Source organism: Marmota flaviventris, chromosome 1 (genome assembly GCF_047511675.1).
Source record: "Marmota flaviventris isolate mMarFla1 chromosome 1, mMarFla1.hap1, whole genome shotgun sequence".
Taxonomy (NCBI): domain Eukaryota; kingdom Metazoa; phylum Chordata; class Mammalia; order Rodentia; family Sciuridae; genus Marmota; species Marmota flaviventris.
This window is the reverse complement of record NC_092498.1, coordinates 209426086-209703415: the sequence shown is the minus strand read 5'-3', so window position 1 is coordinate 209703415 and position 277330 is coordinate 209426086. Positions and strand designations below refer to the sequence as shown.

Genomic DNA, 277330 nt, shown 5'->3' with positions numbered 1-277330 from the left:
AAGTCCTAGGGACGAATCTTTCCTTATGGCGTCCAACTTCTAGCGGCTCCTGAGCTCAAGCAATCCCCCCATCTCAGCCTCCAGAGCTGCTGGTGAGCCTCACAGCCCTGGCTCCACCTCCTTTCTCATATAAGGACACCTTTGCCGGACCCAGGACCTACCTTAAAACCCAAGATGGCTGCATCTCAAGATCCGAAGCTTAATTCCCTCGGCAAAGATCCTATAACCTGAGAAAGGTCACCCTCCCAGGTACCAGGGGTTGGGACTTGCATACATCTTAAGGACCACAACCTAACCCACTCCAGTCACAATAGATTTTAGTGCTTTTTTTCTACCATTTTTAAAGTTTCATTTTCCATAATCTGGACATAATTCATTTAACCCGTTAGCTCGTTGCCAACTGCTTCTTGGTACCAAGGTCCTGTCTGTACACCCAGGAGAACAAATATTGAATGTACTTATCAATAACTCGGGGGGTTCCCATTGGTGGAAGTTCTGGCTGTTTTTTGAATCCTAAGTGGAAGAAAATAGGGTAACATACCCCCCATAGCGCCACCAAGTCTACTTTCCCTCTTCCTCTACGTGGCCAGGGAGCTCATGGTGGATCAGGGTCCTCTGGCTTCCAGTGGGGGGTCAGCCAACAGGGGATACCAGGAGGGGTGCAGTGTGGGAAGGGAGAGAGTCCAACCTTGAACCTGTCCTGGAAGCTGGTCACGCCTCTGACCCAGAGAGTGACAGCTCCTGGGGGTGGTAATGGCTCCCCTGTGTCACAGGGTACCAGGGCCATATCTTGAAGTTTTTCTACAATTTTCCCTGTCTCCAGACCTTGGCCCCCTGCTGTAACTGTAACTGCAGAGCCTGCTTGCTGTGGAGACCCTAACCACTCAGCACTTCCTCCTGAGGCTTCACCCCACCCTAACTCTGTACTGGGATTGAAGTGGGGGGGCTCTACCACCGAGCTACATCCCCAGACCTTTTTTATTTATTTATTTATTTTTTAATTTTGACACAGGGTCTTGATAAGTTGCCCAGACTGGCCTCAAACTTGCAATCCTCCTGCCTCAGCCTCCTAAGTGGCTGGAATTACAGGGATATTGCCACCTAACCTGACTCGAGTGTTTCCTCTTACAGAAGGGGTTATTTTAGAGAGAATTTTAAGATATTTGGCTTTTTTATTATTATTACAGGCAGAAAACACAAAAAGATAATAAAGATGGCCTACATTCCAGACTGGAAGAAAGCACTGTTGATCTTTTGATATTTATCTTTACAATCTTCCTCACGGCAGAATTTTGGGGACAGACTGAACTGGACCCAAGTCCCATTTTGACTGCTGTATGCTGTGTGAACTTGGGCAAGTTTCTCAACCTCTCTGAACTTGTTTCCTCATCCCTAAACAGGACAATCATAGGGTCTTCTTTTTTAGATTATTGGGCGGTGCAAATGCCCAGAGGTGGATAAATGTTGGTTTATTATTTAAAGTGTTTAAAACCCCTGTTCAGATTTTCTATACATAGCAGGATCTCGGTCCCTTCTTTTTCTGACCAAAAGTAAGTTCTGGCCTTGTCCCACAGACCTGGAACCTCACAAGGTTCTTCCTAGGCTGTCACTGCATGTTTTTTGCAGTGCTGGGGATTGCATGCTAGGAGGTGCCTTACCGTCGGGCCACACCCTCAGTCTGTCCCTGCTTTTTTGAGATCTCATATTTTTTTTTTGTGAAGTCCCCTCAAAATTCCAAGTGACTGTTTCTTTGAGCACTTAGGAAGCGCCAGACAGCTTGCTAAACACTTCACAGACATGATTTTTGTTACTCTCCCATTTTATAGAAGGGAAAATTCAAGCACAGCTGGTCGGTGGAGGAAGAGACAGGGTTTCACTTCCTCCTTGGCCGTGAGCATGGCACGTCCATCCTGAGTAGCTCCCTGCGGCCGTCTAATGTAAGCAGTCTTGTTACTGTTGTGTGTAAATTAGTAGTGAGCTGGCTGTAAGTACGGACCACAGCCATTTGCTCAATTCCACTTCACTGCACATGCAGACCTGAGCTTTCAGGGCAAGACGAGATCTTGGAGCTTGTAGGTCTGGGTCACTTGCCTTAGTCTGCTCCTGAACTTTGTAGCATATAGTGACTGCAGAGGTCATTGCAGCATTTGGAAGCTTAGAATAATTCCAGATAGTTAAAGGTGCCAGCAAAATGACTGCGGGCACAACAGATGATGCTTCTGGGGATGCCTTGTCTAATAGGGGCAAATGAAACTACTCCAAGAGGCTAGGGAGCGAAGCTCTGGCCCCATATGTCTACCCTGGAACCCCAGATTCACCGGGCACTGTGGTGTGATCTCAGACAGGTGCCCTCATGGCCCCTGCCTCGGTTTCCCCATCTGTAAAGCAGACCTAGTCGCTGTGGGGAGAACCTGGGAGCTATGCAAAGCTTCTGACAGCGACCAGCACACAGCAAGCGCTCAATAAATGAGAGCAAATATTGTAATAATCTCTTGGGGCTCCTGGGGGAGCTGCTGGAGGAGGATCCAGATTCTGAACCCACAGAAGGGGAGCCAGGAGAGCCCAGAAAAAAAAGCAGCCTCGTAGCCAAAGCTGCTGGCCTCTGCCCCCGCTTCAGAAGGGCTGCCTGGGGTGGGGGGCTGCCCCCAGCTGCTCCAGCCCCGGCGAGCCTGTTAATTACCTCTCAGGGTCACGGGTCTTAAAAAGCCCCTCGGAGGGGATCTTTGCCCAGCCCTCGGTATATTCATCTCATCTAATCTCTCCGCAGGCGGGCGGGTCTCTAAATCCTCCTTAATTCTCGTTTCCTGCCTTTTCTGGGCAGGGAGGCCCCGGGGCAGGGTTTAGCTCGCGGCGAGTGAGGGCTGGGAAATCGGAGCGCGCTTTGGGGGGAAATCTCCCCTCCACCCCATCACCGAGGAGGGTCAACGCGGTGCCGGCCCCCGGGACACCCCTGGAGGGCGGACCGGCCTTCTCCCCCGCCCGTGGGTGGCACGCCACCGTGTCCCGCGCGCTCTGCTGCAGAGGCCGGTGCTGGGCCGCCCCCGGGCAGCCTCGGCCTCCCACGGCCTCCTCCCGGCGGGGCTGCGGGGGGATCGGAGCTGGCTGGCCGCCCGCTCTGCCGTTCCACTTCTCGCCTGGAAGCAGCCGGGGCCGCGGGAGGAGGGCGGGCGGGCGGCTGGGCCGGGGTAACTAGGCTACGTCCGCGGGGGGCGCGGCTTTACCCGACCCGCGGCGCTTCTGGGCCCCCGGGCCATGGCGGGGCTTGGCGGGCTCCGTGGGTGCCCGGAGGCCTCGGTTCCCACCTTTGAAGTGAGCTTGGGCTGAGGGGCTGGGAGCCGGGGCTCGGGCGCCCTGGAAGGAAGCTGCTGGGACGCGGGAGCGAGCGGGGGACACGGGCAGAAGCCGCCGCCCCGTGAGGCTTTGGAAAGCTCTGGGGACTCAGCCATCCGGACCCTGGTCCCGCCTCCGGACCCATCGCTCGGGGACTCTGAGCCACTGACTTTGCCTCTGGGAGCTGTTTCCTCGCCTGTCACCTGTCAGCTCCACGGTTGGGGTCAAGACTGATGGCGTGGAAGGGACAGCCCCGCAGTGACCCTTCCTCCTAGCCCCACGCGGGCCGAGCGCGGCTGCTGAGTGCCTGCTCTTGCTCGGGTGGTATGGCTGGCATGAGTGGATTGTGGACTGGGTCTCTGGGTGACCCTCAGGTGAATTCTGGGCAGCTCTGTTCACATCTCCCCGAGAGGACATGAAGGATTTCAGCTTAATGTCCAAGGTCAGGGTCCGGCATGAGTGCGCCCCACCCCGGGACTCGTGGTGCACACGGCTGTAGGTACAGCACACCTGGCACACACCTTTAAGACTCCCAGGTCCCGGCCCATCTTGGTTCTGCTCAACCAAAGTCAGAGACCTCAGAGGCCTTAGGCCACTTTTCCAGATGAAACAGAAAGTTGGGACAAGAGCGCTCATTCTGGGCCCTTCACATTTATGAACTCGCTTCATTTTCACAAAATTGTTGGTTGGAGGCCATGATTGCTATGGGCCAAGGTTTTCCTGCTGTCCCCCTTGTGGGCACCAAGCTGAACTGTGCTTCCTGCCTACCTTGTGATGGATGGGATCATGTGACTGGTTCTAACCCATGAGATGGGAGAAGAACTGACTTCCATCATTCCCAGCCTAGAGCATTTACTTGCTTGTAGGAGATTCTCCAAAGCTCTTATTTCTTTCTGTCATGACTACAAATAGTGATCCAGAAGGTTCCAGAATGTGGCTGCTTCATCAGTGAATGTAATGAGCAGAGGCTCCCAGTTGTCTCAAGTGAACACCAAACTTGTGGTTTTAAGTCACCGATGAGACATTGGGCTTGTTTGTTTCTGCTGCGCGAGCTAGCCTATCCTGACCTTGGCCAATTGCAACCTTGTCTTACAGTGGAGGAAAATGAGAACAGACAAGGTAAATCACTTGTCCCCTGGTGATCCAGCTGCAATGATGGAGTCAAGGTTAAAATCCATGCAGTCTGACTCCAGAGTCTGATTTTATTTCTAAACTGTCATTCTGGGGGTCCCAGAAAAACATACAAAAAATTCATAAACTATAGTGTCTTCTGAGTGGGGTTGGTCTCTGCTAGCTTAATTCTATTAACGTCAGTTATTTTGAGATCTCTCTCTTTCGCTCTCTCTCTCTCCTGCCCCTTTCTTTCTGCATTACTGGGAATGGAACCCAGGGCTCACACCAGCTAGGCAAGCTGTTACTTCTCTCTTGAGCACTGGCTTTGCAGTCCACCCTTTTTCTTTCTTTTATTTTTTTTGTGGGGTGGATACCAGGGATTGAATTCAGGGACACTTGACCACTGAACCACCTCCCCAGCCCTATTTTGTATTTTATTTAGAGACAGGGTCTCACTGAGTTGCTTAGCATCTTGATTTTGCTGAGGTTGGCTTTGAACTTGCCATCCTCCTCCTTAGCCTCCAGAGCCACTGGGATCTGTACAGGCCTGCGCCACCACACCCTGCCCAACCATTTCTTTTTATTGCTGAATGATACTCCATTATTTACTTTTTAACAGCCTCTTCAATCCCAAGGGCTCAATTGTGTCACCCAACACTCATTGCTTGTAGGGAAGAACGAACCTCAGAAACAAAGAACTTCATGGCCCAAGGAAGCTGCCTTGGACCTCTGGAATGGGGTTGGATCCCCACCCACGGCCAGGATCACCTCCAGCTCCTCCTTGCCAGTGTGTGCCCATGACCCCTGACCCCTGGCCACCACCTCCATGTTTTGGGAAGTGCTGCCTTATCTCCATTGCAGCTCTCTCTCTCTCTCTCTCTCTCTCTCTCTCTCTCTCTCTTTTGTACCAGGGATTGAATTCAGGGGAAGTTGACCTCTAAGCCACCTCCCCAGCCCTATTTTGTATTTGATTTAGAGACAGTGCTTCACTAAGTTGCTGAGGCTGGCTTTGAACTCGTGATCCTCCTGCCTCAGCCTCCTGAGCTGCTGGGATGACAGGCGTGTGCCACCGTGCCGGCTCCATCACCTCTCTTGATGAAGGTCTGGGACGGCATGCTTTCTCCTTTCCCAATTCCCCCATCTAGAAAGTTTAGTTCTTTCCATTGGCCTTGCCTTGCTGGTCCTTGAACTTTCCAGTCTCCGCAAGCCTCCACCCTACGCCTGCCCCTCCTCCACTCTGCTCACAGGAGCCCCAACATTTCCTCCCCAGCTGCCCCGGAGAGCGGCAGGTCAATCACTGCTTTAAAGGAGAAAGTTCCTGAAGCCAGAGACCATGGACTTCAGAGACCTGAAGTGAGGCCTGAGCTGAGGTTTTAGAAATGTGTCCTCACCTTATCACCTCCCAGACTGCTTTCTGTCATCTTCCAGGGTCTCTGAGGTCCCCGCTGCAGTCCCCAGAGAGCCAGAACTGCAGCCTCTCTGCGCTCAGAGACTCTCAGGGAACACCAGCCAGAGAGGCTCAGCACACCTCCAAGCCGGCCTCAGCTCTCCCTGCCCCAACCCGTTAACTCCACACTTACTCTACATTAAATACCAATTGGACCAATTTTCTGCTGTAATTAAACCTCTGCAGACGCGTTCCCTGCTCATCGGTGATGAGTTTATTAACCTCGAGCTCTGAAGGAATGAGGGGGCAGGGAGGAGAGAAGGACAGAAACGAGTTTGCCCTGAGACTGGGAAAGTGGATGCGGGGAGAGGCTGGGTTTGGATCTGTCCCCTCTGCTGCCTGGGCTCTGGGCCCATGCAGGGAGCAGACATGCTTGCAAAAGTGTTGCTGTGTGGTGTTCGCTGCTCCTGCAGGGGAGAGCTGGAAATATGTCTCCCTACCACCTTCATCTGCTGCAAAACTGGGACCTACCTCCTAATGGAGTATTGGTGGCGGGTGCTCTGGGAATACCGCCTCTTCCAGCTCAGTACTCAGGGCTTTACGTGGGATCACTTGTTATGGAGCGTAACCTTGGCTATCCTGACCCGTACATATGAGGTTCCCATTTTTCAGTGGTATAACGGAGGCCTCTTTGCTTATGAATCCAAGAGAAGCCACAATAGTCCCTGTCAAGGAAACCCAGACCCTGGAGAGAGACCTTCAAGGTCAACAGGAGAAGCCAGCCAGGGTCGTTCTCAGGTTTGTCTGAAGTGAGAAGTTCATGGCCGAGAGCCCCAGGGGCTGGAAACTCCATGCTTATTGCATATGTGGCAGCTCACAGCGTCCGTTCCTCTCTGTCCAGCAGAGAATGGGCAGCGATCACCTTGGGAGCATCCTCTATTCCAGCCTAAAGAAGCCACTCTTGTTTTGCATTTTTAAAAATTAACAACTTGATTTATTAGATCAGTTTCAGGTTCAAAGACATATTTGTATGGTTTCCATAGATCCTCTCTCTCATCCCATTTCTCCCACAATGAGATTTTCAGACCATTTATTTGTCACAACCAGGGAACCAAATTTGATCCATTATTATTCATTAAATGCCATAGTCTACATTAGGGTTCACTCTTTTATTTTATTTTATTTTTGGTACCGGAATTGAACTCAAGGGCACTTTACCACTGAGCCACATCCGCAGCTCTATTTTGTATTTTATGTAGAGACAGGGTCTCACTCAGTTGCTTAGTGCCTCGCTTGTTGCTGAGGCTGGCTTTGAACTTGTCCTGCCTCAGCCTCCTGAGCCCCTAGGATGACAGGCGTGGGCCACCACGCCCGGCTAGGGTTCACTGTGCTGCCCCTGCAGTGGACTGGGCAGGAGAGTGGCGGCACCCCCACCGTTGCAGCAGCACAAGGGTCCTCTCACTGCCCCAAATCCCCTGGGCTCCGCTCTCCCCCTCCCCCTCACTGAACTCCTCTTCTGGGGGCTCAATCGTGGTCCTTGCTCCTGTCCCCATAGTTCTGCCTCTTCGGCGATGCCCTGGGCCTGGAATCCTTTACTCTGCCACCTTTTCAGACTGGCTTCTTTCACTTAGTGATAGGCATTTAAGATCCCTGATGCCTTGGCCTAGCACCATGGCTCATTTCTTTGTTTGGGCCGTGCTGGGACCGGGACCCTGGGCCTTGGCCTTGCTACGCAAGTGCTCCACCACTGAGCCCAGCCCAGTTTTTCTTTGTCTTGCTGAAGGGTTCTCCATTACTATATGTATATATTAGTTGTGGTTGGACACAGTGCCTTTATTTTATTTATTTATTTTTATGTGGTGCTGAGGATCGAACCCAGGACCTTGCACGTGCTAGGCGAGTGCTCCAACACTGAGCCACAACCCCAGTCCTCTCCATTACTTTTTAACAGTCCTTCATTCCCAAGGGCTCGATTCTGTCACCCAACACTCATTGCTTGTAGGGAGGAAGGAACCTCAGAAGCAAAGACTTCATGCCCAAGGAATCCGCCTTGAACCTCTGGAACAGGGTTGGATCCCCACCCACGGGTCACCTCCAGCTCCTCCTTGCCTGTGTGTACCTTGACCTCTGACCCTCTGGTCACCACCTACGTGTTTCATGCTTTGGATGTGCAGGCTTATCTGCCAGCACCACCGCACCTCTTACCACCCGCACACATCTGAGCCTCTGCTGCTTTCAGGTGAGAGACGTTCTACACTTAAACGTGATCACGTGACTTGTCAGGAGGAAAAGAAGCAGAGATCACCATTGTTGCCGTGTTCAGGACAAACAGGAACTCAATCTGTGATGGACAACTGTTGCAAGGTTTGGCTAGAAGCTTGCAGGCATCCTCCTGCCAATGCCCCGACCGGAGGTGGAGATCAGGGGAGGAGATTACTGCAGTGGTTCTCTGTGGCTCCTGTACCTGCTGACTTCTTGCTCGCTGGCCTGACTTCCTCCACCACGCTCAGAGGTTTTGCGAGGGTTCAATCCCCTGCATGAAATCCCTTCCTACTGAAATACCTAGAGTGGCTTCTAGCTTCCTCACCTCAGCCTAACCAGGGAAATGGATCCTTAGTGGGGACAGAATGTCAGGCTACTGAAAGGTGGCCTGTGCCTGTGGCACATCTTATTTGATCAGGTGAACATATAACTGATCTCCCCTTTCTGTTCCTGGCCTGTGTGTAGGATGGTTTGTCTTCTGACACTAGCAGCCACCAGACCAATGCATTGAGAAGTCTTAAGAGGGTCCCAGCCTCCTTTATAGGATCCTCATCTTCCAAGTCATTTAGTGTTACACTTGGGGTCCCACACCTCTTCAGACCATTCCCTTTTTGCCATATGTGAGGTCATAATTGCTGTTCTCCAAACTCTGTTCTCCTCTTCCAGACACAGAATCATATTGCCTGGTCCCCCTGTGATTAAGTTGGGTCTAAGCAATATATTATGGCAAATCAATTTTGAATAGAACTGTTATGTGTCACTTTGGGATGAGATCATGTGATTGCCAGTGTGGGGCCTTCCAGAACTTTCTTTCCCTCTGGCACTGCAACTGCATCATTCAGTGAGATATCTGCTTCATTATCCTGGATCCTGGAGCCAGAAGAAGCCACATCCACCCCTCCAACCTATTGTGGCCATGTAACAGGAGCAAGAAATAAAACTGGTGAATGAAGCCAGTGAGATGTTTCTATTTTGTTACTGCACCACAACTCAACCCTTCCTGACTGAATCTTCATGAATGACGACTTTTATGTTTGTTTTTCAACATTATGTTGGATCCTTCAAAGGCATCTCAGATCTGCCATGTCCAAGACAATTCTCCACAGTGGGCCCTCTTCTGGGTCTTCTTTTTCAGTAAATGATGTCCAGTGTGTGGGCCACAAACACCAGTGTCCTGTCTGACCAACCATATGTCCCCTCTACCTTCCACATCCAATCTACCACGGAGTCTCACAAACTTTCCTTCTTTAACATCTCTGGAGCTCGCCTGTGTCTCTCCACTGCTGCTACGATGGTTGGTTTCCTATGTCAACTTGCCTGGGTGTTATGGTTTGGAGCTGGACTGTCCCCCTGCCAAAAAAGCTCATGTGTTAGGCAATACAGCCAGGTTCAGAGGCGAACCTATGGGATCATGAGGCCGTGACCTCATCAGGATGAATCCATTTGATGAATTAATAATTCGAATGTACTATTGGGCAGTAGCTAGAGGCAGAAGGCGTGTGACAGGAGGAAGTAAGTCACTGGGGTTGTGGCCTTGGGAATCTACTATCCCTGGCCCCTCCCTGTTTCTCTTTCTCTCCTCTCTGGCGCCGTCAGCCGACCTGCTTTCCATCCTTGGAGTCAGCTGATCATGGAGTGAACCTCTGAAACTGAGCCTGGATAAACCCTTCCTCCTCGCAGCTGTTCTTGTCAGGTATTTTGATCACAGCAACAAAAAGCTGACGGACACACGGGGCTACAGGATCTCCAAGACATCTAGTTAAACACGATTTCTGGGTGTGCCTGTGCCTTGTTCTGTTTCGTGTTGCTGTAACAAAATACCCAAGGACGGTTTATAAAGAAGAGAGGTTTAAGTAGCTCATGGTTCTGGAGGCTTGGAAACTCAAGAGCAGAGCACGGGCACCTGGTGAGGGTCTTCTTGCTGCATCGTAACATGGCAGAGGGTATTGCATGGCGAGACAGAGCAAGTGTGCCAGAGGAAGCTGACCTTGACGTCAAAGCCACACCCATGATAATAAATCCATGAATGGAACCAGTCTCCTCCCAGAGGTCCCACCTCTGCACATGGCTGCACTAGGGACCAAGTTTCCAGCACTAACGTTTGGGGAACACGTTCAATCCATATGAGTCTGTCCAGGTACATGCCTGTCAGATACTCAGGAGACAGAGGCAGGAAGATAGCAAGTTCAAGGATAGCCTGGGAAATTTAGCAAGACTCCCATCTCAAAATAAAATGCAAAGGGCGGGGGATGATATCTGGTAGAGGGCTTGCCTGGCATTCGCAGGACTGTGGGTTCCATCCTCTGTAACTGCAAAGAAGCAAACCAAAAACCCATATTAGCCTGTAATGGCATTTCTGAAAGAGATCAGCATCTGAATGGATGGACTGAGTAAAGCAGGTGGCCCTCCTCCATGAATGTGGGCACCGTCTAACCCTTTGAGAACCTGAATTGAAGCTCTGCCTACCACGTCAACCTCCCAGGACACTCCTTTGCTCCAGTTGCCTCCCAGCCACTTGCTTTTTACTGTTCCTCACATGCACCACGCTGACTCCTGCCTCAGGGCCTTGGCACATGCTGTCTCTGTTGTCTACAACATCCTTGTCCCCCTCCTCCAACTTCCCCTTGTTCACAGCTACTCAACACCGCCTCTCTTGCCCAGTCTAGATCCAGCTTTTGCGACTTTAGAGTTTCTTCATCGCCAGCACGGGGTGGGGGGTGGGGGGGCCTGGCTTGTGACAGGGACTCACCGAACATTTCCTCATCCACTGGACCAATCTGTATCATGTACAACTCTGTGCCAGGCACTGTTCTAAGCACTCGGTGTATATTTTGCCATTCAATTCTTACCATGGCCCAGCGTTATAGGTATGTTCGGGCCTTTTTCATGGGCAGCTATAACAAAAGACCACAGTACTGGTGGTTCAAGGAACAGAATTTACATTTAAATAGCCACAGGCAGTTGACTTTGGACCAAAAGTTCACCAGCAAATGCCCACAGCCGCGTCTAGTGGGCTATATGTTATGTAAATGAAGTTTTATTACTATACCCACTGCCTCATTTGTTCCCATAAATAAAATTTTATTGGCACACAGAGGTGGGCCCTTTGCGATTGTAAATAAGGTTTTATTGGCACAGAAGGGGGTGCATTTGTTATTGAAAAGAAACTTTTATTGACACAGGGACTCTTATTGTAAATGAAGTTTTACTGGCACTCAGACACGCCCCTGTGCTTACACGGTGTCTGTGGCCGTTTTCAAGTTGAGTGGTCCAGACGGGAGCATGGGGCCTGTGAAGCCAGGAGGGTTTCAACTCTGCTCTTCGGCAGAAAAATCTCTTCTGACCCCTTCTCTGGACTTCCTCTGGCCCTTCCCACATCATCTCTAGGATCTGAGCAAGTGCGTCTTTCCTCGGATCCTCAGCTTTCCCCTCCGTAAGACAGAGTGAGCTACAATCCCCGCCTCCAGAACCCTGAGCAGTGCCCTTCTGTTGTTCAGAACCACCCGGTTGGTGGTGTTTTGTCATAGCAGCCGAACAGACTGAGACAGGGGCCTTGTTGTTACTGCAGCCTTGCACTCGCCTTAACTCATACTCACCCACAGAGAAGGGTTTGCTTCATCAACCCTGTGGGGATTCAATGACCGAATCCACATAAAGCACCTAACATGAGCCTGGTATACAGTAGGTTCTCAATAAATTCTCATTGTTCCTGTACCCCTCTCTGGCTTTGGGAAGAGATGTCCCTAGTCCCTAATTAAAATTAGACACAGTGTGCCCGGGGCTTTGAACACGAGACAACCCCTGCAGGTGCCCTGGGTGGGGTGGCGGCATCTGCAGCCCCCGTGGCGCCGCATCTTGGTGCCTTCGGCTCTCACTCCTCCCAGGGCCGGTTTCCCTTTCCGCTCTTCCTCCTCCCTTCCACCTCCCTCCCTCCTTTTCTCTCCCATTTCTCTCTCTCCTGGTTCTCTCCCTGCTCCTCCCCAGCTTCCCGCCACTCGCTGGCCCCAAAACGCGGGGAATGTGAGAAGGTTCCGGCAGAAATTGCAATCTCCTCTCCTCTCGTGTGGCTCCGAGATAAGACAGTAAAAATCCGATTTTCAGCAATTTGCTTCATTTGTGAGCTCTCCAGCGGCTCCCTTTCTCCCCCTGACACCAGCTTAGCAAAATTGCCTGGGCGGAGTGGATATTTTTAACCACTTAGCAGTCAGAGCAGGTGCAGGAAAAGTTTTGTAAGACGCTGGCCGCGCTCTGCGCCCTGGGCAGCTGGCAGGTCAGGGCTGGTGGGAGGACGGGCGGCCAGCACAGGGGGTGTGAACACTTTGTGGGGACTTAAGTAGGCAGGAGGGGACTTGAGGAGGTCACCAGAAGTGGAGAGGACAAGCTGTAGGGAGAGCATCCTCCCAAAAGGAGTGGGGCTGAAGGGGAACCCCAACTTTTTCCTTGTTGTAATGCGAAGGTTGGACCCAGGGCCTGTGCCTTACTGGACAAGTTCTCCCCCACGGAGTTACATCCCAGCCTGAAAAAAGAAATGGTATTTTTTCAGACGGGGTCTCGCTAAGTTACTGAGGCTGGCCTTCAACCTGGGATCCTCCTGGCTCAGCCTCCAGAATAACTGGGATTGCAGGTGAGCAGCACTGCACCCGGCTTGAACCCATTTTTCTTTCCTCTCACTCTCGGGCCTCCATCTGGTGCCTACCAATGGATTAATTTAACCCAACATCAGAGGATGAGGGAGCCCAAATTGCCACCCTCAAGGTCAGCTCCCAGGTGCAACAGGACAGCAAGTGACCTGGAGTGGAGGGGACAGAGAATGACCAGCACAGGAACCACATGTTCTGTCTTCATCATCCGCCTTAGGGACACACTTTTTTTTTATGCCCCAGAGACCAGTCCAGGAACCAACGAGAGCAGGGTTCAGGAGCTACGGACACTTACTACGTACCAGGTGCATACTGGATGCTCTATGTGTGCCACCTCATCAAATGCCCACAAGTGCTGATAAAGGAAGCCCTTTCTTTGGGGGGCGGGGAGTACCGGAGATTGAACCCAAGGGTGTTTAGGCACTGAATCACATCCCCAGCCCTTTTTAATATTTTATTTAGAGACAGAGTCTTGCTGAGTTGCTTAGGGCCTCACTAAGTTGCTGAGGCTGATTTTGAAGTCACCATCCTCCTGCCGCAGCCTCTGGAGCTACTGGGATTTTAGGCGTGCGCCACCACACCGGCTCACATCTCTTTCACAAGGGCACAGACCCATCCATGAGGGCTCTGCCTTCCTGGTCTGGTCACCTCCCCAAGGCCTACCTCCTAACACCATCACTTTGGAGCCTAAGCATCAACATAGGAATTTGGGGAGGACATAACATTCAGACCACTGCAGCCTCCAAATGCAAACCCTGGTCACAGTCCAGTCATTTGCTGTTTGGAAAATGCAGTCCCCCATGCTGTCTGAACTTGGCTTTCAGGCTCTCAATCCCAGAGCCTCCCTGAGGTGCCCAGGCTGGCCTCAAACTCATGATCCTGTGGCCTCAGCCTCCTGAGGAGCTGGGATTATACGGGTGTGCCACCATGTCCAGCTTCTTTCATCTTATTTTATTTGGATGCTGAGGATGGACCCCTGGATCTTGCACATGCTGGCCAAGCGCTCTGCCACTGAGCCACACCCTTGTCCCTGGAAGGCCAATTCTAGTTCACCTACCAGCCACCTGCTAGTTTGTAGCCTACAAACTCAACCATCTCCCTAGGACCACAGGCCGTCCTCAGGATGTCAGAAATGGCGTGTCCTAATGTCTTGTCCCTTTGTAACAAGGGCCACCAGCCTCCCAGCCTGCCTTGTCTGTGGCTTCACCAGCTCAGCTCTGGTAAAGAACCATCGTGCCTTTAAATTTTTAGCACCAAATTCTGTGTTAGTCACAACATCCTTTTGGCTGCTGGGAGAGCGGTGGGAACAATGGAGACAGGCGCACTGGAGAGGTGGTGGGGTTTCTTCCTGGTGACCTCAATAAAGTGAGTTTTCGGGGTGCACGTCACACGCACGTTTGGGCTTCCCGGTGCTGATAAAAGCTGTTCGCGCTGCACTGAGGTCCACTTAGTGTCAACAACATTATGTCGGAAAGCCGTACATACTATAATTTAAAAACACTTTATTGCTAAAAACAAATACTAACAATCATCTGGGCTGTTGGAAAAATCGTCGCAAACCTTTAATTTGTAAAAACGCAAGCTCTCCAAAGTGACCAAGTAAGCCGGTCAGCACTCATCGGCCCAGGAGTGAGTGGTCAGTGCTCGGAAGATGGCCCCATGGCAGTGGGGCCCAGGCCTCCTCTGTCCTCAGTTCTACTACCTCCAGGGTAGGACACGCGGACTGTCGGTCACGTCCATCCTGCTGCTAATGGGTGGGGAAATGGTCCTCCCCGGAAGGTGCATGGGGCAGCGCTGCTCACATGCCATTGGCCAGAATGTAGTCACATGATCATAGCCTCAAGGAAGGCTGGGAAATGTAGTCTTCGTGTTGGATGACTGTAGGCTCAGCTAACCAGCGTGGAGGTGGGGTGGGGATGGGGCTTAATGGTAGGGGGCTTGCCTAACATGCTTGAGGGTCTAGGGCCCATCAAAAAACAGCTCCACAACGAAAAACAGACAACAGCAACAGAAAAGAAAAAGAATAAGCAAAATGGAGTTGGTTTATTAATATAAAATACAAGGAAAATGGATAGAGAGGAACAGGGGAATGACTATTTCAAGAGTATAAGGTTTCCTTTGGGAGTAATTTAAAAAAGGTCTGGAATGGGATAAGGGTGATGGTTGCACAAATTGTGACTGCGCTTTATGCCGCACAGATGTGGACCTTCAGATGGTTACAATGGTAAATTTATGTTGTGTTAATTTTATCACATGATTGCTTATAGACAAAAAAAAAAAAAAAAAAAGGAATATTGGGAACCAGTCTATCCCATCAGATCTGAGTGGAGAGAGAGATTGAGAGAGAGAGAGAGAGAACTGCAAACCACGCCAATGCCGGATGCAAATTTTTGCTAGAGGAAGAAGGAACTGCAAAGGCCCTGAGGTTGGAATTTGCTGGTGTGTCTGAGAAACATGGAGGAGGCTGGAATGCAGTCAGGGGGAGACAGTGGATGGAGATGATGGCAGAAGGTGATGGGCCTTACGGGCAATGGTGAGAAGTGCAGCTTTTCCTCCAAGAATAATGGGAAACCAATAGAGAGTTGTGAGTACAGGAGGAATCAGCTGTGGCTTAGCTTTCAATGTAGTCCTGCAGGCTGCTAACCCTTACGGTGCTCTCAGCCCCCAGAGAGCGAAAGTTCAGGGTCCCGGTTCCATATTTCCTGGGGAAGGCTCCATGTTCCCTATCTCCCCTCCATCTCCCCCCACTCTGCATGCATTCTCCTTCCCAATTGGCTGGGAATATCTACACAGCAGCACAGATCGCCACCACAGCTGGATATTCCAGAACACAGGATGCTAAGATGGACCCTCCAACCATGCAGATGTAACCAGCAGCGAGAGGCACCAACGTGCCCTTCCTTCCTTCCTTCCAAGCCATGGTCTCACTGGGTTGCCCAGGCCAGCCTCAGTTCCTGGGTTCAAGAGATCCTCCTGCCTCAGCCTCTTGAGCAGCAGAGATTGCACGCCTACCTTGCCCAATTCTGAAGATTTTTTTACTTTTAAAAGAATTTCTACCTTAATTCATAAGTATCTGTACCTATTGATGGGGTAAAATGTGATGTTTTGATACACATCATAGAGTGAGCAAATCAGGTGAATTCACATATCCATCATCTCACCTACAGTCATCTCAGGTATCCCTGGGAGATGGGTTGAGACCCTCTGTGGATACCAAGATCTGAGGATGCTCAGGTCCTTTAGATACAATGGGGCAGTATTTGCATAGAACTACTCACCTCCAATCGAGCTTAAATCATCTCTAGGTCACATAAAATACCTGATAGGAGGTAAGTGCTCTGTAACTAGTTGCTATGTTGTATTGTTTAGGTAACGATGACAAGAGGGAAGGTTTACCCATGCTCTGTTCAGATGCATTCAGTTCCCAACTATTTTTGATCCTCCATTGGTTGACTACTCGCATGTGGAACCCACAGACACAAAGGCCAACTGTACTAAATTCTTTGCAGTGAGAACATTTAAAATCCACTCCTTTAGCAATTTTGAAATGCATGATACATCATTATTAACTGAAGTCACCAAACTGTGCAATAGATCCATGCAACTCACTCCTCCAGTCAAGGGAAACTTTGTACTTTTTGACTAACGCGTCCCCAACTGCCCCGACCCTCAGCCCCTGGTAACTACTGATCTATTCTCCATCTGTAGGAGATTGGCTTTTTTGGCTTCCAGATGTAAGTGAGAACGTGCAGTATTGATCTTTCTGGGCCTGGTTTATTATCCATGTCACTGCAAAGGGTGGATTTCCCTCTTTTTAAAGGGTGAATAGTATTCCGCTGTGTCTATGTGTCCCGTTTTCTTTGTCCACTATCTGGCGATGGCCACTTACCCTGCTTCTAGACCTTGGCCACTGTGAGCAGTGCTGTAGTAACATGGGGATGAGGACAGACATCTCTGTGACATACCGATTTCGTTTCCTTTGGCTGTATGTGCAGGTTTCAGGTTGGTGGAATAGAATGGATTCTGTGATTTTTTTCTCTTTTTTTTCAGTGCTGGAGATGAAACCCAGGGCCTTGTGTTTGTTGGGCAAGTGCTCTGCCTCTGAGCCACATCCCTGGTCCAGTCTCAGACTCTTGAGTCCCTCATCTCCTGAGAGGGCTGGGGAGAGAACTCAGGAGAGGACTTGGTGGGGAGGACCTCTCAGGGGGCTGTGCTGAGTTTCATGGTCGCCCCTTCCCTGGAAGGAGAAAAGGCGGGGGCCCCGCCCGCATCCAGGGAAGGGGAACCTTCAGCAGATGACCTGAAGGACGTAATGTGGGTCCTCTAGACTTCAGGGACCTCTGGCCCAGGGAGAGGAGAAAGGCTGCTGGCTGCTCAGGTGGGTTGAAAGACAGGGAACTGCCCTGAGGGGGTGGCTTCCTACAGATGGGGCTAGGAGGCCAACAGCATGAGGGTGACTGGCTTGAAAAAGGGGACAGAGCCGGGCGCAGTGGCACACACTTGTAATCCCAGTGGCTCATGAGGCTGAGGCAGGAGGATCTTGAGTTCAAAGCCAGCCTCACCAAAAGTGAGGCCCTAAGCAACTCAGTGAGACCCTGTCTCTAAATAAAGTACAAAATAGGGCTGGGGACGGGGCTCGGTGGTTAAGTGCCCCTGAGTTCAATCCCCAGTACCCCAACAACAACAAAGAAAAGGGCCAAGGTGAAGTGGGAACAGGTCCCAGGGGTCTAGAGAGGCAGAGAACAGGCCAGAGGGGACCTAGAGAGAATCTACAAGGAGCGCTGGGGTAGAGTGCTCACCAGGCATGCACCAGGGCCCGGGTTCCATCCCAGCACCATGAAGAAGATGAAGAAGAAGAAAGAGGAGGAGGAAGAAGAAGAGGAGGAGGAGGAGGGGAGAATCTGCAAGAGAAAGTCTCCATTCCAACACCTCCTGGGCCCAGACAGACAGCAGAGCTAGTTCAATGACCCAGGGACGCTGGCACAAATCCATGCGCTGGTGGCTTAGGACACGGAGATGCCTTGTCTCATCATTCTGGAGACCAGAGTTCAAAATCAAGGTGTCAGCAAGACCACACTCCCCTCGAGTCTTGGCGGGAGAACCCCTCCTTGCCTCCTTCAGGGTCAGGTGGCTCCCGTGTCCCTCGGCTTCCTTCCAGTCTCAGCCTGTCACTGCATGACCTTCTCTGGGTGCACGTGTCCTCTGTGTGTTGCTGTGAGGACACTTATCATTGGCCTTAGGGTAAGTGCAGACACACAGAGAGTGCAGATTCTTACCTTGAGATTCTTAAATAATTCTATCTGCAAAGATCCTTTCTCCAAATAAGATCACAGCCACTGGTTCCCGGGGATGGGATGGATGTAGGAACTTCCTTTGGGGGGACACTCTTTGACCCCTTATACTTCCTCTCCCTCCCTGAGCTCAACCCCTGAACAATGAAGGGGGAGGGAAGGGACTCTCACCACCCAGAATCCCAAAACCCGACCTTGAGGGCAGGGCACAAGGAAGTCAGACTTAAGTCTGAACCACAGTGGGAGCCTGGGCGTGGACATTCCCATCCGGAATGGAGGCCAGACTGCCATGTGACCTGAAGGAATCCCCAGGACTCTCCATTACCTGAGAAGCCACAAGGCTAAGATTTCATTCCCGCAGAAAACACACTCCCCAGGGGCAGCCCTGGTTCATTTGCATAACAGTGACCTTCTGCCTTCCAGGATTCTTCTAGAAGGTTTTCCTCTGTCTCCTTCCCAACACTTCTCTTTGCCTGCACCCCCCAGGTCCACCACGTCTGAGTCCTCCTCTGAGCTGGGGCCCTGCCTGCCTGCCCTTCATTCACTCAACACGTATTGAGCACCTGCTGTATGCCAAGGGCTGAGGGGAGGGGCACTGCAGACAGGAGGAGACAACCAGACAGGAACTTTCCTTCCGGAGCTGACATTTGTGTAGCGGAACCAGATAAAAGAGAAGACAAACAAGGAGGAGGACCTGGTGTGTCCCAGAGTAGAGATGCAGAAGCAGCAGCCCAGGGGCCTGGGGGAAGGGCGCGCACCTGGGAGGGCTTCCCGGGAGAGGAGGCCTGGCAGGGGACCTGGAGGAGGTCAGGAGAGGGGGAGCCTGGTCATGTGGGGAGGGTGATGCAGGCTCTGAACTTGAAGGCAGGGGCCACAAGCCAAGAACTGCAGGCCACCCACCGCAGGGAGCTGACCTCTGCCCCAGCCCAAGAAGCGGCAGGCGGATCCCTGCAGCCTCCAGAAGGCACCGCAGCCAGCGGACACCTTGATCCTGGCCGGGTGACACGGTGCCAGACTTCTGAGCTCCAGAACTGCAGGGTAATACACTGGAGTGGTTTAAGTGCTCAGTTTATGGGGGCAACGAGGGGCGGTAATACAAGGCGGAGCCACGAGGGGGGCGGGGTCTCAGCAGGGGAGGGGGCGTGGCCTCGCAAGGTGTTCGTGGGCGCCCTCTGTAGGCCGCGGAGGGAACAGACATCAGGGTGAGGACCAGAGACCCTGGGGTGATGCAGAGCTGGATGGGGGCTGTGCAGGTGGGGAAGACGTAAAGCCCAAGGTTGGGATGTGGATGGATGGAGATGGAGATAGAGAGACAGACAGGGGGAGAGACAGAGACACTCCTGTCAAAGACGACCTGAGGCTTAAGACCTGATGAACTGGAACCTCCTAGAGGCCTTGCCCCTGCCCTGTGGCCTCTCGTTGGTCACAGCGGCTCTCTAGTCTCAAAACAAGAAGTCAGATGGGGGCTAAAGGGCGTGGGATCTGCAAGCCTCGAGACCCCCAAGGGGTTTGGGAATCGGGACCCGCCTGCCTCCTCGTCCAAGCCCAGTCTGGCTACACCAGCTGCCCGCACGCCTCCTGGCTGGAGCATCTCTCTCTCTCTCTCTCTCTCTCTCTCTCTCTCTCTCTCTCTCTCTCTCTCTCTCTCATCTTCGTTCCCGTTTTGGTAATCGAATCATCCCATCTCTGCCTCTCGCTGGGGGCCTCCCGCCGCGGCGTGGGCGAGGAAGGGCCCGGGTCGCCGCGCGGGATATTAAACCATCCATCATCCGCCCGCGCTGACTCCCTCCCCGAGACCCTCCGCTGGGCTCAGCCCCTAGGGGGTCCCCAACCAGGGGCAGCTCCGGACGCCGCCCCAGGGGCCTGGGGTCCCAATTACCCTGTGCTTTGCAGGAACCACCCAGGTCTTGCCTCCGCCTGGGCAGGGTCGGTCCGGCGGTGACAGGTGACAGCCGGGGCTGGATCCACAGACAGACACCCAAGAGCCACCTCGGCTGGCAAGAGCCACTCCGTCGCGCTGGGCCTCAGTTTCCCCACCTGGAAGATGGTGATGGTTACATTTCCCACATCACTCACTGGGGTTCATCGAGAGGACTCAACGAGTTAGTGCAGGCGACAGTATCTGGCACATAGTGGCTCCTGTCTAGGATTTCCTGCTATGGTATTGTCCTCCACTGGTGATAGGAGTCCAGGGGGAGATTTGATAGGTTCACGCATGTGTCATCTCCTAGCTGATTCCTCCATCCGAGTTGGAACTGGAATTTTTAAAAGGATTCTAGTCAAGCCGGGCACGGTGGCACACGCCTATAATCCCAGCAGCTCCGGAGGCTGGGGCAGGAGGATTGTGAGTTCAAAGCCAGCCTCAGCAAAAGTGAGGCCCTAAGCAACTCAATGAGACCCTGTTTCTAAATAAAATACAAAATGAGTATGGAGAGTGGCTCAGTGGTCCAGCGCTCCTGAGTTCAATGCCTAGTAACAAAAAAAAAAAGATTCTCATCAAGCCTTAACAGGCGCTGAACCACCCAGATTTCCAGGTGTTCGATTCCTTTATCAAGGAAGGCCTCAGTATTTTGCAGTGGCCATTCCCTCTGCTCAGAATGCTCTTCCCCCACAGCCACAAGACTTCTCCTGGCCTGCTTCTGAGCTTTGCAGAAACATCTTCTCCAGCCAGGCTGGGCGCAGTGGCACATGCCTGTAGTCCCAGCTACTCAGGAGGCTGAGGTGGAATAATTGGAGATCAGCCTCAACAATATGTCGAGACCCAGTCTCAAAAAAAAAAAAAAAAAAAAGGGGGAAAAAAAAAGCAATTCTCCTCTGCGATGAGGTCACCCTATTAAAATTGCATGTCGTGTCCTGCCAACCCTTCTGGTCCCATTTTTCTCTCTGCATGCACCACCTCCTGATACACGGTACACGGGGCTTTTGGATCTGTTTGTCTATCTGCCCCACTGGAGTGTCAGCCCAGGGCAGGGTTAATTCATTCACTGCCCATCACGGAACGGGGCATGAAATAAACATTCAGTAAATATTTGTTGAGTGAATGAATGATTGAATTCCACTTGGCTGCTCCCAGAGGGCCCCATCGGCTGCAGCCAGCTCGGAGAAGCTGCTCTGGCCAGGGCCTGTCGGCCATCCCGGGCTTCCTGGGGGTGAAGAGTGGATCACTGGACATGTGCAGGGGCCCAGCCGGTCCCCCATCATCTTTTTGTGGACTTTTTTTAAAAATCGAGATGAAATTCCCATCACATAAAATTAACTGTGTTAATCCAGGTGCGGTGGCCCATGCCCGTCATCCCAGCAGCTCTGGAGGCTGAGGTAGGAGGATCGTGAGTTCAAAGCCAGCCTCAGTGACTTAGTGAGGCCCTAAGCAACTTAGAGAGACCTTGTCTCTGAATAAAATATAAAAAGTGCTGGGGATGTGGCTCAGGGGTTAAGAACCCTAAAAACAGAAAGCTCACCATGTCCGAGTCTCGGTGGCAATGCTGTGTGACCACCACCACTCTCTAGCCCCAGAGCCACTTCCTCGCCTCCAAATAGGGAATTCAGTGCTTTATTAGCAGGCGCTTCCCATTCCTCCCCTCCCCCAGCCCCTGGCAAACACCCGTCTGCTGTCCATCTGGGGCTTTGCCTGCCTGGACATTTCACATGAGTGGACTCACAGACCCTTTGAGGTGGCTCTGGTGTCGTGTTTTCAGAGTTCTTCCACATTGGGGCAGGTGTCTCTGCTTCCTTCCTTCTCTCCTGTTTATGGCTGACTAACGTTCCATTGTATGGTGGAGCACATCTGTTTCTCTCCTCATCCTTTGATGGTTGTTTCCACCCTTTCTTCGTGGAACTTCCTCTTGGGAAGACACAGCCTCTGCCCAGCGCTCTTGTGCAGTGAGCAGCCCGCACAACTGTTCTTGGCCGTCTTGCCAGGTGTGAGCCATTTCCCGGGCAATTCAGTAAGCCAGCAATACTGAGAAGACCAAGTAGCCAGGGCAGGACTTCCACACCCAAAAGGCAAATCCCCAACCTCTGAGCCTGGATCACCTCTGGAGAAAAATCTGCCAGGGATCTGGGAGACTACTCAATTTTTTTTTTTTTTTTTAATCCCCTTGGTACTGAGGGGTGAACCCAGGGCCTCCCACATGCTGGGTAAATGCTCTTCACTGAACTAGTCTCCAGCCATTTTAAGATCTTCTTCTGAGGCGGAAGCTTGCTCACTTGCCCTCGGCCTCCCGAGGAGCGGGGGTCCTGGGGCTGGACCACCTGGCGCCCCCTTTCCCCCTGCCCCCTACCCCCCTGGCAGCCGCCGGCGGAGGGCGCCCTCCCCGGGTCCTGGGCGCACGCTCGACTCGACCCCCCTGGCGCCTCCCCGCCCCCTCTGCACCCTGGCTAGTTTTATTTTTCCTCCTTATTAAATTTCCAACTTCTGCAAACACCCGGCCTGGCCTCCTCATCCCCTCCCCCTCTTCCCTCCGAGCGGATTGGATTCACTTGCGTTTTATTAACAGATTAAAAAAAAAGAAAGAAAGAAAAGAGAGAGAGAGAGAGGACCCTGGCGGAGGCCCCACAGCCCTCCTGGAGGTGTGGGGCGACCAGAGCGCGGCGGGGCGCAGGTGTCCTCTCTGTGGCTAAGGGGGAGGGAGGCGGCCTTCCTGGGTTTGGGGGTGTCAGTGTCAGGCCTGTGTTGTCCCCAGCCAGGCCTTGTCCCAGGCGAAATTGGGGGAGGCCCCGCCCTGCTCCCCAATGCCCACCGCCCCTGGATGGCTGCGGGGCTGCTGAGGGGCCAGGCCTCACCTCCCTGGCGGGTTTTGCCCACCTGCCTCCCGCCGGAGACTCTAATTGCTTTTTCATGCCCCAGGTGGTTTCCCCCAAATTCTTTGTGGCAGTCACCATGGCAACCAAGAACCCAGCCACACTTTAGTAGTTCCCCAGGATACAGGATGGTGGGGACCAGGAGACCCACCTTGTCCCCTCTCTTCCCTGGACCTTCCTCGGCCCACAGAAGCAGGGCTGCAGGGTCCGAATGGCCCGTCTCAGCTCCCTTGTGGGTCAGTCAGTGGTTTGGGAAGGTCCTCCCCTCGGCCCCTACCGGAGGCCCAAGTGGCCTCTGGCTCCCAAAGGAATCTTTCCCTTTTTGTCCTGTCTTCTGCCCTCTCGTCCCCTCATTAGCCTGCCCCGGTGCGGTTAGGTGGTCAGGTTGGGCACTGCACAAAGGGTCGCCGAGTGGTCTCAAGCCCAGCTGCAAGTTTGCATTCCCCCTTGCCGCTGGCTGCCCTCTGAGATGCCCTCTGCCCTGCCTTGACATTGACCCTCCATTTGCTATTCGCAGAGCCAATTATTTCACGAAAATATCCAGGCCCTGGTCACACACCCCAGTGTAGAGGAAAAAGAGAGGCCTCGATGGAAAGCGTTCCCAGAGTTGGGGCCACCTGGGGCAGAGACACTCAGACTGCCCTGGGGGAGGGGCAGGGCATGGTAACCAGAAGTCTCAAAGGAGCCAGGCCCACCGTGCTCACCTGGTGCTCCCCTGACGCCCCAGCTACTAGGGAGGCTGAGGCAGGAGGATCCCAAGTTCAAGGCCATTCTGCGCAACTTGGTGAGACCCTGAATCAGAATAAAATCAAAAGGGCTGGGGATGCAGCACGGTGGTGGAGCGTCTGCTGAGCATGTGGGAGGCCCTGGGTTCTCCTCCCACCAGGGGTTGGAGCCTGTTTCCACAGCCCTGGACTCGGGGCCGGTCTGCTGGTCTGCGACAGGCAGCTCTGGATCTAGACCTCCGGGGGTCGAGTCTGGACGCCTGGCCTGTGTCCCATGACCAAGCCCAGCCAGCCCGCTGGAGGATGAGGGACATGGAACAGAGCCCTGTTGTCCCAGCTGAGGCCATTCAAGACCACCCTGCAGCCAGCCAAGTCCCACTCCTGTGAGAGAGCCCAGCCTGGACAGAGGTGACCCATGGTGGACCACAGATGGACGGCAACTCCGCTGAGATCCCAGAAAGCGCCCGCTGACCCTCAGACTGTGGCCATGATTCATGCTGATGGAATTAGGGGGTTGGTCCTTTCCCCACTCGCCCCCTCTCCGCCCCTCCTTTGTGTGGCTGGAGATCAAACCCAGGCCCCTGGGTGCCAGCAGGTGCTCCCCACGAGCTACACCCCAGTCCTTTTAAAAATTGTATTTTGAGACTAACTTGCAATCCCTCTGCCTCAGCCTCCCAAGTCACAGGATGACTTGGGTTGGGGTTGTTCCTTATGCAGCATCTGGACAACAGGTGACCGACAAAGAGCCCAACAGGTGAGGGGTGAACCAGGCAGAACTCGCCCTTCCTTGGGAAATAGCTGACTCCGATCCTGGGGGCTGTGGATGGACTGCGAGCACCTTCCCTCTCTTAGGGGCCCTCCCCTGCCCTTCATTTCTTACTACTTCTCTGACCACATCCCCTCCACCCCTCTCTCCCATTTCCATTCAGCTCCACCAGCCTCCTGGCTGAAGTTGGTGGTTCTCCAAGCTTGTCCCCACCTCAGGGCCTTTGCACTTGCTGTTCCCCCCACCCGGAACCCTCCTGCCCTCTTCTTAGGGGAACCCTCTCTCACCTCCTTCAGGTCTCTGTTTCCTCTGAGAGGCCCGGGCGGGCATGCCTCCCTCCCAGTCCCTGGCCAACCTCCTACCAACCATGACCAGCTTAGGAGGAGGCTAACCTCCCAGGGTTGAGGAGCAGCCAAAATGCCCTCCGCAAAACCATTCCTCGTCCAACTTTCCCTCCACGGTTGATCACGCCTCAGACCCACGGATTCCTCAGGAGTCGCAAAACAGCACGTTCACAGTTGATGGAAAGGATTCCCCGTGTGTGCATCTGCCTTGTCCGCAGTCTGGGAACCCCGGGTGGCAGGGGCGGGGCCACTAGGTACCAAGACAACACCCCCTGCAAGAACCCGGGTCTAGGCGCCTGCTGGACAGACAGGACCACACATGTCTGTGGTTGGGCAGAGGAGCATGGCCCACTCTGCCCTGGGCCGCCCGCTGCCCCGCCGCGGCCTCCTCTGGCCCACAGTCCCTGGGGAGCCTGGCTCTCTGCCCGCCAGTGCTGTCCCCTCCATCACCACCACCGCGCCCCGGACCTGACATCAGTGGTCGCTCGGGGGACGAAAGCCAGTCCCCCTTGTCTATAGGTATCAGTGTTGCTTTCCTCTTCAATTTTTTTATTTTTTATTTTAAACCTCCCCACAATTCAAACATTTCTCTTATTATCTTCTGCCGAGGGAAAAAAATTAATAACATGGCGCAATATAAAATACTAAATTAAAGGCATTTTGGAACCAGCAATTATTTCATAAGCTTCTCTTTTATTGCCGTGCTAATGTGCCTAATTGCTGTCTTAATGAGGACATTAATTTCTGGCTAATGTGATGTTATTATAGAAATTGCAGTCAATCTCTTAAAAAGGGGAAAGTGCTAGAAAGCTGTCCCACGAGGCAGGGGCTCTGGTCACCCCGGGGCTGAGGGGCGAAGGAGAAGGGAGGTGGTGGTGCCGGGGTCTGGGCCAGGAGTAGGGGAGAATAGGGGCCCGGAGCAGAGGACGGCGGGGAGTCGTGCTGGGAGTGGGCAGCCCAGGGAGGCCCCTGTCTGACAGCCAGCTGTTGTCACGCCTGGGGACCTGGAAAGATGAAATTCTGAATAGAAGAGTGTGTTATAGCCATCGTAAAAGTTAACATCAGTGGCAGGCACTGGTGAAGCATTTTACATCTTAATCCTCCAAAATAGTCCTATAAAGATACAATCATCATGCTCATCGTATAGATGTAGAAATGGAGGTGCAGAGAGGTTGAACGACTCACCCAAGGTCACACAGCCAGGCAGGATTCGAACCCAGACCATCTGGCTTCACCACTGAGCTACACAGCACCCTTTCCCCGACATTAACCGGAAATTCATCACAGCAGGGAGACCTCAATTCCCAGGGAGGGGAAGTTTCTTTGCTCTAAGTTTCATCTTCTCACGAGTGACTGTGATGGTCAGAGTGGGCCCTGAGGTGGATGATCTGAGTTGGATGGTCTATATTTTTCCCCTTAGTGAGTGCTCAACCCTCACTGTGTCTCGGTTTCCTCATCTGTGGGTTGGGGCTAATCATGGCACCTAACTCACAAGGATGTTTTAAGGATTCAGCAAGAAAAAATAGTGTGTTAGTCAGAATAAGGACATGCTGGTAGCTGTAACGAGCATTCCCCGAATGCCCACGGTTAACACGCTAAGTAAATACTTCTTTCTCACTCAACATGTGATTGCTACTCCTAGAAATCCTGGCTCCCTCTGTATATGGCTTCACCTTCCAGTACCTCAGGGCCTCCTGTGAGACTCTGTGTCCAGCCAGCAGATGACAGGAAGAGAGAGAGAGAGCAAAAGGGTGGGGCCAGCGGTTCAAGAAGCCAGAAGGCAGCAGACAGCACCTCCACTCACATCCGACAGAATTGGCTTGCAGGGGAGGTGAGGAAATGGGCGTGGGGGGAGGCGGGGGGGGGTATCTCTTGAAGTTTTGACTCTCGTCTCCACTACACCTTGCCAAGCATACAGCAGGCAAGGCCAGCCGGACGAAATGCAAGGAGCCGCGGTTCCATTTCCATGCGGGCCTTACTTCCATAAACAGAATGAAAGTGTCTTAGTCCGTCTTCCGTTGCTATAACAAACTGCCACCAACGGGTGATTTGTAAAGAACAAAAGTTCACTGGGCTCAAGATCCAGGCGATGGCCTCCATCTGCAGCATCACATGGTGGAGGACGTGACTTAGTGAGACTGTGCCTGTAAAGCCACTGATTCCAGGATGCCGGGTGGACGACATTCAGAGGCGCAGTCCCCGGGTGCCGTGGGGCGCCCCTCCCCCACACACCCTTTTTAACTTTATTTGTCTCTTGGACGTAGTTGGTTTAAACAGCCCAGTCCACTCACAATGGCCACGTTCTCTCACAACCAGGACTGGGAAACCACACCAGTGACCACACGTTAAAGGCTGGGTATCAAGTGGCCCGACAGCAGAGCGTGCTCCCTGGGCCTGTCGGGATCACAGGCTTTGCTAAAATGCTGGATTAGGACGCTTCAGAGGCTGTGAGGTCACGGGAGCAGTGCCCTTGGAGACCTTTGGAGTGACTGGAGAGATTGAGAATGTAGAAACAAAGGGTTGTTTTCTCCTAGTGACTCTGTGACGTTGGTGCTCCAGTTCGGATCTTGACTGTCCCCCAGAGGCTCCTGTGTTGAAGGCTTGGTCCTGTCAGGTGGTGGTGGGCCCTTTAAGAGGCGGGGCCTAGGGGGAGGTCTTTAGGTTGCTGGGGGGGTTGCCTCCACAGGGGAGTGTGAGACCCCAGCCTCTTGCATTCCCCTCTCTCTCTACAGCCCAGCCCTGTGGAAAATGGATTTGCTACACCATGCACTGGCCCCATGATATGCTGCCCCACCACACCCCAGGGCCCACCCAATCATAGACTGACACCTTCCAAACTGTGAGCCACAACAAACCTTCCCTCTTTATACATTGATTGTCTCAGGCATTTGTTACAGTGATGGAGAGCTGACTCATGCACTTGATGGTACCCAGGGCGTGGGGCGGTGTGGCTCTTCCAGCCTTGCAAACAGGGAGGGAGGAGCTTAGCGCGTCTTTCTCTGGCCCCTTGCTGTTGAGACCCGTCTGCTGTCTGCAATGGAAGACCTGCGGGAGGCTGTGAGATAGAACAGAAATTGTCCCAGGACTCAAGAGGCCCTGAGCAGCGTTTCTCTCCCTGGACCTCGGTTTTCTCATCTGACAAGTGGGACCAATGGTAAAGCAGGCTGGAGAGACAACTTGTGAAGTTCTGCTCTACGAGTCTGGGTTTCCAGAGAAATACCACAAGACACACACACACACACACACACACACACACTTCTACTTACAGTGGAGTTATATCCCGATAAACCCAGCTGAAAGTATAATTTGAAAATGCATTGACTATACACGTATCCCGCCAATCATCATCGCTTAGCCAAGCCTGACTTAAATGTGCTCAGAAGGCTCACATCAGCCTACAGTTAGCAAAACCATCTGTTAAGGCCTATTTTATAATAAAGCTAGAATATCTCTTGTAATTTATGGAATATTGTACTATGATAAACAATGGTTATACAGGTATGCTTCACCATCATCCTAATAAGTGGAACCATTGTAAGAGCAAAATCAGGGACCATCTGTATTTGGGGGAGGGGGATTTTTAGAATTGTGTGTGTGCGTGCGTGTGTGTTCATGTGTGTGTGTGTGTGTGTGTGTGTGTTATTAGGCATGGATCCCAGGTACTCGTACCTATCAGGCAAGTGTTCTACCACTGAGCTACACCCCAGCCACTTCTGTTTTTATTTTGAGACAGGGCTTTGCTAAATTCCCCAGGCTGACCTTGAACTTGTGATCCTCTCGCCTCAGTCTCTGAGTAGCTGGGATTACAGGCGTGCACCATCGTGACTGGCTGAGGAGAAGGTCTTTTAAGGACTTGGTGGTGGTGCAATGGCAGAGGCTTGGTGAATCCCAACTCTGCAGGGTGGGCCGGGGGCGGGGGGGGGGCCCAGAAGAGAGTTCCAGTTTGGGTTCAAGGGGCATTCCTTCTTGCTTGGGGAAGGTTGATTTGTTCTGTTAAGGCTTCCTTGGATTGAAGGGGGCCCACCTGCCCTATGGAGAGAAATCTACGTGACCGATTTCTCTTTAAAATGCACCAAATTCAGCGTTAATCTCATCCACTGGAACACCTTCGCAGAAACATCCAGAAGGTTTGACCAACAATCTGGACACCACAGCCCAGCCAAGTTGACGCATCAGATTAACCGACACATTTGTTCAGCTTCAAACTCCTCTGTCCTCTGTTTTCAATCATCGTGTAGCTGTTTGGGTTGGTGCTATGTCCAAACCCCTGGGTCCACCTTGGGGTTCCCACACCCCCCTGGGTCTCTGTGCCTGAGGCTTTTGCACAAGTATGCAGGGCCTTCAGGCAAGAAGTTCTGGGAGCTGACACTCCAGGAACGTTGTCACCAAAAGAGAATTTTGGAGGCTAAATACCCCAGCTCCAGCCCCTTTGGGTGGGATGACTCTCTGCTGCCTCCAGTGGTCACCAGTGGGATTGAGCCCTTTTCACGGCTGCTCCGCTCCCCTCCCCTCCCCTCCCCTCCCCTCCCCCTCCCCTCCTTACTCCTCACTCCCCTGGTTTCTGGAAACGCCTCAAAGATCAAACTCCTTGCACCAGAATCCTTATCTCCGAGTCTATTTAGGGGGAACCTGAAGTGGGATCCCCACTTTAACTTCTTTCCTACTTCTATAGCAACAAGGTGGGAGGGGCGGGGAGTCAGGAGAACTGTCTTCCCCGTCCCAGGAAGGCACCCTGAGCCCAGCTCCCTCTCCCCCGCCTCTCCTTGCCACAGTCCTGTTCAGAGCTGCCCTGCAGCCGCCCAGCATCTGAACAAATATGCTTTCTTTTCCCTTCACCAATTGGGGATCCCCAGAGATGCACCGCCCCCGTCGTTTTCTGGTCCCCACGGAGGTCAGTGATTGCAGAGAAAAAGAGACACATAGATCTCTTCAAAAAACTAAATCAATCAGAAGACGCCCATGGGGAGCCCGAGGAGCTGTGGTCTGGGCTATTCCTGAGCAGGGTTTTGCAGAATGAATAGGAGTTTTCCGCCAGGGTGGGAGGGCAAGCTGAGCAGAAGGGACCGCAGGGGTGAAGCCGTGGGGGTTTGGGAAGAGCAGGTCAGGTTTGGGCCACCACCCTGCCTGGTGGGAGGAGCAGAGGTGCGAACTGTCAAGACAGGTCCTCAGATGGGCTTTGTTAGGAGAAGTTTTTGGGTTGACAATGACATTTAAATAATGAATGATTTTTTGTGTGTGTAAAAGGCCAGTGCTATGACTTAGTGGCTTTGGTGTCGCCCCAGAGGTCCCTGGCTGGAGGCTTGAAGCAGTGCTACTTGGAAGTGGTGGAAACCTTAGGAGGTGGGGGCAGTGGGAGGAAGTTAGGTCACTGTTCTCAAAAGGGATTGTGGGACCCCATCTGTCCTCTGTCTCTGCTCCTGGACTGGGATGGAATCTCTCTCTCCTCCACATTTTCCCACCATGATGGCCCAACATCTACTCTCCTCACCAGAACAGAGACAGGTGCTATGCCTTTGAACCTGCAAAACCATGAGCTAAATAAACCTTTTTTCTTTATAAGTTGGTTGCCTCTAGTATTTCATTGTAGTAACACGAAGCTGACGAATACACCCAGATTTCTGACATTTCTTGAGAAATTAGAAAATCTGCTGACACTGGGCCTCCATCGTCACAGGCATTAATTCACCAGGGCATAACGAAAATGTGCTTTTCGGTTTCCACACTCCCCACTCCTCCTTATTGGCTCCCAACACCCTAAAAAAGGGTGTTTTATTTTATCGTTTTATCATCAAGCCCACGATGTTCACTGATCCTACAGCAAACTTGCACCTCGATTTAAAAAGAGAAAATAAGAAAATCCAAGAGGACTCGTCTCCCCCCTCACCTGCTATTGCCCTCTTCTTTCCTGCCTGTGGCTCGAGTGAGTGGCCTGATGGATGTTCCACGTGTCCATTAGGAAGGTGGATTTCGTCCTTCGGGCTATGAGGAGCTATTGAAAACGTTTTATTCAATTATTCAGCTAATAGTTGGTGGCGGGAGCTGTTGGTGCTGGACTCTCCGCCCTCCAGCTCCCCATCTCCAGTCTCCTGTCAAGGTCTACAGCCAGGGTCACCGAGCCCTGGGCCCAGGGCTTTCTTGAAGCTTTTGGAGCCTGCTCTGCTCTGAGCATGGCAGCCTGGAGGGACCAGGGGATGAACCTGTCTGCTCTGGGGCAGCCCCCAACCCGGCAGGAGCTGGTGCAGGCCCTCCCTCACCCCCTGGGTGGGTGCCCCTCCAGGGCTCCCCAGCCAGCCTGAGCTGTTGCCCGGTTGACCTTGACCTTGCTGACACACACCCTGCTTTGACGGCCCTCCCTTTCTTCCCTTGTCCCTGGGGTCTCCTGGGGTCACCTCCTAGATAACACCCCTGACTTCCTGCCTGGGACCCTGGTGCTGAAGAACCCAAACTGAACCCGGTTGGGAGGCATCTGCTGTGTGCTGGGGACAAAGAAGGTTGAGCGTCTGTTCCCAGGGCCTTACATGCCCGCAGGAGAGGAGAGAGGCGCCAGGGCAGAGGAGACCCGCGGTCCTTGTGGGTCCTGGTCCTGTGTCGGGCTGACTTCCTGATAGGCCACCCTCAGGCGAGGGGCGCCTACGGCAGGAGCACAGGTTCTAGCTTGGAGGTGGTGTGTCCCTGAGAGTCCCCGTGTTGACGTCAGATCCCCAGTGGGAACCAGTAAGGGGTGGCCACATGACCTCAGGGGCCCGGGAGGCCGGGGTGGGAAGAAGCTTGAGCCCAGGAATTCAGGGGCAGCCGGGTACCCCAGTGAGACCCTCTCAAAGACCAAAAATAAAATGTAAGAAAAAGAGGGTGGAGGTTTAATGTGACCCGAGTGCTTAGAAGGGGGGTCTTTGGGAAGTGGATTAGACAAGGCTTCAGGGTGCAGCCCCCCGTGATTGAATCCTGCGGCTCTAGAAGAGGAAGAGACCAGAAGCCACTCAGGCACACACCTGTGCTCCCGCTTCCTGCCAGGGGATGGCCTGTGCTGCCTCAGGACTCGGCCCCTAAAAAGGCCATCATCACATGTGAGCCCTGGAACTTCCAGAACTGGGAACGAAGTAAACCTCTCTTCTTCATGCAGTCACCCAGCCTCCAGTGTTTTGTGATAGTAATGGAAATAGACCCAAACAGGTAGCCTTGGGAGAGAGGAAAAATAAAGCAGGGCACAGTGGGAGTGAAATATGTCACACATTCCTCAATGTTCTTCCTTTCAAGAGATGGAGGGATGGGGCTGGGGCGTAGTTCAGTGGCAGAGCATTCACCTAACGTTCTAGTCGGGATCCAGAATGCTCCCGAGGGCTCGGGTGTTAAAGGCTGCGTCCTAAGGTGGTGGTGCTGTTGGGAGGGGGTGGAAACTTTTAGGAGGTGGGGCCTGTGGGGAAGAAGGAAGTCCCTTGGGGCATGACCTTCCCCTGTCTCTCCCCTTCCCAGCCACTAAGAGGCAGTTCTGCTCCACCCTGCAATCCCTGACGTAATGTCCTGCCTGGCCAAAGGCCCAGACACTGGGGTTGAGCTGATTTCCTCAGGTATTTTGTCACAGCTATGGACAGCTGACTAACACACACGTGTGAGTCCGGATTCAACCAGTGCTGGGGGGGGAGCGCGGAGAAAGAAAGAAAAGATGAATGGGTGTCTGGGGTGGTGGCTCGGTGTAGCTCAGGGCACATGCTTAGCCCTGGCAAGGCCTCCCCCGGGGAGCGCCATCTTGGAAGAGGCTCTTCCAGGCCCATTACAGCCTTTGGCTGACTACAGTCCCCAGCCACATCCCGGCTGCGACTTCACAAGGGACCCTGAGCTAAAGATCGCTCAGCTCAGCCATTCTCAGATTCCTGATTCGGAAACGGTGAGATAATAACAGCTCGTTGTTTTGAGATGCTCAGTTTGGGGGTAACTCGTTACACAGCGGTAGGTAATGGTAGGCAAGGAAGATTCATTTCAACGTGTGGTCAACGGAACTTGCTCTCAGTGGTGACTTTTGAGAAGAGATCAGGACGAAGTGAGCTGTGTGGGTGTCTGAGGAAGAGAACCCTAGGCAGAGGGAGTCCTCAGGCCATGCAAAGGCCCTGGGGCAGGCTCAGGCCTGGGGTGTGACAGCAGAAAGGCCAGAGTGGAAGTGACCAGAGGAGAGGAGGCCAGAAACAGGATGCAGGGGAGACAGTTGCTCCAGAGCTGGGGGTTGTCACAGTGCCTGGGGGTGCCTAAGGCAATTGGAGACAGGGCAGGGCCAGGTGAGGTCCTGCACTGTGACAATCAGTCACACATCATGGAGAACTGGCTGCCGAAGAGGCCCAGATCAAGGCTTAGGAGAATTTTGAGCAGAGCCCATAAGCATGACCCAGTTCTCTCTCTCTCTCTCTCTCTCTCTCTCTCTCTCTCTTTCTCCCCCATTTCCCAAATGTGGTCCTGGCCACGGAAGGCAGGGCCTCGCACACACTTGCCACCAATTTGTTCTTTGAAAGGCTCTTTCTATGCAGATTAGAGTGTAGGGTTTTTAAAAAGCGGGGAATATACACATAGGAAAAGATGTTCATATTGTCAATTATCTGCAGAAAGACAGCTGTCTGTCCGGGGTTGGCAACAGGGGCGGATGGCCCTGCATGAGACAGACCTTGCAGAGGACACCTCTTTGTGTCCTTAAACCTGTGACTCTGTGGATCTACGTATTACCACCCGACAGTGTGTCGTTGGTGTCCCAGTGGGTGAAAAGAACCCGAGAAAGTCAACTTCCCCCAGGAAAAGGTTATTTTAGCTGTTGGTGACAGAGGTCCCCAACCTGTCACTGGCCGTGTTGCTTTGGGGCCTGTGGCGAGAAAGGACCTGGCAGGGAAGTGCCACAGAACAGGGCTGCTCATGCCACAGTGGCCAAGAAGCACAGAGAGAAAGAGGAAGTGGCCGGGTCCCCAGGTCCCCTCCCAGGGCATGATCCGCTTCCTCCTATTAGGCCCCGCCCACCACTGGCGCCATCAGCGGGGACCAGGCTCAGCACACATCCTGTGCTCCCACGGAGTGGGAGGAAATCCGTGCCACCTGCACCTCAGATAGAGCACAAGACTCCAGGACAGACCAAGAACCCCAAAACTTCACACCAAACCCCACAGATAGCCCAGTCAGTGAATGGGCAGGGAACTGAGCAGACACTTCACAGAAGGCCAAGTTCCACGGTCAACAGGTCTATGAAGAATGTCCACCCTCGCTAGCAATTAGGGAAACGCAAGTCAAAACTACACCGAGGGGCTGGGGCAGGGGCCCAGGGGCAGAGCGCTCGCCTGGCTCCTGCGAGGCCCTGGGTTCGATCCTCAGCACCACATAAAGATAAATAAAATAAAGGTTTGTATCCATCTACAGCCACGATATGTATATAACTACACTGAGATCCCATCTCCTGCCAGTCAGAATGGCAACAAGAATACAGGTAATAATGAACCTTGGCGAGGATGGGGGGGAAGGCACAGTCACACACTGCCGGTGGGACTGCAAACCAGTGCAACTACCCTGGAAATCAGTGTGGAGATTCCTCCGAAAACCTGGAGTGGAACCACCATCTGACCCAGCTATCCCACTCCTCAGCATATACCCAAGGACTTAAAGTCAGCATACTGCAGCCACAGTAATGCTTAAAGAAACGCAATTCACAGTGTCTAAGCTATGGAACCAACCTAGGTGCCCCCCAACAAATGAACGAACAAAGAAAATGTGATCTATGTAAAACAATGGAATATTATTCAGCCATAAAAAGAGTGAATTTATGGCATTTGCTGGTAAATGGATGGAACTGGAGATTGTCATGCTAAATGAAGTAAGCCAATCCCCCAAAACCAAAGGCTGAATGTTCTCTCTGAGATGCAGAGGCTAACTCACAATAAGGTAGGGGGATAGAAGTTCACTGGATTAGACGCAGGGGAGTGAAGGGAAGGGGCGGAGGGATGGCAAGAGGAAAAACAGTGGAGTGAATCAGACATCACTTTCCTGTGCTCATATATGAATACACCACAGCAGATCTCCACATCGTGTGTAACCACAAGACTGGGATCCTATGACTGGGATCCTAATTCAAATAAGATGTACTCCATGTTTGTATAAATATGTCAAAATACACTCTTCCGTCATGTCTAACTAAAAGAACAACAAAAGGTCCAAGCCACCCAGGCGTGGTGGAACTGGGAGGCTGAGGCAGAAGGATCACACGTTGGAGGCCAGCCTCAGTAACGTAGCAAGATCCTTGTCCCCAAATAAAAAATAAACAAATAAAAGGGGCTGGGGGTGCAGCTCAGCGGTAAAGAGCTCCTTGGTTTAATTCCCAATGCGGAGGGAAAAAAAAAAAAAAAGATCCAAACCATAACAGACAAGTAATTAGAAATCAAAACGGATCCTCTTGGCTGTAGAGGACAAGAGGGACTTCAGAGAGCCGGGGTGGAGAAGGAGTCTGATGTGATTAGAACAGGAGTTGGGGGGCTGGGGACGTGGCTCCGGGGTGGAAGCGCTTGTCTGGCGTGTGAAAGGCTCTGGGTCCAATCCCCAGCACCGCAGGGGGAACAAGAAGGTCAAAAAGAAAGAAAAGGAGAACGAGGAGTGGCATTGCGGGGTGAAGGGGGGGGCGAGCAGTGGGGGGCTAGGGATCCACCCCAGGACTGCGGGGAGCTGCCCTGTGAACACCTGTCCTTGCACATGAGGAAGTGGCCGTCTTAGGTCAGATTCCTCACTGTTCACTAGATTCTTCCCGATTTGGTGATAGATAAGCCCTGGTCCCGCCTGGAGGGGTCCCAGGGAAGGTGGCCCCCCCGGAGTGTATGTGCTTGTCACCGGATCATTCTTCAGCCTGGCTCACTGCTTCATGCCCAGGCGTCTCTCCGGGGGGCAGGTGTCCCTCTAGCAAGGTCTCTTACCTGCGTCTGAGAGCCCCTGTCCTGGGAGAGCCAGGGAAGATGCGGGTGGGACCAGGGAGCGTGTCAGTAGTGCACCCGCGGGGCAGGGCAGCACCGCTTACAGGGAGGAAGGGCCCCCTGGCCCAGACAAGGGGATTTGTGTGCACAGCAGGCTCACCCTGCGCTGGTCACTTGCCCAGGCCAGTGAGACCATCAACACTCACCAGCTTTGGGAAGCAGGTTGAACTGCTATAGACGGGCAGCAAGGGACAAGAGGTTGAGGTTCTATGGTTTGTCCCCCGAGCATTCATATGTGGGAAGGTTACTCCTAATGTAGTGATGTGAGGTGGTGGGTCTTTAAGAGGCGGGGCCTAAGGAGAGGTCCCTAGGTCATTGGGGATTAAGGTGATTCTCATGGGAACCTGCGTGAATCCTCTGGAGAGCCCCTTATAAAAGCAAGTGTGTCCTCTGAGTCCCTCTCTGGCTTCCTGTCTCATCACGGAATCGCTCCCTCTCCTGTGTTCTGCCAGTTGTGAAGCCAGGTCAGCCCTGCACCATGGTCTTGGACTTCCAGAATTACAAACTGAATAAACCTCTTTTCTTTGTAAAGTTACTCTGCCTTGGGTATTTTGTTACAGTCATGAAAAATGGACTGACACTAGGATTTGGGCTGAGCCAGTCCCCCCCAGGCTCAGGAAAGCTGCCCAGGCTGCCCCAAGTCACATCTGCATGTCCCCCTTGTGCACGGCCGTTGCAGGATCCTGGGAAGTAGCCTGTCCTGGTTTATACCCCAGAGCCATGTGACAAAATGAATTGCTGGACTAGCTAGTTGAGGGACATCCTGTTTCTAGGGGAACAGGAACAGAATTCAGGCTGTTCTGGCCAGTTCCTTCTTGTCTTGGGATTTTGCATCCAGAACATTCTATGGTTGTTCCTGAGAATTACGAGGGAGAGAGGAGGGAGAACTGGGTTGGCACAGGACTACCTAGAGAACTGTCCTCGGGTAGCGGCACCATCGGTGGGTGCCACAGTGGTCATCAGCCGTGGACAGCTGGAGGGGGTGGCCCCGTTATTCTTATTTTCCCATCATGCAGGCCGCTGGCCAGAGAGCGGTTAAACATAAATGACCTATAAAACGGACACTGTCTCCACCACGACTCTGCCTCCAGTCTCTGGAATGTCCCCCTCATGACCTGGCCTCCGGGTCCCCGTCTCTGTAAGTCCCCCCATCCATCCTGCGGCCCCCCTCCCGCATTTCCGCCTGGAAGCCCTCCTTCCTGCTCTTGACTGATTCCTCATCTGCAGCCTCGGGGCAGCGCTGATGAGGGAGAGGCAGGTGGCGACCTCCTCCTCTGCCGCTGGGCACCGGGCACGGGAGTCCCCCCTCCTCACAGTCCCGAGCCCCCTTCTCCCCGCAGCCCCGCTCCGGCCTCTGCCTCCCAGGACCCTCCTGTCTCAGGGGCTTTGGGAGAGAAGGTGGCAGAGAGGAAGCCCCAGGGTCTGGAAGACATGGGGGCATGGTCCCCCTGTTTCAGGTCCCTTTGTCCCTCCAGCCCAGAGGTTTTCGGGGGTGATTCTGTCCCCACCCCCGGGAGGGGACAATCTGGCAATGTCTGGAGAACTTGGTCACCCCTCGAGGGGTGGGTGGAGGCCAGGGACACTGCTCCTCTCCCTGCAGGACAGAGGACGGCCCTCTGTCACCGAGAAGGGACTGGCCCTGAAGGTCAGGGTTGCTCTGGCTCAGGCCTCCTCCTGCCGCCCGCTCTCCTCCAGCCTTTGCACGGGGCAGCGGCCAGGGTGTGGGGCCAGGACCTCAGAGGTACCGAAGCCCCCCCGAGCCCTGTGACTGTCATGGGCAGCCAGGGCCGAGAGCCGCTGGGGCAGAGGGACAGAGGGTCTTCAGTGCCCCTCTCGCCCCCACCACATGATCCCCCCGACCGCCCCTTCTACTGCATGTTAACGGGGGTCTCCTGGAACAGCCCCCCCAGCTTCTCCCTCCCATCCCTGGCCCTGGGCAGCGAGGTCAGCCATGACCCCTGGACGCGCAGAGGATTCCGGGTGGCCGGGGCCTCTGACCTTCCTGGTGGAGGAGGCGGAACCGGGTCCAGGCCAACAGGCCCGGGAACCTCGGCCCGGAGTCAAAATCCAGAAACAGTTTTAAAAGGGAGTAAGCTTCTCGGGGGGAGAGAGGGGCAGCCCCAGCAGGAAGGGGGGAGGGGGGACAGGGCAAGTTCCGAGCAGACTGGTGTTCCTGTCCCCAGGGCGTGCGCACGCGTGCACGCACACACACACACACACACGCACACACACGCACACACGCACACACACGCACACACAGGCACACACAACAGTCTCCCCAAGACTGCCCTTCACACAACCTCCCAGGCACGAACTCACATGCACACACACACACACACACACACACACTCACGTGTTCTCCAAACACCAGTGGCTTTTCCCCCCTCCCCCCTCCCCTCTGCCAAAGCCGCCCTAAGACTCTGTAAATGTCACCTGCTGCCACGCAGCCCTGGCCCTGGGCAGGGGAGGCTGGGGGAGGGGGCAGCGGGCTTCCTGGCCCTGTGGCGCCTGGCTCACCCGAGGACGCGGGCTCTCTCTGCTTCCCTACAGGCCCACCTAGAGGCCACCGCCCCTCTGGACCCAGCACCCAATGCCAGCACCCACAGCCACCCAGGGACGGGCTCCGGCCTGGAGTGGCCAGGACGGCTGAGGCTCTCTGCTGAGGATCCATTCACAGGGCCATTCTCAGGTTGGATCGGGTGACTTCTGTCCCGGGCACAGGGGCTCCACACGGGCCAAGATGAGAGTCCCTGCCCCTCGAGTGGCGCAGCCTGCCCAGCTCCCTCGAGCCCTGGGTTCCCTCCCCAGCACTAAAACAGCAAAACAAGCCCAAAGGCCATTTCGAAAAGGAAGCCCCACCTGTGTGGAGCAGAGGCAGGGAAGGGGCAGCCACCAGGACCGGGGAAGGGACCTAGTGAAGAGATGGCGGAAAGGTCTCTGGTGGGTGGAACAGCACATGCAGAGGCTAAGAGGCAGGTGTTCAGCAGGCGGCGGGAAGCTGGCATGTCAACAGCAGGGGAGAGGGCGGACACCTGCGGGGACCTAGGGCCACAGCAGGGTTGGGATTTGATTCCAAGTGCACAGGGTCCTTGGGAGCACTTTGAGGCAGGAACTGATGAGATGTATGAGTTTCTTGGGGCTGCTGTAACAAAAGACTGCAAACCTGGTGGCTTAAAACAGCAGAAATGTGTTCTCCCACTGAAGGGGAGAGGCCCGAACCCCACAAGGGGTGCAACACCAGGGCCACACTCCCTCCTGAGGCTCTAGGGGAGGATTTTTCCAGTTTCCGTGACGCCTGGGGACATTCTTGGCTCGTGGCCACGTTGCCCATCTGTGCTTCTGTCTCTGTGAGGCTGTCCTGCTTCTGTCCGACTCTCTCTCCTTTCTCTTATCCAGACTCCAGTCCTTGGACTTAGCGCCTCCTCCAGGATTTCCTCCTCGATCCCTGACTGATGGTATCTGCCAAGACAGAGCTGCCAACAAAGGTCACGTCCGAGGTTCCCAGTGGACATGATTTTCCTTTTTCACCTCCCCAGCCCTTTTTTGTGTTTTATTGAGAGACAGCGTCTCACTGAGTTGCTTACGGCCTCCTCACCAATTTGCTGAGGCTGGCTTGGAACTCGCGGTCCTCCTGCCTCAGCCTCCTGAGCGCCTCTTTTCCTTGATACAGGGTCTCGCTGTATTGCCTGCTGGCCTGGATCTCCTGGGCTCAGGGCTCCTTCTGCCTAGGCCTCCTGGGTGGCTGGGACGACAGGTGCCCGCTTCTCCCCGGGGCATTTTACTGACCTGCGGAGGACACCACTGAAGGCACCTCCCTTGGTTTTTAATAGTGGGGTCTCCGGCTGGGGGCATTCCTGGGGAATCCCTCTCCCCGACACCCTCCTCACCCTCTGCACTCAACCTGGCCCCCCACTGGGAGTCCCGGTTCGCCCAGGACCCCAGATGTGAAGTCTAAGGGGACCCAGCCTCTCAGTCCTTCTTGACGCCATCCTGGGACACCTTCAGAGGGTCGGCACCCCTTCGACGGTCCCTGGGGAGGGCAATTCAATGCCGCGCTCCACCCCAGAGATGTTGCTGGAAAATAACTGATGATGTCCGTGGCCCTCAGCCAGCCTGGCAGGCCCGGGTGAGGCTGGGGGAGCGTGGCCGGCGGCTCGCGCACCCACTCGCACAGATTCCTATATATTTTTAATTCCGCAGCCATCCTTTGATTAGAGAGCTGATGTGTTGTGTACGACCTCGGGGACCTCATTATTTTCTTAACTCAAATAAATACGGCGTTCAGAGAGCGGGGAGGGGTGGAGGGAAAGAGGGGCCAGGAAACTTCATCTATAAAAAGAATCCAGGTCTTAACGAGCTTTTAGGGCTCTCCACCACCACCCCAAGGCCGATCCCTAAACTGTGAGCCGCGGCTGCTGGCTTGGGAGCGGGGGGCGGTGGGGCTGGCCCGTGAGGGGCCGAGGGAGGGGGCTTGCCCAACCTGGGGGGGTGTTGTCGGTGGGGTCCCCGGGGGAGGCTCCAGCCTCAGGGGGGACCGGAGTCTGGCACAGCTAGAGGAATCCAGCCCTCGTGGGTCTGGGCTGACTGCAGAGGACAAGGGGCTGGTCTGAGAAAGATCTAGAATTCCCCATCCCCGGGGCCCATTCAGGCTGAGTCCACACCGGCGTGAGGAGGAGCAAGGGAGAGGTGGCCTTGTCCTTGTGTATTCCAAAATTCTTCCCAGAGCCTCCTTCAGGAGAGACTGGCGTGAGCAGATGGGCAGGCCGGACCACAGGACGTGTTCCTGGTGGCCTCCCCGGCCACTCGGAGCGGGTCACAAGCCTTGTCCCCCCTGGGGCAGGCGAGGTGGGAGTGGGGACCACCCCGTCACGCAGCCCCCCAGGCTCAGGCCCTCTCAGTGTGGGGCGGGCTGGGATGGGGCAGTGGAGACCACGGTGACCACTGGGCTCCCAAGGGCCCAGGGTGACCTCCAAGTCGCTGCCACATGCATCATTTGAACAGCAAAGAGGTTTCCCAAAGCAGGTGACAAAGCCAATTTCAGGTGACAGATGAATGAAATGGGCAGAAATGAGCCTGGGGCTCCTTCAGCATCTCGAAAACTCCAGGGGAGCCAGGCAGACCCGGGGCGGCCATCCAGGGAAGGACTGGGCGGGGGAGGAAGAGAGAACCAGGCGCCATGTGCTCACGGTGGCAGAGATGGCGGGGCAGAGGCGGGAGGTCTGGCTGGGGCTGGGTAAGGGGCAGCAGGGCCAGCTGGGCTCCCTCCGTCTAAAATAGCAGCCTCTGTCTCTTGCCTCCTTTGTGACCTTTCCCCGTCACCCTCTGATGGCATCTGACACCTGCCTGCCATCAGAACGGCCCCCCTCCAGGGCAGAGGGCTTCGTCTGTCTTTTTAAAAGGTGGGCAGGATGGTTCGCCAGTCCCCGCGGTGCCAATCCCCCCACGGTGGCCTCGGCCAAGCCAGGGATCTGACATCACTGAGCTTCGCGTTGGGGACGGGAGTCCTGGGCTAGAGTCGGCCCTTTTCTAACTTTGGCTCAAAATACAGAGGTGGGGGAGAAGGTGCAGAAGACGTCCCCGTCTTCCCGTCATTCCAAGGACATTGCACAAACCGCCCCCTGCCTGGGATTCTCTTCCCCAGGTACAAGCTGACCCTTTACCACCCACCGAGTGGAGCCCGTCCCACCCCCTGCTGGGACAACCAAGAAGGAGGTTTGTCCAGGGGCCTGGGCGCACTCTGCCGTAACCACCTGTGACAGGGTCATTGCTTCCACACCGCCCTTTGTGAGTGGGGACACTGAGGCTCAGGAAGGTGAAGACTCCACTCACAGGCAGCCAGAGGCCCTGACCAGCTTTGTCCCTGGAGTCCACGGGCCTAACCACTGAGCTGCCTGCCACCCGCTCCACCCCCCCCCCCCCCAGGGCATTGTAGGTCTTCTTGCCGCCTTGTGCTAAGGAGCCGAGCCAGCGCCCAGCCGCGTCGTCCAGGGTGGCCACTCACTTCTCTCTGAGCTTCCGTTCTCCCCTCTGTAGAGTGGTGTCCACCCGTGGCCACCTGGACACAATGCTGAGGCTCACGTAGGGCACGTTTGGCTGGTGGGCGCCTGTCATGGTTTAGATCTCGGGTATCCCCAGAGGCTCCTGTGTTACAGGCTTGGTCCTCCGCTTGGTACTCTTGGGAGGGGACGGTCACTCTAAGGAGAGGGATCCGGTAGAAGGAAGCTAGGTCCTTGGGGGAGTGCCCCTGAAGGAGATATGGGACCCCAGCCCCTTCCTCTTGCTCTTTGCTTCCTGGACACTGTGAGTGTCCCCTCCACCCAGGGCTCCCACCATGATGGACGCTGCCCAAAGCAATGGGCTCAACCGGCTGTGAACAGAAGCCTCCAGAACTGTGAGCCAGAATAAACCTTTTGTCTTATAAGCGGATTCCTCGGGTATTTTGTCACAGTGATGAAGTCTGACTGACACAGTTCAACAGCAAGCAGGAGGCACGTGGGGCGAATCCTCCTCCTCTGCCTTTGTCCTCCCCAGGTCTCCCACCCTGGATGCGCCTGCCCCTGTCAAAGAGGGCCACCTGCTCTGCCGAGTTCCCCGATTCAAAGGCTGATCTCATGCAGAAACATCCCCCCAGATAATATTTAGTCGGGGTACCCCGCAGCCCTGCTGGGTTGTCACTAGAACCAACCGCCACAGAGAGCGAACAGGAGAGGGGCTCCACTGCCCAGCCCAGAAAGGTCCAAGGAAAGCCGTGGGCAGAGCTCAGAGAAGGGACGAGGTGACACACCCCGGGCTGAGGAACGGGAAGCTGTTATTGTCTGTCCCAGTGGGCTCAGCTTCCGTAACAGAATGCCACCCGCCCTGGCTCCAACAACAGAGCTTTGTCCTCGCGGGGTGGAGACCGGGGAGTCCCCGATGAGGAGCTGGAGACCCGGTTTGCCGGCGAGGCTCTCCTGGCCTGAGGGCAGCCTCGCCGTCCATGTCCCCACAGAGAGGAAAGAGACAGAGTAGACTCTCTCGTGGTCTTTCTTTCTGATACAGTCTCACTGTGTGGCCCAGGTTGGACTCACCGCCTGGGCTCAGGGGATCCCCCGTCTCCAGCCTCCCGCGTAGGTGTGCACCCCCCCCCCGTCTGGTGACGTCTCTCCTGCCGGGGACACTGATCCCACCCGAGGGCTCCCACCCTCAGGACCTCATCTCACCCTCTCACAGGCCCCACTCTCAATGCCACCCACCGGGGTTAGGGCTTCCACATGCGGAGGGGACACAGTGCCGTTCCTGTCAAGCCCACGGGACCGAAAAGGGGAGGAGCCACGACCGGAACAGCGAGAGGGAGTCCAGTCCACAGAGAGGTGGCCTCCGGCAGGGACAAACACCCAGGGAGGGAGGAGGGCCATCCCCCACCTCTCTCTCCCCTTCTTCCTCCTCCCTCTTGACGCAAAAGACAAGGGAGCCATCTGCGGGCCCTCAGGTGTCCCCTCCTGGGCACAGAACAGGACAGAGTAAGACCAGGACGTGGCAGCCACGGAGAATCCCTCTTCCTGTACAAGAGTCAGACTGTCACCGTCGGCTGGAGACTCTGCCCGCTCCTGCCCCTCTCCCCGCTGTCACCCACGGGTGTCACCCTCACTGAATTTGCATCTCAGCTGATTCTTGGCAGCCCCTGCTCAGAGGACCCCACTGATGCCCGGCTGTGCCTTAGTCAGGAACCAAGAGGGTCCAGAGAAGCAGCACAAGAGGGCTTGGGTGTGCGACTGTAAAGGCAGAGAAGTTCCGCTACCTTCCACCTGCGACCTCCACCTGCGACCTTCCACCTGTGAGAGATGGGGAGTCCAAGGAGCTGGTGACGGCAGCTGCCCACACTGAGGCCTGAGCCCCTCCGGGAGCCAATGTGCAAGTCCCAGTCTGAGTCCAAAGGCCCAAGAGCCAGAAGCGTGGGTGTCGAGGGCAGGAGAAGACAGACGGCCCAGCTCAAGCAAGGGGAAGAAACTCACCTTGGGGTTCTCCTCAGGCCCTCTGTGGATGGGAGGATGTCACCCCGTGGGGAGGGTGGCTCTGCATCACTCAGTCTGCGGATTGATGCTAATCTTCTCCAGAAATGCCCTCACTGACGTCCTTGGAAATCACCTCCCACCAGCTATCTGGGCACCCCTTAGCCCAGTCTAGCGGATGCATAAAATTCAACCCCACAGACTGGCCCCAGAAAATGTCATGAACCAGGTGGCCGAAAAACAGAAATCTATCTTCCTCACAGTTCTGGAGGCTGAAGTCCAAGATCAAGGTGCGGACGAGGGCTCTTTTTCCTGGCTTGCAGATGGCTGCCTTCTTGCGGTGTCTTCAGGTGCTTTTCCTCTGGGTACACGCAGAGAGGGGGGAGAGGACGGGGAGGGAGAGATGGCCTTTGGTGTCTCCTCCTCTTAAAGGAACACAAGTTCTGTTGAATTAGGGCCCCACCCTGATGACTTCATTTAATTTCTATCATCACCTTAAAGTCTCCTTCTCCAAACACAGTCACATTTGGGGTCAGGGTGTCAACATATGCATTCAGAGGGGGTTCAACTCCGTCCACAATAGGGTGGGTGGAGGGACATCCAGCACACTGCCCGTGTGAGTCCCCGAGGACACAGGGTTTGGGGCACACAGACCCCGCCTGAGCACGGCTGGGTCTCTCCATCCACCCACATGAAAGACTGGAGCAGGTCTCCTGGTCCCTGAGCCACTGCTAAACTGTGTGTGGATGAGGTTTGAGGGCAAGCCCCACAGAGACCCGCAAAAGTTACTTCATGGAGGGCAGCGTCCCCAGAGTTGGTCACCTCCCCCTCTGACCCCTGCCTGTCAATCTGGGGCTGGCCAGAGGGAGGCCCAGGGGGTGGGGCCAAGCCCAGCCTCGGTGGACGTGGGTGGGGTCTTCTGGGTCCATATTTGGGCAGGAGAGACATTTCCTGACCCTGGAAGACTCCTGAGAGGTGAGGGAGAGGCAAAAGCCACCAGATATGACACGGGGCAAAGGGGGACAGACACAGCATGCACACAGCTCAGGCCAAGGGTGACAAGGCCAACTGGGACCTCCCTCCAGGCAAAACCTGAAGCTTGTCACCGACTCTCACTTCCTGGGGACAGGAGAGCCCGGGAGGTGTATCTTTGCATTCAGAGAGGCCCAGCAGCGTCTGAAGACTGGGGAGAAAGCACCGGAAAACACACAAAGGGGAGAAAGAGGGCGACAGCCAGGCACGTTGGTGCACGCGTGGAATCCCAGCAGCTCAGGAGGCTGAGGCAGGAGGACCCCAAGTTTGAGGCCAGCCGGGGCGACTTAGTGAGAGAGCCTCAGCGATGTATCCAGACCCTGTCTCAAAAGGTGCAGGGGTGTAGCTCAGTGGTAGGGCACGTGGGGTTCCATCCCCAAACCCACAAAAAAGAAAACGAGGTGATATGAAAAACAAAGCAACAGAGAGGAAAGGGGATGGCTGAGGATGGGGGTTACAGGAAGGCCCCCAGAAAGATGACTGTTGAGCAAAGAGCTGAAGGAAGTGGGGGAAGGCGTATTAGTTAGCTATTGCTGCATAACAAATTCCCCCCACCCACAAATCTAGTGATTTAAACCAAGAACATGGGTTTTTCTCACAGTGTCTATGGGTCAGGCATCTGGATGCTGCTTAGGATCTCTCACGAGGGTCTACTCAGGGCATCTGCTGGGGTCACAGAAGTCTCAAGGTTCTGGCATGGCTGAAGGTGATTCTTGGTTCTCTGCCACTGGGGCCTCTCCACAGAGCACCTCAGAACATGGCCAATGGCTCCATCAGAAAACCAAGTGAGAGGGCAGGAGAGAGTGCTAGCAAGAGGCAAAGAATCCGGGGACAGAAGTCACAGTCTGTTACAAACTGATCTTAGAGGTGACCTTCCCTTGTTTGGGCCTGTAATAGTGGTTAGAAGTCCCTTGTTAGAACCTGCCCACACCTAGGAAGGGTCGCTCATGCAGGGAAAGAGATTAGGCAAGGGCATGAAGACTGGGAGGCAGGACTGCTGGAGACCTCCTTTGATGTTGCCTGTCACAGGAAAAAGCATTCCAGGCAGAGGAATCAGCAAATGCAAAGGCCCTGGGGCAGGAACAAGTTCAGTGTATGGTCAGGCAAGAAGGAGGACAATGTGGCTAAAACAGGGACTAGGGAAGGGGAAGGGGTAGACAGGAAGTCAGAAACACCTCCTGAGGCAATGGTAAGTCCTCTGAAATTTTTTCTAAAACTATGAGAAACCACTGAACAATTGTGCATTCGAAGCCAACGCCCAATGCCATCTGATTTATAAAGAAAACGATTCCTATGATACCTAATGAAATAATAGGGTACCTTGAATTTGCCTTATAACACTGCATTATTTTTAAACAAGATGGGCAGAATGTGGCTGGTCCTCAAAGCTGGGCAATGGGACTACGTGGGGTTCTTACACTGTTTTCTCTACTTTGCGTGTCAGTGGATACTTTCTGTAATTAAAAAGGGAAGTGCTCAAGACAAAACATCTATGTGTGGTTTCTGAGGGAAGATATAAACTGTAAAGGGCAGGGCAGAAGCAGAGGGTCAAGGATGAGATGACACCAGTGGTCTGGACCACGACCACCAACGTGGCTAAAACCAGAGGCTGACAATAACAAGTGTTGACGAGATGTGGAGGAACTGGAACTTTACACTGTCAGCTGGCACAAAAGAATGGTAGAATCGCTTGGGGAAACAGTTTGCCCATTTTTAAAATACAGAAAGTTTCTAACTTATAAGCATTTGACTTATGATTTTTTTTTTGATTTATGAAGGTGCAAAAGGGAGGCACCTTCAGTAGAAACCATACTTGGAATTTTGAATTTGGTTCTTTTCCACTGCCAGCAATATTTAGTATGATGCTCTATTGTGGTGTTGGGTAGAGGCAAAAGCTGTGGCTCAACTGACCACAGGGGTCAGAAAGGAAACACGGACAGCCACAGTGTGCTTGTGGTTGAAGCTGGAGTGTAAGGAGGTTAGGAAGAGTAAATGCATTTACAGTTTTTTCCCTTTCTTACTCTTTTCCCTTCCCCTTCCCCTTCCTCCTCCTCCTCTTGTTCTCTTCCTCTTCTCCTCTTCCTCCTCTTCTTCCTCCTCCTCTTCTTCTTCTTTTCTTTTTCTGAGACAGAGTTTCACTACGTTGCTCCGACTGGCCTTGAACTCCTGGGTTAAAGCAACCCTCCTGCCTCATCCTCCTGGTGGCTGGACCACAGGCGGGAGCCCCTGGCCCAGCTTGGACTTCAGACATTTCCCGCCTACAGCAGGTTTATCAGGACACATCCCCACCACAGGGTGAGGGGCGTCGGTAAAGGTGCGCGCCTGCCCCACCTCTCTCCAAGTCCCTTGATGAGCGTCCACCCAGGAGAAGTGGAAACTGGTCCACGCAGGCTCTTTGGTAAACACTCACAGCAGGTTTATTTATTGTTGCCAGAGAACGGAAACAATCCAAATGTCGACAGGGAAACCGATAAACCAGTGTAGTCCCATCTACGCCATGGGATACTCCTCGGCAACAAAGAGGAACGAATGACCGGTTCATGCACCAGAGATAAATCTCAGAATGCACGACGCTGAGTGAAATACGACGATCAAAAGGGCCACGCTGTGATGGTATTTGTGGGAGATTTTCCCAAAGGCTAAACCAACCTAGTGTGATGGACACTGGAATGAAGTAGTTCCCCCTTACCTGAGGGTTCACTTTCCACAGATTCACAGATCATTAGCAGTCTGAAAATATTAAATGGAAAGTTCTAGAAAAAAGCGATTCATATGGTTTAAGTTGCATGCCATTCTCACATCATCTTACTTCATCCTCTCTGGACTGTGAATCCTCCTTTTGTCCAGAGTGTCCACACTGTATATGCCACCCTCCCATTAGTCACACAGTACTTATCTCGGTGATCAGATTGGACTGTGGCCTTATCACGGTGCTTGTGATCCGGAAGCCCTTATGGAGTAGCCTAATGCTGCACCACAAACCCCTGTATCCTCCATTCCACTTCCTCTTACCACATAGACATTGTATCACCTCCCATCACTGCAAGAAAAGGAAAAGTGGGTACAGTATAATAAGGTATTTTGAGAAAGACTAATTTTGTGCTTTGTTACAATATGTTGTTATTTTATTACAATGTATTGTTGTGAGCCTCTAAGTGCCTGACTGATAAATTAAACTGCTTTTCCGGGCTGGGGATGGAACCCAGGGCCTGGTGATGGAGGGCAAGTCTTCTCCCACTGAGCTACGCTCCCCCTCAGGGACACTTTATCAGAGTCATGAATGTACAGAAAACGACAGGCTGTATGTGGTTCAATTCCTTGTGCAGGTTCAGGCGTCCCCTGGGGGTCCTGACCACATGCCCCCGCCCCAAGGATGGCCACTCCTCTAAGGCGGTGGTAGGGAGGGGGGAGGGGAGGCTGTCCCCTGCCTTAGTGGGGCAGGGCCAGTGCGTACCCCTCGCCTTCGGGCTGGGACTTACCCGGCAGTGACCGGTCCCTGAACGGTCCAGGGACAGTGATCCAGCAGCAGGCGGTGGCCAGGTGAGCAGCCACGCGGCTGTGTCCAGGGTCTGAGTGGACAGGGGTGAGAGGAGGGGACGCGGGCCCTCCGCCCTGCGCAGGGCGGGTGCGGGGACAGGCAGGTGGATCTGAAAGCTTTCCCACGCCGTCCAGGCCCCTGCGGTTGATAGCAGACACCCGGGCTCCGTCCCGCCTGCCGGGCAGCCCGGCCCCTTCCCGCCAGCCCAGCCCCGGAGGGGACCCGAGCCGGTGGAGCCTGCGCTGCAGCCCCCGCGCCTGGCTCCTGTCCCTCTCCCTGCAAGTCCCCCCTCCTCTAGTCCCAGCTGACCGAGATCCCGTGGTCCCTGAAGCTGCAGGGGCACCGGGCAGGACAGCGGTGGCCCGGGCTGTGCGGGGCAGGACCTGGGCCCTAGGCTGGTGCTCCACTGGGCCACTTCCCGGGCGCCTGACGCACTCGCCCCTTTTACTGGGTTGTTTGACTTTGCTTTGAGACAGGAGCTTGCTAAATTGCTCAGGCTGGCCTTGAACTTATAATCCTCCTGCCTCAGCCTCCCCAGGAGCAGGGATGGCAGGTGTGCACCAACCTGTGTCCATTTGTCCTGTGTTCAGGGGACACTGATCATCCCTGAGGCAATTTCAGCCAGTACTGAGCACACCCCTGTGGGGTCCAGCCTGCTCCACACCCAGGCTCCTCCCCACACCCCCTAGACAGCTGTACTGAATACTGCAGGTGACACCGTGACAGATATTCATGTCTCTCAACATAGCTGAACACTGAAACATACAATAAAATATTATATAAAAGAAAAAACCACAGGGTGCGGTGGCACTCCACTTGTAACCCCAGCTGTGCGGGTTCAGGAGGCTGAGGCAGGAGGATCTCCAGTTCAAAGCCAGCCTCAGCCACAGCAACTCAGTGAGACCCTGTCGCTAAATAAAATACAAAATAGGGCTGGGGATGTGGCTCAGTGGTCGAGGGCCCCTGAGTTCAATCCCTGGTACCCTCTACCCTCCCAAAAAGATAAAAAAAATCACACACATGTATAGGGCATTTTCCAGAATGTGCTCTGGGTGAGTCAGTGTGGCATCTGAACGTGAAGGCCAAGGGCGTTCTACCATAGACTTTATGAATGCTGTTTATACATTCAGGCTACATTGAAATATTTAAAAAATATTTTTCTTTGAGAATAAATTAATCTTAGCTGGCCGAGGGTGTAGCTCAGGGACAGAGCACGTGCTTAGCATGAGCAAAGCCCTAGGTTCCATCCCCAGCACCAAAACAAAATGAGTTCATTAACCTTAGCTTACTGCAAACTTTACTTCAGAAACATTTTAATTTTTCTTTAACACTTCGACTGTTTTAGAACAGCACTTAGCTTCAAGCACGAAGATATTGCAGGTGATGGAAACTTTTTTGGTTCCAGGGCTGGGGATGTGGCCGAGGGGTGGAGCACCTGCCTGGCATGCGCAAGGCCCTGGGTTCCACCCCAGCACCACCAAAAAAGGTTGGGACGGAGAGAAGAAAGAAAAGAAAACAGACTAAGACTGCGTTTCTCACTGGCCAGTTCTTTCAACCTTTCTGTACATTTGACAACACTTATGAGACAATGTAGTAAATAGATTGTATGAGTTCCTGAAGCTGCTGTAACAAAGGACCATAAACTGGGAAGCTTAAAGCAACAGAGACTTATTCTCTCAGGTTTTTCTTTTTCATGCAGTGCTGAAAGAGCTACATCCTCAGCCCCCCCCCCTTTTTTTTTAGAGATTAGGTCTCGATAAATTGCTCAAGCTGGCCTCAACCCTCCAATCCTCCTGCCTCAGCCTCCTGAGTTGCTGAGATTACAGGTGTGCACCTCCATGCCCAGCTTCTCTCGAAGTTCTGGAGAAGGTGTTGGTAGGGCTGTACTCCCTCCATGGGAGGAGAATCTATTCCTTCCTCTTCCAGCTTCTGGGACTCCAGGCAGTTATTGGCTTGGTCCTGCCACACTGCAGTGGCTGTCCCTGTCTTCACACAGCCTTCTCTTCTGTAAGGGTCTGTTTTCTCCTCTTCTGTCTCTTATAAGGACATTTGTCATTGGATTTAGTACCCACACGCTCCAGGATGATCTCATCTCAATATCCTCCCCAGGGATCCTGTCTTCAGATAAGGTCATATTTACAGGTCCCAGGGATTGGGACTTGGACACATCATTTTGGGGGCTACAGTTTACTCCACTATACAGACCATGTCCCATGTGTGAGCTGTAGGATCCTGGCACAGGGCACTGCCTTGGTGCCCCTCTGGTGCATACAGTAGGTACTCAACAAACTGAAGCTATTGTTTCCAGCCTCCCCAGAGCCTCCCCTCCAGGGAGTGGACTTGAGCATCACTCAGTTCCTGTCATCAGCTGGGGAAGAGCACGTAGGCTGTGGCAGAAAGAGCCAGGGTTCAAATCCTGTGCCACCACCTGAAAACACACTATGACCTTGAAAGGTGACTCTGAGCCTGGGAGCTTCAATCTCCTCATGTGCAGTGGGGGTGCAGGTATCATTCACACGCTCTATAAATGTTTATTGAGCACCTACTATGGGCCAGGTGCTGCATGTGCAGGGTGGATACAAAAGGCGAGCCCTGTCCTCAGCGGGGAGATGAGTGAAGAAACAAGAAGCAGGCTCTTGGCAGAACTGAAATGGGGTGATGGGCTGGTGCCAATGGAGGGCTTCCTGGAGGAGGTGAGGGTAAGCTGCCGTTTAAATAACAAGGAGTTGACACTTGAGGACCATCAGGAAAGGCATGGGGGAGGGGGAAGCAGAGGAAAAAGTCAACCATAGGCGGGGCGCAGTGGTGCACGCCTGTAATTCCAGTGGCTCTGGAGGCTGAGGCAGGAGGATCTCGAGTTCAAAGCCAGCCTCAGCAAAAGTGAGGCACTAAGCAACACAGTGAGACCCTGTCTCTAAATGAGACAGGGCTGGGGGTGTGGCTCAGTGATGGAGTGCCCCTGGGTTCAATCCCTGGTACAGGGGCTGGGGATGTGGCTCAAGCGGTAGCGCGCTCGCCTGGCATGCGTGCGGCCCGGGTTCGATCCTCAGCACCACATACAAACAAAGATGTTGTGTCCGCCGAAAACTAAAAAATAAATATTAAAATTCTCTCTCTCTCTCTCTCTCTCTCTCTCTCTCTCTCTCTCTCTCTCTCCCCCCTCTCTTTAAAAAAAAAAAAAATCCCTGGTACAAAAAAAAAAAAACCAACACCAGTCAACCGCAGCCATCCCAGCTCCTGAGATGGTGGCTCATTCCTTTATGCGCTCACTCATTCTTTCAACAAAAACTCATTCAGAACCATCCACGTGCTGTGGCGGATACAGTTGTGGACAGAGAACAAAGACATCTGCATGGAAAACGTTCAGCACGGTTCCCTGTCCCCAGAGAAACGCTCAGCAAACTCTGGCCATTTCTGACCATCAGTGGACTTGAGGACTTTCCTGGTCCTCTCCTTGAAGGACACTCTGACCTAAAACCTTCTTTCCACAGTGAAAATGGCATTCTTGTTATTTTTTTTTTTTCCTGGTCACAAGATGGGACGTGCCAGGTGTCTCTGTCCTCTCAGGCTGCTAAAACAACTTACCATAGGTGGGGCGACTTACAAATAGCAGAGGGTAGTGGCTCACGGTTCTGGAGACTGGGAAGTCCCAGATCTCACTGCACGCTCTGGGGTCTCTGGCATGAGTACTAATGGGGGGCTGGGGGCGTGGCTCAGTGGTAGAGCACTTGCCTAGCCTGTGTGAACCCCCCTGGGTTCCACCCCCTGCACTGCAAAGAAAGAAAGAAAGAAAGAAAGAAAGACCAGTCTTATTTCTGAAGGCAAAACCTCACCACCTAACCATCCCCAAAGACTCCACTTCCTAATCTTATTGCATTAGGGATTAGGCTTAAACATACACATTTTAGGAAGGGGCTGGGGACGTAGCTCAGTGCATGAAGCCGTGGGACTCACCCCCAGTACAAAAAGAAATAAATAAATTTGGGGGACATAAATATTCAGACCCTAGAGCTAGGATAAACACAGAGAAGAGAGGCGGATACCTGAGTTCTCCCCTCCTGGAAGGAAGTGCAATGAATGGTCTAAGGTTGTCTTTCTGGACGCTTCTCTGTGCATGTGGCACACGCGCACACACCTGCCTAGGCTTGGTGCGTGGAGAGGAATGCATACACACAGGTGTTTGCATCCATACCTACACAATGTTGCACACGGAACCATGCAGACACAGTGTGTTCACACCCAGGGACACACACGTGCCTGTGCACCCATGCATGCAGACACATTAACTGCACAAACACACAAAAATGTGCACCAGGATTGAGTGGAGGAGAGAGCTTCAGTCCCAGAAGTTGGAGTCAGATCTAAAAAAACCTTGATGCTTGGCCGGTGCCGTGACGCATACCTATAATCCCAGCAGCTTGGGAGGCTGAGGCAGGAGGGTCACAAGTTCAAAGCCAGCCTCAGCAACAGTGAGGTGCTAAGTAACTCAGTGAGACCCTGTATCTAAATTATATATATATATATATATATATATATATAACAGCAGGCTGGAGATGTGGCTCAGTGGTTAAGTGCCACTGATTAATTTTGGTTTAATTCCTGGCACCAAAATAAATTAAATTAAAAAAAGAAAATAGCACTTGATGCTTTGGGTTGGGACGGAGCTCCAGGTAGTGCACTTGCCTAGCTGCCCAAGGCCTCGAGTCACATCCCAGCCCACAAAGGAGCGAAGAAGGCAAGGGAGGCAGGAGGATGGCGAGTTCAAGACCAGCCTCAGGAACTTAGCAAGACCCTGTCCTAAAAAAATCAAAAGGCCGTAGCTCAGGGTAGAGGGCCTCGGGACCCAATCCCCTGTGCCAAGAAGGAAGAAAGACAGGAAAGGAAACGGACCCCCTGGCGGCTGGTTCCGATGCCTTTCCCATCACTTGGACTTTCTAAGATATCCCACGGGAATATCGCCAGGGGAGAGGCCCTGGGCCCAGCGCAAAAAGAAACCACACCTTCACCGTGAGGGGTGAGTCCCGGACACCCCCTAAGAGTGGCCCCCAGGGTCTGAGGCCAAGGCCCGCCACTCAGCCTGGGCACACGAGCACACGCACGTGCACATGGGACACCCCGCTCACCCGTTTATGCTGCACCCCAATAATGGGGTGAAACCAAGCCAGAGGGCAGGCAGCACCCGCCTGTCTCTTAGCCACCCGTGGAGACCACCCCCAGTACCCGACCCCCATTACCCAACCCCTGGTAGCCGACCCCCGGTAGCGGACCCCCGTTCTCCGACCCCCGTTCCCCGGGCTCGGGTTGCAGCATCAGAACCTGGAGAGGAGAATAGGCCACTTTGGACCCGCCGCCCTTCGCAGCAGAAGAAAGAAAGGCAGAGAGACGTGGGGACCCACCGCAGGAGAAGCCTCCGCCTTCGGGAAACCGTCTCCACCCCAAATCCCGGTGGACGCCGCTGCAACGTGAAAAATTCCCTAACGCGGGACCAAAATGCTTGAATAGGTGGTGGCTCCCTGTGATGTTTGCGACCCGTTTTCTTCTTGCTTTGCCCAATTACTGCCCTGCAGAGGTCACGCGGTTTTTGCTTTGGGGGGTTGGTGTCGCGGTGCTGGGGATGAACCCGCCTGGTGCCTGCTGGGCCAGCTCTCTCTCCCCCTGAGCCCCGCCCCCCATGCAGGTTCAATGGGTGCATTTTCTATTGTGCATTTGGCCAGCCCCCCAGGCCCATGCCCTTCCTTTATTTCAAGCTTACTTTCATAATGACGGTGACAAGAACAAGCACCTACTCTGTGCTTGTCAGGAAGTAACTAAGCATTCCACATACAGTACCCTCCTGGTGTCCTCAAGAGAGGCCCCTTGTACCGGTGGGAGAATCAGGTCCCCAAGAAACGAAGTCATGTGACAAAGCCACACAGCTCCAAGGTGGTGGGGACCAGATGAACTCTAGTTGTCGGACTCGGGGGCTCTTAACCACCCGCCTGACTCTTTGTAGCTCTCTATACACTTGACAGATTGTCTCCCTGAAATAAATTCCTGCAGGTGAACTTACTGGCTCAGAAGTTCACACACTGAAAATGTTTAATGGTGATATCTAGGTTGCCCCCCAGGAAACTTGTATCAGGGTACACTCCCACGGCTGTGCTGAAGGGCACATCCCAGAACTTCACACACCACTAGGAGATCAAGTAAAAGGGGGTCTTCAGCTGGGCATGGTGGTGGTGCAGGCCTGTACCTGAAGCCTCAGGAGGCTGAGGCAGGAGGATCGCAAATTCAAAGCCAGCCTCAGCAACTTAGTGAGGCCCTAAGAAACTTAGCGACACCTTGTCTCTAAATACAAAGTTTTTTAAAAAGGGCTGAGGATGTGGCTCAGTGGTTAAGAGGCCCTGGTTCAATACCTGGTACCAAAAAAGAAAAAACAATTCTTTAGCTGAAAAATGGTCAGACAGCATCTTTGCAGAAGTCTATTGACTTTTTATCATTCCTTGGTGAACCCTCTATTCATCTCCTGTGTCAATTTCACACTTGAGATGTTTGTCTTTTTCTTATTGATTCAAAGTGCTCTTGGTATATTAAGGCTCCTCACCCATTGTCTGCTACATAGGTGGTAAACAATCTAATCTCCTTTGATCTGGGACCCCTTTTGAAAGTTCAGAAAATCTATTTTTACTGCCCACTTGACCCCAGTGAATGTTTCTGTTCTGACAAAGAATTCTCTGCAGGCTGTGTTTTCTTTGCAGTACCTCAAGAAGGCAAAGCGGAGACCCTGAGGGCTTATAAACCTCAGTCTCACGCAGACCAACACCTCAAGAACCCTGAAGAACTTTTCAGGACAAGAAAGCTCAGGCATGGGAACCCCGGCTTTGCCTAATGCCTCCATTCCTGAAGGTAAGGGGAGCTGCTCAGCCACGCCCAGAGCCTCCTTAAGCCACGCCCAAGGCCCCTCAAGCCACGCCCATCTCACCTAGCCACGCCCACCTGCTCCAATAGCACCAGACCTGAAAGGAATGAGTGGCACAGCCAGGAATCTGAGTCAGGGGGTCAGCAGGGAGTTCCTGGCCACTTCAATCCACCTTTCTCACCATGCTCCTCTGTGCCTCAGTGTCTTCATCTGTAAAATGGGGGTCCTTCTAAGGATTACCGAAGTTAGCATCTCATCAAGGGGATAGAACGGTGCCTGGCACACAGTAGGTGACTTGACAAATGACAGAGTCATTTGGGTCCACTGTGGGCCCAGGCCGGCTCCCTACCCGGGGTCTCGGGGACTCTGTGGGGTGGGACCGAGGCCCCCCACCCAGCACCAGTCTTCACCCACCTCCACACGCGAGTCCCAGCTCACTGGAGCCCCAGAAGGTGCCCCGTGGGACGGGGGACTGCGGGGACAGCGCTGCCCGGCACAATTAGCGTTTCCATCCTCATTAAACCACATTTTCGTTCTAATTAGAGTCTCGCTGCCTCCCAGAGAGAAGGGCCCATTACTTTCCGCACCATTACCGGCGGCTCCCGCCCCTTCCCACACTGCCCCGCGCCTCCACTCCTGCTCTCTCCTCCCGCGGACCACAGAGAAGCACGGACACTTATTAGTCACCTACTGAATGCCGCAGTCGGTGCCTTCCCCAGATCACATTTCCCTTTTCCCCACACGCTCGGACCTACCTGTTCTGCTGATCATCTGCCTCCTCTTCCAAAAGGTCAGCACCGATGTCCCCACACAGTCCTGTGACCCCACAGCATCTAATGGACAGCCCCTGAGGACAGGCACTGACGGCTAGATTCCTGCCAGGGCGGGTAGAAAGTTCCAGAAAGCGAACGCTCTCCTTGCCCAGTGGCTGAAGGGGACTGATGGCTGAGTGCCGGCTCCTCATGGGGAGGGGAGCTCTGAGGGCTGCGTTTGGCTCATGGAGACCCCTGGGCAGGACTCAGTGGAAACCGGCTCATGGAAGCAGCCTTCCTCGCCCCCTTCCCTTCTGTACCTCCTTCTCTTTTCCTGGGGTCACCTCCCACTGCAACCCCAACCTGGATCTTCCAGCCCCTTTGAGGTTCAGGGAACCCACATCTCAGAGAGGGACTCAAAAGCCCAGGAAGTGGGTTAAGAAGCAGCATCTGGACTCAAATGCAGCATTATAGCAGGCAGCTGTGACCCACTGTGGAGTCCGTTCTCAGGGAACTCGGTTTGGAGGGGGTTAAAGTGCACAGCATGGGGGGGGGGGACAACTTGGCAGTGTGTGTTAAAACATGAAATGCTCAAACCATCTGCTGTCAAGTCCCCTCCAGAGTGGCTGACTGTAAGAAGAAGTGGCCCTCATGCATGGAGGTGGGAGCCATCAGTAAGGGATGAGGAAACCAGCCACGTGCTGTGGAATACTATGCAACTGTGAAAAGGTGCCCATGCCTATACTGGTTTCCCAGGGCTGAAGTCACAGAGGATCACAAAAGGAGTGGCTTAGAATAGTAGGCACCCCTACAAAGACCTCTTTCCAAATAGGGTCACCTTCACAGGTCCCAACAGGCAGGACTTGAACATAACTTTTGATGAGACAAAACCCAATGCAACGTCCACTGATACAGTGCGATTTCCTCTATGTGATGAGAGGTCCCCCTTACTGGATGGCATATCCCCCTGCCCGCACCCCACGCCTTTAATCTTCAGCTCAATCACAGAAGATCCTTTCCCCCCAATTAAAGCCACCTTCCATTGTGCACGGATGACAAGCCCAACACAGTTATAAGCATCGTGTGGCATTATTTTTATTTCATCTGTGTGACAACCCCGTGGAGCTCCGGGAGCGAGCGTCCTATGGTACAGACACAGAAACTGATGCCAGGGACACCCACTGGGAAGCGACAGAGTTGGCCCCGGTGGCGGCTGAGACTTGAACTCCCGGTCCCTGACTTCCATGGAGTCTCTGTAGAGGTGACATGAAAGGCACAGGGTCACTCATTTTCCCAACCACCCTGCAAGGCAGAAACTGGCCTCATGCTACAGATGAGGTACGAGGCGGGAGCGGAGAGCACCCGGCCCAGGGCTAGGCAGATGCCAAAGCAGGAGCAGAGCCCGCGTGGCCAGAGACCTCCAGGGACCAAGGCTCCATCCCCTGCTGGGTGAGGCGAGGTGTCCTCTGGTCCAGATACCATCCCGCAGCTGCAGGAAGCCCAGGGACGCAACCTGGCCTCCTGGGCTGAGCCAGAAAGTCTCCCATGTGGTGCCAACCTGCCCCCTGCCCTCGGCCCGGCCAGGACCCCAGCCCTGACTGCCATTCACCACACACCCAAGTCAGCTTCTGGTCCTTCAGAGCCTGGGTGTCCGCCAGCACTGCCCCCACCCCGCAGGGATTTATTAATTAATGCTAATTAATATCTGTGTTCACAGATCAGCCAGACCTCTGGGCCTGTGGCAGCCGCAAGAGGGAAGCACAAGGCACTCGGCGCCCCGCCAGGAAACAGATCATTCACATCTCCAGGGCTGGGCTGCCTGGGCCAGCAGCAGAGGACTCACCGCAACCAGGTGGGAAACCGAGGCAGGGATGATCTGGAGGGCTTCAACAATGCCTGCCGTTGGAGCAAAGCATAGGACCCTGGAGAGCTGGGAGCTTATGGCTTCCCAAGGAAGCTGGGTCCCATCCCCATCCTGGGTTTCCTCATCTGTCCATGGGAAGAATTCCTTATGCACAGCTGACCGCCGGCGTGCCCACCTGTAATCCCAGTGACTCAGGAGGCTGAGGCAGGAGGATCACACTTGGAGGCCAGCCTCAGCAATCTAGCCAGGCCCTGCCTCAGAATAAAATTTAAAAGGGCTGGGGATGTAGGTCAGTGGTAGAGGACCCTTGGGTTCAATCCCCAGAACTGCAAAAAAAAAAAAAAAGTAAAGAAAAAAGCCACCTTGCGGGTACGTAGTGGTGGTTAGTTGTAGGGACTCACTAAGCTTTTTTGCAAGTAAAACACTTGACACCCAGCTGCTTCCCTGTCAACTCCCTCTCTCTGGCTGTCCTTGCCAAGCCTCCTAGTGACTCCATTTCCCTCCTGGGCACCCAGGAAGCAGCCGGGGCTTGGCTGCTCCCTCTGAGAGGGTTTCAGGACGGGATACCCCCAACTCTGACCTCTCAAAAGGGACGGAAAAACCACTTCCCATTGGCTCATCAACAACCCAGTCGCTGGCCCCCGATTAAAAACAGAAGTTTCCCCCACGTGCCTGGAGACGGAGCAGAAGGGAAAACAAAGGCAAGCACACTCTAACAGACAAACACAGACGCGCACACGCACACGGGCACACACACAGGCACACGCACTCGGGCACACACACGGGCACACACACAGGCACACGCACTCGGGCACACACACGGGCACACACACAGGCACACGCACTTGGGCACACACACGGGCACACACAGGCACACGCACAGGCACACACACGGGCACACACACGGGCACACGCAGCCGGTGGGAGCCCAAAGGGATCCCCCGGGGACAGCCGCACAGAAGGGCAGAGGCACCTCGCGCACATGCCTCCCCGCCAGGAACACATCTGGGCCCTGAGCACTCGAGTGCACGTGGCCAGGAGCCAGAAGTGCCCGGATTAACGCCCCAGGAGCCCAGGGGGGCCAGAGAAGCAGTGGATGGTCCATACCCACCCCCCTCCCTGGCAGGCGCTGTCGCCGTCTCCCTGGGCCTGCAGAAGGGTCCAACCCCGGGTGTCCGTAGCATGACCTGCTGGACGTCCCTTCCCCTTCCCAAAGAAGCCACGGACTCCTTCTATCAGGATCTGCTCCTGGGAAGCCAAGCGAGGCTCAGGCTCGAGGTTCGCACAGAGAGGTGAAGACCAACGCGTCCCCGGCCCAGCTGTGAGCGTCCCAGGGGGTCCACAGGGGCGATTCTGCCCCCAGGGGACCCTAGGCAACGGCTAGAGATATTTCTGCTTGTAAAAACTCTGGGGACACAGGTAGTACGGCATCTAGCCAGCGGAGGCCGGGACACCACGCAGTACCCTCCCAGGCTCAGGACAGTCTCTGTTGGTGAAGAATAACCTGAACTCAATGCCAAGGGTGTGGAGGCTGAGAAGGAAGGCCTGGTCTCTAGAAGCCCAGGGTTGTACGCCATGAGCATGTCCACGGAGCCTCCAGGGAGACACTGAGTGTCGCATTAGTCAAACACAGACATGCAGCAAGACCTGTGTCCCCGGGGCCTGTACTGGAGAAATATTGGGAAGGATCAAGCCCGAGGCGTCTCCCACCATTATGTTTTACACAACCTGAGGGGACCTGCACATTCTGGGCACCACCTGTATGCCAGGCTGTGCCCACAGAGCCTGGAGCCTCACTGTCGCCCTGAAGAGGGTTCAATGTCCATCAAGCCCATTTTTCAGATGGGAAAATTGAGACTCGGAGAGCACAACATTATGCTCAGTGACCACTGGGAAATCCAGAGGCCCCTGCAACATGTGTATGGAGGCAGAGGAGGAGGATAGAGAGCGACCTTCCCACCACCTTGGGGCCGAGAAGGGAATGTCAGGGCAGGTTTGAGCTCCCCAGAGTGACGGCTGTCTCACCTGGGTAACTAAGAAATGCATCTCATTTAATTGATTGATTGATTTGGCAGGACTTGGGGATTGAATGCGGAGCCCTGCACGTGCTAGGCAAGTTCTCTGACACTGAGCTACACCCCCAGCCGTTTAAATTTTATATTGAGACAGGGTCTAGCGGAGTTGCCCAGGCTAGACACCAACTTGCGATCCTCCTGCCTCAGCCTCCCCGGTAGCTGGGATTAGAGGCATATGCCACCATGCCTGGCTTTAAAAAAAAATTTTTTTTTTTAAAGTAACCTGATCCTGGAGCCAGACAGGCATTGAGGCTCCAAACCCAACCTCGCCGTTTTACTGGCTCTGAACCTGGGCCGGCCACACGCCTTCCTGAGCCTCAGTTTCCCCACCGGCAAAACGGGCTTAGGCCACTCGCTCTGGCACAGATGTGCCCTGGGGACCCGCTGAGGACCAGGCACCGTGTGCAGCTCCAGTCTCCATATGGTTAAGGCCCCACACGCACAGGGCAAGCGCTTTCCCCACTCCCCAGGCTCGGGGCTGCCCGACTAATTTGGGGGGACAGCAGGAGCACGCGTGGGTACAAAGGCGGTCCGCAGTCCACCCCCCCACGCCTCTCAGCCTCCCACTTGAAATCAAAAGCCTTCACCAAGAAGAAGAGCCTCCCGCCAGCAGCTGAGCCCCCAGAGCACGGCCCCAGGACTTCGCCACCCAATGGGGCCAGCGGCTCCCCGCAAGGGGCCAGCAGCGAGCGGGCTGAACCCGGGGCCCCCCGCCTGCACGGCCTCCTTCGCTGCCCGCCGCTGCAGCGCGGGGAACGAGCGCCACCTGTGGGCCGCCAGCGGGAGGCGCGTGCGACGCCCGGGAAAGTGGGTCGCCGCCCCCTTTGCTCCCACTTGGGGCGCCAGGCCCCGCCCCCGGGAGTTTGGGAAGCAGCTCACGTCCAGGAAAGTCTCCTCCAAATCCCGCTTTCCCCAGCCAGAACCGGCCCATTTATTCACGCCACAGACATTTATCGCGCGCCTACTGTGTGCTTGCTCGATTCAGAAGACGCAAGAAATAAAACAGATAAACCTGACCTTCTGATTACCTGAAAATCATAGCCTGGGAGAAGACGGCCAAGTGCCCCGGAGGAGCCAGGTAAACAGGATGGAATGAGCCATGGGATAGGAGGGGGCTGACCCGGGTGATGTGGCGGGGACTGTGGGGAGGTGACTTTTTCCGTATACCAGGACTGAAGCAACCTGCTGGCAGGAGGTAGCTCAGTGGTGGAACTGGGGTTTGCTTTGCAAGCAGGAGGCCTGGATTGGATCCCCAGATCCCCATCACCACAAAAGGATTTTTAAAAGAGTGGAGGAAGGCTCTCCAGGGGAAGGCACCGCAGATGCAAAGGCACTGGGGCAGAAGGGAACATGGACGATAGGAAAGGAAATGAGGGTGACCAGAGCTGAGCTGAGCTGAGAGGTGGGATGGAACCTGATGTGATCCCTCTCGGCCCCTGGGGCCACCACCTAAGAGCCCAGGGGAGGAGAATAAGCCCCACACCCAGGGGAGCCCCATCTTTGGCACTCAGCTCCAGTTCTCCATCTTTTTGTTGGGAGAGGGGGTACCCGGGATTGAACCCAGGAGCACTCCACCCCTAAGCCACATCCTCAGCCCTATTTTGTATTTTATTCAGAGTCAGAGCCTCACTGAGTTGCTTTTGCTGAGGCTGGCTGAGAACCTGAGATCCTCCTGTCTCAGCCTCCCCAGCGTGCTGGGATTACAGTGTGAACCACCAGGCGCGGCCTGTTCTCTATCTCATCCTCTGGCCCACCCCGTGGGTCTGGTGTCACCCAGCTCCCAACGCCTGGCTTCCCTCTTGACACTAAGGGACACTGCAGGCCCCAGGATCCCCACCTCTGACAGCTGGGTGGCTGTGGTGAGCACCCCCACCATAGGGTGCCCTGGCCTCTCTGAGCCCCAGGACCACCCCATCCTGCCTCTGGTCTGCCTGGGTCCTTGGCATCCCCATCCCCATTACGGCTGGGGTCTCTGCTAGAGAGCCTCTTGGCCCAGGAAGGGGCCCTGAAGGCTTGTCCCCAGCTCCACACCGCAGCCCGCTGCCCAGTCCTCTGCCCTCACGCTCCCTGTGCACCTCTCAGCCCCGCAGGCGATGTGCAGGGAAACTTGGTCCCACGCACCCTGCTGCACGCTGCAGGTCCCTGCCTTGGGGTGGGGGCCAGAGGCCAGGCCTCCGCCCCCAGAGGGGGGCAGATGGCGGTCTCCTGTCCCCGCTGGTGCAGAAGGGGCTGCCCTGCTGGTGGGGAGGGGGCGGAGCCTCTGGGACTTCTAATTATGGCTTCAGAGTCAGCAGACTTAATTACTGCCTTGCGAAGGGTTAATTACCCCTAATCGGTTGGGAATCAGGCAATTTTCTCGCCTCCTGAGAACCAAAATATTTTCCTTCCAGAAACCCCTCCTCGCCCCCCTCTTTTCTTGTGCTTTTTCTCATCGCCCTGCACGATGGGGCATGGTGGGCTGGGCCGGGTCAGAGGGATCCCAAGCCTCCAGGATCCCCACGGGGAACACATTTGCTGGATCCCACCCAGGCGGGGGTGGACTTCAGGGAGAGGTTCCCAGCCAGAGCAAGCCCGGAAGACTTCCTGGAAGAGGTGGCTGAGGATGGTCTTAAGGACCCCGGGTTCCCCCACTGATGGGCCCAGGGCTCCTAGGATCCCGCACAGCCTGGGGGGCTGCAGGGCCTGGGGGGCCAGGGGCTGATGGTTCCAGGTCTGGGAGATGGAACCTCAGTTTCCTCATCTGTTCAATGGGGCCAGAGTGAGCCCAGAATGAGATGTCGCAAACAATAACCTTCTCCTGGAGGAAACCCTGGTGGCACTGAGGTGACACGGCGCTCATCAGGAGCTCCCCCAGGTTGTTCCCGTCACTTTCTGCATGGGCTGTAGCCATGTGAATCTTGGGGGCCTGCAGGTCAGGCAGCCTCGGCTCCTTGAGCTCCCCTCCCCCTTGCTGGGCCCTGAACATAGGGCCCCTCCCCGTGTCCTCTCGCTTCCAGAACACCGCGCCCTGGTGGCTGCGCGTCTGAGAAGCTCCCACCCTGGCCTTCGCAGCCTCCGGAAGCCTCCCCTGACCTCCCTGCCTCCCCCGAACCACATCCTCTGCGGATTCTGCAGCCTCCCTCTGTTACCTCCCCCTCTAGAGGGCCCTGTTGACTTTCTGGCTGGCAGATTGGGGCTCCGTGTCTTCATCTGAAAAACCCAGGTGGCGACAGCCGCCCCTCGGAGTCCTGGGCGAGTTGAACCCTTCCAAGTCCTGCAGGGAGGACTTGGGGGAGTCAGAAAAAACTTGAGGACAGGGAGCCAGAGAGCCCGAGCAGCGCGGGCGAGCAAGAGGCCCGGGTGGGCGGTGGCAGAAGAGGGCGGAGGGGAGGCCGGGCCGGGGACCCAGGTGGGCAGCCGGCCCAGAGGGAGGTCGCCTGCGGGGAACGCACCGCCCTCTAGTGGGGGAGACGAGAAGCACACTCGCTGAGCCGAGGCCCAGGCGCGCAGGGCGGAGGGGCAGCGGGAGGGGGCGTGGGCGGAGGCTGCTGGCGGGAAGGTGAGGTCACAACCTGTCAGCTGTGCGGCAGGGCCGAGGGTGGTTGGGGCTAGGACGTGGTGGGGTCAAAGGAGACAGGGAAGGGGAGAAGGAGCAGAAAGGGAGAGGGCGGAGGGGAGGAATCGGGAGGAGGAGGAGAGGAGGAGAGGACGGGTTAGGGCCACCTTCAGCTGCAAGTGGAAATCCCAACCCACAGGACTTGAGGCAAAATCATAACGTATCCGTTTATGTACCGGAAAAGTCTTAGGTAAGTCAGCTTCAGACACAGCTGGATCCAGGAGCTCACAACGATCGCCCTGGCTCAACCAAACTTTCTTCTGCAGAGCTCCATCTCAGCCAGCCCCTTCCCCTGGGGACCCAGTGACCTCAGCAAGCCCCAGAAACTGCAGACAGGAATCAGAAAATCCCAACAGCTCCAGGAAAATAAGACAACAACCCGGAGTCTCCTTGTCATTGGACAGACTGGTATTACGCGTCACTTAGGAAGCAGTCACTGTGACCAGAAAGGGTAGACTGTCCACAGGCCGGGATGGGCCATGTGACCACTCCTGGTGATGGGGGTGGACGAGGGATGGAAGAGAAAATGGCAGTTCATTTCACAAACTCACTGAGCAACTGCTGTGTACCTGGCCCTGTTCTGGCAGAACACAGGGCAGAAACAGCCCCTTTCCCGACAGGCTGACACCCTGGGTGGACCCCGGAATAGCAAAGCTACAGAGACACAAGGCGAGGGGCGGGGGGGGGGGCAGGCAAGACCCTGGAGACCCCGAGACTCGGTGTGCTAGGTGGGCGCTCTACCTCCAAGCTACGTGCCCAACCCTGAGAGCTAAGATTTTAAACAGGGGGATCAGGGAGGGCCTCACTCAGGAGGTGACAGCTGAGACTATCCGAGGAAAGATGTTCCAGGCAGAGGGACCGGCAGGTGCAAAGGCCCTGAGGCTGGTCTAGGCCCTGTGTGTTCCAGGAATGGTGTGGAGGCCCATGTGGCTGGAGCCAAGGAAGAGAGAGAAGGTGGAGGTGAGGGCCGGAGGTGACAGGGCAGGTCATGCTGGGCCTCGTGGGTCACAGGGAGGACACTGCTGTGAGTGGGGTGAGCCCCGAGAAGGGTTCTGGGCCGAGGAAGGTCTTGACATGACCTGACCCCGAGCTCACAGGAAGACACATTGTCAGACCCACAAAAGCAGCCGCGGTGTTTACAGACGGAGCTTGTGTTTATAAACAGCTGGAAGTGGCCTGGGGTGAGCTGTCCTCCCCCGCCAGGGACTTCCCCCGCTGTCTATACCCAGGTCCCTACCTCTCCCTGGGGTTGGGCTTGTGGCCTTTCTCACGACCCAGGAAGGGGCCCAGGCACCAGGCCCGTCCTCCACCCAGCGGGGGACACCTGGGCAGGGCCGCGGGGGAGACTCTGCCTTTCCCTCTCCAGGCGGCTGGGGGCTGTTGGGGCAGGGCGCTGGTCACTCAGCGGGCTCAGGGCCGGGCCTTCTGGCTGGCGTCACGGCCCCTGGCGAGCCGGCTGGTGGAAGGGGCGGGCGGGGTGGCGGCCCCAGGCTTGGTCAGAGATGTTGATGGATGGAGAGGCTGATAAGGAGCCTCGCTGGACGGCAGCCGGGAGGGCGGGTGCATCCTGTTTGCCGAGGCTCTTGTGGCCCTGGTGTGGCCGATCCAGGCAGGCCCTGGTCCTCCTGGGAGTCACAGCAGGAGAAGGCCCAGGCCCTGCTCAGGCAGAAACCCAACGACCCCCTTGGAATTTCCACAGCTCAGTGGAGGAGCGCCTGCCCACACGAGGGAGGCCCAGGTTCCAGGCCCGGAGAATCCAAAAGGACATAGGAAAATGAAAAGATAAGCCACGGGACAGGGCAAAACATTTGCCCATCCTGAGTCTGAAAGGGGAACCTGAATCCAGAATATACTGAAAACAAAAACAAAGGAATCTTGCAAACCAGGCATGGCACACTGTGGTCCCAGCGACCTGGGAGGCTGAGGCGGAAGGATCGCAAGTTTGAGGCCAGCCTCCGCAACGTAGAGAGACCCTGTCTCAAAATACAGAAAAAGTAAATAAAAAGGCTGGAGACGTTGCTCAGTGGTAAAGCGCCCTGGGTTCAACCCCCAGTACCAGAAGAAAAGAAAAGGAAAAAAAAATGAAACAAAGAAAAGAAAAGAAAAAAAGAGTTAAGTTATAAAAACTAACATCTCCTGTGAGTGAGGATGTGAGGATGTGGGGGAGCATCCGCCATCCCTGGGGGATGCGCCCTGGCACAGACGCGTTGGAAAACAATAGGCAGTTATGTTAAATGTAAACAGCTGGTCGGCCGCACACCCACAGAAAGGGCCTTCCACACACAGACAGAACGGGATCCAGACGTGAAGGCGACCAAGTGTCCCCGATGCCCCCTGCAGCATGGTTCAGCATCTCCCAGAGCTGGGGACAGTGAGCATCCGCAAGCTCATGAGTGGACACACAACTGTGGCCCCTCCTCAAGGGAAACCCCCCCCCCGGGCGATGAAAAGAAACAGGGGCACGGTGGCCCACGCCTGTCATCCCAGCAGCTCGGGAGGCTGAGGCAGGAGGATCTCGGGTTCAAAGCCTCAGAAACTTAGTGCGAACTTAATCAACTCAGTGAGACCTCGTCCCTAAGTAAACTACAAAACAGGGCTGGGGAGGTGGCTCGGGGGTCCAGGGCCCCTGAATTCAATCCTAGGTACAAGAAAAAAGAAGCAGCCGCCCAGGTGGCCCGCGGCCCAGTGGGACAGCACCTGCCCAGCAGGCCCGAGGCCCTGGGCTCCATCCCCAGCACCGGAGAAAAAGAAAAAGAGAAACAAGCAAAGAGTCACTGCAGCCCTAACCGGGAAACCCCAGAAACCTACAACAAGGGGACACCTGTCCACCCAGCGGCCCGGAGGCTGAGGTGGGGACACACGGTCAAGGCCAGCCTTAGCCATTTGGTGGAGCCCTGGGTCACAGTGACAAGTCAGAGGCCGGGGTGGGGCTCAGAGCGTGTGGCATGCCGCCAGATTCCACTGATAGAAACTTCCAGAAAGGGTCAGCTCTAGACCCGAAAGTAGAGCAGCAAGTGGCCGGAGCCAGGCGCAGCATCGAAGAGCAGATGAGGAACTTTGGGGCGGTTCGTCTCCGCAGCCCCTGAATTGTCGTGTGGCTGCACAACTCGGGCCATTTACTAAAACTCATCTCCCTGTGGGCTTCTAATGGGCAAATTGCATGCTATGTAAATTACGCCTCTATAAAGCAATAAAAATGTCGCGGCCGCGGCTGCCGAGGACAGGATCTTCACCGTTCAACTCATTGAATCAACAAGTGCCTATGGTACCAGACTCTGTTCTGAGCCGGGGACACAGCCGGGCACAAAGCAGATAAAAATCCCCACCCTCAACCGACAGGAAACAAGCAAGATCAAGAGCTCAAATGCGGCCGGGTGTCAGCGAGTGATAAGTGTTCAGAAAGATAAAATAGGGAGGGGGCAGTGCAAAGACCCTGTGGTTGAGCTTGCAGCAGGAATCCCGCAGGGTTGGAGGGACTGAGCCAGCAGGAGGATCAAAGGAGAGGGTGGGTGGTGATGGCGTGGACTGGGCAGGGAATTGGGGGCCTGGGGAGGATTGTGGCTTTTGCACAGAGTGAGTGGGAGCCACGGAGGGTTCTTGAGCAGAGCAGGGGTGCAATCAGACAAAACAGTGGGGTCAGGACAAAGGCCAGAGCTAAGATCAGGGTGAGGGTGGCTGCAGTGATCTAAGGGGACATGCTGGGTGGGGACCAGGAGACGGAGAACACAGATTCTGGACAGATTTGAAAGCAGAGCCTTCAGGATTGAGTCACTGATGTGACAGAGACAGAGACACAGAGGGACGGAGAAGGATCTGGAAGGAAGCACCTTGCCCTGAGCATCTGGGTCATAGGGAGGCAGTGGCCGGGTCCACAGAGGCTCAGGGTGAGGCCCCTTCTCCTGGCTCCTGTCCCCTGGGCCCTGTGACCTGCCCTCCCCTTCATACTTCTGCTCCCTGGGAAGCGAGCGGCCCACCAACTGGGGCGAGCCCCGCCCCCAGCCTTCTGTGGAAGAATCTGGAGGCTGGAGGGGGAGGCTGGCCCTCCCCCGGGGCAGGGGGAGTGTGCGGCTCTGTCCGCCCTCAGGGGCTTCTCCAGCGTCCAGCACCCGGAGGCGTCTTCCCAGGCCCCCTTCCCAGCTGCCCCACGCCCACACACTTCCTCCTGAAGGCTCCACCGTGGGATCGGCCTCCCCACCCTGCGCCCTCGGCTCCTCCCTCCTGACCACAGAGGGACCAGCTCCCCTCATGGGACACGCCAGCCCTAAAGAGCCCTGGCAGAGTGTGTGGGTGGCCCCCGCGGGGGTGGCCGGCACCCCACCCCCCAGCGGCTCCCAGCCTCGCCTCGGCCTCCGCTCCCCTCCTCCCACCATCTGGGCCTCCTGCACCCGCCCTCCCCCTGGAGGAGGCTCCCACGGGTTGTTCCTGAGCTGGCTCTGCAGCTGCAGGGGACTCAGGGTGACCCACACCGTGGGTGAAGCCTGGGGAGAGCCGACAGGAGCTAATAAACCGGCCCATCCGCCCGGAGGGTCCTGTGAGGGAAGGCGGGCATTCCCATCCTGCAGATAGGAAACCTGAAGCACAGAGAGGTGATGCTGCTTGCCCAAGGCCACACAGCGGGAAGCCAGCAGAGGGGGACTTCACCCCTGACAGCTCCGCTCCCCAGTCTCCCATGGCCTTGTGCAGCCTCAGTCCAGAGAGAAAGAAAATGAGCAAGAACACTCCATTCAGTGACAGGGCAGGGGGGCTGGGGACAGAGACTCATGTGTGCCAGGGGGTCCCCAAGACGACCACGGGGTCCATGATCCGCCAAGACTCACGAGTCAGACCAGGTGGTGAGTTCAGGGTTAGGGTGCAGACCCCCAAAGGGCCAGATTAAAACCAGCAAAGGAAGGAGGGGCGGGGGATGGGATCGGGGAGGGCATGACCCTCCAGTGTCCCCTCCCAGTGGGGTCACGTAACTGCCCTTAGTTTCCCAACGCAATGGGCGCCAACCTGGGAACTCGCCCAAGCCTGGTGCCCCGGGCTCTCGGGCTGTTTTGGTGCCGGGGATGGAACCCGGGGCCTCAGGCAGCCTGGGAGGTGCCCTCTGCTGAGCCCCCCAGCCCCCGTCCAGGGTTCATTAGGCACCAGCTCCGCACACAGGGCCGTCCCCGGGGCTGATCTCAGCTGCTTAATCTCAGGTGTGCGGTGTCCCTGGTCCCACTACAAGTCACACTGTGAGCCTGTCTGGATGGAAGCCAGGGCCTTGTGCACTAGGAAAACGCTCTACACTGAGCCGCACCCCAGAACTTCTTCACAGGCTCTTTAGAGACAGGGTCTTGCTCAGTTGACAAGGCTGGCCTCAAACTTGCCATCCTCCTGCCTCAGCCTCCTGAGTAGCTGGGATTACAGGTGTGGGCCACTGCACCCAGTTTGGGGAAACTCCTCTCAGGCAGCTACTCCAGGAGCCTGGAGGTGACTCCGAGGCTGGGCGTGGTGGCCTCCTGAAGGACAAGAAGTTCAAAACCAGCCTCAGCAATGTTGTAAGGCCCTAAGCGACTTAGTGAGACGGGGCTGGGGATGTGGCTGCGGGGTTAGGCCCCCTGAGCTCAACCCCTGGTACCAAAAAAAAGACCAGACACAGTCACCTGTAGATACAGGAGCCCACAGAGTCACTCTCGGTCTCTCCTGAACCCTCCCAGAGGCTCTTTTGTTTTGTTTTCCGAGCTGGGTCTTGCTGTGTTGCCCAGGTCCCTTCCAACTCCGGTCTCCGCCATCCTCCTGCCTCAGCCTCCTGCAGCACACGCCCCGCTGCCGCAGACCCCTGCCGACAGGTCCGGGGTCCCCGCCCAATGCCGCCGCGGTGGACATCGAGGGGGGTCATCGCCGGGTGTCGGGGTGCACTCCGTACCCGCAGGTGCTCTCGACCACATCTGAACCCCCAGACTGAGTCTCGGTCCCCGATGGCCCCTGCTCAGGGGCCCATTGCCATCCTCAGCTGATCGTCCCTGGGCTTCTGAGCCCTGGTTATAAATCGGGGTTCACACGCCCCCCCACTTTGGTCAGCTTACTCCAGCAGCTCCCGTTCACAGTACCGGCGGACGCTGGAGGAGACTGCGAAGAGAAGATGCAGAGACACAAATGGGAGGGGGATCTCCACCCCCGCCGCTGGGCCCAGGAGCCAGACCCCACCCTCTGGGGAGCCCTCCGTCTGCGGGTTCTGATGCGGGGGACCTCAGGTGCCGACTGGAGGTGTCCCCAGCCTGGTCTTTCCTGGCAGCCAGCCCCCCTCCTAAGGCTAACCAGGGGCTGCCGGGGCCACTCAACACCGTAGCGCACAGAAGGGCGGTCACAGCTTCGGAAAGTCCAGGATTTCAAGAGTCGTGTCCCAGGACATGAAGACAAGACCAAACCTGGGTCTCACCGTGTCACCGGTTACTTTCCAGCGGCAGGGCAAGGGGCTGTGTGTGGACAGACCTTTCTTTGTGCAGGGTTAGGGCTCCCAAGCCCCCTGAGTTTAACCCCTTCCTGCGCAGGGCTGGACTTGATGGTGGACTAAGGCAGCATCTTTCAGGAGTTCCTGTCGCCAGGACGTGGTGACCGGCACCATAGGCCCAGCTGGCCGGAAGCTGAGGCAGAAGGATCACTTGGGCCCAAGAGCTCAAGACTGGCCTGGGCAGCACAGCCAGTGAGATCCTATGGCAAGAAGAAGATGAAGAGGAGGAAGAGGGAGGAGGAGGAAGAGACAGCGGAGGAGGAGAAGTAGTCGTGATAGTTGCTCACATTGAGCTAAGATCTGAAGGAAGTGGATCCTTCACTAACTGAGCCTCTACATGAGATGGCAGCCCAGTGAGAGAACTTGAAGGTATCCATGAGGATATCTGGAGACAGAGAATTGAAGGCAGAGGGAATGGCAGGTGCAAAGGTCCTGAGGTGGGGCTGAGCTTCTAATAAAAGCAGGGAAGTAGGGCTGGGGCTGGGGCTCAGTGGTGGAGCACTTGCCTTCCACGTGTGGGGCACTGGGTTCGATCCTCAGCACCACATAAATGAATAAAATAAAGATATTGTGTACATCTAAAAATTAAAAATAAAAAAAGCAGGAAAGCCAGTGGGATCAGCCCAGGGTGAGAAAAGGAGGTGAGGTCAGGGGCCAGTTGAAGCCAGATTAGAGCCTCTGTGGACAGGATCAGAGCAGGAGACAGTCCAGGGCTACCCCACTTGGGACCTGGCCAGCTGAGCTGGGGTGGAGTCATATTCTAAGAAGGCGGGGAATTGGAGGAGAGAGGTGAGGTGGAGGGACTCCGGGGCTTCCTGCTAGGGCTCAGATGTGGCCTGTCCCCAAGGTTCATGTGCTGGAGGCTTGGTCCTCAGGGCGGGTGTTGGAGGGTGGGAACCTTAAGAGATGGGAGTTAGTGGCAGGTCCTTAGGTCAGCAGGGGGTGTGCCCGGGGAGAGATCAGGGGACCCAGTCCCACGCGGGTTCGCTATCTTGCCTGTGGTCTCTTGCTTCCGCTCACATTTCCACTAGTGGGAGGCCTTCCCCATAGCAGAGCCAATGCCCTTGGTTGAAGCACCATGCCCTTGAGCTTCCAGAGCTGCAAGCAAGCTAAACCCTTTTTCTTTATTTTTATAATTTTTTTATACCTTTATTTAATTAATTAATTTATTTTTATGTGGTGCTGAGGATCGAACCCAGCACCTCGTATGTGCTAGGCAGGCGCTCTACTGCTGAGCCACAACCCAGCCCAACTTTTTTCTTTATAAAATGTGCTAGTCTCAGGTATTTTGTTACAGTAAGAAAAAAGGTCGAGTAACCCCCACGTGATCCTCACTTCCTGGCATCTGCCTCCTGTGTGAGCCCCTCTCTTTGAGTTTGTACTGACCTAGTGATTCACTTCTAACAATAGAATATGACAAAGTGCTGCGGTGTCCCTTCTGAAATTCCATTCCAAAAGACTGTGACTCCCCCCTTGCTCTGAGAGACTCTTGCTCTCTGGCTCTGATGAAGCCAATGGCCAGGCTGTGATGGGCCCTGTTGGAGACCCACATGGCAAGGAACTGAGGGCGGCCTGGAGTCAATACCAGCGAGGATCTGAATCCTGCAGCAACGTGGTGAGGGGGCTTGGAAGCAGAGCCTTCCCTGACCCAGCCTGCACAGGTGAAGGCAGCCCTGCCACACCTGATGGCATCCTGGGCGGGACCCTGGAGCAGAGGACCCAGCCACACTGCTTGCTGATCCAGGACACTGAGTCACCAGCAGCCACGTAAGGATGCACTGGTCACCACGGGCTTCCTGGACCGCGGCGACTCCCCAGGATTATAATGGAACTGAAAGATTCCTGTTGCACAGTGACATCACAGTCGTGGTGACGTCATGGTGCCATGCCTTCTCCACGTGCCTCTGGTGATGCGAGGTACACAAGCCTGCTGTGTCACCAGTGCTGTGAAGGTGTAGCATGTGAACCTGTGTATAGCACATGGTGCTCGATAACGATGACCCCCGACTGTTACTGGCTGTGAATTTTCTGTGCTGTAACGTATCATTGTTGTAGGGTGTACACCTTCTGCTTAGAACAGAAGTTTGCTGTGAAACACTGTCACAGGCTTTGCCCGCAGCAGCCGGAGGTGTATTTGTGTGTGTGTGGAGGAATGTGTGAGTACCGGGGATTGAACTCAGGGTCACCCGACCACTGAGCCCCATCCCGGCCCTATTTTGCATTTTATTTAGAGACACTGAGTTGCTTAGCCCCTCGCTGTTGCTGAAGCTGGCTTTGAACTTGAGATCCTCCTGCCTCAGCCTCCTGAGGGTACACCAAGGTGCCCAGCAGCTGGGCTGGGGAGGGAACCCGGGGCCTTGCACCGTTAGGCAAACGTCTACCCCTGAGCTCCACCCCAGACTTAGGACATGGATCGAGTACATCAAGAGGCCGCATCGACCATGCTGTCTAGGTCGTGTTAAGTACCTACCGTGATGTTAACACAACAAATTCACCTAATGGCCTGTGTTTTGCAGAATGTGTTCCTGTTGCTAAGTGACACATGACCTATATTTTAAGCCCCTAACTTTGGGTTTCGTTTGTTAAACATCAAGAAACAACACACAGAGCAGATTCAGCCAGAAGTTAGGAGAGGAACTCCGAGTCATGGGTTCTGCCCTGTTGAAGAAAAGTGTGATCACCCCGAGCCGAGCCCCCCAACGCCCCCAGCCCATGGCAGGGCCCGAGGCCAGGACTTGAGTGTGGGTAGTTTACGAGGAGCGACCCCAGGAAGCCCCAGCGGAGAAGAGAAGAGGGTGGGAGGCCAGGGGACGCTGTGATTTGCATGTGGTGTCCCCTCTGCAATTCATGTTGGGGTGTAATCCTCATTATGAGAAATCAAGAGGTGGGACCAGATGAGCCCCATAAGAGGTGATAAGGACCTGGGTGGCCCACACCTGTCATCCCAGTGGCTCGGGAGGCTGAGGCAGGAGGACCATGAGCTCAAAGCCAGCCCCAGCAAAAGCGAGGCGCTGAGCAACTCGGTGAGACCCTGTCTCTAAATAAAATGCAAAATAGGCCTGGGATGGGGCTCAGGGGTTAAGCACCCTTGAGTTTGATCCCCGGTACCCCCCCAAACAAAAATAAATTAAATAAATAAAAATAATAGGGCTGGGGCTGGGGCTCAGGGGTAGAGCGCTTGCCCAGCCCCGGTGGGGCCCTGGGTTCCATCCTCAGCACCACAAATAAATAAATAAATAAATAAAAGTATTGTGTCCATCTACAACAAAAACAGAAATATTTTTAAAATAACTTTAAAAAAAAAAGCACTAGGGGTGTAGGTCAATGCTGAAGCGCCCCTGAGTTCAGTCCCCCGGAAAGAAAGAGAGAGAGAGAGAGAGAGAGAGAAAGGAAGGAAGGAAGGAAGGAAGGAAGGAAGGAAGGAAGGAAGGAAGGAAGGAAGGAAGGAAGGAAGGAAGGAAGGAAGGAAGGAAGGAAGGAAGGAAGGAAGGAAGGAAGGAAGGAAGGAAGGAAGGAAGGAAGGAAGGAAGGAAGGAAGGAAGGAAGGAAGGAAGGAAGGAAGGAAGAAAGAAAGAAAGAAAGAAAGAGAAAGAGAAAAAGAAAATATAGCAAAACCCGCCCCAGTTTTAAAAGCCCCCCCCCTCCAGCGACGCCTGTCAAACCGGCTCCCGTCTCATTGGTCGAGACGGGCCACGTGGCCGCGCTGTGGGCGGGGCAATGCCCTCCCGACCTGGTACCTGGAGCTGGATCACGCAGGTGAACCGACAGGGACCACGACAGCCTCCGAGGGAGGCCGGGGACAGCGGGTGTCTGGAGCCAGCAGGGAGGTCCTCGTGGGGAGCTGGCCCAGGCTCCTTGATGATCGGTATTGACACCTGCGGGGACCGCAGGGCCGGCCACCCCCTAAGTGCAGAGGAGACTCAGGGGTCCCTGCAGCCGCTGGTTCATGCCTCCGCCCCGTGTCACCCTCTGGGCCAGGTGGTTTGAAATGTGGGATAATGATATGCATGACACATCCACCATCGTGGCCATTGTTAGGTGTGCCGTGAAGGACACTCGGTACATGCACACTGTGGTGCGACCGTCACCACCGTGGTCACCTCCGTGGTCACCGAGGTCACGGTCGTCATCTCCAGCACTCAAGATCTTATCTTGGAAACCGTTCAGCCCTCGCTGCCTCCCCCTCCCGCTCCCCGGGAGGGCACCCACCTGGAGGGCACCCACCCTTCTCTTCTCCTCCCAAACTTCATGGCTCTGGGGACCTCGGATGAGGGGACTCCTACAGCCTGTGTCTTCGGGGGTCGGGCTTATTTGATCTCAAGGTCCATCTAAAATGCAGCACGTGTCAGCATTTCCTTCCTTATTTCATTTTTATTAATTCCATTTGTTTTAAATAGCATCAGCGTGCCCCCTGACAATTCCTAACAGTGCCCTTGGGAGCGAGAAGCCTTCGCAGTCCTGTGCTCCTGGACCTCAGGACCCTTTTCGTCTTGCAAAACTGAAACTCTCACCCTATTAAACGGGAACTTCCCACCCCGCCCCCAGCCCCTGGCACCACCTGTTGACTTTCCGTTTCTATGAGTTTTAGTTGAGTTACTTCATAAAAATGGAACCAAGTGGGATCTGAGGGACCTGTCTCTGGGGCACTGGTTCATTTTACTCAGGATATTGTCCTCAAGGTCCATCCTGGCTGTAGCGTAGGTCAGAATTTTCTTCCTTTTTCAGGCCAAATAATATTCCTTTGTGTGCATCCATCCATCCATCCACAGACCCTTGGGTTGCCTCTCAAGTGAGGCTGGGGTGGGGAGAGCCGCTGGGCCAGCCGGGGCGCAGGTCTGGACCCTGTGGTAGTCCTGTGTCACTTTTAGGAACCTCCATCCCTTTTCTGTTCCCGCCAGGAGTGTACAGGGCTCTGCTTTCCCCAGCGGCCCCGACCCCACAGGAGACCCTCTGCAGTTTGGGTGGCTGCCACCCCAGCGGGGTCAAGTGGCATCTGACTGTGGTTTTGCTCTGCGTTTCCTAGAGATTAGACGTCGGGCATCTTTTCCTGTGTTTACTGGCTGTTTGTCCAGCGGGGCTTTTAACGACGGTTTCGAAGGAAGTTTAGGGTGTGGGTGTCACTCTTCCGGCCAATGCCAGGGTCATCTGGCCACGGGGGTCTCCAGGGCTGGCATTTCAGTCCCGGGCACAAGCTGGGGGAGAGAAGCGGTGGTGGCAGCGTTTCCTGGGGGGAGGGGGGGGGCTGATATTGAAATGTTTCACGAAGACTCATCAACGGCCACAGAAAATCCCAGTGACACCCTCGTGCCCTGTTCGGGGGTGCCCGCAGGAAGTGCACTTACAAAATGCCACCTCCAACCGCTCAGAAAAGGTGATGCCATGTGCCCAGCGTGGCTCCTTGTCCCAGCAGGCTGTGGCCCCTCCTGGAGGTGACATCACGCCCACTGTGTGAGCAGATCCAGGGATGAGGACCCTCCTCCCGCCACCCCCCCCCCCGCTCCCCCCCCCTCCGGCACCCGGAGCCTCTCCACAGACCACAGATTTTTTTTTCTTTCAATTAGCTCACTTTTCCTTTTTTAAAAATTCTTAAATGAACTTATTTAGAAAGGAAACTTCACGCCACTACCACAAAAGGAAACCAGGGCCCCTTTCCAGGAGCAGAGAGGAAAGGAAAGCCATCAGCGGGGGAGGGAGGTTAGGATTCCGCTCATGCCGAGGCCGCGGAGGCTCAGAGGAGGCACCCCGGCCAAGTCTAGGGGCCACCCTCTCGGCTGTGCCTGCACTCTCAGAACTCAGAGAGCCACTCTTGTCAAAAAACTGTTCATCTTGTTAAAAAAAAAAAAAAAGTTTTAGGAGAGACACAAAGGAAAAGAAACAAGGGCCAGGCGCCATGGCGCAGGTCTGTCCTTCCAGCGGCTTGGGAGGCTGAGGCAGGAGGATTGAGAGTTCAAAGCCAGCCTCAGCCAGGGCGAGGCCCTAAGCAACTCAGTGAGACTCTGTCTCCTAAGTAAAATACAAAACAGGGCTGGGGATGGGGCTCAGTGGTGGGGGCCCCTGAGTTCACTCCCTAGAAAGAAGAAATAAATGCGAGGCTGGGCTGGGGCTCATGGTAGAGCCTTGGTTCCAGCCCCCGTACTGCAGAAAAAAGGAAAAGATGAAAGGAAGACCGAGAGAGCTGGGCACAGGGGCCCACGCCTGTCCTCCCAGGCTGCTCTGGAGGCCCAGGAAGGAGGATGGCAAGTTCAAGGCTAGCCTGGGAACCTAGCTAGGTCCTGTCTCAAAATCCAAAGAGCGGCGGCTGCAGCCCAGTAGCAGAGTCCCCCTGGGTTCCACCCCCGTAACACACACACAGAAAAGAAGAAAAAAGAAAACTGAAAGCAATTACTTGAGCTGTTCAAAGGGGTCAGAAATATACCGTAATGAGCCCAGGGGCGCCTCACCCCGAGCCACGGCCCAGACCTTTTGGTGTTTTATTTAGAGACAGGATCTCGCTGAGTTGCTCGGGGCCTCACTAAATTGCGGAGGCTGGCTTTGAACTTGTGATCCTCCTGCTCAGCCTCCCGAGTCACTGGGATTACAGGCATGTGCCACCACTCCTGGCTCAGACATTCATTCATTCAACCATTATTGAGCACCAGTTGTATATCAGCTGTATATTTTGCTCTGAGCCAGGTAGGTGGGAGCCTTGGAAGGTTCTTGAGCAGACCAGGTGTTCACCGGTGCCCCCTGGAGGGAGGCCAGGGCAGAGGCAGCTGATCCAGGTGAGCCATGACAGGGTGTGGATTCTGGAACTCGCCACCATTGCGGAACCCCAGCTCTGCCCCCGTCTGTGTGACCCTGAGCCACCCTCCTGACAGGAGCCTCCATTTCCCCGGGTGTCAGGCTCGGAGCAGGCGAGGCAGGGATGGTGGGGGAGTGGGACGCAGCGGCCATGCAGACACTGTTAGGGATGAGGCGGGGACAAGAGAGAAGCCATCTGGGGCTTGAGAAGGGCCCAGAAGAGCCGCGGCCTCCTGCAGATAAACCAAGGAGCCGGGAGAGCCAGGTGCGGTTTCCCTGGACAGCCTGCTGTGTGTCCTCACCGCCCTGAGACCTCTCTGTGCCTCCACGTCCCCTGTGACAGACACACATCCACAGAGTCCAGGACCTGCAGGCAGCTGCCTGTGGACCATGATGTCCCAGCTGGCAGCCCCCATGCCTTGCCCGGTGTTCAACGTGGGAACTGCAGCTCAGTCTCACCGACAGCCCTCTTTAGTTGGCGACCCCCATTTTAAAGTGAGTGACCCAGGGGCATTTGCACATGGACCACGCACCACACTGCACAACTATCGCCTCCCTCTCGCCCAAAGGAGGCACCCTCCCTATTAGCAGTCACCCCATGCCCTGCCCCCAGCCCCCAGCAACCACCGATCTGTTTTCCGTCTCTATGGATTCCCCTGTTCTGGGCATCTCGTGTAGATGAGTCATGCGGCATGCTTCTCTGTGACTGACTCCTTTCTCTCTGGGTCATGTTTGGGAAGTCCACCCACGCTGTGGGACTCTTCATCCCTGTTAGTGGCTGACTAATATTCCACTGTGCCTTTGGCTGCTCTTCGTCCACTGGGTTGTGTCCACACTGGCCGGGCGGGAAACAGCCGGGTCGTGGAACTGGAGCCTCTGAATCCCACGTCCATTCTTGCAGATGCGTAACCCAGGATAGAACGGCTGTGTCACCAAGTAACTTAACGAACGACCTGTCACTTTTTGAGGAAGTGACAACCCATTTCTCACTGCTGTCAAGAAGAAACCCCGGCCCGATGGGCAGAGTGCTCGGTTGCGGGGGGGGGGGGGATAGTTTATTGTCACCAGTCACTTCTTTCTAGGACGGGCTACGACCCTCGGCGCCATCCACCGCCCCAGTTCCCAATGACCGTGAAGGTCCTGGGCCAAGCCCTCCTGCAGTGTCCCAGGAGCCCACCCTCCCCTGGGCATCGCCTCCACCCGCTTTGCTACACCCAAAAGCCCTTGCAGAAAGAGGAAGAGGCCAGGGACTGCAAGAGAGTGAAAAGCCAAGTGTCACCTGCTGTCTCCAGCTCAGAACTGCAGAGCTTCCTGTTGGCCTCTGCCAGTCCCTGCCCCCAGCGGCTCCCCTGCGTCTCAGGCCCAGCTCCTCTCCTCTCCTCGGCCCCTCCAGCTGCTGCCCAGGAGAGCCTGTGGACACCCAGATTTGCTCCCTTTCCTGCTGCGGATGGAGCCCAGGGCCCTGTGCGTGCTGAGCGCGGGCCTCACCCCTGAGCCCGGGCCTCACCCCTGAGCCCCACCCGGCACCTTGAACCATTATTTTCCCAGTTCTTTAAGGTCCCCAGGCTCACAGAAGCGATTCAGTGATGTAATTCCTGGGACCACCTCTCGCCCACGCCCGGCTGCCTGTTACTTTATTTTAACTTATTTTGAAAAGCAGTCTTGTTGAGATGGTCCTCATCATGTCGCCCAGCCGGGTCTTGAACTCCTAGACTTAAGCAATCCTCCTGCCTCAGCCTCCTGAAGTAGCTGGCTCTACAGGTGGGGGCCACCAGACATGGCCTTATTTACTTTTTTAAAATGATATCACAGGCTGTCATCCCAGTGACTCTGGAGGCTGAGGCAGGAGGATCACACGTTGGAGGCCAGCCTGGGCCACTTAGTGAGATTCTGCCTCAAAATACAAATATGAATTAGAAAGGGGGCTGGGCTGGGGCTCAGTGGCAGAGCACTCGCCTCGCACAGGTGATGTGCGAAGCCCTGGGTTGGTTCGATCCTCAGCACCACAGAAAAATAAATAAAGATATCGTGTCCATGTGTAACTAAAAAATATTTTGTAAAAAAAAAGGGGGGCTGGGGGCGGAGCTTGAGGGTAGAGGGCTTGTGAGTGAGGCCCTGGGTTCTGTCCTCGGCACCAAAAACGATTTAAGAAGACATCGGACATTGGGGGCTAATCCTGCTCCCCCCACAGACGGATTCGATCCGGTGAAATGGGCCAAGGCAGATTTACCAACATCAGGTGTCCCCAAGGTGCCCAGTGCTAGGGTTCCCGTTCTCTTTCCACCCCAGGGAGTGACTGAGCTCCGTCCCCAGTCCTTTTATTTCACCGTGAGCCAGGGTCTTGCCGAATCGCCCAGGCTGGCCCGGGACCGGCCATCCTCCTGCCTTCCAGGTGGATGCGATCACCGGTGGGTGTCACCGGGCCCATGTCACCGGGCCCCCTTCTCCTTCTCTTGCTTGAAGCAAGCTCTTTTCAGAACCCGGTTTCTGTGGCTCTCCTCTCTCATTTTACAAAGTCACATCTGTATTTCACCTCAAAACCCCACAGTCTCTGTGTGGCGTGACATTATGCTAAACGGCCGTCATTTTAAGAAAACACTTGTATTCAGAAACGCGTACTTATTTACCATCGGTGGGAATGGAGACTTTCACTTAGCAAAGGCGTCTACACATAAGGAAATAGATAAGAACAAGCATGCCCGCGAGGGGTGGGGTGCACACCTCTGATCCCAGGGACTCGGGGGGCTCAAGCAGGAGGACCACAAGTTTGAGGCCAGTCTCAGTACTACCCCCCACCAAAAAAAAGGGGGGCAGAGAAGAAAGAAAGAAAAACAAGAGAATACATACCTGTGAGCCTCAGCCACCGAGAACTAGGGCTGTGCCCCTCCCCTCGCTATCCTACAGGAGACCCCCCCATCCATTTTTTGACCTTCATTCTTTTGCTTCTTTTCCTTTTCGTTCTTTCTTTTTTTTTTAAGACACATTTTCCAGGCTGGCCTCCAATTTGCAGCCCTCCGGCCCCAGTCTCCCCAGTACCTGGGATGGCAGGTGTGTACCACATCCTTATATTTTTAATTTTTTAAAAAAATATTTAATTATTTATTTATTTGGTGGACACCACATCTTGGTTTGTATGTGGTGCTGAGGATCGAACCCGGGCCGCACGCATGCCAGGCGAGCGCGCTACCGCTTGAGCCACATCCCCAGCCCCTATTTTTAATTTTTTTTTTTTTTTTTTAGTTATAGATGAACACAATACCTTCATTTGATTTATTTCTCTTTGGTGGTGCCGAGGATGGAACCCAGGGCCTCACTCATGCTAGGCCGCACCACTGAGCCACAACCGCAGCCTCACATCCTTATTTTTTAAGAAAACATTCTCACATATGTTTGTATGCTGAAACCAGATCTTGTTTTGTTTTCTTTGGGTCTGAGCTTTTTGGTGAAGAGATCTTTACTACGGAGTTTGGGGGACTTTTTTCTTTTTCTGGTTTTCCTTCTCAAGATTCTGTATGAAATTGTCACACTCAAATTTAAGATTCCTCTCTCTCTCTCTCTATTTTATGGTGCTGGAAATGGAACCCAGACCTGCGTGTTAAGCATGCACCCCACTAATGAGCTAGACCCTCATTTTTTTAAATTGAGAGGAATGCCATATGGAGACCCAGTCATCACATTGCACACTCCTGGGGTTCTTTTTCCTGGCTGTATTATATTTCACCTGTTGATGCAGTTAGGGCTGGGGAGTTGCTGGGGTTTCACTGCAGTGTCAGTCACCAACAGGGGCTGGGCCTGTGGGAAGCCCTGGGTTCCTTTCCCAGCACAGCGGGAGGAGGGAGGGGAATCATTGAAGTTGCCCTTTTAAGTAACCCTCCCCCCTGTTCCTGGGCACTGGCCCAAATCTTGGTGATCGTCAGTCCTGTGGAAGAGGCAAAGCTGGGGACGTTTTGAAACGCAGCTGCCCAGTGAAGAGCCCTTGGCACTCTGGCCACCCGCGGCCTGCAGTCTCAGCAGCTGCTTATATACAGCCTATTTATAGCCCGTCCCCGCCCCACCCCGCGTCACAGCCCCCAGCTGGGGCCACCAGTGAGCTGGGACCCGGGGAAGGGGAAGTGTGTGGCCAGGCGTCGGGTTGTTTGGGGTTGGGGGCGCCCTGCAGCTTCCTCAGGGCTGTTTCCTAGAAGCTGAGGACGTGGAAGTAGCAGCTCAGCCCCTTCTGTCACCGCAGGGCGCAGCGGGCGGAGGAACCAGGTGCTGGGACCTGTCTGCAGCGGGCACAGGCGCCTCCAGCCACTGCCACCTCATGCTGCTCCTCTGCCACATCTCTGTCCCCCCTCTGCCCCTGAGACCCCGGCAGCTCCAGCCCCAGGACACTGAGAGGCCGGGTTGGTCCTGGGGTCCCCGGATCCAGGGCAGCGCCTCCAGGTGGCTCCATCTATATTTAGGAGGCTGCTCGGGCCTCCCGCCCTCGGTGGGCCTGGCCGGGCTGGGCGGGGACCAAGGGGACATGGCTGGAGCTGCGGGCCCGCCAGGGGTGCCCCCAGGTGTCCAGCCTGCAGGAGGAGAGGGCCTGCCCAGGTCGGGGCGCCGCAGCCCTCAGCTCCTCCCTGCGCCGGGGCTTCCTGCCTCCGACAGCTGTATCCGCGGGGCTGTCCGGCCCCTTCCTCTGCCATTGTGTCCCAGCCCGGGGCATCCTGTTAGGCCCCCTCCACCGGGACCCCAGCTGACCCCCTGCCTGGGCCCAGGCTTGTGAGGGTGCTGGGCACGGGCTGGCGACCCAAGGAGCAGGACACGGGGTCCCCTCCTCCCTTGGCCCCGCAGAGGGCAGCTAGGAGAAGCCCCAGCTGCCACCCGCCTCGGGCAGGCCGCCTCCAGCCACCCCTGCCGCTGTGCCCCTGGTGGAACTGAGACCCAGAGAGGCCCTGTCACCAGCCAGAGGGCCACACAGTGCAACACAGGGAGGGGTTAGGACAGGACGCGCGGGGTGCTCTGGGATTCTGGGCAAGACAGTGCGCATGCCCACCCACCCATCGCCGGCCTCGGTTTCTCCATCCATCAAATGGGAACCACAGCCCTGCCGCCCGGGGTCTGGGGAGGGTGGGTGAGCTCTGTCACCATGAGTGCCCAGAAGTGCCAGGTGCTGGACACGCTGACGAGGAGGGGACAGTCAGTCCTATAAATGATGGGATTCTTCTAACAACATAATGAGTCCCCTGTTCTCTTGGAGGGATGACCCCGGGTCATCCGACCTCAGCGCCTCCCCAGGTGCCAGTTTCCTGTCCCTGCCTGATGCCAGGTGGAACCGAGGTTGTGAGCTGGTCCAGGGGCCACCAAATGGGTCTTGGGAGCTGGACCCTCAGGGCACAGGAGTCAGATCAGGAGGCCTGGGGAGGCTTCCTCCAGTGAGGGGCATCAGGTGCCCATCCACCCCCGGGGAGCCCTACCCCCACAGGCCACTGCAGGGAAGAGGACCAGAGTCCTGCCCCTGGCCGGGGTCCAGCAGAGGACAGGAGCAGACAGTAAACCAGGCAAGCAGATTATATGATGGGGACGTGAACCAAGAAAGCAGGAGGGGCTGGGTTGTAGCTCAGGGGCAGGGCATGTGCTGCAGCCCAAGGCCATCTGCAGGGCCACCAAAAAAAAAAAAAAAAAGTTGGGAAGTATTGGGAGCAACCGGAGGAGGGGAGAGGTCTGCATCGGGGTGAGGGGTGGTCAGGGTGTGTCTGACTAAAACTCTGAAGAAGAGGGCAGACTGCAGGTTGCTGGGGTGAGCGCAGTTCATAGGCCCTGGCAACAGCCTATGCAAAGGCCCTGTGTCTGTCCTCTCCACAAGGAGAATTGGAACTGTGAAGGCAAGAGGGACAGAGAGGAGGGACAAGAACCGGGCAGGGATGAGACAGAGTGTGTAGGGCCTTGGGGTTCTGCTGTAAGTGAGGTGGGAGCTCTAGAGGGTTCTTGAGGTGTGGGCCCTGACTCAGGTGCTTAGGGAGCAGCCGGCGGGGCACCGGGTCAGAGGCTGAGGCTGGGCCTGGGTGGAGCCGCGGAGGAGGAGAAGTCATTCCGGGTCTATTTGAAGGCACAACCGCAGGACTTGCTGACCGGCCAGATTATGGGGTGGCAGTGGTGGAAGCGGGGATGTCCCTTCTCAGGCCTTCCTCAAGAACGGGACAAACATCTGGAAGCCTTTTGTCCTCTGCGACCTGTTCCTTTGTTCCTCGGCTCTGGGCGGCCAGCGGGTCGGACATTTGAGTCCCCATTGGACAGACAGAATCCTGAGTCCAGGGAGGCCAGACCTCCTCCAGGGGCCCAGGACCATCCCCGGGGGAGCAGGCAGGGGATAACGGTCACCAGAGAAGGGTGGGGACACCGCCTGGGCAGCGGGCGGCGGGCAGCCCCTCCAGCCTCCCAGATGGCTTCTCCAGACACCAGCTGTCTGACCTGCTGTCTGCAGGGCGGAGCCCTCAGCCCGGGTTTCCAGCTTTCCAGGGAAAAAGCCAAAAACCCACTCTGGACCGGAGCTGGCCCTTGTCCTCGTGGCCTCCCCTGCTGTCCACTCCCCTTCCCAGACCCCTCGGCTCCCAGGCAGCAGCCTGGGACTGCACCCCTCAGGCTTCTCGGACTCCGGCTTGTTGCCTCCTGGTTTGGTCTCGTGGTGGGGAAGGCATCGGGGCCACAGGCCAGGCAAGTGTCCGCCACCCACAGATCTGTACAGGCCATGGTGACTTAACCACCCCAAAGCCACGCTCCTGCCTCCTTGAGCTACTCTGTACTGTTAATTTTCTTTTGCACCCTGAATCCTTTCATGTGGAAAGGAGACTGGGGATACTGCTAGAGGCCCTGGGTCCCCTTCCCAGTGCACACGTGTGCACACACACAGACACGCGCGCACACACACACACACACACACACACACACACTGGGGATTGAACCAGGGATGCTTTACCACTTAGCTACATCTCCAGCCTTTTTAATTTTTAATGTTTGAAACAAATTCTCCCTTTCTTACGGAGGGTCTCACTAAGTTGCAGAGGCTGGCTTTGAACTTGCAATCCTCCTGCCTCGGCCTCCCAAGCCACTGGGATTGCAGATGCGCACCACCGCGCCCAGCGGAAAGTCCTATTTACTTATTTGTGGGGCTGGGATCCATCCCAGGGCCTCCTGCCTGCCGGGCGGGTGCCCTGTCCTGAGCTACCACCCCAGGCCAAAAGAAATGTGCATTCAGGGGACACAAAGCCAGGTCTGGATACTGTGCCTGCTGAGCCTCAGGGTCACTAGCCGGGACTTACTTGGTGGCTTTGGGCTCCTTGTAGAGATTGGGGTCTGGGCTGGCTGTACCGCTCTTGGCCGGGCCCCTCATGAGCGGCCCGGGTGCCCGCGCCTTGGTCTGTCCCTCTGTGAGTGGGAATCTGGCTCAGCAGGCCTGCTGGTGTTTTGAGGAATAGTTGAGTGCTAATAGGCCAAGCCCTCAGGACGGGGCCAGGTGCAGACTCACTGCTTTGTAAACAACTGTGCTTCCAAAAATCACTGGATGGATGGAGAGTCCAGGGGGTCCCAGGATCTACTCCGGGAACTTTCCCATCATGCGATTCCCTGTTGATGATGTGACGCCCACGAGCCCCTGGACGGGGCCCAGGAAGCCCAGGAACATGGCCGCCCTGGGTCTGGAAGTTTCTCACTCTTTCTGTTTGGGCCGTGCTGGGCTCCCACCCAGGACTTGGCTCCGGCTAAGCATGAACTCTACCACTGAGCTGCACCCCAGCCCCCCAAATTACTCTCCTCAGCGCCTGCCTGGCACCCTTGAGGGGCCCTCTGCCCTCCCCAGGCTCCTGGGTGGACGCTGGCCTCCTGTGTCTGCTCCCCATCTGGACATCTGGAGAGAGGGACGGGAAGGCGCCGTCAGCCCAGCTACAAAGGGTGACAACTCAGACCTGAGTGCAGGGCGGCCCTGATGAGGGAGCCCGGGGCTATTTCTGTCCTGGCCAGTAACCAGCTCGGCCCCCCAGGCCCGCCCTACCCGCCTGGGGACGGAGCCAGGCGGCCGAGGAGCCTCCCCTGCCTGGCCTCCCCTGGCCTCTCTGAAGCAGCCACTGGAGCCCTCAGGGCCCGGGAGCAGAGCGTTGGTGGCGGCAGAGAACTGAAAGCAGGTTGCACGGAGCAGGTCCCCGTGCACGTGTGTGCGTGTGTGTGCGTGTGTGTGCGCGTGTGTTCGTAGCACTTTCCTGTTGGCTTCCAGCTGCCCCGCCAGTTCCGGGGAGGGCCCTGGCCAGCGCTGTCCCCACCGCCCCTCTTCATAAAGGGCCTGCCTCTCGACCGGCCACACAGCTGCCGCCCAGGACACAGCGGCCCTGTCCCACGCCCTGCGTGCCGCCCCGCCCCAGCTGGACCATGGGGGGCCCCCTGCGCCTTCCAGGTAAGAGCTCTGGGCCCTGTGGGGAGGGGCGGGGACCTTGGCGGGACCCCAGGCGGCTGCTGAGAAATGGGAGGCACCGCTGGCAGCTCCCCATCCAGGAAGGAAGCGTGCACCGCTGGACACATGGGGACAGAGACCGTGGGGAGCTGCCTGTGCCCTGCCCAGAGGTGTTCAGGCTGCACCCTAAGAGGGGACCCCAAGGCACCAGGGAGGAAAGGTGGCAGCAACAAGTGCCAGCGCCCGCGGGCACTTGCTCTCCTTACAAAGCAGGGCGGGGGGGGGGGGGGCGGTTGCGGGAGAGCTGGTGGCCTGGACCTCTCCAGCTCCTGGGTGTCCCCAGGATGGTGTCCCCTGTTGTCTCAGTGGCAGGGGCAGCCCCAGAGACCTCTCTTGGTCCTGGAGGAACTGGCTGGGATTCGGCGCCCTCGGGGTTTTGGGGGGCTGTGGGCTTGAACTTGAACTGGAGCCTTGTGTGGCTTCCCCTGGGGCCTCCCTTCCCGCCCCACCCAGGGTGGCTCTAACGGTTATCAGGGCAGCGGTTGCCCAGGCAACGGGGCAACAAAGAGTGAAGAAATGGCATTTGGGGTGCAGATGGGGCTGCCCAGACCACAGGGACTCTCCTGTTGTCAGCCGCTGGTGGCTGGTGGCAGCCCAGCGCCCCCTGGGCTCCGGAGCGCGCCCGGGCACACTGGGTGGGGGACAGCTGCCCGGCTGGCCTGGCTGCATTACAGAGCCCAGTCACAGAGCCCAGAGCTTCTCGGTCCCGTCGGGGGGAGGGACGGGCTGGGTCTGGAGGCTCGGGCAAGTTCACCCAGGAACTGTGTAGGGACCTCGGTCTGTGGGACGCCTGCGGGATGCTGGGGTTGGCTTCTCTGAGCCCCTGAGCCGGAGCCACTCCAGGCCCCGGGAATCCTGGGTCCTCAGCAGGAGGCGGAGGGCGCCCCACCCCCACGCAGGGTCCCAGGCGGGACTCTTCTTGCTCCGGGCTCTGCCGGCCGGGGAATGAGAACCAGATGGGCCGGGAGCAGCGACCAGCAGCTTCTCTCTGGGCTCCTGTTTGGTCACCGTCCAAGGCCCCAGATGGCCCAGCAGCTTCAGGACGGTGGTGGGGAGAGCCCGGCCCAGGAGGGGCAGGGAGTGAGGGAAGGAGCCCCCGGGGCCTGGCGACCCCTGCCCCTCAAAGTCACCCTTCCCAGCCTTCTCTGTTCCCTGGATTCTTCCTGATCTTGTTCTGGCCTTGAGCCTCAGTTTCCCCAAGTGTAGAATGGACACAGACGCAGCCCCTGCCTCCTAGGAGGGCCTTGAGACAAAGGAGTGATGTGGGGTTTGGGGAGCTGGGGACCATCAACCCCGGTACCATGCAGGGAAGGGAGGTCACTGTGTGGTCTGTCCTTTGAAGAGGAAGTGGGTCCCTGCCCAGGGGAACTAGCCAAGCCCTGGTGCCCAGGAGGACCGAGAGGGACAGAGGGGCATCCCGGGACCGAGGGGCATCCCAACGCGGAGGGCCTGGGGCTGGGCCAGGGCGCTCCGCCTCGGTGTACCCCACGGGGGGCGGGGGGGGCTCTCTGCCTGCCGCCAGCCTGAGGGGCCCCAAGGGTAGGCACAGACTGAGCGGTCAGGGCATCCTCTAGTGGGGTCCCCTACAGCCCCCCAAGTGATGCTCATGGTGACCAACCCCAGATTGCCCCCGGGAGCCCCGTCCAGGGTTGAACTGAGGCAACGAGTGAGTCATCTGTTCCCCAGGAAGTGACTCACACGGCCTCCTGGTCCCCGTCCCTCCACCAGGCACCCCCTTGGGGGATCCCTGGACTGGGGTCCTCACTGCTTCTCGGTGGCCCCAGCTGTCTGTCCCCTCAGCACCTGCTGCTGTGGAGACGCCTTCCGGCCTCCTGCTCCATCCACCCCCTGTCTGTCTTTCTGTCTGTCCCCGCCTGTGCCTTCCAGCCTGTGTCCCGCCCCTCGCCTTCTGCAGGTTCTTCCCTGTCACTTCTGTCGCCTGCACTTTCTGTCCCCCACCTTCCTTCTCTTTCCACCTGTGGCTTCTTTCCCATGTCACTGTCCTCTCTTCTGTCCTCTATCCCCCGGCCCCCCTCTTTTTCTCTCTCTCTAATCTCTCTTCATCTGTCCTTTTTTGGGGGGAGGTACCAGGGGCTGAACCCAGGGGTGCTCCACCCCTGAGCCACAGCCCAGTCCTTTTCGCTTTTCATTTTGAGACCAAGTGGCTGAGGCTGGCCTTGAGCTCGCCATCCTCCTGCCTCAGCCTCCTGAGTCCCTGGGATTCCAGGGTGCGCACCCAGCCCCACCTGTCTTCTCTCTCCATCTCTTCACCTCTCGTCCATCTCCTCTCGCTCTCCCTGTCTCCTTGCCTGTCTCTCTCTGGAGAAGGGCAAAGAGGCCCCCGGTGGCTTGAGGACGGTCCCCCAGGACATGCCCCTGAGTGGCAGGAACAGAGGAGGGGGCCCCTCCAGCCGGAGCCCAGCTCGTGCCCACGGCTTCTTTTCTGTGTGGGGGGTGGGAGAGGAAATGTCACCATGGGGTCCCAGGATGGGCCTTGGGGCTGATGACTGTGGCATCAGATGTGACATCAGGTACAGCTGGAGCCAGCGGGTGGGTGTGGTGGGTGTGCACCTGTGTCCCCGAGGCTGGATCCTCTGAAAGTCAGGGTGGGGACCAGGGAGACCAGGCAGGGGCCCTGAGAGACCAGCTGGCCCTGACCCTCCCTTCCCAACTAAAGGTCAGCGATGGTGGTAAACACCCTGACACACTGGGGTTTGTTCCCATGACCCTAGGACGTGGGTGTCATCTTGTCCCCACTCCACAGAAAGGGAAACTGAGGCAGGGCAGTGAGGCAGCCTGCCTGTGCTCCAGGGTCTGAACCAGGGCCACCAGGCCCCAGTCCCCCACCCACAGGCCAGGAGAGCCACGGCTGGAGCCCAGAGCTTGCCAGGCTCAGCCCCCTTCCCATCCCCCAGACCCTCTGGGAGGCGCCACCTGGGTCCCTCTGAGGAGTGGACCAGGTCCGAGCCCAGGAGGGTCCACAGCCCCTGTCCTCCAGTGCATCACCTCCGGCCTCCTCTGCCTGCTGGGCCTGCTGACCTGCCCTCTCTGTGTCGCAGGGCTGCTGTGTGTCCTGCTGAGTCTCTCCAGAGCTGGAGCCCAGGGCTCTCAGGGTGAGTGTGGGGGAGCAGCATGTCCACAGCCAGAGCCTGGGAAGGGCCCTGCACCCGCAGCCCAGGGAGGAGAGGCCTGGGCAGGGAGGCTCGGGGCATCTCCCCACCTCCTGGGACCTCCTCTGGGACCACATTGCCCCCTCCCAGCCTCTGACCAGTCTGTGCCCCCACAGCCTGTAACCCCCGGTGCCCTCTGAACTCGGAATGTGTCAGCGCCACCGCCTGTCGCTGCAAGCCGGGGTTTGCCTCTTCATCTACAGAGATCTTCACTGACCCCCTGGAGATCTGTGATGGTAAAGAGGATGGGGGAGGGGCCGGGCACATCAGAGTCTGCGGATGCCCAGTGCCAGTGGGGTCATGGGTAATGGTCAAGGCTGAGCCTTTGACCTCAAGGCCATCATCAAAGACAGAAAACAGAAAGGAAACAGCAAGATGGCAGAGAGACCAGGGAATTGCATGGCTTCCTGCACAGAGAGGACCTTGGCCCCAGGAGTTGGTCTCAGCCTGCCCTTAGGTCTGAAGAGGATGATGCTGATCTTCTAGCCCAACTCCCACCTTGGCATTGTCCCCTGTGTCCAAACTGGGAGTGGACACAGCCAGAGGACTGAGATGAACAGAGCAGATTATGTGGCCTTTAGGAAGGGCTTGTTCCAGCTACAGCACAGCCTCAGCAGTACAGCTCAGGATTCTGTCCAGAAGACACTAACTCAACGTCAGACCCCATGCTGGGGGTTTAGGAAGGGGACAGGAGTCTCTTCTCTGAGAGACCACACACCTTTGGGAGGTGACCTTTTGTCCTATTATGTTGCAGACATCAATGAATGTGTGCCACCCATGAAAGTGTCCTGTGGAAAACTTGCTGACTGCCAGAATGTGGAGGGGAGCTACTACTGCACGTGCAGCCCGGGCTATGAGCTCCGTTCTGGGGGAACAAACTTCACTAATGAGAGTGAGAACACATGTCAAGGTAAGGCCCACCCCTCACCCCCACCCCACATGGAGTTCAGGGCACCATAGCTGATCTGGGGACAGCGCCCAGTTATATCCACCTGTCACCAGCACGAGAGGCGCAGGAGGGTCAGGGCACTCTGGGACCAGCTGCTTGGTCCCATCCTGATAGCTCTGCCTGTGACGATGGCCAGGGTGCTTATCAGGAAACCCTGTGGACATGAGAGATGTGATGACATCATTGTGTTTGAAAAAAAAAATCCAGACACAGTGTCCTGTGCCTGTGGTCTCAGCTACTTGGGAGGCTGAGGCAGGAGGATCACTCAAACCCAGGAGTCCAAGGACAGCCTGGGAAACAGAGAGACCCCATCCCAGGTGGGGAAAAAGTGGGGGAGAGAGAAAAAAAAAGAATAACCCACAGGAAGGAGCCCCGATCTTCTAAAGCTACAAACAAAGGTAGAGGCTGGGTGCGGCCCCGGGGCACAGCCCTTGCCTGGCATGAGCAGGGCCCTGGGCTCCCTCCTCAGCACTGAGAAAATCAAAACCAAAACCAGAGGTAGCTTTGCTCTTGGTTCACTGTGTGACTTCAGACAAGTCACCTCACCTCTCTGTGCCTTTGTTTGCCCATCTGTAGAAGGGGAGTCGTGGACTGGGGCGTCGCTCAGTGGTAGCGCACTTGTCTAGCAGGTGCAAGTCCCTGGGTCAGTCCCCAGTACGGGGTGAAGCAGGGAGTCATAAGGTGGGGAAATGAGATCCAAAAACACTGGGCAGGTCCTGGTTCCCAGAAAGTGCCACAGTAGTGATGGCTTTCGGACTTAATTTTTTTTTTTTTTTTAACTGGGCATGGAGGCCCTGCCTGAGATCCCAGCGGATCAGGAGGCTGAGACAGGAGAATTGAGAGTTCAAGGCCAGCCTCAACAACTTAATGAGATCCTGTCTCAAAACAAAAAACAAAAAGGCTGGGGATGTGTCGCCTAGTGGCGAAGTGCCCTGGGGTCCAGTCTCCAGTACAAAAAACAAAACAAACAAACAACTGCATTCTGCGTGCTAGGCTGGAAGCGAGGTCTCACGCAGCCTTCGCCACTGAGCACTTCCCCAGCAGACTGTGTTCTGAGTACTGGGGTCGGTGCACCCTCTCCTGACCGGGCTCCTGGGGTGGTGGGCAATTTGGTCAGCTGTGCCCTTCCCACAGGGGGCCGGTTGGGCAGAGGAGGGGCTTCAGGCATTGGCAGGGGCAAGTGGGAGCCAGTAGTGGGCATGTGCAGCCTCCCAGAGAGGGCATTACTGCAGAGTACCCCAGGACAGGGAGAGGAGGGAGCCAGCACCGGGATGATGAGCTGAGGCTGAGCTGGGGGTCTAAGAGGACCCTGAGGAAGGGCAGCAGCCCCTTCCCTGTCTGCAGAATGACAAGAGCCCACAGCCCAGATCCCAGCCCTGACCCTCCTGCCCTGAGGGTAAACAGACAGCCAAGGATAACAGGCCCGAGAAGCTGGGCCTCAGGGCAGAAACGTGCGAACCAGGAATGCATGACACTCAGCCAGGGGACAGTCTGGGTGTGAACTGGAAAAAGGTTGGCCCCCTTTCCGCGTGGACACAGCCATGGTGTGACCAACACAGTGTTTCCGGCCCCCTTGGTGGACACCCTGGTGCAGTGAGCAACCTGCACCTGGTGGTCACGGATTCCTCCCAGCATGCTCCGTACCAGGTGGTCATCCATATTGAGAAGGTGGGCTGCTGAGGGTTAAGACAACCAGGGCGGGGGCAGGGGGCCAGGTGGCTGGGCAGAGAATGGGATGAACAGGGGTGAAGTGACATAGGGGACACCATGGGCCCCAAGGCAGGTGACAGAGAAAGCAGTCTGCTCGTCTGGAGAAGCACCTGAGGTTCAGCTCCTCACTGAGCACTTGGGCTTGTGCTGCGCAGAGGATACGTCCACTAGCGTCCCACTCCTGTGATGGGCAGGGGACCTGGGACCCGCCCCTGGCTCCTTGGCCCACCTTAGGCTGTGCAAGACAGTCGGTCGCCCAACCTTGTCCAACGCCCAAGACTCAGAACCCTCCTCAGAGGGCCACTTCTGGACCTTCGGAACACCCCGCTGCCCATCTGGCATCTGTTTTGCATGAACCGCAAGGGGGACGGGTCAAGATGGCCCCAGCTGGCCCTGGAGCCCGCGGGGAGCCCGTTCCAGCGCCACTCTGTCCTCTTCCCACTGCTAGCGGCTGCCCGGACGAGCCCTGCCCCTTCTGGGGACCATAGGGGCTCAGCCACACCTGGAACACACTCGGGCCCCCAAGCCACGATGGACCCAGGGACCCAGTCGGGAAATTCAGAAGGAAGGAGACTCGAGGGTAGGCCCCAGTCCCCAGCCAGCACTCCGGCCTGGAGAGGACACCTCTGTGCTCCACGCTTTTCTCGGCCACGCCCTCATTAGCCACGCCCGTCAATCCCATCCTCATCGGCCACGCCCCAGGCACGCCCATCGGCTACGCCCTCCACGGCCACACCCCCTAACCACGCCCACGGGCACTCGCTCATCAGCCACGCCCTCCCGCGCCGCTCAGCCTCGTTCATTTCTCTGCGCTGCTCTCTCCATCCTGACTCACCACTAACTGGTTCACATGAAGGCACTGGAGGAGGGAGTGTCAGGAAAGGGTCAGCAGGGTGACATGGAGTCGGGTGGAGGAAGATGCTCGGTTTGGAACACACAGACAGGGTGACATGGAACCACTCACTGCTCAGCCCCACCCCTCTCCCGAGGAAGTCAACCCAGATCCTAGGGGTCTGACCACTGGGGACAGAGACGATGCTGGGTCCCACGCAGCAAGCCACAGGTCTGTGTCCCGGTGGAGGTGAAGGACAGATGACAGAAATGTCTACCACCCTTCCCCGTCCCCATGGCTCCACTCACTGCTGCTGTCCACCCACGGTTGGCCTCCATAGGACAAGGATGCCTTCTTGGGGTCAGGAAGACACCTGCATGGTCCCAGGGCTGCCTGGCTGGATGTCAACCCTGGGCTCTCTGGCATGGTCCTCACTCCTGTCCCTGCCATTAAGTCTTTTCCCAGTGGGCCTGGCTCAGGGGCGGATCTTGGTTCCTCTCCTTGAAGCTGGGCTCTCAGAGCTAGTGGGATGAGAGAACCTGTCCTGCTAGGTCACTGGGACAACTCAGCCATTGAGCAGCCATGCTAGCAGAATCAGGCCAAAGGCCACCCTGGAAACCAAGACCGGCCCCACTGGGGAGCTCAGCACTTCCCCTGCACTCGGGTCCCAGGAGGACCCATCAGGCCTCTGCTCCAAATCCTCAAGCCAGGACACATGTGGCCATGACACCCTGGCCCAGCTGGGAGCTTCCCAGGGAGGCAGAGGGCACTGGGACTGGAGACCATGCTCCCCACAGAGAACCTCTTTGTGGGTTAGGAAAGGAACCTGGGGACACAGTGGGTCCACCCCAAGCCTCCATGCCAGGAACCTGGCTGACTCCCAACCTGGGCTGGCAGAGCCAAACTCTCTGATCACATCACTTGTATCCAACCCAACAAGCCACCTGAAGCTGCCGGCTGCCCGCATCCTGCCCCTCTTCTTCCTCTTGCAGACGTGGACGAATGTAAGCAGAACCCCAGAATCTGCAAGGGCCGCAGCATCTGCACCAACACTCAGGGCAGCTACACCTGCCAGTGTCTGCCTGGCTTTGAGCTGAACCCAGAGGACCCGAAGCTGTGCACAGGTAGAGGCCCCAGGAGAACCCCTGAGGGTGGACAGGAGCCGGGGGTGCAGCAGAGGCAGGTCCTGCGCCCAAGGAGGGAGAAGACCTGAGGTTCCCAAAGTCCAGGGGCTCAGGCTCCACCTGAGGAATCACCTCCAGGAATTCTTGCCCCAGGGCAGGGTGGCCGCCGGGCCTTTGAGCTCTGGGTCAGTGTGGAGCCCCCAGACCTCAGCCCCACCCTCATCATTCATGTGAGAGTAGAAGAGTCGCTTTCAGTTCTGACAAGGAGCCTCCACCGTGGCCACGAAGAGGAAGACCAGAGTCCTTGGTCAGGAAGTTCCACCCCCTGGCTCAGTTTCCCTCCTGGCTCCACCTCCTGTAAACTGGAGACCAGGGTCCATGCTGTGCCCTTCATGCAGGGAGGCCACCTGAGGTGCTCTGAAGGTGAAGTTGAAGGTCACCAGTGAGGCACATGCAGAGGTCCTTGGTTTGGGGCTGCGACAAGATGGAGAAGTGGGTGCAGTGAGCCGGGCATGGGAGCCGGTCAGGGGCTGGGACTGACCCCCTGCTTTGTCCTAGATGTGAATGAATGCACCTCTGGACAAAACCCGTGCCACAAATCCGCCCACTGCCTCAACCAAGTGGGCGGCTACCAGTGCCGCTGCCGACCCGGCTGGAAGCCGGTCCCTGGATCCCCCAACGGCCCCAACAGCACCGTGTGCGAAGGTGCGGGCTCAGAGGCCACACTCAGAGGCCCGTAGTCCAGCAGGGATCGCAGCCCTCCCGGGCAAACCGACCACGTCCAGTCCAGTGCTGCGGCGCCTGCGCCAGCTAATGCTCCAGGGGCTGGACAGAAAGACGGGGTCCTGGGGGGAGGAGCTAGGGTCTGACGGGAGGCTCCCGGGGCTCTGGGCTACAGCTAGCGACTAACTGGGTGACGAGTTTCCGCAGCCTCACAGTCTGCACCTGCACAGGCCTCGCACACCCCTTGATCTGGCTCCCACCTCGCAAGGGTGTGGGTCTCCAGGTGGCTGCACGGCAGCCCAGGCAGGGCACAAATGGCGGGAAGAAGGGGGTGGAGCTTGGACGGCAGAGAGCACTGGTCCTGGCTGAGGCGGGACTGACCCCTCTGTCTGTGTCCCCAGATGTGGACGAGTGCAGATCCGGGCAGCATCAGTGCCACCAGTCCACCATCTGCACCAACACCCTGGGGTCGTACCAGTGCCACTGCCGCCCAGGCTGGGAGCTGATTCCTGGGAGCGTCAATGGCCGGAACAGCACCATCTGCAAAGGTACCCGGACTGCCCTGACCCAAGAACCTCTCCCACCCCACACACGTGCACACCCACGTGCACATGCTCATACACACCCACACACGCACGAACACCTCCTAATGAACCATTGTCCTGTCCCAGCAGTCAAGCCCTTCTTCACCTGGCCTCTGCCCCCTGGAGTCCACAGCCAGGTGAGCGCCCCAGCCAGGACAGGGAGGTGGGAATCCCTGGGGCAGCACCCTGTCCACCCCTTGGCCCTGAACTTCCCACCCACCCGTGACCCTTCATCTCACTTCCCCAGAGTCTCTCCCGCTTCTTTGAAAAAGTCAACAATCTGCACAAGGATTTCAAGCCAGTCGCGGCCACCGACACCATCCAGGTAAGGGCAGGATCCAGGGGGACCCCAGGATGGTGTGGGAAAGGCTGGGGGAGGCTTCCATGTGGATGGAGACAGCCCTTGACCCGAGCAGGGGCCAGGACACTCATGTGCCCACATATTCACCCATCTCCCACACACAGACCTGTAGATGCACCCTGGTGTAAGCACGCGCACACACTAGGGTGCTAATGCAACAGATGGGAGCAGTCAATACCCTTGCTTTGGGCCACAACAATGCAAACCTCCTCATTGCCACTTCTTGCTGTGTGACCTCAGGCAGTTGACTTCCCTTCTCCGGGCCCATTTCCTCATCTGTAACACAAGCATGAAAATGGTGTGGTTTCAGTGAACCCTACTGGTAGAAGTAAAGCTTAGAGAACAGTGTCATACACGAGAAACATAATAGAAATATAATGTAAAAAATAAAGGAAGAAAGAGAAAGGGGAAAGAAATGTGAATCACTTTAAAACATTTTAGTAATTAAATTTTCAAAAAGTAAAAATAAGCTGAGTGCAGTGGTGCACACCTGGAATCCCAGCAGTTCGGGAGGCTGAGGCAGGAGGATCACAAGTTCAAAGGCAGCCTCAGCACTGAGGCCCTAAGCAACTCAGTGAGACCTTGTCTCTAAATAAAATATAAAAAGGGCTGGGGAGGTGGCTTGGTGGCTGAGTGCCCCTGAGTTCAATACCTGGTTGCTGGGTTTCAGTTCTCAAGACTAAAAGGCTTAGGGGGTCACTCCAGTTAAACTGGGCTAACTGAGCTGCACGAAATAACCACACAAGAGACACAAATATCTTTTTGTTTGGGGTCGCTGTGATGGCTCCTCTGACCTTAAGGGTCCGCAGGAAGAGAGAGAGCAAGAGCAAGCGCTGACCCCTTCTATTGAGGAGAAGTTATTTAAATGAGGCAAGGGGTCAGGTTTCAGGGGGCTGAGTCTATCTTCATGATGTCCACTGTCAGCAGGTTGACTGACACCTGGGTAGGCCACACCCAAGGGCACAGTAAGAGGAGGGGACACACACAAGGCACTTCCATGGAAGATTCTATCCTAAACAGGGCAGGGGGTTATATTACAAAGGAACAGGTGAGCATAGCTTCATCCATGGGGCTGTAGCAAGACACACCCATGCACGAGACATGGACCCTCACACCCAAGAAGGGTAGGGAAAGCTCTGTCACATTTCTGCGACTGAGTGCCTCAGCACCCAGCCAGGGAGTGTGACCCAGTCACGTGTAAGGTTGGTCTCCCACACCTGGTGGTAATAATAATAATAATGCCAAAGCAAGGCTCGGCAACTTAGCAAGATCCTGTCTCAAAAGAAAAATAAAATAGGGCTGGGCTGTAGCTCAGTGGCAGCGCACTTGCCTGGCATGTGTGAAGCGTTGGGTTCAATCTCAGCACCACATAAAAATAAAATAAAGATCCATCAAAATATATTTAAAATAAAATAAAGGGGGCTGGGCTGCAGCTCAGTGCTTGCCTGGGTGGGGAGCAGAGCCCGGGGTCCACTCCCGGAGCTCCTTTAACCCAGCAGAGGATGCCAACCATCTCAACAGGGACCATGAGAGCAAGCTGAGCCCGTTTAGCTTCAGTTTTTCCAAGGGAACCCGGTGTGCGCCCCTTGGAGCAGGTCGGCTGCCCCCTGTGCACAGCACCTGTGGTTGGTGGCCACCGCTGTGTGCAGCGCCCTGGGAACGGTGGCAGACAGCCGGATCTGAGTGCCGCTGTGAGATTTCCACGCGGCGCAGACTGATCCCTTGTTTTCTGTCCACTGTGTCCTCTCGACTCCCCCAGGCCTGTCCCCCGCCATCCACCTGGCCGTTTTCCACGTGTTGCTGGTCCTGGGGGAGGTCAGGTCCTTCAGGCAAGGTGGCCTCCTGGGGTCCAATAACCTGGCGTCTCTGTCACCTGCAGAACCTCATTGGGGCCATGGACGAGCTGCTGAAAGCCCCTGGGGATGTGGAGGACATTGCCCTGCCTGTCCGGCACCAGGTGGCCACGCAGTTGCTCCTGGGCCTGGAGCAATCTCTGAGGACCCTGGCGGAGTCTCTGCCTGAAGGCCCCTTCACCTACCGTTCCCCTTCAGACACAGGTGAGGCTTCCTCCGCCCTCTCCAGCCTCCGCCCGGCGGTACTCCAGGTCCCCAGTCACCGCCCCTCTCTCCTCAGAGCTGTCCCTGATGAACCAGAAGCCAGGGAATGGAAATGTCACTTTGGGCCAGAGCCACGCACGGATCCACCTAGACTGGGCCACAGCAACTGGAGCCGGGAACTCCAGCACAGGTGGGGTCCCCAGAGGAGCCGCGGGGGGCGGGGGGGGGGGTGGCACGGGGGGGGGGTGGCACGGGGGTGGGGGGGGGAGGCTGGGCAGGTCTAGAACGTGGGCGGCTCCGGGCCGCGGGGGGTGGCCAGGTCTGGACTGGGGTGTCCTGGGCCGGAGGTGGGGCGGAAGGAGAGGCATGGAGCACGTCTGTCCCCAGGCACCACTGTGGTGGGCATCCTGTCCAACCCGAACATGGGGAAGCTGCTGGTCAACGCCTCCCTGGTTCTGGACCCCGAGAAGGAAGAGGAGGTGCAGAAGGCCCACGAAGGCCCCTTCCGGGGCGCGCGCATCCAGATCCTCTCGCCCGTCAACTCCGTCTTTCTGACCAACAACGACACTGAGAAGCTCGCCTCCCCTGTGACCTTCGCCTTCTCCCACGATGTGAGTCCACAGGTGGGAGGAGGGGACGGGTCCTGCCGCTCACTCCACAGCCAAATCAAGTGCCCCGCAGTGCCTTCGTTTCCCCACCTCCAGCCACCTGCTTCCTTCTCACATGTACCTCAGGACCTTTGCTCTTGCTGAGGCCCTGCCTGGGACACTTCCTCTATGGAACCCAGTCCTTTAACTCTTTCTAGTCTTTGCTCAAATATCACCTTCTCATTGGTCCTCCCTGACCTCCTTATTTAAAATCAAAACGCATGGGCTGGGGGCATGGCTTCATGGCAGAGTGCTTGCCTAGCACGTGCAAGGCCTGAGCTTCATCCCAGCATGGGAGGGGGGACTTAGTAGGCCTACGATTTATTCATTATTTTTAAAAATTATGACATAATTTTTAAGCTGCAAAATAATATCCTATTTATTGATTTATTTTGAATTTGTATCTGTACTTGGGCACAGTCTTTATTTTATTTTTTTGTTTTTATTTTGTGGTGTTGAGCATTGAATATAGTTCTCACATACTCGAGGCAAGTGCTTTGCCACTCAGCCACAACCCCAGCCCAATATCCTATTTATTTTTTAAAATTTTTTATTAGTTCTTTTTAGTTGTAGATGACACTAGAGTGTATTTTGACATATTATAAATACATGGAGTATAACTTCCCATTCTCCTGGTTGTTCAAGATGTGGAGTTTCACTGGTGACGTATTCATGTATGAACACAGGAAAGTTACGTCCCATTCATTCTGTCTTTTCTATTCCCATTCCCCCTCCCTTCCCTTCATTCCCCTTTGTCTAATCCAATGAACTTCTATTCTTGCCCCCCCCCCATCCTTATTGTGTGTTAGCATCCACGTATCAGAGAGAATATTCAGACTTTGTTTTTTTGGGTATTGGCTTATTTCACTTAGCATGATAGTCTCCAGTTTCACCCATTTACCAGCAAATGTCACAGTTATTCTTCTTTATGGCTGAGTAATATTTCATTGTATATACATACCACATTTTCTTTATCCGTTCATCTGTTGAAGGGCACCTAGGTTGACTCCATAGCTTAGCTATTGTGAATTGAGCTGCTGTAAACATTGATGTGGCTGTGTCACTGTTGTATGCTGATTTTAAGTTCTTTGGGTATAAACCAAGGAGTGGGATAACTGGGTCAAATAGTGGTTCCAAGTTTTCTGAGGAATCTCCATACTGCTTTCCAGAGTGGTTGCACTAATTTGCAGTGCCACCAGCAGTGTATGAGTGTGTCTTTTTCCCCACATCCTTGCCAACATTTATTGTTACTTGTGTTCTTGATGATTGCCATTCTGACTGGAGTGAGGTGAAATCTCAGTGTAGTTTTAGTTTCCATTTCTCTAATTTCTAGAGATGTTGAACATTTTTTAAATATTTGTTGACCGATTGTATTCCTTCTGTGAAGTGTCTGTTCAGTTCCTTAGCCTGTGTATTGACTGGGTTATTTGTTTTTTTGGTGTTGAGTTATTTGTCTGTCCTGGAGGCTAATGCTCTATCTGAGGTGCAGGTGGTATAGGGTTTGTCTTCACATTCTTGATAGTTTCCTTTGCTGTGAAGAAGCTTTTTAGTTGGATACCATCCCACTTATTGATTCTGGATTTTACTTCTTGTGCTTTAGGAGTCTTGTTGAGGAAGTCAGTTTCTAGGCTGACATGATGGAGAGTTGGGCCTACTTTTTCTTCTGGTAGGTGCAGGGTCTCTGGCCTAATGCCTTGACTCACTTTGAGTTGAGTTTGGGGCAGGTGAGAGACAGGGGTCTGATTTCATTTTGTTACCTATGGATTTCCAGTTTTCCCAGCACCACTGTGGAAGAGGCTGTCTTTTCTCCAATGTACGTTTTTGTTACTTTGTCTGGTACGAGGTAACTGTGTTCATGTGGGGTTGTCTCTGTGTCTTGATTCGGTACCGTGGTCTTCATGTCTGCGCCGTTCTTGTTACTGTAGCTCTGCCGTGTAGGTCAAGGCCTGGCCCTGGGCCCCTGCTTCCCTCTTCTCACTGAGCACTGCTCTGGCTGTTCTGAGGCCTATGATCTGTTGACCGTCTCCTTCACCATCACGTCATTTATTGTTACTTGTGTTCTTGATGACTGCCATTCTGACTGGAGTGAGGTGAAATCTCAGTGTAGTTTTAATTTGCATTTCTCTAGTTTCTAGAGATGTTGAACTTTTTTTTTTTTTTTTCAATATTAGTTGACCGGTTGTATTTCTTCTGTGAAGTGCAGGGACTTGCATCTGCCTTTTTCATTGTTATGTGCCCAAGCCTGGGGCACACAGTAGGTGCTTAGTAAACACTTGTCCAATGAAAAGCAGACTACTTGGCTTAAGCCCCGGACCCAAGTGAGCACCAGGCCAACCTCTCTGTTCACCCCCTCTGCCCACAGGGGGAGATATCCGGGAAGCGTAGAGAGGTGATCTGTGCCTTCTGGAAGATTGACAGTAACAAGAGTGGACACTGGGATACCACCGGCTGCTGGAAGCTGGGCAGCGGGGATAACACCACCACCTGCCAATGCAACCACTTGAGTAGCTTTGCCATCCTCATGGCCCACTACGACATACAGGTAAGTGGCGGAGGACACCCTCAAAAGGCCACAGGTGCTGGCACAGTGGGGCACGTCTGTAATCCCAGGGACTTGGGAATCTGAGGCAAAAGGATCACAAGCTTGAGGCCAGCCTCAGCAACTAACCAAGGACCTAAACAACTTAGTAAGACCCTGTCTCAAAATTTTAAAAAAGGGTGGGGGGCGGGGCTGGGGCTGTGACTCAGTGGTTAAGTGGCTATGGGTTCAATACCCAGCACCAAACAAAAGCAGGGCTGAAGTAGTTGAATGCTAGAGCACCCCAGGTTCAATTTCCAGTGCTGCCAAGAAAAGGGCCCACAGGTGTCAAGGTCAGTTTAGGCAAGACAGTCAGCTGGTTCTCCATGGTACATTCCATCTGGTTGTTCAAATATGTCCCTGTCCCTATGGTTGCATAGTCAAGTGGCCCTGTGCCACGCCCTCTGTCACCCTTTCTTGGACTTCATGACCCAGCAGCTGTGCTGCTTGGCACAGCCCTACTGCAGCCAGTGCCCCTCTGCCTGTCGAACTGGCACCAGTTGTGAAATGTTGCTAAAAAATCCCCACGTAGCCATTCGGGAGGCTGGGGCAGGAGGGTTGCAAGTTCGAGGCCAGCCTCAGCAAGTAACCAAGGCCGTGAGCAACTTAGCAAGACCCTGTCTCAAAAAATAAAAAGGGCTGGGGGTGTGGCTTAGTAGTAGAACCCCTCTGGGTTCCCAAAAAACAAAACAAAAACCTCCCCACATAGAACACTCCAGGGTAGCACAGTTTTCTAAATGTGGCCTTAGGGAGGATCCATAGGTAGCTGGGCCAAAGTCACCCAAAATTAGCCAGACAGTGGGGGCTGGGGTCCAAGCCAGAGGCCCAGCAAGTACTACCCCGTGGATGGGGTGTGGCCCTCGGGCCCTGACGGGACTCCGCCCACCCATCCCGCTCCTAGGACTGGAAGCTGGAGCTGATCACCAAGGTGGGACTGTCGCTGTCGCTCGTCTGCCTTCTGCTGTGCATCCTCACCTTCCTGCTGGTGCGGCCCATCCAGAGCTCTCGCACCACCGTGCACCTGCACCTCTGCGTCTGCCTGTTCGTGGGCTCCGCCATCTTCCTGGCGGGCATCGAAAAGGAAACCCCAGACGGCGAGGTGAGGCCTGCCCCGCCCTCACCTGCGGTGGGGTTGGGAGACCCAGAAGCGGTGAGCCCCGCCCTCCCCTGGGACCCCCAGGCGCCTGCCGCCGCGGTCTTGGCGAAGGGCGCCCGGCCTTGGAGGCACGTGCCACCCTCAGGCCCACCCGCCAAGGGCGCTGTCAGAGGCGACCCGGAAGCGCCTGGCCACGCCCCCTGGCTCGGGGAGGGGCTCGGGCGACGCGGTCCCGCCCCTCTCTGACGTCATCTGGTCCCTCCTCTGCTCCCGCAGGCGGGGCCGCGCTGCCGCCTGGTGGCCGGGCTGCTGCACTACTGCTTCCTGGCCGCCTTCTGTTGGATGAGCCTCGAGGGCCTGGTGCTGTACTTCCTCGTGGTGCGCGTGTTCCACGGCCAGGGCCTGAGCACACGCTGGCTCTGCCTGATCGGCTACGGCGTGCCCCTGCTCATCGTGGCCATCTCGGCGGCCACCGCGGCGGCCACCGCCAGCGAGGGCTACGTCGGCGAGACCTAGTGAGTATGCTGGATGGGGCAAAGGCGGGGGCTGGGGTGCCAGGTGACAGCACCCCAGTTCCGTGCCCCTCTGGGGTCTGATGGGTCCCCTCCCCTCTCCCAGCTGCTGGTTGAGCAAAAAGCATGGGTTTTTCTGGAGCTTCGTAGGACCCCTGGCCTTCATCATTTTGGTAAGTGCCCCACTTTTTACAGAAAGCCTGAGTGACAGGGTCCCCACCTGCACCCCAATTCCCAAGACCAGCTCTCCCCACCCTCTCATCCACAATCTGTACCCCCCACCCAGTGCAATGCTGTGATCTTCGTGATTACCGTCTGGAGGCTCACTCAGAAGTTTTCTGAAATCAACCCAGACCTGAAGAAATTACGGAAGGCACGGTGAGATGGCTGGAATCACGCGGAGGGGCTGGGACCTGAGGGGCCTGGAGGTGCAGGTTGTGGGCAGAGATAAGGGGCTGGGGTGAAGGGAGTGCGGGATGGAGGCCCCCATCAGTATCTGTCCCTCTCTCCCCTGCAGGGTGCTGACTGTCACAGCCATTGCCCAGCTCTTTGTGTTGGGCTGCACCTGGGTCTTTGGCTTGTTCCTCTTTGAACCCTACAGCACGGTGCTGACCTACATCTTCACCATCCTCAACTGCCTGCAGGGACTTTTCCTCTATGTCCTGCTCTGCCTTCTCAACAAGAAGGTGGGCCGGCAGGGGAGGCTGTGGGAGGAGCTATGCCTCAGTCCTGGGGTGGCCTCTCCCCTGACCTGGCACCTTGGGCTTGCAGGTGAGGGAAGAGTACCGCAAGTGGGCCTGCATGGTTGCTGGGAGCAAGTACTCAGAGTTTGCCTCTTCCACAACTGGCACCAGCCACAATCAGACTCGGGTAAGGGCCTGTGCCTGAGGCAGGGTACTTGGGAAGGCACCTGGTCAGGGGTCGAGTCCTCACAGGCTCCTCTCTCTCCCCAGGAGCTCAGGCCATCGGAGTCTGGTATGTAAAGGCAAGGATCACGCCAAGCCAGTGACTCCTGCACGTGCTGAAGGCTACCCTCCTGCCGCTGTCCTCCCACCTTGGGCCCCATTGCAGTACAGCAGGCCACAGCTCTAGTCTCACACTCAACCGCAGAACAGGGGGGAGCTGCCACCGGTCCTGCTTCTGACCATCTCTGTGCCCCATGAAAGCTGTGGGGACAGAAACTGGCCCAGGGTTGCAACCCACTGCTCTAGCACATACTGCCAGTCCTGAGGACAGACTGCAGACCCTGGTGCCCTTTACCCTCAGCTCTTTGCCACAGAACAGAAGGGGCCAGGATGCTGGGTTCACTTGCCTATTAAGCCAAGACTGAAGTCAGAGGCAGAGAAGCTGGCTGCCGCTGACGCTCACGGTACAGAGGCCTGGCTGCCCACCTGCAGGGGCAGAGGGGTCTCCCTGTTGTGAAGGTTGGATGTTGTGTAATGTCTTTTTATCTGTGTAAATCTCTCAGTGTTGACACTTAAAAAAATTAAATATCATGATACAGAGGTGGCGCTGCTCATTGGCCAGGCCGTGTCCATGAAATGCTGACAGACGATAAAGAAACAGATGGGGTGGGAGTCAGGCTTCCATAATAAAAATTTATTCTTACACAAATCTACAGCTTTTGAACAGTAAAAAGAGACACCCATCTGTTGCCTAGAAAGAGGACATGAAGCAGCACGTGGGAAGCAGGGCGGCTGGGTCTTCAAGGCGCGTGGTTACCGGCTCTGCTCGACTGCAAAGACAATGGGGGAGGCAGTGAGGGAGAGGTCCTCTGCCCCGGACCTGCATCCCCAAATGCTGGCCCTGCCCCAGCCACTTACTGTATGTGGAGATATCGATTTCTTCCGGAAGCTCAGCCACATTCACTTCAAACCGGTCCTGGACATCATTGAGAATTTTGGCATCATTTTCATCAGACACAAAAGTGATGGCCAGGCCTTTGGTACCAAAGCGACCTGCGCGGGCCACCTGCAGGGAGGCAGGAACAGGGTCAGGCCATAGACACGCACTCAGGGTTTGATGATGAGCAAAGCCAGGTGCCCACCCCACTGTCACCCTGGGAGGAGAACCTCTTACCCGGTGGAGGTAGGTGTCCGAGTCCTCGGGCATGTCATAGTTGAAGACGATGTTGACGCGCTCAATATCCATCCCTCGGCCAAAGAGATTGGTGGCCACCAAGATCCGCCGCTGGAAGTCCTTGAACTGCTGGTAGCGTGACAGACTGGGTGCAGGAGAAATAAGTGGAGGCTGTCAGACACGGGCTCCTGGGCGCTGCTCCCTCTGGCCACGGCAGGTGGCGTGCACTCACCGCTCCTCCTGGGCCATGCCCCGGTGAATGGCGATGGCTGGGAAGTTCTGCTCCACAAGGAGCTGGGCCAGGGCCATGCAGCGCTGCACGGATTTGACGAAGATCACCACCTGTAGGAGAGGCAGCGGTTAGGCCTGGCCGGGTACCCGCTCCTGAGGCCCAAAGCCCAGGACAGGCTGTGGGGGCATCACCTGGTTAAACTCCAGCACATCCAGGAGGTCAAAGAGCTTTCGGTTCTTCTCGCTGTCCTTGAGCTTGACATAGTACTGCTGCAGCCCATGCAGCGTGAGCTTGGTCTCGTCGTCCACAAACACCTCCATGGGCTGTGTGGGAAGGGAAGCAGGAAGGGGCGAGCGGGGCTCACTTCTGGGCGTCTCGCCTGCCCAGAACCTTCCAGGGAGTGGCTCCTTTGCAGCGATGCTTCCCAGAGGGCCTGCTGTACCCAACCTCAGAAACAATTCTCTACCAAAAGCTGGATGTGAGCTCTGGTCTGGCTCAGGCGTGGACCACACTCGACTCTCAGTGTGACAAAACAGGGGAAAGAAGGAGCCTCAGCCGGCCTCCCAGCATCCTTCCAGCCGTGAGGGCAGTGTGGGTGTCGTGGAGCGGCCCCAGGCCCCTGGGGAGGGCTGAAGCTGCTGCGCTGAGGTCTCAGCCACCACGGGCAGGCCGGGGCGTCACCCTACTCACATCCTGCATGAACTTCCTGCAGACTGGCCGGATCTCCTTGCTCAGGGTGGCACTGAACATCATGCACTGCTTCTCATGAGGCGTTAGGCGGAAGATCTCCTGCACATCCCGCCGCATGTCTGGGTGGGGAAGGCAAGAACCAGGGGGGCATGAGTATCTGCCAGACCACCAGCCCAGCCCAGTCAGTCCCAGCCCCTCCCACCTGTGTCAGGGAGCCACTGGCCCCATGACGAGGACAGAGGGAGTCAAGGGAGTGGCAGGAGGGAGAGTCCCAGGTGCCTGAGGGGCTGGACTCAGGGGAGAGTGAGCGCAGGCGCGGGAGGAACTGCAGTCGACTTACACGCTGCCAGAGCGGAGCAGCTGTGCCAATGCGCCTCGGGCCGCGCTTCGGGGAGGGGAGCCTGAGGCAGAGATAGCCGCTGGGGTGAGAGCCGTAGCTGCTCCCAGGACACAAGCCCTTCTCCCACGGGTCCTGCCACAGCTGACTAAGGGCAGGTGGCACTCAGGACTAACCCAACAGGTGGCAGAAGCCGCTCTGCTCCTCCAGGTGCATGTAGGCATGCTCATGTGCCCAGGAAGGGCTAGCAGCTCATTCGGGCACAGTGGTCCCATTGAGCTTGGCTCAGAAGCAGCACGTCCCACTCTGCCAGCACAGAACTTCCCCTAGAGCCATTTACCAGAGGCCTGTGTTCTGGCCATATCCATGTGACCCACTCTGGGACCCTTAGAAACTGCCACAACCCACTTAGAAACTGACTCTGGAGTCTGGGGCCCTGCAAGGGTGGGAGGTGTGGCGGGCGGCCCCAGGTAGCCCCACAGGCTTGGTAGGGACACTCACCCAGCTGCTCCAGCATCTTGTCACACTCGTCCAACACAAAGTGCTTCACGTTTTTTAAGTTGAGGCTCCTGTTCCGCACGAGGGCCAGGATCCTGCCTGGTGTCCCCACCACTACGTGGGGACAATTCTTCTTCAACACTTCTTCATCTTTCTTGATGGAGAGGCCCCCAAAGAACACAGACACCTACAGGCATGAAGAGAAAGTTGCTTCCACATATCTGGGGCTGTCCATACTCACACGCCATCCTTGGTCTGGAGCGCTCAGGCCCCAGCAGTCCCAAGAGTGCCCAACACCCCAGCCTTGGTGCCTCAGAACCCAGGGACAAAGACCTGAGAGCCCAGTGCCAGTGAAAGGCAGCCCCAGGCTGGGATGGGCACAGGCCCCTAGAGGCCATGCATAATTCATCAGGCTTTTAAAGGAGCATAAACCACCGCAAACCTCAAAGGCAGCTGCTGCAGCCAAGCTTGGTAAATGCTGGCTGGCCCAGGGCTGGGGCCAGCGAGGCTACAGAGACCATGGGGCACCCTGCTTGCTTGTCTGAGGCTCACCTTGACACTGGGCATGTATTTGGAGAAGCGCTCATACTCCTTGCTGATTTGGAAGGCCAACTCCCTCGTATGGCACATGACCAGGACTGTCACCTGGGGAATGAATATGTAAGAAATCCTTGAGGAAGGCAGCCTAAATCCTCCCTCTCCAAAGCTCATACCCACCATACCTAACTGGTCCCCACCTGACAGGGCACCAGCCACACCTCAGTGTCCTACACCTCAGGCCACTTGAAGGCCCAGTCCAAATGCCTTGCCTCCATCCACCTTCTCACAGCCCTTCACTGCAGCAAAACTTCTCACAGCCTAATCTTTTGACAATAGGACCCGTAACAAAGCCAGACGGAGAAGGGACTGGGTAAAGGTAGAACCTGCCCACCCAGGGTGACAGAGGCTCCAAGTTAACAGCATCCTGCCTCTGCTCGAGCTGCCCCTGCCTTCCCGCTCATGTCAAACACTGGTCACACCAGTCTTCCACCAAGACTCCATCCTTCAGGACTTGCCCCAAGACAAGGGTACAGGTCCCAACACACCGCACAAGGTTATAAAACCTGGCATGACTCTTGTTTGTTCTGTTTTGCTGCTGAGGATGGAACCCAGGGCCTCAACACATGCTGGCCAAATGTGCTGCAATTGAACTACACCCAGCACCCCCTGTATTATTCTTAAGATCAAAACACCAGAATTCACCCAAGTTATCCCCCAGATAATGGAACACAATGTTAATGACATGAGGTCGCCAGGCCTATCATCAGGAACAGCAGGAACAACCAGACAGGGCAATTCTACCTCCCAAAGCATAAGCTACGAGGGAAGCACACACTGAAACAGCAGCAATATCTCTGAGTGGTTTATGAATTGCAGGTACCTTCCAGTTCTGCCTTATTGGCTTTTTAAATTTTAACTACTTAATTTCAAAAAGCCTACAAAAAGAATGTGGGAGCATAATTTTACCAAGGGGACCTGGGGCTCTGCTGCCCCAGGCAGTCTGCACCTGGAAGCAGCACTCACCTGTCCATTAACAGGCTCGATCTGCTGCAGAGTAGCCAGCACGAAGACAGCCGTCTTGCCCATCCCAGACTTGGCCTGGCACAGGACGTCCATGCCCAGGATGGCCTGGGGGATACACTCATGCTGGACTGAGGAAGAAGGAGCATGTGAGTGACCAGAAAACAGGGCATTCCTTCTCTACAGATTCCTGGGAAGGTGACTAAGGGGACCCCAGATGGGGCAACCTCAGGTCAATCCTGGGCCAGACCACAGACATCTGCCTGTCTGGGGTATTCCCCCAGTTAGAGCAGACTGCCATGCTGCAGAATCTCCCAGGACAACTGCACAGCTGACCCACAGGGAAAGCAAACCCTCCCTCATCCAGGACACGCTAGAGGTTACGCTCCTCTGAGCAGGCAAAGCTGGTTTTGGGGAGATGAGCTGGGGCGGTGGGTGAACACCACCAGGGAGGCCTACCCTCGGATGGGTGTTCAAAACCACAGTCCACTATGGCCCTCAGGAGCTCTGGCTTCAGCAAAAAGTCTCGGAAGCCAGAGCTATGGATGGAGACGTAGGACCCCTTGACGTCTTTCTTAGGTGGAGCTGGAGTACTCTCTGGAGGAGCCTGGGGCTCTTCATCTTCTTCATAATCCAAGAGCTCGTTCTCCACATCCTGCTCTGCCATGGTACTGAGAACAGAAGAGAGAGGAAGGGCCAAAGGAAGTGACAAAGTGTAGGCAGGACAATCTACCCAGCAAGGGAGACCATGGCCTGGCAGCCATAAGCTGTTGACACAGACCCAAAAGAGGGCTTCATGGGAGGGCAAGCCCCATGAGGTGGCACAGAAAGTTAATGGAGCGCTGGGCATGGTGGTGCAGGCCTGTAATCCCAAGACTCAGGAGGCTGAGACAGGAGGATTGTAAGTTCAAGGCCAGCCTCAGCAACTTGGAAGAAACCCTAAGTATCTTTTTAAAAAAATTTTTTTAGTTGTCAACTTTATTTTTATGTGGTGCTGAGGATCGAACCCAGTGCCTCACAATGTAGGTGAGTGCTCTACCTCTGAGGGGCAACCCCGGCCCTGCCTCAAGCATCTTAACAAGAGCCTGTCTCAAAAAATAAAAAGCAAGCCACCGACAGAGCTGTAACTTCACCCTCAGATCCCTTTTTGCCTCAACACGTGCCACCAGCTCCACCTGTGCAATACCACCCAGCTTCAGCCCATGGTTCCCACTCCCACCACCCTCCTCCAAGCTACCAGGTCTCTCCTGATGTCCTCACATGCCCATCAACATCCTCCAGCTCCAAGGGCTCCCATGGCACCCAGTGAAATCCCAATTCTGCTCCACAGTCCTCACAACCCTCCGGGTCCAGCCCCTCCCTACCATATTGCACCCCACCCTTGCTCTGTTCAGCTGCGCAGACTCACAGAGCCCCTATGCCAAGCCTTCAAGGACTGGGGGAACATTCTGCACAAAAACATCATTCTCAACATTCAAGTCTCAGTTCTTGAGACTTGTTCAAGACCTGCTTGGATCAATGAGCCCAAAGGAATCCCCCTTCCCCCCTCGCTCAAGGACCCCAGACACCTGCAGGTGTAGCTGCCCAGATGCTGGAGAAAACTGAGGATGTGGGGTGGGGTTGTGGCTCACAGGTAGAGCGCTCGCCTGGCATGTGTAAGGCACTGGGTTTGAGCCTCAGCACCACATAAAATAAAGATGTTGTATCCACCTATAATTAAAAATAAATATTTAAAAAAAGAAAACTAAGGGTGTGAGGAAGCAAGAAGCGCCTGCCCAGCTCTGGTGTCTTCTGCTACCTGCGGCCCACCCAGGGGAATAACTGCTTTCATGAAAAGGCCTCCCACTAGGCGCTGGCCAATCAAAGAGCTGAGATGGTAAATGGAATTAATACAAAGTTCACTCATCTCCTTGCTTTATCTAGCAATAGACACTAAGTGCCAGGGACCCAACTGTGAATATGCTTTTGTTCCCTCCCTCCCCCACCCCCCACGGCAGCCTCCAAGGTGAGACAGTGCTTCTTCCTGGGCCAACACACTAAGGGTGCTAGGTGGACTTTATCCAGCCCTATGGTTTTAACCATTTCTATGCTGATGGCCCCTTCCCTAAACAACAGACCCAGTCACCAGGTGTCACTTTCACATCCTTGGGTGACACTAAAAGTTGAACTCAAAATGCCCAGAGCAAAATTCTCCATTTCCCCCCTGAAGACTTGCATCCCCATCTACAAAACAATTCCATTCTCTGAAGGAATCTTGTCTTCTTTCTCCCTCAACCTCCTTCTCTGATCAGCCAAGGAATCCCTCCACCACATCCATCCAGGGCCCCACCCGTGCTAGGTAGGTGCTACTTCTCACTCATGCTACTACACTTACCCCAAGCTGCCATGCTGTTTTTAAAATTAGAAAAGCTTTACAGAGATATTCATGTGTTACAGAACTCAAAAGTACACAATTCAGTGGATTTTAGCACAAAGACATGTGTCACCACTACCAGTCAAGTTTAGAATGCTTCATCAGCTCAAAAAAGCCTCTGTACCATCAGAGGCTTCAGCCACCATCCCCCATCCCAGAAAATCACTAATCTCTTATCTCTACAGAGTTGCCTGTTTTGGACACTTCACATTAAAAGGCTCATACAACATATGGCCTTGTGTCTGGCTTTCTTCACTAAGCATCAAGTTCTCGAAGTTCACCCACTTTATAGCATGGATCAGTGCTTCACTCCTTTTTATAGCCATATAGTATTCCCTCGTGTAGGCACATTAACACATCTTTGTTATCTGGGTGCCATCACTTCTTGGCTGGACTATGCCAAAGGCCTCCTCAGTGGCTCCCTGTTCCCATCCCCTTCTACCCAAAACGGTCAAAGGGAGTCTGTTAAAGCTAAGTTGGGCCTGGCATGTCACTATGCTGCTCAGAACCTGTCACAGGCTTCCACTGTGCTCAGATAACACTCAAGTCAGCACCACAGCCCCCTCTCCATGCTGACTCTCTCACCTACTCACCTCACCAGCCTTGCTGCATCTCAAACACACCTACCTCAGCACTTGCACTTGCTATCTCTGGCGCCTGGAATAGTAAAGAACTCCCGTGCCCGATACTTCTTTTGGACCCCCATTGCCCCAAAAGGGCAGTTCCTTACAGCCCCAACCTAAAAAGCACCCCCTCCAGTCAGTCCCGCCCTGTCTGGACTGGCACAGAGCAGATAAGCACTCAAAAGCAATGGCTGAATGAATGGAACAAGAATCAGGTCTTAAGGCAGAGTGTGCGAGTCTCTGAATCTGGAAGCAATCTGATACCAACCCTAAGAATTCTTACTGGCAAAGACAGGAGGGGTCCATTTTCCAAGCACCAGAGAAAAGACCAAGAGCCAAGAAAGAACAGGAGCCAAAAAAGATCAGTCCAAAAAGCACCAGATCTTTTGGGGTATGAAGAACAACTGGCTGGATGAAGTACAGGCAGCAGACAAAGCTGGAAGAGCTGGTCAGGCCCAGGGCACTTAAGCTTAATTTACTAAGCAATAGGGAATCGCTGATTAGGTTTCAGAGTTGAGTGAGTCAATCAGGATTTACCCAAGAGGAATTTACTCCACAGACGCAGAGGAGGCTGACACCAAGAGCCAGGAAAACCAGTCACCAAATGGAAGGGAATCAAAGCGGGAGGGGGGCTGGCTAAGTAAGCAAGAAGAGGAGACCGCGGGACACCAAACAGGTCAGAGACAGGCATCACCTGGGCAACCCACAGATGGAAAAGAACCAGAGTTACCTCCTCTGACTTCCAAATCTGGGTGGCCAAGAGACGGCGTGTTTAAAATACACAGACCAAGCCAAGTTGTTTGGGTTGATGTGGAGACATATTCGCAGCACAAATTTTTGCAGAAGGGGCGAGGGATGTAGCCCAGTGGTGGAGCGTTTTCCAAGCCAGCGCGAGGTCTTGGGTTCCAACTCCGGACCGAGAGAGGAAGGGGGGGAAAAAGGCAACTCCCAGAAGTGGCTGGCCAGAGTCCTATGCTCGAAACAAATCGGGTCATAAGGCAGGATTTGGTGTGGTCTAACAGCCCAGAAAGGCCGGCCGCGACAGCTGAGGTCCCAGGAGCAGCAGGGCTTGGAAGCTGACACCGGGGTAAATGACAACCCAGACGTGCCACGCGCACCCATCTGCCCTCCATTGTCCCCAGATAGGCTTTTCACCCCGGCGTTGATTCCCTACTGGGAACTTCTAATTTCAAAAGAAGATGATTTCTGCCCTAAGTGTCTGGAACTCGAGTCCCGCTGATGAAGGGGGCAAGAACAAGGTGCAGTGGGGGAGGGGGACGCCCTTCGGACCCGGAGAAACCAGTCCTGTCTGGTAGCTCTGGCTTCTCCCACCGCGGCCTCAAACTCCGGTGTAGCCCCCTCAGTCTCTCCCACAAAAGGCCCCAAGCCGCCCCGGGGTCTACTCTCTCGCCCAACTCGGGCCCAGCCCGCAGACAGACCGCCATGACACCCCCTCCCGGAAGCCGGCCCGCGCCCTGCGCGCCAACAGCCGGCCCGGTCCTGGCGCATGCGCCCCGGCGCCCAACGGCCACCACCTCGCGCTCCGGGAGCCCCAACCGCCCCGCCCCCCCCTCCTGCTCCCCTTCAACCCGCGGTATCTGCTCTCGCCCGTTTATCCACAGGTCCGACGTCCCCGCACCGCGGCCCCGCGCCCCCGGCGCCGCCGCCTACCTGGGTCTCCGTTCGCCTCCGCGTGCTACGAGGAGAGCCGCCTGACTCCGGTTACCCAGCACGCGCCGCGACACGAGCTGCGGCGCTTCCTGCCTCCTCAGTAAGACTGTGGTTCTGCTCACAGGACAGCTTGCTTTTCAGTCAAGAGAAGCGGAAGTGGTGATTGGATAATAAGGAAGGTGTCAGGAGGCTATTGGTGGAGAGGAGAAAAGAGGGCGTGCCTCAAGCCTCCGCTTCATTGGTCAATCTGAAAGTAGGCGCGCCAAAATGAGATCTACGCCGGGCGGCGCCCTGTCATGTGATCTGGGTTCACTCCTCCATGGGTGCCGCCATGTTTAGTACTGGCAACTGAAGGACAGATAATTAGCCCTTGACATGTGCCCCACCCTTTAGAATCGTGGCCTCCGTACTTGACGCTAAATCCTGTGCTCCCGGAGTTAGCATTGCTCGCCCGCGTGGGGGCCCTCCACCCTGGAGGCTCTGAAAGGACTCCAAGGAGGCCTGGAGGCTTCCAGTGACTATTCTTGTTTGTTCTTGAGTTTAACAGAACTAGAATCCTGCAATAGGTTTGTCTTTGGTGTCTGGCTTCTTTAGCTTTTTTTGTGTGTGCCAGGGATTGAACCCAGAGGCGCTTACACTGCCACATTCCCAGGCCTTTTTCTGTTTTTATTTAGAGTCAGGGATCGCCGACTTGCTGAAGCTGGCTTTGAACTCACAATCCTCCTACCTCAGCCTCCTCAGCCCCAGGGGAGGGCTGTGTTGTGGTGTGCGCCACCACGCCTGCCTGGCTTAGCTTCTTTTGCTTAGCAAAATGTCCATATGAGCGCAAATTGCTGGGCATACCAGCAGTTTGTTTTGTTTTCTCTCGTGGAGTAGTATTTATTGTGTGGCTATATTACAATAGAGCCAATATACTTTTTTCCAATCCTCTGTTAATGATCAATTGGTTGTTATTCATTTTGTTTATTTGAACAACACAAAGCCTTGCGCTGCCAGGCAAGCATACTGACATTGAGCTGCACCCTGAGCCCCTGTTTTCCCTGCTGAGACAGCGTTTTGTTGTTGCCCAGGATAGCCCTGCACCTCTGAGCTCAAGCCGTCCTTCTGCCTCAGCCTCCTCAGTATCTGGGAACATTAGGCGAGTTACCACCACATCTCATTTGGCCGGTGTTAATGAAGTTTGTACAAGTACCTTTGTGAACAGATTTTTCCCGAGTCAAATTCCTAGGAGTAGAAAGGTAGACCACATACCATTGTGTATGCAAGGTTTGGGTTTAGTAGATTTACCACCCCCCAATACTGGGGATTGAACTCAGCAATGGGGATTGAACCCGGGTTGATCTGCCACTAAACTACATCCCCATCCCTTTTTAAAAATTTTGAGACAGGGCTGGGGAAGCTGGAGCAGGAGGATCTCACATTCAAAGCCAATCTCAGCAATTTAGCAAGAGCCTGTCTCAAATAAAAAGGACTGGTAATGTGCCTCAGTGTTTAAATGCCCTGGGTTCAATTCCCTGTTCACCTTCCACCACCACCAATACTGCATTAACACATTGTCTTTTCCTTTTGTTTTGTTTTTTATGTTACTGGGGATAGAACCCAGGGAAGCTTTATGACTGAGCTACATTCTCCAGTCCTATTTTAAATTTTTGAAACAGGGTCTTGCTAAATTGCTCACACTGGCGCCTGCAGCTTGCCATCTTCCTGAGTAGCTAGGATTTCTGGCATATGCCACCATGTCCAGCACACATGGTGCATTTTGAATTTTATGCCCTAAGCCAGTTTCTCACTTCACCCCTAGTCCTGGGCTTAGGTGCTAGCCCTTATCCTGAGAAATCTAAACCTATCAACAGATTCCATCAAACGTTTAATCACCATGTGGAGCAAGTGAGGGGATGGAATTAGCATATTTTTTTGCCAGATACATGGCCTGAAACCTAGAGAGGATTAATCCCAGGCCCAATGTCACACAGTTGGCAGAGATCCAAGCCAGGCTGTGTCCCTTTCTTAGGCTGTACCCTCTGAAGGTGGAGACAGAGGCTGAGGCCAAGTAATTTGGCTGACGATTTTTGGTTTGGTTTGGTTTGGTTTTGGTGTGCTAGGGGGGTCAAACCCAGTGCCTCATGCAGGCTAGGCAAGCACTCTACCACTGAGCCACATCCCCAAGGCCAAGTAACTTGGAAGCCTGGGGAAAATCAGTTCCCAGAGAGAGATGCCCCAGAGAAAGAGGTGGGAGGTGCACTTGGAGTAATTAGATCATCTGAAATGAGATTATAGAGGCTGAAGCTAGTTTAGTCCTGTTGAGAAGTCTAGGGAAACAGTGGCTCACCATCCATGCAGCCTGTGAGAAGGTTCTACAAAAAAAAAAAAAAAAAACTTACAGGAAAGATCAGAGCCTCCTAAAATACACCCACCACCCAAGATTAGCAAATGTTAACATTTGTCATATTGGCTCGATCCACTTCAGAATGTTTTAAGATAGAAAAGACTTAAAACACACCCACCCAGAGAGCTAAAAAGAAAGACTGACAGTATTGATGGCTGGAGAGCCTACGGTGCTGGCAGAACCCTCACCCACTGCTGGAGGCTGGTGAACCAGCAAAACCACTTTGGAAAATTTCTGGGCAGCCTTCATGTTAGCCAAGAGGCCCCAAAGTGGCTGAGCATTGTTTTTTGAGGGTTTTGTTTTCTGTGGTGCCAGGGATAGAACCCAGTGCCTTGTACATGCTAGGCAAGAGCTCTGCTACGGAGCTGTACCTGCAGCCCCGGTTGGGCAGTTCCTAATAAGGATCACCAGGCATCTTAACCTCAGCACCCTTGACTTTTCTTTCAGCTTGGTGTGGGGACTGTCTTGTGTACTGTAGGATGTTGATCAACCTTGCTGGCCTCCGTATACCTGTGTTCCCTTCTAGTCATGATAACCAAAGATGTACCCAGACACTGTTCACAGCTCCCTCTAGAGGAAGGGGCAAAATCCTTCGCACCCTGGGACCCACCCTGCTCCCCTTCGTTAAACAGACCTGTGTCATGGCCAAGCAGTCTTCCTAGGTGAGGACCTAACAATCAATGAAATGCTTTTGTTCACAAAAGACATGAGCAAGGATCATACTTTTATTCCTAATAACCCCAAGCTAGAAATGACTCAAATGTCCACATAAAAAGTGAATGGAGAAGCAGGGCCCGTGGTGCACACCTTCAGTCCCAGCTACTTGGGAGGCTGAGACAGGAGGATCACAGGTTTGAAGCCAATCTCAGCAACTTAGAGAGTCCCTGTCTTAAAATAAAAAACATAAAGGATTGGGGATGTATCTGAGTGCCCCTGGGCTCAATCCACAGTACCCCAAACAACTAAATAAATAAATTAAAAAGCCCAAATGCATTGCATCTGTGCTGAGCATATACAGAATTTTTTCTTGTTATGATTCCCTAAACAATACAGTATAACAACTATTTACAGAGCATTTACATTGCTTCGGGTATTATAAGTCATCTGGAGACCATTGAAAGTATATGGGAAGAGCAGGGCACTCAGGCCCACACCCATAATCCCAGTGACTCAGGAGGCTGATCGTAGAGGATCCTAAGTTTAATGCCTGCATGAGGAAATCAGCCAGACCCTGTCTCAAAACTGAAAACAAAAAGGGGCAAGGATATAGCTTAGTGGTAGAGCACCCCTGGGTTCAATCCCCAGAACTGGGGGGGGGGGCGGAGTCCATGGGAGGATGTACATGGGTTCTATGCAAATGTGGCACCCTTTCCTAAAAGGGAGTTGAACTTGAACGGCCACGTGACTTGGTATTGGGAGGATCCTGAAACCAATCACCCTTGAAATTTAAATTGCTAGAAAATTAAAAAAAGATCTAAGTAATGATACACACAACATTATGGATGAATCTCAAAGCCAACACATTCTCTATAAATATAATCAAAATCACTGGATCATACACTTTTAGTTTTATTTACTTATCTAAATTTTTGTGGTATTGAGGGTTGAACTCAAGGATGCTTTCCTACATCCTACATCCTCGGCCCTTTTTTTTTTTTTTTTATTATTATTCTTTGAGACAGACAGTTTCACCAGTTTGCCTGGGCTGGCCTCAAATTTGGAATCCTCCTGACTCACCTCTCGAGTCCCTGGGATAACAGGTGTGTGCCACTGCACCTGGCTCATGTTTTAACTTTTATTATTATTATTTTAATTTTGAGAGAGAGTCTTGCTAAATTTTCCAGACTGGCCTCAAATTTGTAATCCTCCCTCAGCCTGCAAGTTGCTGGGATTACAGGCACGCACCACCACACCCAGCAAGTCAAACACCTTTAAAACGTGAATTTTATGGTCTGTGAATTTAATCTCAATAAAGATAAATAAATAAATTTAAAACATGTTGAGCAAAAAAAGCCAGTCACAAAAAAAGCACATGTGGATGATTCCAGGAAATACAAAGTTCAAGGAAAACTCAATCGATGGTAATAGAAATTATAGGAGGAATTTGCCTAGGCAGAGACACAAACTAAACTCCTCGTGGCAGACTGGACCAAGTGGTGACCATCCGGGTATAGACGTATACGAAAATTAGCTGGGGCTGTAGCTCAGTGATAGAGCACTTGCCTAGCATGTACCAGGCCCTGGATTCCATCCCAGCTGCAGAAAAAAAAAAAAAAAATCATAGTGCCACACCCCCCACCCAAAGATCTGTTTATTTTACCATAGCTAAAATGTCCTTCAATCAAAATAATTAATAGTTTAAAACAAAAGAAATAACACATTATAAAGTCAAAGTACCCTGCTTCACCACCTGCCCTGCTACAGTAACAATACCCTAAATAAAAAATAATGCTACTGAATAATCATGGCCCTGTGTTCCGGAAGACTTAATTCATTCAAGCCTCCAGCCATCCTATGACTAGGGGCTGCTATTATCATCCTTTTTTAACAGATGAACAAACTGAAATACAGAACAGTAACCTGCCTGAGCTGTCCATATTAGTGTGAGTTCCATAAGGCTCTCCTACCTTTATACGTTATTTCTCTGTTTTATTAATCAATAGAAAATCATATTACACTGTACTTTTTAAAAAAAATTTATTGCTGGGGATTGAACCCAGGGAAGTATTCGACCACTGAGGTACATCCCCAGCCCTTTTTATTTTTGAGACAGGGTCTTACTAGGTTGCCCAGGCTGGCCTCCAATTTATAATCCTCCTGCCTCAGCCTCCTAAGTAGCTGGGATGTATGGGCGTGGGCCACCACAATGGTATCCTGGGAAATGTTTTTTTTTTTTTTTTGAGATAGATTCATTGGTACATTTAGTTCTGCTCTCAGCTTAATCCACTCCCCTTTCTTTCTCTGGCTCCTGCTGGTCCACACTTGGTTTGCAAAGAACTTTATCTTTGGGAAATACAGCCTCATTCTGTTTCTCCCTGATAAGAATGTATCACTGGTTCTCACTGTCCTCAGGGTCAAATTGAAACTCCCACCACACCATGGGCAGTGTCTGGAACTTGCCGCATCCACACTGAAATTTATCAGCACTAAAAATTCCAGCTCAGCTGTATGATGTCTGGGTTGTATCCCCATTTATTCATTCAGCAGCTACTTTATTTATTATTTTACAGTGCTGGGGCTTGAACCCAGGGCCTTATGCATGCTATGCAAGCTGGCTGTCAGTGAGCTACACCTCAAGCCCTCAGCAACTGTTTATTGGGCATCCAGTATGTGTCAGACCCTGTTTTAGGAGGCAGGAACCCAGCAGAGAACAAGACAAATGTTCGCCCTTAGATTATTGACATCTTTTTGGGGGAGATATATAAGGAATGGTAAAGAAAATTTATTAAAATTCACATGAAAGAAAAATCAAGCCAAGTGAGGGTTGAAATTTGGAAAGGATGGGATGGGATTTATTATAGATGGGGGAGCAATCAGAGAAACCTTCTCTAAGGAGGCGACATTTGCACAAAGATGGAAATAAGCCGTGTACAGTGGTGCATGCCTGTCATGCCAGTGATCCTGGAGACTGAGGTAGGAGGACTGCTACATTCGAGGTCAGCCTTGCAACTTAGACTGTATCACAGAAAAAAAAAAAGAAAGAAAAAAGAAACTGGATCTCAATAAGTTGCCAAGGCTAACCTTGAACTTGCAATCCTCCTGCCTCAGCCTCCTGAATCCAAGCCTGGCACTGTCTCAAAATTAAAGTTAATAAATAAAAAGGGATGTAGCTTAATGGTAGAGGACCCCTGGCAGGGGACAGGCTCTGCACCTTTGAGGCATGTGCCACCAGAGTGGAATGATCATGGAGTTGGTGGGAGATGAGGATGGAGGACAGCCATCCCCAGAGTGTGCCTGGTTTTCCTGACTCTTCTCTGGGCCTTTGCCCCTCTTTAACCACCTGGCGATTTTCTAATTCATCCTTTGGAATTCAACTTCAGTGCCAGCCCTTCTGTGAAGCCCATGCTGGCTGCTCCCCCCATGGGGTGGCTGACAAAAACACCATGCAGGACAGGTAAGGGGTGAGAAGTTTTTTTGTAAGACTGATGGGAAGCCAGGAGCAGGTTTTCCAGCAGGGACAGGTGGGAAATGGTGTCTTTTAGGGATTCCAGGGCCCCAGAGTGGATTGATGAGTAGCCAGAAAAGTTACGGGGACGTGCTGCTAGCTCAGATATTACAGTTAGTCCTTTGTCTGCCTTTTAGATCCCCATTGCAACTCTGTTTCCAGTGCCACCAAAGTCCCCAGCGGGCATTGATAAATGTTCACTGAGTAAATGAATGCGGGAAGGTTGAAGAGAACATTTGGCTGATTTCCCCGGCTGCATCCAGGGAAGCAGCCTGGGACCTGGCAGGCGGGCGAGGGTTCGTCCCTGGGCAAGATGCTTTCTGCCAATCATCCTTGGCCTCCCTGGAAACCTCTCTACCTTGGGCTCCCCTTCTGTTAAATGGGTGGGAGAAAACTAGATGGAGATGCTATGTCCATCAGTGCAAGGACCATAAATATCCTGTGTTTTTTTTTTGTGTGTGTGTGTGTTTGTTTTTTTTTTTTGTTTTGGGCAGTACTGGACATTGAACCCAGGAGTACTTTACCACTGGGCTATATCCTCCACTCTTTTCTATGTTTTGTTTTGAGACAGGATCTCATTAAGTTGCTTAGAGCCTTGCTAAATTGCTAAGGCTGGCCTTGAACGTGTGGTCTTCTTGCCTCAGCCTCAGGAGTTCTGGGATTACAGGTATGCCTGGCAAATATCCTATCTTGATTATTAGAGTAAGAGGCTTCCCAGGGTTTTTGTTTTTATCTGCAAATAACTAGGAGCAAAATAACTAGCTTGAAGAGTTATTGAATTCATTCAACAAACATCTGAGGAACAGCTAGGAAGCCAATTGGCTGGAGGGAATGAAGAGGAGAGATGGGAGGAAGTAAGGGCATATTGTGCAGGGTCTTGTAGGCTGCGTTTTGTTGTGTTTCTGGTGAGTTGGGCGCCAGGTTCTATGCAGAAGAGAGATATACCCCAACTCAGGTGTCCACGGGATCCCTTGGGAGAACAGACTGTGGGGGATGAGGACGAGGCCTTGAGAAGAGGGAGAAGGCACCAGATGAGTGGTGTGGGGGCTGGACCTGGAGAGGGTGGCCGAAGGGTGGAAGTGAGCGGATTCTCTATCAACACGCTTCTGCTCCTCCTTTCTCTGTTAAAATCCTCCAAAGAGTTGCCCAGAAGCAAACAAGAGAAAGCACCGCAGCCTGATCTCTGGGACGACAGACACCCGTAGAGCTGCGCCGCTGGTAACCAAGATACCCACAACCCTGCGTTCTGGCCGGTCCCGGGAGGGCACCGAAGTGCGAGCACCGCCTCCAGGGAGCGCAACCCGCCAGGAGCCCCGGGCACCAAGGTTTGGCTTCTTCACGGGATTCCTGAGGGGGAGAGGGGGCCGGCGGCGGCCACAAACCAAGTTGCATTCCCCGGGGGACTCCAGCACCTTGGAGAAATTCTGCAGAAACCTCCACATTTCGCTCGGGTACTAATCTGCATTTACGGAAAAAGAGCCCGGTCCCCACTTCACAGCGGGGGGGGGGGGGGAGGAAACTGAAGCTCAGAAGCTCCCGAGGTCCACAGTGGCAGCCAGTCCGAGGCTGTGTTGCGATTCGAACCCCTTTGAATAATGGTGACAGTAGCTTTAAAAGTGACGACGGCCAACACTTACTGAGCACTTACTGTGTTCTCAGCACTTAGCACTTAATTTTTACCAACACTCGAGAGGTGAGTAAACCCTTCCCATTTCACGCACGAAGCGTTCGGCTTTGGGGCTCCCTCGACATCGTTCGCTGAGATTCGAACTCAGACCCGCCCAGAGTTCGTCTGCAGGCAATAGGGAAACTTCCAAGCCACCGACCGGGGGACCGTGGGTTCAGGCGGTCTGAGCTTGCAATGCTGGGGGATAAATGGTCGTTTTTGCTTTTACAGTGGTCCCGGGAGCCCCAGAGGCCTCTGCACTGCCCGCTTTAACGAGGCCCATCCATCTCTTTGGGGTTCCCGCGTGCTTGGATGTGGGAACCCTGCGCAGAGCGCGGTCTCCGCGGGATCCGGAAGGAGGCAAGGAGGGGTGCAAGGAGGCGCTCTGGGCTGGAGGGAAGGGGACCCCGCAGCCCCGGGGGCCGCCGGGAGCCCCGCCCCTCGGCCCCGCCCCCTCCCCGGGCGCCGACCTCCGCGGTCACGTGACCCGGCCCGGCGGCCGCTGGGGCCGGAGGGCGCGGCGCGCGGACGCGGCGGCCTGGCCAGGCGGGGCCGGAGTGGAGCAGGCCAGAGCGGGCCGCGCGCCTGGGGAGGGTCGCGCCGCGCCCGCGCCCGCCCCCTCCCCGCCCCGCACGGGGCGCACGCGCGCTCCTCTCGCCGCCCCTCCCTCCGCGCGGGGACCCCTGGCGGGCGGCAGGAGGACATGGCCAGCGACGCCGTGCAGGTAGGCGCACCTGCGTCCGCACCCGCGGGGCGGCGGGACGGCACCGGGGACCCCCGCCCCGGAGCTGCCGGGGCTCCCCGGACGCGGGCGGCGAGGGCGGGGACCCCTCTAGCGCCTGGTGTCCTCTCCCTTGGCCGGGACCGGAGAGCCAGCGCGGCCCCCTTCTTGGCAGGTGGAGGCACAGACGTGGTCCGTGGAGGGGGTGCTGGCCCAGAGGCTCTTACCGCACCTCCAATCTCGGCCCCTCCCGAGAATTTGTGGGGGCGCAGTGGAGACCCCCCCTTGGGTGTCTGTGGCTGGCTGTGCATCCCGATGTCTCTGGTCCGCGTTTCATCCCCCTCCTCAGCATTCGATTCCTGGCAGGTGCCGCTTCACCTGGGACAGGTGTCTGGCGCCGTGCCCCTGAGGGGAGGAGGCTGCCCGGCTCGTGCCCCTCCCCCGCACAACAAAGCTCCCGCCACCCCGCCTCCAGACTGAGCTTTACTATGGTCCCCACGCCACCCAGATAGGCACCTGTTGGCGGAAGTGCCCGAGTCACTTCATTAGATTAGGGGATTGGGGACCCTACACCCACTCTTCAGGCTGCCAGAGGCTGCGTGCTGGAACCTTATCCCAGGTGGGGAGTGTCCATATCCACGGACCAGGATGCTCCCGTACTTAGAATCCTACACACATGCATGGGTGGCACTGCTGGGTCACCCTCGAACCCTCTACATACAGAGACACAGTGACTGGCACCAGCCTGCTGCTCAACCAGGTTGCCTGGTGCCACTTGGTGGGCATCACTGCCCTGGACTCACCTTCCCCTCCCATCACAATCTGGGGCCACGGTGACCTCTGACCCTCTTGGTTCAAGGACCCAAATCTTGAGAAGTGTGTGTCGCTCTGCCTCCACTGGTGCTTCACCATCCAGTCCATTGTCCTGTGGTTGCTGTGTAACCAGGTTTTCATCTTCTATACCTGCCTCCGTCCCCTCTGTGTCTTCCCTGTGCCCCCTTCCCCCCAGTCCTGCTGATGGCCTGCCAGCCTTGCCGAGGAGCTGGGCGTATCTGGTGTTGCCGATCACACAAGGTCAGACCTCGGGGCTGGGATGGGCCTGGGTCCCTGCCTCCACCCACAGGCCAGGAAGGGCTGTGTAGGAGTCCCCTGGCGCATGCATGCGCTTGGCGTGTGCCACACATGACCCACAGGGAGGCTGTGATTCCTGGAATGAGGCTGGACCCATGCCCTGGTCCCTGTCCCTGCCACTTGCCCACTTTCTTCTCCCTTCCTGGTCATCCCTTTCTTGTGGCTGCTTGGGCTTGCTGCCCTGTCCCTCCGTCCCAATGTGTGCCTGTCTGTTCTGTGTCCGGCGAACGGATGTCCTGTTCAGATTCCTGAACTGCCCAAGGCATTGAAATCTCAGGACGTGGGGGTCTAGGTCCCTGGCTGCTCTGGGAAGAGGGGAATTCTGGGAGGTGGGCACTCTGGGTCTGGTGTCTCCTGCTCCCGGGTGAGAGGTGGAGGAGTAGGGATTCTCCGAGGCCATGCCAGGCCTGGTTCCTGGGTTCCCCTTCTGGCCCTCAGGTGACCCTTTGCCCCTGGGTAGCAGTGAGTCACCCAAGGGTAGGAGGACCCAGGAGGCCTGGCCTCCCTCCTTCCCAAGCTTCCTCCCTGCTTTGCATATTCTCAGGCCTCAGCTGTTGGGGGTGGGGCTAGGGAGGTCACTCCTCCTCTCTGCCTGGACTTCCCCCATTTGAGCTGGCCCTGCTCCTGGCTCTGTCTGCTGTGCCTGCCGGGGGACAGGGTGGGGCTGGCAGCAGGGTGGTGGGTGGAGCCCAGTTGGGCCAGGGTGGTATTAGGTGAGCCTAGGTTTCAATTCCAGCACTGTCCCTTCCTAACTGGATGCCCTGCACCAAATGCCTTCCCTTCTCGGAGCCTCCATTCTGCCAGGGGGAGCCGGGCCTAGAGAGCTGGAGAGAGAAACAGGCATGGGCCACACTCGGTGGGCAGAGGCGTTCTTTGGGGCTGGGTCCTTCTTTGTGGTGGGGGCTGTCCTGTGCACTATGGATGTTGACCAGCATCCCTAGAATCAGCCTGATAGATGCCACCTCCACACCCCCAGAGGTGACAAACAAACTGTCTCCAAACATTGCCACGTGTCGTGTCCCCTGGGGTGAGGACAAAATCAGTTTCCTCCCATGTAAAGTGGGGGAGCAATGGCAGCAACTCAGGGGTGTCCTGGGGGATGGTAGGGTCATGGAGTTAAGTTCTTGGCCTATGATGGTCCAGCCTTGGGGCAGCTGCCCTTGAGGTCAGGAACCAAGGAGGACTTTCCTCACCTATGAAACAGAGTCTCAGAGCCAGGGGATATAATGCAGTGGGGACCTCCAGCTCTCGTGGGGTTTCTGAGTGCTCTTTAAATCTTGGCCCTGCTTCCTGTTGACTGTGGGCAAGTGCTCTGGACCTCAGTTTCTTCATCTTGGAGATGGGTTGATAATAGCACCTATGTCACAGGACTGTGCTAGCCGAGACCTGGGGGAGGTTTGTAGTATCTGCTGTTGCTATTTTTGGTGGTGCTGGGGATGGAACCCGGGGCCTTGCGCATGGTAGACCAGCGCTCGGCCACCAGCTCCACCCCAGCCTGCATCTATTATGGATAGGTGAGCTTTTTAACTGTGTGCTCAGCAAGTGGTTTGTGGGCTGCTTGTTTGGAGGACTTTGTTGTCCCTGCCCCCCAGTGCTATTTTCTCATGGTGCTGGCCTCAGGGAGGTACCCCTAGGCCTCAGGGCTGTGGCCAGCAGCAGTTGCTGTCTGGACAGGGAGGAAGCAGGAAGTCAGGACAGCCTGTCTGCAGGAAGGGGGCCTGGCCTCTGCAGGACTGCCTGTTCTGACCCCAAAGGGGAAGCTGGGGACACAAGGCCAGTGGGAGGGTGTGCCTGGGTAGGTAGTACTGGGGCTAGAGGCCGTGGTACCTGGGGAAGTGTGCGTGTGGCGTGAGCACGTGAGCTGTGTGCACTTGGGCAGGTGGAGTGTGTATCGTGTGGGGTCTGGAGTGACCCAGATAAGAATTCATAGGCATTTGCATATGAGTGTGCATGCAGGTGGGAGTAGGAGTGTCACAGGTGAGCCTGGGCGCACACCTGAAGTTGTGGAAGGGAAGTGTGCTCATAGTTATGAGCCCTGTCCTATGCACACATACATAGGTATGCATGTGTGTACCTGTGAGCCTGCACATATTTGTGAACATGTTGTGTGTGTGTGATGTTGGGGATGGAACCCGCTGCCCTCTGCATGCTGGGCAAGCCAGCCCCAGGCCAGCCCCAGCCCGTTGAGGGCCTATAGTAACTGCTGTTCCATATACACGCCTGTGTTCCATGTACACACCTGCAGACCTGTAAGTGTGTGCATCTTGTGACCCTGTGCACCTTCCTGTAGATGTGTGAAAGCATGCACACACCCATTGTCCTCTGGAGCCTGTGTGCCCTCACGGGAACCCTTTTGCCATGTGCACACTTTGGGTATCCACACTGTGGACATCTGCAGGGAGCGAGGGCTGTCTCTGGGGTGCCCTGAAAAAGCAGGCACGACCCTGAGGGCCTCTCAGATGCCCCTGAGCTGGCCTGGCGCAGGGGGTGCTGGGAGCTGGCAGGAAAGAGGAAGTGGTGGCCCAGAGGCCCTGGCAGGGCTGAGGTTCAGGAAGAGGGCGGGGCCCTCAGCCTGGACCCAGGATGGCGGAGGCTGATTTCCCTAAGGCGCAGGAGCTGGAGGTGGGAGCTGGGGTCCCTGCGGGTGTGTGCGGAAGGGGACCCCGAGTGACACCAGCTGGAGGCCCTGCCCTGGGTACCTCTTGGTTGGGGACTGTGGAGGGGACGCGGTGTGGTTGTCAGTTCTGTGCGGAGGGTAAACATATCTGGGGCCTCCAGGGCTCGTAGGTTGGGGAGACAGGAAGAAGGAGATGGTTCTGCTCGGTGGAGCCCCGGTTTTAGGAGGCAGAGGGAAGGGTCTGCTTTTGAGGCCTCCTAGTTTGGGGGTACATTAGCATGTGAGGCCTGTCCCTGGGATTTCCTCGTTTGGGGGTACAGTAGAGGGAACACAGGGCCTTCCTCAGGACCTCCTAATTGGGGGTGCAGCCGTGGGGAGAAGGCATCTTCCCTCAGGCGCCTCCATGGGGGCAGTAGGGTTGCCCCTGGACCCCACTGCATGTAGGACAGCTGAAGGGAACCGGACTGTACCTGGGGTCCTCTGGTCTAGCGGACAGGGGGAGAGGAAGGCCTTGCTCTTGACCTGCTCTCCGACGGTCAGTTTGGGGGGACAGGAAGCAGTTTGGGGTCAGAGGTGGAGCAAGTGCTGGAAGGTGCCGAGGGTGGACACGGGCCAGGGCGGCTGTGTGGTGGGGGCTGCACCCAGAGTCCCCCTCACCACCCGCCTGCCGTGTCCCCCCAGAGCGAGCCACGCAGCTGGTCCCTGCTGGAGCAGCTGGGCCTGGCTGGGGCAGACCTGGCGGCCCCCGGGGTGCAGCAGCAGCTGGAGCTGGAGCGGGAGCGGCTGCGGCGCGAGATCCGCAAGGAGCTGAAGCTGAAGGAGGGGGCCGAGAACCTGCGGCGGGCCACCACCGACCTGGGGCGCAGCCTGGGCCCCGTGGAGCTGCTGCTGCGCGGCTCCTCACGCCGCCTGGACCTGCTGCACCAGCAGCTGCAGGAGCTGCACGCCCACGTGGTGCTGCCCGAGCCTGCTGGAGGTGAGGCGGAGACACCGGGCCTCGGCCGCCGCCTCCAGGGGGACACACCAGCACTACACCTGTCCGCGTCAGCACACAGCCACAGCAAGCGTCCAGCCCCACACGGTCACCAACACCCAGAGACAGGCAAGCCCGGTCACACCCGTGCCCGACACCACCCAAGGATGCACACTGCATCGCACAGCCACCGTGGCACCCAAACAACACCCGGAGACTCATGGTGCCACAGCCACACCGACACAGAGACAGCACCCAAAGACTTGCCACCGCTACACAAGTGCCTGGAAACAGGCTGGGGAGGTGGCTCAGTGGTGGAGGGCCCCCGAGTTCAGTCCCCAGTACTGGAAAATAGAAAATAAAAACCCAGACGTGTCAACACCTGGGCAACGCCTGGTGACACGCTGTCACGTGAACACCCGGCAGCTCTCACCAGTCACACCCCCACACACACACAAGGATGTGCACACTGTCACACAAATACCCCGGAGTCACCACATAATGCTTGCACGACTCCCAGGGACTTTATTTTTCATTTCTCATTTCTGTGGTGCTGGGCCTGGACCCCAGGTCCTCGAGCATGCCAGGCAAGTATTCTGCCACTGAGCTCCACCCGACCCATTTTTTTTAATGTTTAAAAAATTATATTTTAATTTTTAATTGTGGTTAAAAATGTAAAACCACATTAAGTACAGTTTATTGAGTTACGTATGCTCACACTGCCGTAACAGGTCTCTAGAATTCTTCATCTAAAGCTTTTTACAGGCACACAACACCTAAATGGCACCCCAGAACTTACACTCTGTCATATAACTCCCCAGAAAAACACACCATCAATCACAACACCCTTGTGACACCAAGGACTTAGACACTCTCATATGACTTTTTTGGGGGGTACCGAGGATGGAATCCAGGGCCACTTAACCACTGAGCCCCATCCCCAGCCCTTTTTATATTTTATTTAGAGACAGGGTCTCACTGAGTTGCTTAGGACCTCGCTAAGTTTCTGAGGCTGGCTTTGAACTCACCATCCTCCTGCCTCAGCCTCCCAAGCCGCTGGAATTATAGGCATGCGCCACTGCACCCAGCTACACACTGTCATGTGAATCCCAGAGACTGTCAATTAGTTATGACAACACCAACACTTACTGCCACCAGCACCTAGAGAAACACAGATGACACACAGAGACCTGCACACGTGCCACACTAGCTCCCAGAGACACACACCAACCCTTGCAAACTTCCACAGTCCCCTGGACAGCCAGAGAGGGACATCTGTGACCAGACAAGACCGAGAGACGCACACTCCCACACCAGTGCCTAGCACCTCACGCACAGAGCCTGTCACCGTGTCCTGCATGTAGGCACAGAGTTCAGCCAACACCCGGATCTCACGCAGTTGGTTCTGCGGCTCCAACTGCCTGTGTCCCACCACCCTTCAGAGACTCATGCAGACGCCCCGAGGCACCAGCACAGCCACACCACACCAGCACAGCCAACACCAGGGTCTCCCAGTGTCTCACAGCTGTGCCAGCATTGGGGGTGACACCTGCGGTTCACCAACATAAGCACACCCACCCCGTGGGCTCACCCACAGCCGTGTGAATACCTGGGGGCCTTTCCTACCAGCGAACCCCAAAGGCAGGCACTCACCTGGATGTGGGCCATCTTCATTCATTCTGGGTCCTGACCCCAGTCCTAAGGGGTTTCCCGGGGAGGGCTGGGTGTCAGGACCTCTGGGCCCTGGTGTCTGGCCCTCTGTGTGGTGGCAGCAGCTCCTCCGCCCCTCTGCCCCGGGTAACATCCAGTGTCCCAGGTGGGCTGAGGGTGGATGCTCATGGCTGGGGTAACATGTCCTAGGCAGAGCTAGGTGACAGCCGTGGTAACTGCTTTTCCTCTTGTTCCCTCCAGATGGCCCCCAATCCCCAGGTATGGGCGGCCCTGCCTGTTCGGCCACCAACCTGAGCCTGGTGGCAGGTCTGGAGAAGCAGCTGGCCATTGAGCAGAAGGTGAAGCAGGGGGCGGAGAACATGATCCAGACCTACAGCAACGGCAGCACCAAGGTGGGTGTCTGGCGCACATGGGCCTGTGTGCACACCCACGAGCACAGACCCTCCCCGCGGGCGCACACCTGCACGTTCACACAGGGACACGCCTGCATGTGTGCGCACACATGATCACACACATCTTCTTCCTCCATTTTCAGTTGCTGTAACTGAAAACCACAGACTGCTTATTTTTTTTTTTTTTGGTACCAGGGAGTGAACCCAGGGGCCCTTGACCACTGAGCCACACCCCCAGCCCTACTTTGTGTTTTATTTAGAGACAGGGTCTCACTGAGTTGCTTAGGGCCTCACTGTTGCTGAGGCTGGTTTTGAACTTGCGATCCTCCTGCCTTGGCCTCCCTAGCCCCTGGGATTCGAGGTGTGCGTCACTGAACCTGGCTAAACCACAGACTGGATAATTTATTAAAAGAAAAATGACTTTAGGTCAGTTTGGAGGTGCAGCGCGGGCCTGGCGTATGCTCGGCTTCTGGGGAGGACCTCATGGCAGAACAGTAAGGGGAGGCAGCCGGGCACCTGAGAGGTCACATGGGGGAGACCAGGGGAGGTGCCAGGATTGTTTTGTACTGAGTCTCACAAGGACAGACCCCAAGCACAGCACAGCAGAAATCACCCTGGGGCTTGGTGTGCATCCCAGTGGCAGAGCATGTGCTTAGCATGTGAAAGGCCCTGGGTTCCCCCAAGTACTGCAAAACAATCAAAAATTAATCTAGTGTCCAAGCATTCATCATTTTTTTAAACCATTTTATATATTTACTTACTTATTTTTGTGATACTTGAGGTTGAACCCAAGAGTACTCTACCACTGAACTTCATCCCCAGCCCTTTTTAAAAAATTTTTATTTTGAGGCAGAGTCTCACCAGGTTACCCAGGCTGGCCTTGAACTTGTAATCCTCCTGAGTCACTGGGATTACAGGCATGCGCCACAGCACCCAGCTCACCATGGTACCCATTTTAAAGTGCACAGGTTAGTGGCATTATGTGCACTCCATGTAGTGCAACCAGTACCTCTGTCTGGTTCCAGAACATTTCAGGGGGCACCCTAAAAGGAAACTGTCTCAATTAGTAGTCAGCCCCCCTCCCCTCCCTCAGCCCCTGGCAACAGCGAATCTACATTCTGTGTGTATGGACACCTGTTCTGGATGTTTCACATAAATACAATGCGTAGCCTTTTGTGTGTGGCCTTGGGGGACCGCCTCCCCACATGCCCGTCACTCTGAGGGCTAATGCAGACATTAGCAGGCTTGGCTCTGCGCTCTGCACACAGACCACCTCCTTCAGTCATCGGGCCAGTGGAGATGAGTGCCATTAGTACTCTGAAGCCCAGAGAGGTGGAGTGGCAGAGTGAGGACTTAAACCCCATGGACTACATTAATCCACCTCCCAGGACTCTATGGGAGTGTGCGCTGTTGTACCTACAGGTTAAAGGAAACTGTCTTAATTAGTAGTCAGCCCCCCTCCCCTCCCTCAGCCCCTGGCAACAGCGAATCTACATTCTGTGTGTATGAACACGCACTGTCACACAGCCTTCCAGGGTCTGCGTGGTGTGGACAGAAGCAGCTCTCCAGCCTTCCTCTCACAACCCCTCTCTGCCTCCAGGACCGCAAGCTGCTGCTGACAGCCCAGCAGATGCTGCAGGACAGCAAGACCAAGATTGACATCATCCGCATGCAGCTCCGCCGGGCACTGCAGGCTGGCCAGCTGGAGAGCCAGGTGGCCCCAGAGGAGGCCCAAGGCAAGTCCCTCACCCTGAGATAGCTTGGCCTGCATTCCACCCTGCAGGCTTCAATCTGCAGCTCCACAAAGCATCCTTTTCTGGGGCAAGGAGGCAGGTACCATGACCCCGCTGTGTGACTGTAACCTGTTCCTGACCTTCTCTGGGTCTGTTTGAAATTTTGTCCCATTTTAAAATTTGGACTAAATCAGGTATCAGTCAACTCTCATCCTTAGGACAAATCCGTGTGTGTGTGTGTTCGCACGCATGCATCTGAGCATGAGCCTGCGTGTCTGGGTCTGCAGGTACGAATGAGCTGAATGTATTGAGACTGCCAGCCCCAAGCGCAGGCAGGGTTTTGGTGTATTGTGTGTGGTGGTTGTACCACTGGTGTGGGTCAGCATTAATGTGACTTGGATGGGGGCCAGGGGCTGATGTTCAGTTGGCCCCCCATATTCCTGGGTTCCCTGTCTGTAAATTCAGCCAATACAGGTTGAAGATATTTCGAGGAAAAATTGTGCCTCTGATGAACACGTGCAGACCTTTGTTTCTTGTTATTAGTCTGTAAATGATGTGGCGTGACATCTATGTACACCGCGTTCATTTTGAATTTTAAGTCACCCAGGGGTGCTTTGAGGTTTACAGGAGGATGTGTGTGTGTTCTATGCAAATGCTACTCAATTTTATAAATGAGACTTGATGTTGGTACCAGAGGAGGATCCTGGGATCAGTCTCCTGTGGATATCAAGGGACAACTATATGTCTTGTGTGTCTCAGGAGAGGTAACGGAGGGTCAGCTGTTGGCCTGTGACTGATGGCACTGTGTGTGTCTGGGGCCTGTGTGCGTCTGTGGTGTGTCTGTGTGCTTCTCGGTGACTGTACTGTGTGAGTGTGGCCCTTTGCCTTTGGGTGTTGTCACCGTGAGCGGCTTGTAGTTTTATCCCTGAGTCTTTGTGGCATATTGAGCATCGCGCACCAGCATACCTGGGAACCCCTGTGTGACTGTAAGATGACATTCTGGGAACATCAGCGTCCCTGTGACTAGTTCCTGTCTAGGAGAGCGCCACACACCTGTGGGCACAGTGTGACTGACGTGGCTCTGTGATAAAGTGCGAGGGTCTGAGCTGGGACATTACCCAGGACTATAGGACCATCCTAGCGACTGACAGCTGTAGCCAAGTGAGCTGTGACCGGTGCCTGTGAGTGATGAAATTCCTACACCTGTGTCACAGGATGTGCTCCTCGAGCCATTGGGTGGCTCTTTCCTGTGTTGGGATGTGGCTTGTCCCTGTGCCTTCATTGACACCCAGTCTTTCTCTGTGACACTGAGTCTCTGTGGGTTCAGTGATACAGCCCTGCCTCTGAGGAGTGTGGTGGCATTTCTTGGCTGTCCCAATGCCTTGCCCTTGTGGTGGTGTGATCATGCTTCTGTGACTCCTGGGCTGGAGTTAGGTCCTGGATTTTTGCTGCAGTGTCCCTTTTCTTGGCTCTGGGCTTGGGCATAAAGTCATTTCTGTCTTTTGACCGGGTCCCTCTTCCCCTGTGATGGTGTGTCCCTGTGCCAAGTTGATGGCCTGTGTCTGTATGGTGACAGAGTCTGTTGTGTTGGTGTCCCTGTGTGCCAGTGTGATCGTGTCTTTGTGACCTGTGTGTTCCACTGCAGGTGACAGGTGGTGATGGCATTCTGTCCCTGTGGGCAACAGGGTGCCCGCAGGTCCGCCTTGGGCTGGGCTGCTGTCACAGGACTGCAAACCAGAGGCTGAAATGAACACATTTGTTTTCCCACAGTCCTGGGGTGACATCAGGGTGACAGCGTGGTGGCAGGGGCTTTCTTCCTGACTTGCGGATGGCCACCTTCTGGCCATGTCCTGAGGTGGGGAGGAGGGGAAGGCACCATGTGCTCAAGTGGGCACACATGGCAGGCTCTCTGGTCTCTGTCCCTCTGTCTCTTTGGCCATACTGGGGACAGACGGGGTCTCGGCTTGCCAGCCAAGTGCTGTACCGCTGGGCCGCACCCAGCCTGGGTCTCTCTTCTTTGAGGGCCTCAGTGCTATCCCAAGTGCCCCTCACGACTCCACTCATCCTCGTCACCTCCGAAGGCTCCTCTCCAACGTGCCCCATGGGGGTCGGAGCATCCAGGACTCTGTGTCTTAGGATGGCTGTTGCTCCAGCGTCGTGAGTGCAGTGTCATTGAATCCCTGTGGCTGTCCAAATGCCCACAGGTGACCCTGTGCCTGGTTAAGGATGTGACAGCAGGATGGTGACTGTTCACTGGGGAGTGAAGTGTGTCAACACCTTATGACAGCATGATTTATGTCCCTGTCCCTGTGGGTGACAGTCCCTGGGTGATGACAGTGACTGACTCTAGCTAATTCTGTGACTGCCCTGGATTACTGTATGCCTGTCCCCCTGCTGCTCTCTGGAATGAAGACGGGCAATTACAATGGGACTGTCCCTAAGCCCAGGTTGACAGCACGCCTGTGTTTCATTACAGTGATTCCTGCTATGTCCTTAGGACGCTCTCTGTGAATGGTGGTGTTTGGATAAGAGTGACTGAGTCTGGCTGAGTGTGGCCTGCCTGCGAGTGGCAGCATGACTGCTCCTGGGGAGAAGCGGGATGCGTCCTGGCGGTGGTATGTCTGTGGCTTTGTGTCTGGGGCCAGGTTGCCCAGGGACCTGCAGGTCAGCCTCACTGTCCCAAGTTCCATCCCAACAGGGGACCCAGACCTGGGAGCAGTAGAGCTCCGCATCGAGGAGCTACGACATCACTTCCGAGTGGAGCATGCGGTGGCCGAGGGTGCCAAAAATGTGTTGCGCCTGCTCAGCGCGGCCAAGACCCCAGACCGCAAGGCCCTTGGGGAGGTGAGGGGTTGGAGCGTCAGCGGTGGGCGGAGCTACAGTGAGGGGCAGTGACAGCCTGAACAGGCCCTTAGTGAGGGTGGAGCCTCAATGAGGGAGGGGCGGGGCCTCATCAGGACGGTTCATTAGCGTGGGGTGGGGCCTCAGCAATGGGTGGGGCTTGGACTAGGAATGGGGCCACTATGGGGCGGGGCCTCGGTGAGGGGCGGGGCCTCGACCTGGATGAACCGGTAAGAGGTGTGGCCTCTGCAAGGGATGGGCCTTAGTAAGGGCAGGGTCTGGTCTATAGGGAGCTCAAGGGCAGGAACAGTGGTTTGAAATTTAAACCCCTAGAGAGAAGGAACCCAAGCTGGGGGAGTACCTAGATCTGTGCTTGGGCCGCCCAGTCCCGCCCTCAGCCCTGCCTTCCCACTGCAGGCGCAGGAGAAATTGACCGAGTCCAACCAGAAGCTGGGGCTGCTTCGAGAGGCGCTGGAGCGGAGGCTCACGGAGCTGCCTGCCGACCACCCCAAGGGGCGGCTGCTGCGGGAGGAGCTCGCTGTGGCCTCGTCTGCCGCCTTCAGCGCGCTCCTGACTGGGCCCTTCCCCGCCATGCACTACAGCACCCTGTGCAAGCCTGCGCCGCTCACAGGTGCGCCCCGGGTCTGCCCTGCCCTGGCGGCTCTGGGCCTCTGACCCCTCATATTGCCCCAGCCCTGAGACCGCTGAACTGGATCCAGGCTTTCCAACCAGAGTCTTGTCCCTCTGTCCTCTCCCTTTCCCTGCCACCTGTCTCTCTCATCCTGCACCCCACGTCCGCAGGCCAGACAGCCCTCTGCACGTGGGCTCCCACCTGTTTGGGTTTTTTTGGTACTGGAGATTGAGCCCAGGGACGCTTAGTCACCGAGCCACATCCCAGCCCTTTTAATATTTTATTTTGAGACAGGGTCTCACTGAGTTGCTTAGGGCCTCGCTAGGTTACTGAAACTGACCTCGAACTTGCAGTCCTCCTCTTGCAGCTTGATTACAGGGAGTCGCTGGATTACAGGCGGCACTACCAAGCCTGGCTTCCCACCCCACTTTGCTTTCTGATTCTAGATTTTTGCCCCATCCCCTCCTCTCCACCTGCCTCCTGGCCCAACAAACCCCTCAGCCCTGAACCTCTAACCTCTGCCTCAGCCCCTCTCAAACCTCAGATCAGCTCACCAGATCCTACCCCAGACCCCTGGGTCCTAGCGAGTTCCTCGAGACCCTCTAGAGTACCTCTCCCTATTCTCATATCTGGGCACAGCCATCGATTGCCCCACCCCGATTGTCCTTTATGGGCTCCCACTTGTATCCTGGGATGTGACCTTTCCGTTATGGGCCCCGTAGCCTGCTCCTGCAGTGGCCCCTGATGATCCTGCCCCTCTGCAGGAACCCTGGAGGTGCGTGTGGTGGGCTGCAGAGACCTCCCAGAGACCATCCCCTGGAACCCCTCACCCTCGATGGGGGTACCTGGGACCCCCGACAGCCGCACCACCTTCCTGAGCCGCCCAGCTCGGGGCCTTTACAGCCGAAGTGGAAGCCTCAGCGGCCGGAGCAGCCTCAAAGCGGAAGCTGAGAACACGAGTGAGTGGGCACCGGGCCTGAGGGTGGGGCATGGATGGGGCCCTGGACGCCCCGCATTTGTGACACTTTAAACAGTGCACATGTGGCACATGGCTGTAATCCCAGCTGTGTGGGAGGCCAACTGAATACCTGAGCCAGACCCCACTTCCAGAAAACAAAGCAAAGAAGCCAAAACAAGGAAAAAAAACAAAAACAAAAAACTCTAAAACAGCCAACCAACATCCCCTCTCCCCAATTCATCTATTATCACAACAGCAGTGACAGCCACAACAGAGCAGAGTGTTGTGTTGGTGAGGACCTGGAGAAGCTGGAACCTCTGTGCACAGTTGGGGGGAATGTGAAGGGCACACTGTGGAGAACTCCGTGGCTCCTCAGAACACGGAGCATGGCCTGGGAGGTGGCTCAGGTAGAGCACTGGCCTAGCACCTGTGAGGTCCCGGGTTGCGTCCCCAGTGCCACAAAGAAATAAAGTTATATGATCCAGTGATTCTGTTTCTGGGTATTCATCCAAAAGAATTGGAAACAAGGGCTGGGGCTGGGGCTCAGTGGTGGAGCGCTAGCCTTGAATGTGTGAGGCACTGGGTTTGATTCTCAGCACCACATATAAATAAATAAAAATAAAATTCTATCAACAAAAATTTTTAAAAAATTGGAAATAAGATCTTAGAAGAAATTTCTTTTTTTTTATTTTTTATTTTTGGTAACTGGGATTGAACCCAGGGGTACTTTACCACTGAGCGACATCCCCAGCCCTTTTTTATTTTATACAGTGTGATTGTCTCCCTAAATTGTTCAGGGCCTCGATAAGTTGCTGAGGCTGGCTTTGAACTTTCGATCTTCCTGCCTCAGCCTCCCAAGCCATGGGGATTACAGGTGCGCGCCACTGCACCTGGCATATAAAACAAGATCGTCAAGAGACATTGTGTGCCCACATTTACAGCAGTATAATTTATTTATTTATATTTTAGTACCAGGAATTAAACCCAGGGGCACTGAACCACTGAGCTACATCCCCACTCCTTTTTTTTTTTTTTTTAATTTTTTTAGTTGTTGATGGACCTTTATTTTATTTATTTATACGTGGTGCTGAGAATCAAACCCAGTGACTCCCACATGTGAGGCAGGTGCTCAACCACTGAGCCACTACCCTAGCCCTTCCCACTTCTTTTTTATTTCAAATTCTGAGACAAGATCTCACTAAGTGTCATGGGGCCTCCCTAAGTTGCTAAGGTTGGCCTTGAACTTGTGATCCTCCTGTCTCAGCCTCCCAAGCCACTGGGATGACAGGCATGTGTTACCTTGCCCAGCCATGGCAGCATTATTCACAGTAGCCAAAAGGTGCAAGCATCCAGGTGTCCACCGGTGGATGAGTGGAGAAGCACAGTGTGCTGTAGCTGTACGGGGAACATGGTTCAGCCTTAGAAAGAGGAGATCCTGTCCCCTACTACACGTGGAGGACCTTCAGGACAAGTTCTAAGTGAAGTAAGCCAGTCACACACAGTCTAACACCGCGTGACTTCCTCATGAGTCTAATTCATAAAGGCAGAATTAGAAGGCAGGTACCAGAGACTTGAAGGGGTGAGTGGGGAGTTTGTGGGAACAGAGTTTCAGTTGGGTAAGATGAAAAAGAGCTCTGGAGATGGTGGTGGTGATCGTGGTACTGCTCAATGCCACAGAGCTGCCCACTCAACAATGATTATGGTGGTGTTGATATGCGTTTTGGTTTAATTTTAAAAAAGAAAGAAAGAAAGAAAGAAAGAAGAAGTACCTGTGTACAAAAACGTGAGTATAAGGCTGGGCGTGGCTCAGTGGGGGGGTGCTTGCCTAGCTCAGGGGCCTGGGTTCCACCCCTAGCACTGCAAAAACAAAAACCAACAACCCAAAACAAGAGAAATCAAAATAATAACAATAAAGCAAACACCCATCTTACCACCCAGGCCCAGAAATAGACTGTTGCCATCTGTATTCCCAGCGACTCTGGAAACTGAGGCAGGAGGGTTACAAGTCTGAGGCCAGCCTCAGCAACTTAGCAATTTAGCTAAGACCCTGTCTCAAAATAAAAAAAAATAAAAAGGGCTGGGGATGTGGCTCAGTGGTAGAGCATCCCTGGGTTCAATTAATATCAAAAAAAGAAAGAAAAAGAAATAGAATATTGCTAGCCTTCCAGAATTCCTCTCCCAAGTTCAGTTCTAATCCCTTTACCCTCAGGTAGCTAGAGGGCTTCTTTTTTTTTTTTTTTTAAATATTTTTTAGTTGTCAATGGACCTTTATTTATTTTTATTTATTTATATGTGGTGCTGAGAATTGAACCTAGTGCCTCACACATACTGGGCAAGCGCTCTACCACTGAGCCACAACCCCAGCCTCAGGTAGCTGGCCTTCTGATGCTTATGGTTGTAATGTCCTTTCCTTGCTTTCCTTTGTAGTTTTAGCACCTGTTTATCTCCAACAATATAGATTTTTTTTATTATGGAGAATTTGCATAATGAAATATCTTGGGAATGTGACCCAAGTCAAAACACAAAATTCATTTATGTCTCATATACTCTATGCACATAGCTCAAAGGTAATTGTATATATTTTTAGTGATCTTGGACATGAAACTAAGTTCAAAAATGAAGGTTAGGTTGGTGCTCAAAAAGTTTTAGATTTTGGAGCATTACAGATTTGGGATTTTCATATTAGGGGTATGCAACCTATATTCTCCTATTAGTGGACAATGAGATGTTTCTTATTTAGGACCACTATATAAGTAGCATATGTATGCATCTCCTGAAGTATAATGCCTGCATGCATTTATCTAGGGTAGGAGTATACTGCTGGCACTTCTGAATAGAATAAAAGTGAATTTGCCTGGAAGTGGTAGTGTACAACTATTATCTCAGCTACTTGGGAGGCTGAGGCAGGAGGATTGCAAGTTGAGGCCAGCCTGCACAATTTACTGAGACCCTGTCTCAAAATTAAAAAAAAAAAAAATTTAAAAGCGTTTGGGATGTAACTCAGTGGTAGAGTGTCCCCGGGTTCCATCCCCAGTACCGTACCCACACAAAGTGAATTTGGATCCCTACCTCACACCATGTGAAAAAATCAACTGGATCAAAGCCTTTAACATCACAGGCAAAACTTGGAACTTTGCCAATATAGTAAAGCAGAATGTTACTGGGATTTCTTTAAGAAGACCCTAGAGACCCCCCGTGGTGTCCTGACCTGCTCCCCTGTTGCAGGTGAGGTCAGCACCGTGCTCAAGCTTGACAACACAGTAGTGGGACAGACTTCCTGGAAGCCGTGTGGCCCCAACGCTTGGGACCAGAGCTTCACCCTGGAGCTGGAGAGGGTGAGCTGTGTTGGACAGACGGGGTCAGCGGAGTTCTGGGCCCCGGAAACCCCAGGTGATAACCCTGTTCCTGTCCCTCAAGGCGCGGGAGCTGGAGCTGGCGGTGTTCTGGAGGGACCAGCGGGGCCTGTGTGCCCTCAAGTTCCTGAAGTTGGAGGACTTCCTGGACAACGAGAGGCATGAGGTGCAGCTGGACATGGAGCCCCAGGGCTGCCTGGTGGCTGAGGTACAGCCCCCTGACCCCGAGAAAATCCTTCCTGCCCCCCCGCCCCCCGTTTCCTGGGAGGGTAGGACGCACTTCGGCTGGGCCTCGGCCCCTTACTCAGTCCCATCAGTGATGCTGGTTGGTTCGGTTCTGAGGCAGAGGACAGACCACGTAGACAAGGGGGACCCCATAAGATGACATCGCTCAGTGACCACGGGGCCACCTTACGTGGTTTTTCCTGATTTTGCCATCTTTTGTGTGAAGTGCACTCACGGCATCTGCGCAGGGATGGAAATGTGTGTTTCTCTGAAAAAGACCCGGGGTGCAGCTCGCGGGGAGCGCTGGCTGGTGTGCAGGAGGCCCTGGGTTCCGTCGCCAGCACTGAGCGGGAAGAAAATCTCAAAGTTTATAAAGCCCACAAAGAAAGCAAGGGTGGGGCCTGCCCCAGAGCCTCGCCTCGCAGGCGGAGGCTCCTCCCACAGATGCCTTAGGTTAGGGTCTAAAGCAGGGTCCCTCCCTGCCACTGCCGACTGGGGACTGGATCCTCATTCTCTGTGGCAGGGCATCCTGTGCACAGTAGCAGAGTAGGGCGCTTCCTGGTCTCCCCTACAGGGTGCCAGTAGCACCTCTGTCCACTCCTGTTCCTTTTTTTTTTTTTTTTTTCACTACCAGGGATTGAACTCATGGGCACTCGACCACTGAACCCCAACCCCATTTTGTATAAAATATACAATGGTATTTTATTTAGAGATAAAGTCTCACTTAGCACTTTGCTTTTGCTGAGGCTGGCTTTGAACTTGATCCCCCTGCCTCAGCCTCCCAAGCCACTGGGATGACAGGCGTGTGCCCCCCTGCCCAGGCCTGTTCCAGTTCTGACAGTCAAAAATATCTCCATCAGGGCGTGGTGGCACATGCCTTAATCCCCGTGACTAGGGAGGCAAAGGCTGAGGCAGGATGATCTCAAGTTCCAGACCAGCTTAGCAAGACCCTCAGCAAAGACCCTGTCTCTAAAAATAGGAAGGACTGAGGATGTAGTTCTGTGATGAAGTGTCCTTGGGTTTAATCCCTAGTACCAAACCAAAAAAGCACATATTTATCCAGACAGGAGGCCCCTGGTGGAGAACAGGTGGAATTAATAATAGTTTTAGCAGATCCCAGGAGCGTGGAGCCAGACTCGGTATTGAGACCTTGCTGATGTGAACTTGTCACATCTTAGAGCAGCCCCACAGAGGACCATTATTAATTGGATTTGACAGAGGGGGAAACTCAGGCACAGAGAAGGAAAGTCTCTGACCCCCCTCATTGGCCAGATTTTTCTCAAAGACTTTTTGTTCCTATTTATTAGATGAACACACAGGATCTTTATTTATTTATTTTTCTGTGGTGCTGGGGATGGAACCCAGGGCCTCACACATGCAAGGAAGCACTTTCACTGAGCCCCACCCCAGCCCCTCAAAAACTCTTTTTATATGCACCTACGTGTGTGTATTCCTTTTCTTTTCTTTTCTGGTGGGGCTTTGCTCCTGAGTGACCCCCCAGCACGGACTTATGTTTTTTCAACTTTATGACGCTGGGAGAAAGAGAACACATGCAGTAGAAACCCTGTGTCACCTGCTAGTACAGCTGTGCTGACCTTGACCCTCAGTACCATAGTCAATAAACCACCTGAACTAGTCGATGCCTTTTGATTAAATAGGTGTGCAGTGGACGGTTCTTCTCAACTGCAGGCGTGTGGTGGGGGGGTAGTTCTGGCAGGATTTTGGCAGCGAGGCAGAGGACGACGTTCGGTGGGTTGGGGGCATTCAGTGCATCCATAGCTTACGACATTTCAACCTCATATTGGGGTGTAATTCCACCAGAAGTAGAGGAACGAGCTGGGTGCAGTGGCACAGGCCTGTAATCCCAGCGGCTCCGGAGGCTGAGGCAGGAGGATTGCAAGTTCAAAGCCAGCCTCAGCAAAAGCAAGGCCCTAAGCAACTCAGTGAGACCCTGTCTCTAAATGAAATACAAAATAGGGCTGGGGATGTGGCTCAGTGGCGAGTGCCCCTGAGTTCAATCTCCGGTACCCCCCCCAAAAAAAAGAAGTAGGGAAGGAGCTGGGATGGGACCCACCGGGATGGGACCCGGTGGTAGCGCCTGCTTAACATGAGTGAGGCCCTGGGTCCCTTCACAGCATAGCAAAAAACAAAACAAAACAAAACAAACAAACAAACAAAAAAAACACTTTACTTCCCTGTATCTGAGTCTGTCTCCTGTCTCCACACCCTCACCTGGACACTCTTATGTAACCTGGTCATTGAAGGAAAGGTGATTTCAGGTGGTGGGCAGTGTAATTGTTCTGGGCTGGGGCGAGGCCCTGTGGAGAGGGCCTCCCTGAGTGCCGAGGCCCTGGGCTCCATCCCCAGCTCCCCCCAAACCAAACACAAACAAGAGAAACACCAGATGGAGGGGCTGGAGGCAGCGCATGGGAGAGGCTTCCCCGCCTGCCTCTGTCTGTGTAGGAGGCCCCTGAAGCTCCAGCCACAGAACTTGCTGCCGCTCTGTCGTCGCAGAGCTACGGTCACTGGATTCTGTTGTGGCTGGAGTGTTCCTATCTGAAGCGTGGCAGTGTGACTGAGGAACCAAAGTTTTAATGGTATTTAAGTTTCAACTAATTTAAATTTAAGCCACCATGTGTGGTGACCATGTAGGACACTGTGGTTCTGGACTTCAGAACCTGCGAGAAGCTGTTGGAGTTGGGAAGATTGAGCCAGACCGTGGTTTCCCTGTGTGGGAGGACCTTGGCGTCCTGGCGGGCCTCACCCCCAGTGCTTCTGGTTCGGTAGTCCATGATGGGGGCCTGAAAATCTGTATTTCGAGCAAGTTCCCAGGTGTTAGTCAACTCTTCCGCTGTGACAAAATACCTGTAAGTGGTCAACTTAAAAGACAAAAGAGGTGTTTGGCTCATAGCTTTGGTCAGTGGCTGCTTGGCACCGTTGCTCCAGGCCTGTGGGGCACAGCACATCTTGCCAGGGGCACGTGGTAGACGGTCCTGTTCTCCTCATGGCAGCTGGAAGCCCGGCAAGAGCAGAACGGGCTGGGGCTGGGGCCCTGGTGTCCTGGATTAGGGCCCTGGTGTCCTAGGCTGGGGCGTGTCCCAGGCTGGGGCGTGCCCAGCGACCTGACGGCCTTGCCCCAGGCCCCGCCTCCCAGGAGCTCCGCCCCCCAGTACTGCACAGGCCGGGGACCAGCCTTTAACACACAGGCCTTTCCAGATTAGACCACAGCGTCCGGTGCCACCAGGTCAGCTGGCCTGGGCCACCCCTGGGGAATCAGGGCAGTGGGTGCTGCCGGACCTCAGTTGGCTGGCTCAGATGTCAGTCCCATGGGCCGGACCCTCCCCCTCCGGGGGCCTGGTCGCCTGCTCCTTCCCTTTCCAGGCAGGAGGCAGGTGGGGACGGCCAGTGCCCTGTCACCCGGCTCTCTGGGGTTGAGCGCAGTGCATGGTGATCAGAACCCACAGAGCACGGGGTGGACACACCTGGTCTCCTGAGGGTCCTCACCAGGCTGCCCTCCGTGAGCAGGGGTCCTCGCCTTCCCCCGCCCAGGTCACCTTCCGCAACCCCGTTATTGAGAGGATCCCGCGGCTCCGGCGGCAGAAGAAGATATTCTCCAAGCAGCAAGGTGAGGTTGGCCTGGGGCGGGGGAGGCGGCCGGGAATGTCCCAGGGAGTGACGCCCCTGGTCTTGTCTCAGGAAAGGCGTTCCAGCGTGCCAGGCAGATGAACATCGACGTCGCCACGTGGGTGCGGCTGCTTCGGAGGCTCATTCCCAACGCCGCCGCCACGGGCACCTTCAGTCCCGGGCCTTCTCCAGGGTCCGAGGCCCGAGCCACAGGGTAAGGAGGCGCCCCGGGCTCCCAGCCGCCTCTCACTGCGCAGCCGCAGCCGCTGCCGGGTCCCACACACCCTCCTCCCCTCTAGCAGTGACGTCTCCGTGGAGAAGCTGAACCTCGGAGCTGACTTGGACAGCTCGCCCCAGAAGAGCCTCCCGGGGCCTCTTTCCAGCCCGTCAAGCCTGGTAGGCATCTGTCCCCTCTCCCACTAGGCCTGAGCTGCGCTGGGCATCCTGGTCCATTATCAGAGACAGCCAGGAATTTCCCTGGGCTCACACAGCGTGTCTCTAGTAGAACTGGAGCCTGGCTTTCTATCCTTGCGTTCAGGGGCTGGGAGTGTAGCTCAGTGGCAGAGCACTTGCAAGGCCTGGGGCCCATCCCCAGTCCTAAAAAAAGGGAATGGGGAGCCCGGCTGCTTGCATTCCCCCTCATTGCTGCATGACCTGCGCCCAGTAGCTTCGCCTCCGGGCCCAGCACAGCTCCTGTGAATGACGGAGGTCAGGATCTTGCCATTCTCCAGATAGGGGTCACTCACAGAAGAGTGACAGGGGAGCCTGCCAAGGTGACGGCATTGTCCTGGGTCTGGCTCTAGGTCAGAAGTTGGCAGGCACACACAGTGTGCCCAGTGTATGCAGGGCAGGGACGCCACGTAGCTGGAGGGGTGTGCGCAAGGCGGGTGTGGGAAAAGCCAGGACAGAGGGGTCCAGGGCAGATGGCGCAGGTCGAGGCAGGGGCATCCGGCCCCCCACCTGACCTCCTCTCTCCTCCATAGAGTTCCCCCACCCAGGAAACTGTCAGCACTCCTGAGCTGCCCCCGGAAACCCAGGAGACCCCGGGCCCCGCCCTATGCAGGTGACGCCTCTCTCCAGTCCCCACTCCCAGCCCTGCCCCCCCCCCCCCCCCCCCCCGTCCCTGTCCCTACCAGTGCCCTCTCTCCACAGCCCTCTGAGGAAGTCACCTCTGACCCTCGAGGACTTCAAGTTCCTGGCAGTGCTTGGCCGGGGTCACTTTGGGAAGGTGAGTGCAGGGCAAGGATTTGGGGGCTGGGGGTCCTGTCCGGCTGGGTCTTGGGCTGGCCACTAAGACTACCTGTGGTTCCAGGTGCTGCTTTCTGAATTCCGGTCCAGCGGGGAGCTGTTTGCCATCAAGGCTTTGAAGAAAGGGGACATTGTGGCTAGAGATGAGGTAGAGAGGTGAGAGCCCTGCTGTGACCCTCTGGGGACCTCTGTCTTTTCTTCTGGGAAATGAGAGAGCCATCCTGTTTTTGGAGCTGTAGTGAGAGTGACTCATAACAGCCACTGGAACTTATTACTCTTATATTTAAGATAATAGTGACAATTTAAAGAGCAGTTATTCTCTCAAGCAGTAAATACTGTTATAGTTCCCTTTCTGCTGATGGCACACAGAGATTGAGCAATTTGTCCAAAGTCACATGGCCAGTAAGCAGCAGGTCCAGCTTTGAACCTCGGGCCTCAGGCTCCGAAGCTGGTGCTACTACACTGCCTCTGCTTTGGGGTCAGGGCCCCAGGTTAAAATCTCAGCTCTGCTGGATGTGCTTGGAGAACCTGAGTTCTCCCTTCAGTACTGCAGTCTCCTGATCTGTCAAAGGGGAATGATAACATCCTTCTTGCAGGGTAAATGAGAGGATTCATCTGAAGTACTCTAAACAGAGCTTAATCCCTATAAACACTCAACAGAGGCACTGGGATTGTCCCCAGCCTTCCCAGTAATATCAGGAAATCAACTTAGAAAGGTTTAAACAAACAAAAGAATTTATTGAGCTGGACCAGAAAAGTCCTGGGGTGAGTGCCTTCAGGCATGGCTGTATCCAGGTGCTCAGATGAGGTTTCTGAGTTCTGTGTTCCTGTGTGCGGGCTTGGCTTGCAGTCCCCTCCAGAGGGCAAAGATACCTCTGTACTCCAGCAGCTTGAGATTCACCCAGCTTTAGCCTTCATTCCTTAATAATTCCAGTGGAAACCCTGGCAATCCAGTGGTGGAAGCAGAGTCCCTGTGGGGGCGCCTCAGCCACTGGGCACAGCCAGAGCCCCCTCCCAAACTAGTCTATCCCTCTCTGTACCCTCTGACCCCACAGGGACCTCAATCCAAGTCCCTTGATTAGGCTTGCCCAACCCTGAACCAGTCCCTGGCCAAAGAGTTGGAGTACCCCAGTGGCCTGGGCCTTGTGCCCAGCCCTGCGGTTCCCCAAAGGAAGGCCATGGGGCAGTTACTGGGAAGACAAATGGGTTCTGGGTGCCTCTTTAGCAGATCAGGTTGTTGAGGTTCAGAGATTGTAAGCAACTTATCCGAAGTGCACAGCTGTATCTGCGGTGGACTGAGGACTCCGGGGAGAGTGGGAGTTGGGGGTTGGGGGTGTCCATGACCTGTGCCCCCCACCCCTGTCCCTTCCCAGCCTGATGTGTGAGAAGCGGATCTTGGCAGCCGTGACCAGCGCGGGACACCCGTTCCTGGTGAACCTCTTCGGCTGCTTCCAGACGCCGGAGCACGTGTGCTTCGTGATGGAGTACTCCGCGGGCGGCGACCTCATGCTGCACATCCACAGCGACGTGTTCTCCGAGCCCCGAGCCGTGTGAGCCACTGCCCAGGCTCTCAGCCCGGGTGCCACCCTCCACCCCTGGGCCCTGCCTCTCCGGCCTCCGGGAGCTCTTGGGGGCTGGGGGCCCAAGGGTGCGGGTTCCAGGCTCCCAGGACCTGCCCACTCTCTCCGCAGCTTCTACTCGGCCTGCGTGGTTCTGGGGCTGCAGTTCCTCCACGAACACAAGATCGTCTACAGGTGTGTGCTGTGGGGGCGCCTCGGCCCTGGCACAGCCAGAGCCCCCCCAAACCAGCCTGTCCCTCTCTGTACCTCTGACCCCACAGGGACCTCAAGTTGGACAATTTGCTCCTGGACACTGAGGGCTACGTCAAGATCGCAGACTTTGGCCTCTGCAAAGAGGGTGAGCAGCGGAGCCTGGGGTCGGACAGGGAGGGGGCGGCAGGCTGTGTGGACCACGGTGGCGGTGCTGGGCCGCCCGCTAAGCTCGCCTGGCCCTGCTGCTCCAGGCATGGGCTATGGGGACCGGACCAGCACCTTCTGCGGGACCCCGGAGTTCCTGGCGCCCGAGGTGCTGACAGACACGTCCTACACCCGGGCCGTGGACTGGTGGGGGCTGGGCGTGCTGCTCTACGAGATGCTGGTCGGTGAGGTGAGGCCCCAGGGCGCCCCCACCGGGCCTGGAGTGTGCCTATGCCCAGGGCTGGGATGCAACTCTGCCTCCGCCACAGCTGGGTGAGGAGGGCAGGTGGCTTTGCCCCTGGACCTCAGTGCCCAATCTGTGAAATGGGATACTCGCCCCTCTTCAAGCCAGCCCCTGTGGGGACGCACCGCCAAAGCAAGGGTTCGGGTGGAACTGGGTGTGGTATCCCGGAGAGGGGCCTCGTTCACCCCACCCCTGTCCCCAGTCGCCATTCCCAGGGGATGATGAGGAGGAGGTGTTTGACAGCATCGTCAATGATGAGGTCCGCTACCCGCGCTTCCTGTCTGCGGAGGCCATCGGCATCATGCGGAGGGTGAGGACGCCCGGGCAGGGACGGCCCAGACAGGGGCTCTGGGTCAGGGGCTCTGGGTCAGGGCCTCGGCGGGAGACGGAGCTGACGCAGCTTTGCACCCGCAGCTGCTGCGGAGGAATCCAGAGCGGAGGTTGGGGTCCAGTGAGCGAGATGCAGAGGACGTGAAGAAGCAGCCGTTCTTCAGGGTGAGACCCCAGGAGCCAGTCGCCATTCCCACCCCAGGGGCCCGTGAGCCACGGGCTGTGTCCTCCCCTCCCCTCCCACACTGCCCCGTGGAAGCCCAGTCACTCCTTCCGGCCTGGTGGGCCGTGTCCCGGGTGAGCCAGTTCCCCCTGCCCCAGCCTCACCCCTCTTCTTCCACCTTGTGCTGACCCCACAAACCCAGGGCCGGCCTCTCTCAGCCACGCCTGCCCCGAGCCTCCCATCCTGACCTCCGTCTCCTGCCTTCCCAGACACTGGGCTGGGAAGCCCTGCTGGCCCGGCGCCTGCCCCCACCCTTCGTGCCCACGCTCTCGGGGCGCACCGATGTCAGCAACTTCGACGAGGAGTTCACCGGGGAGGCCCCCACGCTGAGCCCACCCCGCGACGCGCGGCCCCTCACTGCCACTGAGCAGGCAGCCTTCCAGGACTTCGACTTCGTGGCCGGCGGCTGCTAGCCCATCCCCCGCCCCTGCCCCGAGCTCTTTAGTTTTTAAAAAGGCCTCGGGGTCTGCCCCAGCCCTGCATCCTGGCCCTTCTTGTGCGCCGAGAGGGGGTTGGGGGATGGACATGCTTGGAGGTAGGGCCAGGTGATGGGGCAGATCGGTGGGGGTTCATTTGAAGAGAGTCGGGGGAGGGTGGGACTCAGGGCTGTTGTGGTGGGAGGAGTGGTGAGCCGCGATGGGATGGGGGTCAGGTCCTGTTGGAGGCTTTGGGAGTTCGAGGCTATGATAGTGCATGGCTTGGGCATAGGTCTTGGGGCTGTTTGGGAGGAGCTCAGGATCTAATGAACAGAATCTGTCTTGGCTGCTGCAGTGACAGAAAGTGTGTCCCAAACACTCTTGCTCTAGTCACTGCGGAGCTGGGGCCCTGGCGTTGTGCGCATGCTCCTGTGGCTTTGGCTCTGGATTCCCACCTGGACAACTGAGCGTCGGGTGTCTGCGCCCTCGCGTGGCAAGCCTCGGAGCTGCACCGGTCTCGAGGCGCACACGGATCTTCTGCCGCCCCCACGCGGCCCCAGTGTGTGCTGCAGCCCCGACGGGACAAAACTGGTTCCTCAAAGGCGCTGCGCTGAGCACTTTGGGTGGCTTAGCCTTCGGGCGCACTCAGAAGTGGCTGAGACCACTCTGTCGGGAACTGCGCAGAGAGCTGGCCTCCCAGGCGCTCCGGGTTAGGCCCAACTCCGCGGGGCCGCCCTTGGCGCCAGCCCTTGAAGGCAGAAGGCGAAGCACTTGGCGCAGCACGGCCTGGCGCAGCAGGATGTACACCCAGGGGTCCAGGATCTGGTTCCAGGAAGCAAGGCGCACGGCCAGAAATAGCGGCCGCTGCAGCGAGCTGGAGTTCCAGCCCCCGATGGCCAGCACCACCAACACCTGCGGGGAAAGCCGGTGTGAGCCGTGCGACGGGGGTTAGAGAAGGGGCGGGAGGGTGAGGCTGGGGTGGGTGGGGCATTGCTGGAAGGAGGTTAGGGGAGGGGCAGAGTGTCATGGGGACCTTAAATGGTTATCTATGTGGGAAAGAGCTGTGGAAGGAGGGGTGCAGAAACAAAGGCCTCCAGAAGTGGGGGCGTCGGCCAGAAGGGATACAAGGGCCAAGTCTCCCCAAGCACACAGGAGAAAGGGAAGCCACGAAAGAGGGAGGAGGGCTAGGGGAGAGGGGCTTGGGGGTCGGTGTAGGTCCGGACGGCTCACACAGACTCCTGGAAGGACCAAGAGAACGGGGCTGGGAGAACGGAGGTCAACGAGAAGGCAAAGGGTCGCCTTCCTGGCAGGTGGGGTCTTAAAGGGGTGGAGCCTTGGCTGGGTGAGGGTCTCTACAGGGATAGAGAAGAGTGGGCGGGGCCGGGGAAGGCATGTGACTTGAGGGGCTCTTGTGCCCCTCACCAGCAGCGGGCTCCAGCAGATGCACGACACCATCATGATGCCCACGAGCTGGCCCACCATCTCCACGTCGTGGGCGCGGGTTCTGCGTGCTGAGCCTCCGCCCCGGGAACTGCGGAGGGCTGGGGAGGCTGAAGCGATGGATGAGGCAGACGAGGCGGAGGCCGAGCGGAGGCCTCGTGACCCCCAGCGTCGGCGGCTATCTGGGCGGGAGGCCTGGGGAAAACGTCCGGAGTGGCGGCGCCAGCGGGCGCGCAGCAGGGCCAGGCCGCTGAGCGTGTTGCACACTAGCGCAGCGAGTAGCGCAGCCAGGCCGAGGCCTGCGAAGAGGCCGGCAAGCAGTGCCTGGCGCCAGCCGCCGGGTGGCCCGAGGCCAATAAAACACCAGGTGCCAGGGTACTGCAGCTCATAGCGACCCACGCGTGCTAGCGGGAGCAGCGCCACCGCCAAGGCCACAGCGGCCAATGCGGCGAGCGCAAAGCGCGCGCGGGCCACCGAGACGCGCGCGGCATGGAGCAGAGGCCAGGTGACACCCACACAGCGCTCCACTGCCATGCCGCAGCCCAGCAGGAGCGGGCACAGGCCGAAGAAGACCATGCAACCACCCAGGAAGTGGCAGGCCCCACCGGCCGGTGCGCGCCCCGCAGCATACAGGCGCAGCACTAGTGCGCCCGGGATCACGTGGCCCGCCAGGTCGATGGCCAGCAGACTAGCGACGAACAACAGGAAGGTGGCGGCCGAGCGGCGGCGCCGCAGGCGGCCTGCGGCCTGAGCCAGCAGCGCCAGTGCCAGCACGTTGGACACTGCACCCAGCGTCATGGAGAAGATGGGCAGCGCTGGTGATCCGCCCGTACCACCCAAGGGCGGCACCGCCGACACGTTGGGGATCCCGGGCGCCGAGCACGTGGTAGCCTCGCCAGCCAGGCTCCAGTTAAGGGGCCCGCAAAGACTCATGTCAGGCGCCTGGAGGGCTGGGTAGAGGAGATGAAGGCAAGTGAGGCTGGAGGGACACTGCGGGAGACCGCGGATTGACTGTCCCATCTCACCAGAACCCATCTGACCCCAAGGCCCTTTTGCCTGTGGCAACTCCAGATGACCCTAGCTGTTCTGATGCCTGCGCCCCTCACTAGCCCATCTCTTGCTCCTCCTTCCACTCTGCCGCCTCCTTCCCATAGCCCACCACTCTAAGGCTGCCCTGGACCAGCCCCCCAGGTCTCTGCCCCACTTCTGCACCCCAGAGATCCACCTCTGACCCCCATCTCCCATTTTTGCAGCACAGCAAACTCCTGGCCCAGGGCCCCATCTGGAACACCTATTTCTGACCCCAGGGACAGGCTGCTCGCAGGTGCCCGCACTGACCTTCACCATGTCACCTTCACTTCAGTCCCATCCTTGATGTCCCCAGCTCCAACTCCACTATCACAGACATCCCCGTCCCCATGGACCCATCTCTGACCCCCATGGCACTGTCTCTGTCCCCATAACCCTCCCCCCACAGCCCCATCTCTCGTCTGTGGACCCATTTCTGTGTCCCAGGACCCATCTCTGTGCCTCTCAGCCTGGTCCCATTTTTTGCTTTGATGGCACTGTATCTTTATAGTCATGTCTTTGTCCCCACAGTCCCATCTCTGGCTTCCATGGCACTCTCTCCCAGAACCTCGTCTCTGGGCCCTGTGGTCATATTTGTGCCCATGGCCACAACTCGGTCCTCCATGGTGGTCTCTGGGCTCCACTGCTCTCACCCGGGCACCATCCCTGACCACCACCTCACCTGGAAGCCCACAATCCCACACTGCCCACGACCCCTCCCTGTCCCAGAGACCTCAAGGAGACCCACATCCTGCCTCCCTCTCCCCCTCCCACTCCACCACACCCTGGTGGTAGCAGGTAAAAAGCCGGATTTCACCCTGGGCCAGAGGGAAAGGTGGATGGACAGAGAGTAAGACCCAAGCACAGACACACAGGGACTGAGATCCAGGGAACACAGCAGTATCAACCAAAGTAGCCAAGGTCCCATCCTCATCCCCAAACCCAACCCTGAACCCAGCCTTCTTACCCAGTGCTGGGACGCTGGGTCCCCATGGCCCACCGCTCAGGCCCGGCTGCCCACAACCGCTGCACCTGGCTCTCTGGGCGGCCGCTCCCTCCCTCCCTCTTCCTGGGGCGGCTCCTCGCCTCCACCAGCAGCCCTGCTGGCCTCCAGGGACCGCTCCACCCCTTGTACGCCTGCTGGGGGCCTGGAGTGGCAGAGACCCCCAGTCTGTCCTCCTGGCAGTGGGTGGAGACCACTGGGGCCCCAGCTCCTCCTCTATGAGGAGGGAGGCTCCCTGAGAGTCGGCCTGGTCCCCTGTGACCCCCTCCTCCCAGTGGGGCGGGAGCAGCCCCTTTCCCCCAGGGCTCGGGCCTCTTGCCTGCCTCATTAATAAAGCGGATAAAATCTAAACACTGGAAAATATGAGCGTCGCCCAGGGCAAGCTGGGCGGGCTGCAGGGGTGGTGCTGTCTCCACCAGGTTTGAGGGTTGGGGGGCTGGCCTAACATGTGGTGGGGGGCAGCAACTATTCCCTGACCTGCCAGAACCTTTGTGGGCATCAAGAATGGGTGGTTGTGGTCAGTGCCTTGGATGGACTGGCTTGGGTCAGGCCCAGCCTGGTCAGGGGACCCGCCCACTATTTACACAGGGGCTTAAGCCCAGGCCAGGGCCGCCGGGAGTCACACCCTTGGAGACAGGGAGGAGGCTGAGGGCCCAGGGGAGCCAGGAAGCCTGGAGATGAGGCTCTGCACCCTGCTTTAGGGTGAGGTGAGCACATGTGGGACCCTCAAGGCACGAAGACGCACCCTGGACAGACTGGGGCCTCACCTCGTGCCCTGAGATGGGCACCCCTGGGGGCCCACCACGCAGCCTCACCCTGAGACCCACTGGTGCCCCCTGGCCCCACTCAGAGGCGTCATCTTAGCACCCAGCCCCCTTGCAGCACCCTCCTGGAGGATTGAGGGGAAGGGAGGGAGGGGCAGGACCCCGGCCACAGCTGGAGAGAGGGGAGAGGATTGGAGGGGAGCTGCGTCAGAGGTCCCTTTGGTTATGTATGGGGGCGTTGAGATGCCACAGGAAAGTCTGACCCCCTGTGACACCAGCCACTTCCCTTGACACCTCAAAACACAGCCCCCTGAAATGACCTTTCCAACACACCCCTTAGCATTGAGGACCTGAGACTCTGCGAGAGTCCCTGTCACTCCAGGCCATGGGAAGACACTCCCTAGCAATATGAGGACCCACAGGCACATTCCAAGACGCAAGGAGGGGCACCCCTGGAAACGGTGAGGCCACCCCCCAGCTCCTACTCCAACAGCTCGGCCAGACACCCCCACCCATACTGTGCACCTGCAGTCCTGCTCAACATGGTCACCAGCCATCCCACGGACAGACACCCAAGACCAGCCACACCCCTCACCCTGGAGCTGTCCCCTGGCACTGCCACACCAAGAGTCCTCAAGTGCCCAGGGACGTCCCAAGGCCGTGCCTCAGCCTGGCCCCGTGGCTCCTTCCCCACCCCCTTCGCACCTCCGCTCACCCCCAAACATTCCTGCGGAGACCTCTGGCCCTGCTCCCCTCCTTCAACCCTCTCCCTTCTCTCCAGGTCTGGCCAGGGTCCCGCCCTCCCCTTCCTTGATCCCCTCAATCCTCTGGGATGAAGTGGGTTGTCAAAACAAGCCACGGGTTTATGTCCTGGGAGGGGTCACGTGCCATGGGCCTGCGGACCCTGCGCGTCCAGGCCCAACACTGGCTTGGGAGATGCGGGCGGGGGCCAGGAGCTGAGCCCCTAGTAGGCCAGGAATCTCCGCACTGCCTGGAAGCCTGGTGGCTCGAGGCCAGGAGCCTCGTCAGGGCAGTGGGAGGGGGCGGCGGCGGCCCGGCCAGCTCCTAATTCAATTTGGAGCCCAGGGAAGATAGATGTCAGCTGCTGTGCTCTTCCCTGCCAGGCCCACCTCCCCCCCACCCGAGGCCACCAGGTCCAATACCAGATAGATTCTTTATGTTCCAGACGCAAATTCAGATACAAAGTCCCTCCCTCCCGCTCTGGTTTGGGGCCTGGCCATGAGGGTGTGGGGAGGTGGGGGTTCACAGCAGACTCTTCAAATGCGGAGGTAACAGAATCCAGGTTGAGGGGCTCCTCTCAGAGGGAGAGGGTATTATTGCATTTGCTGGCAGTGGGGGGTGCCCCCCTTCTGCATTCCCTGCAGCAGGAAACTGGAGAGGTCACAGCCCCCAGAGAGGACCTGAGGCCCCAGAGACCCTGGGACCAGTCTGGCAGCCATGGTGGGGACTGCTGGGGGCAGGGGCAGCTGCCCAATTGGGCCATCCCTCCCACGCACCTGGCCCGGCTGAGGTAGATGGGGAACCGGACAGGGAGGCTGGGGACCCCAGCCAGGCTGGGAAGCAGGGAGGGTGGTGGTACCGATTGGCTTGGGGCCGGGGCAGGCCCCACCTCTGCTCCGCATTGTCCTCGGGTTGCTGAGCTACTGCCCCAGGCTGGGAACTCGGGCCCAGGCCCTGGTGTCCTTCTGGGGATCCCCACCAGGCTGGGCCCAGGTCATCATTATGAGGTCCAGTGGAGTCCTAGTAGCGGCCAACCTTAGCGTCCCCAATGGCACCCCACACGTCAAAGACGAACTCATCCGGGAAGGCAAAGTCACCAAGCCGTTCATCCAGGGCCTCTGCCAGCTCGTCTGGGTTCCTTTTGTCCTTCCCCAGCTCAACCATGGTGGCAGCTGTGTGGGGGAGGAGATGAGGTGGAGGCACAGATGGTTTGAGAAGCCCCCTCCCCAAGACCCTCCCAGGCCAGGACCCTCCCTACCCAGCAGCTTACCCAGCTCCGTGTCTCTGATTCCCATGTAACTCTCCAGCAAGTCATCCACCTTTTCAATGGCCTTCTCCTCGAAGGCTGAGGGCTGGGGGGGGGGGGGGGGGAGCAGGGACAGGGACGTCATCATAATAGGAACAGAACTGTCACGGTACTTATTTAGTGCCTTTATTAAGTGCCCTTTTCAGGGCTTCACATATCTTTTCATCCATGACATTTGCTATTATGACTCCCATTTCACAGTGGGGAAACCGAGGCCCACTTGTGTGAGTTCCCGGAGTTCATGGGGGGCGGGAGTGGATGTGAATCCAGGCAGGCTGCCCAGAGTCCCCTCACCAACCACGACACGAAGGGCGAGGGGCTGGAGCTGGGTAGATCACTCACCAGATCCTCCACTGTGGCAGGGCCCCGGGATCGGAGCCGGAGGGTCCCTCGACCGGTGCCCAGCTGTGGGCCGGAGCCGGGGCGGCCTGAACGCTGGCTGATCATGTCTGTGGGAGGCAGGGAGGAGGAGAGGGGGAGGAGGGGAGATGGAATTCAGCAGGCCCTGGCCAGAGACCAGCCTTCGGGCCTCAGCGAACCCCTTCCCCACCTTCTCCAGGCCCCCGAGGTCGGGGGCCGGAGCCCAGGCCTGGAGAAAGCGAGAGGAGACCAGAGGGGGCCACGTCTCCTCCTCGAGGAATAGAGAGGGGATGGGAACTGGCCTCTGAGTACTGTCCCCACGGCCTGGGGGTGGGGGCCATAGCTGCCGGCCACAGACCGGCCCCGTCTGCCCAGGGAAAGGCTTTAGAGTCCTCCACCCCCACCACAGGGGCCTGGGGCCCATTCCTGGGAGTTAGTGAAGCCAAATGGAAAAGTGGGGGTGCGGGCACAGGGCAGCCAAGCCTGGCTTCTCAGGGCTGGGGGCGCTTGGCTGGGCTAATGGTTCCTGGAAGCGGGGTGTGGGGGCAACTTCCTCCTACCCCCTCCCGCCCCCTGCTCCCAGGCTGGGCGGGGAGCCAGCGCGCCCTCCTGGGGCGGGGCGGAGCTTCCCGCCTTCCCCTGCAGCCAGCCAGGCACGGCCGCCATCTGCTGGTGGCTCCAGGTACTGCAGGCGGATGGGGCCAAGAGCAGGGTCATGGTGGGCGGGGTGCAGGAGGCAGCCCCTCACCAAAGGCCTTGCGAGGCTCTGTGAGCTTCAGAGTGAAGGTGCGGCCTCGGGGGAGCTCCTTGAGTAGCCGGGCCACCTCGTAGTGCCGGCAGCCCAGCAGGCTCTGCCCATTAATGGCCTCGATCATGTCGCCCACACTGATGAGCTGCATGTGGTCGATCACGCTGCCCTCCTTGATGCGCTGGGAAGAAGAGGGGTCATCAGCCCTGGTGGTTCTACCTGGGACCCGTGGCCTGCCCTGGGCCCAGGACTTGGTGCCCCGACCACCCAGGCACCTTGATGAAGGCATAGCCAGCGCCGTTGTCTGTGATGGTGAGCCCCAGAGCGTCCTCCGACTTGAACACTTCCACCTCCTTGCGCTGCCCCTTGACGTGAGCAAAGATGAAGTCCTCCAGCCCGATCTGGCCCCCCAGGAGCTTGTCCATGTCCACCTTGTGGGTGTTGAGGGTGCAGAACATCACCTGCAGGGTGGGAGATGCTCGTCCTGGCTTCCCTCCCCGGGCCCCTTTGCTAACACCTGGGGGGGGAGGGCGGGGTTGGCAAAGGGCTAGGGGTCTCCACCCCAGGGCCTGGGCGCCCTCTGAGCTCTAGGACTTCTCTCCTTACAGAAACTCCCTCCTGCTGCCAGGGACTGGAGCCGGGCACAGGGTGAGACTCAGTGAGTGCCTGGGAGTGAATGAAGGGGCAGACCCCCTCCGCCCTGCCTGTGGCCACTTACTGCCCAGCCCACCGCTGTCTCCTTGCCTGCCTCTCTCCTGCCCCCACAGCCCCGGGGTCAGGCCTCCAGCCCACACAGTCTCCCGGGGCACAGACCTGGAAAGGCCTGACAGGAGCGTGGCTTCCACCAGTGACCCCGGCTCCCCACCATCGAGCGGGGCACCACCTCTGCACCCACAGCGGTGGCACCTGAGCCCCGGCTCAGGAGCAGAATGCACAGCCAGGCCTATGGCCCACCGCTAGGGACCCTGGCGCCCTGCTCGGCCCTCCACAGGTACCTCTGCGGCTGGCAGCCGGAAGGCCTCCGCGATCTTGCCGTACAGCTCTTTGACATTGGTGAAGCCCTCGATGCGGCCCGTGGGACTGCCGTGGGCCAGCTGGGTGTGGAACACGAGGCGAGGCCGCAGGGCCGGGGGTGGGGGGGGCAAGCCCATTTGGGGCCCCCCTGCCCCACCTCCGCCCAGGGGCCCCGGCTCCCCCACGCCCAGGCCGCCACGGCTGGGCTCAGCCTCCTCATTTTCCACCAGGGGTGGTGCCTTTTTCCGCCGCCCCAGTCCCAGCGGCATGAGCAGGAAGAAGTGGGGGTACACCCAGGAGATCTGCAGACGGGAGGCAGGGCTCAGGGGCCGGCAGGACTCGGGTGCCCCGCCCCCCCCCCCCACGAGTACCATCCGACAACTGACAATGATGTGCACTTGCCCTTTGGATGCTCAAGTCTCAGATATAAATAGGAGTTGTATTTGCACAGGCCCTACGCACATCCTTCCATGTATCTTATTTCTAACTATTTATTTTTATTTTTTGTGGTGCTGGGGATGGGACGCAGGGCCCTGTGCCTGCCAGGTGCCTGTTCTACTGCTGAGCGACACCCCAGCGTTTCCCGAGACTTTCAATCAACTGTAGATGACTTAAAATACCTTACACATACCAATGCTATAAAAATCATTGTTACAGCTGGGTGTGGTGACACACACCTGCAATTCCAGCAGCTCAGGAGGCTGAAGCATAAGGATTGAAAATTCAAGGCCAGCCTCAGCAATTTAGTGAGGCCCTAAGCAACTTAACAAGAGGAAATAAAAAAAGGTGAGGCTGTGGCTCAGTGGTCAAGCACTCCTGGGTTCAATCCCTGGTTCCAAAAAAAAAAAGTTGTTACATTATATATACATGTTTTTGGTACCAGGGATTGAATTCAGGGGCACTCTACCACTGAGCCAATCCCCAGTCCTATTTTGTATTTTATTTAGAGACAGGGTCTAACTGAGTTGCTCAGTGCCTCAATAAATTGCAGAGGCTGGCCTTGAACTCTCGATCCTCCTGCCTCAGCCTTCTGAGCCACTGGGATGACAGGTGTGTGACATCGCGCCTGGCAGATTGTTGCATTATATTGTTTAGGGAATAATAAGTTAGAGTCTGTGTCCAGTTGTTAAGTTCAGATGCCAACTTTTTCCCCAGGTATTTTCCATCCACTATTGGTGGAATTGGTGGACATAGAAACCATGGACACGGCGGAGCGATTCTTCAGAACACAGATGAGTCTTGGTCGGAATTCTCAGCTTGGTGTTGAACTGTACAGAAGTAACCCCAGCTAGTATCTACCACGACTCTGTACAACTGCCTGCGACCTCAGTCCTCACCCCACACTACAACGCAGAGACCACATCATGTGATAATCACGTCCATTTAACAGATGAGGAGCACGGAGGCTGGAAACGAGGCTTTCCTTCATCTTCCTATCAGTCACAGTCATCAACGAGGTGTGCAAAAAGTTGGGGTCTCCCCCATCAAAGCACACAGGCAGATGGCACTTACTGATCCTCCTGGGATGGGACAGGCACAGGACTACCTCTGGCCAATGAGTTATAAGAGGAAGCAATATGTGACATTCTGAGCTGGAGCATTTAATTCATGGGGTCATCAGCCTCGGGCAGGGTGATCGGCCACATCTGATATGGTGGCAACTCCGTCAGGCCAGGCTCTGGGAGACTACAATAAATACAACTTCTTGCTGAGCTCCAGTGGATGCACAGCAAGAACAAAACCTAAACCTTGGTTGGTCCAACCATTAATATTTGGGGGATGTTTGTTACAGCAGCAAAACCTGTCCCGATGGACTTATGGTCATGTGATGCATGACATTTCAGTGGACAAAGAGCCACATATACAATAGTGGTCCCTCAAGATTAGATCACCTAGGGGCATCATAGTCTGTGTAAGTGAAACCGATGTTTGCACAATGACAGAATTGCCTAATGATGTGTGTCTCAGGAAGTATCATCACTGTTGAGTGAATATGACTATATTCTTCTTTATTCTTTATTTCTCTCTTTCTCCCTCCCTAAGGAAACATTTGGAGGGGGGTACTTAGTACATTCCACGTACCATTTTAATAAGACCAGGGCAGGCAGGAACACCAGGGCAGTTCTACAGGTTGTCTATTGTGCAAAAGTACTAAACCAAGATATCAGGCAGGACTGAGTTTCAGTCTGCATTCTGTCTGCCAAACTACATACCTGGTGCGGCGGTGTCCGCCAGGAGGAAGGCGGGTCTTTTTCCCATTCACATACGGGAGCTACTTAAGCTAGCTGGGGCTCTGACCATACTCCTCAGAAAACACGGTCTAGAGCCAGCCGGTGTGGGAACCCCTACTGTCAGTTCTAATATGCTAATTGCACAATGAAAGACTTGCCTAATGATGAGGGTCTCAGGAAGTATCCTCACTGTTAAGTGGACATGACTGTATGCCGGGCATGGACATGTCTGTAATCCCAGTGACACGGGAGACTGAGGCACAAGGATTGGGTCGCAAATTTGAGTCCAAATCTCAGCACTTAGTGAGGCCCTAATAGTGCTAGGAAGACAATAAATCAAGACTAATTCTGCGCACAAGGTCAAGGAGGGCCTCTGAGCAAGTGAAGGTGAACGTGAGGGACAAGAGGAAGCCCCCTGCGAAGATCTGGGGCAAGAATGTTCAGGAACTGGTGCGAAGGCCCAGAGGTGGGGACATGCTTGGCCTGTTTGGGGAATGGGGAGGAGGCCTGTGTGGCTCAGCGTAGGGGAGGGGAGGGCAGAGAGGTGACAGGGCACACAGCACACAGGGCCTCTGGACCTCAGGGAGCATGTTGGCTCTTATTCCACAGGAGATGGGAGGGGTCTGAGCCACAGAGTAAATGGGAGGAGGTGAGAGGAGAAGAGGTGACCCCGAGCAGCCACGCCTGGTCATTTGGGGCAGGGCTCAGGTTTCACTTTTTTGTTTGTTTTGTGGTTCTGGGGACTGAACCCAGGGGCGCTCTACCACTGAGCTGCATCCCAGCCCTTTCTATTCTAGTTTTAATCTTTTTTTTTAACTAATTTTTTTATTTATATATGACAGTGGGATGCATTACAATTCTTATTACGCACACAGAGCACCATTTTTCATTTCTCTGGTTGTATACAAGTATATTCACACCAATTCACGTCTTCATACACGTACTCTGGATAGTAATGTCCAACACATTCCACCATCATTTCTAACCCCATATCTAGTTTTTAATTTTTTAAGATTTTTTTTTTTTTTTTTTTAAATTTATTTATTTATTTTAGTTCTCGGCGGACACAACATCTTTGTTGGTATGTGGTGCTGAGGATCGAACCCGGGCCGCACGCATACCAGGCAAGCGCGCTACCGCTTGAGCCACATCCCCAGCCCCAGATTTTTTTTTTAATTGTAGATAAACACGATGCCTTTATTTTATTGACTTATTTTGATGTGGTGCTGAGGATCGAACTGAGTGCCTCACATGTACGAGGCAAGCGCTCTACTGCTGAGCTATAGCCCCAGCGCTTTTAATTTTGATTTTGAGACAGGATCTTGCTAAATTGTCAGGCTGACCTTGAACTTGCAATCCTCCTGCCTCAGCCTCCCAGGTCACTGGGATTATAGGCCAGTGCCACCGCACCCAGCTAGATTTTACTTTTAAGTCCCATGTCCAAAGTCGAAGAGCCAAGAGGCACCTGCAGTCTGACTCCCAAACCCAAGTTCACAACCATGAATCTGTTCCCCGAGCGATTCCACCTCCCTGGGCCTCCGCTGCGTGATCCTCAAGGGGAACGTCCTACCCACCTCATGGGTCGGTGCCCGCCTGCTGCCCTGGGAAGGGCTCTCGGAGCCCGGCTGGTGCCACTCCCTGTCCACCCTTGCTCAGGCGCTCCCCGAGCCCCTGGCCGCACCCTCACTCACCCACACCACAGGCTGCCTCCTGGGGCCTCTGGTCTGCCCTCGCCCCGCAGAGTCTTGTCAAGACAGCAGCCAAATGACCTGTGAAACAGAAGTCACCTCACACCCATCCTCTGCCACCCTTCCCAGGCCTCCGATCTCACTCAGAATAAAAGCTACCATCCTCGTCCCTGTCCCCGTCCCCGTGGCCCACAGACCTGTCACCCCCCCTCCCTCCAACACAGTCCAGCCTCGGGCCCTCCACTGGCCGCTCCCTCTGCTGTGACTCACTCCCTCTTTCAGGCGGAATACACATTTTGTCCACTGACCCTGTCACTGTCTGTCTTCTGGAAGGGCGGGGACGCCAGCTGTATTGTCCCCTCTACACTCAGTGCCCAGAGCGGAGTCTGGTTCAGAGCGGGTACTCAGGAAACACCTGTTGGAGGAATGAGTGACCCCAAGCTCCCTGGTTCCACAGTCCCCGGGCCTGGCTCTGTGGCACTGAAGGGCTGCGGGCTGTCCCCAAGAGGGTCTTGTCTCCCTAGCAAAAGTGGTCCCCTGGCCCCTTGCTCGCAGTTTGCCTGGCGCGTCTCCCTCAGCCTCCCTGTGGATGTGTTTTGCACTCCCCTGATGACCAGGGGCGCACACACCTTCTCAGACACTTACTGGGCCTCCGGACTGGCCTTGGTGAACTGCCTGCTGAAGCCTTGGCCCCCTCCCCTTTAAAGCAAGGTCTGTTTAAACTGTGTGGCCTACTTTTGTTCTTAGTGATTTGGGGGAACTCTTTTTTAAATATTTATTGTTTAGTTGTAGTTGGACACGACACCTTTATTTCACTTATCTTTATGTGGTGCTGAGGATCGAACCCAGGGCCTCGCACGTGCGAGGCGAGCACTCTACCCCTGAGCCCCAGCCCCAGCCCAGGGGAACTCTTCATATACACTGGATACCAGTCTTTTATTGCTCCCTCATTTCTCTACCACAACAGCCATCACAGAGTCCAGCACACAGTAGACACTCACTAAATATTTGACCAAAAAAAAAAACTCAATGAATAAAACAGTACTGCGCCCTCAAGTTATTTCCGCAAACTTAATGATGAGAAAGAAAGGAAGGAAAAAGGAAAGGAATGGAGAAAAAAGGAAAAAACCACCCTTCACCAGTTGTCATCGTCACTACCTCCAATCCATCCGCTGGAAGATAGGATGCTGAGAACATGTGTCTGGCACCTGGCTTCCCCTCTCACTAGCTGTGTGATTTGGGGCAAGTAGCTTAACCTCTCTGAGCTACAAGGAAACTATGCATGTGCTTGGAACAGTTCTTGGCACATAATAAAGGTCTATAAATATTGATGATTATTAAACAATTTCCATCAATACCGTCCTTCAGTCAGTCACCATGACCCAAATTTCCAATTTCCAGGATCCCCACTTCCCAAGTGTCACACACCCTTCCCAACTTCCTTACTCTTTCTGACCACACCACGGCCCTGGGGTCGGCCAGCCCGGTGTCCTATACAAGGGGAGCACTGGTGGAGAGGGAAACGGGGCCATTAGAGGCATTCTGGTCTGGATTCAAATCCCATCCCTGCCACTTACCAGCCACGCGGCCGTGGGTAAGTCACTTCACTTCATGGGGTCTCAGTTTCCTCACCTGAAAAACGGGCAGAATTCCTGTCTCTGGGAGTGCTTCTAGGAATCCAGAGCGCGTGTGCCCGCACGTGACCCGATGGAACTTTGTTCTGCCACTTAGGGAAGCTGGGATCGCTGGCGGAACCTCACACGAGCTGGGCAAGCATTCCACCCCGGAGCTAGACCCCAGCCACTGCTGTCCTTCCTACTGTTCAAAGGCCTTCCGTCCTCTGCCCAGGAGCACCCCTGTCCTCTGTGTCTGCTGAGGCTTACTCGCAGCACCTCCCCCAGGCAGCCTTCCTGGCTTGCCCTAGCCTGCTGGACCAGCCTCTATGGTCCAGTCGGCTCAGGCCTGCAAACTTAATTACATGCTGCCCTGACAGAACTGCTGTCCTCCAGCATCAGGCTGTTATTTAACTTTGTGTCTCTATTTTAAAATGTAAACCAGATGACATTGCTCCTCTGCCTCAGATCTTACAACAGGATCCCACCTTACAGGGGGAAAAAAGCACACACAACAAAACCCCCTACCCGGACCCACAGACTCCTGCAGAATCACCCCTCTGACTCCATCTTCTGCCCAAGCACACTGTTCCTGGATCCGTGCAGCCCCGAGGCTTCGCCCTGCCTGTGCCTGAGCTTTGCCTGATCTCTGCGGGGTTGACTCCTTCTTGTTCAGGTCTCAACTCCAAAAGCCACCTTCTTCACCTGCCACCGCACACGCCTGATCCCAGCAACTCGGGAGGCTGAGGTAGGAGAATCACAAGTTCAAGGCCAACCTTAGCAACTTAATGTAGACTCCATCTCAAAATCAAAAAACAAAAAGGATGTGCAGGTGTGGCTCAGGGGTAGAGCACCCCTGGGTTCCATCCCACTGCCACGGAAAAAGCCACCTTCTTGGAGCACACCCCCAGCCCACAGCTACTCTCTATGATGCCACTCCTTCATATTTTATTCATAGCACTTAAGCAAGACCTGAAGTGATCTCCTCTATGTTCTCATTAACTTGTCTGTGGCCTGTTCTGCCTCCACTAGAAGGCCCCGCCCCGAAAGCAGGATTTTCATTGTGCTCACCATCGTATCCTTTGGAGCCAACCTCAGTGCCTAACACACAGTAGGAGTTCAATAAGTACTTGTAAGGGCTGGGGATCTAGCTCCGAGGTACAGCGCTTGCCTAGTGTGTGCGAGGTTCTGGCTTCCATCCCAGCACTGCCAAAAAAGCCCCCCAAACCTTAGGATGAATGAATGTGTGTCTTACAGCCCCACTTAACTGCCCTGGCCCCCCCCCCCCCACGTGCCTGCTGAGAGCCAGGTAGTTCCCACAACACCGATTACCCACGGAGAGGAGCTTTTGGGCATCAAACAGGTTGAGCGAAATTCCAGCACCCCCACCCTCTCTTCTCTGGGAAGGCCCTGAAACTTAGCAACTAGACCACCCAGAAGCAAAGTGAGGGGAGCAGGAAGTAGGGAAGGGGTTCCCAGGAGCCCATGTGAGCTGGTGGGGGGCACACCACACCCTGGCTGCCCCCTCCAGCAGTGTATTGCTTTGGAGAGGAGGAAGGCAGGAGGCCTCTGATTCATTCTTGAAAAACCGGCCCCTGAGTGGTTCCGGGGAAACCGCCCACTGCCCAGTCCTGGCGCAGGCTGCCCAGAGGCCAGGAGGCCGTGCATGCCCGGGACTCCAGCATCTTGGCTCCCTGCCCATTTCCTTGGACGTTGGTCTCTCTCAGGACCCCCAGGTATTCAGGCCTTTCCTTTGCAGCCCAGGGGAGAAGGCACATGAGCCAGCTTCTTGTTTGAGTGCTGGTGTCTGGAGAGCTCTGGGTGGGCAGAAAGCTAGACTAGCAGGTGTAGCCCAGACGTGAGTGTGGGGTGGGGCTGAGCTCAGGAGCTGGTCACGAACACCTGAGCCCTGGAGTCACTGGGCATCTGGTCTAGTGGACGAGACTCTAGTTCTGGACCCTAAGGCACGGTTCGGAGACCCAGATCTGCCACTTACTAGCTGTGTGACCTTGGGCACATCACTCCACCTCTCTGGGCATGCTACCGCACCTCTGAAAGAAGTTGAAAGCCCCTCCCATGAGGTGTTTGGATTCAGTGATCCGCATGTAAATGGCTGACAAGGAAGTCTCAGTAACGCTGGCTAGGGTGAGTTTTATCATCATCATCATCATCACCATCATCATCCAGACCTCGGTCCTCGCCGCGTCCCCCCAGCTTTGGAACGGTATCCCGGGAAGAGTCAGAAATACCGACCCCCGCCTGTCTCCACCAGAACCAGGACGATCCAGCTAAGGAAAGAATGGCAAGGGCACGGCGGGAGACCCCAGTCCAGCGGCGGGAGGCGCTTGTCCTCTGCCACCAGCCGGAAGGGAGGTGTCCCGCTGCGAAGGGGTCTGGGGCATCCCCGCGCCCAGTTTCGACCTCCAGCTGCGTCCACGCAGCCGGCCCCACCTCGCACGATCTGCTGGATCCTCGCGGGTCCCCGACCCCAGGGTCTGCGCTGCACCCAACCCCCGACGGGGCGGCGGCACCTCGCAGGCTGGGGACACTCACCTGAGCCGCGCCGTCGCCCTGCGCGTGCCTGGCTCGGCCCTCCGCAAACTCTGGCCCGGGCCTCTCCGGCCGCCGCGGCGAGGGGGCGGGGCCGGCGCCCAGAGGCAGCCAATCGGAGGCGCCTCCCTGCGTCCGCGGCCAATCCGCGGTGCCCCGCTTTGGGTGGACCCGACGGAAACATTCCAGGGGGATCCCTCCGCCTCTCCCGGCTCTTCCCGAACCCCCCGCGCGGCGGCTTAGTGGACCATCCCACCCCGCCTAAGCCGCGGCGGCCTGTACTACTGCAGGGCTGCGGAGGGGGGAGCTGCGACTGGGCTCCGGCCAATCGCTGGGGAGAAAGGAGACAAGCAGCCAATAAAAAGCTGGGACCCCTGCACCGCGTGCTGTCGGCGGAGTGTTAGTCTGGGGAGCCCCTGGTGTTAAGGCGCGGGGGACTGGCCGTGGGAGTCAGGTGACCGAGGCCGAGTTTCGGGGAGAGGACACAAACTCCAGAAAAGCAGACCCTTGAGGAGGCGAGGGAGGTGACAGCCCCCAACCCAGTTTCCCGCCCTGCTTTCTCTGCCCCAGCCCTGCCATCCTGCAAGCGAATGAAAAGATGCATTCATCCCCGGCGGGCGGACGATGGACAGAGAAGAATAGGGAGGGTCCCGAGTGTCCCTGCTTCTTGGGGTGTACAATGGACAAAGGCAGTCATTCATTCATTCATTCGTTCAGTCAGTCGTCAAATATTTAATGTGCCCCCTACTCCGTGCCAGGCCGTGGTCTACCTCCACAGACTGATCAATGAACAGCTGAACGTGCTCCCAGTGGGGGAAACAGCCTGAGCAAAAAGGTGCAGGCCAGAGAGAGGACCACACTTGGAAAAGCCAAGAAAGGCAGAATGGAACAGAAGACAAAGCAAGTTTTTTTGTTGGTTAGTTGAGCACCTACTATGTGATAGATCAAAGGCGGGAACCAACTAGCCCAGTCTGCTCTCAGGAAGTTGACCCCTCCATCTAACCAAATTCCCTGAGGGCCAAGGCTGAGTTTCCCTTGCCAACCACGTCCCCCACCCCACACGCTTCACCCTCCAGGCTGGCCCAGAACAGGATCTCAACAACCCCGTGTGGATGGATGAGTCGGGTAGAGTTTATCAGCCCTCAGGTGGGCTCAGATCCAAGAAAGAAAGACTCAAACTCACCTGGAGCAGGCTAGGACGCTCAGTTTCCAGGACAGATGAGGTTCCTCCCTCCGTTCTGGTTCCAAGGCGGCCACTGGAGCAGCAGTTTACTGTGTGTTCAGGGAACCGTATTGAATGACGGGGTCTTTGCAGTCACCAGGGAGAATTGCTGGGCATCCCAGCCTCACCAGACCTGGAGAAGGGCGGAGAGAAACAGGGGCATGGGCCTTGGGCTTAGCTGTAAAGGCCTCCCGGCTGGCCCCACCCAGTTGGCAAACAAGGATCCTGCCATGGCCAGGGCGATGGGCACAGCCACTGTCCCTCCCTTCCTGTTCTGTTGACCTCTGCCACCCCTACTGGGTGAGAGTGGCCTTGGCTGGGCCTGTGCCCCATGCCCTGCTTGAGCCTGGCATCAGAATTGCCCCCCTGCACACCTGGAGAGGGCAGATGTGAGGCCTCAGGGACAACGCGAACTCAGGCTGTAGAGTCCTGAGCCCCATCCGGCTGCCTCCCGTTGACTGATAAGGAAGTGCCCAGAGAAGAGGGTTATGGGATGGCCCGAGGGCAGAGAACAGGGCTGGGCATCTACCCCGGTTTTATAGCTCAGGAGGCTTCCTGAAAACTGAGACTGGGGAGGAGCTCAGACTTGAGTGTCACCTCCATCCCTTTGGAGGAAAAAAAAATCCCATTCTGAAATGCCCCTAATACATGCAGAGACAAAGGTTGTTTTAGAAAAATCACCATTTGCAGCTACCAGAGAAATAATTGATTCAACGCAAGACACATCAAGGATTAACTCAGAGATTACATTTTTCAATCAGGACAGGGAAAAGGGAACCTATATGGATGTTTCTCTGACAAAGTTTCGAATTTCAACGTTTTGGGTTTCTGATGGTGTGAAAGCAATGCACGTTCAGTAGGAGCCACACACAGAACGGAGGAGAAACCTGTCAGTCACTGTTTTAACCAAGCCTTCCAGGCTAATTTAGGTACCTGAGCTAGGTGATCAAAGTGCCAGCCTTACATGCCCCCTGCTGTCACTCACTGAGAACCAAACATTGCCTTTGAAGTACATGGTTCCCCAGAAGAGTTGACCTTGAATCTTTTTTTTTTTAAATTTTAGATGTTGATGGACCTTTATTTTGTTCATTTATTTGTATGTGGTGCTGAGAATCGAACCCAGTGCCTCACACATACGAGGCAAGTGCTCTACCACTGAGCCACCACTCCAGCCCCAACCTTGAATCTTAATCATGAGGAAACAATCAGATGCATCCAGATCCAGAGCCATTCCGCAAAGCCACTGGCCTGGACTCTTCAAACAGATCAAAGCTGTAAGCTGCAACACAACTGATTCACTACGTGAATGAATGACTGGACCAAAGCTGAGGCGACAGTCCTACCTGGGAGGAAACAGAGAGGCATGATTGCCAGACTCCCTTTAGGGGATCTTTAATAAAGTTTCCAAAGAAGATAAAACAGATATGAAGGATGTTCTCGGGACAATTGGGGAAATTTGAATTGTAAGTGGCTGTTGGAGAATGGCATCATACCTGTGTTATGTGTCCTGAGTGCCATCATTGTCCTGTGTGAAATGCTGTCGTCCTCAGGAGGAGGATTCTTTGGGGTAAACTTGCGATGAGTGCATATGTCAGATGACTCAGAAAAAAAGTGTGTGTACAGAATGTCGCAGCTAATACACTGTAGTATGTATATATGGGGGGGACAAAGAGAAAGCAAATTTGGCAAAATATTAACCCTTGCTGGAACCAGGAGGGTGGTCTGTGGGTATTCATTTTCTTATTCTGTTTTAAAAAAATATTTTTAGTCCTAGATGGACCCAATACCTTTATTTTATTGGTTTATTTTTACATGGCACTGAGGATTGAACCCAGTGCCTCAAACGTGCAAGGCAAGTGCTCTACCACTGAGCCACACCCACAGCCCCATTTTCTTATTTTTTTTTTAAGTTTGTGACAGGTTTGAAAAATTGCAAAATAACATGGGGGTGGGAAATAACCACATTTCTCTCCCATCCCAGAGGGGACCCTCTGGGGGTTTGGTGTGTATCTTTCCAGTTGTGTGTTTCCTTGAAAGTGTGCATTGTTTCAATGGTTGTTCTGTTATAATATCTGAATTATTTTTTTCTCACTCAGCACTGTATTGCTGTGCATTTTAGCATTGTGCCTTGATAATCCACCTATATTGCTAATTTCTGCAGTTCCATATTTTTTTTTCTTTTTTGCAGTGCTGGGGATGGGACCCAGGGTCTCATGCATGCTAAACCTGTGCTATACCTATAAGCTTCACCTCCAGCCCTCTACTTTCAAAATACCTCTTAAATCCAGCTACTCTGGAGGCTGTGGCAGGAGGATTGCAAATTAGAGGCCAGCCTTGGCAACTTGGTGAGACCTTGTGTCAAAACAAAACAAAACAAAAATTAAATGAAAGGACTGGAGATGTAGCTCAGTGGTAAAGCATCCCTGGCTTCAGTCCTCAGTATAAAAGACAAACAACAAAACAAAACAAAACACCTCTTGAATCCTGCCCTGCACTCCCCTCACAGCCCTCCTGGGTTCAATTCCATCACTTCCCGCCTGGATCCTGGGCTCCTCCGCAGCCTGTTCCACCCATAGCAGCCAGAGGGCGCCTGTGAGCACCTGAATCAGATCAGGACCCTCCTCTGCTGAGGGTCCCCCAGCAAGCCTCCTGCCCTCCAAGAACAGAAAGGCTCTGTGAGCAGAAGGGTTTCTCCTGGAGTCAAGCTTCGCCGCACAGATGCCCGGCATCGCTTTCCCGGGGAAATTTAGGTCCCAAACCGCCCAGGTCCCAACTCCACCTCCCAGGGAAAAGCCACCCCAGCCGTGTCCCTTCTGACTCAAACTCTCACAACCGGCTTCTCTTGGTCCTCAGGCACGCAGGGCCTGCCTCAGCAGGACCTGACGCGGGCCTGCCTCATCTCTGGGCACACCCTGCCTTGCTCACTCTGTTTAAGCCTCACCAGGTCTGAGGTGGGGGAGGGGGAGGCCTTGCCGGTTCCACACCCCCATCTGCTTAGGAGGCCCATCCTTGACCCCTGACAAACCCCTGTGACTCTCCTGTGGGCGCAGGGTCTGTCAGGCTCATAGAAGTGCCTTGGTCGGCATAGTGGGCTGAATGCTGCCCTCTTCCCCACCCAAAGGTATGTCCACATCCCAGGACCTGTGGATGCCACATTCTTTGGAATAAGGCTGTTGGCGGGTGCAATTTATTTATTTATTTGTTTTTACAGCGCTGGGGATAGAACCCAGAGCCTCACTCATGCTGAGCGTATGTTCTGCCACTGAGCTGCAGCCCCGCCTGTAAAGATGCAGTTTAGTGAAGAATCTTGAGACCGTCCAGGATTAGGCTGGGCCTGAAATCCAATGAAAGAAGCCTTTGTAGGAAACGGAGAGGGAGGAGCACAGAGACACACTGAGGGGAGGGCCATGTGAAGATGTTGGCAGAGAGATGTCTCTTCTGATGGCAGAAGCCACCAGCCATGGGATGCATGCCCCTTGAGAGTTCCCAGGAGGGTAAGTTTTCTGACACTTTGATTTTGCACTTCTGGACTCCAGAACACGAGGCAATAGATTTCTGTTTTATAAACCACTCGGTTTGTGGTTATTTGTGACGGGAGCCACGGGAATCTGGGATCTCCGGGTCCGTGTTTCCCGGGAGACTGTGAGCTTTCTGAGTCTGCTCCAAGATTGCCATTTGTTACCTAAAGGGTCTCCCAGGTCTGGCCTGAGCTGTTCCTCAAGAACTGTGCCCAGTGACTCATCCATGAATCAGGAAGTAGGAGCAGGGTCCCCAGGAAAGAGGGGCTCTCCTTGAGCCAGAAAAAATAACTGGGAATGTGGGTCATGGGGGACTTCCGCAGCCCCCGGGGTTGGTCGACTTTCTTCTGCACATTCCTTGACATGAATGATCAGAGGACAAATGTTGTGAGTGCTCTTGTCAGAGTCACTTTGTCACTTAATTACTTAGTCAACCAACGCTCTGAGAGTCAGTTATGGACCAGAGTCACTCTGGGCACTGGCTATGCAAAGCTCATTAGGACATGGTTGGTGACCTCAGGGAAACTCTGGAAGGGGCCCTTCTGAGTGGTGCCCTGAGGTTGTCACTCCTTCCCTCATGACAGGGAGATGTGCATTTGAATAATCAGAGTTTGAGAACTTGTAAAGCAGCAGACTCTAGGCCTGTCGGGGATGGAATTAGCCAACCATGAAAGCATTTTTAAGATCTGGGGGAGAAAAAATGAGTACAGGAACTTGAAAGCCTAGATCTAAATAGAAAAGAATATAGATGTTTATTGTCCGCATTGTGCTGTTTTGAGATGGAATTTTGGTGCAGTGAGATCTCAAGACACCGATGACCTATCTCAGGGATTTGAAGTCATTGTGTAAAAGGATACACACCCACACTCCTCCTTCAGCCCCTGCTATATGCAAAAGAAAACAAAAGAAACTCAAAATGCTGGCAGACTCTGAACACACTCAGAGTGAAAACCACAGTTTGCTTGGCAGCCCAACAGGCTCTGCATCATCTGCCTGATCACCTCCCTGCCCTCTCCTCCTCCAACTCTCACACCATTCCCTGTGCTCCAACCTCACTGGGCCCTTGACTGGCTCTTCAACAACTCAAGCATGTCCCAGCCTCAGGGCCTTTGCACAGGCTATTATTCCCTGTTCTTGGATGCCCTTCCCTCAGTATCCACACAGCTGTTCCCGACTTCCTTTGTCTACTCAAATGTCACTTTTTTGGCAGGCCATTTGCTGTGCTATTTTAAAATGTACCTAACACTTTCCACCTACTAGTTTTCTATTTCTCCATTATCTAGCACATTGGACATTTTATTTATTTATGCTTATTTTCTTTTTACCCTTACTTACCATCAGCTCCACAAGGATAGGGATTTTATTTTGTGTGTGCTGGGGTGGAACCCAGGGCCTGGCACATGCCAAGCTAGCACTCTACCACTGAGCTGCACCTCAGCCCAAGGACAGGAATTTTTAACTTCTGTGTTCCTAGAATCAAGACCTGGCTGGCACACAAGAGGTGCTCAATAAATGCTTATTAAATGGATGAGTGCTAACTAAGTGACTGGCACTATCATTAGCAATGAGAACAACAAATATTTAAGATAGGTTTTCTGCAAGGTATTATATTTGCTATTTTTTTTAGATATATTTGCTATTTTTTTCCCCACGGGGGTGGGGGGGAATCCATCCCAGGGTCTTGTGCAGGCTAAGTGCCTCCTGTGCCGCTGGGCTACCCCTCGCCTGGGAGCTGTGTTGTCACTGGGCTTCCTTATGTATCCCCTCACTAGTTGTTACAGCATCCCTAAAAGACCTGCACCTTCCTTTCTCCCATTTTTGAAAGGAGGCCACTGAGAATCAGATGGTCACTTGCCCAAGGATACACAGTAGCAGAGTGATAGAGCCCGGATCTAAACCCAGGTCGCTGAGCTCTGGAGCTCAGTGCTCTTCTATTGAATGAGTGGGTTGTCAGGAGAGGCCTCGGGAGGGAGCCTGCTAAGTTTAGGGGCTTCCTCAGGCTGGCTGAGGGCAGAGGCTCGCCTGGGATTTGGCTCCTGGAGCTCAGCAGAGCACTGACCCAAATGACTCCAGACTCAACTTCTTTGGGGTTACAAGCTGTGGGCCAAGAACCCTTCACATACCCGAGGAATGATGACAAGAGCTGGGACACAGCGCTCGCTCTAGCTGGTGCCTCCCTCGTGTGCACATGCCTGTCTGTAGACATGACATTCTACAGACCCAGGAGAGAGGTACTATCTCATGCCCATTTTATAGCTGAAGAAATGAAGGCCAGAGAGGGTAGGTCACTTGCACAAGGTCACCTAGCTAGAAAGTTATCAAGCCGAGGCTCAAACCTGGAAGCAGGAATAATGGCTGCAGAACAATCAGGGGCCACCAAAATGATGGACTGAAACTTCACACGATATGGGTAGAGTTGACAAGATGGCTCCATTACCGTGTTGTATCACGTGGGGGGCGGGAGGGGGTGTAGGGTACATAGCATTTGAGTTAAAACAAAAAAACTGCATTCCCTGCGGCAGCTCAGGAAAGGTACTTGAGAAAGTGGGAACATTGGGGGTGGAGGTGAACGCCGCGGCTGAGGGAGGATTTTACACCCTGAACCTTTTGCAGTTTTTATTCCTGTGCAGCCACAAAAATCAAACTCAAAAATGAGCAGTTATGCTCGTGCTTATGTAAGCACACCCTTGGATCCACACCAAAAAAGTGTCGCACCACTGCCTGCCTGTCCTGGTGAAAGGGAGGGTCAGAGCTCAGCTCCACCACATGGACATTTCGAGGGTTATACCATTTGTTTTTGAGGTGCCGGGGTGGAACCCGGGGCCCTGTAGGTGCTGTGCAAGCGCTCTGCTGCTGAGCCACACACCTGCCCCTTACTACAAGGAGTTTCCCATCTCCTACCCTCCTCTCCAGGTCACTCAGGCAGCTCAGCCACACCGTTTGTGGAAGTTCCTAGAACTTCAGGAACATTGTGGTCACCTGCAGCACTTCAATATGAAATCCACAGGGACCTGTTTCAGAAAGACAACTCTGGCAGGGGTATGGGGGGAGCCCCCCCCAACTGAGGCCTGGGTCAGTTCTGTAAATGTGGCCCGGGGGCCTGGGCTGATGAACAGCTTTCAATACTTCCTTTTGGCTCCAGTCTCAGGCTCACTTTCTGCCTGGGGAAGCCTCTCCTGGCTCCACGAAGCTGTTCTTTCAAGTTACCTGGGTATTATACTTGGTAAAAAACCCTCTAGACCTGCACCATCCAACAGATGCCACTAGCCACAAACACATGGTGGCTGAACCCTTCATTTGTGATTGGAGCAACTGCAACTATCTTAAGGAGAGTTGCCTTGGGCAGTGCTGTCTAAGACTGTGGCCAGTGATCATTTCAATGGGAAGGGGAAGCTGTTCTTAGCTCCAAGCAGTGTGATTTTTTTTTTTTTTTACTTTAAAACACTAAATAGCATCTCCCGCCTTGCTCAGTGAGGCAGCAGGGATTAGCATACAAGAGGCCCTGGTTTTATCCTCCACTATTGCCAAAAACAAAGTACCACTTTGTAGCTAAATAGCATTACATTTTTGTAAGCCTGTATAATTACTTACCTTATAATAAAACCAGTTCCTTAAAAAGTTACAAAGTAAAAGCCTCAGTAGCCAACAAATAAGAGGCAGGAAATGGATCTTCCCAGGGCGGGGTCAGCTCCTGGGAGGCCGGAATTCTAGTTCTGGTTTGGCAGAGCCTGTCAGACAGCCTGCCCTGGCAGAAAGCCTGACAGGGCATTAGAAATGCAGATCACACCTCTCCTTGGCCCCGGTGACCAGGTCACTAGGCAAAGCCAGAGTCCTCCCTGGAAGACAGGCAAGAACATCTGGGAGCCAGCCCCTACCCCAGCTTTGGCCCTAACCTTCACCAAATGAGCAGCATCCACTGTACTCGAGCCTTGCTGTTTGGATGGGTTAGCGTTCCCTAACCCAGCAAGGCAGACTTATCTTTGCCCTGCAGAGGATCCCCTCCTGCCTCCTGCCCACCCCGCCCTCTCCCTGACTGCCTTTGGAGGGATGCCCAGGCCCCCACCCCATCCCCAGAACCAGCAGAGCCCTCAAACAGAGTCGCAGGACCGCTCCCCTGAGGTTTAGCATCAGTCTTTAATGCTGTCACGCTGCATAATGACAAGTCACACACTTTGGTCTTGTGTCGGCAGTGGCAACTTACAATAAGTCTAAAGGTCTGAGCACCAGACTGGTCTCCAGAAAACAGACATTTTTTTGTTCCAACTCTCCCACTCCCAAGGTTTCTTCCAATTCTTGGCTCTGTACAGAGAGCAGCAGCTGCCGTGGACTATTTTCATTTGAGTGCACACCAACTTTACATGGAATTATAAAAACATATTTACAGACGTTCCACAGTGCTCCTGTAATCAGAAGCAAAGACCCTTTTATCAAAAGGGATTATATCTAGGGCTGTGCAAAATTCAAAGGGATCAGATCCCTTTGAGAAGAGTCCAGAGTCCATTAAACAAAAAAATTACCTGGGCCACTGGTTAAGCCTCAGGTGTGCCAAAGGATTGCTTTATGGACAAAGAAAAGAGTGTGACCCATAAATCAGCACTTTCAGTGTCACCAGAGCCAGAAGTCAGGAGGACCCCCTGCTCCAGCCAGGCCACCAGGACCTGGGGGGAGAGGTGGGTGCGAGATTCACTCCCTGAAGGCTGGCTCCCTTGGTCCTGCTGGAACGAGGTATTGCTGTGGTGCCAGCCAGGCAGTTCTGCAGAACTGATTTAGGTTCTCAATTTGAGATGGTCAAAGAGAAGAGAGAATTCTTCAGGGGACAAGCAAGGTGTGGGAGACAAATACAGAATAAAACACGAACCGATCATACAACACAAACTGAGGAGTGCACAGGGTCTGGTGACCAAGATGGCAGGTTGACACCATCTAACAGCAGGAAGCAAAGGGACTACAGAGGGATCAAGTCCAGCTGTGGGCCTGTCTCTCGCCCCTGGGCAGGGACTGGAGGAGCAGAAGGTGGGCCCATCCCAGGAGGGCTGCAGGAACCAGTAGGGCAGACTGTAATGCTCTTCTCTGCTGTGCCCACCACCTGCCGCTCTATCGCTCGAAAAACCACTTAAGTCTAGTGCACGACTTTGAAAGATTGTAATATATTCTCTGGAAAACATTCAGCAGTACGAAAGCCCTCCCTGGGCCCTCCCGCCTCTCTCTGTCCACAACTGGTGAACGGTCCGGAAATCCTTGAGCTGTGGAAAGGTCCCTGGTTAGTCCTTGGGGAACGCAGGTGACTATATTGGAAGAACCTGCTCAAGTACGGTTCTTGACGTCTGGGGAATCCTTTCTGGGAAGATCACTTCAAACTCGATAACGAGGTCCCCGCGTTTCTCGGGTGTTTTGGGGAGGGGGAGGCCTTCTCCAGGAACTTTTCGCCGCATGCCAGGCCTGATGACATCTTTGAATACGACGGGTATGGTCCTGCCGTCCAGAGTGGGGACGTTTACTGTACAGCCACACAAAGCCTTGGAAAACAAATGGACAGCATTAGATAAAGACAGCTTAGGAAGTTCAACTCTTGCCTACAGGTTTTTTGGTGCGGGGTCAGATCCATCAGGCCTCTGCAGCCAAGACCCTACCCCAAATCTGCCCATATCACCAGCAGAGAAGCTCAAGCTTTGGTCAGTCTTGCTCTGTACCCCCAAATCCGGCATAAACCACATGCTCAGGAACACTTATAGAACAAAACTGAATGGCTTCAAAAAGCAGCTGCCTCCCTGCACAGGGCCCAACCTAGTCCCTTACCTCTCGAAGGGTAATCCTGGCAGGATAAATGACGTCAGAACCATCTCTCTTAAAGATATTGTGTGGCTTGTCCTTTAAAACAAAGACAATGTCAGCTGGAATGTTGTTGGAGGTCTGGTCTCCTTCCTTGGGGAAGGTGATTTTGGTCCCTTCTTTCCACCCCCTCTTCACTTCAATGGTCAAAATTTTGTCTTCGTTTCGAATGCTCTTTCCATCGGGGTTCAGCCGCTTGTGTGAGATTTTCATCTTCTTGGTACAGCCGCTGTAAATTTCTTCAAGGGAGACCCTCAGGTCGTGGGTGACAGGGGGATCTTGCTTCTTCCGGGTGGGCTCTTGGGGAGGGCGGGAGCGACCAAAGTTCATGTTGGTGAAGCCACCCATGCCCATGGGAAAACTGGAGAATGGGTCATCGATGTCCATGCCTTCCTCTCCGTTCCGCTGCCCAAAAAAGGTATCAAAGGGATTTCTGCCACCAAAGAATTCAGCAAACATGGCATGAGGGTCTCCATGGAATGTGTAGCTGAAAGAGGTACCGTTAGCACCACCGCTGCTACCGCCGCTGGGGCCACCGCCCTTTAGGCCTGAAAAGCAAAATCAGAATCTGTCAGTTGGTTGACCAGGTGCTCCTCTCTAGCTTTCCTTAAGGGAGGAAAAAAACAAAAACAAAAACTTGGGAACCCTGGACCAAGAATTCTTTAAAGGCTGTCAGGGAAGAATCCTAAGCTTTACCACTTTCAGCGGCGGCAGCAGCAGCAATAAAAAGACCACCCACTCTACTTCACTGTGACATGTCAGTGGCAAAGGGCTTAAGCTCTGAGTTGGCCACCTCCAGGTGCCACTCAGGTCCTTCCACTTACTGACTGACCCATCCACAAGGTTTTACAAAAAACTCACTAAAGGAAGGGTAAAAAAAAAAAAAAGGCACGATTCAGAGGAGCATTCAGAGGGGCCTACTCCAAACGCCCGAGGGCTGGAGATGTGCTGAGAGTAGGAATCAATGAAGGTAAGCCCACCGACAGGTTTCAAGTTCTCTCTGGTATCAATCGCCATCACCCCGAAACACAAAATCAGTTTATTTCTTAGGCTCAAGCCCAGAGGTCAGTCTGAGTCATCGGCGGCCAGCGGACGACAGGGTCGCGGACCGGCCCCAGGCGCGCCGCCGGCTCCCGCACCTGGACAGCCGCCTCGCGCCCCGCCCCGTACGTGCCTGGCGCGGAGCTGGGTCAGCGTCTCGCAGGGATTACCTCACCCGGCCGCAGGGCCCCGCGCCGCCCGCACCCTCCCCGGCTCCCGCGCCCCGGGCCGCTCGGGACGTGGGCGGCACCCCGAGAGGGGCGGCCCCAGACCTACTAGAAGCTTCTGAGCGAGCGGCGCGTCCAGGACTCCTCCTCCCACCCGGAGGCCGCCAATCCGAGGGCGGAGGCCGCGCGGCCAGAGGGCGGGGGCCACCCGCCCCGGGCTCGCGTAGTCCCCCCGGGGGCCGGAGAGCATTCGGCGTGCCTCGGTTTCCCCGCCTGTCAAACGGCGGGGGCGCACCCGCACGGCGCGCGCACACGCACCTTCCTCCCCGTAGCGGTCGAAGATCTCGCGCTTGCGCGGGTCGCTGAGCACGTCGTAGGCCTCGGCGATCTCCTTGAACTTCTCCTCGGCGCCGGGCTCCTTGTTCTTGTCCGGGTGGTAGCGCAGTGCCTGGCGGCGGTAGGCCCGCTTGATCTCGTCGTCCGACGCGCCGCGGGCCAGGCCCAGCGTCTGATAGTAGTCCTTGCCCATGGCCCCCACCTGCGGCCCGCCGCCCAGCTGTCGCCGTCCCCCGGCTCCGCCGCCGCCCCGTCCTGGACTCTATATACCCGTCCGGCGGAAGCTTCCAGAGCCCGCCAGCCCCCTCCAGAACCTTCCGCCCCGCCCCTCGCGGCGCGACGGCCAATCGCCGGTGCTCAGTCCGTGACGCGCGACATCCGGGGCGGGGCCAAGCCGCCAACGGCCGACCGCGCGGGGATACGCCCCTTCCCACTGTGCTTTGGGCAACGCCTCCCAGTGGCGCGCGCACAGGCCGACGGAGTCCCGCCCACCCTCCAGAGAGAGCCAATCGCGATCTTCTTTACGTATCTCCGATAACAGGGCCGGTCTTGCGCCCAGGCCCTACCAATAGGTTACGAGGCGTTCCTGAACCTCGGCCGAACGCGCCCCTCCGAGAAGGGGCGGGGCCTGAGGCGACCCCACTCCTCGAGGCTGCCCCGCCTCTTCGGAAGGTGACAGTCTGACTGCTGCGCTCTCTCACTGCTGGCAGTGGCTCTGGGCACACTACCCGACCTCTCTGCCCAGGTTCTCCTGCTGTTACACGGGCTAAAAGTACCCTCTCGCCCTCCTCTCGTGGCTGTAGGGATGCAACCGAGAGCCCCAAGACTGTGTGCCTTGTCCCCGTCAAGCGAGGTGAAGACCCGGGACCAAAGCTCACCTCCCTGAGGAGACCTTCGCAGTCCTGCCCTTCAGGCCTTTCACTTTACAGTCTTCTAAAGAGCTAAATCTGAAATTAGCTTGTTCTTGGCTTTCATGCTAAATGTCATCTTCCTCCAGTCTGGGATTGCCACGAGGCAGGCACTGGCCCCCGTGTTGGGTCTCCAGTACCTGCAGCAGGGTCTGGCACAGTTGCAGTGCACACTTCATAAATACACCTAGTGGTTTTTACACACGTGCTTCTTTTTCTCTTCCCACTACCTTTATGATCTGGGGATCATCTGTAGGTTACGTGGTGATCTTGTTTGGTTCTGAAAGTCTGGGGTGCCCCTGGTCAAGGACACCGCACTGATGATGAGGGAAAAGAGGCTTAGAAGGGGGCATCACTTGAGAAGGACCTACAGGAGTGGTGTAAGCAGTGGTGGTTCCCAAAGGGGAGATGCTCCTGAACGAAAGGGCCTCTCTGGAACCAGACAATCCCCTGCTTCCAGCATTCCCTAGCTGCGTGATCTTGAGCTGGTTACTTAGCTGCCACCCTGGGCTCAGCTTCCTCCTCTGTACAGTGGGGATGGAAACTGTACCCACCTCAAGAAGCCTTTGAAGTTTACATGAGTCAATATTTGTAAAGTGCTCAAAACAGGCCTCACACAAAGGAAGCCTTGTCTAAGGGGTGACTGTCTTGTTAGTGGTGGGCTGCTGAGCCACACCCTTCCTGGCAGCTCCACAGTAGAAAGATTCTGGTGACCACTGCCCTTAGCAGGATGGGACTACTGAGAAAGAGGATCATGGCCTTTTCCTGCTGTCCAGCTGGGGAATTCTGGCTCTCCCTACCCACTGAGGAAACAGAATCCGTCCGGACTCTGAACTAGGATGGATGCACACAGGCCCACTGGGACCATGGGGCCAGCTGGGGCTGGGTGCCCAGTAGCCCAGCATAGTAGAAGGGGTCCTGGACCAATCTCAAGGGACAGAGGATGATATTTAAAGTTACATTAATAAAAAGCAAGAGAGTCATCATCATGGGGGAAAACCCAGAGCCTGTGGACTTCCTCATCTGATTACTCCAGTATTTCATAGCACAGCTTTAATTTAGAATTACAGAAAGGGCTCTAGATGGGCCTATCTGGTTGTAGTAAAATTTCTTGTAACACTGGAGGGCAACATCTTACTAAAAGGGATATCCTCATATTTGGTGGCAACCTTAGGGCTGGTACTCCCTTCTCCTTGAGTAAGCCCGGATCATATTTGGGAAATTTCAACTGTTAATTCCCAAGCCTGTGGAAATGTATTCGGTGGGTGAGTATGTATTTATTAGCATGTGCAAGGCCCTGGGTTTGATCCCCAGCACCAAACAACCACCACCACCACTGCCACTACCACTACCAAAACACCAAGCCAACTCAATGACTCTGTTTATGTTTTTTTTTTTTTTTTTAATACCAGGGATTGAGCCCAGGGGAACTTAACCACTGAGCCATACCAAAGCCCTTTTTATTTAATTCTTAAAACTTGAGACAGGGTCCAAGTTGCTGAAAGCCTTGCTAAGTTGCTGAGGCTGGCTTTGAACTTGCAATCCTCCTGCCTCAGGCACCCAAGCCACTGGGATTACAGGCATGTGCCACTGCACTGGCCCTTATGGTGCTTTGACCTGCAAGAACTGGGCACTTCAGACTGGAAAAATGGCCTTTTCAGAAACCTCAACAAATATGGACTGTCAACTCTGAGAAGTTACGATAGTGCATCAGCTTGGTTAGGCTCTAGAACCTATTCAATTAAACATGAATCTAGTGTTGCTGTGAAGGTAGTTTTGTAGATGTGGTTGGGTTAACACCTATGATCAGTTGACTGTAAGTACAGGAGATGACCCTTGATGATGTGATTGAGCCGTACTCAGTCAGTCAAGAGGCCTTAAAAGCAAACATCAGGGATCCCCACAGAAGAAGCCAACAGCTTCTTTTCAAGAGTTCCCAGCCTGCTGGCTTGCAGATTTCAAACTTGTTTAGTCAGTCTCTACAATCATGCAAGCTAATTCACTGAAATCAATCTCCTCTCTTTTTTTTGCAGTGCTGGGGATGGATCCCAGGGCCTTGTTCATGCTAGGGAAGCACTGAGCTACATCCCTAACTCCTGAAATAAATCTCCTCTCTGCCCTCCCATGACATTTACTCTGTTTCTTTGGTAAAATTCTGATGATATTGGAACTAAGCAGGTGAGTGTGATGTGACTTGCCTCAGTTCAAACCCTATATCCAATATTTACTTATTCACTGTGTGATATTACGCAATTGCTTCATCCCTGGTAGGTCTATACTCTAAGAGTAGACTTTAGTTGGACATGGTGTCACATACCTGTAATTCCAGAAATTTGTGAGGCTGAGGCAGGAGAATAGCTAGTTCTAACCCAGCCTTATGGTGAGGTGCTAAGCAACTCAGTGAGACCCTGTCTCTAAATAAAATACAAAATAGGGCTGGGGATGTGGTTCAGTGGTCAAGTGACCCTGAGTTCAATCCCTGGTACGCCTGCCCCCCCCAAAAAAAAAAGAATAGTTAACACTGGGCTGTGGCTGTGGCTTAGTGTTAGAGCGCTTGCCTGGCACAACTGAGGCACTGGGTTGGATCCATAGCACCACATAAAAGTAAATAATATAGGTATTATATCTATCTACAATTTAAAAATATTTTAAAAAAGAATAGCTAACATTGACATGGCAAAGCTTATTCTAAGTGCTCAACATATATTAACTCTTTTTAATTTTCTTTTTCCGTGGTGCTGGGAATGGCACCCAGGCCTTGTGTATCCTAGGCAAGTGCTCTACCACCGAGCTACACCTTCAGCTCCTATTCTTTCTCTTTTTTTTTTTTTTTTTTGGTACCTGGGATTGAACTCAGGGCCGCTCGACCATTGAGCCACAACCCTAGCTCTAGTTTGTATTTTATTTGGAGACAGGGTCTCACTGAGTTACTTAGCACCTCAATTTTGCTGAGGCTGGCTTTGAACCCACGATCTTCCTATCTCAGCTTCCTGCGCTGCTGGGATCACAGGCCTGCACCACTGTGCCTGGCTACCCCCAGCTCCTATTAACTCATGTAATCATCACAACAACCCAAAGAGGTTGGACTGTCATTACACATATTTTACAGTCAGGGAAACTGAGGCTCTTAGAAGTCATGTGACTTGCTCAAGGTCACCCAATGAGTAAAATGCTGAAGTGTTTAGCACACTGAGTGTTTATGGTAAACACTCAGCCTGTTCATAATGTGACATAAATGATTATGAAGCCTTAATTTAAAAAATACCCTTCTTCAACTCTACCAGTCCATCAAATAAATCTTCAAAAGCATGATGGCCACCTGAGCCAGCAGCAATTCCACTCCTAGTGGGATACCCTTATGCAATGAAAAGAACTGCCCAGGAAACAAATAGGGCTACATGAGAAATTCCCAACAAACTTAAATGTCCTTCCATGGGTGAATGGATAAACAAACTGTGATCCATCTATACAATGGAATATTATTCAGACATAAAAAGGAGTGAACTATGGACACAGCAAACAATACAGATGCACTTCAAATGCATTATGTTAGTGAAAGAAGCCAGACTCAAAAGGCTGTGTGATTCCATTTTCTGTGACCTTCTGGAAAAGACGAAAGTATTGGAACAGAAAGCAGATTAGTTGTTGCCAGGGGTTGGCAAATGGAGCAGGAGAATTTTTTATGATGGAAATGTTCTATATCTTGATTGTGGGGGACATTACATAACTGTATATGTTCAGAACTATACACTAAAAGGGAGGATTTTACTGTGTGTAAATTATAGCTCATAAAATACAACAAAGAAAGAAAGAAAAGAAAAATTAAAAACCCCAAACATGCCAGGTAAGATAGGATAGAGCTTGGGAACCTCACCTGGGGTTCCTGACACAGCGGAAAGTTGCTAACCAGTCCTGGCCTGCCCTGGCTGGCCTCGCCTTCCTTCACAGGCTCAGAACCAGCAGGGGCACACACCCCAAAACAAGCCAAGTCAGGTTCTGGGAAAATCCACATCCTACCTTACCTGCATGCGGGAAATACAGAAAGAGCTTGTGAAACAGACATCACCAAACACATCAGATCCTGGCCATCCGAATGACCCTGGGGTCCCCAAACCTGAGGCTCTGATCAGCCTTCCATGCTAGAGCTTAAGACCTCTCTGCAGTTTCCCTCTTGAAAATCTTTAAGTAGGAATCTTGCTACAACTGGCTAAGCCAACACTAAGCAGGTTCACCAGTTACCATTAGGAATGCATCAGCCACTGTGCTAGGGTTGTGAAGACACAATTAGAATCTAACTGTCCCTATGGTCAGGGCCACAGGACAGTGTCATCAGGGGTTTGAACAAAGTGGCCAGTCCTCTTTTCTGAGGGTGGATTGGATTTCTGCTGACAGATTGGTTACTGGAATCCAGATGAGGCAAACAAGGGGTTCCTCATGCTTGCAACACTCATCAAAAACAGGGGAAGCGTGGCATGGTGGGGGTGCTGAAGCCTCAGCTACTTAGCGGCTGAGCAGGAGGATCACTTGAGCACGGGAGTTCCAGGGGCAGCCTGAGCAACATCCTCAAAACCCAAAACAGAGGGGGCACTGGGGCTGCAGCTCAGAGGGAGACTGTCTTTAGACTGTAGAAGGCCCTGGGTTTGTTGCCCAGTACCACATATAGCCCCCACCCCAACCAAAACCAAATAACAACAACAACAACAAAAGAATTCTATTTCTTAAGGCTGCTTCTGCCCTTCAATGATATGAGCTTCTTGAGGGTGATGAGGGGGTGGAAATTATTTGTATGCCTAGCTGGTGACCAGCATGTAGGTGGCACAACAAAGATTTGTTGCCTGCTGAGTAAGTGTGGGGTTCATAAAAGCAGTCACCAAAGGGAATTTCCAGAACATTCTGAGTTCATGGGAATAGGTGTGAAATTTCCACAAAATGCATCTGTTTGAACACCATAATGTTTTGTCTAACTGGAACCCAGATATACAGACTAACCTACTCAGATCACATCAGAGAAGCAGGGAATTGGCAGAAAAGGGAAGTGGCAAAATGTGGCTAGATTTTAGGGGTTTTGATCCTGCCTCCTTGGCCTTCCGCAGTTAAAGCCTTGACTAACTCAACTTGGTAGGTTTTATCTGGTAACCTTTGAGTAAATTACCCCCTCCCTGTCCCCAGAAGGGCTGAGAGAGGCTTTCAGGTTGGGACACAAAGGGCCTCAAAATACTGTGGATCTTACCACTGCCAACAGGGGAAAAAAAAAAGATCTTTGCTTTTGAAAGCACAGTTATAAAAAAACTTTGTGTTTTCACTTGTTTTTGTCCAGCTAACCCCAGTGAAAAAATGATGAGTTTTTGAAGACACAGCACTGGTTTCCTTTGCTCTGGAGAAGAGAATCCCCAAAGGCTATAGTTTCACAAGTTTCCAGAATGGAATGTGGATGACTAAATTCCAAGCACTGACTCACCCTGGTCCCAACCCCTTCCCCTGTGAATCATCAGAGATCTACCTGTATGGACTGCTTGTTGTTCCCCTGATGCCAGGCCTCTGAGTTCTGAAGGGTTGGTTCAACAGTGGATGAAGGCTCAAGGGTAGGATCTGGAGACAGGAGCAAGCAGGAGAGAAGGTGAAGTGAGACAAGTCCTCTTTGCTCCTCAGCCTGTCCTGAAGGTTTCAGTGTGTGCATGAGTCCTGCTGTGTTGGTACTCAATCTCCCTGGTAGCTCCTGACAGCATGATCAAGGGAACAAAAGCATGCCATTGGCCCCAGACTAGCAACGCCAGTAGAAAGACTATGAGAAGACCAAAAACTAGCTGGTATTTAAAAATGCTTGAATAGGAGGATGGGGGTGTTCAGCGGTAGTGCTTGCCTAGTGTGCTCAAGGCCCTGGATTCAATCCAGCACCACAAGATTAAGGGGAAAAAAAGTTAGAATAGGCACATCATTAAAGTAAAAAGAAGTAAGAAAAAATTTAAAGAATTGGGTGCAGTGGCTTATGCTGTAACTTCAGTGGCTCAGGGGTAATGTGTCCCTGGGTTCAGTTCTCAGTTGGGAAGGGGAGGCTAGTTTTAAAAAAGTAAAAGGAAACAAGGGGCCTGGCATGGTGGTGGACACCTGTAATCCCAGCAGTTTGGGAAGCTGAGGCAGGAGGATCACAAGTTCAAATCCAGTCTAAGCAACTTATCACAACTTAAGGAGGCCCTAAGTAACTCAGTGAGACCCTGTTTCTAAATAAAATACAAAAAACGGCCAAGGATGTGGGTCAGTCAGTGGTTCAGCACCCCTGGATTCACTCCCCAATACCAAAAAAAAAAAAAAGGAATTTAATTTTAATCCATTAAGTCCAATTTTACATAGGACAATGGGACATCATGGATTACTCATTTATTTTAATCCAGTACAGCAAAAATAATATCACTTCAACCTGTAATCATCATAAAATGTTATGATTTAGTGATGGAAACATTCATAGTTTATTGCTACAGTGGAAATATTTGCATTTTCTCAATTATTTAAATTAATTATTTTTAAAAAAATATTTATTTTTTAGTTGTACACAATACCTTTATTTTGTTTATTTATTTTTATGTGGTGCTGAGGATCGAACCCAGGGCCTTGCACGTGCTAGGCGAGTGCTCTACCGCTGAGCCCCAGCCCCAGCCCCTCATTTATTTTACAGTTAAATATTTTTTACTTGCCCTTTGCCTTCAGTTTAATTTCTTTCAGGATTTTTTCACATGTATTTAAATAATGGTATGGTAGTCATTCAGGATGGAAATAAAAACCATCTTTTCATTAAACAAAACAAAATAGCTATTATGAAACTTTTTCTTTACATTCACCCTTTCATCCTGTTTAAAATCTGTATTTCAACATTAACGGAACAATTTGGGAAGGCCACTTTTCAGGAGCTCAGTAGCCAACGTGACCAGTAGTAACCACACTGGACAACTGCGCAGGTAGGGACAAACGTGGGCTTCCTGCTTACAGGACCGAGCAAGGTGGGACAGGGGCTGTTACTGAAAAGGGCAATGAACACAACCCCGCAATGGGGCTGGGGTTCAAGTTGCAGGTTGGGGGACTCGAGGTAGATTTAAGCCCCTCCATTTCTCCTTTCCTTCCCTCCCACTCAGGACAGATGGAATCCCCTCACCACGGCGGCCGTGCCACCCAGGCTCTCCTGCCCGCGCCCTCACTCCCCCAGGCCTCTCCGGAAGCTCCCCAGTACCCCAAGGGCCGCCCACCTTGGAATTCACCTAGCTGCGCCGTCCGCCATGTGGACGCTGCCCTCCCTGTCACTCAACTTCTCCCGCCCCCAGCCTCGCCGTAACCTTCGCTTCGCTTGGTTTCCACAGCTACGCCACCAAGGGGCGGGTCAAGGGCGCGCGCGGCGCTGTCACTCTCTTTTGATTGGTGGGTGGCCAAGCCCCTTCTTTTAGCCACTCCTGCCCTTGCTCCGCCCCGCCTCAGTGGGTCCCGCAAGCTGATTGGCCAGGCCTGTGGTACGAGTGTCTGGTTTTCGCTCGGACTGTGGCTGAGAGGCGGGGGCAACGGTGGGCTCCCTTCTCACTGATTGGTGGACAGGGCGCGCGCGGCAGGGAAGGGCGGGGCGGCTGAGGAGCCGCAGTCTCGCGCCGCGGTCGCGAGCGTGTGAGGGGCTGTGTGCTGTGTTTCGCGGAGATAGAAAGCCGTATCCGCAGTAGTAGAAGCAGGAGCCACACTGTGAGGGAACCATGAAGCATTATGAGGTAAGAAATGAGGAAACGTACCGAACTGCCCCGTAGACCTATTCTTTTTTCTACTTTGCGGGACCACGGTATCCCCGCTTTCTCGTCTGGTGCCTCGGAGAGAGCCGGACGGACGCGCAGGCGCAGTGGGCAAGCGCTGCGACCGAGGCTGCTCGTAAAACCCAGAGCGCATGTGCGGGGATGGTATTTATAAATCTGCAACCCAGGCTGTTTTGGGGGTGCCTTCTCTTGGGGTCTCTATAGGGCGTGGGAAAAGCTTCCTTGAAGCTTCGCCAGCGGGCCGAGTTCTAGAGTTTGTCCAGGGAAGAGCGAAGGTGGCGAACCCTTGCTTTCAATCCCGGAGTCTCGCCCAAACCTTGCACCGTGCTACCGCCTGGGGTTCAGGAAGGGGCTCTGCAATCAGTCCTCTCCTGTATGACCTTGGATCCCATCCCTCACCTGGCGAGTTCCCTGAGAGCCTAGGCAGTGAGGGAGACGCAACTCCACGGCCCGTTCCTGCCGAGCAGCAAAGCAGATCGGACTTTCTGGTGACCTAAGAGATCATTTCTGACAATCCCTGCTTGTCACCAAGGAGAAATCTTATGCCCGCAGCCGCTCTTGAAGCCCAAGTCATCTGACTCTTAATTTTAGGTTTCTTTTTCTCTTAAAACGAATCGTCTGATGTGTTTATCGATCTAGCTGATAATATATTAATAATTTATTGCTGACTTAAGTAATTATCATAAATAATAAACTACTGTATTATGCATCATAGGAAGAATAATTTTGCAAGTGCTTACTCTTGTGCTAGTGAGATTCTGTTACATTGTTCTCATCCTCACAGTCCTATGAGGTAGAAGATTATTTTCCCCACTTATGTAGAAGAAGAAAGTCTAAGAAGTGACTTGTCCAAAGATCTCCAGCTAGTAAATGCAAACAGAAGAAATCAGGAGTTCAGGGTCATAGTTCCTTGTTACAAATTGCCACACAAATTGTTAAATGAAGCTGGGGATATAGCTCAGTTAGTAGAGTGCTTGCCTCACATGCACAAGGCCCTGGGTTCAATCCCCAGTACCACCAAAACAAAGTAAAAAAAGATGTTCAGTTACAAATTGTTAAATGAAAAGTATCAAATTGAGAGATATCTTGTTCTCCCTCCTCCTCAAATGTTAAAATTGTGATAAAATTTACCCTCAACCTTTTTAAGTATACAGTTCAGTGGTATCAAGTACATTCACATTATTGTGCAGCTGCCCCTATGAGCTATCTCCCAAACTCTTTTTTATTTTCAAGATTGAAACTCTGTACCCATTAACAATAAGTCCCTATTCCCTGCTCCCCCAGCCTCTGGCACCCACTATTCTTGTCTCTATGAACCTCGAATAAGAAGAAGAGATCTTTTTTTATTGTTGTTTTCTTTTTGCTACCAGGAATTGAACCACTTGACCACTGAGCCACATCCACAGCCTTCTTTGTTTTTTATTTTGAGACAGGGTCTTGCTGGGTTTCTGAGGCTGACTTTGAACTTTTGATCCCCCTACCTCAGCCTCCTGAGTCTCTGGGATTATAGGCATGCTCTATTACATCTGGCCTTTTTGTTTTTTATACAAATTGGATATCACTACCTCTACCCATTCCCTTTATTATTATTTTTGGTAATTTGCTCAGTATCCTTTGGAACCTTTGATTGAAATCCTCATTTTTGACATGATGACAAGAACTAAGAGGTAGGAGTGGATAATCTCTTATGCCCTATTCATCTTTAGGATTCCAGAATAAAGTTCTTCTCATGTGGGTTCCCCTCTCAAACCCTCTGTCTAACCCAGGAGAAAAAGCCATGTTCAGTAGGAAAAATGCAGATGGGAATCTGCTAAAGCAGGCCTGTCAGGATGCTGGGGCACTTTTTTTCCCCAGAAGCTGGGTGCAGCTTGAGCACATAGATTGAACTTGAAAACATGTTAGACTCTACTTAAACTTTTCTCTGCCAGGAGGACCCTTGTTTTCATTCCCCAGCAAAACAAAAAATCAGTGACCTGGTGAGGGGCAGTTGTTCTTATTATCATTCTCTGTTAACATCGCCCAATACCTACTGAGGTGATAGCTAAACAGGTTTCTGAGGAGCTGTTGTCTTGCAGCCCATTTCTCTGGGCAGGCAGATTAGTTTTACTCCCAAGTGTTTCTTCACAGCAATGAAAATAGAGGAGAGGCTTTCACTCATACTTAACAGTTTGAGAAGAGGTTTCAGTTTTCCACGTCAAAGAATATATTTCTGCTTGGGACTAAGTCTGTCCTTCATCCTCCAGTCCACTGACAGGTTGGCCCCTGGAGAGAACTTGGAGAATATGAAGTGTAATTTATTTTTTACTGTTTGTGGTACTGGGGATGGAACCCCTCGCCTCATGTGTGCTGGGCAAGCACCCTACCATTAAGCTACACCTCCGAAGTGCTGTGTACATGTGATAGAAGTGATGCTCAGCAGAGTGCAGGACTCCTTCACTGTCATATAGCTAGTCTGTGTCAGGTCAGGATTTGATGCATGGCAGTTAGTGTCTCAACTGGAGGAGAGATTGGTAGCTGGTTTGCTAAATTTCTTCTTTCTTAACCACTCAGCCACATCCCCAGCCTGTTTTTAATTTGAAACAGGGTCTTGCTAAGTTTCTTAAGGCCTCACTAAGTTGCTGAGGCTGGCCTGGGACTTTCGATCCTCCTGCCTCAGCTTCCTGAGTTGCTGGCATTACAAGTGTGCTCACCATACCTGGCTGTTTTGCTAAATTTCATATCACTTGCCAGTCTCATCTAGGAGGAAAAAAAAAATGTTCCTTGTGTGGCCTAGTTGAGATGAAGCTCGTAGCACAGGTCACCCTTGGGCCTTAGCTGCAGCCAGCTCCTTGGAAAGGCAGAGCCAAGCTTGGGATTATGTGGGGTCAGAGCACGGGTGAGAACTGCTTATCCTAGGCTACGGGAGTTTTTTCTTTTTTTTTAAATATTTATTTATTTTAGTTCTCGGCGGACACAACATCTTTGTTTGTATGTGGTGCTGAGGATCGAACCCGGGCCGCATGCATGCCAGGCGAGCATGCTACAGCTTGAGCCACATCCCCAACCCCATGGAGTTTTTTCTTTTATTGCTGTTTTTCACCACTACAGGCAAAGGTGATCCCAGTAGCAGCTAGAAAAACAGATACTGCATCTGACAAATGAGCCTATAAATTCCTGGGAAAATCAATCCATCTTTAGCCTGTGGGAGCTCAGGTCACCATCCATTTCCTGCAGCCCAGGACCTGGAGGCTAGGAAGCCCTTATTTAGAATCTTCCATCTCCCCACAAGGGTAGTGCTCTTGGTACCCATCTTGCAAGTCATCCTAGACCAGTTTAATATCTTACCTCAGGCAAGTTCTTGCTTTAATTTTCTCCATGAGAATAAGTATGAAAGTTCTAGAAGCAGAGTTCTGGTCAAGGGGCAATTGTTTGGAGTCAGAAAATTGGGTAGGAAGGTGACAGTTAAGGAGAAAGTAGACAACTTGTACATAATGGTGTCATAGGTGTGTGCACTTTGGACAGGCCTGGGGCTGAATCCTGGCATTGTGTTAATTAAATAGTTATTTGACTCAGATTAATTAACCTCTCTATGCCTTTCTGTGGTTGAAACTCACTTGCAGCAGCAGAACATTATGAAATGGCTAGACATATGTAATATGTCTATGTGTAAAGGTTATGTGTAAAGGAAGAGGTTCATCCATTTCAACTGCTGTGCACATCCACTCTAAGAAGAAAATCCTGAAAATATACAATTCTTTTATAAATCCCCAAACATCATGTTTTCATGTTGAATGGAAAAAAAGCAAGTCGCAAAAGATCCTATAAATATAAATATGTGTGTGTGTGTGTGTGTGTGTGTGTATATATATATATATATATATATTTTTTTTTTTTTTTTTCTTTTCTTGCTGGGGGTTGAATCTAAGACCTCACACGTGCTAGGCAAGTACTCTACCACTGAGATACACACTCAGCCCAAGATCCTGTAAACTTAAAAAATTTAAAATCCCTCGGGGCATGGTGGTGCCTGCCTGTAATCCCAGTGGCTCAGGAGGCTGAGGCAGGAGGATCTCCAGTTCACAAGTCCTGGAGTCCTGGAGGTGAGAGCAGCATTGGGCCTGGAGAGCTGTGATCTGGTGAGCTTTGAACACCCCTCCGATGCTAGCATGCCTCCTACCAGGATCACAGTTTGTTGGAGGGGGGTCTCAGGCTTTTTAGCTTCTTGTACTGAGCAGATGGTAACTCAGTTGGCAGATTCTCCTGGTTGAGACCTTTCTCTTATTATTATTATTATTTTTTTTTTGTGGGAAAAAAAAAAAGCGAGGGGCTAAGCAACTCAGTGAGACCCTGTCTCTAAATACAAAATAGGACAGGGGATGTGGCTCAGTGGCCAGATGTCCTTGAGTTCATCCATACCCTCCCCCCAAAATTAAAATCCTACCAAATGAGATTTCTATTCCTTATGGTCATATATATAAAAAAGCATAAATTGTAATAATTTATAAATTTATGGTCATAGCATAGTAGTTAGAGGGGCTGTTGCTTATTTGGGCAGGAAGTAGTGGGGGAGCTTTAACTCATTTGTTTTTTTTTTTTTAAGGAATCTGAAGTAAATCTGAAGGAAAATGTAAATATCTGTTAAACCTGGGAGTTGAAATTGCTTCTGTTTTTTTTTCCAAACTGGTGGTGAGCGCATGAGGAAGTACTCTACCACTGAGCCCCCCCCCCCACTGTCCTTTTGTTTTGTTGTTGGCAAATAATATCAAGGACAGATCCCATTTATTGTGTCTTCCGAGGACCCTGAGATTTAAGTACGCTTTGTTCATAAGGAACCTAAGGCCCAGAAAGGCGATGAACTTCCCCAAGGTCTCCTCGCGGGATCCGACCAGGTCTGTGTGCCTGGTGGGTAGAAGAGCCTGGGCCACAGAGGGGGAAGAGGTTGCTGCTGGTGGCAGCTCGCCGTCCATGAGCCCTGTGAGCACCTGATGAGGTGGAAACCTGGGCTGCCTCTGCTCTACAGATGGGCAGACGTGGCCCAGAGAGTTAGGTTCAGTTGCTCCAGGTCATAGTGTCAGGAAGCCGTGGAGCTGAGCCTGCTCTTTGGCTTATCTGGCTCCAGTTTTGTCCCTGTCACTGTCTTCTCTGTGGAGGCTGCACTGAGGTGTCTGGTGGCTGTGCTGCTCCCAAGCTCAGAGCTTCTCTTTTCAGAGGGTGGGGAGTTGTGGGTTGTGGTGGCCTCAATTGGAAGGACTGCCCCTGAGTCCTGGAGGTGAGAGCCGTGATCTGGTGCGCTTGAACCCCGGCCCATGCCAGCATGCCTTAGGCCAGGGCCATGTTTGTGGGGAGGGGGTGTCAGGCTTTTCAGCTTCTTGTACTGAGCAGATGGTAACAGTTGGCAGATTCTTTTGGTTAAGACCCTTCTCTTATTTTTTATTTTTATTTTTTGCAGCACTAGGGACTGAATCCAGGGCCTCACACATAGTAGGCCTCACCTCCAGCCGTTTGTATTTTTTATTTTGAGACAGGGTCTCCCTAAATTCTCAGCTTGGGCTGGAACTTGCGAGCCTCTTCCTTGGCCTCCCTGAGTAGCTGGAATTACAGTCATGTGTGGCTGCGCCAGGTGCACGAGCAGGTCCTTTAACCTCTGGAGCCAGTTTCCTCCTCCCTAAGATGACACACAGGTGTGAGCTGGAGCTGGTGGCATCAGCACCATGCCAGGCACCACAGAGCAGACCTTTAACAAATACTGCAGACCTGTTCGCTGGCGGGAGGCAGCCAGGCCTCTGGAGGAGGCAGGGCCGAGGTGGAGAAGGAGGGCAGGAGGGGCTGTAAGTGGTGTTTTATTTACTTTTCTCCAGTAGGATTGAGTTCAGGGGCACTCTGCCACTGAGCTATGTCCTCAGCTCTTCAGCCCTTTTTTATTTTGAGACAGGGTGTCACTAAGTTGCTGAGGCTGGCCTCAAACTTGTGATCCTCTTAGGAGTTGTTGGGATTACAGGCATGTGCCACCAAGCTTGGCTGAGAGGTAGGTTCTGGGCATCAGTTGGGCATCATTTCAGCCTAACTGATGAGGAATAGAGGCCCTCAGCCCATCAGAGCCTCTTGACTCACTGGCTCCTGAGGAGAAAGAAAGGAAGCTCTGAGTGGGAGCCTGCTTGGAAGGATCTTGGCTCTGATAAAGTTGTTGGGTTTCACCAGCAGGCTTGGCTGGGTGAGAAAGGCCAGAGACCTTGGGCTTGATCAAGGTCAGGCTGGTTCTTTTCTTTTTTTTTTGGTACTAGCAATTGAACCCAGGGCCACCTAACCACTGAGCCATATCCCCAGTCCTTTTTTTTACATTTTATTTAGAGACAGGATCTTGCTAAGTTGCTTAAGGCCTTGCTAAGTTGCTGAGGCTGGCTTTGAACTTGCAGTCCTCCTGCCTCAGCCTCCTGAGCTGCTGGGATGACAGGTGTATACCTCATGCCCCACCAGACTGTTTTTTTTTTTTTTTTTGTGGTGCTGGGGATTGAACCCAGGGCCTTGTGCATGTGAAGCAAGCACTCTACCAACTGAGCTATGTTCCCTTCCCCAGGCTGTTTCTTAATGCCCTCTTGCTGACATTGACAGTGACAGCTGAGAATGCTTTAACATTTGGGGCCATTTTCCCCTACAGTCAGAGCACAGTAGTAATCATAGTAAAGCTACTGCTAATATAATACTTAATGCTTATCCTAACTCTGTGTGTGTGTGTGTGTGTGTGTGTGTGTGTGTGTGTCTGGCTGTGGGTGGAACCCAGGACTTCATACATGCTAGGCAAGTCCTCTACCACTGAGCTACACCCCTGGGCTCCTCTTTAAGTGCTTTAATCTTTGTAATAAACATATGAAGTAGGTACTATTCTTATTCCTACTTGATAGGTGGGGAAACTGAGGCAAAGGAAAGTGAAACAACCTGCTCACAGCTAGTAAGTGACAGAGCTGGGATTCTCTCAGCTGCATAGTGGGTTCCCTGTGGGTGGGTCCAGGGGGTCATGCACCAAGAAGGAATCAAGGACAGTGGTGAGGGACTTGGCCTTTGGAGGCCATGTGGCCCATCCTTGAGACAGTTACTAATTTGCTAGAATTTTATCACTTTGAAACCAGGATAAAGACACCTTTCTCTGTGGGCCACAAGTTAGTATAAGATACCCAGCCTGCTTCCTGGAACACAGTGAAGGTCTAAGTCATTAGGCAGATAAGGACAGATTGTTATGTGGGTAAGAATAGATTCGCATTCCAGGACACCTGGAATGCTTCGGGAGGACACTCAGTCCCTCTTGAAGGCCTCAAAACTTGTTAGTCCCCAGGGCTCCTTAGCTTCCAAGAGATGGACTCATGCTAACTAATTAGCCCAGAAGATGGAGGGAGAAGTCCAGATGCCATTTTAACGGTTTTGACATACTGTCATTCACCAGGAAGTCACATTTTGGGATGGTCAGTTCTGCTTCCTCATGGGTAGACCCTTGGCAAAGTTGAACCTCACGTGGTGCTGGGGAGGTGGCTCAGTGGCAGAGTTGTGCTTAGCATGCCTGAGGCTCTGGGGTTCATCCCTAGAACTGAAAAAGGGGAAAACAAGCACCCACAATTCACTCAGCTCACTTTTAACTTCTTGTAACAAAGAACCCCCCAGGAAGCAGATCCTCGGATTCAGCCTGGACCTTGGTGCCCAGTGCAGCCGCCTCAGCACTGTCCTTGCCCCCTCCAGGCTGTCACCGGCTGCAGCCTAAGGGCCTTTTTTTGGGCCTTTCCCACCAAGTGGGAGGATCTCCGCACTCCCCCACTCAAACCCTCCCTCAGAGGCGTCCTCATCTGTCCCTTGCTGTTCCACTGACACCACACTGCCATTGTTCAGACACCACAGCGAGGCTCCTGCCCTGGGCACATGCCGTGCGGCCTGGATGCTCCGCCCTCAGTTTTCACATGCTGCTCAGCTTCAGTGTCACCCCAGAGGCCTTCCTGACCCTCTGCCTGCAGCATGGCCCGCCCCGTCCCAGCATCTCCTAGTCGTGCCCTCCGTGGCCCGTCGTTTGGATACCTAGTCAGACTGAGCCCGTGAGCACAGGGACTGGGCCTTGTTCTGTGGCTCCTGGTGTTGGCCTGGGACAAGAGTCAGTGCTTTTCCTCCCTGTCCTCCCTGCGTCAGGCTCCCTGGAGCTGCGGGGCCAGTGGGGGCCGCACTAGGGACTGGGCGAGCCCCTGGGTGAGCCCTGTGCCTTGCACCTTGGGCTGTGGCTGCCTGTGGCCAGTCCTTAGCCGTCTTGACAGGGAGGCTGGCTGCTTGTGGCCCCACCTTGTCCCTGGCTGTGTTGCTCCCTGCTCCTTTCTCTGTGGCCTGCTGACACGGAAGCGGCTGTCACAGCTCTAGGCGACCCCTCGCCACACAGGTTTTGCTGGCCAGGGTTCTTATCACAGAGCTCTGCCTGTTTGCCAATCCAGCCCATCACTTACCCATTCCTGGATTCGTTCCACACACTTTTTTTTCTCTACACCAGTCATGCAAGGGTTACCAGGACGAGGAACCGGGCCTCTGCCCTCCAGGCTGTTTCATCTAAACTGAAGGACAAGGTACTTGGGGAAGGGGAGGGGAACAGTCTTCTAGGCAGAGGGAACCATGTGGTGTGCACAGAGGTCTGAGAGCCAGGCTTTGTGGGTGTCCCATGTCAAGAGATGAACTAGGGGTTGGGGCTGTGGCTCAGCGGTAGAGCGCTTGTCTAGCACATGCGGGGCCCTGGGTTCCATCCTCAGCACCACATAAAAATAAATAAAGAAAGAAAGAAAGAAAGAAAGGTATTGTGTCCAACTACAACTGAAAAATAATTAAAAAAAAAGATGGGGCTGTGGCTGGGGCTCAGTGGTAGAGCGCTTGCCTAGCATGTGTGAGGCACTGGGTTTGATTCTCAGCACCACATAAAAATAAATAAAGTCCACTGACAACTAAAAAAAAAAAAAATGAAGCTGGCTGGCAGGGCTTTGTAGCTACCCAGAGGACCTAGGTGGGGGGGGGAATAAAATCCCTTTTTCTGTTGCTTTGACCTAAAAGTTTAACTATCAGAGGGGGTTGTATTTTTAAATCTGAGAGGAAGGGTACTCGCCTTATAAATTACTAATAGAAATATAGAGGGCAGTTGTTCCTTATTCTGAGAGGGGCTCTAGATGGTGAGGGGCTCTGTGGGAGGATTGGGACTCCCCTGTCCACAGCTATGTGGTTAGTTGGAGATGGGCCCTGAGCATTTCCTAGTCCTCCTGGGGATAAAGCCCTCTCAGAAGCTGTGCCAGGCTGGCATAGTCCCGTCCCTCCCTGTCTCTGCTCCAACCAGGCCCTTACGTAAGTACAACTCACTGCCATTCAAGACAGCCCTCAAGCCTTCAGGGCTTTGTGCTGGCTCCTGGGGCAGCCTTTCAGGGGGTGCATGGGAATGATGCCTGTCCCCAGGGTGGGCCTGCCAACTCGAGGGAGGAGGGTGACACAGGCGTTGGGCTTTTGAACACCAGGGAACAGGCTGCAGCTTGGGGGCTCACAGGGCTGGAGCCCCCAGGGCCAGGGGGAGGAGAAACTGCTCACAGGAGGGGAGGAGGAGGTGGGCTGGGGGGGCAGAGCTGCCACATTGGTGCTTCTTGGGAGGAGGGCTGCGGGAACGTGGCTGCTTTTGGGGGCATAAATGTAGTCTAAAAGAGAACTGTTGTCCCTTGGTGTCACAGGGGATTGGCTCTAGAACAAGGACACCAAAATCCCTGGCTGCTCAAGGTCTCCCTTCTATAGAGAGACAGCTGTGGTTACAGAGGATCGACATAGTCCTCCCCTAGACTTAGGTCCTCGAGGGCACCATGCAGATGGTTGTTACAGTGTATTGCTGAGGGATCAGTGAAGAGACTGGATGGGTTCAGTACAGATGCATTTTGTTTTTGTTTTTTTGGTACTGGGGATTGAACTCAAGAGCACTCGGCCACTGAGCCACCTCCCCAGCCCTATTTTGTATTTTATTTAGAGACAGGGTCTCACTGAGTTGTTTAGCGCCTCACCATTGCTGAGGCTGGCTTTGAGCTTGCCATCTTCCTGCCTCAGCCTCCTGAGGCACTCGGATTACAGGTGTGCGCCACCACACCTGGCCAGATGTGTGTGTGTGTGTGTGTGTGTGTGTTTTAAATATTTTTATTAGTTATTGATGGATCTTTATTTATTTATTTGTTTATATAGGGTGTTGAAAATTGAACCCAGTGCCTCACACATGCAAGGCAAGTGCTTTGCCACTGAGCTACAGCCCCAGCTCCAGATGTGTGTGTGTGTGTGTGGGGGGGGGGGTTCAGTTTTCTTTTTAGTTGTAGTTGGACACAATACCTTTATTTTATTTATTTGTATGTGGTGCTGAGGATTGAACACAGTGCCTTGCGTGTGGTAGGCGAGTGCTCTACCGCTGAGCCACAACCCCAGCCTTCTAGATGTGGTTTTCAAAAAGTTTTTTGATCCATGGTTGGTCGACTCTGCAGATGTGGAACCACAGATACAGAGGGCTGCTGTATGTGGTTTGAATACTACTTGTTGCAGAGAATGGAGTTTAACCTGGGTGCCCAGCTGGCAGTGGGCCTGGGTGGGGAGTCCCTGTGCACGGACACTCTACTGGTGATCTACATCTCCAGACTTTATTTCTTATTTAGAGACAGCAGTTCTCCACATTGCCCAGGCTGGCCTGAGCAATGGTCCTCCACCTCAGCCTCCCGAGCTGCTGGAATTACCGGTGTGCGCCACCCCACCCTGATTGTCTGGTAATTCTGCCATTAAGTCTCAGCTAGATCTTCACCTTTTCATAAGCTCCCCCTAACCCACGTAACTTCTTTTGTTTACTTCTCTGTGTAACACTCTGCACCCTCTGATGGAACACTGCAGCCAGGTCCCTGGTCAGTCTCAGTGGGTGTTTGTGGAACCGGTGATCGTGTGTCAGTTACAGACCCCTGACTACAGATGAGAACCTGCCAAGCACCGAATGTTCAGGACCTTTGCATATCCCTAAGGAGTCTTGTGCTGGCCCTCATGCCTCAGACATCATTTCCCTTGCAGTGCCTTTCCTGACCACCCGCTCTGGGCCATCTACACTCTTTTTTATGTCTCTTGGAATTTTATTATTTTTATTATTATTATTATTATTATTGGTACTGGGCATTGAACCCAGGGGCATTTAATCACTGAGCCACATCCCCAGTCCTTTCTTATATTTTATTTAGAGACAGGGTCTCACTGAGTTGCTTAGGGCCTCACTAATTTGCTGAGGCTGGCTTTGACTTCGTGATCCTCCTGCCTTAGTCTCCCAAGCTGCTGGGATTATAGGTGTGCACCACCGTGCCCAGCTACCTTGCTTTTCTTCATGGCACTGGGTGCATCCTAGTGGTATGTAATTGGTGCTTTGCCCTTGAGTGTGAGCAAGTTCAGGAACCTGGGCATGTTGTACTCCCTGTAGTATCCCAGCACCTCAAACATTGCCTGTCATCTTGCAGTCACTCACAGACTTTTTCTGACTGGGGACCAAGTCCTAATTATCGCTAAGCCCAGCACCTAGGACAGATCCAGCACATTGAGGAGCCCAGTGAGTATTTGCTGAGCACATGAAGAATGAGAACTGCCTAGTTGGTAGAAGAGGCTTTGGCGGAGTGCAGGCACCCTGCACACTGCTGAGTGCTGCGTGGTCTCTGCTGCAGGTGCAGTGCATCTGGGCTCTGTGGAGGAAGCGAGTGGCTTCCTGGGCCCTGAGGGTTTTCCAGCCTTAACCTGCCATCCCCAAGGAGAATTGGAAACTGGGTCATGGCTGGCTGAGCCGCGCAGTGTTGAATACAGTTTGATGGACTTGGTCACAGCTCCTCTGGCCTACACAGAATCCTGGGGAGGCGATCAGGAGTTGGGACTCAGAAGGGCCATCCTGGCTGGGTAATGCCCACTGTGCTATTTGGCTCTTGGGGACCAGCTAGTGGGCGGTGAGGAAGTGAGCATCCTTTTGCACCTCAGGTGGTGACAAGTCTTAGCTTTCAGAAGAATAGTGGGGGCTGGGGATGTAGCTCAAGCGGTAGCGCACTCGCCTGGCATGCATGCGGCCCGGGTTCGATCCTAAGCACCACATACAAAGAAAGATGTTGTGTCTGCCAATAACTAAAAAATAAATATTAAAAAAAATTCTCTCTCTCTCTCTCTCTCTCTTTAAAAAAAAAAAAAAAGAAGAAGAATAGTGGGGGCTGCAGGGCTCATGACCTAGTCAGCTGGAAGATCGGTACGAGCAGAGGAGGTTTGTAGCATTGGATGGTTTTTGCTCTAACAAAACTCAACCTATTTTCCATCTGCTTTTTTATGTGAACACCACTTCTTAGTGTTTATATTAAAAAAGAGAATAACAGAGGCTGGGCTGGAGCGGAAGGGAGTGTGCTTACCTCCCATGCGTGGCACCCCGGGGTTGGATCCCAGCACCGCCCGAAGAAACAAACAAATAAATAAAAAATAGAATAATAAAGAAATGGCAGAATAAAAGTGATGCTGAACCCTGTCCCTTTCTAGCAATAAGAAATATTCGTCTCAGGGCTGGGGCTGTAGCTCAGTGGTAGAGTGCCTGCCTTGCACGTGTGAGGAACTGGGTTCAGTCCTTAAGTAAATAAATTAAGATATTGTGTTCATCTATAACTAAAAAAATATTAAAAAAAGAAATATTAATTTTAGGGATATTAACTAATTGGGAAAGAAAGGTCCCATTGGGAGAGGTGGTGACTGTAACCTTTAGTTTATGGTTTGATACTCATTAATATTTGTTATAGATTTATGCTGTTGATTTATGATCTATGCTGATACTGTAGCAATAACTTAAAGGATTTTTCTTTGTACATATAGAGCCCTAGGGCCCTGAAATGTGTTTTAAAAATCAAACTTCAGGGCTGAGGATGGAGCTCAGTGGTAGAGCACTTGCCTAGCATGCAGGAGGCCCTGCGTTCCACCCCCAGCTCCTAAAAAAAAAAAAAAAGAAAAAATTCAATTTGATCAATATGGTAGGAAGACTAGTAACAACTACCTAAGCATGTATTAGGGTTAGATGCTGTGCGGAGGGGGGCATAATTCAACTTCCAGCAAAAAAGGAGCCAGTGTTAGAGTTTGTTCCATGCTCTCCCTCCCTCTCCCCCTCTCTCCCCACCCCTTCTCAGCAGGGTTCTTCTGTTGCCCCTGGCCTTGAACTCCTGGGCTCTAGTGATGCCCCTGCACAGTCTCCTGAGTAGGTGGGACTGGAGACTGTGCCACTGCCTCCAACTGTAGACAGTAGGTCATGCACTTACTGAAGTATTTAGACTGTAAATAGAGCCCCATAACCTTGATATAAAAGTTTCAGTAATCTACAATAGGTCAGAAATTGCATCATTTAAAACTAACTCTTCATGGGCTGGGGACATGGGGACATAGCTCATTTAGTAGAGTGCTTGCCTCACATGCACAAGGCCTTGGGTTCAATCCCCAGCAGCACCACCAAAAAAAAAAAAAAAAAAAAGCTAACTATTCAAGCTTAGGTAAAAAATATTAGACTCCAGCTTGAAAATATTGGGGGTCTGGGCTGGGCTGGGGCTCAGTGGCAGAGCGCTTGCCTTGCACATGTGAGGCACTGGGTTTGATCCTCAGCATCGCATAAAAATAAATAAACAAAATAAAGATATCGCAACTAAAAAATTAAAAAAGAAGTTGAGGGTCTGCTGTGTTTGGTGGTGAGCTCCTGCAGTCTTGTCTACATGGGAGGTTAAGGCAGGAGGATCCCTTGAGCCAGGAGTTTGGAGCCAGCCTTGGCAATAAAGAGACTCTTCGAAAGCCAAAAATAAACAGAACAAGAAATGCTGGGGGAGCTGGGTGAGGGGGCCCATGCTTGTAGCCCCGGCTACTCAGGAGGCTGAAGCAGGAGGATCGCTTGAGCCCAGGGGTCCAACGCCACCACCACCAAAACCTGCACAACGTTTGTGAAATGACAAAGTATGATGCAGAGAATAAGTTGGTCACTTGCAGATGTTTCCATGTGATTCAGGTGGAGAGTGGGCCAGGGCCTGACCACTGCACCTCCTTTCCCAGTCTCTCAGACAGCTGGATGGTTACTGGGCATTTCAGATTTAATGTGTCCCAAACTTGGCTCCAGACACCCACCTGCATCCAGACACCCATCCTAACCGCTTAACGGCAGTTCCAGCCCCCCTGTCACCCGTGCCCTAAGCTGTTTAATTATTTTTTTTCTCTTATGTCCCAAAGTCAGCAAATCCCTGGGCTTAGCCTTGAGAACACTTGGAATTGAACCCCTGCTCATCAGCCTCACCCCATTACCAGGCCTAAGCCGGGAAAGGGCTGCCGGTAAGTCTCCAGGCTTTGCAGGTTTTGTGGGCCTGGGACTCGGCAGCTCCCCCTCCACTCTGCCATTGTGGCACAAGACCACCCACGTGCCACCAGGAGTACAGCCACTTGCAATAAGGCTTTGCTTAAGGACACTGGCGTTAGCATTTCAGGTCATTTTCAGGAGTCATGAAATGGGATTCCTTGATTTCTTTCCCCACAACCATTTTAACATAGAAAAGCCATGCTTGGCCTGTATGAAGATAGGAGGTGGACAGAGATGGCCTGGGGCTGGAAGGCGCAGACCCCTTTGTCAAAGGCATCCTTGTCTTTTTGTGCTGGGCAGGCTCTACCACTGAGCTCCACCCAGCCCAGGAGCAGTTTTAAGAACATACACATGTATTTGTAGGACTTTAATTGAGATCTAGTCTAAAATCTTTGTGGGTTTTTTGTTTTTTGAGATGGGGTTCGGGGAGGTCTTGCTGCATTTGCCCAGGCTGCCCTTGAACTTGCAGTCCTCCTGCCTCAGCCTCCCAAGTCATGTGTGCTACCATGCCTGCCTCCGTGGGGGATATTTGTGGAGACACACACACAAAAAACCAAAACCAAAACAAAACTTAGTACTAGTGCTTCACAACAAAGACAGAATGCCAGCCTTCCAAAGGTGACAAAGGCACCGTGAAAGCCATGGCCACTCTGGGGTTGTTTCCTTAACTTCCAGTTGGGCCGGTTTCCACCCTTATTCCTTTTAGTCCAAGGGAAACCTTTGGGGACTCAAGTCAGGGTGGGAGTGGTGGTGCACACCTGGGATCCCAGGGACTCACAGGCTCAGGCAGGGGAATCCCAAGTTTGAGGCCATTTGGGCAACTTAATAAGACCCTGTCTCAAAAAAGAAAAAGGTAGGGGGCTGGGGATGTGCCTCAGTGGTAAAGCACCCTGGGTTTAATCCCCAGTCCTGCCAAAAAAAAAAAAAAGGAGAAAAAGTCGTCAGGCCACATCCTGCACTGCCCACAGTCTTTCCTGGCTTCCCATCTCACTCAGTGGAAGCTGAAGTCCTCCTCACCTCCCTGTTGGCATCTCCTCCTACCTCCCATTGTGCACTCCCTCCTGCCACATAGGCTGCAGCACACTGACCATGCTATACCTCAGGGCCTTTGCACAGGTTGTTCTCCCTGAGATGCTCTCCCTAGACAACTGACAGGTCTTTCCTTTATTCCTTCAGGACTTGGCTTCAAGGCCCCTGGGAAGGTCTTTCTTGATTAATTCGTATACAACTGCACCTGTTCTGTGCACCAGCCACTCCCCATCCCCTTTTGTTTTTTTTCCCTGTCACATGTCACCTTCTAATATATTGTGTAAAAATATTAATTTCATTGTCTAGTCAAATGGCAGCCCCACATATGCAAGACTACGTATATATTTTTATGTGGTGCTGGGGCCTTGCACATGCTAGGCGAGTGCTCTGCTGCTGAGCTACACACCCAGCCCCTGGCAAGGACTTTTGTCTCTCCTTCCACAGCCGAGTCCTCAGAGCCCTTAACAGTGCCTGGGTGTTCTTCATTTACATGAGGCATCAGCAGGACAGGAGTCAGTGTTAAGGACGGGCCCGGTGGGAGGATAAAGCCCCCTGTGGGGATCCCAGCTGGGGCTAGTGGCACACTGAGCTCGGGGGTGGACTCACCTGCCTGCTGCCCTTGGGCCAGGAGCAGTGGGCACGGTGGGCGGTCAGCTGGATGAACTGCTCCTCCGGTCAGCGTGTCCGCAGAGCTCAGGGTCTCTGGCCCTCTGCCAGCTTCCTGGCTTAACTGCACCTTCCTGCCCAGAGATGGAGAGAGACCCATGTGTGGTCACCATTGCAACAGGGCAGCAGGGGTGGGGGTGCAGCTCTGGGCTGCCCCCAGGGGCCCGGGGCATGGAAGGAGAGTGACAGGCAGAACGCCGAGGAAGAAGGGGGTGTGCAGACTGTAGCTCCCGGGGTGAGCGCTGGCCTGTGCGGCCCTGAGCATTCTGTCCTAAGGAATAAAAGCAGATGGGTTCTGGCCCTTGGAACTTGTAGCCTGTGTGTCCTCGGGTGGGTGACTTGTGTTCCCTGAGCCTTGGACTCTTACCTTTAAAGTGGGTTAACAGTGCCAGTCTAATGAGCCTGGTGCCAGTGAGCTGGGTGTCTCACTGGGTGAGAGTGGGCAGAAGGACAGGGAACAAGGATGGCCTGGGGTCGACTGAGGCCCCACTCTGAGGCCCTGTCAGCAGAGATAAGGGCTTTCCCTTCATCCAAAGGACAGGGACCTCCATCTGTCCCTGGAAACTTTTATTTATTTATTTATTGGTGCTGGGCTTGGACCCGAGTCCTCAGGCACATGAAGCACACTCTACCCCTGGGCCACACCCCCCCTCCTGGGAGCTCGGAAGCTGCACCTCCCACGCCTGCTCTGGGTGTTTGATCTGGGCCCTAGGTCAGGACTCTGGGTGAGCCTGACAGGCGGCTTAGAGCCAGCGGTTGTCTCTAATTCCCAAGCATCCCTGAGAGGTAGGAACCCCTGGGGACATTCCCGTTTACCCCAGGGAGGAGCAGAGGCTTGGGCAGGACGCTTGACACTGCCCCCTGTAGCACTGCCTTAGCTGCCTTCGTCTGTGACAGGGAAGCCTGCAGGAAGCATTGCCCCGCACTACCCAGGTCCCTCTGGATGGTGTCAGGAGGTGACAGACCTTCTGCTCTGGGTATGGCCTGATTGTGCCAGGCTGAGTGGGCAGAGGCCGAGGCATGGCGGTTCCTGGTGCCAAGAAGAGAGGCTTAGCCCTCGGGGTCCCCAGCAGTGTCCTCGAACACGTGCAGGTGGTGAGCTGGGGTTGGTGTGAGTGGGGTGGGGTTCCTCTGAACACATCCAGGGTTTTATTTTTTGTGTGTGGTGCTGGGGGTGGACCCCGCGCGTGGTGTGTGCGAGGCAAGCACTCCACCACTGAGAGACACCCAGCCTCTTTTAGATGGGGTCTTCCTGTGATGACCTTGAACCCCTGGGCTCAAGGGATCCTCCTGCCCCAGGCTCCCAAATAGCAGGGTCTGAGGCTGTGCCAGTGAGCCGGCTTCTGGTTGTCTGGGGATTGTTCTTCCCGTGCTCTGCGGGCATTCGGCCCTCTCATCAGGGCAGAGGCAGTGGGCAGCCGGGGGCTGCAGGGGCTGTGGACCTGTGGGGCCGGCTCAGCGCTGGCACTGCTTGCTCCTGGCCTTGGGTTTAAGTTGACCTTATTTTCAAGCCCCAGTTTTCTGAGCTGCCCAGCGGGTCCCAGTCCTTGACATCAGAGCCGGGGGAGGCGGGGCGAGCCCCACAGGCGCAGCCTCTGCACAGTGCAGGGGCGAAGGTGCTGCCTGAGAGAGTGATTCTCCGCCGCCGTGTGCCTGGATGAAGCAGCCTGGGCAGAGCTGCCCTGGGTAGGCCAGCGCCTCCTGCACCTGGGAATGCCCAGGGGGCTTGTGGCCCAGGGGCCCCCAAGTCCCTGCCATGTCCGTCCAGTGTCTCCCTCTAACATCTCAGTGGTTGCGTCAACCAGCTCAGGAGCTTGTGAGCACTCGGCTGAGCTCCTCTGAGGCAGGTGCTGCCGGCTTGCCAGGGCCTCTGCCCTGGCCTCTGCCAGGTTGGGACAGCAACCCAGTTTCTTCTGGCCCTGGGCCTACTCTGCCTCTGCACCTGGCCCTGGCCCCAGATCTGAGAGCCGCATGGACATGGTCTTTTGGACCCTGGCTCCTCATCTCCCTAGCAGAGGGCAGATGGGAGTGGCTTGGTCAAGGACCAGGTCCACGTCTCCACCTTTCCCACCCTGGGTGATGTTCTGTTCCCACATGGCCCCTGGGGGAGGCTGGCACAACCCACTCCCCCACTCCCGCACCATGGAGAAAGGAGGTCACAGCTGAGGCCACTAGGGAAGGAAGTATTTCTGTCCCAGCAGGTGCGGCCTGTTGGCTTCCTGGCCGCTGGGCCCCGGGTCTTTTCAGCCATCCTGGCATCAGGGTTGTGACTTGATATTTCTGGAAAGTAAAAGGGAAGGGAGCCGAAAATGCTGACTGCGTCAGGTGACACCCTCCTCTTTGCCTTGGTGATGGGGTGTGTCTGTCTGTGCTGCTCAGGCCAGGCCTCCACCCTGGAGCTTGGCAGTGTCCCCAAGGAGTTCAGGCTGTGGGTGCACCAGCCCTTGTGTCCCATGTGAAGGACCTGTTTCCTGGGCTGGTAGGTGGAAGGACCTTTTGGACTGTCTGTATACTTGCCTGGGCCCTGGTTGCTCGGAGAGGCTGGCACGGAGCAGGGAGCACGCCGTCCCCGTCCGGGCAGGTGCTGGCCAGGCTGTCAGGGCCCGAGAGCCTGCTGGAGCTGCCTGCTGAAGGCTGGGTGTGCTGGGTACTGACTAGCGTCGTGTGGGGCCTCCAGAGGGAGGCCTGGGGTGTGGGGGCCTTGCACATGAGAATGTCGGGGCTCTGAGGCATTTACTGCCAGGTGACCTGGTTGCGCTCCTCAGCCTTGGACCTCGGCTTCCTTGTCTGTGAAATGGAGCTGATGGTCCCTGTCCTGTTCCCTGGGGCCACCATGGGCATGGGTGAGAAGCGTCTGGGAGTCTGCTGTGGTCTGGGCTCAGAGGCAGTCTTGACTGCTGTCCCCACTGCACCATTGGGCGGGTTTTAGGACACACAGAAGTTCCAGGTTCATGGGCTGGCGGGGGTCCACGACATCACTGGCCCTCAGCCTCTCAGCCTCATGGTGGGGGTCTGGCCTCATGGTGGGGGCTCCTCAGCCAGCAAGGCACCCAGTCTTGTTTACAGAGGGAGGGGCCTGGGGAACGCCAGCCCAGCTGTCTGTGAAGAGGACACCCTGGCCCGAGAGGCCTGCCAGTGAGGCTGCCTGCTGGCTGCTGCTGCTGGGGCGGCACATGGTGTCACTCACTCAGCTCTTCAGCCTGGGCCTGGCAGGGCCTGTGCGCCCTGCTGGTGTTGAGTCAGAAATCTCACTCTTTGCACCTCTGTCGCCCTGTCCAGGTGGTCGCTGCCCGCGGTCCTGTGACCCCGCCCTGGCCTCCCAGTGTCTGTCCCACTGCTCCCATTTACTCCTCTGGCAGCAGCCAGCTGTTGACACAAGAGTCAAGCCACCTCTCCTGCTTGAGAACCCGGCCCAGCGCCCCCCCCCACCCCTATGAAGCCAAGGCCCCCTCAAGGCCCATGGCCCTTCTCAGTCTGTTCCTGTCACCCGTCACCTCCCTCCCCTTGCGCGCTCTGCTCTGGCTGCTGGCTTCCTTTCACTCCTGATAGGCCCCGCAGAGCCCGGCCCTGCAGCCTCTGCACTGCTGCTCCCTCTGCCTGGACACCCCGGCCCTCGGCTGCAGGAGGCGGTTTCCTCCCTTCCCACCAGCCTTTGCTCAGACACCCTTTCCCAGGGAGGCCTTCCCTGACCACTGTTTAAAATGCCCATCCCCTCGCTCTTGTCCGCTCTCTCAGCCTGTTATTCTCCACTATTCTTGGTGACAAAACAAGTCAAGCCACTGTTGTCTGCCTCTGCCCACCTCCCTAACTAGAGTGCAAGCCCCATGAAGGTAGGGAGGGGCTTGGCTTTGTGCACTGCTGTGTCCTAGGACCGAGAGCTGTGCCTGAGATATTGGGGACGGAGGGAGGAGCAAATGAGTGCGGGGCAGTGGCTTCCCAAGGTCTCTGGCTGGTCAGTTGCAGAGTCAGGGTTAGAATTCACTCTGTGACATTTTACACTCCAGCCACCTCCTTGATGGCTTTGGGCTGGCTGCAGTGGGTACCTTTCCAGTCATGCCACAAGGGGGCAGTGAAGAGTGCCTCAGCCTCTGCAGGCGGCCACCGCTTAGTCTCTCCCACCCACAGGTGTCCTGTTATTGCTAGGGTTTAGACTGGAGGCCACTAGGTGGGTGGGGCATCATGGCGTAAGCTCTCTGACCTTGGGCCCCCTCACAGCCATGGTCAGGATTTCTGGAGAAAGGGCCTGAGTACTCAGCCAGGGCCTTGGCTGTTTCTGCAACTGCCACAATTGTTTTGTTAGAACTCATTTATCCATTTATTGTGGCCCTGGGATTGCACCCGGGAGTGCTCTACCACCACCCGCTCCCTCAGTCCTTTTCATTTTGAGACAGGGTCTTGCTAAGTGGCTGACGCTGGCCTGGAACTTATGATCCTCCTGCCTCAGCCTCCCGAGTGGCTGGGAGTACAGGCATGTACTACTGCGCCTGACCAATAATATTTATTAATAAGATTTATTCTAGATTGGAAATGTTAACGTAGTTTTTTGGATACTGTTTTCTCTGTAATTTTTAAAATAACCCTATGAGATGACATGTAGGGGCAGCAAACTTTGCAGATGAAGGAGGGCCCGGTAGCCAGAGTGCTGGGCCCCACAGGATTGCGGAGTTCAGAAGCCATGGAGTGTGGCCTCCTGCAGGCAGCTCCTGTGCCCTGGGGCAGGGTGCCGGGCAGTGCCTCTGCAGCATGAGGAAGGAGGAACCGAGGAAGAGCCTGGGCTTGGCGGGCTGAGGGTGGGGTGCAGAGGGGGCAGTTCCACACATTTCAGTGGAGACGTTTAGGAAATGTCTGAGGTCAGTCCTGTAAATAGATGGCCAGGCCCAGAGGCTCTCTGAGGGCCTGTGGACGTGGAGCCTGGGGTCTGGTTCAGAGCTAAGGCAGAGGGGGCGGCCAGTGCAGAGACCCTGCACCCCTGTGATCTCACTGCTGTGCTTTCCTGCCACTCTGGTTTCCTCATGTGCCAGATGGGGACAGTCCTGCAGCTCTGCTTCTTTGGTGGCTCTAGGCACTGGTGCTAGCTCATAACAAGTGTGTGGAAGATGGGAGCCTCTCATTACTGCTCCTACCTCACCACACAGCTGCAGGGTGGGCTTCAGCCCCCCCAAGCCAGCCCTTGGCCGTGCCCTGACCTTGTGGGAGCACGGGATGCTGTTGGCTGGCTCCTGGAATCTGGGGCCTCTGGGTGAGAATGCCTCCCAGGCTAGTGGAACTGTCATCACAGAGCCACACTCCTGCATCCCATGCCAGGGCTCCTGCCCTCGTCCTTGTCCTCTGCCTGTCCATTGTGCCTGCCACCACAGGGCCACACCCCCTGCCTGCCACCAGAGTGGGGATCTTGTCAGTGACCCCCCTCGCAACCTCCCTGTGTCCCTGTCTATCTGTGGAATGTCTCCCTCCCCTCCCTGCTGCCCCCCAGGGCTGGGTCTGAGCCTGGAGCCTCTCTGTGCTCAGGATCCTCTGCCTGGGGCCCTGCTCAGCAGACACCTGTGCCCTGTGCCCCTTAGGTAACCACCACCCCAGGGTGGCCTCAGGCCTGGGCAGGCCAAGTGAGTGGGGTGGGGGATGGGAAGAGTGAGGTGAGCTCCCCATATTAGGCCTCAGTTTCAGGGTAGAGGGTGGGGGCTTCTCATTTTGATGGGTAGGTGTGACCAGTTTGTTACCCTCTGTGGAAAAAATAAATGTTGCAGCTGCCTACGAGTCAGTCAGGTGGAGCTGCTGAGCCTGGCTTCCAGTCTTAGCAACAAAAAAAGTTCTTTGTTGAAGTGAAATTCACATAAAATAAAATGAACCATTTTACAAGCGTAGGATCCAAGCTGGGTGCAGTGGGGCGCATGCCTGTAGTCCCAGCCCTTGAGAGGCTGAGGCGGGACTTTCTTCTGAGTTTGGGGCCAACCTGGACCACAGAGTGAGACCCAGTCTCAAGAAAAAATGCAGAGCCCAGTGGCATTCAGTGCGTTCTCAGTGCTGTGCAGCCACCACCGCTGCCTGGTTCCACAACCTTTTCATCACCCCAGGAGGGGACCAGGTAGCCCTGGGCAGTCATGCCCACCTACCCCAGCCCCTAGCCCCAGCCACCCCAGTCTGCTGTCTGTCTACCCTGAGCATTTCATATGCCTATGGAACTCGGTGTCCGGCTGCTTTTACCAGCCCGACCCCCCTCCTGTAACACGACACATTTTACTTTCTGTCTGGTAAAGAGTGTAGAGGGGGTCGTCCCCATGTCCGTCCCCCCCCCCCCCCCGCACCCACCAGAGCCTCCCAGTTCTCTTTCTGGGAGAAGATGGCTGCTGGGCGTGGGCGTGCGGGCAGGACATGCAAAGCCACAACCATCCCTTGAGGACAGATCATGCTATGGTGGCTCTGAAGTGGGGCAGCTCCCACCCTGGCCAGCACTGGGTGCTGCCCTGTGGCTCTGGCTTACCTCTCTGTGTAGTGTGGCAGCTCCTTTGGGTGCCGAGCACCGGCTTGGGCGCTGCTGCTGTGGCTGCGGTGATTGTGGCCCCTCTCCCAGCTGCCCCCTCCTGCCACCTGGCTTCCTTTCCCAGCAGCCAGCTGGGGTCCCAACAGCCTGGGCTGGTGCCCCCCCCTCCGAGGCTGTGGTCTGGTGCCGGGGGTGGGGGTGGAGGGGAGAGGTAGGGTTTCAGCCCTCCCCCGGCAGCTGGCCGGCAGGGAGAGGGGCTGGTTGTATTTTAAGCTGTTGAGTGGTTCAGCAGGAACTCGGAGACCTCCTGTCCTGGTGGACACTGTGCCGCTCTCCTGTGGGCCATACCGGCTTGAAGGCATGTGGGCACTGCCCGCCAGGGGCCCAGGAACTATTAATATACCTGCAGCCACGGGGCCGGCGCTGTGCCCGTCTGCGCCCTGCCATTCCAGCCCTTGCCAGTGCCGTCCTCTCCTCGTGTCTCTGGTGGGCCCCGAGGGGTATGACCAGCTCCCTTTTTTAGGCCTCTCCATATGCCAGCTGCTCTCTCTGGCCATTTTGGTCCCTGTGGGGGTTCGGTAACCTGCCCCGCAAGGCCACAGGACTAAGCAGAGCCCAGAGATGATAGCAGGTGATGTCTCTGATGTGGTTCAACTAGGCAGCACTGGCCAGGACTTCCTGGGCTCTGTCCCCTCCTCCCCTCAGGTCCAGGCCGTGGGGTAGGCATGTCGGGGACGGGCAGGCTGGCCCATGTGCTGCTTGGACCTGCTGGTCAGCCGGAAGCCAGGATATGAACGCAGGCTGCTGCCCTTTGCCACCATGCTGCCTTACTGGGCAGGGCTGCCTCCTGGGGGACCTCTCATTCCCGTCCCCAGGACCCACTGTCATGGCGCTTCCCGCCTGTCAGACATGCCGGTGCTTCCTGTGCCCTGGCCCAGGAGACCCTGCCTGCCCCTGAGCTGAGGCACATGGATGTGCCATGCCCAGGGCACTTGGGCTGCAGGGCAGGGCTGGGTACAGCTCACAGTGCGCCCTGTCCCTGCCACTGTGGTCAGGAGTGTGTGAGGTGAGCCCCTTCCTCAGGTGGGCTCTGGGTGGGTGGATGCCCCCTCAGAGGCCCTGATGGGCCTGCTCTGGGCCTCTGGTCTTGCAGCAGTGTGTCTAGTCCCTTTTTCTCAGGCAGCAAGTAACTGGGGGCCTTGGAGCTCTGAGTGGGGAGGGTCCACAGCAGGGGCCAGCAGGGGCCAGCTCAGGGTGACCTCCAGCCCTGCTCATCGTGACTTGTCCAGTGGGACCTGCGCTCACCCCCTGGGGCATTCAGGTCTTTCCTGACCAGTCTAGGCACTGCCCAACCCCGCTCCAGCAGCCTTCTCTGACCTGCTGGTCCCTGGTGCTCCCTCCTGCCCAGGGCAGCCCCTCTGCACCAGGCTGTGTGTGAGCTTCCGGCCTGGATGAGGGTGTGCTGGCTGAACCATGGGAAGACTACCCACTGGTGGCCTTGAGCAAGGCTTGGGGGGAACTGGTGAGAAATGGGTGGAGAGGGAGGCTCGGGAGGCAGGGGGTCGGGACCTTGTAACTTGCCTGCAACTTCCTGTTCCGGGTCGTTTCCACTTAGAGGCTTTCTGCACCAATAACTGTGGAATCTGTCACCTTCCTGGGAACACAAATGCACAAGGAAAATAATCCGAGTGTCTTTTACAGCTCAGAAGGGGAAATGGATGATCTATCTCACGGATTCTCAAAATAGCTGGGGTTTCTCCAAGCGCAATGAACTGCTTCTGCCTGAGTTGGGTGCTGGGGCCTGGGCTGGCTTCTCACCCTCTTCTGGCCACTGGCCAGAGGCCCCTACTCTGCTCAGGTCAGGGAGGGGCTGACGGGCGTCTGCCTCTAGGGATTGCCTTGGCTGCCCTGGTGCTGTTGGGGGACTGTGTCCACTCCAAAGCCTTCTTCAGGACAACCTGGTTCCTAGGGGCTGCCCTCAGGACCCCCTTGCCCCCGCCGCAAGGGGACTGTGGCATGACTCCTTGGTGGGCTCAGTCTGGGACAGTTTTATATTTAGCTGTGCTGTGGCTCTGGTGCCACTCGGGTTACATCTGGCACACAAGCCGGCAGAGCCAGGGCAGGCGCGGGCTCTCTTCCAGCATCGCAGCAGAATTCGATCGCGCCAGCCCGGCCCAGAGTTGCTCCCCGTGGTGGGGGCTGACGGCCGGCAGCTGGGGTGGCAGCCTGGGTGGGCAGAGCGGAGCAGCGGGGCTGGTGGCGGGCAGTATGGATATCAGCTTGAGCCTGGTGGCCCGGGAGGCCAGCCAGGGGCTGAGCCCTGGCCTCAACGGCTTCCCCCGGCCTGCACCTCCCAAGACAACCAAGAAACCTAAAAAGGCTGTTCTCTTTTTTGAGGTGGAGATTCTAGATGCAAAGACGAGGGAGAAGCTGTGTTTCCTGGACAAGGTAGGACCGCAGTGCCCGTGACACGGCCACAGGCCCCAGCTCCTTCCAGCCCTTTCCCCCATCCCACCCCTTCCCTTCAGAGGGCACAGGAGGAATGCTGTGATGTGTGGGACCGAGTGGGCAGTTGTGGCCCCTGGGTGTGCCTGGGAGCTGGCCTCCTGGCTGGGGGAGGAAGCAAGGCAACCTCAGTGGAGCCCGTGGTCTACACTGAGACCTGTTCCCCTGAGGCCAGTCCCCGGGCAGGGGTTTGGACCCCACCATTCCTGGGCAGAGAGGGGCAGCAGGGGAGCAGGCCCCACTTGCCTTGTCGGCCTTGCTGGGCTGGGGGCCATCCTGGCTTCCTGGTGGCACTGGAGACCCCTGCTGAGTCCACACTGGCAGGGCCTTTGCTGTACCTGCCTTGACCAGTAGGTGGGGGCCTGGACCCCATTCCTCTCCTGTGCCTGTAGCTGTGGCTCAGTCCTTTCTCCTGACCCCTCTCCATCCTGGGTCTGGGCTCCCCCCTGGGGCTGATGCCTCCTTGATGGTCTTTCCCCAGGTGGAGCCCCAGGCCACCATTGCAGAGATTAAGAACCTCTTCACCAAGACTCGTGAGTCCAAGGAGTGCCACAATGAGCATGGCCACTCCTTTGGGCAGGTCCTCTGGGTGGGACCATGTCCTGTGTGTTTCTCCCTCAAGGACCTGTAGAAATGCCTCCGTGTGGCCCAGGCCTCTCTGGGTTTGACTGCAGCAGCGCCCCCGCGTGGCCATCGGGAGGAGTGCCCTTGTTGGCTTTTGGAAGGACAAAATCCTGCTCTGGCAGTGCTATCCTGGCCTGTGTCCTGGAACAACACAGGCTCAGAGGCCTTGCCTGGGAGTTGGGGGGGTCCCTGAGCCCCGGCAACACTGAGAAGCTGGCACAGTGGGTGGGCAGCTTGTAGGCTAGGTCCTGCCAGGCTGAGGGTTGTGATACTATTCTCCCCACAGATCCACAGTGGTACCCCGCCCGCCAGTCCCTCCGCCTGGACCCCAGTGAGTACAGCTGTCCACTGGGCTCACCCCCTGGCTTCCGGGTGGCAGTGGGAGAAGCTGGGGCAGCCCCTGAGTCCTGGCCCACCTCTCTGCAGAGGGCAAGTCCCTGAAGGACGAGGATGTGCTACAGAAGTTGCCTGTGGGTACCACAGCCACGCTCTACTTCCGGGACCTGGGGGCCCAGATCAGCTGGGTGACGGTGAGTCCTGACCCCTCCATCAGCCGCCTTTGCCACCAGCCACATTGGGAGACTCACTTTGCTCCCTGGGCCCTCAGGTTTTCCTGACCGAGTATGCTGGGCCCCTTTTCATCTACCTGCTCTTCTACTTCCGGGTGCCCTTCATCTATGGCCACAAATATGACTTCACGTCCAGTCGGCACACAGTGGTGCAGTGAGTGGGGTCAGGTGGGTGGGAGGGGGGAGGACAAAGGACAGGAGGCCTGTCGGACCAGCCCCTGCTTCCCCACCAGCCTCGCCTGCACCTGCCACTCTCTGCACTATGTCAAGCGCCTGCTGGAGACGCTGTTCGTGCACCGCTTCTCCCACGGCACCATGCCCCTGCGCAATATCTTCAAGGTGGGTGCCCGCCACTCATCCTCCTGGCCCTGAGTCCGCCCGGGAGACCCGCCTGGCCCTGCGTCCCCGGTCACTCACCCCTCGGCCCATCCCTGCCCGCTTCCTTTCAGAACTGCACCTACTACTGGGGCTTCGCAGCGTGGATGGCCTATTACATCAACCACCCTCTCTACACGCCCCCCAGTAAGTGGCTTCAGCCTGAGCCCCACCCTCGAGCGAGCCCTTGGGGCACTAGCCCTAGTGCCCTCCCCTCACGGTCTCCCCTCCCTGCTTCCTCCTTAGCCTATGGAGCTCAGCAGGTTAAACTGGCGCTGGCCATCTTTGTGGTAAGGAGTCTGGACAGTGCTGGGGGGTGGGGGGCCTGGGGGCTCTGGGCTGACCCTGCTCCTCCTCGGACAGATCTGCCAGCTTGGTAACTTCTCCATCCATATGGCTCTGCGGGACCTGCGGCCAGCTGGTGAGTGGTCTACTGGGGTTTGGGAGTAGTTGGGCCAGGTGGGAGAGTCTCACCTGTTCCTCCTGTCCTGTCCCCCAGGGTCCAAGACCAGGAAGATCCCGTACCCTACCAAGAACCCCTTCACGTGGCTCTTCTTGCTGGTGTCCTGTCCCAACTATACCTACGAGGTGAGGGCCGACCTTTTCTCCCCACTCCTTCCTGGGTTTAGGGTCCCTTGTGGAGGGGCAGCCTGGTGGGGAAGGTGCTTTCAAGCTTGAGGTCTGGAGATGGAGACTGCTGTTCCTGTTCTGGGGCTGGGAGGCGTGTGGCCTGGCCTGTCGTATAGCACCTCCTTTACCTGGGGTCCCTCCACATTGGAGCTTGTTCCTTACTGTCTCTGAAGAGGGTTGAGGGGAGGTGGCAGAACAGCCTATGTGGCCCACCTGCTTGCCCTCACCTCCACCTGTGCTGCCCACAGGTGGGGTCCTGGATTGGCTTTGCCATCATGACACAGTGTCTCCCAGGTGAGCCCGTCACCCCTCCCTTGGTGGTGTCCTGCCATCCTGCTGGGCAGCCCCATCTTGACACCCCCTGCTCTGTCCCACAGTGGCCCTCTTTTCCTTGGTGGGCTTTACTCAGATGACCATCTGGGCCAAGGGCAAGCACCGCAGCTACCTAAAGGAGTTCCGCGACTACCCACCCCTGCGCATGCCCATCATCCCCTTCTTGCTCTGAGCCACTTCCCCTTCACCCGGGCTCAGTCAGGCCGGGCTCTCATCCCCACCCCAGTATCATTCTGGGGTGGCTCCAGCTCTGCATCTGGAATAAAACCTGTCTGCCCCAGCTGGACTTGGACTGTTCCTTTATGGGGCTTGGGGACACCAGACACACTGCAAGGCGTGGCTCAGGGGCCTGGAGGCTTTTATTTCTTGGACTGGTCCAGAGGATGGTGGGTGACCTACAGAGCCGGGTCCACTGCAGATTCCTGGGCTTTGGCCAAACGGGCCTCCCTCTGTTCCCTCCGCTTCTTCCGCTGGAGCAGCCGCCGTTCCCGTTCAAACTCCTTCATGCGCTTCACGTAGCTGAGGGGAGAGCGGAAGGGTCTCAGCTCTGGGTGGGACTCCCCTGTCCACTGTCCCTGGTTCTGATCTCAGGAGGGAGCCCATTCCTCTGTTTGACTGGTGCTGGCCGGTGATACCCCAGGTGCTTCCAGCCACCTGCCCAACCTGGAGCCCCCCCCCCCAGTCCCCCCTGCTGGCCTGGGCCAGCTGAGGCGTGGGCTAGTGGTGCCTCGTGCGTGGGGTCGGGGGCTCACTCGAGGTGCTCGCAGTAGTCCCAGTCGTGCTGCTCGTGCTTGCAGCCCAGGAAGTTGGGGAAGCTGTCACGCTTGCACTTGAGCAGCTTGATGAGGTAGTGGGCGCAGTAGTCGCGCTGCTGCAGCGTCAGCTGTGCCTCGTTCATCTCCTGCTGCGTGGCCACCATCACTGAGGGGAGCGGCAGGGCTCAGCACAGGTGGACAGCCCGCCCCTGCCCCTACTCCAGGGACAGTCCCCACTGAGGACATGGTGGCATGCTGATGGAGAAGGATTACAGCCATCCCTTGAAGTGTCTTTTCCCAGTGTGTCCAAAGGTAACCCTGGCACTGAGGCCCGACAGGAGAGGGGTGGCCCGCTCACCCCCACCTCCTCATCAACAGCACCGGGGGTCCTGCCTCCCCTCCCCAGTGATGTCATAACCCTTCATACAGCCCCCGCTGCAGACTGGGGCTCAGAAAAGCTTCCCCCAGCGCTCCCCTGGCCCCTTCCCAGTATGGGGTAGGGCTGCAGGGCGGAATCCCAGCTCTGCACTGGCCATCAGTATGTCCACTGTCACCTTCCTCCTACACAAAGGATTTACAGCCTCCAGCATGGAAGTTCCCTGAGCCAATGACTAGCCATATCACTCAATGACAAGGACAGTTCTCAGAAATGCATCATTAGGTGATTTCATCACCGTGTGAACATCAGAATGTATTTATACAAACTAAGCAACAGGTGATGGAGCTTCACACTGTCACATATGGTCTGTGGTTGACTGAAGCTGCTTATAACAAACGGTACTTAGGCTCAGGCCTCAAGAAAGCTGGACTATCCTGTGGTCGTGGTATCCCACTCCCTTGGCAAAACTGACCTTGGGGGAAATCAACCTTCAGGAGGCTGACGGGGGCCAAGAGGAATTGTGGCTGTGTACCCTAGCCTGTGCTCACAGTGGCTGGTGACCCTGTGTCCCTGGCCTCCTTGCTGAGCACCCTGCCAAATCAGTGGGACCAAGCCTTCCTCTCCTCACCTCTGCCTGTCTTGGGCTTGGCTCCCTCCACCCACACCACAATGTGGCCACGTATCAAGTTCAGGCTGGCTTCTCCTTCTGCTTCCCAGCCACGATTCTCTCTCTCCCTTGGCTGGCTTCTACTCCATCATGCCAGGCGGCTCCCAGCTCAGCTGGCTTCCTCGGGATCTCCCTTTCTCTCTGTTCCTCTGCACCTTCCCTGGGCTTCTGCCCATTTCTATGCTGCCCCAAACCCAAACATTAACTGTTTGTTTCCTGAGAGCCATTCATGGATTAGAGTGGGTCCTTATCCATGGCTTCAACTGCCAACTTTTATGTTAAGGAACCCAATCTGGTCCTCCTACAGCACACATCTTCTAGCCCCAGGCCCAGCTATCCACTTATATCCCCCCCGCCGAGACACCTACACTTGGGGCTTAGAGAGCAATCTGACTCCTCCTGTGTTTGGAAATTATAATCAGCCAGCAAGGCCTTATGGGGTACCTGCTGCATGCATGGTGTATTCATGGGGACATGACAGACAAGTCCCTGCCCTTGGAGGGAGTCAGAACAGACAGGACACGGTGTCACAGACTGTCTGGCAATGGTAAGGATGAAGGAGACAAAACAAGAGAGAGGGAGTGTTGGGTACACGGGAGCAGAGTGTTCAGAAAACAGGTGTAAAGGGCTTGTGAGAGGCCAGGTGGCAGGATGCCGTCAACATCAGCAGTGGGCTGTGAGTGGGAGTGTAGGCTAAAGCCCCTGGAGACAAAACTCGGGAGCCCTGGCATGCAGAAGACGCTTGAAGCCAGGACACTGGTGGAGACCCACACTTCCTCCCAGGCAGTGGTGGACAAGGCCTGAGTCTTGGGGCACCAAGGGGAGGCCAAGAGGAATTTAGCGTAGAAGCCCCCAGCGAGGTTGAGTCTTGGAGGCCAGGTGAGGAGGGTCTTTCAGGAGGTGTCAGTGGTGAAGGTTAGGTAAGAAGTGGGCACCGACGACAACGGGGCTTGGTGACAGAGTCCTCAGGAGGGCTTGACAGAGCCCTTTAAGTGAAGTGGCACGGGGAGAGGGGGAGGTGGGGCCAGGGGGTTGTACAACAATGGGGAACAATGAAGGGAAAACTAGTGTCAGAGAGGGAGGCTGGCTGAAGGAGAATCCTTGAGTCTGGGCAGATGGAATGGGGGCCATAAAGGGCTCATCTGTAGCAGGAGCTTAGGTGAGGAGGAGCCAGAGGGCAAATGGGGGCAGCGAGCCCAAGAGAGCCCCTTTTTGGTGGCTTGTTTTCTCAATAAGAGGAGGGAGGAAGAGACAGTGACGGTCTGGGGATGTGTCAGGAATGCCAGGCAACATCAAGGAGCCACTGGAGGAGCACCCAGGAGGCCGTCAGCAGCCCCCACCCAATCATGTTCTGCCGGCACAGGGGTAGATGCCAAGGAAAGGGGCCGTAGCCCCCCACCACGGTTTTGGTTTGGCCAGCAAGAGAAAGGCACAGGGGGCCCCGGTGTTTGGGAAGCAAGTGCACGGGGAATGCAGGCTCAGATGTGACTTTAGGACTACCTGGAGAGGGGACACTCTCCAACATTCTCTCAGACACAGACCTTTCTTTACCCCTATTACTTGGAGGTTCTCTGACCCCAAGTCGACGTCCACCCAGCAGTCACAGCAACCTCTAGACACAGCAATCTGTGTCCCTCCTCTGCTTAGTAGCATGGGCTCTGTCTTCTCCGTGACTCTCCCCCGGTCACCTACTACTCATTCCCTTCTCATCTTCCACCCACTGCCTCCTAAGCCTGCTCTGATACCCGCCAACTGTGCCCCCCACGATCTGCCTGGTCCCGCCGTCTTCCCTCCCGGGCTGGGAGGTCACTGAACACGGCGCCTGCATCTCTAGTCCCTGATGCATCTCCGCGGTGCCCAATTTGGGACTCGGTCCAGAGCTGGCCTCCACACGACTGTGATATTACTACGTATAAAAAGCAGTGCGCGCCGGGCGAGCTCCGCGGCCGACCTGCCCGCCCGCGCCGGGCCCTGCTCGCAGCCCCGGCACCGCAGAACCCAAACGAGAGCAGAGGCCCCCGTGCGCGCCGCGAGCCCGCCCTGCGTCGTCTGTGCAAACCTGAACAGGAGCGACACCTGCACGGGGGTACAAAGAACATGTCCCTTCCCTGACAAGCCTTCTCAAGGCTCCCCGCTGTCCCCAGGACAAAGGCCAGCTCTGGCAGCCTCTCTTCTGTTCCCGGGCCTTTGCTCGAGTCGGTCCCCTTCCTGGAATGCCCGACACTCAGCAGGGTCTCCGGCGCCTGGGACTTCCTCGCACGGAGGCCAGGTCCGCGCAGAGGATTCTGAGTTGCCTGGGTCCCGCGTCCGCGCCCCACTCCCGCCAGCCGCGCCTGCGCACTGGGCCTTACCGCGCTCCTTGCGCTCCGGGAAGCCGTACTGGGGCGGGAAGGTGGGCATCTGCAGAGGGTCGGGCTCCACCGAGGCATCGCCCAGGTAGCGCCGGGCCAGGTGCGCCCCCATGTCTGCTCCGCCGCAGATTCCAGCCGGCCGGGGTCACCTCACTCCTACCCGGAAGCACTGCCTTCTTCCCCACCCAGGACTTCCGGGTCGCCCAGGCCGCAGCGGGGATCATAGAGAGGAACCCTCGGAGGACTTCCTGACTGGCGAGCGCCACCCGGCGGCCTGAAAGAGGCGGGACAGGGGCGGCTCCGGCTTGCTGGACATGGTCGGACCCTGGAGGGGCGGTTGAGCCTGATTCTGGAGCATAAATGAAAATTGCATTTCATATTTTCCAGAAAGAAGCTTTTATTCTAAAACACTAGAATTTCTCTTTGGATCAAGAAGTAATAATACTGATTATATCATTAGTGAATATAAAAAATATGACTTTTGTTTTTTTGTGGTGCTGGAGTTGGAACCTAGGGTCTTGCCCAGGCTGGGTACAGTTGTCTGCCACGGAGCTGCACCGCCGCCCTGAATGTCAAAATTTTATTTTATTTCATTTTATTTGGTACCAGGGATTGAATTCAGGGGCACTCGACCACTGTGTTTTATTTAGAGACAGGGTCTCACTGAGTTGCTTAGCGCTTCGCTGTTGCTGAGGCTGCTTGGAATTCGCCATCCTCCTGCCTCAGCCTCCGGGGCTGCTGGGATGACAGGCATATGCCATGGCGCCCGGGAGAATATCAAAAATTTAAATTAAGTTATTTAAAAGAAATTTGTTAATGAAATAAAGTCAAATTAAAATGAGCACAAGTCACCCTAGTGCGGGTTCCATTCCAGCACTGCAAAACCAAACCAAACAACCTCGAAAGCATGGAAAGATTTTATTTAACGAGGTATTGCGGGTTGAATCGTGTCCTCCAAAATACAGATGAAGTCCTAACCCCTTAGGAAGCAGCCCCTGAATGGTGACCTTATTTGGAAATAGGGTCTTTGCACGGTGTAATGAAGTTAAAATGAGGTCATACCAACGCGGCGGTCATCCTGGTCCAGCGGCGGGTCCTTAGCAGAGGAGGAAGGTTGGCGGTGACGCGCACCCGGGAAGGAAACCGCATCCCGACGGAGGCTGAGGCTGAGCGGGGTGTACAAGCCAAGGGTCACAGGCAGCCACCAGAGGCTGGGGAGGTGCAAGGCGGCTCCCCCAGAGCCTTCTCACAGGGGGCGCCGCCAACACCCCAGAACTGTCACACCAGACATCTGTTTTTTTTTTTTTTTTTTTTACAGCCACCTGGTTGGGGCGCTTGGTGACACCAGTAAACTAACACGCAAGGGCATTTGTCCTTTTTCCTACTTCAACTCCGGTGGGTCAATCCTCTCACCCTCCAAAGCAGCGTCCGGGCTTGGGACTTGGTCATGGGCAGCGGCACAGCCAGATTCGCGACATTTGGATGCTGGAGGAGACCACGGGAGAGCCAGGGGGGAGGCAGCCCGGAGCCCCCAAGGCGGGCAGTCTGCGCCAGTGACTCCATTCTGAGTGTAAGTGCTGAGGTGGGGCGACCCCGCGCCCTGTCTGTGCAAGGGGACAGCCACCATCTGCCCGGCCCCATCATAGGGCACGAAGGGATAAATGAAATGTCCTAATAAAATGACCACCTGTGAACTTAGCCAGTTAATCAGAAGCACACAGATGCATGGACACGTCAGACCCACATCCAGGCCACCCAATGAAGCAACCCCTCTCTCGAGACCCATAACAGGAGGCGTACCCCAAGACGGGATGTGGCGGCACCCTGACCTGGTCACCTGGTCACTTGCGCCTCCGATTCGCTGTCTTTGGGCTTCAGCGGAGTGTGGTTTCTCCTACGGGTGATGACCACACTGGCCCCCTCCAAGCTGGCCCTTCAGGCTGACTCCCTGAGACTGCCATCCATCAGGACCTTGGCCTAGACTAGATTGGGTTCCTGCACTTGTTTTTTTTGTTTTGTTTTGTATTCGGAATTGAACCCAAGGGTGCTTAACCACGAAGCCCTTTTATTTAGAGACACGTTTCTCACTGAGTTGCTTAGGGCCTTGCTGTCGCTGAGGCTGGCTTTGAACTTGCGATCCTTCTGCCTCAGCCTCCCCAGCTGCTGGGATGACAGGCATGCGCCACCACACCCCACAAGTTCCTGCACTTTGACACCTCTGCGCAGTTCTTGGGCTGCTGGTTCCTGATCTTTCTAGATCACCTACACTGAGTCTTTGCATGTGTATCTGCTCTGTGCCTTTGCTCTCTGTTCAGTCTCCGGAACCTGTGAGTTTCCTGTATCATATATATGCATAATTTTATCTATCTATCTAAGTGGTGTGAAGTGTGCTGTGTGACTTGAGCCTTACAGATATTAGTAGTTCAGACTGGAATAAAAGAACCGGTAATTGCTCCGCTATGACAACAGGGGACCCACAAGTATTTGGTGAATGGCAACTGCTGAAAGAGGTGTACTCAGCGGATTTGTTGTTATTCAATACATCTGACTCTGGAAGGACACAGATGTGTTTGGTCTGTTAATGGTGTAGCTCAGTCACAACAGAGTTGGACAAAGCGTGTTAAGTACTTATCACAGTACTGGGCTTGTGACATCAGTTAACTGCATTCTTCTTCTTACCCACTGTGTTGGTCAGCTTTGTGTCACTCTGACAAAACACCTGAGACAATCAGCTTATAAAGAGGAAAGGTTTATTTTTCTTCCTGGTTTCAATCCATGGTCACTTGGCCCCATTGCTTTGGGACAGTGGTGACATAGTCCGTCATAGCAGGAGCCATCAGCAAATTGGCTGCACTGTTAATGTTTGTGCAGAATGTGACTCTCCCTGATCTCTCCATGGCCACCAGCCCCATCGGAGGCACCATCACCTCTTGCCAGCGTGAAACAGAACCCTCCCATGGTTCTGTTTCATGTGGAATAAGAACTGGACTCGGTCCACCAGGAGGTCAGGGGTGGCCCCCCAGAATCTGTATTTCTAGCGTATTCTCAGGTAATGGTGAGGTTGCTGGTCTGGGGACCACCTCACAAGAATCGCTGGGCTAGATCTTCCTGACCCTGGGGGTGCAGCCTTCATACCGTGGTCTTTGTGGATGGCGCTCCTGGAGTTGTGCAGTGCACGGGTTGCACAGCTGCCCCAGGCAGCCCTGCCCAGTCCTGGGTGTCCCCCCTCCTCCCTGACTTCTTTTTCTCTGTGCTTTAGTGGATCATCCAGAGATCAAAGCTGGGAGGAAATCCACAAAGGCAAATTAAGGTCCCACTTCCTTTGCCACTGCCAGAAGTGACTTCCTCTCTTAGAAACTCTGTTCATTCATTTGTGAAATGAAATCAGTAATACCCACCTCCTAGTGTTCCGGGACAGGAACCCCCCGGCGCCCCCACACTGTTCATGGTTTTATTTTTCTTCTTAACATTTATCACTGTCTAAACGGAACCCATCTGACTCGTTGATCTTGTGTTATTTTGTCAGTCTCAGGAGCAGATTTTGTCTGTCTTGTTGACTGAGTTATTCCTTCCTCACCTAGCATGGGGCAGGCCCACAGATGTAGGCTGGGATTTAAGTGTGTCCCCAAATTTCATATGTTGGAAACTTAATCCCCAAAGTCATGTTAATGGTAGTGAAGAGACGGAAACCTTTAGAGGTGATTTAAAAAAAAAAAAAAAAATATATATATATATATATATATATATATATATATATATATATATATTTTTTTTTTTTTTTTTTTTTTTTTTTTTTTTTTTTGGGAAACCTGGCATTGAACTCAGGGGCTCTCGACCACTGAGCCACATCCCCAGCCCTTTTTGTTTTTTATTTTGAGACAGGGTCTCACCCAGTTGCTTAGGGCCTCATTAAGTTGCTGAGGCTGGCCTTGAACTCGAAATCCTCCTGCCTCAGTCTCCAGAGCTGCTGGGATAACAGGCATGTGCCACCCATGCTCAGCTAGAGGTGATTTAGTTTTGGGGAGGAACCCTCGTGAATGGAGGGAATGACTTTGTTTGGAAAAACAAGCTCTCTGGTGAGCTGGCTCATCTCACCATGGGTACCCTCTGCCATGATATGATGGAGCCAAAAAGCCCTCCCCAGATGTGGGTATCATGCCCTTGGACACTCCAGCCTCTGGTCTCTGAAACCATGATCTAAATAAAACTTTCTACTTTATAAGCTACACAGTCTCAGGTATTCTGTCATAGCAACAAAAAACAGACAGATTCAAGGGGCTGAATATTTGTCAAACAAACCCCAAATGAATAATTGAAGAGGGCATTTGGGGGGATCAGTCAGATGGTTGCATGAAAAGTTCCCACTGCCTGGCACCTGGTAGGTGCCCAATATGTGCTCGCTCTTACTGTCACCATGTAACTAGAAGGTCACTCTCCAAGTAGACATTGTCTAACTGGAAAGCCAAACAAGGTGCTACGATGAGCAGCCCTCGCCATGGAGGCATAAGGGGTCCCAGCCAGGAAGACCCTGGAGGAGGCATGGGGCTCCTTGTTCCCGAGGCCCCAGGGCTCAAGAGTTTCAGCCAGCGCGTGCTTACCCAGGGTTGGGGATGAGAAGGTGACGGTGTTATGGTAGGGTGACATAAAGCAGTGTGTGCGCCCGTGGGAAGGGGTCGGGTCTCTGTCACCCATGAGACATACTCTTCCTGTTTTTTCCTCTATCAGTCACCCGACAAGGAGAGCTTCCTGTGCCCCACGCTGCTCCCCCAGGTGCCTGGTTTCTTGCCTGGGGCTCCCTGCCCCTCCTTCCTCCTCCACCGCCCGCCCCCGGGGTCTATTAGTATTCTGTGGCCAAAGCCCAAGAACCTCAGGTGGACCCGGGGGTGGGGATGGAAATTCTGGGTGATGTCTGCACCTCTGCACGGTCTGCTGGGTGGGAGATGGGATGCTCTGGGTTTTCAGGTCTAGGGTAAGCCCCTGGGGGAAAATTGGCTTCTGCCTACGGGGTGAACACCCGCCTCTAATCCAGGCTCTGAGGATGCCTGGGGATTGCGGTCTCCGGGAGAGTGGCTGGTGGCATTTTGATACTGATTTTGTGGTACAGGGAATTGAACCCAGCATCTCACACCAGCTGGACGAGTGCTGTGCCACCGAACTACATCCCAGCCTTCTAAAAATTCCAAGCTGAGACACGGTCTTGCCAAGTTGTGAGGCTGGTCTTGAATTGCGATCCTCCTGCCTCGGCCTCCTGAGTCATGGGGGTTACAGATGTGCACCACCCACCCAGCCTGGCTGGCATTTGAAAGACGCGTGAGCCTGAAGGGGGCTGACTTTGGGGGTCGTCTTAACCAGGACTTGGCAGGCAGGACGGTCACTCATTCATTCTCTGAGCACCACATTACCACATGGCAGGCAGGACAGACACAGATCCCTGCCTTCGCAGAGCAGAGCTCCTAACGGGGGGGGGGGGGGGGGGGGGTAGACAGGCAGTGAATAAAATTAGGAAAGCCAGGTGTGGTAGCCACCCCTGTAATCCCAGCAACACAGGAGGCTGAGGCAGGAGGAGATAAGTTCAAGACCAGCCTCAGCAACTTAGCGAGGCCCTAAGCAACTCAGTGAGACCCTGTCTCTAAATAAAATATAAAAAGGGCTGAGGACGTGGCTCAGTGGTCAAGCACCCCTGGGTTCAATCCCCAGTGAGTCCCCCCACCCCCCAAAAAAAGAATAAGATTAAGAAGTGACCTAAACGGAATGTCTGATGGCAACAAAATGGTGGTAACTGTTAAGAAGGAAAAATTGGGTTCGGGAATAGAGAAGGGACATCTTGAAATTCTAAATGGGGCTGTTTTGGAAGGTCTCACTGATGATTCTGGACCCGAGATGGGGGGGGGTGCTCTCCACGGGGCTGGGCACAGCCTCCAATTCCCTTCCTCAGCTTTTAGGAGACTCCCCTGTCTCCTGCATCCCGTCTTTAGACTCCACCTTTCCAGCAAGAATTTCCGGACGTCGGGAGCTGCCCTGGATGCAGCGCCTTTAAGTCCTGATGCACCAGGTTCTGAGTGACTCCTGCCTTTAGCCTGGCCCACATCGCAGTCACCTGGGCGTCACCCCAGCTGGGATGGCAAGGCGTGGCTCCAGGCGTAGGCGTCACCCGCTGGGGCTGAGTGACACTCACCTGTTCCTTTGTAATCCCCCCCCCCTTTGCCCTTTTGGGGATAGAATGTTCCATGGAACCTCCCCTGTGTGTCCCCTAGATAAGAATGAAGAATTCCAGAGGCTCGCTCTCTTTCCACGGGCCCTTAGGGTTGGAGAGCCGACACGGAGTTTGAAAAGGCACCTCTGGGTGCGCGCCCTCTCTTGGCTGTTTTTCTTAGGTTGTTGGAATGGTCAGATTTGGGAACCCAGGACAGGGCTCCAGCTAGGACAGGGGGCCCCTAAAAGGAGGCCCCGCTGGGATGTTTTAGGGTAGTTGATAAAATGTATAGGGTTCCAGGGTTGCCCTCCTCATGAGCACGCTCGTTATGACTTACTGTGAAGCTAATGTGGATGTTAAAATTCCAGAAGGGTTCTGCTTCTAAAAGGTAAAGTGTCATTTAAATTTTTTGTTTTTATTACTTTCTGAAATTGTTTGGGTGATTTAAACTGAGCTAGTAAACCGGCTGAGCCTCTCTCTGCATCCTAATCAAATACTCAGATCCCGTGGGCTGTGACTCACCTGCTGTTTGGGGACGAATGCAAGGCTTTAGACACTATTCCCTATGGGGTCTTTTAACTAGACCCACCGCCAGCATATTCTGCCCTTTCAAAAACCTAAACTGACGGATGTGGGCTACCCTGGGGCTGGCCAATGCTGGCATCTGCCACTGGGACCCATTTTGGGTGTTTAAAAATTTTATTTTTATTTTTGGGGTGCCTGCCCCCTGCAGGAGGAGCTGCGGGAGATGGGAGCCACCCATAGCTCGCACCTCCTGCCCTTGGGAGACGCGAGCGCTGTTGCGATTGCACCTGACGGCTTTTATAAATGTAAGCATCTAACGATCGTCTTAGTCCATTCATGCTGCTATAACAAAATGCCTGAGATTGGATCATTTACAACAAAGAAATTTCTTTCCCACGGTTCTGGAGCCTGGAAATCCGAGCAGGAGGCACAGGAGGTTTTACTTGTGTCTGGGGAGGGCATCTTCTCTGCTTCCAGTGAGGGCGCCCTGTCTCCACCCCCCAGAGGGATCAATGCTTTGCACTCCCATGGCCACAGAGGTGGCAGGCCAGGCAGCTCTCTGTACCCCCGTTCATAAGGGCATTAATGCTGTCCATGAGCACAGAACCCTCATGGCTTGATCACATCCCCCAAAGCTCCACCTCTTAGTATCGCCACAAAGAGGATTAAGTACCCAGCATGCGAATTTTGGAGGGACACACACCTTCAAACCACAGCCGTGGGATCCATCTTCCTCCTGGGGCTGCTTGAGCTGCGTGGTATTTACACAAACACACACGCCGGGGTCACACCCAGGACCCCCATTGAATGACCCACCCAGCCTTGCCGTCCCCATATTTTGAGATGTTTTCACTTCCGTTCAATTCAGGATATCTTAAATTTCACTTCTGAACTCTCTCTGACCCGTGGGTGTTTATTTAATCTGCAAACAGTGGGGGATTCCCAGATATCGCTGTCACTGATCTCCAGTTTTTTAAAGATTTTTTATTTGTTCTACTTAGTTGCCCGTGACAGCAGAATGCACTTCCATTCATCGCACACGAGTGGAGCGCAACATTTCAATGCTCTGGTTGGACACGGTGTAGACACGCACCACCCGAGCGGTCACACCCGTGCCTAGGGACATGATGTCCGTCTGGATCCACCGTCTTTCCTACCCCACAGCCCCTCCCGCCCCCTCCCTTTGCCCCTTCCCAGGCTCTCCCTGATTTCCAGTTATTTTTGTTTATGAAGTTATGCTTGTCATGACTTCAATTCTGTGATAGTTCTTTTTATCGAGACCCCCGTGTACCCCCAATTTCCTTCTCCTGCTTTCTTCTTTATTCTTCTTCTATGTATGACTAACATAACTTTCTAAAGATATTTGGCTCATTTATTTATTCGTTTATTTGCAGTGCTGACGATTAAACACAGCCTTGTGCATGTGAGAAAAATGCTCCCTCACTGAACCATGTCGTAATTTATTTTACTCACTTTCTTTCTACCGGTTACCGCTCTGACGGTAGGGATTTCGTTGTTGTTTGGGGATCAATCCTTGGTGCCTAGAACCCAGCTTAGTATTTAGTAGGTGGTCGATACATATCTGTTGAATGGATGAACGAACAAATTGGACATGTTAGGAGACCAACAATCAGAGATGTTGTTCTATTCCTCGGAGGTCACAGAGCATGAATGGGGCAGAGCTGGGGTCCTCCAGGGTCCAAAGCCTTATGTTAGACTCAGGGGATGTGCCTGGATCCCACTACCAGTCCCCGAATACCTACTGTGCGCCGGGTCCAGAGGGATGGCATTGGCCATGCGTCCACCGTCTGTACACAGTAGGACCACTAGCCTTTCTTGGGCTTGCCTTGCTCCAGGCCCAGCCGCCTCAGCGAGTTCCCTTGATGTGCGGAGATGCCATCAGCCCGTCCTTCTGACCCGTTTGCCTGACCCCTGGACATGTCCACGTCCATCTGGAGCCTGCTGCTCTGTGGTGCTTAGCAGGTTGGCCGAGCAGATGGGCTCTCCTGTCTCAGACAAGCCTCTCCTTCCCCCCGTAGAATGGGCACATGCACCCCCTGAGGCAGGTAGGGAGGCCTGTGGCATTAGGCCCACCACGGGGGAAAGCCCAGCCCCTGGGGTGTGCTGTCGGTGGAAAGCAGAGCTGATCTGACGCCCCTGTGGGGCCACCCCGTCCCCACGTGCTGGGGAAGACTTTCCATCAGGAGACCAGGTTGTTTATATCGAGACTCTTAGTGGAACATAGATTCCATTGTGTTCAAGCCACTTGTTTTTGGGTGGGGGGGTACCTGGGATTGAGCTCAGGGCCACTCGCCCACTGAGCCACCTCCCCAGCCCTATTTTGTATTTTATTTGGAGACAGGGTCTCACGGAGTTGCTTAGCGCCTCGCTGTTGCTGAGGCTGGCTTTGAACTCGCGATCCTTCTGCCTCGGCCTCCTGAGCTGCTCTTGTTTTGAGGCTCCGAAACTCAAACTCTAGCTCGGACCCACGTCTGCAGGATTTTCTTCGTGGTTTAAGCCAGTTTGGGTTGCGTTTCCTTTTACTCTTAGTGGAAAGCCCCGAAAGAGGGGTCCTGGGGGCGGGTCTTAGCTTTTGGGGTGTGTTTTAGTTTCCTAAGATGAACTGAAATAACGTTTCATAAATTCCATGGTTTAAACAACAGAATTGGGTTCCTTCCAGTTCTGGAGTTCAAAAGACCCAAATCGGTTCCCGGGGCCGACACCAAGGCCTGGCGGCTGCGGGGGGGCCCCCCCCTGTTCTCCAGTTTTTTCCAGCTTCTAGAACCACTTTCTCTGCACTCCTTGTGCTCCTACCGTCATCTCCAGGGTCCACTCAGATCCCGTGTGCCCGAGCATTCAGTCCTGGGACCTCGTAGTGGGTTGAATTGTGTCTCCCCTGATTAACCGTCTAAGTCCTGACCCCGAGGAGACTGGAACTGACCTCATCTGGACAAAAGGGACTTTGCTGAAGTCAGTAAGTGAAGCGTCTAAAGATGGGATCGGGGACCTCTGTGTCAGGAACCATCTGTATAAGGAAGCTTTCCTCCTAATTAAAAATGCAAGTTGTGAGCGAATCCTTTGAGTCTGTGTGAGAATCCACTTCCTTGAGGAATCAAGGGTGGGGGACAAAGAACCCACTCCCTCACCGAGGCCCCACCTCCTACGGCTTCCACCACCTCCCGTAGCTCCACCACCTGGGGTCCAAGGCTTTAACAGGAGACTCTGGGGGACTTTTAGCTGGGCGTGGTGTCACATAGCTATAATCCCAGCTACTTAGGAGGCTGAGGCAGGAGGATCATGAGTTTGAGGCCAGCCTCGGCAACTTAGTAAAACTCTTGTCTCAAAAAAAAAAAAAAAAAAAAAAGCTGGGGATGTAGCTCAACGGTAGAGTGTGCTTGGGTTCAACCCCCAGCACTGCAAAACAAAAACGAGAAAAAGAAACTAAAATCCATTCTCTCGCTGTCCTGTCCAGGCTGTGCATCGGGACTCACACACAACTTACAGGTTTTGCAGATTCAGCTCGTGTGATTGTGGTAGCAGCCTTCAAGATGACCCAGTGACCCCCACGTCCTGGCATTTGTGCACTTGTGTAGTCTCATCCCACAATGACCCAGATCTGGTCCACATGGTAAACTGAGCACAGACTAGACACAGTGAGTGACTTGTGAGGCTAGGCATGTGGCTTCCACCTGAGCCTCCACCCTGCTGTGGGGACACCCAGTCATCCCTTTGGAGAGACTCGTGGGAAGAATGGAGGTCTCCTGTCCAGAGCCAGGTGGGTGCACGGTCCTGGAGGCAGATCTCCAGTACTGTCAGGTAAAGGCTGCTCCAGGAGACGTCTTTTATTTTTAATTAAAAGTCCTATTTAAAGTTCTGTTTATTGGGGCTGAGGCTGCAGCTCAGTGGTAGTGTGTGCTTGCTTAGCATGCACAAGGCCCGCTCCATTCCCAGCTCAGGAAAAAAAAAAAAAAAAAAGGAACTAGTGCTAGTTATCAATATCGTATTTATACCATGAATTCATTGAACATTATGAGAAAGTTTTATGGAATGTCACATCATGCCTTTTTCCCAGGGATCCCAACTAAGGCTTTATCTTAGAGGTCCCTTTCAAAGTATCTGTTCATTTATTTTTAGATTCAAAATTTCTGAAAAAAAATTTATTAAGACGTATGAATTGTGTATACGGCTGAGGTTCCGCCTGGTATTTCCGAGCCTGCACCCAGCACCCGCTGAGCACACCTCGCCCCCTTTCCACCCTCCCCTCGCCCCACACCTTCCCCATCTCTAGAAATCACTGGGCCGCTTTCAGGTTGACTTTTTTTAGCTTCTGCCTTTGAGAGAGAAGGAGAGGTGCTCCTCCTTCTGTGTCTGGCTTGTTCCTCCTGCTGGGAGACCTTCCAGGTCCACGCATTTTTCTGCAAATGTCTGAATCCCTTTCTTCTCCACGGCTGAGGGACGCAGACTCCGGTCTTTTCTTTGTGCATCCATCTGCTGGGGAGGGGGCACCTCGGGTGATCCCACCTCTCGGCTCGGGTGACCAGCGCCTAATGAACACTGGCATCTGGGCAACGTTTAGACTGCATCCTGCAAAAGACGACAAGTCAGAGCCACCCAGCTGAGCTGCGCTGGATCCCCAAGTCACAAAAACTGAGATGACACATGCGTATGGTTGTTTTAAGTCACTAGGTTTTGGGGTGACTTAGGACACAGCTGCAGATCACTGGTGCGGGGTCCTAGCACTTCATTATGGAATGTGGGCGCACTTAGCCCCTGTCATTTCCACGTCTGGCTGCAACATCACCACCTCCAGGTCACTATCGAGTGACGACGTGGTCACTATTGAGAATAAAGTGTAACAAGCCTTTTCTGGCTCATCACGGTGTCCCCTGACTGGCTTATTGCCCCTCCTGTTTAGGTCGGAGGTCCAAGGAGGGAGGAGATGGCCACTTTTCCACCTGGCCTTGGCGCTCTGTCTGCGCCCAGCTGTGGGGCCATGGTCACCGTCCTGGGGAGATCTGAACTGGGGAGAGAGAGCAGCTTGGGCATGGGGTCCGCAGGGGCTCTGCTCAAGACGGATTTGCATGCATTTGACTTCTAAAGAAAGGGGAACTGAGAGGGGCCCCGGACGCCCGAGCAGGCAGCATAGAGGACAGGCACTGCCGGGGCACCGGGCATTCCTCTCCCGGTGTCCTCTGCAGCCATGAGCACCCTGTACACCAACACCGGGCGCCACTACCCACCAGGTAGGGCCCTTACCAGGCGTGGGCTGGCGGTGGGGACCCCGCATCCCCACCCTGGGGCCATCTGGAGCCAGAGACCAGGGCCCGAGGGAGGAGGGGAGGGTGGCTGGACTCTGACTCGCCTTCTCTCTGGGAGGGACCACAGTGGAGGAGTCTGATGGTGACGGTGACGACTATGAAAACATGGCGCCACCCTACAAGGACCTTCCTCCCAAGCCAGGTGAGACGGCTCTCTCAGGAATGAGGGAGCAGGGCCCCAGGGGTCGGTCACTGGACACTGTGGCTACCTGGTCATTCTCGGTTGACCCACCCCAGGCCAGGTGCCACGATGGCAGGCGCACTGGGACTGTGCCCTGCAGCTCTGGGCACCACCTCGACCGAGAGGGAAGGGACGAAGCAGCGGAGAAATCCCAGGGGACCTGGGGGATCTGCCCCATGGCCGGGGGGTTGAGTCGACGAGGGCACCTGGGTGTGGTGGGTGACCAGCCGGGAAGGTGTGTTGAGTGGACAGAAATGTGGGAGCTTGGGAGGTGTCCCTGAGTGAAGTCCCTCCAGGGAACTGGAGGCCATGAGAGGTTTCTGGGGTTGGTAGTGCCACACTGGTGTCCTTGGGCAGTGCCACCCTGGTGTCCTTGGGCAGTGGCCGTCCTATGCAAAATGGGCCTCTCTATCCCCCGTTTCTGAGGTCCAGGGACGTGAGTGGCTCCGTGTGAGGCAGGAGGTGGGCTGGGTTGTACCGTGGGACGGTCTCGTCTCTGACGCCAGCGCTGTGCCCACACGGTCCTCAGCGCCTCCTCCAAGACCAGCGACATTCTCGCCTTCAGGGCCACCCCTCCCTCCAACATGGCCCCTCCTCATCTCCCCACCTCCACTCCCAAATGCAACATCCCCTCATCCCCGCCCAACCACAACGTGACCTTCAACCTGTTCCCAAACCCGGCGAGGACTCTGCGGTACCCTGACCTTGTCCTGAGTGACCACGCTGCTCCTACACCCATTGTGGGGCCACGATCACCCCCAGCTTGGCCCTCGTCCAATCCCAGAGCCAGATGCAACCCCACCTAACTCCGTCCTCACTTCCGCTCTCCCTGTGACTCTGAGGCCACCAACTGTCCTGGCTCACCAGGACGGAGGGGTTTCCGGGACACGGACTTCTCAGTTTTTATCTGAGGAATTCCCGGGCGGTTCAGGGGGTCGGTCTCTGCACCGTGACCCTGTCCCTCCCCTTCGCCCGACCGTGACTCTGACTTTCTCTTCTTCAGATTCCACGGCTCCCCCGAGGCCTCCCAGAGCAGGTGAGTGGGGCTGGGGGTCCAGAGGCACCCTGTGGCTTTGCCCCACCTGGGCCTGAGCAACCTTCCTCCTTCCCCAGGAAAGAAATCGGAGACCCCTCCTCTCCCTAGCAAGCCCCCGAGGATGACAGGTGAGGCCGCGGGCCGGGGTCTTCCTGCTCCCGGGGGGAGACTCTCCTGGGAATGACCCTTGTCTTTCTGGTCCTTCCAGCCCTGGACCTCCCGCCTGTGCCGCGCAAGTCTCATCAGTTGGGTGAGCAGTGGGGGGGCTGGGGGGTGTCGGCCAGATCAGGTGTCCTACCGTGTGCGCCTGCGACAGGACAGCAGATCCCGCCATTTGCACAACTGCATGCCCAATAAAAAATGTGGGAAAAAAAGGAATCCTGAGGGGGAAGCCGAGGGGGTTTCCTCCCAACCCCTCCATCCTGACTGCGGTTGTTGATCTCGGAAGACAGAATCTTCTGGCAACTTCTGCATAGACCTCTCTCCTCCTTTCTCCCAGGCGTTGATCGGGAGCCTCCTCCTGTCCTGCCGTCCCAAACCAGTGAGTCCCCCTCCCCTGGGCGGCTCCCTTCCTCCCCTCTCGGGGCGGCCAGTGTATCTGAGTCAGGTCCAGGGTGAGGCCCTGGGACAGAGAAACCTCTCGGCTCCTCCTGGGGAGTCCAGGCCAGGGCCCCCAGGGAGCCAGGGTGTCTGCAGGGGACTCTTCAGCAAGTCCCTTTGGACTTGGAGGAGACATGGACGTGTTCTATGTCCCAGGGGTCCGCAGGCCGCCTTGAGTGGGAGGGGCGTGGGCAGGAGCTGCTGGAGGCTCATCTGGCTGTCTGTCTCTGGACTGTCCTGTAGACAGGGCGACACACCTCTGCCCTGTGCTCCTGGGGAAAGGCTCAGGGTCCCTTCCTCACACTCTGAAGCACCAGGATGAGACTCTCTGTCCCCATCCACCCCCCTCCCCCGCCCCCCAGCCACTCCAGTGCCCTGGCTCCATCCGAAGTCCAAGAGTCCTGGGTGTCACCAGGAGGAGAGGCTAAAGGTGTACCTGTGTCTGCTGCTGCTGGTGACGTCCCTGATCCTGAGCTGCCTCAGTCTGATTGTGACCCTGATGAAGTGTGAGTAGGGCCAGGATGGGCCGTGGGGAGAGGTTGGGGGCGGGGCCCGGGAGGACCTGGGGTCAGGCTGGACTCTTCCTCATAGACCAGGAGGTGGTGGAGAGGCTGGGGATGTTGACCTCTCAGCAGACGGCCTGGCAGGTGAACGGTGAGTGCCTCCATCCTTCCTCACGCTCCCCGCGCTGAGCTCCGCACGATCCCCACACCCAACCCCAACCCCAACCCCATCTCCCTTTGCCGGCTGCTGTGCTGGGTGCCGGAGGGCAGCGTGGTGAGCACATCAGACATGACCCTTGTCACGTGCTTTTCCCTGTGGAGGGTATGTGCGTGCGCGTGCGTGTGTGTGTGTGTGTGTGTGTGTCCAGACTTCCACTGGACATTATGGCAGCCACAAGCTACAGGTGGCTGTTGAGCACTTAAAATGTGGCTGGCCTGAAATGGGATGTGTGGTGTCACCGTAACTCACACACTGACTTCAAAGACTTGTTCCCACATAGAATGGAACCTATCCCACCAATAATTTGAAAATGCTGGTTGCAGATTGAAATGATAATATAGTGTGGATACAGAGGGACGAGTGAAAACAGTATCCAAGTTAATTTTACCGGTTTCTTTTTGACTTAAAAACGTGGCTTGGGCTGGGGCCGTCGCTCGGTGGCAGGGCGCTCACCTCACACGCATGAGGCACTGGGTTCGATGCTCAGCACCACATAAAAATAAATAAAATACAGATATTGTGTCCATCTACAACTAAAAAAAAAAAACACGTGGCTTGGTTCACATTGACTTTCCCTTGGACAGCGCAGGTACGGGGGTCATGAGTCAGACATCACTAATGAATACAGAGTTTTGGACATCACAGAAGAGTCTAAAGGAAGAGGGACGCCCCTGCCTGCCTGTTTTCCCTCCTCCCCTGGCAGTTGCCAACTCACCCTCTTCCTGAGCCCCGTCTCCATCCCTATCCCAATCCCATCCTCATGTCCAACGCGTCTCCAGGAAGCCCACCTCTCCTTTTACCCTCAAGTCCCCAAGGGTGGATCCCCCTCTAAGCCACTCTAGGACCCCTGGACCCCGAGAACGTGGGTTTTGAATTCTGCCATTTCCCAGGAGACCCGGGATGCAGTGAGGAGCAGTCAGTGGGGGGTAGTGGGTGGGCAGGAGGCTGTGGTTCTGGGTTCCCAACCCTTGATCTCTCCTGACAGTGACCGGCATGGCGGGGCTGGCTGGCCTGAAGAAGGACATCGACCGTGTCAGAGCAGACACCAACCAGTCCCTGGTGGAACTTCGGGGTTTGTTAGGTGAGTGGGGTTTGGGGAACCACCCAGAGATGAGGGACATGGCCGGAGCAGCAGGTTGCAGGACTTCATGGAAATGGTTTTTAGTGAAGTGATGAGAACGGTGCTTACTGGAGTTGAGAAGGGCACAGCCTGAACAACTGTCCGTGGCATACTAGGTACACAGACGCTGGAGCCTTCTGACAGCATCTCTCTTGTCCCCAGACTGTACCAGGATCACCTGCCCTGAAGGCTGGCTCCCCTTTGAGGGCAGGTGTTACTACTTCTCTCCCAGCACCAAGTCATGGGACGAAGCCAGGAAGTTTTGCCAGGAGAGTTACTCTCACTTGGTCATCATCAATTCCTTTGCTGAGCACGTGAGTTGTCCCTGCTGAACCCTTGAGAACCACTCTGCATTGCTTCCAGGATACACCCCTCCTTTGCTTACCAGGATAGAGAGAACTTGTAATTCTTTTTGAGTTATTTAAACTTAATTACAGGCTCTTGCTGAGACACTATCATGTGAGAGGGAAGAAGATGTGTTTTATCTGAGTTCAAGTGCTGATGGTGTTTATTCAACCTCTGCAAATCTCAGTTTTATCCCTTCCATGGAAACTGAATGACTCTCTCTAAGATAGTGCCTGTCTTCCAAACGCCTTACGACTTGCATGTATTAGCATATGTAGTCTTTACAACTCTACAGATCCGTGTATCAGCCAGGAGAGGTAAGGTTCTGCTGCAGTAACAGAGAATCTCCATAGCCCAGCAGTGGTCACGCAGGAGGCAAATCATCTCCGAGTTTTCACTTAGGCTCACAAAGCAAGTCACATGAGCACTCCTACCCTTTGAGGTGATAGGGAAAGAAGGTCTCACCTGTGAGTATCCAGAAGGAAAGTTGGAATATTTGTAAACAACTTTAATGGTATTTTCCACCCACTCTGAGCCCTAATACTACAACAATCAGGTAAAATTGCGATTTATTCGCTTCACAGTTGAAGACACTGAAGCATAGTACATCTAAGCAACTCATTCTTGGTCACTCAAAACTACTTTCAGAGCTGGGATTTGGGCTCAGGTAGCTGTCTTCAAAGTCCATGACCTTGATCATAAACATCAGAGCATTATGTTTTTGCGTGATATTGAACCCAGCGGTGCTCTACCACTGAGCTACATCCCCAGACCTTTTTAAGTTTTAAGTTTTGAGACAGGGTCTTGCTAAGTTACTGAGGTTGGCCTCGAATGTGCCATCCTCCCGAGTCATGGGATTACAGGTGTGCACCACCACCCGTGGCCTCTGGTTTCTTGAAACCTCCCTGGAGTTTTTACTAGGAAATACTGTCCAGGTAGCCTTTGCTCTTTAGAGTTCCCCAATTTTTTTTGCCACCTCCCGGGGGGGTCCTTGGGGATGAGGTGGAGGGTTCCTCTCTCTCTAGACCTTGTCTGCATATTCAAAACTTCTTGCCACTGCCATCTCCCCTCCCTGCATATTGGAGACTCGAGGTGGGAGTGTGATTTGCATACTGTAAAATGCACATATTTGAAGCCTGTGTTTTGACAAACGTCACTGCCAATCAAACAAGACTCATAACGTTCCTACCACCCTGAAAAGTCCTCTCATATCCCCTATCTAGTTAATCCTTCCACCATCTGCGACCACGGATACGATTTCCTTCACCATAAATTAGTTTTTCTGGAGAGGAGTTGCTTTTAACCATAGTTCTTCCCAATCTTCTGTCTTCAACATAAATCCTTCCTTTTCTTCCCAAAGCCCCAGATATACCAGCCCCAGGAGGCTCCTTCCCCTGCTTCTCTTCCTCCTCCACTTATTTTCTTCATGAACTTCTCTACTTAGATGCAGATTAGGGCTCCGAGTGGGTGGAAAAACACCAGGGGAAAAACCTCCTATCGTTTCCTATTGCTAAAAAACGTTATTCAAATGCTGTAATATTAAATGCTAAGAGGTCACGGTCATTGTTTGGTGCCAGTCACTGTGTTAGCACTTTAAGAACATTAACCTATTTTATCTGCATGCAAATCCTATCCTACAAGGAGGTAGCTCCTGTTATCATCCCATTTTACAAATGGAGAAAATGAGGCACAAGGTGTGCATTAATCCATTTTCAGTTGTTGTAACAAAATACCAGAAGCTGGGTATTTTATAAAGGAAAGAGTTTTATTTGTCTCCAAGTTTTAGAGGTTTGAAAGTCCCGAACATCCCGGGGCTGGCTCTGGTGATGGCCCCTCTGACTGCATCACAACTTGTGGAGCATGAGAGGGAGGGATCATACGACAAGATGCCTCCAGAGACCTGAGAGGGGCCAGTCTGGCTCTTTTTACAACAACTCATTCTCTTGGGAACTAAACCATTCCCCTGGACCAGCAGATACCTCCAATGACTTATCCATCTCCCGTCAGACCCTCCCCTTAGAGGTTTCCCACTTCCCAACTCCACTATGTGGGGGACCAAGCTCCCAGCACCTGGATCTTAGGGAGAAAAACCACATGCAAACTGTAGCAGAGTGGCCCCCTGCCCGAGGAGCTGTGTGGTCACCCTCACGCCACGTGCTGAAGCAGGAGGGTGTTGATCCCCCTCTGCCTGCCGTGGGGACCAGGGGCAGCCTTCTGAAGCCACAGATGTGTGGGAGAGGACGTGGGGGGCTCTCACCCCGAGGCCATTAGGAGAACTGATGGCTGAATGCAGTTTGTATTTGCAGAATTTCGTGGCCAAGGCGCACGGCTCTCCACGGGTGTACTGGTTGGGGCTGAATGACAAGAACCGAGAAGGGGACTGGAGGTGGCTGGATGGGTCCCCTGTCACGTTAAGGCAAGTGTCCATGGCTCCTGGGGTCTGTCTGTCTCTTCTGTGGGCCCTGAGCATGGGGAGAGGAGAAGGTGGGGAGCATGGCTGAGGGTGTCAGGACCTGGTTCTTTTTTTAAATTTAAAAAAATATATTTTTATTTTTAATTGATACAATATATTTAGTTATATTGTTATGTAATCATACATATTTATGGGGCACAGTGTTGTATTTCAACACCATATATAACGTGTGAGGATCAGATCAGGGTAGCTGGCAAATCTGTCACCTCAAATATTCATTGTTTCTTTGTGTGTGTGTGTGTGTTTTTTTTTTTTTGTCACTAGGGATTGAACTCAGGGGCGCTCGACCACTGAGCCCCATCCCCAGCCCTATTTTGAATTTTATTTGGAGACAGGGGCTCACTGAGCTGCTTAGTGCCTCCCTAGGTTGCTGAGGCTGGCTTTGAACTCGTGGTCCTCCTGCCTCAGCCTCCCAAGCCTCTGGGATGACAGGTGTGCACCACCGCGCCCGGCTGTACTAGCTGTTTTGAAATATACAATTAATTATTGTCAACCACAGTTAGTCCCTCATGGTAGAAAACATTAGAAATCATTCCTTCTATCTGGCTTCCCCCTGTACCAGTGACCACCCCTTCTCCGTCCCTCCCTCCCCGTCCCTCTTCCCAGGTCCTGGCCGGTACTTCTCTTCTCTTAGAATCGACTTTTTAGTTTCCCCATAAGTGACGTGGACGTGCTGTACTCTGTCTGTGCCCGGCTTATTCCACTTAGCATGATATCCTCCAGTTCCATCCATGATGCTACAAACAATAGGACTCTATTATTCTATTTTATATTTTTATGGCTGAAGCCTTTGGCTCTTCCTGGTACAGGGATCCTGATTTTAAATATAGAAAAATTTCTCTTTGGGTTGGTAAATTGTCATTAACCCCCCGAGGGTCTCCATAGCACCCAACTGAAGGTTACTGCCTGGCACAGAGGGACCTGGGGACCCTGACTGGAGGGTCCTGGTCATCTTTGTGGTGCCCCCTCTGGGAAGCCCCTCTTCCCTGCGTGTGTTGTCCTTGTGGTCTGGGACCCCAGTTCTCTAGAATTCCGGGATGGACTACAAGGGTGATTTTTTTTTTTTTTTTTTTTTTTAATGATGACAGGGCTTCTGGTCCCTGAACTGGGTTAGCTTTTTGTCGCCGTGACAAATGCCTGGGGAGAACTTGGAAGAGACAGGATTTATTTTGGCTCAGTTGCAGAGGGTTAGGTCCGTGTCTCCGGCTCCGTTGCTCTGGGGCTGAGATCACGGCAGAGGAAAACGGTCAGCTCACGGTGGCCAGGAAGGAGGGAGGGGGCAGGCGGGGCCAGGGACAAGCCAAGTCCTCTCAGGATCTGCTTCCAGGGACCTACGTCCTCCAGCTAGGTGCAGCCTCCCACCGTTTCCACCGCCTCCCAATAACCCACTCAAGTTATTGATCCGCCAATGCCATCAGACCCCTGTGACCCGATCACGTCACCTCTGACTGTGTGAGACTCTGGGGGACATTTCAGACAAATCCTAACATGTGGCTTTGAGGTTTCCTCCATTGCAACATCTCAACCTTTTAGCACAACTTTGCAAATATATCAAGCCTCTAGGTTAATGGCTGGAAAAATAAAAAGACTGGCCACAGGTTTGAGAGGAAGATTTGGATTTGTCGAGTTGATGAGCAGGATTTTTTTTTAGCTAGAGATTCTTTTTTTTTTTTTTTAATTTTTTTTTAAATACTTATTTATTAGTTTTCGGCAGACACAACATCTTTGTTTGTATGTGGTGCTGAGGATCGAACCCGGGCCGCACGCATGCCAGGCGAGCGCGCTACCGCTTGAGCCACATCCCAGCCCCAGCTAGAGATTCTTGATAGGAGGCGCGGCTCTCTAAGAGATGATGTGGCATGGCATGGGGACAGCTCAGGTCCTGGGGTGCCTGCATCCCCCAGCGGGAGGCACTGACTGCCAACGGCTTACCTCATGATGTTTCTGGAAATGTGTCCTCAGCTGAATGGGAGGCTGCTCATCTAAGAGGTTACCCCTACTCCCATGGGGGTCAGCCCAGGGCCAAGGACATCCTAAGAGATGGCTTCCGTGGGGTGACCCTAGGGGGCCTTTGGCATCTCGAGCTCCAGGTCAGGAGGAAGCCGTGCTCAGCGGAGCTCACAGCCTGGCTCAGCTCCTCCTTCTCCGTCCGGCTCCTGCTCCTTCTCCTTTCTGTAGCACCTCCCTTCACGTACCCCATGCACCCGAGTCCCCGGGTCAGACCCTGCTTTAACAGTGTGACACCAAATAGCGCAATTCCTGCAAGGTGGGGAGGATCCCACTGGGGTGTGCAGAGGGAGGGGTCCTTGGAAGTGGAGGAGGCAGAGGAGGCTGGTTCAGGAGGCCCGGGGTGGGCGGTGGAGGTGGGAGAGGCTGCCTGTGACCATGACCGGCCGGGCTGGGTAGGACAGGTGAGCTGGGGGCGGGGGGATGATGTGGCGTCTTCAGGTGGTTCTGGAAGGCAAGGAGTGATTCAGATGGAAGGACCCTCGGACCACGATGGCCTTTCCTCTCCCACCACGTTCCTTTCTTTAAAGTCAATAGCTTTTCTGTCTTGTGGGTCCTGGGGATTGAACCCAGGGACATCCTACCAGGGAGCTCTACCCCCTCTTTTATTTTTTTTTCTTTTTAAAATATTTATTGGTGCGCTTTGATGATTCATCCCAGAGGGCTTCAGTATCGTCACACATGCGTGTCACATGATTCTATCCGTCTCGTTTCCCAGTGGCTTCCCTTTCCTCCCCTCCCCCACCTGCTCATCCACTCCGCTGATACACCTTTTTTTTTTTTTTTTTTGAAAGACAAGGTCTTGCTACATTTCCCCGCCTGGACTTGAACTTGTGCTCCTCCCTGCTCAGCCTCCTGGGTTTCCGGGATCCCAGGCGTGTGTCCCCATGACTGGCCATCCTGAGGGTTGTGGCCGCTGCCCGGGGGCGTGCGTTTGGCACTGCAGAACCACGCAGCATAGTCTCAGCACCCGCAAACCCCCTGGGGTCCCTTGGCTCATGCCTCTCTCTGCCCACTGTTTCTTCCCTCCAGTTTCTGGGCCCCACAGGAGCCCAACAACATCTACGAGGAGGACTGCGCCAGCATGAACAACGGTGGCACCTGGAACGATCTCTCTTGTGCCAAAACTACATATTGGATTTGTGAGCGGAAATGTTCCTGTTGAACCCCCCGGGGCTGAAGCTACAGGTGCGTGGCCCAGCGCCTCCCTGCTGGGGGTGAGAATTCCCTGCCGTCCACAGAAGGCTCTGTGTCTCGGGGGTATGCTGAAGACGTGATTGACAGCTGGACGTGGCCAGCTCCCCGGGGTGCAGGCCAGGCCTTCCGGTTCAAGCAGAGGGGTGAGCTGGAGGGACGCCGGGGACTTGGTGGTAGGTGCCCTTCCATTTCTGAGAGGTGGAGGACGTTCATCCATTTCCTGATCTTGAGAAGCGATGCTGAGTCTGACATTGAACCTGGGGGGCTCTGAGCATGACGTTGAGCCCAGGATAAAACACCCTGGCTCCCCTGAACCAGGAGGCTCTGGGCTCCTTGACCGCCTGGCTGATGCAGACCCACTTCTGGGAAGCCGTGGGGGCACGGTGAGCCTTGACCATTCACTTTCTCAACGTCTTGGGTGTCATTTTGCACAAGCTATGTGACAGAATCAGATCTCTGGCAAGACCTGGCCCATAGAACTCCTAGACAGACAAGACCACTTCCACACAGTATAGTTGGGTCAGTCCGTGACTTGGTCAGACCCACAGTACAGTGATGGCACTGTCTGTCTACCTCTGCCCGGGGCTGTTTGTGGGTTGTAAAGGTCTTTGGTGGTGTAGAAGTTCACTCACATCTGGGTGGACTTTCCTGGGCTATTCACTCTGGCAAAGTTAGGGCTTCTCAAAATGTGATTTCACTGTGTAGTCCTGGCCCATGGTGTTGGGTTCACAGGGCTGCAATAACCAAATACCAGAGGCTGGGCAGCTTAAAAAACAGAAATTCATTTTCTTACAGTTATAGAAGCTGTAAGTCCAAGATCAAGGGTGTCAGTTAAGTTGGTTTCTCTTCTTGTCTTGAGGATAATTGTCTTCTCCCTGTGTCTTTGATGGGTCTCCCTTCCATGGGTGTCTATGTCCCAATTTCCTCTTCTTAGAAGGACACCAGTCATATTGCATTAAGGTCCACTTAAGGGCCTCGTTTTACCTCGATTACCTTTTTAGTTACCTGTTTAACCTCCAAATATGATCACATTCTGAGGAACTGGGAGTTAGGATTTCAACATATGTATCTTTTGGGAAAGCAAATCACCCATCAAGAACCAGAAGTACCCTTTGGTCATTCTGACATCCCAAACACACCACTCTGAGGTCTGGCGCTGTCCCTGTCTGAGCACAAGGAACTCAACTCGGTGGTCCTTTTGGACAACCCATGAATTGTAATCGAATGGATCAAATTCTTGGTCGCCGAGTGCCCTTACCTAGTAGCAAAGTCCTTCCTGTTTGGGTTGAGAGCAGAAAGGTGGCTTTGAGGAGAGCAGGGAAGTGGGGGAGGGGGGGTCCGCTTCACTTCCTGTCCCTCTGTCCTGGTCTCCTCCTACCCCTACAGCTGTCTCTACCCTCCCACCGGCTCCCCGCACAGTCCACAGCCTGCAGAGTGGGCAGGTGTCTTGTTCTCAGTCCTTCACCCAGGGGACCCTGGGTCCCAGGGACTGTTTATCTGGGGGTCAGGGGAAGTTCCCGTATCTCAGAAGAGGAAACTTGAGTTTCCTCCAAAATATTGTGTTAAGAAAAGAAGAAGCAGGGGGCTGTGGTCACATCTCTTGAGTGGCTCCGGGGTGTGGGGGCCCACGGGGGTGCTGGCCCTTCCACAACTCCCACAACGGTCTAGTTGAAGACAGGCAAATGGAAGAGAGGTTTCCTTTTACCATTTTGGGTCCAGAGGAGCAAAGATTAGGTGAATTAAAAATAATAATAGTCATAGTTTATCAAGCATGAATTAGTCATTCGTATTTAAGCCTCACCATGACTGTGAATCAGGATAATTAGCGACCCTACTCGATAGTGGGGAAAACCGAGCCCAGAGGGGTCTTGTGGCTCACCCACGGCCCTTCGTGGGTAAGTGGCACAGTCAGGATTTACCCAATGGCAGCGTCTGCTGCTTTCAAAGGGATTGTCTGTGAACTTGAATCATCCTCGAGGACCGTGACCTTGGAGCTCTGATCTCAGCTGGTTATTCTGGGAAACTGAACAGCGTGATGTGGTTGGAAACTGACACCCTGGGACGGGAGAGGAGACTAGGGGTTGAATTCTGGGTGAGGTGATGGTTGTCTTTGAGGCTTTTCTGGGGTTGTTACATTGATGATGAGGACCAGGGAGCCACCTGTGACGGTCTGGAGACTTCTGGAGAGCCTTTAGGATGTGCTGATGGATTAGATGTCGGGGTGGTGGGTGAGAGAAAGAGGAAAGAATGACTCCTAGATTTTCAGTCTGAGCAACAGGAAAGATGGAATTACCATTATCAATGTCAGGGAAGAAAGAATTCTTATGAACTCCACCTACGTTTAGGTAGTCCATGAACTTCTGCTGAAGTTCTTAGAACTTCTCTCATCTGGTAAGTGGTGGGTCAGGAATGGAATCGTGTGTGTGTGTGTGTGTGTGTGTGTGTGTGTGTGTGTGTGTGAGAATGGAAACCAGGGTCTCTCACATGCTAGGCAAGTGCTCTACCCCTGAGCTACATCCTCAGCCCAGGAATGGAATCTTTCTTTCTTTCTTTTTTTTCTTTTTTGTGGTGGTGCGGGGTACCAGAGACTGAACTCAGGGGCATTGACCATTGAGCCACCTCCCCAGCCCTATTTTGTATTTTACTTAGAGACAGGGTCTCACTGAGCTGCTTAGCGCCTCATCATTGCTGAGGCTGGCTTTGAACTCGCCATCCTCCTGCCTCAGCCTCCTGAGCCGCTGGGATTACAGGCCTGCGCTGCTGCCCCCAGCTCAGGAATGGAGTCGTGTGCATAGGGAATGAGGTCGTGCCCTGTGGATCTCCTTGATCCTCACTTTTTCAGTGACTTCTAGTAGCCAGCATCTGCCATGAGAGTCATCTGACTGGCTATGTGGCCAGGAGGAATTTTCAGGGTGGAAAAATGCTCCCAGGAACAGCTTTCAACCAAAGCCTGGACTTGGTGTATACCTACCCAGGCTCCCTCATCTCCCAGGAGAATCACCTCCAAAGAGTGAGCTCCAGATAGGTCCTGGAGGTCCCTGGAGGGAGTAAGCTCCAGTTGACGGCAGCTGTAGTTTGCTCGAAACCACGCCTTGTACCCTGGATCCTACCAGGCTCCTTGGTTTCCCTGCCCCCTTCCTCCCGCCGTGCGTGTGGCTGTTCCCTGCCAGCACCTCCAAATCAACCACCACTCGATGGGCAGTGACTCCACTGACCAGTGTGTCAACCTCTCCTCGGTGTGAAAGTGAAGAAGCTGGATTTCGAATTTAGTTGACTAGAACTTGTGGGCACTGGACTGAAGTCTCCTTATAGTCTTTTTACCTTTTCTTAAGATTTTATTGGAGGTACAAAATAATTTAGGGTCCCAGATCTCATATATATTTGGAAACTATTAACTTATTTATTTTAAATTGATGTAAATTGTATATATTAAATAAAGAAAGTAAAAATGTATGTATTTATCATGTACAACAGACGTTTTGAAATATGTATATGTTGTGGGATGGCTGCATGGATCTAAATACAGGTGCATTACCTCAGATGTTTAGTATTATTATTTTTGTGGTGAGAAGAAGTAAAATCTATTATTCCAGCAAATTTTTAAGTCCACATACAGCTGGGTGCAGCGGCACACACCTGTACTCCCAGCGACCCAGGAGGCTGAGGCAGGAGGATCAAGAGTTCAAGCTGGCTGGCCATCTCCCAGACTCTCTCATTTCTCTTTGTTTAACACACAGCCCAAACCTTCCTGTAGCCTGTTTTTTTTTCCCCTCAATGAGCTAGGAGTAGTTTGTCAGTTTCTGAAGGGCTACGTACACCCATCTCTTCCCACGCAGCCCTCCATAGCCACCAGTTCTGCATCCATGGATCCGACCAACTGCTGATCAACACCATTCAGAAAAAAGTGACAACCACACTGAACACGAAGACTTTTAAATCTTATCATTATTCCCTTAACAACCCAGCATAAGAACTCCTTCACAGAATTTGTTTTGTATTAGGTGTTATAAATAATCTAGAGATGGTTCAAAGTCATGGGTTCTATGCAAACACAATGCCATCTGACACAAGGAATTTGGGCCTCTGCAGACTTTGGCGTTCATGGGGTGTACTGGGGTCACCCCCTGCAGATACCGAGGGAGGACTGAACACCATAAGCTATGTGTGCACCTACGTGCGAACCTGTGTCCTGAAAAGCCTAGAATATTGATCTTGCCCTTTACAGAGAAACCTACTGACCTCTCTTTAGCATATCTCAGCGCCCCCAGGCCCCAGGGTGGGGAAGAAGTGAGACTCAGGAGAAGGGGGCAGGGGAGACCACAGCGTGGAGGAGGGGCCAGTCTGGAGCGGGAAGGGCCTCCTTTGCCTTGAGTGTGAGTGTTGACGCAGGAGAGGCGAATGGGGTGTGTGGTAAGGGGTGTCTGGGGTCAGGAAGTTGAGGGACTTCCATCACTACCTTTATCACCTCTGCAGGATAAAAAAGAGGTGAAGCCAGGAAGAAGCTGCTTGTTTATGAGACGCTTTGGGAGAAGTTGATAGTTTAAAGGGCTACATGAGTTTAAAGAGCAGGTTTAGGAGGAGTCAGAGTAAGAACCCGAGGAAAGGCCTTGAGAGGGGTCTCCCCATTTGCAAAAAGTCAAGGAAGTGATTGCAACCACCCTGATTTGGGTACCCAGGGCCAGGCATTGACTGAACACACCGCAACACAGAGAAATACGATTCAACACACGTTTATTGAAAGCTTAGTATCACGCGGAGCACACGCTTCAGGAAGTAAAGGTTAAACACTTCCTCTCCCACAGTGATATGCAGAATGAGTTCCCGGGCCTCAACTTTATTCCTTTTTACAAAGGTCACATTTCATTCCCCATGATGCCAACGAGATCCATGGGCAGGATCTTCCATATGGAGCTGAATGTTCTAGTTTTAGTATCATCTCTTCACTTGTTCTGAAAAAAAAAAAAAAAAAGGTCCCCTACAGAAGATTTTTAGATTAATGGTGGATTAAGGGTTAGCAAATCAAACATGGAGAAAGAGCAGGAGTGAGTGCAAGCCAGCTCCAGCCACCAGGCAGGGATGGAAACATCTAGAATCCTAGGGCAGGCATGGTGTTCTCTAGCCTACAGTGGGTGGACGTCTCAAAAATCCAGGAAGAAGAATTTTTCTTTGTGACAGATTTTTCAGTCATATTATCTTGTATGATTTGAATGTTTGTCCTTCAGAATGTGTATGTTGGAAACTTAATTCCCAAAGACATATGCGAATGGTATTTGGAAGTGGAACATTTGAGAGGTAAAGTGAATGGATCATGAGGACTCTGTTCTCATCAACGGATTAATCTATTTGTGGGTTAATGAATTATTGGATTGTGGGTTATTGAGGGAGTGGCTTTGGTACACTTATTCTGTCTCTCCATGTGATTCTCTGCAGCTCTGTGGGACTCTGTAGAGAGTCCCCACCAACAAGAAGACTCTCACCAGAGGTAGCCCCTTGACTTTGGACTTCCCAGCTTCTGCAACTATAAGAAATAACCTTATTTTCTTTATGAATTACCCAGTCTCAGTAATTCTGTTATAGCAACAGAAAACAGCCCAAGACAGAATTTCAATTCCCTGGAGGCTGGTTTTTGTCTATGGAGAAAAGCTATATTTGTCTATGGAAAAAGCTAAGCTCCATGAAGGTAGGAACTATATTGTTTTGCTCTCTTTTGTATTACCTTTCTATCAAGACCATTTCATCCCTCTAGGAAGGTCCCATTATTCCATACATCTGGGTGGTGTCAGTCCCCCTCTCCTGGGGCCCTTTCAATGGTCCACCAATTCCCTGGGCTCACATCCATCTCTCTGTGGGACAGTATGTGTTTTGAGGGATACTGATCTGTGCAAGTCAATTTCCCCCTGTGGGATATACTTGAATGGTAGCATTGCTGGTGACATATTTAACCCATTTTTCTTTGCACAGATTCCAAAAGTCAGCTGAAGAGTCTTAGTGAATGGAGAAGAGTCACTGAAGAACAATTCAGTGGGAATGAGGAACTCAAGCTAGGGTACCAGGAAAGATCGTGTTGTGGTCTGGACCTTTAGTGTCCTCCAAAGGCCCAGTCTGGGGTGCTATTGGGAGGTGATGGAATCCTTAGGAGGTGGGGCCTAATGGGAGGCAGTTAGGTCATTGAGGGCATGCTCTCAAAGGTCTGTTGGGACCTCAGCTCCTCTCTCTCGTTCTTTCTTTCTCAGCTGCCACAAGGTGAGCTTCACTGCTCCACCATGTACTCCCCACCCACCCTGATGTTTGGCCTTGCCACAGGTCCAGTGTGATGGGGCCAAGTGACTATGGATTAAGACCTCTGAAACCATCAAATAAAACTCTCCTCCTTGTAAGCTGTTTATCTCAAGTATTTTGTCACAGTCACAGAAAGCTGAGTAGCACAGTGCTCTTCCTCATACTCTTCTTCAAAGGGAACTTGTGCTAAGACAAGGAGAGGAAGTTTGGGGTATCGGGGTGGCAAAACATTAGAGAAAGTCATGGGTTCACTTACCTCACTCGCTGAGTTTTAAATCGGGGCCAAGCCTGCTGGAGAGCGTCTGTATCTCAGACTTAGACTTTGATTTTGTGGCATCACTAAACCACTTTCGGTATTGTTTCCGGACCTGACATATCAAAGGAAATACCAGGATGGTTTTTGTTAAGATGACAAAATAGGAGAAAAGCTGGTGAATCAGTAAGAAGATAGAGATCTATTTCACAATATGTGGCATAACCATGTGAGGGAATGTTATTCAGCCATTAGAAGAAAATATTTGGCTGGGTGCGGTGGGGCACGCCTGTCATCCCAGTGGCTGGGGAGGCTGAGGCAGGAGGATCACAAGTTCAAAGCCAGCCTCAGCAACAGCGAGGTGCTAAGCAACTCAGTGAGACCCTGTCTCTAAATAAAAGACAAAACAGGGCTGGGGATGTGGCTTAGGGGTCGAGTGTCCCTGAGTTCAATCCCTGCTACCAAAAAAAAAAAAAAAAAAAAAGGATATTTGGATGCACCACTCATAGCTCAACCTTGAAGACCTCATGCCAAGTGAATAATGCCAGACACAGAGGAACACAGACTGTACGATGCCACTTACATAAGGTACCTTGAATAGTCAGATTACTCAAGATATAAAGTAGAATGGTGGTTGCCAGGACCTTGGCAGGAGGGGATAGGGAGTTACTATCTGATAGGTACAGAGTTCCTGTTTGTCCTGATAAAGAGTTCTAGAGACAGTGGCAATGGTTATATGACATTATGAATATAATGGCCATAAGCTGTGCACTTAAAAATTATTCAGATGGAAAAACTACACATGGTGTTGCACACACCTATAGTCCCAGCTACTCAGGAGGCTGGGGCAGGAGGATCGATCACCTGAGCTCAGGAATTTGAGGCCAGTTTGGGAAACATGGTGAGACCCTATCTCAAAACATTTATTTAAGTGGTAATTTTATGTGGTGCATATTTTACTACAATAGATATATTTTCATATTACAGAAACCATCTTTCTTATTTGGGTTACTCCAGGAATTTAGAACTTGGAACAAAAGTTTAAGTGTAAGGAGTTTATTTGAGGGGTGGTCCCTAGGATGCATGATCCAGGATGTTTCCACTGGGGCTCAGCTCCCTTGGGCAGCCCCCGGAGACACGTGACTGACCTAATCCAGAGTCATAGCACCTGAGGGGAGGGAGCTGGGGTTTTCATCCACCAGCTCTGTTCAGTCACTGGCCGAGGGCTGCTCTCAAGGGCCGTTGCTCTCTGGCATCGCCACCTTGTCCCAGGCTTGGGCCACTCACACCTCCTGGGCAGTAAGAAGCCCACAGATTCCAAGTCATAACTGTTGTAACCGGAAACCTCAGGCCCGTGGTGAGAGGAACAAAGGGCTGTGGGAAGGCCACTGACAGCGCCTGCCGCACAAGGCTTCCCAACCGCGGCACCCTGGAGATCTTGAGTTGGATTGTGCTTTCTGGTGGGGACAGTCCTGTGCACTGGAGGGTGTGGACAGCATCCCTGGCCTCCACCCACTAGATGCCCATAGCAACCCACTCCTAGTTGTGACAGTGGGACGCGTCTCCAGACATTGCTGACTGTCCCTTTTAATATGCCCTAAACACACAAGTGAGTGCACAAAAATAACATAACCAGTGAGTGTTTATATGGTTATATGAACAAAATGGGGCCCTCTGAAATTTGCTTTCTTCACTAAGGTATTTTCAGTGTCCTACAAGTCACAAGATATTCTTGTGCCTGGACAATTAGTAACGTGTGGATGTTCTAACCCTGTGCTTAGCCTTTGCTCCCCAGGGAATGTCTGCTCTCTGGAAAGCTCAGTTTCTTATCCCTGAGGAGCTATTTTTCCATTCCAAGTTTGATTTTGTGTTCAGCGTGAGGAAGTGGGAGGATGGAGGAAGAGAGGGAGGACCTTCCTTTTTTTTTGTACAAAAGTTTTAAAATCTGGTGTTTGTTTTGCACATACAGCTCATCTTTATTTGAATTAGCATCAAAGGTTAAACTACAGCAATTGGGTTTAAAGATACCAATTGGCTTTACTTCCAATTCTGAAATCAGATGACACTTAGTTCCGTAAAATAGAATGAGTGCTCCATGTAGAATTCTACCAGTATGCTAACATGGAGACTATACCGTGTATTTTTTCTCCAGCTTTCACACTTGTAATAGTCAGCTACTGCTAAATAACAAACAATTTCAAGAAATCTCAGTGGCTTAAACAAATATTTATTTTTTCTCACTCTCAGGTTTGTAGGTCTTTGGGGTTTGGCTGATCCTGCCTGGGATCGGCGTGGCTTGGTTAAATTGGTTGAAGAACTGGTGTCAAGTGGTGTGGCAGGTTGCTTTATTCACTCCTAGTTAGAAGCAGTACACCCTGTCTCAGCCTTGGGGTGGGTGAAGCGTTCTTTCCCCGTTAGCTTTGGGCCTGGCCACCTGACGCACTTTGTCCAGTGGCACATCAGAGGAGGTGATGTGAGCAGAGTCACAGGCTTAAAATGGCCCTGCAGGGTACCCCTGGCCTCTTTGTAATTTTGCCATTGTTATGAGAAAAACATGCCGAAGAACTGCTCCCAGTTCTGCCTAAGCCTCAGGATGAGTCCAAGGAGCAGATATGAATCTGATTTGCATCCAGGAACCAAGCCAAGCCGAGCCCAGCCGGGATCACTGAACCCCACCCCACCTGCAGACCTGAGGAGGAGAAAGGAAGTTCTCGTGTTCATGCCACTGAGATTTTTGACGTAGCCCGTTGTGAGCATGAGCTGACTCTTGTGGTGGGAAACTTGGAGGAAAACCTCCTTCCCTGATAGAGCAACCATCTGCTTTCCAAAAGCTACTAACAAATCAGGGGATCTTATAATCAATAACATCTTGCTTTTGTTAATAGCTTTTCTGAGATAGAATTCGCCTATTACACAACCCATCCATTTAAAGTGTTCAACCCCATGGCTTTAGGATGTTCCTAGAGTTCTGTAGCCTTCACCTTAAACATGTGTAGAGCTTTATCCAAGAACCACTGTTCCTCCTCCACCCCTCCTATCCTCTCCCCCAGTCTCTTCAGCCCACTCAATAACTCATCTACTTTCTATGTCTGCCTTCAAGAGCACTTTAAAGTAGATAAATGACAGGGTGTGTTCACATATTGATGACAGACTTGTGAAAATTTAAAGACACGGAACGTAAATGCCTCCAATGTTTAAAACACAGTTTTAAAACAACAGAGAAAGGGCTCAGTGTTTACCTGTTGGCTGAGCAGACAGTAGACCAGGAAGATGAAAAAGCCCTGCAGGCTGTTGATGATGGTGAAGAGATACGCCAGGACCTGGCCAGCGGGACCCACCTGCAGGACTCCCAGACACCATGTGCAGCCCAGGATGAGGACCTGAGCTGTGGCTTTGAGGGTCAGCATCCTGAGAGGGGTCAGAAATGGTCACGTCAGAAAGCTTGTAATGGAGCTGGTGCAGTGGCACATGCCTGTCATCCCAGCGGCTCAGGAGCCTGAGACAGGAGGGTCACGAGTTCAAAGCCAGCCTCAGCAAAAGCGAGGCACTAAGCAACTCATTGAGAACCTGTCTCTAAATAAAATACAAAATAGGGCTGGGGATGTGGCTCAGTGACTGAGTGCCCCTGAGTTCAATCCCTGGCACCCCCACCCTGCAAAAAAAAAAAAAAAGCTTGTAATGGACACAGACAGCCCTGTAGTGTAGTTGTTAGTAGTGAGGACTCAAGTGAGACCAGGACTTAAATTCAAGCCAGCACTTGCTAGTTGTGGGAGGTCAGGCAAGTTACCTTATCTTCTTGTAACTCAGTTCCCGTATCTTTATAATAGAGATGCTCCTGACTCACGGGGATTGCCTCCCATACACTCACGGAAAGTTGAAAATATCACTAAGTCAAAAATGCTCTTAGTACCTTAACCTATGGAACTCCTGAGGCATCTTGTGTTCTGTGGGGGAAACTGCCAGTTTTTTCTTTGTTTTTTTTTTTTTTCTTTTCTTTTTCCTTTCAGTGTTAGATGACTTCTCCCTTTAAGCTCCCCCTGCCCCTGCACATGGCTGACAATTAGACTACAATTCCCAGGCTTCTTTGGAGTTGGGTATCATCACGTGACCAAGGTCAGCCAATGGGATGACTTCTATGTCACCTCTTTCCCACGGATGGGATACTGACAAGGACAGCATCATAGAGGATGACAGAACAGCAAAACAGAAAGTGTGTGAGTCCCTGGTCACTCTGAGGAGGACAGCTTGTCCACCAGCCCTGGATGGCTGAGAGGGACCAACGTCTCCTCCTCTCTTCTTTGGGAAGGTGGAGTGGGAAGCCCCTTCTCAGGGGTCCAGCCTGTACTCCAGCTAATACAAGTCCTCGTTAATTGTGGCAGTGGATGGTTACAGTGTCCCCGCTAGCCCCCGAGCATGGCTGCAGAGTGCCTCTGTAGGTGGATGGGCAGGAGGGACGCGCAGGGCCTGGCTGGGAGAAAGGGTGGCAGGAGGCCCCCCCAACCCCACCCCCGGCCCATCCTACCTCGTGTTCTGGATGGTTGACACCTCACTGTTGAGGGAGGAAAGTTTCTTTCTCAGAAGCCAAAGGACCGAAAGAAAAAACACTAAATTCACCTGCAGGAGCGACACAGACCGGGCACAAAGTACCAGTTAAAATAACGCATGTTTTGTCCACACTAAAGACGTGCAGTTCTACCACTGGGCACGTAGGATTGAATACAGAGGCAGCAGGAGGAAAGTCAAACCACAGAACTGAGGCAATGCACGGCCCCGTCCTGTCTTGCACCCAGCATTTGTGGTGGCCCCTCTTCAGTCAGGAACACTGGGGGCCCATACTCACGAGGATGATGGCGCAGACGGGGCCGAGGAACCCCCAGATGAATCCCTGGTCCAGGCGGAGCCAGCAGCTGAGACAGTGGGAAGACGGACAGAAAGAGAGATCAGAGCAAGCACATGTCAGCAAGGACCTGAGGTGACACCTTCCCTTATCAGAGGGCTTTCCCGGTTCTCCCTGAAAGCTACCTGATGACGATGGTGGCTTTGATTGCTCACTACTGTGTATTAGTGTTCCACTGAGCATTTTAGAAGCACCGTCCTGTGGAAGTTTCACAGGATTGTGAGGTTGGGACAATGTTTACCTTCCTTGCATGGAAGGGCTAAATCCTGAGGACATAAGATCCCAGATTATGAGACAGATAAAGTTGAGAGTGAACCACAAAACTCCCTCCTTCCAGAACCTTCTGTACTCTTGCCACCATCTTCAACTGTCTCTCTGGAAGGTAGGTGGAAGCTATTATTAAGAACTTGGAACACAGTTGGATTCCCACATTCTGATCGTGGCCCTTTGACACTGTCCCTGAAAGGCGATCCCGGGACACTGTGTGGGACACGGGGTGAGGGTGCCGCTCACCGAGCAGGTGTCCCATAAAGGTGAGGCCTGGATGCTGCTGAGATGGCCACGATCACTGCAGGAACCCCGTAGCCAACCGGGAACCGGAGCCACTTCATGAGCTTGTTCACGCTGGAGTAGTTGACCACGGTCAGGTTCCGCGCGGTGAGGAAGAGGAACAGCCCCTCCAGCAGCATCCAGGTGAAGGCGGCCAGGTAGAGGTAGTGCAGGGCGCCTGCGATGACCGCGCACAGCACCTGAGGAGGAGAGGCCCCGGGGGGGGGGGGGTGTGCCAGCTGGAGTGTGGCCCGGGGCCTCTCCCACGCTGGCTTTGGATTCAGAACACCTGATGTCAAACCAAAGGCATTAAAGTAAGAGCGATGATGGCCAAGGCCAGCACTGGGCACCTGGGCAATAGCCCCTGCAGCCCGACCCAGGACCAGAATATGCTGCTCCGAAATAAGGTACTTGGCAATAAATTCTATAACTTATTCCCCCGTCTAGCTGATACCCCTTGGCCAACGCCTCTGACACCACCACTCTCTGCTGTACTTCTACTGCTCAGAAGTTACAAACTGATCATTCTTTTCTTTCTTGTGTGTGTGATAAGGACATTAAAAATCCACTCTTTGCAATTTTCAAGACTATAATATATGTTTTTGACTGTAGTCATCATGCTGTATGACAGGTCTCCTGAACTTATTCCTCTGATCTAACCAAAAATTTGTAACATTTGACCGAAGTCACTATAGTTAATAATAATGTATTGTCTCTCTCCTCCCTCCCACCCTTCCTGTCACCGGAGGTTGAGCCCAGGGCTTTGCACACGCCAAGCATGCTACTCTACTACTGAGCTATACCCCAGAACCCTGCATATTCCAACTTGCTAAAAGAGAGGATTTTTAATAAGCAATAAATATGTTGATTAGCCTGGATTATCACTGCACAATGTAGACATGTACTGAAACCTCACATTGTACCCCCAAGTATCTATAGTTATCATTTGTCAAATAAAAATAAAATTTGGAAAAAAATTGCCATTTTGGCATAAGAATTATTTTGAGCCAAAGGCAACTGAAAGAAGCAAACATAAAATAAACAAATAAATAAATAAATAAAAATACAAAAACCAACCAAATAAACAACAAAAAAGGAGCTCTCAGCTTTCCCATTATGTGCTGAAAAAACAAGACATAAATTTATATACTTATCATTCTTTTTGTGATGAGAACACTTAAATAATCTATTCTTCATATATATATATAATCCCCCCCCACATTTTTGATAACAGAGATTGAACCCAGGGACCCTTAACCATTGAACTATAGCCCTAGCTCCCACCCTTAAAATTTTTTTTTTTTAGTTGTAGATGAACACAAAATCTTTATTATTTATTTATTATTTTTTATGTGGTGCTGAGGATTGAACCCAGGGCCTCATGCATGGGAGGCAAGCACTGTACCACTGAGCTACAACCCCAGCCCACCCCCAGCCCTTTTTATATTTTGTTCTGAGACAGGGTCTCACTAAATTGCTGAGGCTGGCTTTAAACTTGGGATCCTCCTGCCTCAGCCTCCTGAGTTGCTGAGATTATGAGCATGTGCTATACCCCTGGCCTTCAGTGATTTTTCAAAGAACACGATACAGTGTTACTAACCCAAGTGACCATGTTGCTCAATAGATCCCTTGAACTTACTCCTCTTGTCTAAATGAAATTTTGTATCCTTTGACCACTTCTCTCCAGTGCCCCTCCCCTCCTCCGGCCTCTGGAGTGACCTCCCTTATGCTCTACGTAAAGGAGATCACAGAGCGTTCATCTCTCTGGGCCTGGCTTGTTTCATACCATAACATCTTCCAGGTTCACCATGTTGCCACAAATGACAGGATTCCTTCCTTCCTTCCTTTTAAATAATATATGCAGACACACATGTACAGGGGGGTCCTCCTCTCCTCTCTACCAGGAAGGACAACAGTTGATCACTGAGGACAACTCAGATCCTCTTTAGCCTGGAGCAGGAACACATTCTAACCACCAAGCATTTCCTGTCTATTTGCCTTCCCACACATTGCCCCCGCTGGGCACCCTAAACTTCTCTTCTTTTACCTTGACCTTCTCCCAAACCTGACCGCCTTGTTGAGGATGCCGTCTAACCCGAGTCCTAAGCCACCTCTTGGAGAGTTCCTCATTGCCTTGCTCTCTCCCTCCGTACGTGAAATCTACCTGGTGACAAACTCGGGCTGCTTTCTCTTGCTCATAGTCTTTGTTACCGGAGCCCCAGCAAAGATCTCCGGAGGGCAGAGGGAAACTGTTTTTTCCTCTCTTACAGACCTAAGGCCGTTTGATTAGAGCCCCGTGCGGTTCAGCACCCCCGGGGACGCCTGGGTACCTTGGGCTGGGTTCTGTCGATGGCCGTGAGGAAGAGCAGGTGGGCCAGCAGGAGGCAGAGCGAGAGCTGCAGGTGCAGGGAGGTGCTGGTGTTCTGGATGGCTCTGCACAGGAGGAAGGTGAGGGCCGCCAGGACCAGGCACAGTAGCGACACGCCCAGCCCCACGCAGGTGATGATGCTCAGCACGGGGTTGTCGTCCTGGGGCAGAGGGAGGAGCCTTCACAGCCACGTGCCCTGCTCTGGGGTTCCAGCCTCCCCTCATTGCTGGACTAGGGCGTCCCCCGCACAGGCATGATGCCTGATGACAGGTGGGAAGCGTCTACCAGATGACTTTTTTCTGTTTTCAGCTTTATTGAGGCATATTTAGTAAACAGAATGGACCTGTTCAATGTAGACATTTGAAGCATTTGGACATATGCATGCAAATATGGGTGGCTGGATGGGCTACCCCCAAACATGTCACTTTGGCAAGAAGAATTATTTGGAACTAAAAGCACTACCTTCCCCCATCCCCTCAAAAAAACCAACAAAACCCCCAAAACCAGAAGGCACGAGAAAAAGCACTTTGACTTCCTCTTTTTCTTCAAAAGAAAGAGGCGAAACCTCCATATGGAAGATGATTTCCCTATACCAGGGTGAGAAAGTAACATTCTTCTCACTGGAGAAGTTGAAGCTGAGAGAATTCTGCATAACAGGCCTGCTTGGCTTCTCCCTGGTCACTTCTCCACCCAGTCGACCGCCCTAGCTCGAGCTCCGTGGCTTTGTCACACATTTGCAACTTACTACTGTTTGTCCTATTCAATATGCAGAGTCCAACTTATGATGGTTTGACTTATAGTTTCTTGATTTTTTGATGGTGCCAAAGTGCTGTGCATTCAGTAGAAAGTGTGTGTTGGGTTTTGTAATTTTCTTGGGCTAGTGATATGATATAATATTCTCTTGTGATGCGGGGCAGCAGCAGGAGTGTGTAGCTTTCAGGTAGCTCCTGTGACCATGAGAGGAAAGAGCCAACACTCTACTCTGCTGACCTTCCCTCTGTCTTCATGATACCTGATCCCATTTCCCCCCAGAGTGAGACAGGGTCAAGTGACCACAGACTGAAACCTCTGGAGCCATGAGCTGAAATAAATCTTTTCTCCTCTAAGTTGATTTTCTCAGGTATTTTGTCACAGCCGCAGGGATCTGACTAACACAGCAAGGAATCGAGCAATCTTGAACTGAAAACATTCAGAAAAAAATTGGATCTGTACTAAATGTGTACAGTTTTTTTTTGTTTGGACATTATTCTCTCAACAATACAGTATAACAACTATGAACAGAATTTATATTGTATGAAGTATGGTAAGTTATTTAGATGTGATTTAAAATATATGGGAGGATGTGGGTTGGTTCTATGCAAATGCTCTGCCATCTTAGGTAAGGGACTTGGGCTTCCATTGATTTTGGTGTCTTCATGGGGTCCTGGTCCATGGACACTGATGAATGACTGTCCTATGAGGAAGAGTCAAATGCTCACAGCGTACCTGGCTGGTGAAGGCCACGAGGACAGCAAAACTGGACAGGTGCGTGGAATTGCAGACAGTGTGACTTTGGTTCACTTGTGTGAGGAAACAGCCATCCCTGGACCAGTGGCCACCCGCCTCTGTGATCTTCCAGTAGACGCAGAAGGCCTTTCGGCTGCTGGGTTTCATCTGGAAACAGAATGAGCTCATGGTCTTCCTCCTCGGGAGGGTGATTCTCAGGGTTGGTCCATGCCAGGGAGCCCATGTGAAGGCTCATGGGTTAGGAGCCACTCAGGGGACCTCTATTTAAAAATCATCTTTAATCGATACCTGTAATTATGCATGTTTATAGCCGGTAATTACACACACTTATGGGGTATACTGTGCTCTTTTTGTGGTAGTGGTATTGAACCCAGGGTGCTCTATCTTTGACTTATGTTCCCAGCTTTTAAAAAAAATTTATTTTGAGGCAGGATCTTGTTTAATTGCCCAGGTTGGCCTTCAGTTTGCAATCCTCCTGCTTCAGCCTCCTGAGTAGCTGGGATTCCACGCATGGGCCATCACACTTGACTATACCGTACTTTTGGGTATATGCATATATGTATATTATATACACACATACATTTGAGGATATATATATATCACATATATACATATGTACTTGAGCATATTTGTATGTATATATCCTCAAGTATGTATCACTTTTTAAAAATATATTTTTAGATGTTGATGGATCTTTATTTCATTCATTTATTTATATGCAGTGCTGAGGATCGAACCTCCTATATCACTTTTTTTTTTTTTGGTGAGTATATTAAAAATCTTGGCTTTTAACTATTTTGAAACATAGAATTTACAATTGTTATTATTGTTAACTAAAGTCATCCTATTATGTAATAAAATGGCAGAACTTATTTCCTTATGTAAACTGCAACTTTGTCCCATGGACTAACCTCCCGCACCCCTGTCTGTCTGCCCTCCCCATGGTCTCTGGTGGCCACTATTGGACTCACAGTTTCTAGGAGGCCAAGTTCCTTAGATTCCGTGCGAGTGAAACCAGGCGGGGCTTGTCTTTCTGTCCTGGCTTATTTCACTTAGCACAGTGTCTCCCAAGTTAATCCACATTCTAAGTGGCTGTCAAGACACCTGCTGTGTAGCCTCAGCTCTATTTACATAGGGTAAAATAAAGCCAGGGCTGTTGGGGGCCAGACTTTTATGATATTTTCTGGGCTTCAGACCTCGCCCCTCCCTGTGGGAATCCAGTGAAAACAGAGACTGAGACCTGGTTTCCTTCCACACTGGCTCGGAGCCCAGTCCCTTTACACCAATGCCGTCCCTGACTTCTTATGAACACAGGCATCGATCCTGCGGTGAGAAGGATGGTGTATGACTGCGAGACCACAAGGAGAGAGAATGAAAATATTCTTAGCCCTAATATTCTTAGCCCTTTCCCTCATCTCAAGGACTTGCATGGTGTCACTTCACGGGCCCAGGAGGTGGGCTGGCTGGGGGTGGCCTGTGGGGGGGGTGGGGAAACAGGATGCAAATGGGTTTAGGCTCACAAAACCTGACCAGGGCCAGCGCGGCTTCCACCCACCTTCAGGTTCTGGAAGGTCAGAGTGACAGACTGGGAGAGAGACGAGTTCCTTCTGGGTGCCACCGCGGCACTCACCACCTGGGAGTTCAGGTAGAGCGGGTCCTTCTCATCGGCCTTTTCAAAAAAAGTCGCATTGAGGATGTTTCCCAGAGAAGCATAGGAGATGAAAGCAACCGCACTGGGACCTGAGGACACGGAAAGGGAGCCTTTAGCGGGGTGTGGGGGGGCAGTGCGGCCTGGGGCTGGGGCTCCGTGGCCGAGCGCTCGCTTAGTGTGCAGGGCCCTGGGTTCAAGCCATGCTACCATGAGACAATACCTCATCCCCATCGGCCTTTTCCCCATTCCTCGACTCTCCCTGTCGTTGCCTTTGTACGCTGTACCTGCTGCTTCCAAGACTCTCCCCCACACAGCTGCCTGGGGGGTTCCTGGCCTTCCACAGGTTTCTGCTCCACCATCACCCAATCAAGGCTTCATGGATGGTGTACAAAACAGTTCCTTCCCAATGTCTCTCTCTCCTTCTTCATCATTCCTAAGCACCCGACACATCATGCCCCTTTATTTAACTAGTAGACTGTCTCCCCTAACTCACCAGCTGGGGAAACTGGAGTGGTAGAGATGATCTGTAAACATTTGTCCAATTCAGTGAACACCTACTGTCAGTGTGTGGTTACAACAGAGTACGAGAGACTGGGTAATTAATAAAGAAAAGGAACTTATTTGGCTTGCGGTTCCCGAGGCTGGGAAGTCCCAGGGCATGATGTTAATATCTGCACAGCATCTGATGAGGGCCTTCTTGCTGCATCATCCCATGGTGGAAGACGGAAGGGCAAGAGAGTGCCTTCAAAAGGTGGAGCCTGCAAACTTGGGTCCCTCTTCCTCTTCTTATAAAGCTGCTAATCCCATGATGATGGGGGTCTCACCCTTCCGACCTTGTCCCATCCTAGTCACTTCCCAAAGGCCTACCTCCAAACACCATAAACATGTGAATTTGGAGATTAACTTTCCAATACATGAATTTTAGGGAATGCCTCCAAATCACAGGATCCATAGGACCCATAGCACCCATAGCTTCCCTTTGATCAGAGATATGGGGTGGATCAGGATGGCCTGAATTAGTTACAGGTATTAAGCCTTTGATAGCTCCTGTTAGGTCTGAGTGTGTTCCCCAAAATTTGTGTGCTGGAAATTTAATCCCCCATGCAGTTCTGTTGGGAGGTAGAACTTTTTGGGAGGTGTTTGGGTCACAAGGGCTCTGCCTGCATGAACACATGACCGGCACTCTAGAAGTTGTTAGAAGGAGTTGGTCTTCTCCTGCCCCTCCTCTCTCCATGATGGAATGATGCAGCAAGAGCCCGTGCATTGATCTTAGACTCCCAGCCTCCGGAACAGCGGGAAACAAACTTCTGTTCTTTGTAAATTACCCAGGCTCAGGATCTGTTAGCAGCAACCCAAATGGATAAACCCAGACCCCATTTATTATGCTGTTAGCTATCATGTTTCAATTGCAAGTATAGGAAAAATATTGCAAACTTAAAATTTGGAAGTTTTCCTTATGCAACCCCATTTTTGGTTTGTCTTGAAAAATCAGAAAGTCTGCTGATCCCGAGACAATGGGTAACAACCCAGTGCTTTCTGTATGAGCTGTAGAAACTGCTGTAGGGACCCCGACCTACAGGTGGATTCTATGACAAGCAGCATGACCCTCTGAGTGACGGTATTTGGCTGCCCACAGGGTGGCTGGAGGGGCCCCTTACCACCCACAAACAGACCAGAGCAGGTGGTCAGCTCCTCAGCCCCTACCCTAAGTGGAATAGCCAAGTGGGAGGGCACCTTGCAGCCCCCTGGGCCCCAGCAGTTACCTGATCACTCAGGTATCCTGACAGGTTGCCTTTACCTAGGTAATGACGTGTCACTTGGCTAGGCCATGGGACCTAGATATTTGATCCAACATCAGTCTGGATTTTACTGCAAAGGTTTATTTTTTTATTTTTTAAAAAATTTTATGAGATTCACATTGATGTAAATAGATTTTGAGTAAAAGCAGATTTCCCTCCTTAAAATGGGGGTGGACCTCATCTAATCAGTTGAAGGCCTTGAGAGAAAACAGACTGAGAACTTCCAGAGAAGGGGAACTTCTGCCTCCTGAGTATCTCTGGATTCAAGCTGCGACATTAGCTCTTCCCTGGGTCTCCAACTGGCCAGTCTCCAACTGGCCTCTGCTGATTTTGGACCGACCGGCCTCTGTCATCCTGGGAGCACACACCTAGGCCCACACCCTGTCGGTGGGGTTTCATGGAGACCCCCGACTCATACACCCACTGGTGTTTTCTGGTGTCATTTTCCAAATGGACTCCATACGTTTGTTCACCCAGGGTCTGCTTTGGGTGAAAGCAAAATCAAGACACGGGAAGATTAACCCCCGACCCCCAAATTTCAAGCGGCAGAACAGAAAGCCTCCCCTTGGGGAAGATGTCTTTGTGTATTTTTGAAAGGAAAAAACTCGAATGGCAAAGCTCAAGGGCAACAACCCATTGGGGAGGAGGCTTCAGGGCACATTTCCCAGGGACTTGCCCGAGGCCCTGCTCTGAGGGCCCTGAGTGCCCTTGCCCGTACCTTGTGTGCGTCCCTGGATGACATCGATGCAGTGGATGTCCACGGAGTTCATCTGGGTGTGTAAGCGGAATGCCTTTCTTTCTTCGGAGCAATTGTCTGAAACCACTCGAGTTTCGACAGCTGGTGAGGAAAGCAAGGGTCAAGTTTACTGATGTTATAAGGACCTTTGAAAGTTGCCTAGTGGGCTGGGGTGTGGTCAGCGGTGGAGTGTTTACCTAGCACCACAAGACCCCAGCACCTCCCCAAATTACTTTTAAGTCAAAATTATAGGCTCAGCACCCAAAATTAAATTCCTTCTAAATCGAAATAATAGACCCAGGATTGGAGACCATTGTCTATTATAATAATAATAATGGTAATATTATTATTATTTTCAGTACTGGGTATCGAACCCAAGGACACTCTGCCACTGAGGTACTCCCCAGCCCTTTTTATTTTTTTTATTTTGACAGAGATCTCGCTAACTTGCTCAGGCAGGCCTTGAACTTGCAATCCTTGTGCCTCAGCCTCCCGATAGCTGTAATTACAGGCATGCACCATCATGCTTCAATATCTTTTTTTTTTTTTTTTGGTACTGGGGATTGAACCCAGGGGCGCTTAACCACTGAGCCAGCCCTTTTTATATTTTACTTAGACACAGGCTCTCACTAAGTTGCTTAGGGCCTCGCTAAGTAGCTGAGACTGGCTTTGAACTTGCGATCCTCCTGACCAAGCCTCCCGAACCCCTGGGATTTCAATATCTTTGCGAAGCAGCTTCATGGAGGTGTAATCGAGGTCCAAGAAACTGCACACATCAAAGCAAACAAGTCATTGAGTTTACGCCTGTGAAGCCACCACACGATTGTGCTAGTAGGACATTTCTATCACCCCGTCAGGCTCCCCAGAGGTTTTGCCTCCTGCCTGTCGTCCCTCTCAGCCTCCCTCCTCACACAACAGTCTGTTTTCCTAGCAGCTGATATAAATGGCTCATGCAGTGTATTTGTTAATTACTTCACCCAGGCCCTGCTGGTCAGCCGGGCGCAGCCTGGTTCATTCCTTCTCTATCGTCTTCTTACCCACAGTACTGTTTTGGACCTTCTGGATTTTTTGTCCTGGGGCTCTCAAGGCGGTTTCTAGAACTTTGGATTCCACATTCTGGAGGATAGACGAGGCTGTTGAGGCGACTTCTTGCTTGCTTCCTGCTCCCCAGAAAGTCTGATTGGTGAGAAGTGACTCAAAGTTGTTGACAATCTGTTGGAGCTTTGAAGACATAAAGAATTTTTAGAAACCAAATCTGGTAGCTCTCCTATCCAAAGGGAGAGTGGGAAGGAGGCTCTGGAGCCAGAGGACCCAGGTTCAAATCCTGACTCCACTATTCATTCCTGCTGTGCGACCTTAGGCAAGTCACTCAATCCTTCTGTGCCTAAGACAGACCCAGGACCTTATAGAGATTTTTGTTTTGTTTTTTAAGTTGAGTGAGTTATGAGAAGCTGTGCCTTCAGAACAGTCTTTTTGCCTGGTAAACACCATGTAAAGGCTAGTTATTTCCATAGTGGTAAGTTTGAAACAGGCCAGTGATTCTCAGCTGGGGGGAGAATCTGCACTTTCTCCAACCCTGGAGACCTTTACCAGTGGTGAAAGAAATCTTTGGTGTTATAGCAAGGGGGAGGTTGCTCTTGGCATCTTGCTGTTCAATATCCTTTGAAACTAGGACAGCTGCCCACTACCAAGCATGACCCAGTCTCCAGTGCCAGTAGGCAAAGCCAAGAAACCCCTGAATCTGAGTTCCAGCTCAGAGCACTCTGACTGGCCTTTCCAAACCAAGGGACGTGACCCCGATGGTGCTGAGCTTGGATACAGTTTGAATGCGCACCCTGAGGGTTCTGTGGCTGAGGCTTGGTTCTCTGTGGCAATGTGGGGAGATGCTGTGGACCTTTAAGAGGCGGGGTCTAGTGGGAGGCCCTTAGGTCATTGAGGGCGGTGCCCTTGGAAGGCGATTATAGATTATAGTCGTTCTTGGGAGAGTGAACTCTGATAGGAGAAAACTTTACCTCTGAATTGCTCTCTGGATTCCTGTTTGGGATTATGAGTCTCCCCGCATTTCTACTGCCCCCTACATTATTGTGACACCAGCCATCATGAGGTCTTTTCTAGAGCCAAGCTGATGCCAACTTCATTGACCTCTAGAACTAAATAAATCTCTTTTCTTTATAAAGAAAGCCTGTCTCAGGTGTTTCATTATAGTAATGAAAAACAGATTAATAGAGATGACTAGCCAAGAGAGGTGCTGGGGAAGAAGGAAGGGCCAAGGTGATTTGAAAGAAAATTTTTTTAATGCTGAATGTCTCTCCCTACATCCTTCTAGTCAAAATATGGTCCTTGGAGGAGCAGCATTACCTGGAAGCCTGTTAGGAATGCAGAATCTCAAACCCCAGCCCAGGTATGCTGAAGCCAGACGTGTACTTTACGACTCTCTAGGGGGTTCATGAGGGCATCAAGCCCCAGATGGCGAGTTTCATCAGCGCGGGGACCTTTCTTGTTGCAGGTCTTTCTCAGTAGGTGGAGTAGAGATTGGCAAAGATGCTCAGTAAATGCTCCTGGGATGAGTGGATGCTCTTTAGAGGGAAATGGGATCACACCCAAGTGTCGTGAGCAGAGCGACATTTAAATAAGCCACGAAGGACAAACACTGCCCGATCTCACTGTGAATCTCATGGAAGAGTTCCAGCTCAGAGCACTTTGATCTCATGGAAGTTGAGGATAGAATTGGTTACTAGAGGCAGGGAAGGAAGGGGGAGGGGATGGAGAAAGGTCGGTCAGTGGTTCAATACCACAGATCGACAGGAGGAAGGAGTTGTGGTGCTCCGTGGAGCAGGAGAGTGGGTACAGTTAATCATAACACACCGAAGAGAGACTTTAAGTAGACTCTCTATAAGGCCATGGTGGGGTCATGGTGTGAATCTGCTAATTACCCTGCATTGATAACTGCTCTTGTACACGAATAAGTGCATCGCACTGGATCTCATAGATACGGACACATTATGTGTCACTCAAAAAATGAAATAGAGAGAGGGTTGGAGGAACTCTCAGAATTGAGGTTCAAATAAATCTTTTTAAACATTTTTCTCTTTTAGTTCAATGAGTCTTCATGAAAATTTGGAGCTTTTTTGTTTTTGTTTGTTTGTTTTGGAGACAGGGTCTCACTAAGTTGCCAAGGCTGGCTTTGAACTTGCCATCCTCCTGCCTCAGCCTCCCAAGTGCCTGGAATTAAAGGTGTGCCCAGCTCTGAGCTGAGCTTTCTAGTTTGGGAGTAGCCTCCCACTCTGCCTGATACATAAAGTCTATCCCTCTCCTCTAAACGGTGGTGAAAGTCTTCTTGGCTTAAATTCACTTGCACAGAGTAGGTGCTGAAGTCTTTACCCTTAAGAATTGCTACTGTATTTCTAACCCAGAAAGATGACATTTTTTTTGAAATGCATTTTTAGGTGACATTTGCATAACCTAAAATTTATCGTTTTAAGGTGAACACGTCAGTGGCATGCACACACTCACGATGAACAGCCAATATCCTTCTGCAGTTCCAAAATGTTTTTGTCAATCCCAAATGACTCTCTGTAACCAGTAGCCCCTACTTTCCCTCCTCCAGTCCTGGGCCACCACCAGTCCTCTTTCTATTCCTGTGGATTTTCTTGTTCTGGACATTTCTAACTTTTTATTTATTTATTTTTGAGATGAGTTCTCACTATGTTGCCCAGGCTGGACCTGGACTCCTGGGCTCGAGTGGTCCTCCCACTTGGCCTCCAGGGAAGCTGGGACTATAGGCACCCACCACAGCACATGGCTGGACATTTCATGTGAATGGAGTCATCCTATGTGACCTTGTGCATCTGGCTCCTTCTCGCTTTGGTCATGGAGAAGTGCTCTGTCATGGAGCTACACCCCTTGCCCTGGATCTGGCCTCTTTACCGAGCACAGTGTTTAGAGTTTCTTCCACCTTGCAAGGAACATATTGAGATTTGGTTCTCCATGGTGTATGATACCCCACTGTCTGGATAGCTCACCTTTTGTTTATCCATTTCCTCACTGATGGACCTTTAGCTTGTTCCCACGTTTTGGCTTTTGTGGGCAGAGCTGCTATGAACAGTATTTGAGTCCCAGTTCCCTTGGGTGTATGCCTAGGGGTGGACTTGTCAAATGACACGGCCAGTCTACATTTAATTTTTCTGAGGAACTCAAAGATGCAATTTTGTAACACAGTGTTCCTGTGATGGCCTGATGATTTGTGGCACTCTTTGAACTCCTATTGTAAGCGTGGTATTATTTCTGCCCACAGTCTGGGGGTGATTATGTGATGTGATTCCACATCATGTAAACGTTGTCGGTCTCCTGGAGACAGCAATGGCAGTGCGTGTGTAATATGCTGTCTGGGTCAGCACTGCACCAAGTACTTCACAGACGTTATTTCTTTTAATCTTCTCAAATATTGAGGGAGGTGGGTTCCATGATCACCTCATTTTACAGGTGAGTAAATCAATTACTGAGAACATGATGGTTGACTTTGTGTGTCAACTTGACTGGGCCCTGGGGTGCCCAGGTATGTGGTCAAGCATTCTTCTGGATGTTTTTGTGAGTGTGTTTCTGGATGACATTATCATGTGAGTTTCTAGATGGAGCAAACAGATGGCCCTTTCTGAATCCTATATGTAAAAATTTAGATTACTGTACGACCAAGAAATTCACTCTTAGGTATAGACCTAAGAGAACTGAAATCAGGGATGCCTACAAGTATTTATTCATAAGAGCAAAACTCACAATAGTCAAAATGTGAGAACAATCTAAATATTCATCAGGGAATGAATGGATAAGCAAATGCGGGGGGGGGGGGCGCTCATCCAATCAGTGGGGGGCCTGAATGGAGCCAAAAGATTATAGAAGAGAATTACCTCCTACCTGACTGTTTTGAACTGGGACATCATTCCCCCCCCATGGACTCAAGTGAGAAGCACTGGCTCTTCTTATGACTCAAGCCTGCCAACCCTTGAAGTAGAGCAATATCCATCTGCTTCCCTGGTGTCCAGCTACAGAGCTCCTGATGGGCTAGCCCACTACAGACAGACTCCAATAATCATGTGAGCTGGCTCCTTATAATGAATTGTTAGCTATCTGTGTATCTACTACTTACCATTTATCTTTATCTTGCTGTCTAATATAATAGTATCATAAACTAATACTATGTCATATAATTGTATGTAATATAATATATAATCAATACTACCTTATAATGTATAATTAAATCATATAAGTAGTAATATATAACAGTACTATTATAAGAATATAATATAATTATACTATATAATATAATTAAACAATACATATAGTACTGGGTAACGTAGGAATATTATTTAATACATAATAACACAAGATACAGTACATTATCATATAATACACCATTATGAGGAGCTAATATTACACGTTCATAATAATACAAGTCTCCTGCCCTAAACCCCCTCCACGTGCTGACTTTGTGAATATCAGGTACCTGATTTTCATAACCTGGCTAGGTTCCAGGGTTGGCCTTCACTCACCTCTGTGTGGCCGTTGGGTGTCTTTGAGGAGGTGATATCTGCAGAGGACACGGAGAGGTGTTACTGGTGGGAGGAAGAGGGGGGCTCGCCGCTTTGCCCTGCAGGGCTGTGTCCCCCCTTACGTTCACTGACAGGGTTGCTTGCTTGTTTGGGGCTCACAGCCTGAGGGATTTTTAGCGGGGTGATTTTGTGCCCCAGGAGACATCTGGTGAAGTCTGACCTGGGTGGATACCCCTGGACTCTAGTGGGTGGGGCCAGGATGCTGCTCAACCTCCTACAGCAGCAAGACGGCCCCCTCCAGGAAGAATGATCGGGGACAGCGCGTGGCGGGCAAACCCCTCCACAGAGGAGGCAGAAGTGTAGGTGTCCCGTTCTCCAATTCAGTTTTGCCTGGACACTGTAACTGAAACGGCCGAGGAAATGGAAAGTTAGAAGCCTCAGGTTTTTTAAAGTCAGCCTGAGAATCATAATAATGTTACGGGAAAGTTCTTTGCCCTCTTTAGCCCAGTGACTCAGGCGAAAGCCAAGCTACAGGTCAACGCAGATTGAGAGCATCCAGTTTGGCTCTCGGCTACCCACGAAGACCTTTGATTGCTGCCTGCGCCTTGTGAAGGTGACCACTTCTGTCCTAGAAATCCAGGGAAAGGCCAGCAATGTTACCTACCTGTGACCATCAGGCCGAGGTGAAGTCTGTGGTTTTCAGCTGAGTCTATTTGCTAACAAGGGCACAGAGCTTTCCTGTAATATTGATGGCTTTGTCTTCAGACTCCAGGAACACTGACCTACCTACCACCTGAGGTGTGTTTGTTATAGGACACCACGTTCATGGTAGAAATATGTCATTTTGACTGAAGGCTGAATAAACTTTGTCATGGCGGGAAGTGGCTTGGACCTTCCAACTGTGGTTAAAAATCAACTCCAAATGGGGTCAGTCTCTTTAAAAGCATTGTGCAGAACTCTTGAAATCAGGAAAATAACCAAAGGAATTTTCTTCTCTTCTAAAATAAGGTGAGTCTAAGTAGGTGAAGCCCAGGGGAAGCCTCGGTCAGTTCGTGTCTGGTGGGCAGAGGTGCCCGCTGCCTGGGAAGAGTCTGGTGCGGTTGGAGTTCATTCTTCCACTTGCTCACTTTACAACCACTGATTGAAAGTGTGAGCTTGTGGCAACGAACATGAAAGGAAGGGAGGAAGGGGTGGGAACCCTACCCTGGGCTCCCCCAATGTTAATTCATTCAGTATTTATTGAGCATCTATAATATGATTTTAGCATGAACTACAATACAACACTACCGTGTAGATTGGCTCAGTAACCTCCCCTTCTCTGTCACTTTTCCCACCTGGACCCCCATCTCAGACATGGAGCCCATCAGGTCCAAGACCCTGGTGAGGATTCCACTTGGGAAATTTGAGTGCTGCAGGAATCTTACCCTTGGTGGAAAAAATATTGTTACTAAAGCATTATTGTTTAGGTGGCTGAACTTTCCCATGGCCTTTCAAAGCTGGAATTTTTTTTTTTACCTATCTATCTATGTATATCTATCAATCAATCATCTCAGGTCCTTGCACCAGAGCACCCTCTGTAGCTCTAACACTGAGTTACATCCTACCCCTGGTTCCCCCAATATTAATTCACTCAGTATTTATTGAGCATCTATAATATAGTTTTAGCATGAACTACCTACAATACAACACTACCATGTAGATTGGGTAAACTTGGTCTTTCAAGCATATAAATGTATAAGTGAAAATTGTCTGTAAGGTTATTAGGGTGTCCCATATTATCACAATGCCGATACGATTTTTTACAAAGCAAAAAGTTTATCATTTCTAATTTGGAAATGAATAACACCACAGTCAAAGTGGTTTAACAAAACCATCTATAGAAAAATGAATGGAACAAATCTGCAGAACTTAATGTATAAAATGAGGAAGTTTCTTTTCTTCTGCCGTGTTGGGGATCAAATGCAGGGCCTCTTGCATGCTAGGTACAAGTTTTATTTCTCAAAGAGAGCTCGGGAAGAAGGTTTTCTGACATCTCAGAAATTCCTTTACCAGTACCAAGTCCTGAAATGAAATTCCTCTTGTTCAAAGCATCTGGTGTGGTTTCTGTTTTCAGGCTAGATTCTGACTGATCAAGAGGGATAATTATTATTTTCCTACTAGAAAAAGAGTCTCCATGTCCCTCGTGGGCTGCCATGAGACCCAGGTGAGAATACAGGAAGAGAATCATGACTGAATCCTCAAGTCAGGCTGACCTAAATTAAAAACCTGTTTATGGATGACCGACCTCACTATCAGCAGACTTTCGAGTTTCTGGATGTCTCAGTGTCTTTCATCTGCAATGCTTACTTCACAGGATTACTGCAGATGACATAAAGCATGGGCAGCATTTAGTGGAGACCCTAGGATGTGGCACAAGGGAAATAAGGAATAGAAGAATAGCTATTAGCATCATTATTTTCTTATCAAAGTAGCTTCCTCAAATTTAGTTTTGTCTCTCTTCTATGAGGCCAACTGTGGCCAATAGCTCAGGGCTGGTAAAGCTCTCTGTGAAATAAAACAGGACATGAAAAAGAGTGGGTGAAAATCTGAGGGCAAGTTGGCACTTGACGGTGACCATCCTTTCCCAAGAATGCAAAGTCACGTGGTTACAGGACCTGTTGATTTGTGCATATAGACTTCCCCCATAGGTGATTTCCATGGGAATGGTTAAGTTTATAGAATATGGAACTTTTGGTGGGCACAGACCCAAGGGTGGGCACATGACTTAAACTGTAACATTTTGCCCATTTCCAAAGAATTTGCAAGTAGGTTGAAGAGAGGGTTCATTAAGCTCTCTTTGGTTGGAGCCATGGACAGGGTAAGATGTGGAGCTGAGGGTGGTCATTTTCTGTGCTGTGATCTAGGAAGCAGAGCCAGCCTTCAGGGAAAAGAAGAAAGGAACAGACACGAGAGGGTGACTAAGGTGGAGGGAGCATGCTGATGGTGTGGGGTCACCCGTTCCGGCTAATTCCAAATCCCAGCTGCATTCTTGGCCTTGAGTTCCATGCATTCATAGGAACACACAAGTTAGCCTGAGTTAGTTTCTTCTTTGTGGTTCAAAGGATTCTGTCTCAATCACCACCTTCTACTCCCTCCATCTCCAGACTACACTTGCCCTCCTTACTCCACTATTCCCTTGAACTTGGACTTCCTCCTTCTCTTTGTTCTCTTCTTTCCAGGAAATAGAAACATAATCTGATCCCAAAATAAGAAAATCTGTTTCTTTGTCCGCCCCCCGCCCCCGCCGTGTTAGACTCAATGAAAAATGAGGGAGGGAGACGAGAGGACAAGAATTGCCTTACTCTGACAAGTGTTCTCATTGGAATTGTTGAATTGCACATCTCCGGAGAGGAGCTCATATCCAGGCAGGCAGCGACAGTGAAAACTTCCTTCGACATTCTTACACTCAGCATTCAATCCACAGTATATACTGATGGGCGGTTTACACTCATCGATATCTGAAAGACAAAGGGAAAATTTGGCCAGTCATCCAATGGACATTTATTGAGCATCTACTCTGTGCCAGACGCTGTGCCCTTTCCCCCAGGGTCTGTCCTGGGTATTGGAGATAAATTCGTTTAGGTAGTGGTTGTCTTTGTTCTTTCTTGGTTGATTTTGCTTGGGTTTTTTGAGAAGGAGACATCGAAGCAAGGATTCAACTGCAAGCGCTTTATTTGGGAGTTGATTCCAGAAAACACTTAAGAGGGAAGTGGTGAAATGAGAAAGAGAAGGGAAGGCAGATGATGAAAGGGATGTTATTTAGCAAATTTCCGTAGTGGGCAACTGGGGTGCAGTTCCTCTGAGAACCTCTGGGAGGCAATGTAGAGCATACATGTCAGCATTATCTCTCCAGAAGGGAGAAGACGTGGGCGTTTACCCACCAACAGGCACTGTTGCTGATGCTCCCAGGAAGCAGCCAGCTTTTCTGCCTCTCACGAGCTGGGGCTGAGTGGTCTCCAGTATCCAGAAAAGACCTCATATTTGGTATGCAGAGGAATGGGGGGAAATGTCAAGGTTATATATGCTGGATACTGACCATGCCTGCTAGTGTAGACGTCGTCCCAACCTTGAACCTGTGAGTTTCACTTTGCTTGGAAATAGGGTCTTTTCAGAGGTAGGTTGTGGCAGGCACGGTGGCACACACCTGTGATCCCAGAGGCTCGGGAGGCTGAGGCAGGAGGATGGTTAGTTCAAAGCCAGCCTCAGCAATTTAGTGAGGCACTAAGCAACTCAGTGAGACCCTGTCTCTAATAAAATATAAAAAGGGCTGGGGATGTGGCTCAGTGGTTGAGTGTCCTGGGTTTAATTCCCAGTACCAAAAAAAAAAAAAAAATAGATGAGGTTCATGTGACTGATGTTCCTCTAAGAAGAAGAAAATGCCATGTGAAGACAGGGGGGGAGAAGGCTGTGGGTGACTGAAGCAGGATTAGGGTGCAGCAGCTTCAAGCCAACTGACTCCCCTGAGACCATCAGGCCCAGTGAGAACATTCTGGAGGGAGAGAGAGAGAGAGAAAAAAAAGAGATGGAAAAGTCTAAAGAGTGAGCCACTGGCTGGCGACGGGGCCAGGGAGGTGCACCTGTGCACATTCCCCTTCCGTATTCCTTGGGCTAAAGGTAGGTGAGTGTCTCCCCAGGACTGGAGGTGAGCAGAGTGTGGAGGTTGCTGGTGAGGGGTGGCCACTCGGCGAGTGGAGGGTACCTGGAGACTGGAGGGTTTGCAGGTGAGGAAGGTGCAGGGAGGAACTTGCTGTCATCAAGAGAATTGCAGGAGAGTGGTGGGGGGATGGGGGCCTGCTCCCCAAAGATCTGGCAAAGTTTACCCTCAAAGTATCTGCTGTGTCTCAGGAACATGGAAGCTAAACCACGACCAAGCCTGAGCCGGGTGAAGACTCCTTGCTCTTCCTCTCCCTCCAGGGTTTCTTTTCTACCAAGATTCAGGGAGGAAGAGCCAAGTGGGGGAAAGAGAAGGGAAGCCAGAGACACTGCCAGTTCCTGCCTGCAGGCTTCCCCCCAAGAGGGAGCTTGAACTCTGGAAGGGGAACAACCCCCTGCCAATTCCCACCCGGAGCGCTTTTTATCCCATGGGATGGTATGTTTCCATCATTGAATGGAGACTGCAGTTGGCATGTTGGGTGACCACAGAACTTTATATGAGAAATGTTTCAGCCGAAGCTTTTATTTCCTCCTGCTTCAGTAATTATTCTCTCTCATTTTTTTTTAAATGACACTATGCTTTTCCAGAAGCATTGTCACATTCACCATCCTCTACAGTCCCCCCACCACTTGTGAAGTCAGCATTGTCAGCCCAGAGGGATAAAGGAGGAAATGGAGACCCAGGTAGATTCCGGAAGAACCTGCCTTTCTTTTTTGGGTACCTGGGGATTGAACTCAGGGTCCCTCGACCCCTGAGCCATCTCCTGTTGGGAGTCACCCTGGCTCCAAAGACTAACCCCCCCCCCCCAGAAGAGTATTCAATGGTGAGCCCTGCTGGCTCACATGATCCTTACCCACCAATCAGACTAGCCCTGCTGGCTCACATGATCCTTACCCACCAATCAGACTAGCCCTGCTGGCTCACATGATCCTTACCCACCAATCAGACTAGCCCTGCTGACTCACATGATCCTTACCCACCAATTAGAAAGCACCCCATGCCAACAAACTGTTCAACCATTAAACTGTCATAACTGTCAAACCACCCCCGGCTCTATAAATATGCAGAGCTGTTCCTCAATAAACGGGCATTTTCTCTGACAACGAGCCTTGTTTGTTCTTTCACCTCCCCAGCCTTAATTTGTATTTTATTTAGAGACAGGGTCCAGGGTCTCACTGAGTTGCTTAGCACCTCACTAAATTGCTGAGGCTGGCTTTGAACTCAAGATCCTCCTGCCTCAGCCTCCCAGGGGCTGGGATGACAGGCCTGTGCCACCGCGCCCAGCTGAGAGCACAGCTGTTTCCGACTTCTTCAAGGTGTCTCTTTCTTGGTGCAGGCTGAGTGGCAGTTTTCAGCAGGGCCGATTCCCCAGAATTCTCTCTCCTGCATCCCTCACGATGCCTCCACCGACCCTCATGCAAAACGCCCCTTACCTTTACATATCTCCAGGGGGTATGTGAAAAATCGCTTCCCAGATCCAGAAATAAATCCAGGGTTGCAGGCGCAGTGAGTGCTGTTGACGCAGTATCCGTGCAAGGGGCACCGGTTGCAAGGGCCTGCCGGGAGAAGAGAGGCAGGTCAAACCTCATGGGGCCCTCACGATCACGGGTCAGCAGAATGAATATTGATACAATGGCCATTTTGCCAGAGTGACCTCCAGGTTCCATGCAGTCCCCGTCAAGATAGCAGACATTGTTCATGGAACTAGAAAAAAAAAATCCTAAAATTCACAGTGTCAGGTCAAACACTAATCAGCGCCTAAGAAAGCTCATGGTGAGGGAAGGTCTCTAAAGATGGGGGTAACAAAGGAAATGGGGAGGGGGAGCTGGCCACTTCCCTCATCCCCAGTCCTCAGGAGAGGATCCAAACAGAGCGACCCTGGTTGGGACGTAGAGGAATGTACCCACAAGACATCTGAAGAGACCCTTCTGGGCAGTGGCCAGCAACCTGCCCTAGATAGTCCCCATTCTGTAGGCACCGGGCAGTCCTCCCTGTATTCCAACCCCCTGCTGCTGAGGAGGAAGGGGTCAAATGTTCCAAACCTCTCCCTTGAGCTCTCCAAGTCATTTCTTTGGGATGAGTAGAAAGTATGCTTGGGGCATCTGCAGCCCTGGGGTTGAACACACAGAGAAAAAACCAAAGACCCAGAACAGCCAACGCAATTCCTCAGCAAAAAGAGCAATCCATGCTGGAGGCATTCCATATCCAGGTGTTAGAGAAGCTTCTATTTTGTATCTTGTTGATTTCTCATTTCTTTCCATTATTATCTGCTAGAAGGCAAGGTATTATCTCTAACCAGAAGAAAGAGGGAAAAACTCAAGTTATTAAAATTCATGAATGAAAAAGGAAGCGTCACCACAGGCACTACTGAAATGCAGAGGATCATCAGAAACGATTTTGAAAATTAGAAAAATCTTGAAGTCATTGACAAATTTCTTGAGACATATGACCTATGGAACTAAACCAGGAGAACAGAGAAAATTTAAACATCAGTTTCAAGTAATGAAACTGAACTGAAGACACCATCAAAAGCCTACCAATAAAGAAAAGCCCAGGATCAGATGGATTCTCAGCCAAATTCTGCAAGACCTTTAAAGAAGAACGAACACCAATCCTCCTCAAATTATTCCATGAAATAGAAAAGGAGGGGGCCCTTCCAAACTTGTTCTATGAAGCCATCACCCTGATACCAAAACCAGACAAAGACAACACAAAGAAAGAAATTCAGACCAATATCCTTGATGAACATAGATGCAAAAATTCTTAATAAAATTCTGGGAAATCACATAAAAACATATTAAAAAGATAGTGCATCATGATCAAGTGAGGTTCATCCCAGGAATGCAAGGTTGGTTCAACATACCGATCAATAAATGTAATAAATAAATCAATAAATGTAATTCATCACATCAATAGATTTAAAGACAAGAATCACATGATTATCTCAATAGCTGCAGACAAAGCATTTGACAAAATAAAGACTACTTCACATACAAAACACTAGAAAAACTAGGGATAGTAGGAATATATTTCAACATTATAAAAACTATATGTGTCAAACCCAAGGCCAACCCTATTCTGAAAAAAAGGAAAGTTGAAAGCATTCCCTCTAAAAACTGGAACAAGACAGGGGTGGCCTCTTTCACGGCTTCTATTCAACATAATCCTTGAAGCTCTAGCCAGAGCAATTAAATAAAAGAAATTAAAGGGATATGAAAGTCTATTTGCCAATAACATGATTCTATATTTAGAAGACCCCAAAAAACTCCACCAGAAAACTTCTAGAACTCATAAATAAATTCAGAAAAGTAGCAGGACATAAAATTAATACCCACAAGTCAGTTGCATTCCTATACACCAATGATGAATCCGCTGAAGAGAAATTAGGAAAACAGTAGCTTTGAAAAAATAAAATACTTGGGAATCAATCTAACCAAAGAAGTGAAAGACCTCTACAATGGAAACCACAGCACACTGAAGGAAGAGATTGAAGAAGACTTTGTAAGATGGAAAGACCTCCCGTGTTTGAGGACAGGTGTGGCCCCAGGTCCACCCCTGATTCACAGCCACCTGTTAGGCTCCGAACACTCACCTTTGGCAACCTGAGCCTCAGCTCCAGACAAGCTCAGCAGAAAGCAGAGTCCTGGAACAGAAGGGAGAGACATGAGAAAATTGAGGAAAGATTCCAGTAACTCCTCCAAGGACTGTGTATCAGTTAGCAGAGAGGACATGTGGCAGCTGGTGGCTGTGAAGTGAGGAGGTGGGAATCATAATTTTTTTGAGTAAAATGCAACATGCCCCGTGATGCAATCTCCCCTTCATCTGGCTTGTGAACAATACAGTAAAATCTATCTTCATCACTGCTTCAGTTTGTTGTATGTTGCTATTACACAGTACCAGAGAGTGGGTATTTATAATGAGCAGAAATTTGACTCATGGTTCTAGAGGTTAGGAAGTCCAAGTGAGGTGCCCGTTATATTTTTGTGGTTAGAGGTGCCTTGCTGCATCAAAACATGCCAGAAAGCAGAACTGGAAGAGAGAGGGAGAGGGGGGTGGGGAGAGGAGGGGGGATGTCATCCTTTATAGGAAGCTTCTCCTGTGATAATGAACCAACTCCCATGGTCATGACATGAAATCCATTCTTAAAGGTTCCACCTCTCAAAACTGTTGCCCTGGGGATTAAGTTTCCAGCACCTGAACTTTGGGGGAACACATCCAAATCACAGCACTCACTAATGTCTCCCCCCATCATTTTATTTTGGTAACCTACACATGACATAAAATTACCCTAATAATTTCTAAGTGGAGTTCGGTACAGCAGCCACCTCCACCCATCTCCATAACTCTTTTCACCTGGAAGAAGTGAAGCTCTCAACTCATGAATCACCCTCTATCAGTCATTAATATCTTGGGGTGGAGTTGGGCAAAGCCCAGTCCTATATCCATAATACCTGGGTCAGTTAATTTTAGTTACGTTGTCTTGGTTGGGTAAAAAGATACCTAGAGAACTGGCCGGGCTTTATACCTGGGTGTGGGTGTGAGGTGCTTCTGGACATTGGCCTGAGTTGGTGGACTGAGTCGGGAGGACCTCCCCCCTCCCTTATGGAGGGCAGGAACCATACAACCGGCTGAGGGCTGGGCAAAGGGAAGGTGAGCTTCCTCTGTCTCCTGGGGTCAGGGCACCTGTCTTCTACGGCCCTTGGATGCCAGACAGGACTTCAAGTTCTCTGACATTTGGATTCTGGGACTTTTGCCAGGAGTACCCTTTCCCATCCCCTGGGTTCTCAGGTCTTTAGCTTTGAACTGAGAGTTAGACCATCAACCTCCCTGGTGCCGAGGCTTCTGGACTTGGACTGAGCCACACTGACATCCCTGGGTCTCAGCTTGCAGATGGACAGCTGTAGAACTTCTCAGTCTCCATTATCATGTAAGAAAATTCCCTAACAAATCCCTTCTCAAATCTATCCATCCATCCACCTATCCATCCATCCATCCATCCACCCACCCACCCTGGTTCCTTTTGAAAGTTCTAGGGAAGAATCCACGTCCTCCAGCTTCTAAAGGCTACCTTCCTTCCTCGGCTCATGACCTCTTTCCCCATCTTGAGATCCAGATCTGAGTCTCAAAGTCCAGTTAACTTATTTAGTCATTTTGGGTCAATCCAGACCAACGGCAGGATTTGGGAGAGAAATCTGGCAGCGATCCTTCAGGAATTGGAGAAAGAGTGATATGAAACCCATCGGGACCTCCAAGGGTCTCTGATGGCTGCTATGACAAATGACCATGAACTTGGTGGCTTAACTCAGCTCAAACATATCCTCTTACAGTTGTGGAGGTTGGACGTCTGGAATCAGTCTCTCCAGGCTAAACTTTTGGCTTTGCTTTTTCTAGCCTGTAAAAGAGGCCCATGTTCCTTGACTTACTCCACCTTTAGATTTGCCACGGTGATCTCTTCTTTCTTGCCTTCCCCTTGCGATGACATTAGGCCCACGTGGATAATTCAGGATGCTCTTCCTGCTGAAGTTTGGATCTTGAGTGTCCCAAGGCCCATCATCTGTAAAGGCTGAGTTGCCAGCCTATGGTGTAATTGGGAAGTGGAGAAACCTTTAAGAGGTGGAGCCTAGTGGGAGGAAGTTAGGTCATTGGGGGCATGCCTTTGAAGGGGACCCTGGGACCCGAGCCCCTTCCTCTCTCTTTCTTTTCACCTGGCCACCATGAGGTGAACAACTTTGCTCCACCAGGCTTTCCCTTAGTGGTGTCCTCCTTCATCACAGATTCAAAGAAATGAGGCCCAGCAAGCCTGGACTGAAATCTCTGATTTCTCTGTGAGCCCAAATAAGTCTTTCATCCTTTAAGTTATTTATATCAGGTATTTTGTTATAGCCATGGAAAACTGACTAAGATAGCTATGAACTGCTTCATGGCCTGACCCTTCCATGTTTCCTTAAAAACTCCCTTCCTTTTATTTTTGTGCAACAATTAATGTTGCAGCAGACACTTAAGCTTCACACCTTCCCAAATATAACTAGTTCACAGAGCCAGATGGTAAAATATATGTCTGAATAGAGTAGCTCCTTGTCTGGGCACCGTCATGTTTAAGATGAGTCTTTGTACAAGCTACTAACCCCAAACTTGCTAATATGGGTGAATGTGTCTTAAATTAGAGTTTCCAAAGGGTCATTCAGCAGAGCAGAAGCCCAGAATTCTAAGAAATTAGAAGTCACTCCTTGACTCATTTTGTGGATGAGGAAAGAGGTCCTCAGGAGTTAAGTTGCTAGGACTCTCGTTGTGCAAGTTTGGTCAGGCTGTTTGACTTCTCTGTTTCCTTATATGGTCCAGCACAGCCTACTTCATGAGATTGTGGCGAGGAGCTAAATTGGGGAACATGTGGAACGTGTTACATGCACCCCATCATTGCTACTTCAATTATCATTTGGATTAGAATCTATTTTAATTCTTGACTTGATGACCATTCCACCACACAAGCTACTTCTGTCTAATGATGTGGGCAGAGAGTCCATGGATAACTGAAATTCACAAAGAATCCATCTTAGAAATATCCAGGACTCTTCTTCCAGTTGCAAAAAAAAAAAAAAAAAAAAAAAAAAAAAAGCAACCACAAACAACATCAAAACAAAAACAAACCAACCAAAAAACAAAACCAGGAAAAATCTTGCTTGGAGCTTGTCTCACCTTGGATTCCACAGATATATACCGAACACCTTTTATATGTGAGAGTCTCTGCTGGGGTCTGCAAAGGTGAGGATATTTGCCTCCAAGTAGGTGATGTATTTTGATAGTTTCAGAAGCAGGCAATAGACTTTAATATCTAAGTGGCAGTGACACTTCTAGCAATCCACATAACTTCTCCAAGATGCCATTTCTCATCTATAATATGAGGACCCTGTGTTACAATGAGTGGAAAGCAATTTTAGCCTGAAATCAGGCTTCTTTAGGTGCCTTTAAAAAATTATTTTTAAATTAAACTTTTTTTGTAGTTGTAGATGGACAGAATGCCTTTATTTTATTCATTTATTTCTACATGGTGCTGAGGATCGAACACAGTGCCTTACTCATGCTACGCAAGGGCTCTGCCCTGAGCTACTGCCCCAACCCTCTACAGGTGCTTAATGAAATGAAGCTTTGTTTGATATTGTGGCTGTTGATATTATTTGAAGGATGGATGGGGTTTCAAAAATGGGGTTTCAAAGAGGTGGTCACTAAAGCCATAGAATCGCAAGAGACAGGGAGTGGAAAGATTGAGGTCTCCAGGCAGAATTCTGTGGGAGGAGCAGTGTAGTACAGATCTCAGGCCAGAAGCCTTGGGTATGAATCCTGTCTCTCTCATTTGAATAGTTCTCAGCTGTTTGACCTCAGACAAATAACAACCTCTCTGTGTCCATATCTTGTCATCTGTGAAATGGGGATAATAGTGCCCACCCCCCTGGTCTACTGTGAGGATTAAATGGGATTACATGGATGCCCTTCACTTCAGCGTAAGGTTACATTCTGATAAACCCAGCACAAGTTGAATATCACAAGTTGATACACATAACTTAGTGATCAGCACAGCTTAGCAGAGCCCAACTTCAATGAGCTCAGAACACTTACCTTGGCCTTCAGTTGGGCAAAACCATCTCGCAGAAAACCTATTTATAATCCAGTGCTGGATATCTCATGCAATATTCCAGTACTGCCCTCAAAAGTGAAGAACAGAACAGTTGTCTAGGTACACTTCATTGCCAGGTTGGAAAATTGCAAGCTGAACCCTCATAATTTGGGGACTATCTGTACATGTTAGATGCATGATGAGTACTCAAAAGTGTTGGTCATTATAATTAATATTCTCGGCACAGGAAAAAGAAAAAGGAGGAGAAAAGAAGAGCATGATAGGAAGGAAAATGAATTGGGGTGGCGCTGGTGCACAGGGTATTCAAGGCAGGGAGGGTGGCAATTAGGAGAAAAAAAAAAAAAGAAACAGAAGAAGAGGGAGATGAAAATCTCACTGGACTGGACCTTGTGGAAAATGTCAGGGAGAGTCAACAGCCTAGTGAGATTTGGGTGGAAGCCAGAAATGAAGGGAAGACGGAGAGAATATTCAAAGCAGAAGGAAAACCTAGATAATGACTGAACCAAGTAACCCCTTGATGGGGAGGGTCACAGCAGTGACCGCCACGCTCACGTACCTGCCAGAAATGACCCCTGCATTCTGTGGTGCCGGCCACGCGGCCAGCTCTGCAGGCCTCCTCCTGTGCCCTCAGCCAGCCACCTCTGCAGTCTCAGGGAATCTCATGAGACTGGACACAGGGATCGCAAGGTCGACGGAGGCAATTGCTGGTCTAAAAGTGACTTCTCTTCCTCTTTCATCATCAGACCCAAATTTCTGTGGTTTTCTTTTGTGTGTGTTTACTTCTGACACCTTTTGTGTGCTCGTTTTTTTAGGGTTCCTGGCTGTGGGTTTTCCTGGTTTTGTTGATTGCCTTTGGGATGAAAGGATCTGCTGCCTCCAGTCCAGAAAGGCTCTCGGGTTACATTGTGTGGCCCCAAGACCAGATAGTGCCTTTGGATTCAAAACAGATTTTAAATGATCTGTGGTTTCTGAGTGGGATAAGCCAGAATTCAGGGTGTTTGTGTTGACAATTAAAGTCCCTAGAGGAGTCATTTTCCCAATTCTTGGAAATCTGTGTCCCCCCAAGCAAATGACACTTTCCAGTTCTGACTGGCATCTCAAAATATGGCAGAGGGCGATACATTTTTTTTTTTGTTATTTGGGGGCAATCCAAAATGATGAAAGGCTTTGGGAGGAAAGGTCTCTCAACCTTTCCCACTTTTAATCAATATCTACCAGCCTGTGGGGTGGCCAGATACTGGCCTGGAGTCCCAGCTACTTGAGTGACTGAGACAGAGGGATTGCTTGAGTCCCGAGTTCAAGGCCAGCTGGGGACCGTAGTGAGACCTGGAGTCAAAGAGAAAATTTACTAAGAAAATGTTGTTCAATGACCTGTGGTGCCATTTAGGAGTAGAGCAGAGAATAAAATAGATACCTTATTTTTAAACGTAAAAATTTAACATATATTAATTGTACATCTATTCCCAAACACGCATGGTGTCTGCTCTGATCAAATCCACTCCTCTGCACCCTTCCTAATGACTAGTACTCTGTGAGAGAGAACACGTGGTACTTGTCTTCCTGCAGACACAGGCTTTGCTACGTAGAGCCAAGAGTTGGTGGGCAAGCCAAACCCCCAAAGAGGTGTAATCCACACAGGGCTGGGGCCCCTTCACGCTCCAGTGTACACCAGGGGATGTTTACGTGAACATTCAACCATCCAAGATCCAAGAAAGAAACACACAACAAGCCAAAAAAACCCACCACTCAAGAAATACACAAAAAGCTATCATTCAAGTATCAAAACAAAGAATTTTATTCATAAGATGTACAGAAAAAAGGCTTAACGTCATTTTTTTCTTTTTTTCCCAAGTATGAAGCTGCTTCCTAAAGTCTTTTTAAAAAATATTTATTTATTTTTTAGTTGTAGTTGGACACAAGACCTTTGCTTATTTATTTTTATGTGGTGCTGAGGATCAAACCCAGGGCCTCACCTGTGCTGGGCAAGTGCTCTACTGCTGAGCCCCAGCCCCAGCCCAAGTCTTATTTTTTTCTCTTTGAGTTGTGTTGGAGAAGAGTTTGGGGAACATTTGAATCACTGGATTTTTTTTTTGGGTGCTAGAGATCAAACTCAGAGCTTTGAGCATGCAAGACAACTGTTCCCCCACAGAGCTGTTGGATATTTTAAAGCAGGTGTAGTATCTTCATATATTTTCTGCTGCTATAACAGAGTCCTCGAGACTGGGTGGTTTATAAAGAATGAAAGCCGGGTGCAGTGGCACACACCTGAAATCCCAAAGGCTCTGGAGGCTGAGGCAGGAGGATTGTGAGTTCAAAGCCAGCCTCAGCAATGGTGAGGCACTAAGCAACTCAGCGAGACCCTGTCTCTAAATAAAATACAAAAGAGTTGGGGATGTGGCTCAGTGGTCGAGTGCCTCTGAGTTCAATCCTTGGTACAAAAAAAAAAAAAATCAAGATTTATTCAGCGTGTGGTTGGTTCTGGAGGCTGGGAGGTCCATGGGGTTGAGTGGCAAAGGTCTTCTTGTTGGGGACTCTACAGAATCCCAAGGTGGTGTACAGCAAGAGGGGCACATATAAGAGTCAGGGCCACGCTGGCTTTTATTTTTATTTTTTAATGATTTTAAAAATTTATTTATTTTGCATTACAATTCTTAACCACGCTGGCTTTTATAATAGACCCAGTCTTGAGATAACCCCTTAACCCATCAGTCCATAAACGGATTAATCCACTCATAAAGACCACACCCTCATGACCTAATCACCTCTTAAAGGTCCCCCCCGGATCCCACCTCTCAAGGTCTCACAGTGGGGACTGCATTTCAGGGTGATGATGTTCAAGCCATAGCATGTGGTGATGGATTGGCTTGCATTTTGGGGAGTTTTTAGGAATTTTATGGATTGGAGGTGGCAGGAGAGGATATGAGGATCGAGTCTGATCCGGGCTGAGCTCATCACCAGTGCAATGGCCTCTGGTCATCTTCTATGGCACTTTCATCTTGCAGCCCGTTACCTATCAAAAGACACCAAGCTTTGTCACTCCCCTGCGTAAACCTCTCGGGGATGGAGGCGAAGCTCAGTGGTAGAGCACCTGCCTATCATATGCAAGGCCCTGCGTTGCATCCCCAGCATTGTTTCCAACAATGGGAATCTCCAGGCATTTACACACCTCAGAGCCCAGATTCAAGCCTCAGCCCCCAAAATGCTGTTCTGTTTTAGGTATAAGAGATGAAACCAAGAACAGAACAGACAAAAATTCCTGTTCTTGTGGATCTTTGTCTTTGGCACATACTATTCTATCTGGAATCTACACCCACACCTAACTCTAGGCCACCTAATTCTCAAAACCCAGAAGAGGCATTTCCTGCAGGGCCGCCTTCATTATAGCTCCCAGTGAAGCCCATACGAACTGATAGGAATTCCGTCATGGTTAGCTCACGCTGCCAGTAAGCAGGTCCTGAGGTAGGTGTTGGGATGTCCGCGATTTTCTGGGGATAGGCAGGAGTTGAGATGCATTTGATCTGTTGGGGGAGGGACAGAAGCTGAGACGCCCAAGAGTTTTGGAGGAATAGGGATGATGACG

The 277330-nt window shown here is 53.5% G+C and overlaps 10 protein-coding genes, 1 long non-coding RNA gene and 1 other non-coding gene across 37 annotated transcripts; 6 read left to right on the top strand and 6 right to left on the bottom strand.

Moving 5' to 3' along the window:
• Window positions 1-63481: 63481 nt before the first annotated feature.
• Window positions 63482-66605, top strand: LOC114107864 (uncharacterized). The gene is made up of 3 exons (XR_003585372.2): window positions 63482-63569; window positions 63646-63787; window positions 65079-66605. It is a non-coding gene; the product is annotated as an uncharacterized lncRNA (long non-coding RNA).
• An 18320-nt stretch (window positions 66606-84925) lies between these two features.
• On the top strand, window positions 84926-102949 carry Adgre5 (adhesion G protein-coupled receptor E5). 9 transcript variants are annotated; one of them, XM_027955146.3, is made up of 21 exons: window positions 84926-85044; window positions 88161-88214; window positions 88388-88507; window positions 89026-89181; window positions 91379-91510; window positions 92755-92886; window positions 93445-93591; window positions 94011-94157; window positions 94284-94330; window positions 94441-94518; window positions 96434-96611; window positions 96688-96801; window positions 96999-97222; window positions 99621-99800; window positions 100738-100935; window positions 101209-101447; window positions 101551-101617; window positions 101731-101822; window positions 101962-102130; window positions 102216-102314; window positions 102398-102949. In XM_027955146.3, the coding sequence occupies exons 1-21, from the start codon at window positions 85020-85022 to the stop codon at window positions 102425-102427; spliced, it is 2628 nt and encodes an 875-aa protein (XP_027810947.2). In that variant the 5' UTR covers window positions 84926-85019; the 3' UTR covers window positions 102428-102949. The 9 variants fall into 9 exon arrangements, with proteins under 9 accessions (XP_027810947.2, XP_027810946.2, XP_071458093.1 ...); XM_027955145.3 differs by having other exon boundaries at window positions 94281-94330; XM_071601992.1 differs by lacking the exon at window positions 88161-88214 and having other exon boundaries at window positions 94281-94330.
• A 73-nt stretch (window positions 102950-103022) lies between these two features.
• Window positions 103023-111665, bottom strand: Ddx39a (DExD-box helicase 39A). Of its 2 annotated transcripts, XM_027955154.3 has the most exons (12): window positions 111548-111665; window positions 110607-110846; window positions 107300-107511; window positions 106844-106971; window positions 105833-105925; window positions 105284-105467; window positions 104446-104564; window positions 103947-104078; window positions 103756-103865; window positions 103524-103668; window positions 103268-103415; window positions 103023-103179 (listed from the first exon to the last, which is right to left on the bottom strand). In XM_027955154.3, the coding sequence occupies exons 3-12, from the start codon at window positions 107505-107507 to the stop codon at window positions 103163-103165; spliced, it is 1284 nt and encodes a 427-aa protein (XP_027810955.1). In that variant the 5' UTR covers window positions 107508-107511; window positions 110607-110846; window positions 111548-111665; the 3' UTR covers window positions 103023-103162. The 2 variants fall into 2 exon arrangements, with proteins under 2 accessions (XP_027810955.1, XP_027810954.1); XM_027955153.3 differs by lacking the exon at window positions 110607-110846.
• Window positions 111666-120046: 8381 nt separating this feature from the next.
• On the top strand, window positions 120047-145129 carry Pkn1 (protein kinase N1). 7 transcript variants are annotated; one of them, XM_071601985.1, is made up of 22 exons: window positions 120047-120124; window positions 124915-125209; window positions 127118-127269; window positions 128870-129005; window positions 131701-131846; window positions 132261-132474; window positions 133239-133433; window positions 136658-136767; window positions 136850-136993; window positions 140560-140635; window positions 140707-140848; window positions 140937-141030; window positions 141618-141697; window positions 141787-141862; window positions 141947-142038; window positions 143256-143432; window positions 143574-143636; window positions 143723-143799; window positions 143906-144048; window positions 144305-144412; window positions 144517-144597; window positions 144865-145129. In XM_071601985.1, exons 1-22 carry the CDS (start codon window positions 120077-120079, stop codon window positions 145066-145068), a joined length of 2853 nt encoding a protein of 950 aa, XP_071458086.1. In that variant the 5' UTR covers window positions 120047-120076; the 3' UTR covers window positions 145069-145129. The 7 variants fall into 7 exon arrangements, with proteins under 7 accessions (XP_071458086.1, XP_071458083.1, XP_027811095.2 ...); XM_071601982.1 differs by having other exon boundaries at window positions 140934-141030; XM_027955294.2 differs by lacking the exon at window positions 120047-120124 and adding an exon at window positions 120358-120488.
• A 432-nt stretch (window positions 145130-145561) lies between these two features.
• Ptger1 (prostaglandin E receptor 1) lies at window positions 145562-147444 on the bottom strand. Its single transcript, XM_027955292.3, has 2 exons — window positions 146494-147444; window positions 145562-145983 (listed from the first exon to the last, which is right to left on the bottom strand). Exons 1-2 carry the CDS (start codon window positions 147442-147444, stop codon window positions 145717-145719), a joined length of 1218 nt encoding a protein of 405 aa, XP_027811093.2. The 3' UTR covers window positions 145562-145716.
• Window positions 147445-150501: 3057 nt separating this feature from the next.
• Window positions 150502-161668, bottom strand: Gipc1 (GIPC PDZ domain containing family member 1). Of its 6 annotated transcripts, XM_071601971.1 has the most exons (10): window positions 161601-161668; window positions 159012-159066; window positions 157743-157849; window positions 157438-157515; window positions 153497-153817; window positions 152777-152962; window positions 152502-152682; window positions 151736-151842; window positions 151358-151439; window positions 150502-151259 (listed from the first exon to the last, which is right to left on the bottom strand). In XM_071601971.1, the coding sequence occupies exons 5-10, from the start codon at window positions 153782-153784 to the stop codon at window positions 151108-151110; spliced, it is 996 nt and encodes a 331-aa protein (XP_071458072.1). In that variant the 5' UTR covers window positions 153785-153817; window positions 157438-157515; window positions 157743-157849; window positions 159012-159066; window positions 161601-161668; the 3' UTR covers window positions 150502-151107. The 6 variants fall into 6 exon arrangements, with proteins under 6 accessions (XP_071458072.1, XP_027811078.1, XP_071458071.1 ...); XM_027955277.3 differs by lacking the exon at window positions 157743-157849; XM_071601970.1 differs by lacking the exons at window positions 157743-157849; window positions 161601-161668 and adding an exon at window positions 159576-159817.
• An 8784-nt stretch (window positions 161669-170452) lies between these two features.
• Window positions 170453-173974, bottom strand: Dnajb1 (DnaJ heat shock protein family (Hsp40) member B1). Of its 2 annotated transcripts, none has more exons than XM_027955163.2 (3): window positions 173693-173974; window positions 172134-172714; window positions 170453-171853 (listed from the first exon to the last, which is right to left on the bottom strand). In XM_027955163.2, exons 1-3 carry the CDS (start codon window positions 173901-173903, stop codon window positions 171623-171625), a joined length of 1023 nt encoding a protein of 340 aa, XP_027810964.1. In that variant the 5' UTR covers window positions 173904-173974; the 3' UTR covers window positions 170453-171622. The 2 variants fall into 2 exon arrangements, with proteins under 2 accessions (XP_027810964.1, XP_071458059.1); XM_071601958.1 differs by lacking the exon at window positions 173693-173974 and adding an exon at window positions 173341-173415.
• Window positions 173975-182207: 8233 nt separating this feature from the next.
• On the top strand, window positions 182208-210253 carry Tecr (trans-2,3-enoyl-CoA reductase). 2 transcript variants are annotated; one of them, XM_027955093.3, is made up of 13 exons: window positions 182208-182357; window positions 207335-207385; window positions 207924-207975; window positions 208353-208397; window positions 208493-208596; window positions 208674-208789; window positions 208869-208974; window positions 209085-209157; window positions 209257-209300; window positions 209374-209431; window positions 209510-209598; window positions 209889-209934; window positions 210018-210253. In XM_027955093.3, the coding sequence occupies exons 1-13, from the start codon at window positions 182343-182345 to the stop codon at window positions 210143-210145; spliced, it is 927 nt and encodes a 308-aa protein (XP_027810894.1). In that variant the 5' UTR covers window positions 182208-182342; the 3' UTR covers window positions 210146-210253. The 2 variants fall into 2 exon arrangements, with proteins under 2 accessions (XP_027810894.1, XP_071458027.1); XM_071601926.1 differs by lacking the exon at window positions 182208-182357 and having other exon boundaries at window positions 207191-207385.
• On the top strand, window positions 183344-183416 carry Trnav-cac (transfer RNA valine (anticodon CAC)). Its single transcript has one exon. It is a non-coding gene; the product is annotated as a tRNA-Val (tRNA).
• Window positions 210254-210314: 61 nt separating the features above from the next.
• Ndufb7 (NADH:ubiquinone oxidoreductase subunit B7) lies at window positions 210315-214319 on the bottom strand. Its single transcript, XM_027955094.2, has 3 exons — window positions 214126-214319; window positions 210726-210894; window positions 210315-210492 (listed from the first exon to the last, which is right to left on the bottom strand). The coding sequence occupies exons 1-3, from the start codon at window positions 214235-214237 to the stop codon at window positions 210369-210371; spliced, it is 405 nt and encodes a 134-aa protein (XP_027810895.1). The 5' UTR covers window positions 214238-214319; the 3' UTR covers window positions 210315-210368.
• An 11659-nt stretch (window positions 214320-225978) lies between these two features.
• Window positions 225979-242220, top strand: Clec17a (C-type lectin domain containing 17A). 4 transcript variants are annotated; one of them, XR_011704441.1, is made up of 13 exons: window positions 225979-226086; window positions 226220-226303; window positions 227346-227378; window positions 227456-227506; window positions 227587-227628; window positions 227878-227919; window positions 228341-228484; window positions 228570-228632; window positions 229687-229782; window positions 229984-230135; window positions 232473-232582; window positions 235679-241523; window positions 241805-242220. XR_011704441.1 is itself a non-coding variant. In XM_027955251.2 (12 exons), exons 1-12 carry the CDS (start codon window positions 226044-226046, stop codon window positions 235809-235811), a joined length of 984 nt encoding a protein of 327 aa, XP_027811052.2. In that variant the 5' UTR covers window positions 225979-226043; the 3' UTR covers window positions 235812-242220. The 4 variants fall into 4 exon arrangements, 2 of the variants coding, with proteins under 2 accessions (XP_027811052.2, XP_027811051.2); XR_011704442.1 differs by having other exon boundaries at window positions 235679-241889; window positions 242077-242220; XM_027955251.2 differs by having other exon boundaries at window positions 226229-226303; window positions 235679-242220.
• Adgre3 (adhesion G protein-coupled receptor E3) lies at window positions 240558-274462 on the bottom strand. The gene is made up of 16 exons (XM_027955191.3): window positions 274307-274462; window positions 269713-269763; window positions 267554-267676; window positions 264769-264924; window positions 261428-261465; window positions 256919-257102; window positions 255864-255983; window positions 253251-253435; window positions 251675-251842; window positions 250152-250349; window positions 247786-248021; window positions 247216-247282; window positions 246898-246989; window positions 245615-245783; window positions 242379-242490; window positions 240558-240792 (listed from the first exon to the last, which is right to left on the bottom strand). Exons 1-15 carry the CDS (start codon window positions 274326-274328, stop codon window positions 242380-242382), a joined length of 1920 nt encoding a protein of 639 aa, XP_027810992.2. The 5' UTR covers window positions 274329-274462; the 3' UTR covers window positions 240558-240792; window position 242379.
• Window positions 274463-277330: the final 2868 nt, after the last annotated feature.

Excerpts from the sequence above, each read along its gene's own strand:
- Pkn1 (XM_071601982.1), top strand. The coding sequence starts at position 120,077 with ATGTGGGAACCCTGCGCAGAGCGCGGTCTCCGCGGGATCCGGAAGGAG. Across the intron at positions 133,434-136,657 it reads AGCGGAAGCTGAGAACACGA|GTGAGGTCAGCACCGTGCTC; the intron begins GTGAGTGGGCAC and ends CCCCTGTTGCAG. Across the intron at positions 141,698-141,786 it reads CCGGGCCCCGCCCTATGCAG|CCCTCTGAGGAAGTCACCTC; the intron begins GTGACGCCTCTC and ends CTCTCTCCACAG.
- Adgre3 (XM_027955191.3), bottom strand. The coding sequence starts at position 274,328 with ATGCAGGGGTCATTTCTGGCAG. Across the intron at positions 257,103-261,427 it reads CACCCAACGGCCACACAGAG|CTCCAACAGATTGTCAACAA; the intron begins GTGAGTGAAGGC and ends ATGTCTTCAAAG. Across the intron at positions 247,283-247,785 it reads CTTTATGGGACACCTGCTCG|CTGCTGGCTCCGCCTGGACC; the intron begins GTGAGCGGCACC and ends CCACTGTCTCAG.
- Gipc1 (XM_071601971.1), bottom strand. The coding sequence starts at position 153,784 with ATGCCGCTGGGACTGGGGCGGCGGAAAAAGGCACCACCCCTGGTGGAA. Across the intron at positions 152,963-153,496 it reads TCCGGCTGCCAGCCGCAGAG|GTGATGTTCTGCACCCTCAA; the intron begins GTACCTGTGGAG and ends CCCACCCTGCAG. Across the intron at positions 151,260-151,357 it reads AATCAGAGACACGGAGCTGG|CTGCCACCATGGTTGAGCTG; the intron begins GTAAGCTGCTGG and ends TCCCCCACACAG.
- Clec17a (XM_027955250.2), top strand. The coding sequence starts at position 226,044 with ATGAGCACCCTGTACACCAACACCGGGCGCCACTACCCACCAG. Across the intron at positions 229,783-229,983 it reads GGAACTTCGGGGTTTGTTAG|ACTGTACCAGGATCACCTGC; the intron begins GTGAGTGGGGTT and ends TCTTGTCCCCAG. Across the intron at positions 230,136-232,472 it reads TCAATTCCTTTGCTGAGCAC|AATTTCGTGGCCAAGGCGCA; the intron begins GTGAGTTGTCCC and ends TTGTATTTGCAG.
- Ndufb7 (XM_027955094.2), bottom strand. The coding sequence starts at position 214,237 with ATGGGGGCGCACCTGGCCCGGCGCTACCTGGGCGATGCCTCGGTGGAG. Across the intron at positions 210,895-214,125 it reads CCCGGAGCGCAAGGAGCGCG|TGATGGTGGCCACGCAGCAG; the intron begins GTAAGGCCCAGT and ends CGCTCCCCTCAG. Across the intron at positions 210,493-210,725 it reads GACTACTGCGAGCACCTCGA|CTACGTGAAGCGCATGAAGG; the intron begins GTGAGCCCCCGA and ends CTCTCCCCTCAG.
- Tecr (XM_071601926.1), top strand. The coding sequence starts at position 207,206 with ATGGATATCAGCTTGAGCCTGGTGGCCCGGGAGGCCAGCCAGGGGCTG. Across the intron at positions 208,975-209,084 it reads CCCTGCGCAATATCTTCAAG|AACTGCACCTACTACTGGGG; the intron begins GTGGGTGCCCGC and ends GCTTCCTTTCAG. Across the intron at positions 209,301-209,373 it reads TGGCGCTGGCCATCTTTGTG|ATCTGCCAGCTTGGTAACTT; the intron begins GTAAGGAGTCTG and ends CTCCTCGGACAG.
- Ddx39a (XM_027955154.3), bottom strand. The coding sequence starts at position 107,507 with ATGGCAGAGCAGGATGTGGAGAACGAGCTCTTGGATTATGAAGAAGAT. Across the intron at positions 105,926-106,843 it reads TCGAGCCTGTTAATGGACAG|GTGACAGTCCTGGTCATGTG; the intron begins GTGAGTGCTGCT and ends TTCATTCCCCAG. Across the intron at positions 103,866-103,946 it reads ATGTGCTGGAGTTTAACCAG|GTGGTGATCTTCGTCAAATC; the intron begins GTGATGCCCCCA and ends CCTCTCCTACAG.
- Dnajb1 (XM_027955163.2), bottom strand. The coding sequence starts at position 173,903 with ATGGGCAAGGACTACTATCAGACGCTGGGCCTGGCCCGCGGCGCGTCG. Across the intron at positions 172,715-173,692 it reads CGACCGCTACGGGGAGGAAG|GCCTAAAGGGCGGTGGCCCC; the intron begins GTGCGTGTGCGC and ends TTTGCTTTTCAG. Across the intron at positions 171,854-172,133 it reads CCAGGATTACCCTTCGAGAG|GCTTTGTGTGGCTGTACAGT; the intron begins GTAAGGGACTAG and ends TTGTTTTCCAAG.
- Ptger1 (XM_027955292.3), bottom strand. The coding sequence starts at position 147,444 with ATGAGTCTTTGCGGGCCCCTTAACTGGAGCCTGGCTGGCGAGGCTACC. Across the intron at positions 145,984-146,493 it reads TCTGCTGGAGCCCGCTGCTG|GTGTTGGTGGTGCTGGCCAT; the intron begins GTGAGGGGCACA and ends CTTTCCCCGCAG.
- Adgre5 (XM_027955145.3), top strand. The coding sequence starts at position 85,020 with ATGGGGGGCCCCCTGCGCCTTCCAG. Across the intron at positions 94,519-96,433 it reads CGGCCACCGACACCATCCAG|AACCTCATTGGGGCCATGGA; the intron begins GTAAGGGCAGGA and ends TGTCACCTGCAG. Across the intron at positions 96,802-96,998 it reads AGCCGGGAACTCCAGCACAG|GCACCACTGTGGTGGGCATC; the intron begins GTGGGGTCCCCA and ends GTCTGTCCCCAG.